Source organism: Polypterus senegalus, chromosome 4, assembly GCF_016835505.1.
Source record: "Polypterus senegalus isolate Bchr_013 chromosome 4, ASM1683550v1, whole genome shotgun sequence".
Lineage (NCBI taxonomy): Eukaryota > Metazoa > Chordata > Cladistia > Polypteriformes > Polypteridae > Polypterus > Polypterus senegalus.
The window spans coordinates 59,450,966-59,739,323 of record NC_053157.1 but is presented as its reverse complement, the minus strand read 5'-3'; the positions used below and the strand labels follow the sequence as shown (position 1 = coordinate 59,739,323).

Below are 288,358 nucleotides of genomic sequence, written 5' to 3'. Positions count from 1 at the left end.
ATACTGCTGTTAAAAAGCACCTTATTTGTTTAAAGTGTTTGCAAACCAAATACATGCAATACACCACTTTTAAGTTCATTACTGAATCTTTGCGCATAACAATGTGCTTGTACTGACAATTCATAATTACAAATTTTAATCACTGCCCAGCACTAATTATTATTATTATTGAAGATTTGTCAATTTAAAAATTTAAACATTATGTTTTTAACCAAATAAACAAAACATATAGCACTAGGGCTCTCGGCCTCTATAGACCTTCACATTACCTCAAAATTGATCCAAACGCAACATATGCATACCGACACCTTTTTGTTAACCAAAAAGGCACTGCTAATCACACATGTGGTGATTTAAAATGAACCTATGTTCCCTCCATGTGCAGCAGATGTTGTATTCATGTGTATTAGTAACAGTTATCACTTGTTATGGGTTTGTGCACTAATAGTTTTGATAGTATTGATAATTCTTTTTAATCTGTTAAATTCACTTTGTGATGTGCCTGGGTCATATATGACCAAAATATTTATTTTATTTTAAAAAGGAAACAAATATTATTGCTAATACTGTGCACTGTTTTGTTTTTATGCACTTCGTGATATGCCTAGGCCAAAATGTTTATGTCTGTATTTCAAAAGAGGAAAAAAAAAGTATTGCTACCACCTCAGATTCTATTCAGTTATAGCCTTTTCATTGTTGTTATGTACTTTTTAAAGTGCCCATGTCAGACGAGACCAAATTTAAAAGGGAAGCAAAGAATAAACATTACTTGTTTTTCAATACATTTATTTGTATTGGTTTAAAATTTGTCATTTCCTGTTAAATTTCTTGGTTTGAAAATCTGGCCCAACTAAATTTGTAATTGAATAGCCCTGATATAAGCATTTTAAAGCATTTTCAGCACACTCAGAAGATGTGGAGGAGGTGCTTCATTACATTAACTAGTTTCTTCAAATCTCTATATAATATTACATTAGTCTAATCCTAAAGCCTATACCAAAACATAAATGGCCACACTTTGTGAACCACTCTTGGATACAATACTAAAAGCATATACATTACACAGACAGTAGATATATTTGGATGGACACTCCTTTTGTTGTTTATGTCCCCAGTGCTAATTCTTTGCTTGCTATACACACTGGCCCAAAACCAGATGTCCAAGACTGTAATCAGAGTTCAAACAAACACCCACACACAAGACGGTGTTATCAAGCATGCAGCAGGTTAAGGTTCTTTGTGACTAGTCCACAATTAGGAGATAAATGCTTTTTCAGATTTTCAGCTAATGAGGTTTTTGCCACCAGTTTAAGAAAAACAAATTACCTTTTCTGAATTATCACTGAAATTTAGTGCTGCAGATATATTCAACAGATTACTTTCTGCTTGACTTTACTGTATTACATTTTCTAATATTATATGAAGGTACTGAACTTTTAAAATGGGTTAAAAAGAAATAAACAAAGAAAATCTATTTAGTTTCAAGAACAAATTAATAATTTTTCAAAAGGTAATATTAGAAGTATAATAAAAAAGTCATAATTTGTTTCCAGAGACTAGAATTTTGACTGAACAATCGGCAAAACCTACACGTATGTAACTAAGCAATACGCAGCCTCTGCTATTGATCCTTTAATATGATTACTATAACACTGCTAACTTGTCTCCAAATGTTAACAAAATATCCATAACATAAGGTCCTTGTGTTTTATAAATTAAGTATTATTGAGAAGGCAGGATTTTTTTTACAAATGACCTGTAATGGCTATGAATATTCTTCAAAGTAGGTGGCCACAGAACTGGATAGGTTGGTACCTATAATCAAAATACTTAGTAGAAATTCAAATTGTTACAACACATTTCAATATTTCTGTGTGTGTGTGTCTCTAGACACAAGCAAGACTAAAAACTGTAATAAATCAATAGAGTTACAACCCACCGCATTCAAAAATGAATTCTTCCACCCATTTCTATAGTAATTTTAGCTTTTACTTTACATTTGCCCACTATGTAACCTAAAGGATATCATGAAAAAATGTACCTTCATGCGAGGCTTACTGAAACAGTATACTAAATCAATTTCAAAAGTCATTTTCCTCACTCTCACAACTATTCTGTTTCCAGTCTATTTTCAAAAGCATAGTTATATGCACCTTTGTCTAATTAAACATGTGAAAATTGTGATGAAACAGAATACTAAACCAACTATGAAACGTACCTGCCCCATTCTCCTGTTTTCAGTACTTATCCACAAAGCGTCCAGGAATGACACAGGATGCAAGGCGCACTGGACTGCTCTGAACTAAATAGCAAGGAGCTCAGATTTAAATTTACTTTAAAACCTGTGTCAAGACATCCTTTTAATTCAGGAGAATATAAACAATTTGCATTTCAACAGTGGTCAAAGTTTCAGTAATAAAGATGCAGCTAGATGCTTGAAAGAGGTGGCCATCCTTTCTAAAATGTGCAGAACTAAGTAATAGTTATAGAGTGCCTGAAAATTTGTCCAAGTTTTTGATTTTTCTGAACAAAAATACTGACCTTCATTATTATTTTCTGTGATCTATTTTTAATTCTCTTCTGAAACAAACTATGGCAATATAAAAAGGCCATTTTTTTTTCTCTTTCCACTTGCAATAAAAGATATGGTGGCAAAATATTTCCCCACAAGTAAATGTGCACAATCACATTCAACAGCATTTGTCCTTTTACATAGAAGTTAGACTTTTTCCAAAAGAAACTCAGTTAACTTTCCTAAAACTTTCCTCACTATCTGATGCAGATATTCTACTCATTAGTTGCAATAAAGATACAAAACATATTTCTAAAGCATGTGTATTTTCAAGGTTGGAAAGTTGGAAATTTCATTAGATTTTCCAATAATGGGTGAACGTTAGCCTATTCCCAAGTTTGGCGAGTCATAGCCTAATTCAGTTCAAAATATTGCACTGTACTTGTTTCTTTTGATCCAAACTATATGTATGTATGGATATCCTAGCCTGTTTCCTTGGGTTTCATGTGTTCATTACGTCCCTTCCCTGATACCCACTGCAATAAAGTCTTTGCTTATTATACAATAGTGGATCAGACTAACCTCTAATCCTTTAACATGATTTTGCAGCAACACCCAATGAAACATTACTAGTTAACCAGTTTTAACTTGCACTACACTGCTAAAACTATCTCATTTTGCTCAAATTGAAAACACAAATACATTTTCAGTAACTGTGCAAAGGATAATCTATTCAAACCAGCTTAGTCCAATTCAGTGCCAAATAAGCCTATCACAGTATCTTCAGGCTCAAAGAAGAAAGCAGTCCTGAACAACACACAAGTCCGCTGCAGAACCCTCTTAGTAAAAATTTCACCATACTCTGTACATATATACAAGTGAACTAATTCTGCACATGCAAATACCCACAGGGGCAGTTTGGAACTGCAAACTAACCTAACACACATCTGGGAATGTGGGTGAGAAAACCCACACAGACACAGGGAGGGAAGCAAACAACAGACAGAGAACCAGGTGCAGGAGGGGAATCAAGGGCACTGTAGCCATGAGGCTGCAGTAAAGGATGTCTGGTTTTAAATTAAATAAAATTGCATTTGCTTTACAAGGAACAACTTAAAATATGTTTTAAAACCTGGCAGACTTTTACCAATATTATCCTGGACTAATTGAACATACACCTTTTCTAACCTTTTAAATATTTCAATATTTTTAGGTGAATATCTCATCTTGCAGAGATTTCCACAGGTGGGCTGGGGAGTCGGACATAATACCTTTTATCTTACTAATCAATGATATAAACATTTTATATAAATATAATACAAAACAAATTCAAAGTTACAATAAACATCCAACAGGCAATGTGAAAATCATTTAATTAATTGAAAGCTTTATTTTTAAATAATGTTGGCCAATACGTTACTAGTGCCAAAGGTGCCGTTTTTGAAGTGGAAAAAATAAACATTCGATATGATACTTTATGGACTGATCCTATCCTGGAGCAACTCAATGCCAGTACCGCTGCTTCTGGCTCATTCTGCAACTTGCTGCGTTTACGCTAAAGGCTGCCAAACCCTGGAGCTAACCCCAGTAGGTAAGAGGTACAAACTACTAGACTTGGTAAACACAGCTTACTGACGCTTAACATTTATGGGTACTGAACATTACCTCTTCAGTTGATGGTGTCGATTGAAAAGCCTCAAAGTTTTGTTGTTGTTGATTATCCACTGACAAAAGGCACATGGGACCAAAAGACACCAGCTTTAAATAAATAGGCTGTGTAACGAAAGAGAAGTCTATAAGAGGCAGATTGCGACTGACTTTCAAATACGTACGTACCCCAGCCTCTGGCACAAAAGTGGTGTTCCACGACACTAGCAATCGTCATACTGCACAGATCGCGCGTACTCTCTTTGAACTGAGACTGCAAAGCACATGCGGGCTCTTTAAATCAGTCGTGAACTCTTCTACAGGAGTTAGTGAGATGTGAATTCAACAGTCTGCTCATACGAGAAACGTACCTGTTTGAATTTAAAAGTCTATAAGGTATGCAAGTGAAATGCCGTTCAAAGTCGTACTGCGGATCCCAGCCGTTCGGGTCATCGGTACCATAAACCCATTCAAATGAGGTTCCCTTCAGTCAGCTTGTCAGCGCGGCCATCCCGCGCAAGTAAAACTCTCCTAACTACAACAAAGGAATCATTCTTAAAAGCGCTGCATTTGAAAAATAAAACGCATTTGACGAATACAAGCTAAAACTCCGTCTTACATGATAGACCACATTCGCCTCTCGGTGTTCTACTCGACGCACACATTACGCCTGCTTTGGATTCGCTAGACGGAGAGCTGCCGGGTGCCGCGGCGGACAGCTCTCTCTCAATCTTCCTTACCGTCTCTGTAACTCCGCCGCTCCCCCTAGCCATCAGCTCTCGGCGTTAGTGTCGGGTCGCAGTTGTCCCTCGGCTTGCAAGAGCCTCCTGTTCGATTTCCAGCTTTTTATTCACATGTTTCTTCGCTAAGTCCCTCCGATACCAGCCCCCACCGTAAAAGCTGATCGAAAAGGAAGTGAGACATGGGATTTGCTTCACAGATTGACAACAAGAGGGAGGAGTGGCCTCGTCCGCCCATTCTCTGCCCAAGGTGTGTGCGTGTGTCTTTCTTCAGCGCTAGATGGCTGACGCCACGTGGTGGCAGCATTCGCCTTGTTCTGTCCATAAAAGGCAACGAAATGAAATGAACAAAAAGCCGCTGATGTAAAGTGTAATGTGACTTGCTGAAAATTTACACTGTAAGCATGTCGTTTCGCCTATACGGTCTTTAACATGCCCTGCTAAAGAGGCAAGCCTTAAAGGTTAATGGCAAAAGACACGCAAAGTTAGAGTAAAGCGAAGATACAGTCGTGGCCAAAAGTTTTCAGAATGACACAAATAATTGGTTTTCACAAAGTTTGCTGCTTCACTGTTTTTAGATCTTTTTGTCAGATGTTTCTATGGTATTCTGAAATATAATTATAACCATTTCATAAGTTTCAGAGGCTTTTATTGACAATTACATTAAGTTTATGCAAAAAGTCAATATTTGCAGTGTTGGCCCTTCTTTTTCAAGACCTCTGCAATTCATCCTGGCATGCTGTCAATCAAGTTCAGGGCCAAATCTTGACTGATGGCAGCCCATTCTTGCATAATCAATGCTTGGAGTGTGTCAGAATTGATGGGTTTTTGTTTGTCCACCCGATTCTTGGTGATTGACAACAAGTTCTCAATGGGATTAAGGTCTGGGGAGTTTCCTGGCCATGGACCCAAAATTTCGATGTTTTGTTCTCCAAACCACTTAGTTATCACTTTTGCCCTATGGCATATTGCTCAATCCTCTTGGAAAAGGCATCGTTTATCAACAAACTGTTATTGGATGGTTGGGAGAAGTTCCTCTCAGAGGATATTTTGGTACCATTCTTTATTCATGGCTGTGTTCTTAGGCAAAATTGTGAGTGAGCCCATTCCCACACATGAATGGTCTCAGGAAGCTTTACTGTTGGCATGATACTGGACTGATGGTAACGCTCGGCTTTTCTTCATCGGACAATCTTTTTTCAGGATGCCCCAAACAATTGGAAAGGGGATTTATCAGAGAAAATGACTTTAACCCAGTCCTGAGCAGTCCAATCCCTGTACCTTTTTCAAACTATCAGTCTGTCCCTGATGTTTTTCTTGGAGAGAAGTGGCTTCTTTTTTGCCCTTCTTGACACCAGGCCATCCTTCAAAAGTCTTCACCTCACTGTGCATGCAGATGCACTTACATCTGCCTACTGCCATTCCTGAGCGAGCTCTGCACTGGTGGTGCCCCGATCCTGCAGCTGAATCAACTTCAGGAGACAGTCTTGGCACTTGCTGGACTTTTTTGGGCGACCTGAAGCTTCTTCATAACAGCAGTGTAAATAGGTTTTTTGGATTTAAGTTCATTTTAATGGCAAAGAGGGACTTTGCAAATAATTGCAATTCATCTGTTCACTCTTCATAGTATATTCAAATTGCCATCATAAAAACTGAGGCAGCAAACTTGTGAAAATTTAATATTTGTGTCATTCTCAAAGCTTTTGGCCACAACTGTAGTTGTGTTTTTGGCAACATTATTATGGCATAGAAAAGCATGCTATTCTTCTTCTTTTTTATTGTTTAATTAGAGTTTAGGAGCTAAATAGCCATTTTTGTACATTATTACCAGTATACAGTAATACTGTATTATCTAGGCAGTGTGACAGATAGGGGGCGCTGTCATCCCCTTGAACCCTCAGATCAGACACCAGGTAAAAGACCAAATATTGACTTTATTATAATTACACAATTGCACAAAGCACCCTCCTCTCCACAATACTCATAAACAATACACAATACACTAATCAATAAATCCTCCACTCTCCCAGACGCGTTGCCACCCTGCCACCAAGCTCAGCTCGTCGTCTGGTATCTTTCCCAGTCCTTTATAGTTCATGACCCGGAAGTGCTTCTGAACCCCTGTCCATGTGACTTGCTAGCACTTCCGAGTCAGATGAAAACACTTCTTTTTCAACCCAGAAGCACGTCATTCCCTTTGTCCATGTGACTAGGACGCACTTCAGGGTTGTAGGAAAAATACTTGTTGCTGCTCCCTGCAGCTCCTTCTAGTGGCACCTGTGGTATCCAGCAGGGCTGTGGATGAAAACTCCATTGTCCATAATTCCCTGCTGGTATTCAGGGCATCTCCATGCTGCAGGGAGGGCTCCGTCTGAAGGCCTGGGGGTATTGGCCAGGATGACTGGCCGACCATGGACCAAAACAGTAATAAGTTGGAAGATTCCTTTTTAGGTTAATGCATTATGGGGATATGCTATCATAGCCAGAGGATTAGATTCTGCAAAAACGGTGATTAGAAAGAAAGCATTAATTAAATTGTAAAGGAATAGATGTAGTTTTTCAAAAACCCAGGGTTGAATATAGTTTTAAAATTTTACCAAGAATGTATTTGGTATCTGCTACATAAGTTAATACTAATAGTCTTATTATCATTTTACCCTTTGAAAATGACCCTATTTTTGTATAAATATATCTTAAAATATGGCATGATCTTCATCTAAATTACCATAATGAACAAACACAATCTGGTTTAAGTATAATGTACATATTATTGTATTGTCCTTTTACATATTAAATACATCATTCAAACATTCACAAAGGGTTACAAAGTACTTTCAGAGAGTTTAGACATTAATTAGTCCACAGTTAGACACATTGTAAATAAATAGAGTTGATTCAGAACTGTGACTACTTTCACTAGAAGTGGGTGCCCAGCCAAGATCACTCGAAGGGTACAATGCAGAGTGCTCAATGAGGTGAAAAAGAACCCTAGAGTAACAGCTAAAGGCTGGTTGGAATTGCTGGAATAAGTTAACATCCCTCTTCAGGAGTCTAACATATACAAAACATTGAACAGGCATAGTGGTCTCAGCAGGATATCAAGGAGGAAGCTGGTGCTCTCCAAAAAAAAACATCACTTTATGGTTGACATTTGCCAAAGTCCCCCATAATACTCCATAATCCTATTGGGAAAATGTTTTCTGGCCTGATTAAATTAAGGTTGAACACCAACATGAAAATATCATCCCAGTGATGGGGGAGAATCATGATTTGGGGCTGCTTTGTTGCCTTGGGGTCTGGACAGCATGTTATCATCGAGGGTCAAATGAATTCCCAGTGATTCATTATTCTACAAGATAATTTGAGGGTGGCTGTTTGCCAGCTGAAGTTCAGCAGAAGTTAGATTATGAATCAGGACAATAACCCTAACATTCAAGTAAATTTACATTAGAATTGCTTCAAAAAAAGTCTGCCTTTTGGAGAGTCCCAGTCAGAGCCCAGACCCTAACCCAATATAGATGCTGTGGAATAGTTTCAGTACAGATATTCACATTAGACATCCTAAGAATATGGCTGTGCTGAAACAGGTCTATAAGGAAGAATGGTCCAAAATTCCTCCAAAACATTGTACAGGTCTGATTCACAGCCTCCGAAACCACTTGTTTGTTATTATTACTCCCTAAAGGAGTTATTAAATCCACTCTAAAGGTAAACAGTATCAAATACTTAGATGAATTGGATTAGTCAACTGCTTGATTAGATTAAAGCTTCAGTCAATTCAACATTTTTGATCCCTTAGCTAATTACCACATATTGGCTATGGAATACATTCAAAGCATGAAAGCACAATGTATTCTAATTATTTATTTAACACAGGGGACAATATATATCCATTTTCTAAAGGGTTCAAAGGAGCAGTGTTTTACCTAAGCAGTTTCAGATACAAGACAAGAACTACAGTCTAACACAGGAAACATTAATGCATGTAGCTACACTCACTTATGCCTGGCAGATTAAGACTACATAAAGGTAGATTTTGATCTTGGCACAGGTCAGATAAAATATAACGCATAAAAGTACTGAAAAATGTAAAAAGTTACTTGAAGCGGGATTGTTAATCTTTTAGAACACTGTGTAGCTTGATCAGCAGCCTCTATCAAATGTGGAATTATTGTAGACCATAACTGTCTTCTAAAATGGCATTTAATACTGTTACTAATGTAAAGCAAATAAGAACTCCATGCAAGTTCATTTGTTTTCACAGCTGTGATTTTTATGTTCTTGCTTCATAACAGAACATATAATATTCTCAGACCCACTTAATCCAATTCAGGTTTCCGGAAGGCTAGAACTTATCCCTACAGCTCTGCATAAGGCACCATTGCATCATAAGGCCTGCTCATGCAGTTCATTTAATATGGACTCATGGAATGTAAGTATTTTGTAGGTGTCTCTATCATTACGTTATGTCCTGGCTATGTTTATAGTAGACTAAAATGACACTGTATTTGAATTTAGTTTGCCAATAGATACAGTTCAAAACAAACACAAATTACAGCAGGGGAATAATGCATGATCAGTTTTTACATTGGACTAAATGTTAAACCTATGACGCATAGAAATCTGAAGTAGAGACGCCCATTTTGATCCCTTTGCTTTCTACCACAGGATTACACAGTGCTTTATCATCAATTACTGTTGTATAAGAATGTCATTTACAGTTTTGATTAAAAAAGGAGACAATAACAATAAAAATGATTGGTGCCCCGTAATTAGTGCTGCTTGCTGTCTTACACCTTCTGAGTTTAAACCTCTGCCCAGTCACTGTCTGTCTGGACTTTGTACATTATGTCAAAGGCTATGAGGGTTCTACTTTAGGTTTAGCTGTCTTGAACTTTTTTTTTCTCATCACCCAAACTCGCCCTTCTTAGTGTCTTGAAGACACATGACTTTCTACAGACTGTGGGGACTGGGAGTCATCTTTGAGAATCACCAATAGCTGTGTAGAGCGGATCAATGTCAATTGTTTAAATAGCCCACAGCGACTCAAAAATCAGCAACACACAGTTTATAAAAGTATGCTTTAGGTACTTAGGTTTCTCTCCCACATCCAGAAAATATACAAATAGGGAAATTGGACAGCTCTAAATTGACCATTGGTGGATGAGTGAGTGAGTGAGTGAGTGAGTGAGTGAGTGAGTGAGTGAGTGAGTGAGTGAGTGAGTGAGTGAGTGAGTGAGTGATGGGGGGATTGGGAGACTTTTTGTGTTTAACAGTCTCTTTTGATGTACTGGCATCCAGTGCTGCCAGCATAGTCTCTGGCTACCCCTGAACCAGAAATTGAATAAGTGGATCAATGGAAGAATAATATAATAAAGTACATATAAACACAGTGTAGATACCATTCATTTCCTAAAAATTGTACAGCTTTTTATAAATGCACTTAAATATCAAAATTAAATGTAAACAGATACTTTGTAGGTACAATATAAAAAAATAACAATGCAAATCAATCCAAATGCAAAAAGGTGCACAAAACAGTGTTACATAAAATAAACAATTGAGTTCAAACAGAAAATTGCAGTAAATGGCTCAGAAAAAGACAGAAAATGATGCTAAATTCAAAATATATTTCACATAAATGGATACAATGTATTACACTCAATATTCTTATTATTACAGAGACATAAATGTCACACTTAATATACTAAGTGAAACAAATAATACTTTTGGTCTCTTTTTCAGCACTCTCATGTTCTAAACAAAAATGCAGTTGTTGACAAACATATTTCTGAGGTATCTATTGTACTGTATATGCATTATCTTAGAGTATATTTTTGCCACAAGGAGCAGCTTTGCACCAATAACAACGTAAGACATGATTTGAAAAAACCTCAATTCTTGTTTTAACAAAATGTTCTGCACTGCAAAATCATCAATAATGGCATTATATGGCATTTATACTCATCATAGATAGACCACTGAGACCCTTTTGGGACTTTGAAGATCTCAAGGACATTTTAATGCTACTGTATAACTGAAATATGGCAGCAATACTGAGGGCCACCAACAACTTTGGGTATATTTCTTCCAGTTTTTGCTTTTGTAAAAATTATAGCAATACCAGGATGGTTGTATTGGATTTAGGCTGAGCTGGGAAATTTTACATTTGTGAATCAAATTCTTTCCATTCCAAGTCTGACCGACCTTTATATCTCAGGGAGCTTTTTAGAGCTGCACACTGACATTTCATATCTTCAGTGGAAAGCTTAGGGAAGTTGATGAGGACCTTAAAACTGCTTTCACCCTCAGTTAGAGCCTGAAACTGCTCCTGCAAAAATGCAAAGGCTCCATCCCCAACATCCCTTTCTTTCAGTACAACACCAAAATGTTCATCTGGTGCATCATATGGGAACTGCTGCATATTCTTCTCAGCTTCTCCTTAGCTCAGCCTCCACATTCATCTCCTCACAGATTTTTTAGAAGAGGAAACCCAAAAATGTTCCTTGATTTGAAGGTTGTCTAATTCAACAATTAGAATTATCACAGAGAGTTGTTCTAAATGGCTCACATCAGGTGTGCAATTCAAAATCAGTGAATAGTATTTTGACACTTTAATTTCACTGGTTGTGGTCTCCATAATCTTCTCACCATTACAACTGATCATTTCATTTTGAATGGTATTGTCTAAATATGAAGTGTTACTGGCACCCTTTTTCACCTGATGAAAATGCTGTTTGAATATTGGATCAGATTTGGCCAATACTTTCAAAATGTTTCCAATTTTTACCTAGTAAAGCATGTCTGTGGTTCCTGAATAATCACTATGAACCTTACCAGGGTCTCACACCACCTCTTCTTTAGGTTAACATTTCCCTACTGACAATGCAGAGGTTTTTTTTATCTTCCACTGTGGTGATTGAAGTGACAAGAGTGCAAAATTGACTAAAAAAACCTGCTTTGTACTGCACTTAGCACTTTCATCGGACTAAAATTAGCTACTACTCTACTCTGAATTTACTTTTCCACCTCCTCTTCTTTCATTTTCTATATTGAGCCCCTGAAGGCTTCAGTCTTTTCATAGCTGATTGATTTCACTGTCAGTGTTGAACTGTGTTTTGCTTCACCTAACAGTGCTTTAAAAAAGACAGACAGCATAATAGAACCAGCAGAAAATATGTTTTTGTTAATAAATGTAAGTTTAAAAACAAATACCATTGTTAAGACTGCAGCAAAAGCACAAGAGGGTAAAATATTATGGCTTGTATAGGGGGGCCCTCATGCATTCTTGTGGTTCTCTGAGGAACCTTGAAGGGAAAAAAAGGTTGAGAATCACTGTGTTAGAGGACAGCCAGTGCTGTTAAAAACTTAGTATCTGCTCATGGAACAAGGCAGATGAGTTTAATGAATATGCAGTAGGTCTATACATTAATGAAGAAAGTAGAAAAGATGTCCTTGATGCTAAAGTTCAGGTGCAGTACATGGATAAGTTGATAAAAAAACTGCTGTATACTAGGAGACCTAACTAGTGTATACGGTTATACCAATTACATGTAACAATGCTATAAATAACAATTAATAACAATTATAAGAAAACATACATTATTGATGCCATCTGTTTCTAAATTTTAGTGATTACCATTTTATTTACTGACTTATTTTAATATAAAGACTTTTATAGCAAATACTTTGAGAAGGTAGTAGCAAGGTGAAGACGAACATTGAGAGAGAACACATATAAGGAATATGCTACCAGTGTAGTAAATTAAACAAGAAAGAGGGATATCATTGTTCAATAAAGCATTGTTAGTATCTCCCTTAGTTTCATATGGCATGTGTGTGTAGGCTTAATAGCTCTTTTGCTTTAAAAGCACTGTTACTTGAAATTTTGTGTCCTAACTTGTTATGCCTAATATTTTTGGCCATGTTCCACTTAAAGCAACTAGACTGAAAAATCTATCAGACTTTAATACTATGGGCACATGTTGTAGTTACTTTATATGTTAAAATTTACTGTTAAGTACAACATCCACACACATACATATATACATATATATATATATATATATATATATATATATATATATATATATATATATATATATATACTAATAAACGGCAAAGCCCTCACTGACTCACTCACTGACCGACTGACTCATCACTAATTCTCCAACTTCCCGTGTAGGTAGAAGGTTGAAATTTGGTAGGGTTATTCCTTACAGCTTCCTTACAAAAGTTGGGCAGGTTTCATATCGAAATTCTACGCGTAATGGTCATAACTGGAAGCTGTTTTTCTTCATTTACTGTAATGGAGATGAGCTTGAAACCCGTGGGGGCGGAGTTTCGTGTGACATCATCACGCCTTCCACGTAATCACGTAGTACGTAGAAAACCAGGAAGAGGCCCAAAAAGTGCTGAAGAAAACTTGCATTATATAATTGAGAAGGCAGCGAAACAATAAGAAGCGAGCGAGTGACATATACAACCATATTCATGAGTTTTGCTACTTCAGAAACAAAGCACGATGTAAACCTAAACTTTAAATTAAGTTCATAGACAGGCTGCGCTGGCGTTTGTAATTTAGTGCCTACCCATATAAGGCCGTCCGTCAGCGGCAATCCAATAGCTAACTGCCACGGGTAAATATTCACGGGTGAAGGACTGTGCTTATGCAGAGGAAGATGAGATGGTCAGGGTGGTGTTTGGCACAAACAAATATATGTTTGTGTGTGTGTGTAAGTAAATATATATATATATTTATATATATATATATATATATATATATGACAGCAACACTCATCACTCACAACAGTGACAAAACAATTACATTGACAATCATGTTACATTATTTTCAAAATGTTTCCTTTTCTTTTCATTGCTTCTTTAACACACTACTTCTCCGCTGCGAAGCGCGGGTATTTTGCTAGTATACTAATAAAAGGCAAAGCCCTCACTGACTGACTGACTGACTCACTCACTCACTCACTGACTCATCACTAATTCTAAGTTCCCGTGTAGGTAGAATGCTGAAATTTGGCAGGCTCATTCCTTACAGCTTCCTTACAAAAGTTGGGCAGGTTTCATTTCGAAATTCTACACATAATGGTCATAACTGGAAGCTATTTTTCTCCATTTACTGTAATGGAGTTGAGCTCAAAAGCCGTGGGGGGCGAAGTTTCGTGTGATATCATCACGCCTCCCACGTAATCACGTGAACTGACTGTCAACGCAGTGCGTAGAAAACCAGGAAGAGCTCCAAAAAGCACTTAAGAAAACATGCATTATACAATTGAGAAGGCAGCGAAACAATAAGAAGCGAGCGAATGACATATACAACCATATTCATGAGTGCTGCTACTTCGGAAACAAAGCAAGGTGTAAACCTAAAGTTTAAATTAAGTTCATAGACAGGCTGCCGCTGGCGTTTGTCATGCCCATGGGTAATGCGGGATACAAGTTTAATGAGAGGACACAGGATATAAACGAGAGTTTTGATCACTTTGTAACTAAGTTAAAATTGCAGGTGAAGGGCTGTGCTTATGCAAATTCCGAGACTGTGTTTGTGGGGATTGACAGTTAAGGCGGGGGGAGGAGTCACGTCATCATCTCCCCTCCCATTCATCTCATTTCGCTCTGAGCTTAGCTCCGCAGCTAACGCACGCAGTGTTACGGAAGCGACTTTGTGACGCTGCCACCAAATACTCACAGAAAAATCCACAAGTTAATACACACGCTGTCTCTGCAGTTTCTCCACACTGAATCCTCCAGGCACTACTTACAAAAGGTTACATTGACAATCGTGTTACATTATTTTTAAAATGTATCCTTTTCTTAGCACAAGCACAGCTGAGAAGCTTCGATGCATGTGCTCCATAACACATTAAAAAATCATGCATTTAATCACACTTTGCAATACAAGCAAAGGGGAACTTATGTCAATGCATGATTTCATGGTACACCGATTACATTGATCAGCGCTTCCCGATTCATTTTACCCTCGCACACCCTTGGTTTGAGAAGAAGTATGAAAAAATATGAGGTTAACACAGAAAAACAGATCACCAATTGAAGCTTTATGAATAATCGATTTGCCATCAATAATTGTTTTGGTAAAGCCATACTCAGTGTAATCCTCCTTCCATTTTATAATTTTTCCGCCACTAGCCATGATTAAATGAACGGTAAAAAGTAAGAGCAAGCGAGGGTGACTTATTCAGGCAGGCAGGCGACAGCTCAATAGCTCGAATTTGGATATAAGTAGGTTCTATTTAGTCGCCAGAAATATCTTTGTTAGGAATGGAAGCTGAATTTAGTCTTTAAATTTCTATGGTAAAGAAAAAGTTATGCAATGATGACTACATTTAACTATATAAAGTCAAAACTTGATTATATAAAGTCACTGTCGGAATAAATAAAGTCAAAACTTGAATATACAAAGTCAGCGTCGGTATATATACAGTCAAAACTTGAATATATAAAGTCAGCGCTGGAATGTATAAAGTCAAAACTTGAATATATAAAGTCATTCCCAAATATATAAAGTCAAAACCTGAGTATATAAAGACAGCGTTGGAATATATAAAGTCAGCGCTGGAATATATAAAGTCAAAACTTCAATATATAAAGTCAGCGTCGGAATATATAAAGTAAGCGCTGGAATATCCATCCATTTCCCAACCCGTTGAATCCGACCACAGGATCACAGGGGTCTGCTGGAGCCAATCCCAGCCAACACTGGGCGCAAGGCAGGAACCAATCCTGGGCAGGGCACATGCATCATTTTCAAAACATTAACCGAACAGTGTTTTTTTAATTTATTTTTCTGAATATGTTTTTGTTCACTTAGTTCAGTTCAGAGTCGTTTCAATCAATAGATTTTGACTTTGACTTTATATATTCAGGAATGAGTTTATATACTCCGATGTTGACTTTATATAATCAGGAATGACTTTATAAATTCCAACGCTGACTTTATATATTCAACTTTTGACTTTATATATTCAGAAACAAGTTTGACTTTATATATACCGACGCTGACTTTCTATATTCAAGTTTTGACTTTATATATTCCAGCGCTGACTTTATATATTCTGACGCTGACTTTATATATTCAAGTTTTCACTTTATATATTCCAGCGATGACTTTATACAGTGGTGTGAAAAACTATTTGCCCCCTTCCTGATTTCTTATTCTTTTGCATGTTTGTCGCACAAAATGTTTCTGATCATCAAACACATTTAACCATTAGTCAAATATAACACAAGTAAACACAAAATGCAGTTTTTAAATGATGGTTTTATTATTTATGGAGAAAAAAAATCCAAACCTACATGGCCCTGTGTGAAAAGTAATTGCCCCTGAACCTAATAACTGGTTGGGCCACCCTTAGCAGCAATAACTGCAATCAAGCGCTTGCGATAACTTGCAATGAGTCTTTTACAGCGCTCTGGAGGAATTTTGGCCCACTCATCTTTGCAGAATTGTTGTAATTCAGCTTTATTTGAGGGTTTTCTAGCATGAACCGCCTTTTTAAGGTCATGCCATAGCATCTCAATTGGATTCAGGTCAGGACTTTGACTAGGCCACTCCAAAGTCTTCATTTTGTTTTTCTTCAGCCATTCAGAGGTGGATTTGCTGGTGTGTTTTGGGTCGTTGTCCTGTTGCAGCACCCAGGATCGCTTCAGCTTGAGTTGACGAACAGATGGCCGGACATTCTCCTTCAGGATATTTTGGTAGACAGTAGAATTCATGGTTCCATCTATCACAGCAAGCCTTCCAGGTCCTGAAGCAGCAAAACAACCCCAGACCATCACACTACCACCACCATATTTTACTGTTGGTATGATGTTCTTTATCTGAAATGCTGTGTTCCTTTTACGCCAGATGTAACGGGACATTTGCCTTCCAAAAGTTCAACTTTTGTCTCATCAGTCCACAAGGTATTTTCCCAAAAGTCTTGGCAATCATTGAGATGTTTCTTAGCAAAATTGAGATGAGCCCTGATGTTCTTTTGCTTAACAGTGTTTTTGCCTTGGAAATCTGCCATGCAGACCGTTTTTGCCCAGTCTCTTTCTTATGGTGGAGTCGTGAACACTGACCTTAATTGAGGCAAGTGAGGCCTGCAGTTCTTTAGACGTTGTCCTGGGGTCTTTTGTGACCTCTCGGATGAGTCGTCTCTGCGCTCTTGGGGTAATTTTGGTCGACCGGCCACTCCTGGGAAGGTTCACCACTGTTCCATGTTTTTGCCATTTGTGGATAATGGCTCTCACTGTGGTTTGCTGGAGTCTCAAAGTTTTAGAAATGGCTTTATAACCTTTACCAGACTGATAGATCTCAATTACTTCTGTTCTCATTTGTTCCTGAATTTCTTTGGATCTTGGCATGATGTCTAGCTTTTGAGGTGCTTTTGGTCTACTTCTCTGTGTCAGGCAGCTCCTATTTAAGTGATTTCGTGATTGAAACAGGTGTGGGAGTAATCAGGCCTGGGGGTGGCTACGGAAATTGAACTCAGGTGTGATACACCACAGTTGGGTTATTTTTTAACAAAGGGGCAATTACTTTTTCACACAGGGCCATGTAGGTTTGGATTTTTTTTCTCCCTAAATAATAAAAACCATCATTTAAAAACTGCATTTTGTGTTTACTTGTGTTATATTTGACTAATGGTTAAATGTGTTTGATGATCAGAAACATTTTGTGTGACAAACATGCAAAAGAATAAGAAATCAGGAAGGGGGCAAATAGTTTTTCACACCACTGTATATTCAAGTTTTGACTTTATATATTCAGAAAAAAGTTTTGACTTTATGTATACCGACGCTGACTTTATATATTCAAGTTAGCCAAATAGCTACAGTATACTGTCATTTACATGTGGTCTAGTGGCCATATTATTAGATTTTAAAACTTACAGAAAGGAAATTAAAATTCGACTCACTGTTTACTCTGCCTCTGTACTCAAATCTTTTAGCCTAGAAATATAAAAAAAGGACTTTCTTTTCCTTCACATAACATATAAAGGTAAGGTTTAGGAAATGTACATTTTAGTTCACTGATAACATTTATCATCTCTAAAAACTTAAATAATGACTGCACATTTATGCAGGTATATTAGTCTTTTTCCACATCCTAAAGATGTATGCATAATATTGACTGGTGGCTCTAAATTAGCCCAGTGTCAGTGAAAATGAATGTGTGTTGATGAGTCCTAAATATATTCTGACTTCTCATAACTTTATGCAAATTTAGAAATAGAAAGAGGTTGAATGTTAAAGCTAATATAGTTTGTAAAGGATGAGTAAAGACACTGAAGCCATGGGTTCCTTTTTAACCTTTACTTTTCTTTACTTCTCTTTTCACTTGTTTCTCCCCATCTCTCTTTTTTGCTCTCTTACTCCTGTCCTTTTTTCCTTCTGCAAACCAAACTAATACATTTACCTTATCCAAGGAAAAAGCAATACATTAAGAGATCACAAACAACTGAATCGAATTATATACAATAACAAAATTATTTGTATCTATACTTTAAATATACTTAATTTAAATTATTATCTGTACAGTATTATCTAAAATATATTTCTTACACTAGTGCTTACTCAGACAGAAAATGTATGTACCCAAAACAATAATTTTAAAACAATGGGACTAAAATATTAGCAAAGACGAAGAATACTTTGTAGTAAAAAATTTTCTATTGACTTTTAACTGGGAAAGATGTTCTTTAGATACTGTAAGCAGTTTAATACATACTTTTTCATCTTTCAATTATAAATATACTAGTGTGACTACAATCAGTGTCCTGTTGACCCGTATTTCATGAAAGTTTTTGTTGTCAATAGTCTGACATTTTCCTCTACAGAACTCTTGTTATAAAGAGAAGTTCATGATGAACTCAGCAATTGTGAGGCATCCAAATTCTGAGGTTGAAAAACAGTTTCACATCTTCAGGATTCCACAACTATGCGTGATGGATGGCACAGATTTCCTGTACTGAAACGTTGTGCTGGGATTCTCTCAAACATGCAATTGTGCAGTTGAAAAACTGTTCAAGAAGTCTTTTAGGTCATTCAGATGCAGCTTTACTAATTAAGTAGTGGTGCCATGTTCTTTTTGTAAAGAAGAGACTGTCCTCTTCCTACCTTTACATAAAAGCCATATTTATTCAGTCTTACTCTAATCATAAATTCATAAACTTTAACATTTATCATGTTGATAATGGTCTAAATATCACTGTATGTAACTTTTGGATTCCTTACATGGCTGGAAGACAGCTGTGCATAAATGGATGATATTAAATATTAACAAATCAAAGCAGGTTTGTAAGGAGTACAGTGCAAGAAACTGATAAATTCATACTAAAAATAATTAATTCAGATTAAATTATTGCTGGCAAAAATGGCTCTATAAACTGCTGGATCATGTCATTTACCTATTTCCTTTCAATAAATAATGACAAAGTAAAATTTGACACATGCTGTTTGTCACATTAGGAATCATTTTAGGACTTGGTCAGGCCCAGATAATTTTGAAACTTTCTATATTTATTTCCTGAACACTTCATACAATATTGTACTGCCTGATGAAGTACTGGCATTAAATATAGTAAACAGAATGTGTTTTATGTCTATAATTTAGGAATCTTTATGTGCAGAATGGTCTACTCTGTTCACCTGTCCAGTGCTATATGATTTTTTTTTATTTTCCCCAAAGGGCTTAAAACCTCCTTCTGATTTATGAATGTAATTTATTGTTTTCAGAGATACCTAGCCTGCCAGCATTGGGATTGCAGCTAACCCTGGATAAAATGGATGTCCTTCTCAGGGCCCATTCAAGCAAGGAGGGACAGTTTTTAATTAACGTAACATGCACATTTTGGGGGATGTGGGAGAGGATCGAGGAAAAAAATAACAAACATGAGGTGAAAGTGCTTACTTGACACAGGCAGTGATCAGGCAGTGTAATCAGTGTAATCAAGAAATCAGTCCTTTAGAGGTGTGAGTGCATTATAGACATATTTGCTTTTTTAACAGGGTACAAACCTGTTAATAACATTATGTATTCTAGTATTTAGGAAAGGATTTAAAATTGCAGAAGTCACTTCCTTGTACTGTATGTACAATTCATGAGTATGATAAAGTACAAAAAGAAATTCAATCAGTTAATTTTAAGATATTATAAAAATGCAATTTATATAATAATGTCATAGTCGATGTGTTCTCTTTAACTTTAAACAGCACACATAATGTGAACAGGTGGAAGAATACTTGGAAAGTTAAAAGTAGTGTTTAGGTACCAGCAGGGTATTAACTCAAAAAAATCAATAAACAAAACAAGTTCTTGATGGCGCAAAAGACAGATAAACAGAAATAAGTAGAAGTCTGCATGGCTCTCAGTAATGTTAGGTTTTCTGTTTTGGTTGCATTTCAGGTCCAGATTGAGACACCTTTTTCTGGGGCATCCTGTCTCTTATAGGACTCCAGTTGGATGGATCGGAGTCATTTGCCATCCCTGGTTGCCTTCTCCACGCTGTGGCAACAGCACCCGCCTTCACCCCAGAGTGGTATCACTTATTTCAGAAAGGTGATCTTTTGACACGCATGTGTGACAATATACAAACTACAATTCCACATATAGTATAAAGACAGATTAAACTCAAAAGGCACTTGAAGTGGTTTTTATTTTTTTTTTTGCCAGTTTCTCATTTTTTGTGTGTGCCTGGATGGCAGACATCAAAACCTTGATGCAGTGAGATTGGTGCTGATTATAGCGGTGCTATGTAATGTTTACTCAGGGTATCACAGTTGTGACTAACTTGATGATGAGCTTTAATAGACAACATTTGTATCTATCAGATGCACTTTGTTTTTATCTTTAAATTTGCATACACAGAGAGTTTTAAACAACTGGTTTCCAAACTCCCACACAGTCTTTGTCTTTTTAAATGGAGAGAATAAACTGTTGGGTTAATTGTATTAAAGGTTATTTATTTGATGAAAAATATATTGTAATTTCACAGTCATTCATCATTCCTAATATTTTGTCTAGGTATTTAAATATTTCCAACCTTGGTTTACTTTTTGCATTGTTATTTTTTCTTTATCTTGTTGCACAATTATTTAAAGTTAGTGAAATTAAATTCAGATTATGATAAGTGAGTTTGCTTCAGGGCATCATTATACTAAAATAATTTAAGATATAGAAAATAAAATCATGGACAGTGCGCATACACAGTAGGTAGCACTGAAGTCATACAAATCTAATGTCTCGCTTTCAAATCCCATGCTTTGCCATTGTCTCTGTGGAATGTTCATATTCTGCCCATGTCAGCCTTGGTTTTCGTTTATGTATTACTGCCTTCCTCTTATATTACTAAAAGTGGTTAAGTTGCTGGTTGAACTGATTGGTGATTCACGTTGATGGGTTACCAGTTCAATGCAGACTGCACATTCAAAAGCATAGGACCAAAATTAATTAATATCAAAATTAACTTAATTATTTCCAATATGTCCAATTGTAAGTGTTTCTCTGCTAATACTAAAGTACAGAGGTAAAGGAATGTCTCTCATTTTTGCAAATTGGAAGAATCCTGCTAAACTTTCTGGCCTTTATAGAAAAGTGAAATGAAGTGCTTCGGCCAAATCTGACTTTAATATTGATGATAGCAGCTCTGTTTTGATATAGTAAGCAACTATGTATAATAGCAAAATTTTAAAAACAATATTAATTTTTACTATTCTAATTTATTATAGGAATGATTGTATCGAAATCATGGGGGTTGAGTCCGGAGCTGACTGATTGAGGGTCTCTCGGAAATACTCTATCCAACATTCTGATCTTCGTTGCTGAGGAGGATATCGCCGTTCTTGCTCTTGATAGGCATGTTGGCGTTGCTCTTGGCGCCAGACAATTCTCGTACAATGCGGTAGAGCGTCTTTGTGTAGTTTCTGTCGGCGGCCTCCTGGGCTTCGGAGCTCTTCTTCTCCATCTATGCCTTCTTGTTTCCTCGACAGGCCCACTTGACTTGATGATCGAGATCTTGATATCTGACGGCGGTCGCTTCTTTCTCACTGGCAGTCTTTGCTTGGTCGTGGTGGTGCTTCGCCAGTCTTCTCTCATCGATCAACGTCCACGTCTGGTCCCAGATCCAGCGTTCGCATTGCATCCCTCGTCTGCATCCGATGACATCCTCGGCAGTTTCAATTACGATGTCCCTAATCTGCGTCCATTGGCCCTCAATGTCGGTGCCTACATCGTCTTGCAGCAACTGGAATTGGTTCCTCAATTCTAATTGGAAGAAGTTGGTAGAAGTTTGATCTTTGAAATTCTCAATGGCGAATGGTCGGGCGGGTTTCTGTGCTGATGTCTTCTTCAGTTTAAGCCGAACCTCGGCCACTAGGAGATGGTGGTCTAATATCGGCGCCACGATAGACCCTCTGTGGTATAGCGGGTCCACAGCTCATTGGGCAAAGGCCATTCTATATAAATAAATGATCGCCGCGCTCGCGGCTTAGCGAGGGGACGTTGGGCCATAGCGGGCGTGGGGGCGATCCGTAGGGTGTGGGCGTTTCTCACCGAGTGCACAGGTGAGGAACTGCCCACATTCGTGATTGTCCCATGGCTAATGCTGCAGCTGCTGTGGCCCGCGTCATTTTAAAAAGCGCGAGGCGGCTGAGAGGGGGGATCAGAGAGAGAAAAGAAAGTAAAGAGGACGGAGGTTACCGGGAGCAGATGAGGAAGCAGGTCGGTGAGAGAGAGAGAGCCGCGAAGAGCGGGCGGGTGAACAAGCGCTCACGGGCAGCTGCCTGGGCCTGGGGTGTTGGGCCTACACCCAGGCGTTGGAGTTAGATGACGCTCCCGGTGAGCGATCAGGTTGCGGGAGTGACCAAGGGAAGGCGACTGGCCACAGAGAAGCCACAGAAAGGCAGCGGAAGTCGAGACTTGGTGATGGAATCCTCAACGTGGGCGACCTGGCCGTTGTGGAAGTCCAAGTCTCTGAGGCTGGGATGAGTGCCGCCTGAAGCCAGGGTTCGGGAGGTCTCCAGTCTCATGAGTGAGAAGTAGAGGGCAGCTGCAGAGAGCGTCTCGCCTGCTGCGAAGCCCAACTGGGAGAAGCAGGTGAGACGCTAGCACAAAAGAAGGCACCGAACTTGTTGTTGTGGATTTTAATGACTGCTCCTGAAAAATGTTTTAACCTCTGAATTTTAACGGATTGGTTTTTCTAGTTGTTTGTTTTAACCTCCACGTTTTCTTTTATTGGATTATTTATTTTTGGAGGAACTTGGAATCACTGCACTATTTATGGAACACTGTTTTGTTTTGATGGACAGTTTTAAATAAAAGCACTATTGCACTTTTTACACCACCCCTTGCTCAATTATTGCCTCCATTGACTAGCTCACTCGGTTACGTTATCGACGGTGTTGGGTTCAAGTGCTTCCAAAAATCAGATGGGAGTGTGGAGCCAGAACCCACATCATCACACCTTCATTTCCCTGAATGATGATCTCCACCTTTTCCCAATGCAGATATAATCGATTTCGTTGCTGTTGTTTCCGTAAGGTCTTCTTGTGAATGGTCTTATAGGCAAAATACGTGTTCCCGATGGTGATATCGAGGAGGCTGCAAAGGAACAACAGGTGATCTCCGTTGTCGTTGGTGTTCACCGCCAATCCATGTGGAATGACCACATGTTCCCACCCTTGCTGGTGTTCGCTGAACTGGGCGTTGATGTCTCCCATCAGAATAAGGACATACAATCGGTACAATCGTTCCTTCTGAACCTCTGGAGGTGAGTATGGACGGAATCACAATGGCAGAAGTCAAGAAGGCGATTCGAAGTCTCAAGAACAATAAGTCACCGGGGCTAGATCGGTTCTCAGCAGAAATGCTGAAGCATGGTGGAGACGAGATGATCCAACGATTGACCCGACTGCTAGATAGTGTCTTGTGGGAAGAATGGGTCCTGGCGGACTGGAAACGAGGTGCCATTGTCAAGCTGCCGAAAAAAGGGGCCCTCTCTGACTGTAACAGCTGGAGAGGAATCATGCTATTTTTGGTACCTGAAAAAATGCTTGGCATCGTTCTGCTAAACCGACTCCGTCGCACTATATATCAAATGCAAGGACGATCGTGTAGTGAGCAGATATTTTCGCTCAGAATCATTATCGAGCAATGCGGCAAACTCCAAAAACCGCTCCTGATAAATTTCATCAACTTCAAAAAAGCCTTTGACAGTATCCACCGTAAATTGTTGTGGTGCATAGCCGCACTTTATGGCATAACCCAGCGTTTCATTTCCATCTTCAAGAATCTGTATCAAGGCTGAAGCTGTTGTGTGAAGACCGAAGAGGGCCATACGGATTTCTTTGATATCGAGATGGGTGTTCGCCAAGGTTGCATCCTATCGCCTTTTGTCTTCCTCCTTGTGATCGATTTTGTTACCAGACGCGCGATGGACAAGGCGGGTTTTGGTATCAGCTGGAAAGACCAAGCTCGCCTCACCAACCTGAATTTTGTGGATGATGTAGTGCTACTAGCCTTGACCAAATCCTCCCTTCAACGAATTACCATCTCACTAAGTGAAGAGGCTTTGAAGGTGGGTCTTCGCATCAGCACTGAAAAGTCGAAGATCATGACCATCAACCGAAAGACCAGCGCAGGAATCAAGATCGAGAATAAGCTGGTAGATGAGGCTGACCAGTTTACATACCTCGGGAGCATCATGGCCAGGGACGGCGGTACGGACGTGGACGTCAGTTACAGGATTGGCAAGGCCTCGGCAGTCTTCCAACGCCTCCGCCAAATTTGGGCATCAGCATCGGTCAGTATGCCCATCAAGATACGTCTCCTCAACACCATTGTTATTCGGACGGCCATCTATGCTAGCGAGATGTGGAAACATACGAAGCGGGTCACGGGAAAGCTGAATGCATTCCAACAACGCTGCCTGAGAAAAATTTTTTGAATCTCCTATCGCGACTGTATCACAAATGATGAAGTTCTAAGAAAAGCAAACACTCGCCGACTGGAAGCGATTGTCGCCGAGCGCCAAATGCGCCTTGCAGGGCATGTTCCCCACATACCAGAAAATAAGCACCCAAAGATCGCGATGTACTGGGTTCCCCAAGGGTGAAAAAGGAATATTGGAAGACCAAAGCTCACCTGGAGAAGAACCTGCATGAAGACCTCAAGAACATCGACATCAGTTGGCAAAATATGAATATTATCACTGAGGATCGACCTCGTTGGCAGATGCTTGTTGCCCGATGTGCCGAAATGAACGGGAGGAGCTAAGTCTAAGTAAAGTAAGTAATTTATTATAATCATTGATAGGCTGTTTAACTAAAAAAATTATAAGAAATACATTTGGCAGCACAATAGTTCAGAGGACACGCATGATATTTTGTAGTGCTTGAGATATGCACTCAGTTCCACAGTGGGTTGCCATCTCTGTATAGTGCTCCAATCATACTGCCATTTCAAATGCTGTGAATATGTAGGTATGTTTGTTGGCTTAGGCAAACTCCTGATATCAAATCTACAGTATGACTGGTTCTGGCTTGGCTCCAGTTTCGCCCGGGATAACCTCCATCTTTGCACAATCCTAAATTATAATGAGCTGATAATGAGCAGATGCTATACACGTACAGAGAATGTTTCTTGTCTGCTGTTAGAAGTTATGTGAAGGCATGCAAGTTCAGAAATTCTTTCTGAATTACTCTGATTTTTTATAATTATGAAATACTTAAATACATTTTTGATGGATTATTAATGTATTAACATTGAAAAGTATTACATGCATTTTTATGTAAATTTGATCATTTATCATACCTGCAAATATTTACACATCTTTTGTCTTTTTGTCTGCTTAAAAAGAAAAACTGAGGTCTTAAGCTCAGCATATGCCCAATATGATAGACAATGGAAATGGCAAAACAAAGCTGCTTTTACATATGAAAGTGCCACATCTAATTACATTTATAGTAACGGTAATATCAAAGAATATGGGAATGTGTTATATAAAATAAAATATGTCAGTTTGTTTTATAATCCACCTTTCATAGTAAAACAATCCAATAGCTTCACCACCAGGCAGATAATATTTGTACAAAAACAAAGAGACAGTGAGGAGTGACTACATTAGAGGAGACAGACAAACAAATATGATTAGGCAAACATAGGCTGTTTGAATGACTGCAAAGGACCAATGATGACTTCTGAATTTGTTTTAAAATCAAACTACTCTGTCAATAAGTTCCATTACTTACTTTTTGTTTGTATTTTATCTAATTAGGATATTTTCAAGATTACATGAGTGTGACTGAGAGTTTATACATTGCTCTGTTTCAATATAAAAATGAATGAATTTCCAAAATGCTACATTAAAAAGGGGAAACATTTTGAAGTGAGATATAAACCTAGCATCTTACAAACCATGTTAGAGAACCTTTTAATGTGATCTACGTAAGCACCTAGGAATAAAACTGAAAGGTCATAATTTTCACTCCTACCATTGGCTACACGATCTGACCAGAATGTGTTTCATTTGCCCTGTATGCAGTATGTTTTAAGCCCCCACATGCAAATTGTATGAAGTTGGTTACTTATAAATCCTTTTTATGGTAAAAATTAAATGAAATAGAAATGGCATTAAAGAAGGAGAGTACAAATATTTAATGCACAATATTTATTGCTTTCAAAATAGGTATACAGTACTATCCTTTTTTAAATTAGAGAGGAACATTTCACACATATGACATTTTTCCCAAATTCACATTCAGTTGTTGTTGGAGAGTTGAGGAGAATCTGTTTATTACAGCACTACACCGATAACTTATAAGATTGTAACAGTCAACATTCTCTCAGTTGGAGTATGCAAATGTGTACCTTCGCCATTATTGTGTTAAGATTATAGGTGTAGGCTGTATTTGCCCAGTCTTGAAAGAACAACCAGTTTTCATGACTATACTTATTTAATTATCAAGATCAAAGACAAGAAAGGTAAACACATTGTGGAAATTAAACAGGATTGATCAGTCTGTCTGGCAGCTCTCCCTCTAATTAATATGCTTTTTGCATAACTAAAATTCACAGGTCGATCTAGTAAAAAAAAGTAAGTAAAAGAGGGCAGATGTCACAGAACTGCTTTCAGATTTTTGAAGTATTGCTTGAGGTATGTTTTGTGTATTTTTTTATAAAAACTTAAAATTTTAATGTATTATATTGTATTGCACTATTTGATATTACATGCCCATTTCTTCATATTTAAAAAATAAAAAACAGTTTCCTATCACTTTCTTTTTCTTTAGTAGGAATTACTAATATGTTAAATTAATACCTTTGAAAATAGTAAAGGAAAAAGAATTAAGGCAGCGTGATTTTCAAAGTACTATTAGATTTGTCTAACTGTAAATAAGTCTTTTCATATGAGTATTAGTGTGAACAGAGCCTTACCTGGCCTCTGTGCAGCTTTTTTCAAGTTAACAACTTAAATATCCAACATCATCTGCCAAATCCTTCACTCATGAGACAAATTTTAAATGTTTCAGTTATTCATCTTCTTGTTTCATTTTTGAAAGTGGTCCATCAATCCATTTTTGGCTTAATCATGGTCAGATTTTTTGGGAGACTCTTGTTGATTACTTGGTCAGAAATGTAAAAGTATTCCCATAAGTGAGAGCTTCTTCAGGTTATCTTAGATATTTAATTCTTCGGCAGATGAACCCAGAAAAGCTATAAGGAGTTTAGGCAAAGTTCTGATCATACACCTATTCCTATGCAAAAATATATTTATAGCTTATCTCTTCTTTAACTGAATAAATGACAAAGAATGAGAAGAAAAGATCTTTTTAAGGTAGTTTTTAGGTAGTTTATCCTGCCTAGTTTTCTGAAATCTTTGGTTAAAACATTTTACAGTTGGTTAACTACCAAACCTAGCGCAAATTTAGTTTTATTCTTCTTTGCTTTGTTGAAATTATTCCAGTTCTTGTTTCTATTTTCAAAAAATTGCAAAATCAGTTATTTTTCTTGAGTAGTAAGTGCCAGAATGTCATTTTATTTTTTTGTTTAATACATGTTTTTATATCATTTTCTGAAATTGTTTGTGTTGTATAAATTTTTCATTTTGGGATGCACCGTGGTGCAGTGGTAGCACCGCTGCCTCGCAGTTAGGAGACCTGGGTTCGCTTCCTGGGTCCTCCCTGCGTGGAGTTTGCATGTTCTCCCCATGTCTGCGTGGGTTCCCTCCGGGTGCTCTGGTTTCCTCCCACAGTCCAAAAACATGCAGGTTGGATGCATTGGCAATCCTAAATTATCCCTAGTGTGTGTTTGGTGCGTGTGCTGGCGCCATGCTGGGATTGGCTCCAGCAGACCCCCGTGACCCTGTGCTAGGATTCAGTGGGTTAGGAAAATGGTATGGTATGGTACATTTCCATTTTTGTGTAGATAAAGGGCTCTGTGTCTAATTTTTTCCTTTTTTAATAGCGCAATCTATTATGAATCTAGTGAAGATAGTCACTCTGAAAGGCACAATACTATATAAGTACGATATGATTGATGTTCTACTGTCAAGCATTATTGTAGATTTTATTTATGAATTTGTTTAATAAGAAAGCTCAGTTTGTCTAACTTAGTTCTGCAAGTGCATGAGTATATCTTGCAATGAACTAGAACAACATCTAACACTGGTTACTGCCTTGTGGAGAGCGCCACCTGGATTGCTCCTGCTCCTAATATTCTCCATTACCCTAAGCAGGTTCATAAAATTAACGGTTGTATAATCTACAGCTGTTTTCTCCCAAAGTATGCATTACTCTAATTGCTAGTTCTAACTAGGGTCACCATATGAGTGTACTCAGAGACAGACTGGCACTGCGACCATATCAATTTTGCCTTAGGACCAGAGATATAATATCAGCTCCAGCTTCACTCCACCCTGTTTTGAAATAAGTGCATTTGACTATATCTGATGGAATGAATGTTTAGCCACTGCCAAAAGACTGTGAATCAGAAATATTTTCTTTGGAAAGGGTGAGGGACTGGTTTGTAACTGTTAAAAATTAAATCAAAACATTTTGCAAGGAGTGGGTTATTACAGTTTCTGTTTTGTAGTCCCTTAAGGCAAATCTAGGTATGTCCTAATAATTGTAGATGTAATAATGATAATATTGTCAGGCGTATAGACTACAGTGAAGTTCTTGCACAAAAAGCATAGTTTCCCTCTTATCCTGATTGCAGCACATTAAATATTTTAGGTATTTATCATAATATCTTGTATTTGCAGTTAAAAGGAAAAAAAGCAAGGATTGAACATATTTACCTGGACAACTGTAGTTATATGTAAGTTCATTTACACATATACATTATAAAGCCTTGACTTTACTGTATTTTATAGTCATGTTTATTATAAAAATTTTTAACAAACATTACCATAAATATGGTCCTTCTATAAAAGGTTTGCTATAAGTAGTTTCTTCAAGAAATAAAGTACAATATAATTGGCAGCACTGTGATATAATACTGATTGCTGCCACCTCACAACTCCCATAGCTTGAGTCTGATTCCAGTGTGCTGTTTGTATATTTTGTGCATGCTATCCTCATGTCTACTTTGGTTTTAACTCTGTTACTCTAGTTTTCTCCAGCATTACAATGATACAAATTAAGGGATGACTGATGACACTAAATTAGCTTAGCATAAGTAAGTGTGACCAGTAGTGGAAAAGAGGGACATTTAAGGTCGCTTTTCACAACCAAGTATATAATATGCACATATAAGGAAGGGTAAGTCATTAATTATCCTCACTTTTGCAATACTTTTGTTTGAGTTGGCTATGGTGCTTTCCCCACATACATTTGGAAACATGGTATGTCTGAGGTCACAGTGGTTATGTTTCAACCTCAACCAGTCAGTGTCTCTTACAGTTTTGAGGCATAAACATGGCCACTCCACTCCCTGTTTTCACCAAAGAAGAGCATCAAGCAGTGATCTGCTTTTTATAAGTTTGAGTTGCAGATACAGTATATATTGACTTACCCTCAGTGTATGCATTCAAAACCAAAGTAGATAGTTCTATGAGCAACGTTTATGGTAGATACCCACAGATCACTGTTTTAGACTAAAAGGAAACCATTTTTCTGTTTTTTTTCTTTTTCTTTCTAAGAATATATATTATTGTCCCTTGTACCAAGCCTAAATAATTCACAAAACATAGATCAAAATTTGGTTTGTTTTAAGCGTTTAATTGTTCATTTAAGTGCATTGTATGTATGTCATTAAAGGAAAAATGAGCACTAAAGCACAGCCTTTAAGGGTCTAGGCCTTGCAAAAGAGAAATGCCAAAATAACAGAATTGCTGCAATCATTTCTTTCCGTTTTGTAAGAATCATTGTACTTCCAGTTTCCATTATAAATATTCTAAAAGGATATTTCCATTATTAATCTTTTAAACCCACCCCCCTCCCCTCCAAGAACCACTGCATGTTGACAAGGACAGTAAATCATTGTTTTCACACCCCAAATAAAAGTAGCAGGCACTTTTTCATATTGGTCAGCCATGTCTTAGACGAGATAAGGGAAAATCTAAATCTGTCTTCCCTGACTGAGATTCCTACACTGAAATGAAAGTTCTGGTTCTCCATCTCAGACCACAAACCAACAGGACACTCTTCCCTTCCTACCTCTCTTTGAGCCCTTCATGGTGAACTGTAGGCGTTTGCCAGGTCTGGCAAGCTACTAAGTCCAAATTACCAGGTGAAAGCAAAGGATGTTGCAGACAGCAGAATGAAGGTAATCATTAATGTATTTACAATAATAATTCCCTGGAAAGACAAAATCATGTTTAGAACTCTCGATATGCACTATTAACTTATGGTATAGCATTTATCTTTTTCAAATTGTCATAATTCCCTGGTGCCACCTTAACCAGATCCAGATCTATTCACATACTGAAATGATGTTTTCTTCCCCATGACGGATCGATGTATTGCAAGGCTCACTAATGCACTACCGCCTGTGGTGTGTGGCGTTTCTACCTCCATGCTCTTCAACGGGACCTTCTTAGGGTTTTCTGCCCACAAAATTTTTTATAAAACAGGTCCTCTGCCAAATTCACGGCCAGAGAATCTTGACGGCTACGCCAGTGTAGCAGTAGGGGGCACTATCACTCCCATGAACCCTCAGCCTCAGGTACCACGCCAAAACACCAGGTAAAAGTCCAATGATTCTTCTTTATTATAATAACTATGTGCAATAAGCACCCTCCACTCTACACTACTTATTAATAAACAAATCCAATAATCAAATAAACCAATCCTCCAACTCCCAAACACTTAGCCTCCCTTCCTCCTAGCTCAGCTCAGCGTCTGGGACTTCCCATGGTCCTTTTATATCTCCTGACCCAGAAGTAAATCCACCCTACTGTCCATGAGATTCCTTATCACTTCTGGGTCGGATACAAAGTCTTTTTCTTCACCCCGAAAGTATGTCGTTCCTACTGTTCACATGATCAGGATGTACTTCCGGGTTTTAGGGCACGTGGTACTCCACAAGCCTCCCTATAGCGGCTCCTGGTGGCCCCCATGGTATCCAGCAGGGCTGTCCATAAAAACTACAATGTCCATGAGGCTCTGCTGGACAGTGCCTATAAAAAATGTATTCACCCCCTTGGAAATTTTCACATTTTACTGGTTTACAACACTGAAGCACAAAAGATGTTTTTTGACACTATTCAACAGAAAAAGACCCTTTAATGTCAAAATGAAGACAGCTCTCCACAAAGTGATCTAAATTATTTATAATATAAAACACAAAATAATTGATCAAATAAGTATTCATTTCCTTTAATTTGACTCGCCTAAATAAACAGTGTAGCAACCAATTGGTTTTAGAATTTACATAATTAGTTTAATGTCTGTCTGTAGTCAAGGAGTTTCAATTGATTGCAATATAAATGTACCTGTAACTAGAACTAATTTGTGGTGAGTGAGTATCATGGCCTAACCTATGCAATGAAGACTTAAGAACACTTCAAGCAACTCTGTGATAAAGTGATTGAAAAGCACACATCAGGGAATGGTGACAAGAAAATATTCAAGTCATTGAATATCCATTGGAGTGCAGTTGAATCAGTCATTAAGAAATGGAAGGAGTACAGCACAGCTGTAAATCTGCTTAGAGAAGGTCATCTTTAAAAGCTTTATGATCGTTGTCTTCAAAAAGATGAGTGATCATGGAAGAAGAAAACTAGTGAGGAAGGCCAATAAGAGACCTAAGGTAACTCTGAAGGAGTTACAAGCTGCATCTGCTAAGACTGGGGAGACTTAGCGTAAAACTGTTGCCTGGGTGCTTCACCAGTTGCAGATTTATAGTGGAATGGCCAGGAGAAAGTCACTGCCAACCACATCTCATTTAGAATTCCTGAGAATATACATGGGAGACTCTGAAGTCAGCTGGAAGAAGATTATATGTTCTTATGAGACCAAAATTGAAATGTTTAAACACTATGAATTATCAAAACCACACCACCCCCACCATGAAGCATCATGTTGTGGCAGCATCATGTTATGGGGATGCTTCTCTGCAGCAGGCTCCGGAAGGCTTTTAAGGGTAGAGGGTAAACTGACTGCAGAAAAATGAAGAAAAAAAAAAAAATCCTGGAGGAAAAAATGTAGCCTTCAAGAAACCTGCACCTTGGGAGATTTGTTTTTCAGCAAGACAATCTCAAGCATAAAGTGAAAGCTACACAGGAATACCTTAAATATAACAATACTAATGTACAGAAGTGGCTGAGTCAGAGTCCATATCTTAATCCAACCAATAATCTGCGGCTGCACTTCAGAAAGTCTATTAATGTATGCAGGTTGGCAGAGCGTAAGAAACTTTATGAAGAAGAATGGGGAGAAGTTGCAGTGTCCATATGTGTAAAACTGATAGAGACCTGTCTACACAGACTCAAAGCTGTCAAGGCTGCCAAAGGTGCACTTACTAACTATTGACTTGAAGGGGTGAAATATTTTGTGTTTTAAATCTGTAATTAATTTAGACCCCATTGCAGGGTACTGTTTTCAATCTCAAAAAAGGCAAATTATATCTGTTGTAATTCAATGATGTATTTCAATAAAAGGTGAAAATTTCTCAAGTTTAGGGATGAATCATTTTTATAGGCACTCTGTTTATCAAGATGAAATAAATTAAGAGTTTATGCTAATAGAAACTACAAGTAACTGGACCATAATAAACAGTTTCTTTAGCAGACGTGACATCACAAAACAGTGCACTGGTTCAGCCTTCACTTTTGTCTGAAATGCCTAGCACTTTATCGACTATGCAGAATAGTAAATCTCTTTTCTCATATGGGCACATGGTAAAATTTTAGAAGACACTTTTTTGAAACCTTCACAGATACTACCAAAACTGTATAGGTATTTTGTAAGCACCTTAAACTGCAGATGTTTTAGACTTTTATCTCAAATGCTACGAGTAAGGTTCTGACTAAAGAACTTTCTAAATCTTTTATTTAAAGACTACAATACAGCTCCTTAGAATTCTTGAATCAATATTGGAAGGATGATCTTTTGCTCACAATCACAGATGACAAGTTGAAAACCAGTTTCCAAATGAATATATTTCTCTTCAGTTTCTGCTTGATATGGATTAATACTGTTTAAAATCAGATTTTCTAAATCTGTGCAGAGCTGATTCCATATTTCCATGCCGCTAATCTCCAGCTTTCATTGCCATATGTTTTGAATTACACTTCACTGGTCACATATTTTTACTGTGCTAGTAAAAACATTGCCCATTTCAGTAGATCCTCGTTCTTTTATAACCTTCTTTGAGGATATACCAGATGGTACTCACTTTCTGAATAGTCATTCTATTTCAGTTATCCTTTTTGCATCACTAGCTTTGACATCAATTTGTACTCAAATCAATAATAATTAGCATAAATTATTCACTGTATTTTTCAGGGAAATACTCATAGTATGTTTAACATAACAGTGTTTTAGATGTTAAATTGCTACATCATTGCATAAAAATCTTAACAGTAAATTTAACATGAGAGTACTTTTAAGTATTAGCTGGTTTAATGCATGTGCAGTTGTAACTAATTATAAGAAGATAATTATAAGAATTCAACTATGGTAAACATGCAGAACTAGTAAATTATGTTTTGTTATTATCGTATTCAATCATTTATGATATTAGGGTTTACTAGCAAAATGCAGCTACACTAATTTATAGTGTATGTTTATCCACTAAACCAAAATTTTACTTCTGGTGACAGCATATTTTCAAAATAGCCCTGTGCATAGACTGTACTTTACACTTCCAGCTGCAGACACCTGAATGTCATAGGGTCCTGTAGCTGGAGCAGCCACAGAGAGGCTTGACATGGGAGGTCTGCAGCCAGACTCTATTGAGTTATTTACACATGTACTATATAACCTGAAATTTGAACTCATAAAGTTCAATCAACAGATGGCAGCCTAGCTTAGATGCAGCTATTTTTTTCAGTTTCCAGAGCAGTCATAGAGCTTTGACCTTTCGTTTCTGAATGTGCTTCCTACTATTGTTCCTCCAGTCTGGTAATAATTTAGCAGGTCACAGGGCATGTAACATGGACCAAGTGATGAAGGCAAGGTCACTAAACTAATGGTGGTCAAGACCAGGAAATCTACCAACACTGTGATGAAACCCCAATACTGTTTTGCAATACCCAGAGTATCATCCCTTATTCAAGTGTGTTTTCATTTTATTTAATCTTTTTGCTAATCTTAAATATAATTTTGTATATTTTGTTATCTCTTTATGAATATTGTTCTGTTTATTAATTTTAAAATGTCATATCAACCATATATACATTTAAGTGCCTTGCTCTCTTTATGTTGAATCTAAGGGTGCAGAACAACTAACGCTGCAGTCGTGAGGCTTCCCCAGTCTTGTCTAAGAGCACACCAGAATGTAAGAGGGTCAATGTGGCATTAGTTTCCTACTTCTGTCTTTCAGTTCCCATTTATACTTTTAATTCTTTTAAACCGTTGCAAGTACTTTGTATTGATTCTCCAGTTTTGGACTTTGGCTTGTTTAAGAATTATGATTTGGATTTGTGAATTACATGTGTTCTGTTTGGTTTGTCTTGTTAAGGCATACGTTTTTGAATCTATTTTTACCTTTGTTCTTTTTGTAATTTTGTAAATAAATAATATAGATGTGTTACGGGTAAAGCAAAAAATGGGATAAACCTAGCATTACCTGGGTAAAGCTCACATTATCCAAGAGACCTGAGTAAAGCTGGAATTTGAAATAACATTTTGTTAAAATCGGGCTTCATCTAGGTGGATAAACCTAAGATTACAACAGGTATAGTTATTCCAGCTTTACACAGGTCTTTTGGATCATACAAGCTTTACCCAAGTAATGCTAGGTGTATTCAATTTTTGGGCTTTACCATAACAGTTATAAAGAATCATTATTTTGGTTAATGAGAGCTAGGGATTTTACATGGTTCCCATTTTCCTTTCTGAGAATTTTCAATAATACAAGCTGTACTTCATTTTGCTGAGTCGGTGTAGGCTAAATGACTGCTTATGTTTTTAAGGGTAAGGCTTATAGAGTAGTATGGTAATAAGGAGATTGGAGGTCACATCCCAATTGCTGCCTGTGTGGAGTTTGCATGTTCTACCCATGTGGGGTTCATTTGTGTTTTCCAGGTTCCTCCCACAGTTCAAAGACATGCGAGTTATGTGGATTAGTGATTTAAATTGGCGCTGACATGTGTGTGTTGACCCTGTGATGATTTTGCACCATGACCAGAGATTGTTCCTGCCTTGTGCCCAGTGCTAAATGGACTAGGATCTAGCTTCCCACTGCTCCTGCTCTTGATAAGGAGGTTTAGAAAATGGATGGATGGATGGACTCACTTTAATGTTAGGCTTTACTGAAGCCAAGATTCCTGTATTTTTGAGAGATGTCTTGGTCTTGAGATTGTGGAGCTAATCAGACTCATAAGAAATACAAAAAACCAAGACCATAGTCAAAATAACAAAGCTAGAAAATTGCTAATTTATTTTTAAAGATTACATGCATAAAGGATTTTAAGTATTTATCTACAAACTCAGAGAAAGATCTATTTAACCCAAAGTGGAACATTAGCAAAAGCTTGAAGCTTGATGCTTCTTAGCAATGGATGCTCCAAATGGTGACACCTACAGAAAAACAAAATATTGACAACATACAAACAAAAAAATAAAAACAAATAAAAAACAGAATAGAGAAAGAAAACAAATATGAAACTAAAACCTCCATACTCTAAAGTCCCAGGAAAATATTAAATTTCAGAAGAAAATGAACAAAACAGGTTCATGACAGCTATATTATTTGTGGGAAAGCTCATAGAGAAATGATTAGTAATATTAAAAGGGGAAAATATACATGTCAATTTTTATTGTAGTAGTGATATTAAGTATTGTTAAATAGATGTGTACAGTTAATAAAATATGATTATTTTGAATTTTGTCAGGTTTAGGAAATGTTTGGATGGATGTGTGTGAATTAATAGTGCTTCTTCATACAGTATAAGTGCATTTCTTTAGCCTAAGATCTTTACTTATAAGGAAGCATTTAAAGAGAGCATTGAAAAGTGGAGACTTCAGACTAAAGGGCTGGGATCTCTGAATCCAAATGGGTTCTAAGGCACTGGCTGATATGAGAAGACTCATTATTATTTGAATGGAAGCTACACCTTCATACTAGTAATGTCAACTTTAATAAAGACATATGGCCAACACAGGGTTAGGAGATAGGTAACTAAAACACACTAATTTTAAGACACAAAATTATACAATTTATGCACATACATATGGATTATTGAAATTTACTGATAAGTGTTGGAGAATGTTATTTCTAAAGTAACTTAGTTACATTACTCATCCCTTAAAAAAATGAATTTGTTCTATTGTTACATATTATAAAATGTAAAACACTACAAACAGTGTGTTGCTTTTTCAACATTTGTATGAAAAATTACACATTTCACTAGCCAGCATTTAGTATTAAATCCAATGATTGAAATTGGCAAATGGCATTTCAGCTTTATTCAGTTTTTCACCTTGGCATAACAGCAGAAAATGGTTACGTACAAGTATATCTTGCCCCAACCTTCAACATGAACAACCCCTAATATACAAAAATCATCCTGACTGACACATGAAAAGTGAGCCCCCACCAATAGCCCACACCCTCTCCTCCACCCACACTCTCTGATCTAGTGTACCTAAATCGTTGCCCTAGAAAGTCTGAGGGGGCACACCACCAGGTCAGTTAAGAAATTTTGTAAAATTTGACTTGCATCACAAGAATGACCAAGGACTAAGTAGCCGAAAAAAGACAGAGACTATTGGCACTTTTTTTGTTTCTACTTCAGATCCTAATTCAATTCTAAAACCCAAATAAGAACCTTAAGAACCTTCATGTGTTTTATAAATGCATTTGGCCCATCATGTGCTGTGTAGTAAATAAAATCCATCTACCTTTTCAATTCCCAATGCATACCCCTGAGGATTAGAGGTGTGAACACTAGACCCTGCACCACCAGATACAACATATCAATAACAAATAATTGAGCTAAAAATCTCAATTTATTTATAAGTTTCTGTTACTGGAGTGCACACAGCACACTCTTTTCTCCTTGGTTGTGTGATTGTGCCCTGCAAAGGACCGCCATACCGCCTAACATTCGATGCTGCTACAATAATGACTGAATCCCATCAGCACTTGCATTTTTAAGTGTATACCTATGTTTTTTTTTTTTTTCATTTCCCTCTCCAGGTGCTTCTTTTTGTTTGGGAATAAAGTAAGGTATATCTGATTTTTTTAAGTCACACAGGTAAAAAAGTAATCTGAGTACATAATGCACATTACTTTTATCATGAATTCATATCAACATAAAAGATGGGACACAAAACAGATGAGAAAGACAAATGTACCACAGAAAGTGTTGGTGATTCTCGGTTTGTTTACAAATTTCCTAGATTTTCATGGTTTTTCAAGCTTTTTTGTTTAGTGTTTTACTTTTTACATTTGAACATGATTGTCATAGTCATCCCAGTCTTGCTCAAATTCATAGCCTTGGATGGGTAGGAGATATGTTGTTATGTTGAAATTTAAGGCTTTTGTTTCCAATTTAGCTGAAAGCTTGTATAATCTAGTCTACCTGATACTGCTATGAGATTGTTACATCATAACAATCAAACATGAGGAAGGAGGCCTTTAGGTGGCTGCTTTACTAACTACTTACAGTTTTACGATACCAAGTCTTCTGTTGCATGTTTGAGTGAAGAACTTTGGAGTGCACTCTTTTTCTTTGCCTCATGATCATTTGTCCATGTTATGGTGTTTTTCTTCCTTAGCTTTCATTAGGCTCTATACTGTGTCTTTTGTAATTTCAAAGGGAAAAAGCGGAATTTTTTTGTACCAAATTTTAGGCACTTAAATGTTCCCTTCTTGAACTAATGCTGTTTCTCAGTTTACTCAGACTAAGATCAATCACTGACTTGGAAGAGCAGATCAGAGAGCTATTTCAGGGCGCCCCGCTCCAAGACTCAATGGAGAGTAGCTTTCAGGTTCAATATGAGTTTGTGAGCTTTTTGTTCCCTATTGAATGTTAGACTCATTCTCAAAAACAGTGCATTGTTTGCTTTCAGCTACAAAGAGCCAGAAGAGATGCATGCACCTTGTTTCAATGAAAGGTTGTTGCCTCTGGTGATTGGTTTAAGGTTCCTCTAAGTTACAGATTCAATGCCTGCTTATGGGTGCCTCCTTTTGTCCAACAGTGTCAGCCAGAGTTCAAGTAGCTCTTATATGTTTAAAAATGAATGTCGTTTAGGGCGTGTTTTCTTCTGAATGAGTCTCTGCAGAGGTGTCAGTTCAACCTTGATTTACATCATTATTATCAAATGAAGTACAGCACTGACCAAAGTGTTAGTAGAGAGCAGCTTAGCCATTCAATTTTACGTTCATTCTGGAATGCAGCTGGGTTGTGGCTGGCTTCACTCATTTTTGACATGTCCACTTTCTTAAACAGGCCTTGTGTATCACAGAAAGTCTAGCAAAATGGGGCAATGCTCATTTTGTTCTACAGCAGAAGGATAATGCTACAATGGCACATAATCACAAAATACAGCATATGGAACTGAACACTGAAAAATGTTGCCTGGTCTGACTAACCTTTTGCTACAAAATGCAGGTACATAGGATCAGAATTTGGAGCAAGCAGCGTGGATTGATCCTGCTTTGTGTCAATGGTACACAACCTGTTATATTAAGGAGCAAGGTTAGAGGAGAATGACAAGACTTGTTAAGATGAAAGGCCATGTCAAGTATATGTTCTTTTCCAGTAATTTTCAATTGTAGACTTCATTTACATAATTCAAGTGAGTCAGGGACAGTGTCAGTGCTATCCCATAATTTACAATGGTATAGTGTGATATACCCATTGATTCATTCCAACTTGTATGTGACTTATCTCAACAAAATTAAACAGGTATAATTTGTGTCTTAGATCATAGGGCCAGGCTGTGTGTGCATAAGAGGTGACAACCGATGACTGCTCACTTAGAGTTACAATGCATATAATAAAGTGGCAATCAATAAGGAATGCAGGTGTTTTGGACCTCGCAAACAGAAGGCAGGCTTGTCTGAAGTCTTATGTTTTATATACAGCAATGAAATGGAAAAAACAAAATCAGGGCAGAAACTGAGGTTGAATTCTCCATACCAGTGCACCCATCACATAGGAAATGGCTGTGTTAGGCATCACGTTAATGGTGGTTAGAAAAATTGGTGAGCTTGAGGCACTTAGAAAAATTGAAACTGATGGATAGTCATCACAGAGCTACTGTATATACAGTAAGTTGACACTGCCAGTGATTTCTAGTCATGTAAATTAACATACTCAGATGACAAGATCAGCAACTGCAGTCATCCAGTTTGGCATCCCCTCTGACTGGAAGTCCTATAATGGGTAATGTGACATCAGCTTAACAGAAAGGCAAAATTACATGCAAATAAAGAGCTGTTTATGGCAGTGGTATGCAGAAGTGCTTCTCTGACATGACAAATATTGAAGCAGATTGGTTACATTAGTGGTAGAACGTGCTAGTTTCTATTCCTATCAGGTATGAACAGGAGGATAAAGCTACAATGGAACACAATCATGAAAAATAGACTGAAACCTGGAAAAATGTTGCCTGGTCTGACAGATCTTCTGCTATGAAATGAAGATGGCAGGGCCAGAATTTGTAGTAAGCAACATGGATCCATTGTGCTTTGTGTCAATGATACATGCTGATGTTAGATGAACATGTAGGAATGTCGTAAAATATTTGCAATGACTGAGTGATTACATCAAATCAATATGGACCAAGGGAAAACTATTTGAGGGGTATTTTTAGAACATTGTTGAATGCATGTCTTTGAGTTGTTGGTCTTCATTCAACACAAAGCATCCCTACCATCACATTGGATCACCATTGACCAGACAGGTTAACCAAAGATGCTATTTTTAAGGTATTTCACACAATCGTGTTCTGGACAACTGTGGTACCTATGTGAGGAAACTGTTCATTGACATTAGTTCAACCTCACGGAGCTTGACCTTAACAATTCACTCTGTAGTTGGATACTGGATTTTCTGACCAACAGACGATAGTCTATTAGGTTAGACAACCACTTTCTCACCCCTGATCCTGATGTAATCATTAAGTTTGCTGATGACACTATGATAGTAGGCCTAATCAGTGACAAGGATGAGTCAGCCTATGTGGTGGACGTCCAGGGCTCCTACCCAGCTGGGATGCCTGGGAATGGAAAGACTTTGGGAGAGAACATATACAGGGCATTATCTCCTCTGGAGTGCTAGATGGCAGTCCCCTTGGGGTGCAGCAGTGCTTTGGACTCCCACAGTGTTCCATGGGAGTTGGAGTTCAGCACAGCCCTGTTGTATTCTGTGGGCACCACCAGGGGGTGCTGCCTCCACTAATGCTAACAGGCCACTGGAAGTAATACCGGGTGCAAGAAAAAAGAAGCCTGTTGCCACTGCTCCGAGAGCCAGAGTAGGGAGGTGGAGGACAGAACTTGCTGGAGGAGGAGTGGAAGTGGAAAAGAGAGAGAGAGAAGAAGAAAAAAGACAAAGTTGTGTTTATTTGACTGTGATTGCTGTACTATGCTTTGGTGCTGGTGGGAAACAAAGGGAAAGAGTTTCCCACCCTTCAATAAAAGTCTGCATTGTGTTGAACTTGTGCCTGGTGTATGTCTGTGTCGAGTTTGGGGAGCTGGTGCGCCCCCGGGTGGCCACATCTAGAAAGAAGAGACACAGAATCGAACGACTTGGTGTTCAAACAATGGCCCGACTTTGAACATCATGAAAACCAAGGAACTCATTGTGGACAGTACAAAGGCTCCGGGCACACCCCCATCTTTATCAACAGGAGTGTGGTTGAGCATGTCTCCAGCTTTAAATTCTGGGACGTTCACATTTCCGTTGATCTTTCATGGTCTCTTAACACCTCCACCCTGGTCAAGAAGGCAGAGAAACATCTTTAGTTTCTGAAGAGGATGAGGAAAGTCCAACTGACTACAGTAGTCAGATTCTAGTGAATTTCAACCACTGCACCATCAAGAGCATTATAATCAATTGTATCACAATACGGTAACTGCATACTCTCAGACAGACTGGAACTCTCTGCAGCAGGTAGTGAAAACTTTCCAGCATAAGAAGTGTCTCGTTACCTAGCACTGTGGACCTTCAGTGCAATCAGTGCCTGCAGGGGGTGTGTAGCATCATTGTGGACCTCTCTCACTCCGGTCTGTGTTCACTTTTACATTCTGGGAAGTGGTACAGTAGCCTATGTACCAGCACAAGCAGGCTCAGGAACACCTTATACCCTTTAGTTGTCAACCTACTTATCCCAAAATTACAGTACTAGGCCAGCCCTACCCTTCCCACCTCATCTTAAAGCCATACACGTTGTCAAGGATGCCAGGGGCCACGACCCGGCCGGGATGCCTTGGAGGACCGGAAGTGGGCGTGCACCCAGCTGGGATCACGTGGGGGCCACCTTCCTGGTTGCTTTGGGGGCCACGGCTACAGGGATGGAGGCCCCACCCTTCAGGGGCTCGTGGTCACTGCCAGGAGGCACCCCAATGCCTTGGGAACCCTGGACCCCAGTACTTCCGCCACACCAGGAAGTGCTGGGGGGAGGAGAAGCAGGGACACCCGGAGAGCTTCCGGGAGAACAGCCGGCACTTCCGCCACACTGGGGCGTGTCAGCGGAAGATTGTCGGGGAGCACCTGGAGCTCATCCGGGAGCGGATAAAAGGGACCGCCTCCCTCCAGTCGACGGCAAGAGTCCGGTGGAAGAGGACGAAGCTCGGAGAAGAGGAGTGGAGGCGGTCAGAAGGACTGAGCAAGGCATTGTTGTTTGGCCAGGACTTTAACGGGTGATTGGTGCTGCGGCACTGGGTTGTGCACTGTAAATATAAGAAAAATAAACACGTGTGTGGAAAAAGAACATGTCTGCCTGTCTGTGTCTGGGCTGTTCCCCACAACGTATACCCTTGGATTTTTTAACTATCACTAATCACTCTACATATACTCTTGTCTGTACATATCCCTCACTACTGTATATATTTATATATATCTGATTACTTCCAGTTAACTACTATTTGCACTTCTGGTTAGATGCAAAACTACATTTCATTTTCATGGTACAGGTACTGTCTTCAGTGACAATAAAGCTGATCTAAATAAATCTAATCAAAAGTATTCTGGCTGTTGTGGAGGCAAAATTGTTCCTGCCTGGGACACATTACATGTAGCTATTATGTTACTCCTGTTAAATGAAGATCTATACAGTTGTTAACATCAAATAGTATATGCAAACACAACAAAATTACAATTAATATTAAATTTCTGTTAAGAAAGTGACTATGGCTGGATTTGGGTGTTTCACTTTAGCAACACTTTATTGGCCACATAAAAATGCATAAGAATCCAAATAATTCAAATCAACTCTGCTGGAATTAATTCAGCACTTACAAGTGTTTTTATGATACCAGTGGGATGACATAGAAATAACGTTGATTTGACACTGCTGACTTTGCTTTCCTGGGAAAGAGGGGGAGTGGGAACTCCATTCTTGACACATATTCAAGTGGTCAACTCACCCAAGCATCAACTTAATGATTTGTTTACTGTGCCCTTTGCCCTGTAAGTGGCTGTTGTCCTCTTGTCATAGGGGTTCTCACGATTAGTTGGGTACACTTCACTAAGCCACCTTTACAACAGACTTTAATAAGACACATTGGTCTAGTGTAGCTGAAGAAAGGCTTTCTTTGAGGAAGTAGCACCCATATACTAATAATCGTAAAAAAAAGTTATGAGAAAGACCTAATAAGGCATTGTTTAGGGTATTGCTTAAATTACCCTCTTTTGTCAAGCTTTCTGTGTATTTTTACTGGCTCTGACCTCCATGACATTGAATTGGACAAAGCAGGTCCTAAAATGGATGTTTCTTTGTTAATCCCTGCAAAAGCAGCATATTTCACATCCCCATTTACCTTGTGGTAATTACTCTCAGTGAGTAGTGTTAAAATGCAGAGCTCTGATGAAGGTATATCAGTGTTGTTTTAGGGATGACTGTAACAAAATCCAGTTTTGTCAAGGAACAGAGAAGCTGTTTGTAATGAAGTTGAATCTTGTATCACAAAATGTTGGGAAAATGCAAGTGCAATATGAGGCAGGAACAGATTGGTGGTGTTGACTGCATAGATCATTGTTTTTAATCCATCTGTTTTTCTTTGATACTTTCTCGTATACGAAGTATAGGGAAAACACTGTAATAATCCAAAATTTTAATTTTGAAATTTTGATGAATGTCAACGTTTTAGACTTGATTGAGTACGAAAATACTATTTTTGGAATTATGTCTGTGTGTGTGTATATGTACTGTAACATGATAACTTGAGTATGCTTTTGCTTAGGTCAACCAAATGTTGCATACAAGTATTAGGTACAAATGTAAATTTGTATCAACTTTTAAGCTATTTCCTCTAACCGGAACTGGTTCTTTATTATTCATGCAGCTGCAGAGTCTGATTTATTCAACTTTACTTTTATAATTATTCAATATACTGTATTATTAATTTGATTTGTTTTTGATGGTTCTTTAATGTACATAATATAAAAATACAATCATGGTCTTGCAGTTTACTTCTCAAATATTCATCCCCATATGAGTATACAAGAAAGTCTGGGGGAGACCACTCCCATTTTTTTTTTTTACAGGATGATGAGTAGTGCTATACTAAAAATAAAATGAGCCACCCTGTGAGAATAGATTACTACACACTAAAAGCTACTTGAGGCTAACAAGAGAAATGGTTGTTGGGTCCATTAGAACAATCTAGACGAGAACAGGCCCTTCAGCCCAACAAAACTCACCAGTCCTATCATCCTTAATTCTTCTAAAAAACATCAAGTCTAATTTTGCAAGTCCCTAAAGTCTTACTGTCTACCACACTACTTGGTAGCTTATTCCATGTTTCTATGATTCTCTGTGTAAATAAAAACCTTCATAATGTTTATGAGAAATTTACCATTAGCAAGTTTCCAGATGTGTCCCCGTATTCTTGATGAACTAATTTTAAAATAACAGTCTTGATCCACTGTACTAATTCCCTTCAAAATTTTAAACACTTTAATCATGTCACCTCTTAATCTTATTTTGCTTAAACTGTATAGGCTCAGCTCTTTTAATCTTTCCTCATAATTCATCCCCTGTAGCACTGGTATCCACCTAGTTGCTCTTCTCTGGACCTTTTCTAGCGCTGCTATGTCCTTTTTGTAGCCTGGAGACCAAAGCTGCACACAGTACTCCAGATCAGGCCTCAACAGTGTGTTATAAAGCTTCACCATAGCCTCCTCTCTGCTCTACACATCATGCTATATAGCATAACATTCTGCTAGCCTTCTTAATGGCTTCTGAAGCTACATGTCGAACTTCTAGGTATTATTGTTTGGAGTAATAGTTTTACCAGTAATATGCTGATTTCACTATGAACCACCACAAATACTGTATATAGATGACACACAGCTTTACTTATCTATAGCACCTGATGACAGTGAAGCTCTGGGCTCCCTGATCGATTGTTTGTCTTGGATGTGTAGTAATATTTGTAAGCTTAAAAACGAAAAACAGAAATCTTTGTTGTTGGCAAATATTGAAATAGTGAGGGTGTTAGAAGTAAATTTGATCCTTTAGCATTAAAAGTCAAAGCAGACATATTTAAGTTTAATTATGGCCTCTGACCTAAACATCAAATCACACATTACTCAGATTACTAGGACTGCATTTTTTCATTTAAAGAACAGTACAAAACGTATACCACTTATAACATTGCAAGATGCTGAGAAAGTATGCTGAGATGTGGATTCACACTTTTGTTTTTAGTTAACTAGATTACTGTAATGCACTTCTAATTACATAAGAAAGACATCAATTGGTTGCAATTAATTCAAAATTCAGCAGTAAGAATCGTAAGCAGGAAAAGACAATTTGAGCGCACCTCACCGGTTTTGGCATTGTTACATCTGTTACCTGTGTTCTTTAAATACTACTATTGTTATATAATGCTGTAAATAATCTTGCCTCTTTTATTCCCAGTTGTAAAGTTAGATCTTCTATTAGTGGTTTTCTCATCGTTCAAAGATAAGGAGTGGTGAAGTAGCTTTTTGCTGTTATGCACCAAAAAATTGGAATACTTTACCCAGAGAATACACCAGGCTAACCCCATGGAACATTTAAAAAAGCCTCTAAAACTCATTTATTTTAATTTAGATTTTCCATTGCAGTATGTTAATTGTATTTCTAATAGATTAAATTTGAATATAAATATCATATTTTGCATTCATTTGCAATAATTATTTATTTAAACTTTTCTCTGTTCTCTTTTCCATAAGCTCCACCACCACCAAAATACTGTGCAGCTGCCTGTAATGTTTGAATGAAAGCGGGCACTCCAACTGTTTAACGAGGCCCACTGCATTATATCTTTTAGGATGAAGCTTAAAAAAACAAGAAGAAATGACCTAAGCACATTTAAGTTAAGTAGAATGCCCTGTGGGGGCTTTTGACATTGGAACCCCTGGAGGTTTTTTTTTTTTTCTCCAGCATCTCACCAGCTGGAGTTTTTATTTTTCTGTCTTCCTTGGCCACCTGACCATTTCATCAGACTTATCATTAGAGACTTGAAGACACATCTAGTTTGTCTAGGACTTATGTTAGAGCGCTAAAACATTAGATAAATTATGACCAGAACAGAGAATTTGAACCGACAAGTTCTTCTTTCCACATACTACTTGGTAATTTATTCCATGTGTCTGTGGTTCTTTGCGAAAAGAAAAAAACTTTATCACATTTGTGTTAAATATGTTCTTCAGTTTCCAACCATGTCCCCATGTTTTTGTTGCTGAATTTAAGTAATGACTGCAATCTACTGTACAATGTTGTCATTTCTTTTTATAACTTTAATCATTTCAGTCATATCTCTTCTTAATTTCTGTTTGCTCAAAACTGAAAAACTTTGATACCTTCAATTTCTTCTCACAGCTCATACCTCTCTGTCCTGGAATCAGCCTAGTTGTTCTACTCTAATGCTGCTATGTCACTTTTCTAATATGAAGATATACACAAGTCTATCTGTGTTACGCAAGTGAGTTTTAATTTATTCTTACTGAATTTTGTGTACCATTTATTTATTCATATTGTTGTCTATTTTCAGTTTGTTTTTCTGTTCTTGAAACTTTTTTCTTTGATATCTTATAGCGCACTTTGAGCTCCATTCTCTGCATGAAAATGTGCTATAAAAATAAATGCTGTTGTTCAGTCTTTGTCTTGGTCTCAATTTGTTTGTTTTGACCTTTTCTCCCCTCCTAAGTGAGGGCTGGCAGAATTGCTAAAGTCAGGTAAAGACATGATTGACTTATTATGTCTTTCAATTTCCAATATTTTAATGGCTCCAACTTGACAACGGTAAATCATTTGGCCACGACAATAAAAAGAGTATGACTAAGAATAAGTGAACTTCAGATTGGATAAGTGGGTGGTTTTGCAGACATTGAACAGTGGGTAGATTTCCTGGATGCTCCTGACCAGCATGCAGTTTACATTCACACTTATGAAAAACAGCGTCAGTTAGCAACCATCATAGCAAAATAACATAATATTCTCAAAACATATTAGGCCAATTCGGTGTTATGGGAGGTCTCCTAACAGCCCTGCTCAGGATGTTAGTCCATTAAGTACAATGCATAGATTTCAGCAATGATTAAAAAGGAACGTGGGTGTTTTGGACCTCACAAACAGAAGAGAAGCTTGTCTATCTGATGTCTTGCGTTTTACATACCACGACAGAATGGGAAAAAGATCAAAAAGGCTGCGACTAAACTCGCTGTAGCTGTTAACCTTTCGGTCAGTGCGGACTCCATCATGCAGCACAGTATTAGTTGCTAGAAAAAGAGGCGAACAATCAGTAAATATGACATGGGCAACAATTTTCAGTAATTTCGATTAACACAGTCTGTCGAAGAGATCAGCAGCTGTAGTTGACAAATCTGACTAGAAGTCGTGCAATGTGATATCTGCCTTAGTTCAAAAGTGGCGTTAGTCACGTCAGAACTGGATACCTGGCAGAACTCTGTCTTAAAATTTCGCCATGAATCAAAATTTTCTCTTGTTGTGTTAGATCTTCTATTTATTTTAAAGGTGAGATGTATCGCTCCCCTTTTGTTTCTTTAGTGTTTAATTTATTATTTTTTCTGTCATAATTAAACTCTTAAACAAAACGTTAAAGCCTAAAATTTGGCAAGAAAAATATACTTTATTCTGTCCAATGCATTTGTATTTTTTTTACATCATCAAGGGTTTGACTGTAATCATTTTTGTTTAGAGGCCAAATGTCACTTTTTTACTCCGAGGACTTGACTCCTAATATTGACAAATCAGCATCAACACTTAAGCATTATCTTCCACTCTAAATTACCATTTCATGTTCAGTTAATTTCTCTAAATTAAGAAATACAGCAAATATTAAAACATTTTCTTCCTGGGCAGGATACTGGATTCTGTCAATGTGGTATAGAGGCTACAGCACCAAAATTAAAATTTCAAACCTGTCGTTTCATTTCCCACTTTTGATGGACTAACTTAAACTGCCTGTGCACCCTTTGTAATAAATAATGTGAACAATTGTAACATATTTTGAACTTGCTAGTTACATTGGAGAGAGTCACTTCCCAAAAGCCCAACAAAAATTAAACATAAACTCCAGTCCTGGAGGGCCGCAGGTTTTAATTCTAACCCTTTCCTTAATTAGTGACCTGTTTTTGCTGCTAATTAACTTCTTTGGAATTTATTTTAATTGACTTGTTCTTGAAAACACAGACCTCCTCAATTGTTTCTTTTTCCTTAATTAGAATTCAAACAATAATGAGATGCAAAATGAGCCAAAACATGACCAGCAAACTGTGTCCATCATACAATATCTGAAAATAAAGAAAGATGAAGGTCTCAGGAATGCTGATCTGCTCAGGTCCACAAAATATTTTAACAGCGCTCTTAGAAAAGAGAAAAATCTATATTTTTGGAAATGTATGCCATTGCACAATGAGAGCAGCAATAAGCCATGGAACTAAAGAACGGGTCGAATTAACAACAAGAATCAGCGCCTAATTAAGCAGCTGGTTGGAGTGAAATTGGTTGGAGTTTGAGGCCCTGACTTAGTTGGTCTTCTGTTGGCTCACTCACTTCACATTTCATTTGTTTGGGGTCCATTTATGGAAAGAAATGAAGCAATTCAGAGGAACGATGAAGAAATTCAGGGGAACAAATCTTAAAAAACAAGTCAATTAAAATGAAAGGAAAAGGAATTAATTTGCAACAGGTCACCAATTAAGAAAAGGGTTAGAATGGAAAACCTGTAGCCCTCCAGGACCAGAGTATGAGACCACTGCTGTAGACAGTTTAGAATCCCATTACATAATTGATAAAGGCTTCTGCATTTGTGCCAGACACTTCAATTTCAAGGTTAACAAGAGGAAATTAAAACAGTACCTGTCACTGGTAACATCAAAAGCTTCAGTACCAGTTAAATGGTTTTTCTTCCGTGTAAGAGAAAAGAGAACTTGCTGCTTGGACAGTGAGTGCATTGCATTTATTAATGTTAAGATTAGATATAATCTTTCATCTAGCTTGGCACTGTACATTTTTAAATGGATTGTTAAATTTAGGATCTGCTGTCATTGCAAACCTGTCAGCTCATCTTAACTGCCAGGGTTTCAAATGTGTGTTTTATGTCCCTGTGGTTCATTTCTGATTCAGTCTCTGTATACAGTATAAGTTCTCTTTGTTATGTTCCATGTGTTTTGTGGGTGATCCCCCAAGAGGCGGGGCCACCAGGAACTGCCCTCCACCAATCATTGTAAGTGCTTTTCGGAGCGGCGAAGTTCATGTTTTACCTATACTTAATCATCAGCCGTGTATTTATCGTGTAACACAATGTAATGCTGTGGTTATGCACTCAATTGTAATTGTTATTCCACAATTTATATACTGTACATACATAATTATAAAAATTGTGAAAAAACAATTACAATCAAGAACTTAATTATAGTGTTACACTATAAGTTACTGTCCTGCGGTGGGCCAGGGCCCTGCCCAGGGTTTGTTTCCTGCCTTGCTCCCTGTGTTGGCTGGGATTGGCTCCAGCAGACCCCCGTGACCCAATGTTAGGATATAGCGGGTTTGATAATGACTGACTGACTATAAGTTACAAAGTAAGTACAAGGTAATAACACCTAGTTACTCTGTAATTATTACAGGTAATTGCATGTTAAGTGCAGCATATTAGGGACATCTAATGCAAAGTGATACCCTACAATTTTATAACAAAGACATTCCTAAAGATTTCACAAACAAATTCACAGAACAAGGTACTAATCTGTGGTTCTTTTAATTGTTTCATTTATTTTTTTAATTAGAATTTACAAGATTAAATGACAGGGAAAATGCACTAAGCTCATGCCCAGTGCTGTCCTGCTTCCATCCAACCTTCCATGATTCCCCTTGAGAAGATGAGCAATAAATCCTCAAAGAAATAACAGAGGCATCCTTATGCATATACACTATGTACAGGAGTATCCCATTTTCTTCTTGCCTATTAAATTAAGGCAATTCTTATACACAACAACAAAAGAATGGGCATGCTTTTGTAGAATACATTTTATTTGTTAGGGTAATTTTTATTTTTTTACAAATACAATTCACAGATTGTTAATATTGTACATGCTAATTAATAATATCATTTTAAGTGGCATTTTACCTGAACTGTTAAAATAAAGATTCCAGTAACTAAATATTCTTAAATACATGCAAGATTGTGCCTTACATCTTTTGTGAGGTATCCTGTATAAATGCTTCCAGATATATTAAGTAATATTAAAATCCATGCCTGCAGAGAGAACACTGAATCCAGTTCAATTTTTAAGAAGGCTGCCCCATCGTCTTAAAGGTTACATTCTGCAACATTTTTTAAACTACATCTTTCATTTGCTAGATTGCCATTTGGGATGTAAATCCAATTGTGATCTTTTTGTCAGTTTTCATCTTTTTAAACATTCCTTAAATGTCAATTTATTTTTAGCATGTCTCATCCCAAGTGTCTTATACAACACAGAGTGTTGGAGCAGCACAAATGCTGTTTATTTGAGAGTATTGCACAATATCTCAGCATGACATTAAGGACAGAAAACTAAACCTAAGATATTCAAGTTTTTTCCTTTTTACTCAAAATGCTCTGTAGGAAAACAGCACTAAAAATACACACAATCTTCTTTTACAAGAAGATGAGAAATCTAGCCAACAAGAAAATGCCATTCAAGCCCATTAAATGTGTTTGGTTTTCTAGCAGCTAAACTATCCCAATACCTTATCAGATACTTTTATAAAGCTGTCAGGGTTCCTTCTGCTTTAAGTAAGGTAAGAGAATGTTTGATAAGTGGAATGAAGTAATGCTGGTGGTAATTATTTTAAAAGAAATCAAGAAAAAAAAAAACATGGAAAATAATGTCCATAAATTCAGTTGCTTTTAGCTGCTTTTTTGACCCTCACTCACTGATGGAATGCTTACACATGCTTCATGTCAATGGGCATTTTTTGTAATCAGCATGGGTTATTTCCAAAAAATTTCTCAAGTGACCATTCACTTTACTACAAATTACACTGATAATTGAGAATACATGTATGGGTGTTTCCAATTTTTTAAATTATACACAAGTTTGTCATATTATACAAGTTGGTCGTTAAGCATTTTAGAAATAAGAAAATGTACATATGGGTTTCTGTCTGGGTGAATGCGAATGCTGGGTTTTTCTAGCAGTTCTAAATTAGCCTCATACGAGCAAGTCCTGCAATGGCTGCAATCCTGACTGGGGTTGGTTTCTGCTTTGAACACAGAGCTGCTGTTAATGGCTCCAGTTATTCACCATAGGCAAATTTCAGAATGTGATGGCATGTAGCAGCTTCATGGTTTTCACGCAAAATTAAAATGAACCTAATTCCCAGCTGGGTAGCTTGATGATGAAAGTACACTCATTTGCTAACAAAACAAATTAAAGTTTAGCTTACTCACTCAAGGTGAAACTTTTTAGAACTGTTTAGTCTGCATCTATGTGGACTTCAGCTCCTAAGCACACCTTAGGTTCTATAAACTTCCACTTGAATTATTACTCTTTAAATGATAACAATAGCTCAAGTAATGAAAAATCTGTATAAAAAAATTCAAACTTGTGTAGAGATGCTGAATGATAAGTTTGGCATTTTCAACTCAGCTAGTTTTTCATTATCATAGTATGGATTAATTTGCCACAGAAAAAGGTCTACTTATATGAAAAAAATTGATAAAAATTAAAAAAAAAAAAAAAATGTTAAAATAAATACTGTGCTTGTTCTTGCAAGGGATCTAAAGGGCAATGGTCCAAATATAAAAACATAAGCCTTAACATTTACTGAGTACATCCACTTTGGAGGGGCAAAGGTTTTAATTTCAGAAAATAAGCTTGCCATGTTCCTGAGTTGTATTAGGTCAGCAAAAGGAAATTAGAAGTAATAAATGGTATAACAGATTCTTAGCACGGTTTCTCCTGAGGTAACGATATGTTCCTGTTCACAGTGACCATATGGGGTGGAGTTCTAATGTATATAATATATAATAATAATATATATAATATATAATATAATAAAGTAAACCATGCACATATCAGAGGCTGTTTAGTGGGACATTGCTAGACTGGTTCTTCATTGTCAGACAAAATCATTGGTATAAAATGACAGCGTACTTGTTTTAAGCCCTGAGAAAAATCTAACTAAGTAAAAATCTAAGTGCTCAAATCACTCTAAGAAGAATAATGACAAACCCTGCATTCACAAAACACGTGGGTGAAAAGATTTCTGCATTGTGGGACAGGCAATGAGGTAAAAGAAAAAAAAAAAAATGTGAGTGGTCTCCCCCAGGCTTTCTTGTATACTCATATGGGGATGGATATTTGAGGAGTAAACTGCAAGACAATAATTATATTTTTATATTATATACATTAAAGAACCATCAACAACAAATCAAATCCAATTAATATATTGAACAATTATTATAAAAGTAAAGTTGAATAAATCAGACTCTGCAGCTACATGAATAAAAGGTAAAGTACCACTCCCAGTTAACGGAAAAAGCCTAAATGTTGAGAGAAATCTACGTTTTGTACCTAATATTTGTGTGCAAAACTTGGTTGACCTAATTGAAAACGTACTCAAGTTATCGTGTTTAAATACACACACACACAGACATAATTTTAAAAATGGTGTTTTTGGACTCTTCGAGGTCTAAAACATCGAGATTCATCAAACTCTCGAAATAGAATTTTTGGAGGTTTCCAATACTTTCCCTATACTTCGTAAACGAGAAAGTCAGAGAGGACTAAAATGTAGAGATTCTTCAAAATCTTGACATCGAATTTTTGGATGATCACAATACTTTCTCTATACGAGAAAGTAATGAATCAAAATTAACAAAAGTATATTTTTTCCCCCTGAAAACACTGTAGATACATGCTCTTACATGTTAAACAATCTCAAAATGTGGATCAATACTCAAGAATGTTCTTGTGTTAAAAATTGTTTTAAGGCTTTTGTTTTCACATTTGGTTCAATGCCTAGTAGGCTCAATTTTAAACTTAAAAAAAATTAATATTCATCCTCTTGAAGTTTCTAAGCAATGCTACACTTAAGAACAAAATTTCCTGTGCCAAATTAAAAAATAAAAGTTATCCTTTAAATATATTACCTCAACCAAGGATAGGGACTAAAGGCATGAAACCACATCTCTAGTTTTAAAGAGCTGTGGTTTCCTGACAAACATTAATACAATATTCTCTCAACTCAAATGCCTAATAACCCTGTAGACAAACCTTACTTTGATTTAATTGGTCTATACCAAACAAGGAAACATTTTAAAATAACTAAAAATAAGATATTTTTGACTTTCTGGTACTTTTAAACAAGATTTCAAGGACGACTATCTTTAAATACATTGCAGGTGTTAACAGTCTGGTGGCTTTTATTCCATTTAACCACCTGTCTCTGTTCAGTCTTCATGCCTGTTCATAATTTTCATGGACAGGAGAGCAAGGCACAGCCAAGGCTTCGAGAATGTCAAGTTTGGGAATCTCATGGTTGTACTCTGCTGTTAGTGTCATCAGTCTCAGATCTATAGTGTGCAACGCAATGGGTCACAACAGAGTGTGATATGGAAAGGATGTAAATTGGCACTGCCAAATCTGAGGTCATGATACTCATGTGGCCTGTTCCCACCAGGAGAGCAATGACCAGCAGCTGTGGAGTTGAAGTACCTTGAGGTTGCGTTTACAATTAAAAGTGAGGGTTGAGAGGTTGTGAGATTAACTAGCAAACTGGTACAATGGAAGCAGTTTTACTCACATTGTACCAGCCAGGAGTGGTGACATGAGATTTCAGTTTACCTGTACATCTACATCCTTATCCAAACCTAGATGTGTGAGCTCTTCTCACTGAACAAAAGTTATTGTAAGGACAAAAGGTTTTTAGATGAAGTACCTGCACAGGATTGCTGGGCTGAAACTCTGCAATAGGGTTAAGAGCTCAACAATACAGAGTGACCTCTGAGCAGAAGCCTTTCTTTCTTCATAGGAAGTGGAGCCTACTGAAGTTAGGGTGTTTCTGGACAACCCCTGTGTGAGGTTTACTAGGCATAGCCCTTAAGCGAAGACTGAGGGATATACTCAAGACAGTCTGAATGGTTCTCTGTCTCCCTCAACTATGTATCTGGAACTCAGGAGGGGTTGAATTATGGTGCTAGGGAAAGAATGGCCTGGTCAGCATAGCTCATCATGTTGCTATTATGATCTTCACCTGGAAAAGTGGAATGAAAATGATGATGACGACAACATGCTCTTCATTATTATTTTTTTTTTTTTTTTAATTCCAGATCTTTTTTCAAAGGTATTATAAAACTATCATATTAAAGAGAGTTTTCAGTTACTCAGTATAGTTGCCATAGTAGTCATCCAAAAAAAAAACAAAAACTGTAATTTAAGTCAGACACCTCTGGTTTGCAGCTGACATGACTTGATTCATATTTCATATTCATGCTCATTAACTAATGGGTGGTTTGTTGAGCACATTAAAAGTTTATAATAATGTGAACAGCCCATTGTAAAAAGTTATAGATCGCATATTCACATTAGACATTGTAAAGAGTTTAAAAATGAATAAATTTATCACTTAATCTTTCAGATTTCTATTTATTAGTGTTTTTTTTTTCTTTTAAATGCAAAGCACCTTCAAGTAAGGCTACCTGTACACACGCACACACACAAACGTAAAAATTAAAATTTTCTACACAGATTAAGAAACTAACATTTTTTGCTATTCACCCAATTTAAACAAAAAACAAACTGTACACTTATGTATGCATAATACACAGGAAGAATGCAAAATAAAAATATTATAAAGTACAAATAGTAAATATTTACAAATTCAAAAGGGAGATATTTTCTCATTAACCTCTACAAGGTAAACTGCATAATAAGGCTTTTTAAATTAGCCACACCTAATAACAATCACAATTGAATTTTAAACATCTGAGCAGTCTTCATTTGCATTTCCTAACAAACCATGCTTTGTATGTTGCAAAAGCACAAAACAAGGCTTGAAATAAAAATCCCACGCCCAGTAGTTAATTAATCCAGCACTCAAGTGTTTTAAGAAATACAACAAAACGTACTACTTAATGAAATTTATAAATGTAAACATTAACTTAAAAAAGTTACAGCTTTTGAGATGTTTTAAAAAAGGTCTCCATATAAATGTATTTCTCATTTGCTGAACATTTGGCAACACTTGCACAGCAGTTTTCTGAATTAATATTATTATAGCAAGTTCAAATAGGAGTACTACTACATAATGGACATTTACATTTGGAAGTATTAAAAACTGAGAAAAATAACCAAGTAAACATATTAGTTACAGGGGAAACCACATGATATTCCAAAAAATCATTGCTAAATTTTGCAAATCATACCCTGTACATTTCTAGAAGGCAGCAAACATGATCTGCAAAACACATCTGAAAGGTTATCATTTTATTGGCCAATCTAGAAATTAGGGAAAAGAATAATAAACAAAAACAAAAAAAAAAAAAAACAAAAGCTATGTTCACAAAGTTATGGAAATGCCAATGGTCCTTTTACAAATGTTTTAATTCATGAGAGACAAACTGTTTCAATCTCTCAAGATACTGTCCATACAGCTCCACGTCATTATGGCCGGCTCCTTCTACCCACAGAGGCTCCACTGGTCTCTGGCACCGTTCATAGAGTGCAAGGCCATGTGAAAAGTCTATAACTTCATCTTCAGTTCCATGGATAATTAATACTGGAGATGTAATCTTAGATATTTTGTCAATGCTGTTTAAAAAGAAATACATAAATGAAAAAAACATTGGTGAAAACAGCCAAATACAGTAAACATTCAGCTTGCAGGAAAGTGAAATCAATCAGTCCTTCTTGCAAATACAGTGTTTGGAAAATATCATCAATCCATCCATCAAAAGAAATAAAATAACATTTACTTCAATCATTCTAATTCTTTGTATAGCCAAGTTATTCTTCTTCGACAGTTTCCCCAAATGTATCGATTTACTGGAGACATGTTTTTAAGTAACATTCCTCCCAGAAATATATTTTTATGCATTACTTACCCATGTAGTTTGTACTGATGACTGAACAAAATGTTTACCTTGTCACACACGCGCATGGGAGGCAGCTAAAGGGCTTGAGTGAAGGCAGTTCGAGGCATGCCGGGTGTGGCAGAGTGCACTGACTCTTTTCTCCTTGCCTGTAGACCATCCCCGGGATTTCACCTGGATCTCCTGACATCACTTCCGGGACTGAGCCAATGGAACTCGGCCACACCAGCTCCAGTCCCTCTGATGTCACCTCCGGCTACGAGCCAATGGTGGAAGACCACGTGCCAGATCCATACGACCTCACTTCCTGTCTCCCCCTTTAAAACCTGCCCCCTTTCCTTTGTTTCCTCAGTCTTGTTTTGGACTCGGTTGTATGCACTTCAGTGCTCTGTATTTCTAGAAAACGACTTTGCAGCCAGGATACCACAATATACGGGTGGCTGCCCCAACTCTTTATCTGTCCATGTCTCGTTCTTGTGACAGTGGCGTAGCCGGCAGGATGGAGAAGTCCCAGAGAGAAGGGGACAGGACCTGCAATATACCCAGGTGGGAGCGTGCGGGGCGAGTCTTCAGGCGGGAGGGTGCCCCGCGGTCGGCGTGACCCGGTGCGGGCTCCGCTCCCAGCACTCATAACTAGGCCATCTGGAGAGGCCAGGGAGTGTGCGGGTGGGGCTCACAGAATTGGGCTGCCCTGGAGGGGGGAGGCAAAAGGGACTCAGTATGCTCTCCTGGGGGAGAGTGCCTGCCTCCCTGCGAAACCAAAGCCCCATTTACCACCTAGGGGTGCCCCAGACTGGCAGGTGAATAAAATAAAAATGGAGGTTGGACCCTGAGCGCCCACCAACAGACAAGCCTGGTCCTTATGGGCAATGGTAGGGCATTGGCTACGCCATTTGAAAACACGCCCTACCAAATAATAGAGCAGGTAGCTTGCTATCTGCTCCTGGAAGCGCTTCCCCGTGGCTTCACCCAGCCGGTTTGGGGCAGCAGTTTAAGAACATGTCTGAGCTCATAGAGCTTATGGAGACGCAGAGGCGGCCTCACACTCTGGGGAGCAGAACCGTCCTCATGTCAAACCCAGCCGGGGTACGTTCCAAGACCTAGCCCCTCCCTGTACAATCCGGAGCTCGTACGGGCGTCCGCGGTGCAGGGCGCGCAAAACCGCTTGGGGCAAGGAGGAATGCAGGTGGAGGCGAGGAGGGTTGGTGTGCTCTCGCTAATCCGTTGGCGGTCCCACATACTGGCGTGGTGATCGTCAACGGACACAAGACCACAGGTTTGTTCGACTCCGGCAGCAACATTTCCATTGTTGCCCGCCGCTTTGTGCAACCGCAACAGTGGCTAAAATTTAAGACCGGTATAACCTGTGTCCACGGAGACATCCGCTGGTACAGGTCCGCCGCTGTGTCATCAGTTACGGAGGGTCAGTTCAGTAAACTCACCGTAGCGTCCTACCTGATCCTCCACACCCGGTGATACTAGGGCGGGACTGGTCTAAAATCAAAAGCGGTGAGACACATACCACTCCCGGGGTTAATTTGGGCCTCGTTATGGACGGAGATAACCCGTCTCAAGCTGCCTCCACGCCGTGTAATCAGCCGGCAGAGAGAGACGGCGTCGCCCTGACTGGCGTGGCAACTCCGGGCGTCGCTGGCTAACACGTCACCCACCAGCGACGCCGCGGAGCGGGAAGAAACCACGCCCATTGAGGTCGACGCTGACCCTCTCTCCGTGTTGCGGTTCCAATTTAAAGAAACGCCGGCTTCTTTTAGAAGGGAGCAATGGAATGATGACTCCCTGAAGTTTGTAAAAAATGCAGTGGTCCTTGTCAATGGCCAGCGCACTAATCAGTCGATGCCACAGGGCCCCTACTTTGTGCTAGATAATGACCTCCTTTACCGTGTAGCAATGCATGACGGGCAGGAGACGAGGCTGCTGCTGTGCAGCGTACCTTCCGGCGGCAGGTCTGCGAGCTAGCACACGCCCACCTCCTAGGTGGCCACCTGGGCACCGAAAAAACTCTGGAGCGGATCAAGCTCCGTTTCTACTGGCCAGGAATTAATGAGGAGGTTCGCCGCTTTGGCGCTTCCTGCCCGGAGTGTCAACTGCGACAAATTCCTAGGAGGGACCGTGCTCCTCTCGTTCCTATTCCACTGATTGACGTTCCCTTCCACAGAATCGGGGTCGACCTGGTGGGACCCCTGGAGCCCTCAGCCCGAGGACACAAGTACATTTTAGTCCTCGTGGATTACGCTACACGATACCCCGAAGCTGTTCCGTTGCGCTCAGCTACCTCTAAAGCCATCGCACGGGAATTACTAGGGGTATTGGCGTGGGGATCCCCAAAGAAGTCTTGACAGACCAGGGGACCCCTTCACCTCGGAAGCGTTCAAGGAGACTGCCAGATTACTGAAAATAAAGCATTTAAAGACCTCGGTGTATCATCCTCAAACCGACGGATTAGTAGAGAGGTTTAATCAAACTCTCAAGCAAATGCTGCGTAAGGTGGTCAGCGAGGATGGAAGGAACTGGGATCAGCTCCTCCCCCTCGTCCTTTTTGCCTATCGGAAGTCCCACAAGCCTCCACGGGGTTCTCCCCTTTGAACTACTGTACGGGCGACAACCTCGGGGCATATTAGATATTTTGAAAGAAGGCTGGGAAGAAGAGGCTCTTCCCTCCACAAACATACTGGAGTATATCGCGAGTTCTGCGATAGATTTGGAAAGATTCGCCTGTCCTTAAAAGTCACATGGAGGAGCTCAAGCAGCACAGGCCGGTACTACAACGCGCACGTCTCTTGGGAGTTCCGCCCGGAGATCGGGTCATGGTCCTAGTGCCTACCTCCCACTCTAAATTGCTTGCCCACTGGCAGGGCCCCTCTGAAGTTAAGGAGAGGAAGGGACTGGTCGACTATTTGGTGAGTCAACCCAATCGTCGGCCAAAGGAGCGGGTTTATCATGTGAACCTGCTGAAACCGTGGAAGGACAGGGACCCCGATCCCTCCTCCGGCCAGCCCGCTCACTCTTCGCTCACACACACGACCTTAACCGCACGGACTTAAGTCCCAGACAGCGGCAGGAGCTGGAAACAGTTATCCGGACCGTTCGGGAGGTAGTCAGTGAGAACCCGGAAGGACCTCTCTGATTGAGCACAACATCGTGACAGAGCCCGGGGTTGTTGTCCGAGAACGCCCGTATCGTCTTCCCGAGGCAAAAAAGGCTGAAGTGGAGCTTGAGATCAAGCGCATGCTGGAGCTAGGTGTGATTGAGGAAAGTTATAGTCCCTGGTCCAGCCCCATTGTGCTCGTCGGTAAGCCTGGCGGAAGTTGGAGGTTCTGCAATGACTTCCGTCGGCTTAATCAAGTCTCCCAATTTGATGCTTATCCAATGCCACGCGTGGACGACCTCCTCGAGAGGCTTGGACAGGCTCAATACCTGACCACACTTGACATGACGAAAGGGTACTGGCAGGTTCCGTTAACGGACTCCCGAAGGTAAAAACGCGTTTAGTACCCCTAGCGGACACTGGCAGTATCGTGTCCTTCCATTTGGGTTACACGGGGCTCCAGCAACCTTTCAGCGTCTGGTGGACAAAGTGCTTTGGCCTCATAACTCATACAGTGCTGCCTACCTGGATGACGTGGTCATCTATTCCAGCACATGGAAGGAACACCTACAGCATGTCCAAGCGGTATTACGGACACTTGGTGAGGCGGGCTCGGATTAATCCCAGGAAATGCTTCTTGGATTAAGCGAGGCCAAATATTTAGGCTACCTGGTGGGTCGGGTACCGTAAGGCCACAGTGCTCCAAAATTGATGCCATTCTGAAATGGCCCGTCCATGAACCAAGCGGCAGGTCCAAGCCTTTCGGTTAGCGGGTACTACCGCCGGTTTGTACCCGGTTTTGGAGAGAGCGGCGCCTTGACTGATTTAACAAAGAAGAGGGCCCGAACATTGTGGCATGGACTGAAAAACAGCGCTGCATTTGGTGACTTAAAGCAGGCCCTTACGTCCACACCTGTTTTGATGGCACCTAACTTTTCTTTGCCTTTCATCCTCCAGGCGGACGCCGGACACAGGCCTGGGCGCCGTGCTGAGCCAAAGCGTCGATGGTGTGGAGCACCCCATCATGTTCCTGAGCGGAAACTGTTGGACCGGGAGACCAGGTATGCTGCGGTGGAGAGGGAGGCTCTGGCGATTAAATGGGCGATTACTCAGCTGAGGTACTACCTGTTGGGCGGAATTCACCCTTGTCACGGACCATGCACCCTACAGTGGATGGCCCTCCACAAGGAGTCGAATCCGCGGGTCACCCGGTGGTTTCTTGACCTGCAGCCGTACAAGTTTTCGCTCGTTCATCGTCGGGCTCTCCACGCCAACGCTGATGCCTTTCTCGGGTTCACGACCTCTCGGTTAGGTCGCCCGACCCGTCGGGTCTGGGCTAAGGGGGCCTTGTCACTGCGTGCGCATGGGAGGCAGCTAAAGGGCTTGAGTGAAGGCAGTTGGAGGCATGCGGGGTGTGGCAGAGTGCACTGACTCTTTTCTCCTTGCCTGTAGACCATCCCGGGGATTTCACCTGGATCTCCTGACATCACTTCGGGACTGAGCCAATGGAACTCGGCCACACCAGCTCCAGTCCCTCTGATGTCACCTCCGCTCTGAGCCAATGGTGGAAGACCACGTGCCAGATCCATCGACCTCACTTCCTGTCTCCCCTTTAAAACCTGCCCCTTTCCTTTGTTTCCTCAGTCTTGTTTTGGACTCGGTTGTATGCACTTCAGTGCTCTGTATTTCTACAGAAAACGACTTTGCAGCCAGGATACCACAATATACGGGTGGCTGCCCCAACTCTTTATCTGTCAAGGTCTCGTTCTTGTGACAACCTATACCTCAATTCTGCAAGCTTCTGATAGACACCATAGATGGCTAGTTTAACACGGGAAGACAGCAACCAATATCAAAATGTCCAATAAAAGGGAAAAAAAATTTAATGTTACTAGTATTACATAATCCTAATGTTGAGTCATCCAGTTGTATGCTCATAATGGCACAAATATACATGTTTTCACTAAAACATTGTTAAATAAACCACTTCAAGGATAACTCTCTCCAAAACAAAAATGGAATACATTCATGCACCCAGCATTTGAATTGAAGACTCAGCGACATACAATGCATCCAGAAAGTATTCACAGCGCATCACTTTTTCAACATTTCGTTATGTTACAGCCTTATTCCAAAATGGATTAAATTCTTTTTTTTCCTCAGAATTCTACACACAAGACCCCATAATGAAAACGTGAAAAAAGTTTACTTGAGGTTTTTGCAAATTTATTAAGAATAAAAAAAAAGAGAAATCACATGTACATAAGTATTCACAGCCTTTGCTCAATACTTTGTCGATGCACCTTTGGCAGCAATTACAGCCTCAAGTCTTTTTGAATATGATGCCACAAGCTTTGCACACCTATCCTTGGCCAGTTTCGCCCATTCCTCTTTGCAGCACCTCTCAAACTCCATCAGGTTGGATGGGAAGCGTCGGTGCACAGCCATTTTAAGATCGCCCCAGAGATGTTCAATCGGATTCAAGTCTGGGCTCTGGCTGGGCCACTCAAGGACATTCACAGAGTTGTCCTGAAGCCACTCCTTTGATATCTTGGCTGTGTGCTTAGGGTCGTTGTCCTGCTGAAAGATGAACCGTCGCCCCAGTCTGAGTTCAAGAGCGCTCTGGAGCAGGTTTTCATCCAGGATGTCTCTGTACATTGCTACAGTCATCTTTCCCTTTATCCTGACTAGTCTCCCAGTTCCTGCCGCTGAAAAACATCCCCACAGCATGATGCTGCCACCACCATGCTTCACTGTAGGGATGGTATCAGCCTGGTGATGAGCGGTGCCTGGTTTCCTCCAAATGTGATGCCTGGCATTCACACCAAAGTTCAATCTTTGTCTCATCAGACCAGAGAATTTTGTTTCTCATGGTCTGAGAGTCCTTCAGGTGCCTTTTGGCCAACTCCAGGTGGGCTGCCATGTGTCTTTTACTAAGGAGTGGCTTCCGTCTGGCCACTCTACCATACAGGCCTGATTGGTGGATTGCTGCAGAGATGGTTGTCCTTCTGGAAGGTTCTCCTCTCTCCACAGAGGACCTCTGGAGCTCTGACAGAGTGACCATCGGGTTCTTGGTCACCTCCCTGACTAAGGCCCTTCTCCCCCGATCGCTCAGTTTAGGTGGCCGGTCAGCTCTAGGAAGAGTCCTGGTGGTTTTGAACTTTTTCCACTTACGAATGATGGAGGCCACTGTGCTCATTGGGACCTTCAAAGCAGTAGAAATTTTTCTGTAACCTTCCCCAGATTTGTGCCTCGAGACAATCCTATCTTGGAGGTCTACAGACAATTCCTTTGACTTCATGCTTGGTTTGTGCTCTGACATGAACTGTCAACTGTGGGACCTTATATAGACAGGTGTGTGCCTTTCCAAATCATGTCCCATCAACTGAGTTTACCACAGGTGGAGTCCAATTAAGCTGCAGAAACATCTCACAGATGATCAGGGGAAACAGGATGCAACTGAGCTCAATTTTGAGCTTCATGGCAAAGGCTGTGAATACTTATGTACATGTGATTTCTCAGTTTTTTTATTTTTAATAAATTTGCAAAAATCTCAAGTAAACCTTTTTCACATTGTCATTATGGGGTGTTGTGTGTAGAATTCTGAGAAAAAAATGAATTTAATCCATTTTGGAATAACTCTGTAACATAACAAAATGTGGAAAAAATGATGCGCTGTGAATACTTTCCGGATGCACTGTACATCTCCTTCTCAATCACTGGTTGCACTTCAGTCCAGTAACAACTTATGCATTGGCTAGCATTACTTTTCATGTGATCACATTATAAGGAAGAGAATATGGCCTGGATTTATGCATATCTGAGATCTTCAACAAGCAGCTGGTCAAGTCAACTGTGCAGTTACACAAACTGCTGCTAAATAATTCTGAGGTACTCCAGGTGTTGTTAATCAATGTGAATATTAATGTAGCAATGGGAAGGTAGTCTTCAATTCATATGTTTACTTTTGCATTTCAGAAGGCTCCATTTTAGATCACAAGAGTGTTTTCCAGAAATCATTTAACAACGGATAACAATATTTTTAGTAAAAAAGTGTTTGGGACATTGTTAGTATATAACTAAATGATTTGACATGAAGCAGCACTAGGAACGCGAGAATTTCATGAATGTTTTGAGATTGTTTGCTGTTGTCCAACGTTGACCAACTTTGTGAAATTTCTTCTTGGCCATAACTACACACTATCTAGGGTAACTAACATTAAAAAATATTTTTGAGTGGAATATTCATTTAATCAGTTAATTAACATTTAAATGTGTAATTCCAGAAAACTGGCAAAATGAAAATTTATGTTCAGACATTCATCTAACCCATTTATCTAATTCAAGATCATTGGGTGCTAGTGTTTATTTGTTCAGAACAGATGTCAAGCTGGAGCCTATACCAGATTGCGCACCAGGCTATTATAAGGTCATTATTGTCACACAGAGAGCACAATGAAATTTGTACTTTCATGTGCAATTCAGCATGCAACACATCACCCACCACTCTCGCTCTACAATTAGGGAGTATATAAACCTTACCTTTCAGCTTTCTTAAGGCCATGTCAAATTACACAACTTTTCCAGTGATTTTCAGACACAATGTTCATTTACATAATCTTAGTGAGTCAGAGACAGCCGGTGGCTTGCTCCTGTGAAGTCGGTCAAACAGTGTGACACACCCAGAGACTCACAACGGTAAAATCAAATGTTTTTAGTCATAGGAGTGGGCTTATGTACAAGACAGCTGACAATCAATGAAAGCTCATCCAGGAGTATAACTCATAAAATGTAGTGGCAAGAAGTGAAGAATCACAGGGTATTGGATGTTGCAACCAGAATAGGGGCTTGTCCACTCGATATCTTGTGTCATACATGCAACAATAGAATGGAAAAAAAAGAAAAAAAAACACAAACCTGGCCATGCCCATTAACCTTTCATACATTACTGGATGAGTCTTGTGACATCTTGGCTGTCACAAAAAAGCGGTGAGCACAACTGTGTTGGAAGGTTAGCACTCATTCGGCAAATGTGACATGGCCCTCAATTTTTCACTTGTGTTAAATGACACGGCCTGGTTTTGCGATTAGCAACTGCAGTCGGCAAAGCTGAGATACACAATGACTAGAAGTCACATAATATGATATCAGCTTTATGTGAAGCATCTGAGAAGACACTTATTACATACCTTATGCATCCCACTCTCACACTGGTCCAATTTATAAACACCAATTAATCTAACATGCACAACACTGAGCTGCTAATGGAAACCTTTAGCATGATGTATATTTTTTTATTTCAAGTATAGATAGACAGATAAGATGGTGCTTAGTTTTTCCCTAAAGGCAAACTTGGCAAAATAGTTAACGGAAAAAGTGAGGTCAAATAGCTTAACTATTACATTAATTAAAATGTTTGTGAAGGACGAAGTAAAAAACACCTACTTTGGGAACGCATCAAAGCAATAGGTCTTTTTTGTATCTGGAAACGCAACACGCATTCCTGAGGTTAATGGAGAATGAAGAACAACAGCAGCACTCTCATACTGTGCAGCCAGATCCACAGAGGGCACAGTTCCTATACTTTGGCCGTAGATGATGACATGCTCAGGACGGATACCGTATCTGCAAATGAGAAAGCACAGAAAACTATTCATCAGTCATATTTAAATATATTAATTTAAACTGTACATTAATAAAAAAAAGTTAAAAAAATAAAAATATTAAGACCGCGTCCAAAGCACTTCACTGGTACACTCTTCTGATCCTTATAAATGTGAATGACTTTTTAAAAACTATCATTTTTTTCCCTTTCTTAAATGAATGTAAATTATTATATAAACATAACTCCAAACAAGTTAAGCTGTTATTGGTTTTGTGAAGATTTGCTGCAAAAGTGTGGGGCCTTTCCTTAAAAAATTAAATCAAAAGACAGACAGATAGAAGGATAGATATAGGACTTTAAAAGAAAATGGACAGCTGCCTACTTCAAATAAATATGCTAAAGTATTCCTCATGAAGAGTTCCATTGTTCACAAATGTGGTCAGGACTGTGAAGCCTCCAGGCCACAGTAGGTCATGAAGGTCAACTAAGAGGACCAGGCGGCTGCATAGTAAAGGCTACTTCCTGGATAAGCTAGTAAGGCCCATGTTGTAACCATTGTATGAGGCATGTGTTCCTGCTTTCCTGTGTATCATGCACTGAATATCTATGGGAATTCTGAGGTTTTGGATTCTTTGGCGTTGGTGTAGTCAATATAAAAGCCCCTTTTACAGCATTGATCTCCGTCTTTCTTTGAAAGATAAATATTTATTTATTTATTTTTTTACTAAAATGACAGCTGTGCTCTACATGCAATCTTATCTTTGATGTACTGGTGACTATACTTGTAGCACTTCAAAGTAATTTAGTCTTGATATGAAAAAGCAAATAACCCTTACCTATTATGCTCTCAAAAAACGACAACTCAGATTTAGTTTCAACTGAGATGAAGAAACTGAAAAGCCACTGGATTTCTGGAACATGAAGTATGCATCCTTTAGGCCCCATATTCTCTTCTGTGTAGTATCTCCTCTTTTAATGTGTACACAATCTGGAACAGATATCTTGCCCCTTCCTCATCCAACTGTTGGAATACAGTACTTATTCATATAAAAGTTTGTTCCAGAAATCCAGATTAACAATTTACCCAATTTCATTTTGTGCATAAATTATGCTTAACTCATCCTCAGAAAAACATCAAGGGAACCTTGGATCCTTTTTGCTTTGCCTGCAGGTCTAATTTTCCTGGTACTTTTATGCTTAGCTATGTTTAAGGCATCATTTTCCCTCTCTCTCCAAACATTTTTATTTCTTTAGACACATCTACGCAAGAGCTTGGTCTTTGCAAAAAGTCTTCGTTTTAGGTAATATTGCAGCTAAAATTGTTGTTGGTATCTGTATGGAAGTCACCTGCAATTTGTTACCCCTTGTTACTGCTTTCTATAATCTCACACACTTAAGAGTTCTCTACAGCTTGTATTAGTAAAACATCTTTTTAAACCTAACAAATATGCGAGATAGCATGACTTGACTCATGGTTTCTGGATCTTTATGCATGTTTGCATATAATGTGAAAAGCTCCTGCTGTCATCACCACGTGTCTGTCAGCATGAATCAGTTTGCCTCCTAGTTAGTCAATGTTGTGTATACTTGGCACTGTTTTTCTTCAAGGATGTTTGTTGGTAGCAAAGTTCAATTGTCATTGAGATGTCTTCAATACATAAAATTCTGAAGATTCAAAAACTTTTGTTGAAATGCATTGGCAAAATGTTTAAATGTGTCTATCTAAAAACAGACAAAGTTCAATTACAGATTAATTTACTGTTTGAAATTTATCGAGAGAGAGAGAGAGAGAGAGAGAGAGAGAGAGAGAGAGAGAGAGAGAGAGAGAGAGTTACTATTACGTGTGTTAGACGGCTGGCAGCTCAACCCGGCTGGGACGTCCTGAGGAGGGAAGGATGGGGTGGGGGGCAGCCACTTTTGGATACTGCCTCACCCAAAATGCCAGATGGCTGTCAAAGGACCTGGGGATAGCCCAGAAATACGAGGTAGTCACGAGGACGGAAGCCCCAAAGTAATTCTGGGCTGAAGAAAAAAGCCAGTTCTTCATTAGCGAGCCAGAGTCGGGAGGAGGTGGACAACACTTGCTGGGAGGTGTGGAGGACAGAATTGTAGTGTGTTTGTGCTTGATTTGTGATTATTTACCCATGCTACTGTGGCTGCAGTGCATAAGGCACAGTCTCTAGGAAGAAAAGTAATTAAAATACTTCTTGGGACTTTTACTCTGTGTCCAGAGAGTCTATCTGTTGGGGTTAATGGGGCAACAGCGACCCCTTGCATTTTACAGTGTATATTTTGCTTATTGTCTTTCATCATTTGGCTAACAGCAATGCCTGAGGGCAAGCAGCAAAATCCATACAGAATCACACATGCAGCAGAGACTTCTGTCTGAAGCTGCCAGTAGAAGGGGCAGCAGTGGCAGCTCACTTCTTCTGCTGCTTAAAATTATAGCATGCAAGTCACATGACCTTCGTGACTATAAAAGTAAAACATGCAAGCAACTTAAATTATCTACAAATCAACTGAAGAGGAAATGTGGCTATATGCAAAATCATGATGATGCAATATTTTTCTCACACTGCATTTACTGGCAAAACACCACAAGCACCTCCTATACATCATGGTCCAAAGCAGCCAACAATTTGAGTGCGAGGCTTCCACATAGATTTTAACTCACTATAGGGTACATCTAGTAAAAACATCATATTTAATAAATTAGCTATAGGCCCCTCACAACCAACAACTAACACTAAAAAATGCTGTTTTTTATATCACTTGAGTTGGACTTGCTGTCTTTGAAAGTTATTCTGCACTCAGTTTTAAAACTACATTGTAAATGCCACTACAAAAAAAAAAAATTTTTACCAACACATGTAATTACATTCTATTATCAGTAAATTTTTTGAATATAACTTGCTGTTACAAAAAAACTAAAACAAAAACATGGGAAATGACTCAATGATGAAGTAAATAAAAAATTAAACATATTCCCTACTTTCAAAACAGTTAATTACAACAAGAAACGTACCAGAAAGTTACGCAATGCCCAACTTTCCCTACAGTAAATGTGTGTTGGTTTTTTATGGTTTGGTGTTGTGGTACCGATTAGGGGTCTGCTGTCAGATTGAGCGGGGGGGTTTGCTTTTGGGATAGGGATGGGGGAGGGCTGACTTTGTAGTGTTATTGTACTACATTATGCATATGGAGTTTGCAAGTTGTTTTGTTTCCTTTTTATTACTACTATTTAGTTTTGGTATTCAAATTGCTTGCATCTTCATGTCTAAACTACACTTCAATAGAATCTAATCCCGAACCCAAAAAAAAAATCCTTTAACTTATAAGACACAAATGCACCCCCGTTTGCCTACAGTTTCCTAACCTTTTAAAAGTGCTATTTTCAAAATGTTTGTGGACAAACAAATGGATTATCCCCTCCCCAACTTTCCAATTTTGTTTAATTGTGGGGCCGGCCTATACGGTGCCACTTTCTCATGGGTTCACATCTGTGACAACTGTAACAGGAGTAGAATGACATAAAAATGTCAGGGTTTTGCATATTCACTTGTTAGAAGTTATAAAAGATATGTCCATAATACATTCTAAAATAATGAATGCAGGATTAAATTTAAAAAGGCAGCAGATTATATACAAGTAATTGGTTGCAAGTTATTAAAAAAAAAAAAAAATCTAATATACATTCACTAAATAAAGATACACTAGTAAATTAAACGTTGCAACATCAAAAATAACCAAATAACCCTTACTATAATACTCTCACATTTGATAGAGGCTGTTTAAATACACCTTTTAACAGCATTGATGGATTTTTTTTTTTTCATTAAAAGGAAGAAACTAATTAACACTGCAGAGAGAAAAAAGGACGACTGGTTCACGTCGGTAATACATCTACAAAACTACTTCTTGCATGTTAATACCAGATTATGTATTGGAGATGGACTGTATTGTGGCTCCACCTTGTGGCTAAAAAACATACACAAAAATAACTGAATTCTAAATCATTTCTTTGAAGCCAGTTTCTCAAGGCAAATTTTGCAAATGTGTGTAATGCCGTAGCTCTGGTTTCTCTAAGTCTGGTCTTGGAGGACCAAAGTGTCTGCAGGTTTTCATTCTAACCCTTTTCCTAATAAGTGACCTGTTTTTGCTGCTAATTAACTTCTTTTGAATTAATTTTAGTCCTGGGGGCCCACTATGGCTGCAGGTTTTTGTTCCAACCAGATTCCTAATCAGTCACAACACCTGATAACACTGATCTCATTTAATTAGCTGGTATTTTTATTTTTTTTATTCTACATTCAGAAAAGCACATCAGCATGATTTTTTACATTTATAAGACACTAGCAAAATACCCACGCTTTGCAGTGGAGAAGAAGTGTGTTAAAGAAGTAATGAAAAAGAAAAGGAAACATTTTAAAATATAACGCAACATGATTGTCAATGTAATTGTTTTGTGACTGTTATGAATGTTGCTGTCATCAAGGATTTGATTATCATTATTTCTTTCAATCAGGTTCGTATTTGGAGGATGTGTTGCGTTCAAGTTACATTCCGTGTTTGTCAACTGTTGTAAAGATAACAGGTTTCATTCATCGATTCCTTTCTTACTGCATCAATAAACAGCTCGTCTTCCTCTTTATTTGAGACATTACACACTGTCTTCCTTTAGCTGGACATTGACTTTTTCCACCGTGTGCTTTGTTTCCGCAGTAGCTGCAATTATGAATATGGTTGTATGCGTCACTCGCTTCATATTCTTTCTTTCTTTCTAATTGTATAAAGCGTTTTTTTGTTCAGCGCTCTTTGGAGTTCTTCCTTGTTCCCTGTCTACTGCGTTCACAGTCAGTTCACGTGAGCCGCTTGAAGTACATGCATCGAAAATTCTCAGCTATACTTGTGCTATCTCGTGCGATGTCCACAGTTTTATTTAATGTTAGCTAAGACCCGGCACTTAAACGTTTCTCTCGCAGTTTCGCGGAGTTTGTGCCAAACACCATCCTGACCATTTCATCTTCGTCTGCATAAGCACAGTCCTTCACCAGCGAATATTTAGCGGCAGAGTGTTTCTATTGGATTGCTGCTGATGGACGGCCTTATATGGGCAGGCACTCAATTAAGTGGGAGGCGTGACGATGAGGGACGCAACTCCGCCTTACACGGCGACCGAGCTGCAGGCTATGGCCGGTATAGATGTACATAAGTAGGTTCCAGTTATGACCATTACGCATAGAATTTTGAAATTAAACCTGCCTAACTTTTGTAAGTTGTAAGGAATAAGCCTGCCAAATTTCAGCCTTCTACCTACACGGGAACTTGGAGAATTAGTGATGAGTCAGTCAGTGAGGGCTTTGCCTTTTATTAGTATTGTATATGTATATGTATATGTATATGTATATATATATATATGTATACATACATACATACATACATACATACATACACAACACACAGTGGTACCTTGGTATACATCCGCTTTGTAAGAAGTCCAACTTGGTATATGTCCTGTTTGGGAGCGAAAAATTTTGCTTCATATACGACCATTGTTTGGAATATGCCTCGCGTGCTACCCTTGTTTACCTCTCTCGAGACAAAGCCACGACTGCCCACGAGCGTCAGTTGCTAGCATTCAGTGAACAACCCGCGCTATAACTCTGTGAATTTTCACGTTTCTGGTATAGCGGGTCCACAGCTCCTGTCAAAGGCCAGTTTTAAAATAAATAATCACCGCGTCGCGTTGGTGAGGGGGCGTGGTGGCTCTGCAAGTGGATAGTATTGGGCTGAAGCGTTTCTCAGGGCGATTCACGATGTGGGCGTTTCTCACCTAAGTGCACAGGTGACAGAGCATCCGCATTCGTAACTGTTCCTGGGGCTGCCGATTTCAGCTGCCATGTCCTCTTGATAAACAGAAGCGCGAGTCGGCTAGAAGGGGAAAAGAAAGAAAGAAAGGACAGACAGGAGGTTGCAGGAGAAAGGAGGAAGCAGGAGAGAGAGAGCGCAGGCGCGAGCGCAGAGGCAGGCTCGCATTGCAGCTGAACAGGGACCCTGGGTGCTGGACCGACACCTGGGTAATAGTAGTAGTGGTCACTCCCGCTGAGTGATCATGGAGCGGGATTGACCGGAAGAAGGTCGCTGTAGATCCCAATTCGCTATCAGGAGGAGCCTACCGGATCCAGGGATCGGAGAGGTGAACTGAACAGCTGAAATAGGCAAAGTGAAGGTCAGCTGCAAGTAGGGCAACTACTTAACCCTGTTGAGAAGCCCAGAGGGGGGAAGCAAGAGGGCCGCCAGGTAAAAAGGCACTGGGCTTCTTGTTGTGTTTTTTTTTAAAAGAATGCTTCCTGCTGTATTTTAACCTTGTTGTTTTTAAGATTTTTTTTCTATTGTTTTTAACCTCTACGTTTCACTTCTGATTTTATGGATTTATTTATTGGAACTTTGGACACTGCACTTTAATTTGAACACCTTGTTTTGTTGATTGTTTTAATAAAAGTACTTTGCACTTTTTCACCATCCCGTGTTTTGTTGTGCCTCACTGCTAAGCTCATCGGTAACATTACCAACGGTGTAGGGTTCAAGGGCTCCCGGACAGCAGATGGGAGCATACAGCAAACCCGCATCATCACAACGTGATTTTGTGTTTTTTGACATAAATTTTAATTGATTGTTGAAAAGTATGAAGGTGGCATGCGTATCCGGGACATGGCTGCTGCATACCGTATGCCGAGAACGACGATATCTACGATTGTGTAAACAAAGACGTTATTAAAAAGTAAAGTGAGGTTAAATTTTCATTTATTTCATTGAATTGCTTTTGTATTTATGTATTTTAGTATTAAGCAGTGTTTACATTTTATACAACCCCATCAATGTATAATATGACAATAACAATAGGATTTTTTTCATGGGAACGGATTAATCATTTTTCCATTATTTCTTATGGGAAAAATTTGTTTGGTATAAGTCTGTATATATTTTTACCTAACTTATTTTTCTATATTTTTCCCAAAACATAGAACTTCGGAAATAACAGTTCACTTAATTAGCCCAGGAGTCAAATTAAAAACAAAAGCTGGTTGGATCAAAAACCTGCAGCCACAGTGTGCCCCTAGGACCAAGGTTAGGAAACACTGCTCTTGAAGACTCATACTCCTTAATTGTTTCTTTTTCTTTAGTTACCTGCCAAACAATAGTGAGATACAAAATGAGCCAAAACATGACCAGCAAACTGTGTCCATCATATAATATCTGAAAATAAAGAAGGATGAAAGTCTCGGGCATGTTGATCTGCTCAGGTCCACAAAACATTTTTAACAGCGCTCTTAGAAAAGAGAAAATCACTAATTTCAGAAATGTATGCTATTGCAAAATGAGAGCAGCAACAAGCCATGGAATTAAAGAAACAACGGTTTAATTAACGACAAGACACACAGCCTAATTAAGCAACTGGTTGGAGTGAAACTGGTTGGACTTTGAGGCCCTGACTTAGTTGGTCTTCTGTTGGCTCACTCACTTCACACTTCATTTCGTTTGGGTGCCATTTAAGGAAAGAAATGAAGGAATTCAGAGGAACAATGAAGAAATTCAGGGAAGCAAATCTTAAAAAAACAAGTAAATTAAAATTAATTCAAAAGAAGTTAATTAGCAGCAAAAACGGGTCACTATTTAAGAGAAGGGTTAGAATGAAAACCTGCAGCAACTGATGCCCTCCAGGACTGCAGTTTGAGAACCCTGTCTTAGTTTATACCAGAGAAATTCACATCAGCTATAAATTGACTGGAAGTTCTTACTAGTTTATTTTGTTGGAAATATAGTATGAGAAGTGATAATTATTTTTAGACTGGCCTATTAAGAGACACAATAATTAAACCAAACAAGCTTTATTTTTCCAACCTTATCCTAACCTCTCTCTTATCCTATGAACACTAATATACAAATCCTTTCTATATCATTCATATCATACCTGTGTATCCACTATTCAGATGCAGACTTGACATCTTTATCAGTTATTTATTAGTTATATACAACATTTGTTGCACATAGCGGCTACTTCAATTTCTCAGGTTACTGACCTTAGACAAGTTTCACTTGCTTTTTTTCCTTTTATTTTGCTACACAAAGTCCTATTATAAAATTATACATAAACATTTATTGTAGATAGGAACTATTTTCAAATAACAGCAGCACATTTCCTGAAAGATTGGTTGTAACATTCTCCTGCCAGTGACAAGGAATTGACGGACAAAGAGAGATTTCCACTAAACCAATTTAAATCTAACACCAGTATTATAACATTAAGGCTTTAGTCCTACAGGTGGCATCATGTGAAGAAGCCCAATTAATTCTGTTCTGTTTAACTGAATGTGCATGTGGTTTTAAAATAAAAATACCTGGCCTAAGCTATAGCCAGCAGGTGACTGGCAAGGGGAAAGCTTTTAGCTGATTGGCTGGCAACACTTCAGCAGTTGGCCATTTTAAAAGCAACAGCAATTGAAAAAAATGTAACGAGACTGTCTATTTAAGGAAAGGTGTACAGTTTGATGTTAAGTGGCTGCCCCTTTCTTGTAATCTAGTACAACATCCTCCTGAGAGTTCAACAGGATTACAATCTCTGTGTGTGTGTGTGTGTGTATATATATATATATATATATATATATATATATATATATATATATATATATATATATATATATATATATATATATATATATATATATATATATATATATATATATATATATATATATATATATATATATATATATATATATATATATATATATATATATATATATATATATATATATATATATATATATATATATATATATATATATATATATATATATATATATATATATATATATATATATATATATATATATATATATATATATATATATATATATATATACAGTGGAGGAAATAATTATTTGACCCTCACTGATTTTGTAAGTTTGTCCAATGACAAAGAAATGAAAAGTCTCAGAACAGTATCATTTCAATGGTAGGTTTATTTCAACAGTGGCAGATTGCACATCAAAAGGAAAATCGAAAAAATAACTTTAAATAAAAGATAGAAATTGATTTGCATTTCATTGAGGGAAATAAGTTTTGAACCCCTACCAACCATTAAGAGTTCTGGCTCCCACAGAGTGGTTAGACACTTCTACTCAATTAGTCACCCTCATTAAGGACACCTGTCTTAACTAGTCACCTGTATAAAAGACACCTGTCCACAGAATCAATCAATCAAGCAGACTCCACACTCTACAACATGGGAAAGACCAAAGAGCTGTCCAAGGATGTCAGAGACAAAATTGTAGACCTGCACAAGGCTGGAATGGGCTACAAAACCATTAGCAAGAAGCTGGGAGAGAAGGTGACAACTGTTGGTGCGATTGTTGAAAATGGAAGGAGCACAAAATGACCATCAATCGACCTCGCTCTGGGGCTCCACGCAAGATCTCACCTCGTGGGGTGTCAATGGTTCTGAGAAAGGTGAAAAGAATCCTAGAACTACACGGGAGGAGTTAGTTAATGACCTCAAATTAGCAGGGACCACAGTCACCAAGAAAACCATTGGAAACACATTACACCGCAATGGATTAAAATCCTGCAGGGCTCGCAAGGTCCCCTTGCTCAAGAAGGCACATGTGCAGGCCCGTCTGAAGTTTGCCAATGAACACCTGAATGATTCAGAGAGTGACTGGGAGAAGGTGCTGTGGTCTGATGAGACCAAAATAGAGCTCTTTGGCATTAACTCAACTCGCTGTGTTTGGAGGAAGAAAAATGCTGCCTATGACCCCAAAACACCGTCCCCACCGTCAAGCATGGGGGTGGAAACATTTTGCTTTGGGGGTGTTTTTCTGCTAAGGGCACAGGACAACTTAATCGCATTAACGGAAAATGGACGGAGCCATGTATCGTGAAATCCTGAGCGACAATCTCCTTCCCTCTGCCAGGAAACTGAAAATGGGTCGTGGATGGGTGTTCCAGCACGACAATGACCCAAAACATACAGCAAAGGCAACAAAGGAGTGGCTCAAGAAGAAGCACATTAAGGTCATGGAGTGGCCTAGTCAGTCTCGGACCTTAATCCAATAGAAAACCTATGGAGGGAGCTCAAGCTCAGAGTAGCACAGAGACAGCCTCAAACCTTAGGGATTTAGAGATGATCTGCAAAGAGGAGTGGACCAACATTCCTCCTAAAATGTGCAAACTTGGTCATCAATTACAAGAAACGTTTGACCTCTGTGCTTGCAAACAAGGGTTTTTCCACTAAGTATTAAGTCTTTTTGTTAGAGGGTTCAAAACTTATTTCCCTCAATGAAATGCAAATCAATTTCTATCTTTTATTTAAAGTTATTTTTCGATTTTCCTTTTGATGTGCAATCTGCCACTGTTGAAATAAACCTACCATTGAAATGATACTGTTCTGAGACTTTTCATTTCTTTGTCATTGGACAAACTTACAAAATCAGTGAGGGGTCAAATAATTATTTCCTCCACTGTATATATATATATATATATATATATATATATATATATATATATATATATATATTTTTGTTTTTCTATATATTTCATGGCAATACCACAGCTGAAGGCATATTTGGTGTCATACATGGTCCATTTTAGCACTACTCTCACCAGAATGAGGACATATTTCATTATACAGTATACAGAATACTTTTACAGAATGAATAACTGCACCATATCAAAACCTTTTAATATTGGAGCTAATCTGTGTAGCATAAAAATTAAACTTGCATAGTTTTATAAACATTTTCTGACCTGCCATTTAAATAAAATTTCAATTAAAATTTCCTATTGTGCATAACTGTAAATACTCCAAGTGATATTTGAATTCTTTTCACTAGACTAAATATGATAATGCTGGGTAAATAAGTTAAATCGTCAATAAAAAACAAAAATACAACTTAGGGTAATGCAGACAGCCTTCTAAAAATCTTCCAAAAGCCGGACAGTTCTTGTTAAGTCAGCAATGCACCGCTTGAATTTGTATAAAGGTCATCATTAATAAAAAAAAAAAAGAAACACAACAAGAGATGGTGTGAAGATGTGGCTTTCAATTAATAGGACAATCAGGAAGCACATTTTTGAAAATTAGTTCATGTTAATATGCTGAAACAATGAATGTCATACTACTGCAGAACCATATTTCACAATGCCGGATTGTTTATGAGTTATCTATCAAAAGTGAAAAATGGTTCAATAACTTTAATTATGTTTATTCACAAGATATGAACAAACATTACTTTTTTTTTTTACAAATGTTGCTTTATCATTCAAAATGTACTCTGCATGGTGCTCACTGCATTCTATTTTACAAAGAAAATGTCATAGAAGAAAAAAAAAAGAATTGTATGCTTCTCTCTATTCACTATTAGCACATATGCTATTTTGACATAAAGCAGTTTGACACATCAAAGCATCCTGTTAGAGAACAATTTCCAAACTTATTTGGAAATACAAAACTGAGTATTTCAATTATGGCTTTACCAAAAATAAAGTTATAAAATTAGAAAGGTCTGACCAGAGGACATGATGTTTAAAATGGTGTGAAGCATTGGAAGTACTGAAAGTGCATTCATTCATTATATATTGCATTAAATGAGCATACACACCACATTCTTTTATTTACTTCCACTGAAAATCACAAGAAGAATTACATTTACAAAAAAGACACTGGAATTTCTATAAGGTATAATTCCAAAAATTAACCAAAAATATTTCCTAGAAATCTGTTCAGAGATTGTTTATGCTACTAAAAAGTAGAGATTAAATTTAAAACTAGAGAGATCAATTCACGAAAAAATAGTGCAATTTTTTTTAAGAGGAATTATACTTTAACTTTGTCCGACTGTTTAACTAGGTCATCCAAACATTTGTTCCAAGTACATTTAAATTAGAAGAGAATGCCATTTAAAACATTTAACTTTATATATTGTACTCTGATAACAGGTTACACGTAAGAAGTCTTTATTTCTATGAATCAGATATTAACTTGAGACTTTTACTATGTTTAACTAATTTGGGACTTTACATAATACTTGATGGCATAAGGGATGTTGCTAGAGTGTCCCTCTATTTGTATGCTGATTAGTGTTGATCAGCAAATTTTGCTAAAGTGTTACTCGCAGCAAATTTGCTGTATTCACATTCACATTGTTCAACTAATTTTATTTATTTATTTATTTTAAAATACCAGCACCCCATAATACTTTGTGAGGACAGTGCAACATCATCTGGAACTGTAACAGCCAACATTGATGGGGCTGCCCCCCAGGTATATAATGCTGATCATTGCATTACAGACTCTGTGGGATGAGTTTGGTTGATCTTAAAGTTCCACATCAACATTAGAGAAGGAGTTGTGTGCCCTGTGGATGCATAATAATTAGCCACGTGGCACGGTGGGAGTGAAAGCAAACCTTGAAGGAGCCCGGGAAACTCTATGAAATAATAATAATAATAATAATAATAATGCAAAATGTATTACTATTTACAAGACATTTCTATCTTTCTGACAGAATAAAAAGTGTGGAGCATCAGCACAGACAGTTAAAGCAGATTCAATCATGACCCACCTTTAAAAAAGACCTACACAATTTTTCTGACTTTTGACTACAATTTCAGTATTTCCGTTTTGTTTTAACAAAATCTATGACTGTATGTCTCTGACTGCATACTTTCTTCTTTGATATCATGGAGGCACAGTGGTGCAGAGGTTGGCATTGCTGCAGCACAGCTCAGGTTACCTTTTTGGCCACAAAAATGAGTCCAGTATAGCTGGCAGATGTATTTAAAGTATCCCTGATGGCTAGGGAAACGACTGCACCATTAGAATCCAGCCAAATCTACTTCACTTAGTCCTTCCCCATTGACTTTAATGCAGTTCTCGAAGTTGGCCGAATATCACAAGCATTTCAGTGATTTTGGGGAATTCAGAGTGAAGCAAACTCCGCAATGTTCACTCCTCACTAATAGCTGATTCAAGTCAAGTCAAGTCAGGTTGGGGAGCATGCACTGGTACAGTGCATTGCCACAACCACTACACAACAAAACAACTCGGGATCCTGGTTGGCAACCCCCTAGGCAGACACGTGGGCCAGTCCCACCCTCTGGAAATGACCCTCTATCTGCCGCAGCCAGGTGTTACGTGGGTGTCTCCTTGGCCTGGTCCAGCCACTCGGGTCCCCAACAATGAGGATCTTACGAGCCGGATCACCCTCAGGAAAATGCGCCACATGGCCATAGTGCTGTAACTGACGCTCCCTCACAATGCAGGTAATGTGCCTCATTTGGAACTCCATGAGCAACTGCTCATTCGACACAAAGTCAAACCAACAGTACCCAAGGATTTTCCGGAGAGACACAGTACCAAAGGAGTCCAGTCTTCATCTCAGGCCACTGGAAAGCGTCCATGTCTCACAACCATATAGCAAGACAGGAAGCACAAGGACTCTAAAGACTTGGACCTTTGTCCTTTTGCATAGATATCAGGAGTGCCACACACCCCTTTCCAGCGACCTCATGACCCCCATACTCTCCCAATCCATCTACTGACTTCATAGGAAGAGTCACCAGAGACAAGAATGTCACTGCCAAGGTAAGTAAACCTCTCGACAAGGTCAACACTCTCTCTGCAAACAGACACACTGCTGATGGCTGTGCCCAAGAGGTCATTAAAAGGCCTGGATCTTGTTTTTTATCCAGGACACTCGCTTAGCCCAAACACTCAGACTCTTCGCTGAGCCACTCATGCTCCCCGATCAGAGAGTCTCCATTGACTCCGCGAAGATTGCAGCATCATTAGCTAAGTCAAGATCCGTGAATCTTTCTTCACCAACAGATTCCCCACAGCCGCTGGAACCCATGGCCTTGCCCAACACCCAGTCCATTCAAGCATTGAATAGAGTAGGAGCAAGAACACACCCCTGATGAACCCCATATTCAACTGGGAAAAACACAGAGGTCCTGCCACCACTCTGTACACCAGTACCAATGCAGATTGATGTAAATGCAATACATTTAAATGTGGTTTGTAGATATACCTAAATGATAAGACACTGATCTCAATTTTAGTCAATCTGCCATTTTGCACTGAACAAAAACAAAGTGCTCTTTCCAATTGGTGTAAATAAAGAATGTTTATCTTGGAGGGCATTTGTAATGATGATTCAATGATTATTTATCGACTAAGATTTCTTGTAACTAATTTACATACATTTAGCCGGTTTAGATATTTGCTGAAAACTGAACAGTGCCTTCTGTAGTAAGCAATGAGTCAACAACATAACCACGTGACAATTGTTGATAAAGACTTTGACATAAACCTTTGGAATTCTCATTAGACAGTTTAATGATGTTCCGTTCTGATGAAAGTTATCTTTTCAGACTAGTAGAAAACCCATGCCAAACCAAGACAGAATAATGCAAATGAAATGTGTGTAAATGGAAGCAAAAGTATTTTCAAAATGCCAGTTCTGAAGAACTTCAGCTCTGCAGAAGACTGGTAGCAAATTGCAAAATGTATTGATTATTCAATTTTATTCTCAGTTAAAACATGCTTCACAATGTCTATAAATAAGTTGAGCCTAAAATATTTTTTCACTACATCAGAAAATAAAGATGAAGAGACCCTCAGAATTAGATGTATAGAATTTCATGGGAGTGTGTTTGTATATGTGTACACACACACAAATTACAGAACCCCAAAAAACAGGAAAAAATGGACAAACTGACTATATGCATGATATAGTGGGTCCACAAATAAACTGAATGTAAGCAGTACATGCAATCTATTAATGGATAGATGTTAGTAGCTCTATAAATCCCAGTCAAATCTCTATACTTTACAGTTTCTTTCAATCTTTAGTATTAAATAAAGAAAATGAAATTCTGAGGCCCTTATATAGCATGCACGTATTAAATAACTTTTAGTGCTCCACTTACAACAATGTCTTTCCTTGTCCCCAAAAGCCTGTCTATTTTTGTTGCTCGCTTTCGGAACTTTTCTTTTACTTATTTAGAACGTGGCTTCTCCTGTTACACTGCGTAATTATGGAACACTATTCCTTTAGATTGAAACGTATTTCTGCTTACAAAATAGTTGCTTTTGTCATTTGATCTTTGTCCCCCCCCCAAGCAATTAAGGAATGAAAATTAAAGTGGCATTTATATGTAGCAAGCAACAAGGAGTTAGATTAAATGATACAATAAAAACACTTTCTCCTTAGGGCCACAACTGGCAGTGTTGGCAGGTGACGCTGGATTTATATCTGCAAGGAAGCTTTTGAAATGAAAGGCCTCCTTATTCACTTCACTACTATAAACAAATCTGTAACAGGATCATAGGATATCCAAAGCTATTTATTACAAAAAAAAAAAAAACAAATATAAAAAAATATTAATCTTTTCGTGCAAAATATTGACGTATAGCTTCCAGTGCTGCAGGCAGTATGATTGATATTGACAAATAACTGACCGGGTTTAAAGTTAAAAGCTTTATGGTCAAGCATTAAAAACATTTACTTACCTTTTGTATCCTCTCCATGTCTTCAAGTTATTTTAAAAAGTAGGCATTATGTCGTATCTTTCTATATAAAAAAAAATATAAAAAAAAAAAAACACGAGACGTGATCTTCTCGGAAGACAATATGAAGTCCCATGAGAGACAATTTAACTTGCTCCCAGCTCTTAAAACAACAACAAGCGACAAGCAAACACGCAGCTCGCCAGCAGTAGAAAGCCAGCAGATGATCCGACCGCTTCTCCTTGCATGCATTCAGCCACCCTAACCCCCAAACCTCCCCCACAATGCAAGCGGCAGAGATGCGAAGTGGCAAAAGGACAGCTGCTGTACCGACTTTAAAATGATCCGATGACATCTCCTTAGCATACAGTATGTTCAGCCGTACCCCTTCACAACACAAACAGCGTTATACATCCTGCGAGAAAGAGATTTAACCACGCCCGGGGCCAGAAATAAAGTCACGCGAGACATTATTTAAAACAAGTCCACAGACATCTAACCTAGCAGTTGTTGGATTGCTTTTGGCAGACATGCTTCATATGCTCCCAGCTCTTAAAACAACGACAAGCAAAACACGCAGCCCACCAACAGTAGATGATCCGACCTTAGCTTGCGTTCAGCCACCCTAACCACCCCCACCCAGCCTTTACAATGCGAGCGGCAGAGACACGAAGTGGCAAAAGGACAGCTGCTGTACAGCCTTTGAAATGATCAGGCAGCAAGACAAGCAGAACAGGCAGCTCTCCAGCAACAGAAAGACAGCAGGTGATCCAACCGCATCTCCTTACCGTGCATTCAGCCGCCCCCCTTCACAATGCTAGCAGTGTCATACGTCCTGCGAGAAGGAGATGTAACCACGCCCGGGGCCGGAAATAAAGGACAAGAATTGTTTCTACAAAAATTTTAAAGTAAAACTAAAAATAATGCATATGTAACAATTCCAATGAAATTAACAATCTCTTTAAATTGTATATCTGGTAAACCAAACCTGGGGTTGGGCAAGCAAAGCAAGCAGGGGGTGGAGCCCCATAGTTTTCTAAATGATCTATGTATCAGTTTTGCACTCAAGATCAATTTAGGCTACAATGCACAAAAAACATCCCTTTAAGGGTGTAGTCCTTCTGCAGTGTACCATTAAAGGAGAGCATTTATCATTAATAGACTGCAGATCACATCAAACATGTTGGAATAAAGGCAAAACAAAAGGTTACAGTGAACTTAAATAAATTTGAAATCCAAAGAATGGTCACAACAGGCAGATAGACATTGCTTTAGATTTCCTGCATGTGAGTAAAAGAACAGAGAGCTAAATGCAACATACAGTTAGGTACTGTCACATAACTAAAATTTGTCATACCGTATATGCTCGCATTTAAGTTCTCCTGGGGATAAGTTGGGGCTTTATTTTACCGTGTAATTTACAGTATTTTATAATGTCGGTCGTATAAGTCAAATGTGGAAAACCCACGCTATTGGCCCAAGAGATTATGATATGCTAATGCTCACCTGAGAGAGTAACTACTGAGCACAATGCCTTTTTTTTCTACGTATTATGCCTACGTGACCACACAGTAATACCTGAACTATTCAGAAGTGACGTTGGCACTGTTTTGTGTATCTCACACCCTCATGCACCTTTATTGTAAGAGCATCCTTTATCTATGATGGAGTGTTTGATCAGAAGAAAATATGAAGATGGTTTTAAATTAAAAGTCATTGAAGAGACAAAAGAAATTGGTAACTGTGCTGCTGCAACAAAATTCAATGTGTCTGAGAAACTCGTGCGAGGCTGGAGAAGGCAAGAAGACGTATTTAAATAAAAAAAAAAAAAACAGTGACGCTTTTTTTAAATGGACGTATAAGTTGGGGTCTGATTTTATGACTGATTTTTTGGGTTTCAAGACCCAACTTATAAGCGAGTATGTATGGTATTTTCTTTTGGAATTCAAGAATAACTTGTAATCTAGAATCCTAAAAAATTAATGGTCATATTACTTTTGATGTGCATTGCACACCAATCTTTCACAACATTAAAAACCAACTGCCTAATATTGTATAGGTCATTCTTGAGCCGACAAAACTACTCTATCCCGTCGAGGCATAGACACCACAAGATCTCTGAAGGTGTCCTATGGTATCTGGCAACAAGACATTAGCAGCAGATCCTTCAAGTCCTGCAAGCTGCAAGGCTGGGGCCTCCATGGATCAGACTTGCCTTTCCAGCGTAGCACACAGATTCTTGGACTGAGATCAGAGTAACTTGAGGCCAAACCAACACCACCATACTCCTCAAAACCATTTCTGAACAATTTTTGCAGTATGGCAAGGTACATCATCCTTATGAAAAAGGTCACCGTTGTCAGGAAATATCATTGCTATATAGGGGTACGTGGTGTGCAACAATCTTTAGGTAGGTGGTATGTATCAAAGTAAGATCCACATGAATTCCACAACCCAAAGTTTCCCAGAAGAACATTACCCAGGGTGTTACAACGACTCCATTGGCATGCCTTTTTCCATTAGTGCAGACAAGTCCAAAGTCCGTACCAGGGGTCAACTGCAGCCCATGTTCAAATTTCCACCAGCCCGCAGCCTCTGTCATAAAATCAGTAATATGCAGCCCGCCAGCACTGTTTGACCACAGTATAAAATACACACGTACAAAAAAGCTATTTTATATTTCCCCAGAAGTTGGCAGTAGAGCTGTGGCCACACTCTTGCCACGTGACCCTTGTGTGATCCTTTCCAGCCCATTTCTAAAATGGCGACTAACTAAAAAAAGGAAATTTGACAGCGAGGGCTGCCACTTCCAGGACAAGTGGAAATTGGCGTATTTTTTCACTGAAATACAAAACAGCTGTATCTGTCTAATTTGCCACAGGACTGTGGCTGTTTTCAAGGAATTCAATATCAAGAGGCACTACCAGATGAAACATGCTAACTACGACAAGCTAACTAGGAACGAACGCGGCAAAAAATTTAAGCAACTGGAAGCTGTTTTAAGGGCACAGCAGCGCTTTTTCACAAGGGCCCGTGAGTCAAATGAAAATCCCACAAAGGCGAGCTATGAGGTGGCAAAGCTGATTACCAAGCACTGCAAATCTTTTATTGAGGGTGAATTTATTAAAGAATAGCAAAATACCCGCGCTTCGCAGCGGAGAAGTAGTGTGTTAAAGAAGTTATGAAAAAGAAAAGGAAACATTTTAAAAATAACGTAACATGATTGTCAATGTAATTGTTTTGTGACTGTTATGAGTGTTGCTGTCATCAAGGATTTGATCATCATTATTTCTTTCAGTCAGGTTCATATTTGGAGGATGTATTGTGTTCAAGTTATATTCCGTGTTTGCAACCGTTGTAAAGATAACAGGTTTCATTCATCGAAGTGTTCACTACCCAAATCTGTACTCATAAATCTAAGATGTTTAACAGGCATTCCCAGTATTAAGTTGTGGATTGGCCTGGGAATATTTAGCGGCAGCATGTCTATGAACTTAATTTAAAAACTTAAGCTTTACACCTTGCTTTCCTATTGATATGTCTACAAAGGCTTGTTCAGATTCAGAGGGTTATTCCTTTCTTACTGCATCAATAAACAGCTCGTCTTCCTCTTTATCTGAGACATCACACACTGCATGCATGGGTTTACCTTTCCCAGTCCTGCAAACTTTAGCGAAGTGGTTCAATTTACCACATTTTTTACAGTGTCTTCCTTTAGCTGGACATTGACTTTTCCACCGTGTGCTTTGTTTCCGCAGTACCTGCACTTGTATGCGTCACACGCTTCATATTCTTTTGTTGTTTTCTCAATTGTGTAATGCGTTTTTTTGTTCAGCACTCTTTGGAGGTCTTGTTTTTTGTGTGCGTACTGCGTTCACAGTCAGTTCATGTGAGCCGCTCGGAGTACATGCATCGAAGGTTCTCAGCTGTGGTTGTGCTATCTCATTCGATGTTGTGATGTCCACGGCTTTATTTAATGTTAGCTCAGACCCGGCACTTAAAAATTTCTCACACATTTTTGCTGAGTTTGTGCCAAACACTATTCTATCCCTGACCATCTCATCTTCGTTTGCATAAGCACAGTCCTTCACCAGCAATTTTAACTCCGTTACAAAGTGATCAAAAGTCTCGTTTATACCCTGCGTCTTCTCATTAAACTTGCATCTCGCGAATATCGTATTCATCTTAGGCATGACAAACGCCAGCGGCAGCGTGTCTATGAACTGAATGTAAACTTAAGGTTTACACCTTTGTGCTTTGTTTCCGCAGTAGCTGCATTTATGAATATGCTTGTATGCGTCACTCACTTCATATTCTTTTGCTGCCTTCTCAATTGTGTAATGCTGACGGACGGCCTTATATGGGCAGGCACTCAATTACGTGGGAGGCGTGACGATGAGGGACGCAACTCCGCCTCACACGGCGACTGAGCTGCAGGCTATGGCCATATATATGTATGTAAAGTAGGTTCCAGTTATGACCATTACGCGTAGAATTTCTAAATGAAACCTGCCTAACTTTTGTAAGTAAGCTGTAAGGAATAAGCCTGCCAAATTTCAGCTTTCTACCTACATGGGAAGTTGGAGAATTAGTGATGAGTCAGTGAGGGCTTTGCCTTTTATTAGTATAGACTGCATGATGAAAATGGTGGAGAAAATTTGTCCTGAGAAGAAGCAAGAGTTTGCCAGTGTTTGCCTGGCTCATGACACTGTGGTATTGAATTGAAGACGTTTCTTCTGATATTAAGAAACAGTTAGAGGCAAAAGTGGAGTGGAGTTTGACCTTTTTTTTTCCATTAGCCTGCGACAAAAGTACAGATGCATCTGACACCACTCAGTTACTGAATTTTTTGGGAGGAGTGGACAATGAAATGAACTTGACTGAAGAGCTACTTGACCTCCAGAGCCTTAAGGACCAAACAAGAGGAACAGATTTATTTGTTTCTGTTTTTTCCGCTGTATATGACATAAAACTACCGTGGAATAAAGTCACTGGGATTATTACGGATGGCGCACCTGCCATGGCTGGTGAGCAAAGTGGATTATCAACCCTAATCTGTATGAAAGTCAGCGAAGAAGGAGGCAAAGCTATAAAACTCCACTGTATTGTTCACCAACTAATTCTCTGTGCCAAACATCTGAAATAAGATCATGTTATGAAACCGGTGATAAAGACTATTAATTATATTAGCTCCAAAGCCCTGTGCCACCACCAGTTTCTACTCAACATCCAGGCCGAATACGGAGATGTTGTGTATCACAACAACGTAAGATGGCTCAGTCGTGGGTCTGCACTGCAGCACTTCTACTTTCTTAGGGAGGAAATTGGATAATTATTGGCAAAAAAGGGACAACCAATGCCAGAACTATCTGATCCTGTTTTGCTGGCCGATTTTGGATTTTTAGTTGACATAACACGACATCTGAATGCGCTGAACATGAGCCTACGGGGCAAAATGCAGTGGTAAGCCAACTGTATTCACATATTTAAGCCTTTGGGACCAAGCTGCTACTTTTCCAAAGGCACCTGCCACAAACGCAGACCAATACCACACATTTCCCATCGCTGCAATTTTCCACAGAACAATATCAGTGCGCAAATGAGGAGTTATTCAGACATCTCATCTCTGGCTGAGGAGTTTCAACAGTGCTTTCAGGATTTTGCAGCTATTGAAAAGGAGATCACTCTTTTTTCCATCTCCTTTCTTCGTGGACCCCGATGACACTTCAGACCACCTGCAGCTAAAGCTGAAGCTCACTTTGCTGCGGTGTGATGCAGAGTGTCGCAGTTAGCGCCAGTAGCTCCCGCTTGTCAAGTTTTACCACCAGCTGGATAAAAGGCAGGTTCCAAGAGATTCGAACATTTGCCAAGAAAATGCTGAGCTTGTTTGGCTTGACATACTTGTGCAAGAAGACATTCTCAGTTATGAACATTAACAAGAACTGCGTGAGGACGAGACTAAGTGACTCTCACCTGTGAAACATCTTGCACATCAACACCACTGTTTTTGAGCCAGATCTAGCCTATTTACTGCAGTCGACACCTCAGTATCACCCTTCACATTAGTGCAAGCAAGTTATTCGTTTAGTCATCGGAGGTGAATAAATTCTGAAATCTCAGTTAATTGATTTTTTTTTTGTATTGATCAAAACCACAGTTTTGAATATGCACTGTGTCTTTTCAATCAGTATATCATTTGTTCTTTTGTTTTTCAATTGACAGTCAAACCGGTACTCGTAAACCTGACAAATTAAATATTAAAATCAAATAATTCGGTCCGGCAGCCCATTTTTCCACTTCGTATTTTTGATCCAAGTCTAAAATTTAAATAATGAAAAACACAGCCTTTTTTGTTTTTGATATCTGATTCAAAATCAAATAAAATATTTTCACTTTTTGATTTTTGATGGTTAATTGAAAAATGAAAGAACGAGTGATACACGGATTCATTCATATGGCTCTCAATGTTTAGTACTTCTGAATATGATAACTGTTAGTGTTATTTTCCTGTTCACAGGTTTTGAATTTAGAAGTTTACAGTGAGTATTTAATAGTGAATAATAAGTGATGTTTCAAACGAACCTAGATAAGTTTAATCTTCCCCAAAGTTTTTTTTTTCCCCAGACTTTTTCTTCATTTTTTGTGGTCTTCAAATATGAAAGGCAGAGCGATTTTGGTAAAAACTTGTTTAGATTTATTTGTGTTCTATGTGAAGAAATAACATTGCCATTTGCAATAAAAATTTCATAAAATAGTTCATTTGAATTTAATGTTAACAGTTCAAAGAATGTCAGGCTGAATGGTTAGCCCCCACGCATTTTCACCTCAACAAATCCGGTCCTTTTTGCAAAAAGTTTGGACACCTCTGCATTAGTGTATACTAATGCAATCTCTTCCCCAGGTAAATGACACACATGAATTCAGCCGTCCACATGATCTAAAAGAAAATATAATTCATCAGACCAGGCCACTTTTTTCCATTGCTCCATGGTCCAGTTCTGATCCTCATGTGCCTATTGTTGGCACTTTTAGTGGTGGATAGGGGTCAGCATGGACACTCTGACCAGTCACTAAGTGTGCAGCAAGCTGCAGTGCTTTGTGTGTTCTGACACCTCTCTCTCATGGCCAGAATTGAGCTTTTCAGCAAATTGTGCTATAGTAGTTCTTCAGTGGGATAAGCCCAGATGGGCTCATCTTTACTCCCCAAATGCATCAATGAGCCTTGGATGCTCATGATGCTGTTACTGGTTCACTAGTTGTCCTTGACCACTTTTGGTAGGTACTAACCACTATATACCAGGAACAACCTATAAGACTTAATGTTTTAGAGTTTCTCTGACCCAGTCATCCAGCCATCACAATATGGCCCTTGTCAGATCCTATGCATGCCCATTTTTCCTGTTACTATAATGCAGAGAAACCCGGTGCTGTAGCAACACAGAGACAGCCACACCTTTATAAATTACCTGATCTGACCTACGCGCTTGCAAATAAGGATGACTCAACTTCCTTGTGACATTAGCTAGTTTCACCTGAAATAATGGTTATCACAATTGTTCAAAAGAAAAAAACAAACACCTGGAACATGCCATCACAGTTAATTACATAAGAAGTTTCAATTAGCCATTTGCTTGTCTTATTGCATGGAAGACTGTCTTGTTTAAATGTGAGGAATGTCTCAATTCCAAACTAGGAAATCAGGTTTTCTAGTCTGTTCAAGAAGAATTTAAACAGACTATTGTCTTCTTTAAAGAAAGTACAAGTTGCCATTTTACACAGCATACTTTTCCTGTACATTACATTCAATATATCAGTCATCTCCTTTGCACTATTCTTTAAACATATAGAGCCTTTTCACCTTAGCTTGCTTTTTGCAAGCCGTCAATTCAGTAACAGATAAAGCCAACATGTAAATTGTTTAATTACATGACAATAGAAAGTGCAAACAGATTTGCAGTTCTAGTATAATGCAAAAAGAAATAATAAGCATAAATTCAGACATGAAAATACTGCTTTTCCAATGTAACAGTTTGTACAGTATCATCTTTGTCTTGCAAGTAACCAAAAGAAATGAAACACCACAGTAAACTAACAAAGCAGTTAACAACCCATCATGCATTTAGCTTTGCATAGAAATCTTGGGCAGATCCGGTGGCTCATTACATTGGCTACCATAACAACTTCTTCAGGCTAAGAGAGATCTGAATGTTAGGGCTCATTTCGCAGAAGCTCCAGGCTACTTGCTGGTGCTTCTTTACAATAAGTTTAGATGGATGGAGGGAAAGAAACCATCAGCTTTCAACAAGTATTACTGACCTTAATCCTGGTTTGACATTTTCCGGAGTTTTGGTTACCCCAGTTTGTGTGACATCCGGTGGTGGAACCCTACTTGTTTTTAACTAAGGCCTTGCCAGCATTCTACAATTTACAAGAAAGAAGAACAATCCATAATCCAACTGGAACAATTAACAATTTTCTTTATTCCATGTTTTGTCTCTCCAACTGCAGGGATTGACAAAATGTAAATGCATATGGTAGTCTTCATGGCTACCAGCTTTGCAAACCTGATAGTCTCTAGGTACGTTTTCAGGTAGCCCAGCTTTATACATCATATGGAGTGGAGCGGTTACCAGCAACGTTTTCTTTGTGAAATGTTTTTGTACATGAGTGCATACCACACTTCTACCAAATATAAAACACAATTTGGCATACTGGAAGAGAATAACTTAGATGTGTATTAAAAGGAGGGTCACACGCTGATGGCAATCTTATTCCAATGTACACAATAACATTTTATAAAAATGAACCGAAATACTGCATTGATATTGCATTCTCAAATTTTGTTCTTTGGGCCTAAAACAAAGAACAAAAAACATCATACTCCTTAAGTTGACCACAGACAGTGATCAATGTATACAGAAAATAAAATTTGCCTTGCATGGGCCATTAAAGGGGGTCAATCCTGTTAGTAAAGTGTAGGATTTGGCCTGAAAAAGCACATTCATGCTCTTTGGGCTTAACAGTAAGGAGAATTTTCACATTCCAGCTCTATCAGTTAATGGTGAACATCTTGCTTTTTTATGAGATTCCTTTCTGTGACTGCATACAGCAAGATGTGTTTGTAATGGAGTAGAGAGCTACTTAATTTCAAAAAGTTATTATGTCTTTATTAAGTCTCTTAAAAATTTGTGACAACAATAATGCTGGAATATTCCATACATAGCATGTGAACAACCAGCTGCTGAATATTGTAGGTAATTTTCTCAATGGTAGCAAGCCCTGTTAGTTGAAAAGAGCTACATGAGTGTACATTTTTGTTTCCATATTGTACATTTCTTGAATTTGTCAGACATTGCAGGCTGACTAGTATAATAGTCTAATAGTTACTATGCTTCCTCACCATTTTAATCCAAAAATTAGTTTTGCCTTAAAACAAGGGACTACTTGTATGTGCTTTCTGGATACTCTCTGCATACAGCATGGTACATTTTGTGACTTAGCCGAAATGCTGTTTCCTCCCTGCAGTGATCACTAATTTGCAGAATATCCTCCATATGTAATCTGCTAAAAAAAAAAAAAAAAATATTCCAGTATTTAAAAAGTTATTTTTTATTTGTGTTATAATGCTGCTTATAATTATGATTCCCTTTTACTTGTATCTGGTACTGAAGCGGTAATGGAAAGGTTCACCTTCACCTCTTTTTTTCTCTTTTAAAATTCATATCAAAATACGCCTTAATTACTACTTTACTTACATCACAGTAAACGATGAGAGGAAAGGATTAACGTTTACCATTCTTGCCCTTACTGCCCCAGCTGCTTTACAGCGAATACTATTATTTCTCTTGATGGCTTTATAGACTAGCTGCAGATTTTCTCTATATTGTTCACTAGTGTGTGTGCAAGCAAGAAGACCTATTAACCAGAAGTGTCGAAAGGAGGGAGAGTATGATATTCTCATGAGTGGGTACAGGATGAAGAGATGCTATTCAAATATTTTTGCATAATTTCCTTGCACTTTGCTGATGTTTTGTCATAATTAGCAGTTCATTAATTATTCTGATAACCATATCACCGGCTTGTTTTTAAAAATCACCATTTAAGGTACATTGTGCCATGCACACATCATCACATAGATGGAAAAATTCAGTGCACAGCATGCAGTAAAAACTCAGCGTGTGTCGCTGCACCTGACATCATTTTTGCTGTACTGCCCTTCCAAACACTGTGGGTGCTTCAAGTACTGTAGAAACCAGGCTTTAGGCTGGGGTTGCAGCAGTCTGGAATGTGCTATGAGCAGCTGTCTTCAAAAGTGACACCAAATTTAAGACATTACATGAAGAACAGGTTCTTTTCTTTTATTCAGATTGTTTTTGATTAGAAAAATATTGCATAGACCAAAGATCCAAAATATCCAGTAGTAAGCCAGACTAAAAAATTGGTAATCCCAGGCACCTTGAACACTGATTCATCCACCCCCTGATTTGGATTATGATACCTCCATGAGTATTTCCATCCTAATTACAAAAGGTTTTCAAGGAATATATTAAGTTTGTCTATTAACAAAGAAGCACAATGAAACACAAACAGATATGATTTGCATGCAATTTGCATAGAAAGGAAAGAAATACAATGAATAGTTTAAGAAGAATGGCAACAATGTTAACCAAATACTATGGCTGTCCCAGTTATCATATCTCAACCAAATAATACATTTACTGCACATTAGATTCTGGAGCAGTTCAGCAGGCATCATTCTCAAGGTCATAATGGGTCTAGTTTAACACGGTCAGTTATCTCATTATGAAAGAAGGAGGATTAAAAGGTATCTACTAGAAAATAAAACACTAAGGTCTGTGTGTCCAGTCCCTCAGAACAGCTTTAGTGATGTGACGAAAGGAAGTGTGAGTGTGAGGCGCACAAGGAAGGATAAAGGCATAGAAGACACTCTGAGGGAGTTGCCTTCAAAAGGTGGGAAGAGGTGAGAAATGTGCTTCAAAAATAATGACAGAGTCTGAGATGCTGGCTTTAAGAAAACACTTTCAAGTGAGGGATGCCTGACAAAGAGACATTCACACTCATGCAAATACAGAGGAAAGGTGCAAGAGAGAGGAAATATATATACATTTTCCAATTACCTTTGTTTGACAGGAACCATAACAAATGAAATCAAACTGATATTTTTGGAATAAATATTGATTTAAAAAAATACATACTGAAATGCTGCCAGGTGCATTTTAAGGTCACAAAACAGAAAAGCTTTCCAATGAAGTCTAAGCCTGTTTATGTTCTATCCATCATAAACCTGCTTAATCCGAGTTCATTCAATGGAGCTGCAGCCCATTTCGGAAGTTTCAGACACTAGGTAAGAATCAATCCTGGAGGAAATGGCTGCCAATACAACACATGGCACACTCACACATGCATGGGTAATCTACAGTAGATTTGCCAGTTAACCTTACATGCCTTTCTTCTAGATGTAGGAGCAATCTAGTGTACCCAGAGAAACTCGAGAACACAAAGAGTAAATGTGTAAATTACACAAGTGTACTGTAATCGATTAGGCCAGGATTCACACTCAGGACACTGGATACATGATGGGCCATCAGAGGGTTTTTCCACTGTTTTTAAGCACTTGCCCTTAACAGATAAAACTGCATGACACCTTGAAAGATAATTATGAGGTTACTCCTTGCAAGGACTCTTCTCCCTCTAACAATCGTCCCACTTAACAGAGTGCTAAATATTATTATGGGCGGCACGGTGGTGCAGTGGTAGCCTGCTCGCAGAAAGGAGACCTCCCTGTGTGGAGTTTGCATGTTCTCCTCGTGTCTGTGTTGGTTTCCTCCCACAGTCCAAACACATCCAGGTTAGTTACACTGGCGATCCTAAATTGTCCCCAGTGTGTGTGCGTGTGCACCCTGTGGTGGTCTGGCACCCTGCCCAGGATTTATTCCTTCAGCAACACTAATGACTCTGTGTTAGGATATGGCGGGTTGGATGATGACTGACTCACTAAATATTATTTATATTTGGACTTTAACTCACTCCACAAAATGTAACTAAAATGAAACAGAGCTATCAAGTGGAATTCAAAAGTAAAATTACATTGCTAATCCTGGGTTGACCTTATTATGGCGGTTTGAAAAATGTAGCACTTCTTGTATAAATATAACATGGCCAATGACTGAATTCCACAAACATTATGATACTGTCATATGGTAGAGATTAGGGATGGAATTTATAATCTAATTTAAATGATAATCCACTTTTGAATTGAAATGGAATTGACCCTAACCCTGAGTAAGGATTAGAAGAAAAATAAACAAACAATTAAAAACATCATGTTTAGCAATAATTCCCCAACAACCTGCATAACATACATATCGGAACTGGGTGCTCTAGTTAAAAAGGAGAAAGTGAGGAGCACCTCCACAAATGTAGTAGGTTTCACAGGATGATAGGTGGCAGTGAAGAGAACAGTATACACAGAAGAGCATTTGGTGAGGGAAATGTGCAGGATTGCAATGGCTGAGAAATGCTAGGAGTCTGTACAAAGGGAGATGTGCAGAGTGGTAGCACGTCTACTCCTGGTAGCAATTCAACAGAGCCGAGAAAGCTGGCATCAGAAAGGGCTACACAGAACTGTAAACATAATTCTTTTAAATAAATGTATAAAAATTCTATAAAGGAAAAGGGTGTTCAAGCTAAAACGCCCAGAATGCAACTATACACATTTATTATACAACTTTGTTTATAAAATAAAGGCCAAACAAAGGATGTAGTGCAATTTGAAGGCATACAATTCTGCAGTGATTAAGAAACAACGTGTAATATAAGAAAAGGTAGAGGAGGCAATGATATCACAGCAACGCACTGACAGCATATACTTGGTATTATTATTATCAGATCCAGTGCTGAATAACCAAGCTGATTACCTGTTATTGTTTATCTGAAATCCAGTTGCAATTTCAGTTTAAAGGTGACTGTTTGCTTTGTGATGCCCATACATGCAAAGAGAATAAATATGTGTTTTAATATCAAGTTTCAAAGTCTTTAATTAAAGCCTGTATGTAGGGCTTTAATGTGTGGACTTTTTGTTTTTTTATATAATCACTGTTTGTGCACACACATAAAAGAGTTTGGATTCAGATAAAGCTCTATCAGCTGTGGTGCACTTCAGATCAAGCAAAGAAAGACTGCTTGTACTCTGCATGTAAGAAGAGACCAAGGGAGTGGCAATCCTGCAAGGATTAGTGAAGATGCCAGAAATTATTATGAGGTGTGAGATGAAGAATGAAAAGTGTAAGAAAGCACGGCTTCCGCACCTTTTCAACAGACAGAATGGAGTTTTCTTCTGTTCAATGTCTGTGTGGATTTTCATGCAGGATCTACAATTTTCTGGCTGAGCACTAAAGATGTCTGTATTTGGTTAAACAGATATTCCATACTGGATGGACCCTGTGCGAATGTGAATGTGATTGTGTGTGTGAGTAGGCACGGTGATAGACTTCTGCCTAGGGCTGGAGAGCTTAAGCCCACACAACTTTGCATTTAATTAATAATGTTTGAGAGTGTCACATTTTACATAGCTATAGATAGATAGATAAAGGGGGAATACATAAAATCTAGAGGTCTTTGATCCATTAAAGATTTGGACACACATTCAAGTTTGGGGTTTTTTTTGTTTCATTTTTACCATTATCTACATTTTAGAAGCGCAAAGTCATCAAAACTATGAAATAATGCATATGGAATCATGTAGTAGCCCAAAAAAAAAAAGTGTTAAATTCTTTTAAAATCTTCAAAGTAATCCATCCTTTTCTTGATGACATCTTAGTACACTTTTGGCATTCTCTCAGCAATCTGGAATTCTTTTCCAACTGTCTTGAATGAGTTGCTACATATGCTGAGCATTTGTTGGCTGCTATTCCTTTATTCTCTTTTCCAAGCCAGTTTTCGGTCACTGAACTGTCGAATAACAAATGTAAGCCCAACTAAAAGAACTGGAGTACCACTGGAAATGTTGTGTAGTCATTATGGTTAAGTGTAGCTTTAATTCGGAATAAAATGTTGACAGTGTCACTAGTAAAGCATTCCCTAACAATCAAACTTTACCCAATACTTAATGGTGGGGACCTCTCATGCAAACATTAGTTCACCTTCTCTGTATCTCATGAAGACAGAGTGGATAGAATGAACATTATATTTGCACATAAAGCACAGGACAAACTTTCCCTGGTCTGATGTCTACAGCACGTTTCTTGGAACAAGCAGGTTTTAAATGTCTCCTTCATTAGGTTTATTTGTGTAAACCATTCATTCCACTGAATAGATGATGAGGACAATGACATGTGCCCACTGCTTGAAATCGGTGAAGAATTTATCTGAGCTGTAGTAAGAGGTGATGTTAATTGGAAATTGAGGCTGGTGAATAGTGATTCTAATAAACTTGTTCTCGGTGGCAAAGGTCTTGCTTGGTCTGGCTTACTCGTGAGGCAGCCAGGAGCGCCAGTTTCATCATAGTGCTCAATGTTTTTTGCAGCTGTACCTAAGGCTCACTCCTGAATATTTGACAGAGTTAAAGATGTTAAGATTTGCATTGGGTGTGACAAGGATGGACAGGATTAGAAATGAGTACATTAGAGGGTCAGCGCAAGTTGGACGGTTGAGAGACAAAGTAAGAGAGGCGAGATTGCGTTGGTTTTGACATGTGCAGAGGAGAGATGCTGAGAATATTGGGAGAAGGATGCTAAGGACAGAGCTGCCAGGCAAGAGAAAAAAAAGAAGGTCTAAGAGAAGGTTTATGGATGTGGTGCGAGAGGACATGCAGATGATGGGTGTAACAGAACAAGATACAGAGGACAGAAAGATATGGAAGATGATCATCCGCTGTGGCGACCCCTAACGGGAGCAGCCGAAAGAAAAAGAAGTTCTGAAGTTCCTGTCATATTTAAGGACTAATGACCTACCAAATAGAGCTACTTACAGACTGTTTTTCATTTATTCCATTAAATTTCACTAAAATTCAAAATGAAGACTACATTTTCATACTTATGCATTAGGATCCCCAACAACAGCTGTCTTAGAAAAATGTAAGTATTTAATATACAGCTTTAGATTTAAATAAAATGTATTTAAGATTATGAAAAACATATATTCAAGCAAGTCTTCTCAAATGTTTGAATGACAAAGTGTGTATATTACATATAAAAAAAGTTTAGGTTTCCTTCATCCATTTGAATGCTACAAGTACAAGCAAAAAAAATAAATAAATAAAAAAAACTATGTGCCATTCAATTAAAGAACTACTGAGAACTCCTGACACATTTTAAGCAAGCACTAAAAATGTACCCAAGCATTTCTGACTGATGTTGAATCTGCAGTCATCTGCCTAGAGATTCAACCAGTTTGCAGGATACAAAGTGAAATCAAAAAACATCTACCTTTTCCAAAAAAGGCAGCAAGTTAGAAATGAGAAATGACTCACTCCGTCTTCAAGAGGATTTATCACAGTGATTTTCAAAACCATTTAGAAGTTAACAGTCACTGCTGATAACAAGACATGGCTTTGTTTGAACACACCTGCATGCAAGCAAATGTTTAACATTATACACATCACAAGAATTACACATTATAAATCCATTTTTGATTGTAACTTCAAGAGAAAATGTTAGCAGTAAACTGAAGTACACTTAAGTGTTGATTCTAACCCATCTTGCTCATTAAAACACAGGAAAAATGCTACCATCAACAGCAAATCTTATTAAAAACAGACTCTTAAGGTTGCAGCTTGGAACTAGAAATAATTTGTTTGCATTTGTTCCAATTTGAAAATTAATATGTACCATCTGCTTTACAATAAAGAACAGTTCTTTTCTCAAAAGGAGACAGCTTTTTTCTTTATTTTCATTTTACCACTTTAAGCATATAATACCAAACCTTTCCAGCAAACACTAGTTTCCAATGTGACATGCTTTTAAATTTAAAGTGCAGACATGTTTTTTTGACTCTTGAAAACTGAGAAACCATACCCAGTCATGTCTAGAGTGCTGTCAATAACCCATCTGTGTAATTAAAGAGAGTTGCAGATCAGATTTTGACTAGTCAAAATGTAAAGATTCATAATTAAAAATATATAAGTGTAACTCCAACAATCTAAAATGAAACTAATTAGTAAAAACTGACAATATCTGAAATACTGTAGCTAGCTCAAATTGGACTTCTAATTTTGAGATATCTAAAAATGACATTTCATCGAACATTGAAAGAAAGGCATTAAATATTAAATTCAGCTTGCCAAACTAATATATATATATATATATACATACACACACATACATACACACACACACAGTAATAAAAAATACTTTATCAAGTAACCATAAAATGGATATAAATATAGCCAATACATTACTAATATTTTATTAATGGTTTTAAATGCTGTTTATTTTGAGAAACATTTGCAATTCTGCTAGCACAGCTGTAGTACTAGGGGGTGTTGTACCATGTTAGCCATTATGGATGTAGTGAGAAGTCAAGCAAAATGACACCTTTTATTGGCTAACTAGAAAGATTACAATATGCAGGCTTCTGAGGCAACTCTGGCCCCTTCTTCAGGCAAGACAGCTGAAATCTGTCAGTCAACTGGCTTCCCTTGAGATGCAAGATACTGACATTCCTAAGGTTCAAAACCAAACAGAGGGTCTCTAGAAACAGATCAGTCTATTGTTGACCTGTAAAGTGAATGTTATTTCATACAACGGATTGCCAAGAAAATTTAACATTCCTGCAAAAGTGGTCCACTACTGTCAAGAGAAGGGGATAAACTGGGTCTCACACAGATAGTACCAGAATTCCCAGAAGCACAATTACACATGAGGATGAGCACAGTATGTGTATGAGAAACAGGCTCCTTACATGTCCTCAGTTGGCTACTTTTATAAACTGTGCATGCCAGTGTACATTGATTGCAGAATGTCACAAAGTCAGTAATTAATTTACTGTCATAAGTTTTTAATCCTCACATTTCTAGGTAAGCAAAGCTAGTGTTTTGGTAATTATTACAGATTATTATTACAGAAGCATACACATTACATGCTTTGCCATAAATACAGAAAATGGCTGCTTTCAGCACTACCCCCACATAAATTCATATATACATGCCCACACACACTGCACATTTGTTTTACACCGTAATGTCATGACAGCTGTGCCAGAAGACTGAAGCGCCCACTCACTTAGAAAATGGTAACCCTGAAACCAACACATCAAAGAGAATTTAGGTAAATGGAAATTCAAAAGTATGTTCATAATTTAACAATGCATGCTGTCATTTCAGAAAACAGACAAAAGCCATTTTGGTAAAAACCATTACACTAATCTCAAAAATAGAGAGCTTGAGATATAAAATCAGAACAAACCTATTTCCCAACAGAGTTCACTGCTAATTTCATTAAGGACGAAGTCACTGTCTGAGCAGATATGAAGCTACACACTTAATTTCACATTATTTTTCAAAGTAGGCCTGTGACAATTTATTTAATAGAGGTTAAGTGAAAATGGTAAAACTAAGTGCAACTAATGTGCTTATACTCGTGTAGCAAATGAACTGGAAGCTTACTCAAAATTTTATAGATTAAAAGCAAATATGAAGCCACAAAAGCATATTGACTAAAATCTGTTTTTCAATGTTGTAATGTGATGGCAATATCAGGATCATCACTAACTGATCAAAGTAACAAATGTACTAATCCTCAAAAGGCACAAAAACTAAGGGAAAACCTGTACCTTGTATTTTCTGCTTTACATTTTTAAAAAATATATATAGTAACAAAAATACTAGTTTGTCCTCAAAAATTACAGAGAGATTTAATTTTAGTACTTGTTGTTACCTTGTAATATTGTCAGTAATATATATTTGCGGGTTTAAAAAAAAAGGTACCAACATTATCTTTTTCTTTTAAACAATTTAAATCAAATTAATTCTCAATACAGTCTCCCTCCTTCATATTACATGTACAACAGCATTCAAAAAGCTTATGAATACCATCAAAAAAATTCCAGTTATAATGCAGTTTCCTTTATTAGCATTATTGCTTCCAGTGTTCCAAAGAATATCTTGGGTGAAATAGCAGAAATTTATTAAACATTTCATAAATGGCCTGAAATTCTGATACACCACAAAGACCTAGAATTGTTGCTCAACTGAGACAAAACCATTACTTTTGACGACACTGAATATGTGGACACTATAGAAAGTTCTCATGTTCAGTGAAGTCACACAAGTTTTACTTTTTACCATGATCCTTGTGGTGTTAGGTCAGAGTCTAAACATCTTGATCATCTTTTATATATATTATACATATAAATAGTTTGTCTTGACTTTCTCAGATATACAAATGATTTGAAGCAATCCAACAAAAGTTCATTGTGACAAGAACAGTAACAAGATGTACATCTTGCCTGGAGAAGGGGCCCCCGAGTTGCCTCGAAAGCTTGCATATTGTTATCTTTTTAGTTAGCCAATAGTAGGCATCATTTCTTCCTCATGAAATTCTGCACATTAGTGAAACAACTTTTCTCACCTGAACCAATGCTGAGCAGTTGATAATACATCTGTTTTAGACATAAGCTTCTCTATGGAGCTTACTGGCCTATATAGTTACTTGGATCAGCCTGATCACCCTTTTTATACAATGGGATAATATTTGTTAACCTTCAGTCTTTAGAAATTTCAACAGTGTGCAGAGATTTTTGAAAAATACATGCCAAGGGTTTATATACTGTATGTACTGTACTTACTAACTCCCTTAAATAGCACAAACCCATACATCCTCCTTTATGCCAGCAGTACGGACTGGTGATGGTACTGTGTGAAATACAGTAGAAAACCAATTATCCAAGGTAATGCAGTCCAATGCTACCGCAGATAGCTTAAAAACCGGGATAAAATGGATGTAATCATGACGCTGTGCAGATAAGATGGAGGCTTACCGCTGATGTCAAATCCGCTGATGTCACAAGGGAATTGCACTGCTCACAGTGGTCAGAGATGGGCAATGCATGCCTGACAGAAGGACAGAACTTGCGCTGTAAAACACTCACTTCTAAGCAAAAGAACATGGGTTTGCAGCTCATCACTGTCAGGTCACCACAGTGCAAATCTTTAAACTGAGGTGCTTTGAGGTGTTAGTCCACATTAATTCAATTAGTGATAGGGATGGGATTTGAACTGGGGACAGGTGGAGTGTAGTGGTGACACTATGCAGAAAAGGCAGAGAATGATACAGACAGCCGATATCCCCAGGTAAGTACACCACTCACAGGTGTCAGAGACAGGCTCTGTGATTGACAGATGGAACACACCATTTAGCTTACACTACAGAGCGCTCATCTCTGAGCCAGGGAATGAGGTTTAACAGTTCACCACAGAACCTTGAAATGTATAAATACAAAAGTCCTATGTGAAAGAAAAATTAGAGCCTGTGTACATGGTCAATGCTGGGCACATACTAACAACAGTTGAGGAGTGTAGTTAGGGAGTAGTGAGCGAGTTATAACCACATTCTCAAGAGTCACCAGCTCTTCGACCAATCGGTCAGTACAGTCAAAGTTAAAAGTAAAAGTATTTACAGTATAAGCTAGATACTGTATTCACAGCAAAGCTTTTATGAATTATAAGCATTACATTTAGTGGTTCACTTCGGATTATGCAGAACCACCATGGTAAATCTAGGCATGGATAATCAGGGTTCTTCTGTATTTCTTAGCACACATTAAACCTATTAATACCAGCAAAGTATCATCTGAATGCCATAGGGTATGTACATATTGTTGCTGTCCAGGTGTATTTCTATTTTGTGACACGCTACCCTTTTTCATATCAATACTTTAAAGTAGGAATCATCTTAAAACTAGTTCCCAAGGGGGAAACAAAAACTTGCATTCAGTTTACTTTAAAGGCTTAGAGAGACCCCAGTCCTCAATCTTATACAGCATGGCTTGAATGTGGCAGAATGGAAGGTTTATATCATATGAATGCAAGGCAGATTATTCCGTTTTTCTGTGCTAATTGTGTGGTGGCATTAAGTCAGCATGATCCATGAAGAAATGTTTGATTCAACTTGCTTAATACAGGAATTGAAGAATATGACCTTTTCTTAACTCAAAAAGGGATCCTACCTGGCACTACATAGACAAACCTAATCATGTATTTATATACTTAGTGGCCACAAGTTCACAAGTATTTTCATTTCCTAGACTGATTTAAGTATTGGTGAGCAATTTGAAACAGAAAGTAAAAGATAAGCTATATCAAGTTTTGGTTAAAAATAAATAAATAAATCTGGATTTATTTTTAGTAAAATCATATTCCCCTTTAAGTATGTTAAGACCGCTTGTCATTTCTGATGCAATAGTTTTGTGTTTTTTTTTTTTATCTGGAAACAGGAAAATGCTGCAGCAGTTTCTGAAGTCAATTAAGATACCAGTAGAAGTGCATGGAGGAGGGTAAAGCAAAGTTGCATTGCACGGCCCGCTTTAACTCCTCATGTGCACAAAGAAGCATATGCTCAACAAAGAATACTGTATATGCAATATATCAACTGCTGTCAAAAGCTTAATACAGTAATCCTTTTTTACACTGGAAAATATTCAAGCCTGAAATATAAACACTGCCCTCAAGCAATCACGACCGTGGTTTTCTTAATAAAAAAAAAAGCAAGCCAACTAAATATCTGAAATGCAAAGGAACAGATGGAAAACAGATTCAAAGACAATCAAATGAAATATCCTATTAATTTCCTATTTTCAATTATTTACTTGTATCCCAATAAATGATGGGATAGGCACCAACTATCTGCGGCCCTGAGCAGAATTAAATGTGACTGAAAATGGATAAATGGATGGATGGATTCCATGTTAAAAAGTACTTTAAAGTTAAAGATTATCTGCCTAGCATACTGTTCCCAGCTAAATGCATAAACCTATAGATTTAATATGGACTGCACTGACAAAAATCTGGCTGCAATTTACTGAAATATGAAACAAAAACTCCACTTTGTGTCAGATATCAGACTAAGACCAAATGGAAATCTCCAAAACAGCAGCGATACTATGATCAGGTTCCTAAATGGATAGTCTTCAGATTTTGTTTGTGAATTGGTATGCTGCCCAGAAAAAAAAAGGGTGCAACCTTCATTAGAGGCCCATCTTAAGCAGGGCGGTCTTGAACTATAGTTTAGACAAAATGTCAAACACTAATAGGAAAGCTTTACATCAATATCCATGACACATGGAATGCAGAAACTGCGTCAAATCACCAATTAGCTGCCCATCCCCAGGTGAGAGATGAAGCAGGGGTCCCAGACTTAGAAGTTAAGCTCTGTCGAGGACTTGTTCCTAAATTAAAACAGGAGGAAAAACTGTGACATCAGAATATATGTGTAGCTGTGATTCAGTGACCACACAATATAGCTGGACAGTGGCTATAAAATGCATGGTGAGCTTTCTGGTATCAAAAGACAGCCATTGAATGAATACTGGTTTCTTTCTGACAGCTCAATTTGTCTCTTACTTCAAATTGACTTATGATATAAAATAAAAAAAACCAACAGTTTAAAAAAAAAAAAACACAACACACTAAACTGCATAACATACTGTAAAACAGAGAGGTATTCCTTCACAGGAGGAACAGACAAGAAATAAAATAAAATTACCCAGTCTTGCAAGCAAAGCTTATCAAACAGAAAAACATGGAGATTTTTTAAATTCAACATCTAAAATTCATGATTACCTTATCTACAAAAATACAACTTTACCACCTTTAAATAAATCAGACAGCGATACCAGGACACCACCACAATAAAAGGAAAATCAGATCTATAGAGAAAAGCATATGAAAGAAGTGATATCCAAGCTACAGAACAAGTCAATTATTTTAGTCAAAGAGCAGCAAGTGAAGGAGTCAGGTTACTCAGACAGGATGAAACGTCTGCTTACCGTGTCCTGAGGGACTGCCAGGCAGCATCAATGTCTGCATAGAGGTTTTTCTCAGATGGTTTTCCAGAACTTGCCCCATATCCAGAGTAGTCATAAGAAAAAACATTGCAGTTAATCCGGGAACCAAGACCAATATAAAAACTGCTCATCTGTCCTAGGTCAACCGCATTTCCATGAGAGAAGAGCAGGGTAAACTTGGCATTTGGTGAGCAGCGAACAAACATACAAGCTATCCGGTTTCCACGACTGGTCCTGGTCATGAAGCATTCAATTGCTTCTTTTTCCCTGGCAGAGTATTGCCAATCTGCGCGTTCTGACAGGTGCAAGGTCCACCGGCTCCCGCTTTCATCAGACATCAGTGTATAGGTGGGGTCAGGGGGTAGAAAAGCAAGCTTGGAGGCAATCTTACTCGGGCATGGAGGGCAACAAAACAAGCAACAAAGCTCACTAATCGAAAGGTTATTCATTTTCTCTCCTACAACAGAAAGACAAAGAATCAATTAAGAGTTAAAAAGAAATATACACAACAAAAAGAATAAGCTTCAACTTGGAGTTACTGTGGAAATTATTATTGTAAAATGAAAGAGTGGAGATCACATAAAGTACATCACATGTGAAGTGAATGCAAAGCCCAAATTTCAAGCAAGTCACGTATGTTTTATTTTGCACCATTTTACCCAGTAAAGTATGTGTAAAAAGTAAAGCAACAGACCATTTTATGTATAAACACAAACATTAAATATGTTTATTTATACACACACTAGCCAGTCACTGAGAGCGATACCCTTCAAAAAAACCACAAAGTACATTTCTTAGGTTTTTAATTAGCAAAGCTGACTTGGATGAGCAACTACTTGACAGCCTCTTCATGTATCTAGTTTGTGTTCTATCACTGACAGACCTGCCTGACTATCCTACTAATGGCAAGCCTTTCAGGGTCTTCCAGGGAACATGTAACCCTTAGTTTCCTTTAAGACCACTTCAGATAAAGTTTACAAAACTGATCTATGAAAAGAGGAGAGGAAACATCATCTTCTATATTGCGTTTCCACTAATGCACAGATACAATGAAGCATTCCTTTGACAACAGTAGTTTTGTTTTCTTTCATTTGTTCTTAATGGACTTTATGAAAATTCATTCTGGTTTCACTCTCTTGCGACACCTATTTTCTGCAATAAAAAAGAGGGGTAACACATATATGTAATCATACAAACATAAGGAAACAAACTATATGTTGAAATATATATATGAGATAGATACAAACACACATTATACAAGTGTGCAATAACACACACAGAATCAGGTCCAGAACAAAATCCACACAATTCTGTTATATTTTTCTGAAAGTGTACACTACACAGGAACAGTGAAACTGAATGGAAAGTCTTGAGCAAATGCTTAAATAAGTCAGATTTGTTATTTCATTTTAGCAGAAGAAGTTTTTATAAATTAATAAATTAGGGTGATCTATGATTAATCATTGCTAAAATTAACTTGTGCTAAGATTGTTTAATTTAAGCTCTTATTGATTATATAATTAAGGTAAATTTACACTGGGGAAGTTAACTGAATTCTATATTACAACAACTGATACAAAACATGAATTTCAATAGACACCTGTGGGTAGTATTTATGCTAAGTTCAGGAGATCGATGCAGAGTACCACAACCTTTGCCAGGACAAGCAGTGGATGAGATGATGCAGAGTTTAGGTTTGGAGTTTTTCTTGCTATTTCCATTTGATTTGACATTTACAAAGATCTGATGATCCCTTGTGATGTCATGCAGTAGTGTTATGCAGATGTGCTCGTTTAACACAACTTGTGTACATGATAATTCCTGCACCTACCAAATAAAGTGAGATTTTTCCACAACTTTATAAAACAAGCAAATAAACAAAAATGCTTACAAATAGTGCAAAATTTTTGTTATTTGGCCAGTAAAACAACACAATAACACTAAAGGCAGCACTGCAAAAAGTATCATTTATGAACAAAGTGAAAGAATGAGTAACAAACATGATGCCTCAAAAAAATGGATTAATATAATGCAAAAAGTAAAAATATATAATCAACATAAGCCTACTTCAAAAAAAACAACAAAAAATTCACAGGTTGAGGTCATAAGCGATGAATATTATTTAATAAATAAAACAAATCTAAGCAGAGTTTACATATAGAAACCTACCTCTGCCTCAGTCTTACAGGTGATTTATCACAATTTGCATCAGTACCAGATAGGTGTCAATAATTTTGGACTTTATACTAATTACTACATCTTTCTAGCCAGCTTCTTAAACATATGCAAATGACAGCTTATTTATGACTATTAAATAATAAGAATTGGCCAAATTCATCTTTCTGTGTCAACAAGACTTCTCGTTGTGATCATCATCTTGCAATATATATTTTCAATGATGGACCTAATAAATAATACAAGACCACAAACAGCATTCAAACAGCAGTTGAACTATTACTCAAGATCCTATCCTCAGTCAAACCTACTACCTCTGCTACTACTTCACATGCCAATACCCAAATATAATCCAACAAGTCCCATTGGCCTTCTACTATTAAAGTAACCTTAACAGATTACAGCATTTCATGCAAGATTTTGGGGAAGAGGAATGGAATAAGGGTGGCGGGGACATCAAAATACTATATACTAGCAACTGGGAGCCCGATCGAATTGGGCTACAAAGTCTACATTTGTGAAATCCATACTTTCTCCGCAAAGAATTATTTGTTTTTTTAAGTCCTTGAAATGATTTTGTTATCATGGCACTGATTTGTGCTTAAAAATATACCTTTTTGGCCGATGTAATGAAGAGCTTCCTGTTTAAATGAGGCTGCGAGACGTGAACTCAGCACTTCAGAGCACCTCATTTGAATTTTTCCGGCAACCAAATTTTCACAACAAACCGTATTTTACGACTCTAATCTGAGTGATAATTATGTTGGCGTGGTCATTTTAGATCTGAGATCGGCTAAAATTTAAACAATGACCGTTGTTAATACCCAGCCATCATTACTGTGGATAATAAAACTAAACCGCCCAAAGACAGATTTCGACGTACCTAGCAAATGGCGATACTTTCTAAATTAATTACAGTTCCGGAGCTGTCGAAGGGTTTAAGTCAGTCGACGATGTTAGTCCTGGAAAGTACGCCCCACCAAACCAACATTCCAAAAACCAACCGAACTTACTGTTATTTGCTCAAACCAACACCGACTTACTATACTCGGCCGTCCAGCGGCATCACTGAAGCATTCGAACATTCTAAGCCAATCATGCAATACTGTGTCTGTGTTTGCCACGTTATGTTCTAATTACAGAGGCAGAGTCCCATTGCATGGTTCTAACTTGTATTGAGTCGAGGTATTGACGCGAACACCATACATACGGATAGTAACAAAATATATATAAGGATTTGCAAATGACATGAGAACAAATTAACACTATAAAAGGACAAAGCATTATATTAAGAAGATGGTGGCAATCAGCACAGGAACTCTTAGATCATTGCAAGAACCTCATCCCCAAGTAGAAACAGATTTATTGGTGCCACCCTATATATAAAAATGTCATTTAACTTATTATCAAGAAATCTGTGAATGGTTAATATTGTATATAAGTTAGGGAATGTCTGTAACTTCAAGGCAAAAAAAAAAAAAATTCACCGACTTCATGACATGGTCTATTTATGGACTAACAATTTAGAAGAAATGTACAATTATTATATGGACACATACTAATTAACTCTTAGCTCTGAAAGTGTTAAAACTGCTTTAGAAATGAAAATATAAAAATGCATATGTTAATTTACACTTTAGACTAGATTATGAATTTTTCAATAACATTAAAATTAAAATAGATGCCATTCTTTATATTCTATTCTAAACTGTGAAATTTCCATGAACAAAACCAGAACATACTGTATGGAGGGAAGCTAACATGCATCATACATTCAACAGCGGAAAAGCAGATTTTAATGTCAGTAATAAATTTGTCAATTTTCTGAAAACCACTTATTCCCAGGATGGGGTAAGCAATTGCAGGCCACACTCACTCACAAAGGGACAATTAAGACTTGGCAAGAGTATCCAAGCAACAAATACAGCAAAAATATACAAAATCTAAACAGACGGTAAATGGGCTGGGATATGAAACCAGTCTACCCCTGGAACTGTCAGACAAAAGGGCCAACTACTGTACCACCACACCATGCAGTAGATTAAAACAAAACTCAACCACTGCAGAACCGTAACTGGTATAGCCAATTTATTATAACATGCATGATACAGTATTAAATAGCGTGGTAGATACATTTCCATTACTATAATTACAGGAAAAAGACTTGTAAAGCTATACAATACAAAACTTGTGAATTACTTAAGTTTCTGTAAAGTTCTAATTTCCCCTTGCCGACTAATAAAGTATCTTTCTACTATACATTCTACTACTATGCCCAGTTGCCCTCTCAAATACCTTTTGGAAAAGTCAAAACTGTGAATTAAATGAGCCTGCATTTTACTAGTCATCATCACAAGGACCAGTATAAATCTTGGCTGCACAATATAAACAGCAAAACAAATGCTCTGGATAGAATGACAAAACAACATTAGTACATGTTCACCAAAGAACCCACTGTCAAGTAAAGCAAGTTCAAAACTTATCTTCGTACTGTGGGAGGAAGTGGAAAAAAAAAATCTCACTTGGGGTATAAAAAACAATCACATACAAAAACAGACCACGGGGACCTGAAGAGATCTCCAAACAAACACAAGAAAGTAATGCAAAAGCTTTACAAACTTAACTATAGCTCTAAACACAAGTTGTATCCTTTTTTCAAGGCTTCTCTTCATATATGCAGGGAAATTAGACTCAGGTGGAATACCTATTCTAAAGTACAGGTGCTATACTAAGCAACATGACAACAAAACCAACTATGTGAAACCATTGCAATCTGGAGCAACTTCTCCCTCAACACCCCTAGCTAATAAAAAATGAGTAGAATATGCAAACGTATAGCAGAACAACTGGAGGAGACACTGCCTATGTTTTATTCACAGCAATTCAGGATGTCATTTTAAAAAGACTTCAATATGTATAAGAAAAGGATACCCTCCTTAAATGTATTCAGTAATGGTAAAGTAAAACCTGCTCTGTGTTGTCTGTCACACCAAAGGCTAGACTTCACTAAGACTTAAATCTTGATAAATTTAAATGATTGTTGATGTTAAAATATGCAAAGCATTTCAACTGAAAGGATATATAGTTTGTGACTACCTCTCCACTCCCACCATGGATATCTTAATAAGCCAAAGGGAAAATCCAAAAAACTAACTTAAATGTGTAACTTTAAACAAAACAAATTACTCTTTGAGCAGTTTAATTGTAGGCAACTGTTATGCACTGTCCATGTTAAGCATGTTAATATTGTGGACATTACACAATATAAAGATACAATATAAAATGACCTTTATTAAAAGAAACTCAACATAGAATTTTTTATACAATAATGTTGCTTTAATTTTACATGCATAAAGAAAAGCATGAAATTATGATCAAATTAATAAAATGTTTTTATATATAAAAAGTTCATTAGCAACTTCTCACAAAAACATTATTAAAATTCATTGTTGAGTAACAAGAGGTAGTCATTCCAAGTTGCTTTACCAATGCTGTTTCATTATTGATACAATGAGCAAACCAGCACTAGGAGGTCTTCTTTCATGTCTGATGAATATCTTGTTTCCTCTGCTATAGATAAAAATGTGCATTATAAGATGAATCTCTGAGTTTCAGTAACAGTGTACAAAAAAACGGTATACTCATCCTTTAAAAAGAAACGATTTTTTCCTTTTTAATAAGAGCACTGAACACACTGCACATATGAGTATGCTAGGATTAAAATGTAATCATAGTACAGTAATGGAGACAGATATAGGGGAATTTCAGGGAAGTCCAGAACCACTAAGTTGTTGTTACATACAAGGACAGGCACAGGGTTAAGAGCAAAAGCAAACAGAAGACGTCAACAGTCCTGGCATGCACACAATACATAAGCAATGGGCAGAAGCTGTGCCAGATGTGGGACACAGTGGAGGTACTGATCTCAGAATATTTTGCAGGATAGATACACCTAAGAAACTTCAGTTCTACCTGCCAGGTGTCTCATGGTCTTTGGATCCATGCTTGCAATCTGAAAACCAGGCCGAGATTGCACTCCAGGAAACATTCCAGGTTGCTTCCAAATGACCACTCCTGAGCTCCAACCCAAGGTTCACATATCAAGCAGCTACAAAATGTATCTATCACCTGGAAAATAAACTGTATCTGTATTTTATCACACTCTTGCATACCCTGTCTTTTTGTTTTTTGGAATCAATGTCATAGTGACACTCGTACTTCACTTCTATGTCGCTCAAGGGCAGAAAATAAGCACACATGATAGGAAAAAAACAAAAAAAAAAACCTAACATTTCCGCAAGCTCTAAAGATATAAATAATGGTAATCCTGCATAATTACACTAACTCCAGCAAACAGGCACAGTAAAACGAAACATAGCGTAACAGAGAACAAGAAGACTAGTGCAACTCCAGAGATGAAAAAAAAAAAATAACTTAAAAAAAAATTTAGCTCATCCTAACTACGCCACATGACCAAAACTTTACCTTTTCTTAAAGTTATCTTTGCTTACATGGTACCATAATAAGAAATGTATTAATTTAACTGCCAAGATTTTCATTATTTAACAATATTGCACAGGGACTTTTTCAATTAAGAATTCAACTACAGCATCTTTTTGTATCATGATACTTCACAAAAGTGAGCAAAATTTCCTTATAGGAGAGAATTGGTTTGCTTCTGAAGATCAAAACACAATGTGCGAAAACTGTTTCAAAAATTCAAAGTTAATACAAATGAAAGGCCACTCAGGCATAACAACTATGCATAATAATGAAAGAAAGCAATTCGGTCACATTTGCAATTCAATTAAAATGAATACATTAAACAGTTTTGTTAAGCATGTGACCAAACATAAATTAGAATCAAGAAACCTACAGAGAGATTATATAACAAAAAACACTGACTAGAATATCTCAAATGTGTCAATGACAGACAAAATAATTGTATACATGTGGAATCAGAGCTGGGATCCCCCCGAATTATTCCCACTTATCTTTGGAGAGCTAAATGAAAGCATCTTTCAAGGACAGTTTATGTTGACACAAAAATGGCCAGGCATGATAGTGTGCATGAATGAGCCCCATATGGGAGTAAGTTTGTTTCTACCTTGCACACAATGTTACTGGGAAAGGTTCCAACCCTCTGCAACTCTAAAATGAAATCAAAAAGGTACATTGAACAGGCAGAAAGAGAGACTCATCTAATGATGTTTCTGGTGGGTCTACCAAGCTGAAGCTCTAAACAAGTAGAATTCACTTGCTCATAGAGTTAATAATGTGACAGAGTACAGGTTAGTACTTTGTTGGATTTTATTCTTGGTCTCTGGTGTCTTTGACATAAAATTTCAAAATCACAACCCATTTTCACATATACAGTATGTAGGAAAAAACAGAAACTTCTGTTAATGCTTTGCAAAGGTCAATGAGGTGCTAAATCAAGATGGCTAGTTTATACTTGCAGCTGTAAAGCGAAGAAGCAAAATATTTTAAGGAATCCATAACATGTATTCACTGAAGAGAAACAGTGCAAAAATAATAAGCTAATAGCTAAAGCTAAAAGAATTCAGATTTGTTTCCTTCCTGATCTATAACAAACATCTCAGGAGTCATGTATTTCTTACATTATTAACTCCTACTTAAACTATATTAGCTTAGGTAATATTTTATTCTGTCTGGAGACACTTGTCTACAAGGACTACCCTCAATACACTAGTGGATGAGACAATCATTTAGAAATTGCTTTGTGTGCCAAAGTATGAGCAAGTATGCCTGTCAATAAGGGAGTCAGTAGCTCGGAAGTGACTCATTAGGCAATCAAAAGATGCATTACGGCAGAAGAAAACCAACCTGGTGAAACAGAACTAGGCTGACTATTTTGTACAATATAAAAATCTCAAGAAATGTATCTGCAGAGCTGCCCAGCTGTATATAGTTTCATTGTATTAAGTATTTTGGTTTTTATGCTTTGACTAGCTAATCACACAGAGACTGTAGACTATTTTTGTAAATGAACGATGACAACAACTGGCACTTTCTACTAATACACAGAAAGTCTTTCAATGAGATCATAAAAAAAACACTACTGGTTAAGACGATTACATAACTGCATCAAGACCCTTTAAATAACAAAAAGATATCATAAAGACATGAAATGCGCATCAATGAAATCTAACAATATATAAACGCAAAGAAAAAAAAAACTCATATTCCAAAACATAACCGCAACTGGGTCACTCTCTGTGTGAACCAAATACGTTTTCTCGGGGTATTTTTTTCCTCCTTCTACCACATCTCAAGAAACAGAATTTTAGGTAAATGGGTGATTCTAAATTGAACCTACGTGAGCGATTACACCAGGCAACAGACTTGTGCCTAATACTTTTGTGTCTGTCCTGTCAGCAAATTCTGACCCCGAAAAGTAATGGTTCTTCAAAAAATCGATCGACAAGTCTTCAGAAAAATATTTTAAGAAATTACACAGGTTGGGATAATATACCATTATATTTAAAATACACGACAGTGGAATATTTTCGGCGCTATCTTTAACGCTCAGTTCAAACTTAGAGATGAGTAAGTTACAGGCAACACTCATAGGCAAGATGAAGGTGGGATACCACATCGTCTTTAATTATCAAATTCGTATACTGCTTGGGGGATTGAAACGTCACTCGTTTACTCTCAATAAAATGTACGTTCAAAAAATGGGACATAACTCGGCTCATTTAACAGGACCTCATTGAGCGTGTTTAGTCAGCAATACAATGCATGAGTCAGACAGACTACACCTTGCAAAAGGATGTGGATGGACTAAGGATACACCACAGTCGCGGAAATACAGCACTGATTCATAGAGAGGGGAGACAAAAATGGAAGCGCAACACAGCAGCAATAGCACTCGTGTCTCGCGCTACAAATTAAAATACAACCTAAACAGAAGAGGTCAACGCGTATCTTTTAAACATTTCATCGAAAATCAATCTTGATCAGCGAGTTTTTTCCCCCTTTTCCCATTTGGATTGATGCAGTGTAACAAATATTTATCTACACGGAGTCATAAGCTCATATAATATGCACCAGAAAACCAGTCTTTCCGATCTAAGTCTCGATAAACGTACGGTTAAAAACCAACATAAACCATTTCAATAAATGCCGGAAAATGCGGCGTTTCAGTGTCCTTACCGCTGACTACACTTACAACTGCAGCTGAGTAACACAAACCCAACAGCAATCGGCTGGGCCACACTTAGATAAACACATCTCGGTACCATGTACATGTAGATTATTGCTTGCCTATAATAGCCACATTTTTACAAACACTATTAGAATGTAACCAAACAATATTTTCTACAACCTTGCTTACCCGGGTCGATCGCCTTCAACCTGCTGTAGACAATAACCTCCCTCTTAATGATAACTACCTTCTGTTTTCATGGATGCAGACGGGGCAGGATTCGTGGCCAATAGGAAGACCAAAAGGAGCACAGGCGACCAATGAAAATTAAAGAGAAAGTGTGAGAAGGCGGAGATAGAATGTCTACTGCGAGATAGAAAAGTGGCGTTTGGAGGACGGAGAGACTGGCAGTTAGGGGAACCAATGATAAAAAGGAAGGGCGGATTTGCAAATCTCGCGTGTGCTGCTTTATTCTAATTCTGTCAAGCAAAATCACATATGCGTAGCATTGAACCAATGATTCTCTCCTGTCTGAACTTCGTCCGTAGACTCGCCGACTAGAGCCAATCACATCAAACGTTTGGATCACGCACGTTCAAATACATCCAATGGCTTTACAGTATATGTCACATTGTCCTGTTATGACGTATGCTTTTTCAGATTTACTTCCAGATTACGCGACTCTCAACGTGACTCCAGAGACGTGTGAAACAGCCCGCTGAAAAGGGGAATTATTAAAGAAGTTTTGATTGTGAGATATATAAGTTTTATTTGCTTTTTCTGATAAAGACTATGAGTTCCCAAAGAGGCAACGTTACTCGCTCGCGATCGCAAAAACACCAGAATTCATCTGTTTATAAAAACAACAAGTACGGCGCCACCTCTCAATTAAAGGTGAGAGAATTCAAGCCAGTAATGAAGCACGCGGCGATAAGCTTGCTGTAATTATTGTTTTTTAACCTCGTTGCTTATTATCATAGAGTGCAGCCGCGGTTTAACACAAGTAAGCAAAATCTGATCCCATTATTTCAGTGAGTCAATTATTTTGTTGCTGAATATCTGCACCGTTGCAGGAATTTTGACCTGGGTGTTTTTTGAAAGTGACACGTTTGGTGTGACAGCTGCTAAATACTGTAATTACACCGAATGTACAAATTCTCATGTCATATTTTTATGTCAAGTAGCGTGATGTTTAACCACGCTCTTACTTTCCAAGTGTGAAATGGAGACCTAATTCTTCTCGTTAGTCTCGTTCAGTGTTTTAAGTTCTTATAACTCATTAGGTCTGGATGCATGATCATCCTGATCAGTATGTTGCTATATTTCTTTAGAATATATGTTATGCCTTGACCAATGTACAGTTTTGATATTCTAGGCATCTGAAGCCCATCCCAGCAGCACTGAATGCCATGCAGAAACCACTCTTGAAATGGTTCATCTTAGGAGATAAATACACACACCAAACATGTTATTCAAGCTAACATAATTGTGGGAGATGTAATGAAACCTGGAGGAAATCTCAACATACAGAATAAACAAGGCCCAGTTTCTTAGAGCTGTAAAGCAGCACCGTTAACCTATGTGCTTCATCAGGAGTCACTTATCTTGTTTGAACCTGCTAGTCGTTTTCATTTTCTTCAATCTCATCTAAGTTAAATATTAATTCTTTTAATAAAAATGTATTGCAAGGATCATTTGCCAGTATTATTTTGTTCTTGATGCTGAATTTGTCCTGTTATCATAACTCAGATAAGTTAGTTTTTAATGTTAGTTTTTTATATGTAGTGGTCCGACGTTGTACTGATAGCTATGACCAAAAAAAAAAAAAAATCAGAACAATCCTTTACAGTGCATTGGAATGTCAGGAACTTTGTTATCTCCATTCAGCATTAAAATTCCTATTTGCCATTTCTACAAATGGCACAGGGTAAGTAACATATTTATAATGGTAATTTTTGGATGGAGTATTCATTTTGGTGTATACCAAAACTGTACCTTTCTCTTTAAATTGTAGTTTTCCCCTAGATGTTTTATCTCAGTTAGGTTACTCAGTTAATCTATTTTTAAGGAGCATGGCAGAATTGATGATTACAACAGTAAAGAGTCATTAAAGGGATCTATGGTGTCACAGTCATTACTAGTATTACCTCCTATGCCCAGGAACCTGGAGTTATGACTCAGTCATAATACAGTCTATAATATAGATTGGAAAAGCCAGCAGCATTTGGTGCAAGGTAGTTACAAAGTCAGGATGGGAAACCAATCTGATGTATTGCTTGCTCATGAGCATATTTAAATTTTTCTCTGAGATTATCCAGTTAACATAATATGTGCCAGTCCGGCATGTGAGTGGAAACTGGGGTTACTGCAGAAAACTCTCATAGATATTGGTAGAATTTGCAAACTCCACAATAAAAAGTGACCAGGCTTATTCCCACAGTTACATTTTCTAGGGAAATTTCTAGGGAGATGCAGAACAGACATGTTGCATGGCTTGCAGCTTGAAGACAGAACGCATCTTAGGTTGTAGTGGTTTGGGTTCAAGTGTGGAATTAAAAAAAATTTTTGCTTCTTGCTGCTAGTCAATATGAAATTAACCAAATTTCTGTCAGACTTGGCATGGATTTGTATAATGCCAAATTACTGTTTTAGTTGTAAATTGTGATTCTAAAGCTTTAAACATAAAATTTGTTACTTTTTCTTAATTATTCCCACTTCTGTTCATTATATTAATTAACAGCATGCCAAAGGTCTCTGTACTAATTGTTGACCATACCTCCTGCTTATTACTTAAAACTTTGCATATAGCTTTACAAAAGGCAACCTGCTTGATAAGGACACATCAGCACTACTTACATATGTTGTATATTGTGTACAATCAGAGCATACGTTTTCAATGAGTAATTTATGTATCTTTTTCAATTTCATAGAAGGCAAATGCTAAAGTTCATGATGGAGTTTGTCAACGGTGTAAAGATGTCCTTGAGTGGAAAATAAAATATAAAAAATACAAACCTCTTTCTCAACCACGGAAGTGGTAAGACCCATTTATTTATTTAATATATTTGTAAATTTTAAACCTCTTAAATTAAGACCTAACTAGAAATGACATTTACAGGTTGTTTTGGTTTAAATTGTATGATTACCATCTGAATAAATTAACAGAAATATGAAATGTCTGCACATAGTAAATTCACATGTGCCAGTTGTCCACTTTGTTTTGTTTTCCATCCATCCATTTTCTAACCCGCTGAATCCGAATACAGGGTCACGGGGGCCTGCTGGAGCCAATCCCAGCCAACACAGGGCACAAGGCAGGAACCAATCCTGGGCAGGGTGCCAACCCACTGCAGGACACACACAAACACACCCACACACCAAGCACACACTATAGGGCCAATTTAGAATCGCCAATCCACCTAACCTGCATGTCTTTGGATTGTGGGAGGAAACCGGAGTGCCCGGAGGAAACCCACGCAGACACTGGGAGAACATGCAAACTCCACGCAGGGAGGACCCGGGAAGCGAACCCGGGTCTCCTAACTGCGAGGCAGCAGCGCTACCACTGCGCCACCGTGCCGCCTTGTTTTGTTTTATCATCTCATTTTCTCAGCTGCTTTTTCTGGTCATAGTTGTGACGGAAGCTGGCAAAGCAGGTCAGCCCGGACTTCCCTGTCCCCAGTTACAGATTCCAGCTTTTCCTGGAGAACTCCCAGGCATTCAAAAGCCACCTGAGAAATATAATCCCAGTACGATGTGCCCAGAGCAGGTTTAGGGGGGGCAGCATCTTTACAGCATGCATGCCTAAACCACATCAAATGACACCAGGGTGTCAGCCCAGGGACTCTGTAAAGAAACCTCATTTCAGCAATCTCATTTTTTCGGGCATTACCCATAGCTCATGACCATAGGTGGATGTAGATCAACTATTAAACGAGAGTTTTGTCTCTAGACTCGGCTCCTGCATCACCAACATTAACCAGTATAGCGCCAACAAAACAGCTGCCACTGCTCCAATCTTTTTATTAATGTTATGCTTTCTTTTTACCTTCACTTGTGAGCAAGATCCCAAGACACTTTAACTTCTTCACAAAGAGCAGTTGTTCCTCCCTCACCCAGAGAGAGCAATCCACTCCTTTCTGAAAGAGAACCGTGACTTCAGACTTGGAGGTGCTGATCCTCATCCTAGTGGCTTCATACTTGGCAATGAACTGCTCAAGTACATGCTGAAGGTCACAGTCAGATGAGACAAAGAGGAAAATGTCATCGCTACCCCTGGCTTCCCCAAATTGACTCTCTCATATTTTGCCACAGATAACATGACACAGCCTTGATGGAGTCTGACCCCCACAATGAATGAATTTGACTTAATGCCAAGTATTTGGACTCCATTGTCACTACATTCATACAGCAAACAGGAGTAATGTATGATTTATGGAAAATTTAAACTGTGTGTAATGGTAATCTGGATTTTTAGAACAGTTTTTGATATTTTGAGAAAGATTGGAAGACAGTCAAATACAGATGCTAGGGAAAGCTCAATTAGCCAATTGGATATGATGGGTACATTTTTAAGGGAAACTTTTGGAGGAAGGAGTAGAGACCACATACAGGAACATGTAATAAAGAGGAAGAAGGAAATAGTTCACTACGCCACATGCCCCAAGCCCAAACTTCAGGTGCAAATATAAAAAGTAGAAATTGGAAGAGATAGGATGCCTAGATTGTAGTAAGATGAATGCTTAAAGCCCTGACCCATTAAATGTATCCCCCAATATAGACCGATACTGAGGGACAAAGGAGATACAGAAGCCTTCAATATTTCTGACTGAATTGTAAAATAAAGACGTGACGGTGCCATCTTGGCAACAGGCCCTTCAGTTTTTCAACTTCTCCACGTGTGAAATGCATAAGATGTAATGGAGCCAACAATAAGAGAAAGAAACCTTAATTTCTCCAAAAAATTGAGAATCTAAGTACTTACAGTGGATATAAGAAGTCTACACACAGCTGCCAAAATCACAGATTTTGTGCATTAAAAAAAAAATCCAAGATAAATCCTGTCAGAACTTGTTCAACACTTATTACAAAATTACAATATATATATAAAAAAGGCGAAAACAAATCAGAAAGAGAGAGAGAGAGCATAGTTTTACTGTCAAATAATGCAAAGAGTATGCAACACGTGTTTCGCCCTTTACGTTGCGCCACAGCGTGTGGTTCATTTATTTGACTGCATGTAGATCAGGGTAATTACATTCATAGTCTGAATCACAATCTGATTGTATGGGTGCATGTGGGACGACCAGTGTGTTAGAAGGAAAGAGATCTCAGACTGGCTGCCCTGTATGTCAATCAAGTGTCAAATGCCATAGGGAGGATATATGATAGACTAACGTTTAAAAAAATTTTTTTTGAATGCAAAGCGATCTACCCGATCAGATACTGATACACTTGTTCTAAACAACGCCCGCGCTTGCCGTTGCTCTGAAACCCCGCCATTTCAGCTTTTACTGCATCCAATTTCTTGTCATCGTTCTGTGATGGCAAGTTTCTTGGCACAGATAATACGGATGCAACAGACTGACGCATTGCAATTTCAAGTTGCAGTTCAAAGCTGTTGTCTGACAGACGTCAATGAAGTCTGCCCTGTCCCAGCATTCGTGAGCTGCCGAGTGCAGACTCCTTCCAATCCACTATACTTGGTCTTAGTCGGAGCCGGGAGACTGACGACTGCTGCTGGTTGACTGAATTAATTTACAAAACACTACACCGTGGGCCAAAAAACCTTGCCACTTAATTATTTTCAACTATAACTCTGTTATTTCTTGATCGATTTTTACACGCTATATATGCGAGCTTGGCCATTTCCAGTTACCCGGGAATGAAAAATGTTCGGGAATCCCGGGCTCCCGATTCCCTAATTACAACACAGGTCAGCCAACTCCTCCTCCAGTTCAGCAACCCTGAGCTCGAGGTGTTGGATCAGCTGGCATCTCTTGCAGATGTAGTCCTCGTGAGGTTAACTTTACTCTTCTCTGTCTCTTCTCCTAATTTTGCGCTCCTCTTACTTATAAGCTCTCCACTCGCACTGTTTGTATTCCCCCATATTAATGAACCGTTAAGCTGTCGCCCACTTAACTGTTCTACCTCTGGACTGCTAAGGACTGTTTAATCTAAAATAAACAAATAAATATTATTTGCTCCTACAGCCCCTTGTACCTGATCTGCCGCTTACCTGTGCACTGCTGAGCCTTCCCTTTTACTGCTTTGAAGTCCGCTGCAGCCTTTTTTTCCTTCTCCTTTAAACTAAGGAATCGCTGTTTTGACGATGCGCTTATTTACTTACAATATCAGTTATATCAGTTTCTGCTGCTTTCTACCCTGACTCCTCGATGCTAATTCAAACACAGAAAAGAAGAACAAGAACAGGTACAGGTACAAGTACAAGTAACTTTTCCAAGCGCACCTCCAAACACCCAGTTACTTTTGCTCTTGTGCGGGCAAAAAAAAAAAACCTTCTAAAGGGGGAAAAAAGCTTTAAAAATTCCCACACGGCTCTTTAGCGGAAACCAAAACCCAAGTTTTTAAGAGTAAAATGTATTTTTTTTTTAATTTAAATCTCACACCACAGAACAGACCAAAAAACTCTCAACAGCCTCTAGCGTTTGCAAAGTACACCTTCGTGAGCTGCAGAGTGCAGACTCGTCCCAGTCCACTGTGCTTAGTCTTAGAGGGAGCCAGGAGGCTGATGACTGCTGCTGGTTTGTTGTTGACTGAATTAATCGGCAACCCACTACGCCGTGGGCCAAAAATCCATGCCACTTAATTATTTTTAACTATATCTCTGTTATTTCTTGATCGATTTTTATACTTTTACATGCTATATATGCGAACTTGGCCGTTCCCGGTTTCCCGGGAATTACAAGCCCAGGAATGGAGTCCCTAGTTGCTATAGCCCTATTGGTGGCCTCCCTGACCAATTTTCTCCCTGTCTTCTCATCACTCCATATTTTCTCCATTTGTTGATGACCGTTTTCACTGTGCTCTATGTGATGTTTAATGCTGTGGATACTTTTTTTTGTATCCCTTTCCTGATTGGTACGTTTCAATGATGAAATCCTGTTCATGTTTTAAAAGCCCGTTGTGGATTATGACTTTTGGAGTATGTTGCAACCAAGAGGATATCAGAATAATCCTACAGGAACAGTCAAACTTTTATCTGCACTCAAACAGAACCACTTTAATTGATGTCTGGTATATGCTAACAACTTTTTGAGATGAGACTTATTTTGATTGGTTGATTCTGAACGTAGCCACATCCTTGATTATTAAAGGGTGTGTATACTAATGCAACCAAGCTTTTGTATGTTTTTTTCCACTAAACAGTTGCTGATTTGTTTGTATAGATTGCAATTCTGCAATAAAGAAGGAATAAGTTCTGACAGGATTTATCTTGGTTTAATTTTTTTATTACACCAAATTTGGGAAGGAAGGCAGATGCCTTGAGGTATCGAAGATAGAAGTTTTGAGGTAAAGTTGTTATACTTTGTCTGTTCATGGTGACAGAAAGACTAGCAAATACAAGTAAGAATTTGACTGTACTTTACATATGTGACAGTATAAACCCTATAAATATAACGTAACAAATGCAATATTATCATATTGTGCTTTAAATCATTGTTTCTCTTGTGACTGAAAATATTGAGTGAGCTTCCCAGTAGTGTTGATCATCAGCCTAGGTGCTAAGGAACCCGCAAATGTGATCTTGAAGTGAACTAAATTAATTAAACTTCAATAAATTTTAGATGGGGATGTACTGCAACTGGGGGTTCTATTATGTTTATTTCTTAACTGTGTCTTTTACAAAGGTTGGATGCCAAAATCGTCCTAAACCTGGTCTACTCGCATTATTCAATATGTGACTTGGAATCGGTGTGAAAACTCAAAAACAATCTTGAAATTATTTCATTTTGATGTCGGTTCCAGCCACTGAGGAGTGATGTGATTAAATGCAAACATGCTTTCCATCTAAAACTTTTTGCAAATTGTTCTGAGATGTAAATCTGATACTGCCCATAGGCGATAACAGGATCTCCTTTGCCCCAAAAGTAAATGCACTGCCACAGTTCTCACTATCTTTCATTAATTGAACGTAAAAGCAAACAGTGTTTTGACCTCCTTCTTATTATAACAAGTTAACTAATCTTGAAATTTGGAGCATTTTAAATTTTTGTTTACTTTTTTAAGGAGGTCACATTGTTGTGTATTAAATATAGTAGGGTATATTAAGTATGCCTTTGAATGACCTAGTTTTTAATTGTGGTGTTCAAAACTCAAAAATATTGCCATGACAACTTTTTAAGCTTGTTTTAGAAATGTATTTTGTTCATTTATGTAAGAATCTCTACTCTTTAAATATAAGTTGTGACAGTTTTGTCTACCCCTTGCAATGGCACAACTGAAAGTGATTCAGTTGATTATATTTTAAAAATATGTATAAATAAATGAGTTTTTTGAATATGATTGACATTACAATTTATGTTATTACTTTTTTGTGGATATTACTATTTTAATTATGATTCAATTAAGTATATGTTTTTTGTTGGGATGCATATTTTGATTATGGTGCCTTTTTTATGTGCATGCATTTTGTGAGTGTGATTCAATATACAGTTTCTTCATATGAATGCCTTTTTTGTGGAGTATGGTTTTATTGTAATACAATGAAAAAAATGATTTTTTTTTTTTTTTTTAGTTCTAAGAGGATTTTCTTCTCTTTCTTTCTGTAATATATGTCATGGGGTCCCTGACAGTTCCTGCCCCTAATAATTAGTATTTTATTTGATAATGTTTGGTACATAATGTGCTAATATTATATCCTGCAATGTCATTTTATGTTCCTTTTAAAATATTTTATTTCAATGAATTATTTGTAAGAAATTATTTTAGTTCCTCCATCACTTTTAGGTTTTATTAAATTACCTTTGGACATGCCTACATCACCACTTGTGTATAAGACTTCAATAGTTGCAGTGATGTGCAAAGCAAAAAGTTTTCTTTTTGCAAAGTGTTTGAAAGTAAAACAAATATCTTGTTCCAAAACCAGTGCATTCTCCAATGTGGAAAAGTGGGTATTGCTTTGTATAGTTGAAATGTGATAAAACAGCTAGTTAGAAGATGCATTAACATGTGAAGTGACTTTTGAGATGGCAGTGTGTTTTGTGTGTGTGTGTGTTTTTTTTGTTTTTTTTCAGACTTCTAAATCTGAAGTGTGGCAGTATTTACTGTAGATAAGGCCACTTTACTTGGAATATGTGTTCCAAAATGAAAGGATGCTTTGTTACAAGATTTTAAATCTGGGCAATTTTAGCTGAATGAGCTAAGCTGTTGATTTTTATTTTGCATTTGAATTGGAGAATAGGCAGCAGAAGGTTTCCAGTTGGTACAAAAAGCAATCCTGTGCATGACTTGCTATTCAAGGAATGTGATAAACATGAGGGTAGAATCATTTTGGAATGAGTTCTGAGAAGAAAACAACTAAGAGGAATATTATGTAAAGTTAAGTAAATCAGAATCTCCCAAAATATAGATAAAATCAAATTTAAGGAGTGATATGAAGATATAGGATATGTTAGTATTTTTTACTCTTAATTTTATTTTAAAGATAAGTAGTGTTGTATATTGGGCACATGCAGTCAAGCACTGGATATTATAATTTTTAGTATTTTTCAGTGTTTTTTAAAAATGAGCAATTCATGTATTCTCAAACATCATCATAATAATTATTTACATTTATATATTTTTATAAATATATATGTGATTATTTTATGATTTTACATCTCTCTTCTATAAAAACAAAATCCTGGAGAGAAACAGTAGGGCAAAGATACGTGATCTTATAAGATCAAGGAAGACACTTAAACGACCCGTGAGACTAAAGAGATTGGCAACTCAGTCACACACTCAGTCGTGTTTTGACTTTGAACACACACAGATCCAGGGCTCTCAGTGCATATAAAGTGTATAAGGACAATACGTTATAAATTAAATGTAGACGACTAAGTAAAGAAAAAAGCAGCGTGGAGAAAACGGACTCAAAATTGTTGGAGAGACAAAAAAGAAAAAGAATAATCGAGGTGCAAATTTAAAAAATAAGGAAAGTAATTATCAGCCCGGAACAAGTGGAATTGAAAAAAAGCACATCCAATCCGGACGTTGCAGAGCAGGTTAGAGATTTTGAAAGCAGTGGAATTTGAAAGGCTCAAAAAAAAACAAAAAACCTTGGCGCGATACACGTGAAGAAAGTTAAAGAATATGAAAGTAGGAAAATTAGAAAGTATTAAAAAAAAAAAGAAAGTAAAGATCGTAGTAACACAAACAAATGGAAATTATTACTCGAAAAATGGAAAGTAATCACTACGGACCAGGTGTCATTGAAACAAAAGCAGGATAAAGCGAGGTCAGAAATAAAAGACAGAGTAGAAAACAAAGTAAAACATCATAAAGAGCTTAAAAAACAAGGGGCCAAACGCATGCAGAGCAGGTTAGAGATAATAAAAACTGGAATTCAAAAAACTCGTAGAAACACATGCAGAGCAAGATACAGAATATGAAAGCAGAAAAAATGACAGTGTCAAAACAAACAAAGTAAACATCGCATTAGCGCAAAGAAAGAGAAATGATTACTCTGAGAAATAACGAAAAGAGATCGAATATATGGACATAGGTGATACAGTGCATCCGGAAAGTATTCATAGCGCATTACTTTTTTCACAATTTGTTATGTTACAGTCTTATTCCAAAATGGATTAAATTCCTTTTTTTCCTCAGAATTCTACACACAACACCCCATAATGACAACGTGAAAAAACTTTACTTGAGGGTTCTGCAAATTTATTAAAAATAAAAAAACTGAGAAATCACATGTACATAAGTATTTACAGCCTTTGCTCAATACTTTGTCGATGCACCTTTGGCAGCAATTACAGCCTCAAGTCTTTTTGAATATGATGCCACAAGCTTGGTACACGTATCCTTGGCCAGTTTCGCCCATTCCTCTCTGCAGCACCTCTCAAGCTCCATCGGGTTGGATGGGAAGCGTCGGTGCACAGCCATTTTAAGATCTCTCCAGAGAAGTTCAATCGGATTCAAATCTGAGCTCTGGCTGGGCCACTCAAGGACATTCACAGAGTTGTCCTGAAGCCACACCTTTGATATCTTGGCTGTGTGCTTAGGGTCATTGTCCTGCTGAAAGATGAACCGTTTCCCCAGTCTGAGATCAAGAGCACTCTGGAGCAGGTTTTTATCTAGGATGTCTCTGTACATTGCTGCAGTCATCTTTCCCTTTATCCTGACTAGTCACCCAGTTCCTGCTGCTGAAAAACATCCCCACAGCATGAGGCTGCCACCACCATGCTTCACTGTAGGGATGGTATTAGCCTGGTGATAAGCGGTGCCTAGTTTCCTCCAAACGTGACAACTGGCATTCAGACCAAAGAGTTCAATCTTTGTCTCATCAGACCAGAGAATTTTGTTTCTCATGGTCTGAGAGTCCTTCAGGTGCCTTTTGGCAAACTCCAGGCGGGCTGCCATGTGCCTTTTACTAAGGAGTGGCTTCTGTCTGGCCACTCTACCATACAGGCCTGATTGGTGGATTGCTGCAGAGATGGTTGTCCTTCTGGAAGGTTCTCCTCTCTCCACAGAGGACCTCTGGAGCTCTGACAGAGTGACCATCGGGTTCTCGGTCACCTGCCTGACAAAGGCCCTTCTCCCCCGATCGCTCAGTTTAGATGGCCGGTCATTGGGATCTTCAAAGCAGCAGAAATTTTTCAGTAACCTTCCCCAGATTTGTGCCTTGAGACAATCCTGTCTCTGAGGTCTACAGACAATACTTTGACTTCATGCTTGGTTTGTGCTCTTGACATGAACTGTCAACTGTGGGACCTTATATAGACAGGTGTGTGCCTTTCCAAATCATATCCAATCAACTGAATTTACCACAGGTGGACTCCAATTAAGCTGCAGAAACATCTCAAGGATGATCAGGGGAAACAGGGTGCACCTGAGCTCTGTTTTGAGCTTCATGGGAAAAGGCTGTGAATACTTATGTACATATGCTTTCTCAATTTGTTTATTTTTAATAAATTTGCAAAAATCTCAAATAAACTTTTTTCATGTCATTATGGGGTGTTGTGTGTAGAATTCTGAATAAAAAAATGAATTTAATACATTTTGGAATAAGGCTGTAACATAACATAAAGTGATGCGCTGTGAATACTTTCCGGATGCACTGTATGTCAGAAGTATGTAAATATTGTAAGGCTTTGAATTTTAAGTCAAGACATTTTCAGTTTACCTCACATGAATTTATTGGTTACTTTGCAAAAAAAAATTTTAATTGCTGATGTTGTAGATCGTTTTGTCTGTGCTGAAATTCCAAACAGAGAAACCTATCCTAAATTATGGTACAAAGTCATTAAACACATGTCTCACTGACCTCATTAAAAAGATTCAACACATTGGGACTCGAAAGATTCCAAATATTTATTTTACAGAAGTTCTGAAATAAAAGTGAAACTAATGAAAAAGCAACAATTCAAAGAAAAAAAAAATCTTAAAAGTGTGTATCCGGATAGAAAAAAACAGAGGTTGGCGAGCGAAGTGAGCAGGGGGTGGAGCCCCCTAGTATCTTAAAAAAAAAAAAAAAGATTTACAAAATATTCTAGAAAGTCACCAATGAGTGACATCATTGTGACATCTGATTTATAGCCACACTTTTCTAAGTCCTCATTAATCATCATCAAGAAACATTTTTTTCAACTTCAGAATTCTTTTCCTTAAGAATTTATTTCCCATTTTTTAACCTTCCCATATCCGACAGTGTAAAGTGCACAAACAAGCCTGCAGTGATAACGGTGCTTTCACAAATTATGTATGTAAACACACTGTTTATATACAGTAAAACCTAAATATTTAAGATATCAAATGTCTCCGATATCATATATGTTACAGCCATTACGATAGACAGGCCACCGGCAATAAATACGTACAATGCAAGAAAAATTGAATACAGTAAATGTGTGTACAGTGACACTAAATGTATGTACATGTACTAAGTACTGTAAGTAGAAAATTAATTATAGTTACTCACCAACAATGACATGATGACTTGTCTGATAACGAGGAGTTTAGTTTTACTGCACAGCAAAGGAGAGCGTTACAGCTCTTCTAAAGGAGCCTCTTCAGGCAACTGTATAGCACCACCGTTATTCTTCTTCCAGCAGTCTTCAATCCAAATCCCTAAAGCAGATTCCATCCAGACTACTGCCTTATTACATCCACTTACAACTCGTTTTGCACCCTGGTTAAAAGGACACTGCGGCCGTAGATCTTATATTCCTTTCCTACTTTTTAAATAAAAAGAATCGTAGCCTTATTGATGCCGTAATGGTGTCCTACAGCGGTGTAGCTTTTCCCTTCCTTCAATATATCCAAAATATTTACCTTTTCGGCAATCATTAACATCTTCCATTGGCGCTTGGGCATGGCAGTAGCAGGAGCAGATCATTTTGGAGCCATAATGAAGGGCTTGACTATGCACAAAGATAAACATAAAAGAGCAGAAAAGTTAACTCTCTTTACACAGTAAAACACGTTGATGCTGAATGAGCGAGACAAGACTTCCTGGTTAACGCTGCTGAATCGAATTTAGCGCTCCGTCGCTGAGCCATTCAGCACACAGGAACTTAACTGCATGCTCTGATTGGTTAGCTTCTCAGCCATCTGCCAATAGCGTCCCTTGTATGAAATCAGCTGGGCAAACCAACTGAGGAAGCATGTACAGGAAGTAAAAAGATCCATTGTCCGCAGAACCCACAAAGCAGCGAAAAATCCGCGTTATATATTTAGATATGCTTATATATAAAATCCGCAATAGAGTGAAGCCACGAAACTGGAAGCGCGATATAGCGAGGGATTACTGTATATCCAGTTTAAAACAGTTAGGATAGCAGTCAGTGACACACTAACTAAGGAAATTCACTCTATTTTTTAAACTATAGATTAGATAAGTCAAGGAAACTTCATAAAAGACATAACTAGTAGAGCTACTGAAAAACTTGTAATTTTATATGCACCTGTTCACGACCACACACTCGGTATACGAACAGGCCAGTTTCCCTTTTGGTTTGTGTGTGCCAATGATTTCAGCACGTGTTCAGTCTCTCCCTGTGCATTCCCTCTGCAGCGAGGGAGAGAGCACGAGAGAGAGACACACACACACGCACGAGAGAGCGAGCGAGAGGCTGGAAGCATAAGGCCGAGAAGGCAGTTAAAGAATGCACCGGGCTTGTTTTTAAAGAGACGGATTTGAGCATTGTTTTAACCTCGTTGTATTTAATGAAGACTTTTTTTTTTTATTATTATTGAATTTTAACCTCCACTTCACTTCTGTTTACAGTGATTGGCTTGTAGCGTGCATTGTTGCAATGTTACTTTTCTTGGTGGTTTATTAAATTACGGATTTTTCAAATGTAAATTTTTTTCCCTGTGCTTAAAACTCATTAAAAAAAAGTGTTTTAGCGAGCGGTTCATAGCGCTATAGCACAAACTCTTGCAGTTTTAGTTTTCTCTGTTGTTAAAGGTTTTCTCAGTGTTATTCAATGTTTTTACATTTAGTTTACTATTACGCTGTGCATTCTGTGGTGTAATTAACTATATTTGTGCTTAAAAATCTTTAAAAATATATATTTACATACAGTTTGTATAGTCTGGAACGGATTAATTGTATTTACATACAATCTTATGGGGGAAATTATTTCGGGTCATGACCAAATCGGGTTACGACCAGAGTTTTGGACCGAATTACGGTCGCGACCCGAGGTTCCATTGTGTGTGTGTGTGTGTGTGTGTGTATATATATATATATATATGTATATATATATATACATATATATATATATATATATATATATATATATATATATATTATACATACATACAGTGGTGTGAAAAACTATTTGCCCCCTTCCTGATTTCTTAGTCTTTTGCATGTTTGTCACACAAAATGTTTCTGATCATCAAACACATTTAACCATTAGTCAGGTATAACACAAGTAAACACAAAATGCAGTTTTTAAATGATGGTTTTTATTATTTAGGGAGAAAAAAAAATCCAAACCTACATGGCCCTGTGTGAAAAAGTAATTGCCCCCTGAACCTAATAACTGGTTGGGCCACCCTTAGCAGCAATAACTGCAATCAAGCGTTTGCGATAACTTGCAGTGAGTCTTTTACAGCTCTGGAGGAATTTTGGCCCACTCATCTTTGCAGAATTGTTGTAATTCAGCTTTATTTGAGAGTTTTCTAGCATGAACCGCCTTTTTAAGGTCATGCCATAGCATCTCAATTGGATTCAGGTCAGGACTTTGACTAGGCCACTCCAAAGTCTTCATTTTGTTTTTCTTAAGCCATTCAGAGGTGGATTTGCTGGTGTGTTTTGGGTCATTGTCCTGTTGCAGCACCCAAGATCGCTTCAGCTTGAGTTGATGAACAGATGGCGGACATTCTCCTTCAGGATTTTTTGGTAGACAGTAGAATTCATGGTTCCATCTATCACAGCAAGCCTTCCAGGTCCTGAAGCAGCAAAACAACCCCAGACCATCACACTACCACCACCATATTTTAGTTTTGTTATGATGTTCTTTTTCTGAAATGCTGTGTTCCTTTTACGCCAGATGTAACGGGACATTTGCCTTCCAAAAAGTTCAACTTTTGTCTCATCAGTCCACAAGGTATTTTCTCAAAAGTCTTGGCAATCATTGAAATGTTTCTTAGCAAAATTGAGACGAGCCCTAATGTTCTTTTTGCTTAACAGTGGTTTGCGTCTTGGAAATCTGCCATGCAGGCCGTTTTTGCCCAGTCTCTTTCTTATGGTGGAGTCTTGAACACTGACCTTAACTGAGGCAAGTGAGGCCTGCAGTTCTTTAGACGTTGTCCTGGGGTCTTTTGTGACCTCTCGGATGAGTCGTCTCTGCGCTCTTGGGGTAATTTTGGTCGGCCGGCCACTCCTGGGAAGGTTCACCACTGTTCCATGTTTTTGCCATTTGTGGATAATGGCTCTCACTGTGGTTCGCTGGAGTCCCAAAGCTTTAGAAATGGCTTTATAACCTTTACCAGACTGATAGATCTCAATTACTTCTGTTCTCATTTGTTCCTGAATTTCTTTGGATCTTGGCATGATGTCTAGCTTTTGAGGTGCTTTTGGTCTACTTCTCTGTGTCAGGCAGCTCCTATTTAAGTGATTTCTTGATTGAAACAGGTGTGGCAGTAATCAGGCCTGGGGGTGGCTACGGAAATTGAACTCAGGTGTGATACACCACAGTTAGGTTATTTTTAACAACGGGGGCAATTACTTTTTCACACAGGGCCATGTAGGTTTGGATTTTTTCTCCCTAAATAATAAAAACCATCATTTAAAAACTGCATTTTGTGTTTACTTGTGTTATATTTGACAAATGGTTAAATAAATGTGTTTGATGATCAGAAACATTTTGTGTGACAAACATGCAAAAGAATAAGAAATCAGGAAGGCGGCAAATAGTTTTTCACACCACTGTATATGTGTGTATATATATATATATATATATATATATATATATATATATATATATATATATATATATATATATATATATATATATATATATATATATATATATATATATATATATATATATATATATATAATATAATATAATGTGCCTTATATTCCTATAAACACTTGTGTCCTTCTCTTACAGTATCCAGTCTGTTCAGTCTATCTGGTTCTAGTTGACCTAAACATAATTCAAAAAGGGACGCTAAGGCCATAATCTGGGAGTGGTTGGGAATTGGAGAGGTGGTGCAATAATGGTTGGTTAATGTGAATTCATTTGTTATAAGTTGTCTGCTGAGGCTAACATGAGGAAAGCTTTTTTGATTTTTAATTGCATCTTTACAATAGCAGTGATTTGGATATGTCAAAACCAACCTTTTCTCGAGTTTTGCACTAAACTTTGAATGCCCTTACAACACATGCAGTAATACATAGATTTATACATTTCCCCATCACTCCACATGAGATAATGTTAAAGCAAGCTGCATTCATATGCATCACTGGTTTACCTTGAGTTGTTGGTGTGATTGATGGCACACACATAAGAAGTCTTTGCCCCAAGTGTAAAAAGCACCCATAAGTGAATTGCAGGCAGTATCATCATGCAGGTGGTCAACCATATTACCCTGAAAGTAGGTGAGACTGGATGGATGGTTGACAGCAAAATGTCACACACAAGGTAAGCTGAACTCCTCATTCCACAAACCCCTGGAATATTCATGATACAATTTACAAGCCGAGGAAGGTTAAAGAAGTCAGCAGGAGACTCCTGGGGCACTAGATAAATACAACCTCTGGGGAGAGTGAGAGTGCTATCTGGCTTTACTGTCATTCATTATGTGTCTTGATCTTTCTGTCTCAATGCTTGTTACAGTATTAGTCTTGATGTTTTGAAGTGGCCCAGTTCAACGCATGACTCTAGAGTTCTTCATGAGATTGGCATAAACCTTTTATTCAGTATTAATCACCTCCCTTTGAATGTTATTAGTAGTATTATTATGTGGTGAAACCGAAGTGTTAGTGTCAGAAAAATACATAATGTCGTCATGATTTCTTAGAAAACTACAAAGCACCTTTCATGAGTGCCATTTTGTGACTCAGGATACCGTAAAAACATGACACCATTCCTTTTCATGCATTCTAGCTTGTAGTGGGTGTAGGACACTTCATAACTACTTCTCTTCTGAGATGGATGATAAATAAGAGCACAGATTTTTATGAAAGTCCTAAAACTAGATAAAGAGAACCCAATTAAACAAATGCCACAAAAACGCTACATTTGTTTATTTAGGAGGAAAATGATCTGTGGTGACATTTATAAAGAGTATAAATCTGGGTCTTCCCCATCAATTTTAGACAATAAAGTTATTCTAAATACCTTTGTGACACTGTTGAATTTACTGAGAAAACATTTAAAAATGCATTTTTAAGGTGCTTAAAAGTTTGGCTTTTTGGTAGAAATGTGAGGTTGCTGTTTATGTGTTAGTTTGTCTGCCCAAAAGCATTCAAGAATTAGAAATTAGCAAAAAAAAAGTGTGTAACACTTCACTCCAAATACAGTTCAACTACATATGTAACATTTTCTGGCTGTCCGTTCATGTCATGTTTCCCACATAATATTTCTTCTATAGAATGTGACCATAGCATGATTGGTAGATTGAAATTCTTTTTAGAATATGTGAGTGAGAGCACTGATTGTGAATGGGCATGCATCTCAGACTGGGCAGTGTGTTGCATGCTGTGCTGCTAGGATAGGCTCTTGCTTAATACAACCTGATAATGGAGAAAGAGTTGTGCAGAAAATATACTGATGAAAGGATAGGTTTAAAGTTCTTTTTAGTATAAGCTATTAATTTGTAGAGTGAAAAAAAAATGATGCTGGGAAAATTAAACTTTGTTTAAAAGTTGTATGTGACAATAATATCATTACTTTTTATGTTACAGCGTTAAATGTTTGCAGAAGACTGTAAGAGATGCTTATCACATTATTTGCAAGCCTTGTGGCCTTAAACTAGGTATCTGCACTAAATGTGGGACAAATGAAGAAATTGTGACTCCGTAAGTTTTTCTTTTTTAATATAAATATACTATTTGTGTTACCTGACTTTGCCCAGGAAGTTACTTAAGTGTCCTTAGTTACAGTACTGAGTTCATTTGATGTAAGTAACTGAGTACTTCGTGTGTACATTATTTTGGGTTTTTTTTTCCTTCTCACAGGGGGCTAATATTATTAGTTCACTGGAGCTTGTTACTCTTGAACATATGACATGCATGTGCCTATGAATAAAACATTCCTGCTGTAGATCAATTCTTGGAATTTGACTTTTATTGATAGCCATTGCAAACCATAATTTTAGGGGAAACTATTCTTTTCAATTCTAATGAGTATTTAGCTGGAATAATGGGAATTTTGGGTATAAATATAATTTCACTGTTTAGCAGATCCTATAAAAGTGGTAGCTTCAGACAGATTTGAATAAAACACTTTGATCTGTAATCTTGTCCTGTCACAAAGTTTTGGAGGTTTAAGATCTAAAGCAGTATACACTGAACATAAAAGAACAGATAAAAATAAAAAATATGAACTATGTACAGTGTCCACCTCCTCTATGTTCTATCTATGCGGGAACCCTTTACTGAGCTTTGCAAGTGTTTAAACTGACCAAGGCATGCTGTCACTCCTGGCTTCTGTTGTACTCGGGGGGCCTTAAGTTGGCTGGTATGCCATACTGACATTTCCCGGTTTCTGCTTTGTGAACTTGATCATATTGGACATCAGGTCTGATCGCTAGGGGACACTTTTATCCACAATGTTGCTTGTATTTTACCACCAAGGAGTACCCCACTCTCCCCCAACTCCGTTCTATGAAGTATATGTATGTGAGTGCACTTCACCATCCAATCTGGCTTGAATTTGTATGTGTTTTATACCACATCATGAGTAGTAGGAATAATCCAACAGGATTGCCCTCCTGCCAAAATTCATCTTTTGAAGTAATTTTATATTTTTAACTAAATAAAAATACATTTACTTTAGGTATTGTTTTTAACCTGGGATGGCAGTAATTTCGGAGGAGAATATATACAAATATATACAGTATAGTTAATGTGCTTAAGTGTTAAGCCATGAAATTGAAAAAGGATGTTTTCATATGACTTAATCTGCAGTACCTCCAGATCTTTTTCTTGGGAAGAGAACATTTTGCAGTGAAGGATATTTATATACGTTTTGCTACTCTATCGTTAAGTCTTCTTACTGGCCCTGTTCCATAAAGTCATTATTGTTAAGTGCCTTAAGACATTTAATTCATAAACAGAATCTTTTTATTGAAGTCACTTGACTTTTGTAACTCTTTTAGAATTCCTAATGACCTTGCAGTGACATCCCTAAAAAGTGTTCTTGTTGTCTGGCAACTAACTTTAGAGGAATGGACAGATATAGGCAGTGAGACAATGGATTCTCTGAGGGATGTTCACTGTCACTGAAATAGTTCTGTATCCTCCTCGGGCCTTTTCTGCTCTATATTCAGATCTCGGACATGCTTAGAATGGTCTTTTGTGTCGATTTTGAAGCTTTCTTTAGAAAGTGTTTTCTGTTGTCTTGTAACTTGCCAAGAAAGGAAGAATAAGTGTATCATCACATTAAAGCAGATTTAAAGCAGTGATTCACTAATTTCCGACACAGGTCTATCAACTTTAATTTGTAAACTCTTTAAGGTGAAATGTATTGTCTCACTAATAATTTGAATTAACACTTTTAATCTGAAGATTTCTGTGTTTCATTTTCTTACAACTCTATTTTGTGTTAAAATTCTAATACAATAAAATGAGAAGAGGAGTTGCGGTCTTAAGCCAACTTTCAAATAAACAGTAAGAAAATGGAAGTTGTTCTAAACTATTTTAACTATATCTCTTTTATTGCTGACCCGTTTATTCTGCAAAAATCTTTTAAAATATCCATATTAAATCTATCTGTTTTGCTAGTTGTAAGATGTCCATTATTCATAATGCTAATAATTCTCATAGAACAAAACATCGATGTGAATATTTAGTCTATTATTACTGTCGTGTGCATTGAAATTATTAAGTAAATGTCCCATCAACATAAAAAATGTCACTGATCTCAAGTGCCATGATAAGTAAGAATGTGTTGAAATACACATTTTATTTTTACTTAGTAGAAAATACAAATTAGCTTCCCTGATATACTGCTCAAACCTGTTTTTGGACCACTTGGCCAAGAATGATTTAAGTTTCTGAAATCTTGTAGGTGGAAAAATCCCTGAGAAAAACTCCACTACAATTGGCTAGTCTGTCAATTCTAAACAGTACTAGCAACCACTAGAGTGACTTAATATTTTCTCTGTTTGTCTAAAAAAAAAAACTAAAAGCTATCCTCCTCAACTGGTTTGCGAACTTAACCCTTACTTGGTTACAGAAAGTTTATAAACATATTCAAGGGTGATATGGAAGAAGTACCTGGTGATTTCTCCAGTGCTGCTTCTGTTTGATTTTTTTTTATTAAATAAAACTGTACTAACACCACATTCTGCACCAGGTTCCGTTATAAATTTCAGGTCTACTTAAAACTGTGTGCTCATGTGTGCTCACTTTTAGGCAGACCCTGTCACCTGCCACCAGTGACCATATTTGGCTTTAGCTCTTTTTTTATATTCATGATCTAATCACCGTATAAATTTGGCCATGTCCCAGAGTGATCTGTTTATTACAAAATGAGAGAACACAAAACTTCAGCTTATGTGAACTTAAGGTAATACTAACTGAAGTAGAGAGCTGTAAAAACATTCTTTTTGCTGGTCTGTTTGCAGTAGTCGCAAAAAACCGAACTAAAGCAAGAATGGGAACAAGTGACTGCAGCAAAGTAGCGAGAGCAGCAGCATTTTGCCATCATGCAGCAGTCACCAAAGAAAATACTGCATGAATTGACATAGGCTGCATGCACAGAACTGCAACATTTAAAGAATGTTCTTACTGAACTAATAAAAATAAAAAAAATAAATAACTAATAAATAATAAAATGATTTTGTCAAAGAACATTCTTATTGAACTTACAAAATAATACAATGATTTTGTCAAGTATATGTCTATGTTGCAATACATACAAGTAGATAGGTAGAACTTAATTTGTCTCCCGGTGAAGTTTGGCTTTTTACAGAAGCTGTTTACATAATTAAATAATATATACACACACATTATAGTCTAAGCACACAGAAGAATGAGTAAAATGGAAGACAATTAAAAATAAAATTCAGAATTACTAGATTGTATGAACTCACTTCAGAGTGGGAAATAAATAGGCCTTTGGTTACTCTGCCGAATTTTATAAAAAAAATCTCAATTAAGTTAGCTCTCCTTTTATTAGCAACATTTACAGAAGCTAGAGACAATAACATTCTACCACTAACTTTTTGCCAAGCATTAATTACCATGTTTCCAAAGTAAAGTAAGGACTTATTACAATGTGCATCATATAGACCAAACTCACTTCTTAAGATATTCTCCAAAGTCCTTTCCAGTAGGATTGAGAAAGTTCTTCTTTCGATAATATCATAAGACCAAACTGGATTTATTAAAGGCAGACACTTAGCTTCCAATCTTCGTTGCCTGTTTAATGTAATATATTCACCCAGTAACACCCTAGAGATGATATTATCGTTAGATGCAGAAAAAGCATTTGACATGGTTGAATGGAACTACCTTTTCACCACATTGAAAAAATTTGGGTTTGACCCGAACATATGTGCATGGATTAAACTCCTGTATACCAGTCCAGAAGCTTCATTTTATATTAACAATATTATTTCAGACTACTGCCCCTTGTTACCACTGCTTTTTGCAATCGCCATAGAGTCACTGGCAGTTCACTATCGAAATGCTTATGAGGTAAAGGGGATTATCAGTGAGGGTTTGAATAGAAAATTTCACTCTATGCAGATAATATGGTACTATATACAAGGGGGACCCAAAAATAACCGGAAATATTTTTAAAACGTGTTTAATTTAATTTTCTGTACAAACTTCAATTAGTCTCCATCAAAGTACTCTCCATTGGTGGAAATACACTTATCTAACCGTTTGTTCCATTGTTCAAAACATTTTTTAAATTCGTCTGAAGTAATGCCCATTAATGCTCTGGTTGTTTCTTGTTTTACTTCTTTGACGTCAGCAAAACGCCTTCGTTTCAAGTCTTTTTTCATCCGATGGAACAAAAAGAAATCACGCGGAGCTAAATCCGGTGATTAGGGTGGGTGGTTCAGGGTTGTCATACCGTTTCAATAACAATAGTTTCTGCAACACTTTTATCAAGAAGAAAACAAAATTTCACTGCCGCGCGTTGCTCACGATAATCGGCCATCGTAAAAAAAACGACGCCTGCACAAAACTACTTTTACAAAATTCACTGAACACAAGCACAACCTTCCAGACTGATGGCACTTGGCAGACTGACTTGTGAGGAGTGTAACTAGATCACCTTAGCCCTAGTTACATCGCCCAACCACGTACTACAAGTACCAACCTAACAACAACAAACTTCCGGTTATTTTTGGGTCCCCCCTCGTATATCGCATCCACAAAATACCATGCATGCAGTCTTAACGGCATTAATAGAATTTCAAAAGATTTCCAGTCTCAATGAATTTGAATAAAAGTGTGCACTTTCTAGTGAACTTTCCAGCACACACTATTAGATTGAACAGCTTCCTTTTTATTATTGCAGATCAGTTCAAATACCTAGGCGTAAACATTACAAGTAAACATAACACTTTTTATCAATAAAAGTTTGCGGTCTGCCTGGTAAATCTTAAGCAAGACTTGCATAGATGGTCCACCCTTCATCTCACTTTAGCTAAAAGAATTAACATTGTCAAGATGAGTATCCTTCCTAAGCTTTTTCCATTTCAAACCATTCCAGCATCAACAAATCATTTTTTAAGAAGTTAGATTCAATCATATCCTAATTTATTAGGAATTCAAAACATCCACACATCCAAAGGGTGACCCTACAAAGACCTAAGGCAAAAGGTGGCATGGCTCTGCCTAACTTACAGGTTTATTATTGGGTGGCAAATATTCAAGCTATAAAAACCTGGACATTGACACAAATGGATGTATATACATAGGCCTGATCCGCAATAGAAATAAAATCCTGCAGCATTTCTTTATATTCCTTGTTTTGTACCCCAGTAAATACAAGTTATCTCCAATATACTAATAACCCAATTGTCCTTTATTCACTCGGAATATGGAACAAAGGTAGGAAGTACTTTAAGACAGAGAAGCTTTTATCTGTGGCACTTTTGCATGATAACCACCTTTTTCCTTCCTGTCAAAAGTACACAGGATTAAATCACTTAGAGATCTGTACATAGACAACGTCCTATGAACAATTACACTCCAAATCTAACCATTCAACAACACATTTATTACACTATCTCCAAATCAGAAACTTTGTTAAACAAAATCTGCCCGACTTTCCTTTCCTTACCACCTACTTCTACTCCGGAAAACATATTGATGTCTTGAGGATTAAGACAGCATTTCTCTAACATATAAAAACATTTTAAAGTCCCTCCCTTTCAAAGATCCTAGCGTACAGTGGGAAAAGGATCTCACACTCAACATTTCAAAAAAGGAATTGAAGGCAGCAATGCACAGAATTCGCTCTATCTCTATATGTGCAAAGCATACAATTATTCAACTTAAAATCATTTATTAAGCACATCTGTCTTGTTTAAAATTGTCCAAAATGTTTCCAGGGCAAAATCAAACCTGCGAACGTTTCAATCAAGTTCCAGCCTCATTGGGTCCTATGTTTTGGGTGTGCAACAAATTAACATCATCCATCCATTATCCAACCTGGTATATCCTAACACAGGGTCACGAGGGTCTGCTGGAGCCAATCCCGAGCAGGGCGCCAGCTCACCGCAGGGCACACACACCAGGGACAATTTAGGATCGCCAGTGCACCTAACCTGCATATCTTTGGACTGTGGGAGGAAACTGGAGCACCCAGAGGAAACCTACACAGACACGAGGAGAACATGCAAACTCCACGCAGGGAGGACCTGGGAAGTGAACCAATGTCTCCTTACTGCGAGGCAGCAGCACTACCACTGCGCCACCGTGCAGCCCAAATTAACATAATTTTGGACCAAAATCTTTAATTGCCTATCAGACAGCCTGGGAGTCACAATTCTTCTTAACCCATTAACAGATGTGTTTGGTGTACTCCCAGATGGGCATAAAGTGGCAAATGTAATTGCCTTTACTTCACTATAAGCACATAGACTTTATCTTGCTCAACTGAAAGAATCCTAACTCACCTTTTTTCAGTCATTGGGTGATTGATGTTATATACTACTTGAAATTGTAAAAAATTAAATATTCACTTAGTGCAGGGGTGCCCAGCTCCAGTCCTGGGGCCTGATGTATAAACGGTGCATACGCACAGAAATGTTGCGTAAGAACTTTTCCACGTTCAAATCGCTGTGTATAAAACCTACACTTGGCGTAAAGCTACGCACTTTTCCATGGTACCTCATACCTTGTCGTACGCAAGTTCTCCGCTCGGTTTTGGAAACTGGCGGCACCCAGCATCAAAGCAATGCTACTGTTCCTGTGTGGTTACTCCTTATTTTCCTGACGCGGCTTTATAAATACACTGAAACTAACAGCATATTGTTTATTAGTGTAATGCATCTGATTGTAATTAACTTGTAACAATATAATGGACCAGGGAATAGCCATAGTATACCAAATACCATAACTGCTTTAGCGTTGTTACTCTAACTGCACCTTCTTCTTCTTTCCGCTGCTCCCGTTAGGAGTTGCCACAGCGGATCATCTTTTTCCATATTACTCTCACTGCACCACTCGGAGTATTTATATCACTGTATCTGAGTGTGAATCACAGCAGCAGCTGATCGGAAAGAGAATTATCGGTATACGGCATTAAGCACACGCTGTCTCGGCCACAGCAAAACGTTTCAAAGCCTTAACTGTACGGATCTTGCAGTTCAGAAACAGTTTCATCCCAAGAACTATAAACGCACTCAATCAAGCGCTCCTTGTAGAACTGTCTGTACTTTATAAGTACAATTACCTCACTGTAAACTTGCACTACACTTATAATATTGCACAACCTGCGCCACTTTATAAAGTGCGTATTTACATATGATGACGATATCATTTTTAAGATGAAAATCAGCAAAATATGTTTATTATATTTTACAGAAAAAACTTTAACTTCATTTAAATAATCTAAATTCTTCACTGGGACTGGCGTGAAGGATAGAATAATTAAACATGTACTACGAAGATATTTCAGTGTTCCTTTAACGTTTTGAAGAATCAGCGCTCTAAGCTTACAGATGGCTTAATGTCTATTACAGAGCTGATTTTGTGGCGATCCACCATGCATAAGATAACATATTGACATTGGACTTTTTCTAATGGACATAGAGCCGCCCCTGAGTACTGCTGCAATAAATAATTTCACCGAAGGTCGCACACAATCACTGCACCGTTGAAACTCATGTTTAATAACGTGCTTTATCTCCTATCATCATAAAAATGATATCACGTATACATCTCAGTATTTTAGTTATTCAGAGAGCTGTAATATCCGATATACGAATGTAATGAATTCTGCGTCCAGTTGGAGGAAGAGAGCTGGTTGAAGAAGCAAGTAGTGATTCACACACACAGAGCACATAGAAGATCAAATACAAAACAAAGCATTTAACGTGCTACTTTAATTATGATGTGATTTGAGAAACTGGTTAATTAAACGATTTTAAGATGAAGTTTATGATGTTCTACTTTAATGACAAAATAAACTACGTGATTAAAGTGGAAATGTCGAGATTGAAGTTGACATTTCGTGCTTTTTTCCCACTCTGTGCCTTTTTTTTTCTCTGTACCCTACTAAGCTTTCATATGACACTCAGACAGTGGGCTACAACTCGTCTTTTCACGGCAACTTTAATATGTGACTTCTTTTTTATTTCCGGCACTGTGCGATTTTGTGAACGTGAGCTTTCAAGTTTCTCCAACACGCTGTGTCACTCGATCAACTTCCTTTTGTTGATTATACTACGGTTTATTTGAACAAATAGTATGTTTTTCTTTTGCCTCCACTGAAATTCTTATATTTTCCCCCGTGCTTTTCCCATTGTCTTTTCACAGAAGGCTGAGCTTAAGGGCGATTTATAATGATTTGCATATTCAAAGAGGCGTAATTCTGGGAGGAGTTGGGGCTTAACATAAAGCGCGTGCACGAACGTTACTTTTCACGCTGATCGGGATTTATGTAGTGGAAGAACGTGGAAGTTGGAGTACGCACAGATTCCTGCATCTGGATTTTTCTGTGCGTAAGCAAATTTCGGCTTTTGTGCTTATGCCATGTTATAGTGCGAGTTCTACGCACGGTGTTATACATGAGGCCCCATCATTATTATTTGACTGCTAATTAAGGAAAAAGGAAAAATTAAGGGATCTGAGTCTTCAAGAGCAAGTCAATTAAAATTAGTTCAAAAGAAGTAAATTAGCAGCAAAAACGGGTCATTCATTAAGAAAAGAATTAGAATGACCACCTGCAGCCACGGTGGTCCTTCAGGACTGGAGTTGGCAACCCTTGCACTAGAGTGCTCTCCCTACATTGAACTCATGCAGAATCAGTTCCTGTCACGCTACTGGGATAGCCACCAGTTCCCCTTTAACTTAAATTTGATAAGTGGGTTGGAAGATTGTGTGGATAAATTGATTATTGTTACTTGCTATGTTTATTTTCTTATTTGTATAATCAAGGTGCATGAATTTAATATGTTAAATCTCTTCTCTTAGCCTGAAAACTGAAGTTGAGCCCGTACATACCAGCGATGGTGATCCTCCTCTCCCAAACAGGCGGTGCACAGAAGACAACGGAGACTTTGAAGAGGATGACTTGGATTTCAGTAGTGATCTTGATTCTGATCTTTCTGATGTTGATGATGATGATTTAGACAAAAGGACCTCCATGAAAATAAAACCAGTTGCTCCTGTATGCAGTAAAAAATGCCAGGATGGAAGTACAAAAAAATCAGTAGGCAGTGCAGAGACAATAAAAACACAAAGTGACCTTCCTGACATTTCCTTATTAAAAGTACAAAGCTCTCCAGAGCATTAAGTCTGACCATTCAGTTCTCGTCTAGGACGAAATTCTTATTTTGCCTTCGTGAGAAATCTGCTTTCTTCTCAGTCTTGAACAAGATATAGGAAGTTACATTTTGGAAATTTTATTTGAATATGTTTGCTTAATTTCTTTGTTTTGTATTCACAATTGTGTATTGCATAAAACCATAATATTGTCTGAAGTACTGTAAAAAACAAGAATGGAGAAATGCTGAGCCTGTTGAATTTATTTTAATAAAATGAGTGTGAAACATGCTTTTTCCTTTTTAGTTCAAGGCATATATTTGGTGCATAATGGATGAATTATTATTCACTTCATTTTATCATTTCACCATGGTTCTTTTCTCAGTCTATGAAAGACATTAAGTCTTTGTGTGGCCAAAATATGTTTTATTCCTATACAGGAATGAAAGTAGAAATATAGTTCACTTTAAAGTTTTGAATAATGTGGCACAGTGGTGCAGTGGTTAGTATTGCTGCTGCCACAGGTATCTAAAGTTCTGATTTTCATTCTCAGTTGTTGCTTGGGTGAAGTTTGTATGTTCTCCTTGTGTCCATGTGGGTTTTCCTCCCATATACCCAAAGATGTGCAGGGTCAGGTTAATTGTGATGACTCTTAACTGGCCCCACTATGATTTATTGTTTGGGTGGGCGAGTGTGTTGTAGTGGGCCCCTTTGTTGTGGAGTTTTGTTTCCCACCTTGTGCCCAATAAAGTCCAAATAATTTTGGCCTTGTCTTACTATAAAATAAATTAAGCAACTGGTTAAGTGCGTGTTTGTATATACGTATGTATATAAAAATAGTGAATGACGTCAGAATCGATGACACCAGGCACAGAAGATCCCAGACAACTTCTACCAAGAGCCTCAATCATGATCAAAAACAGACAATTAATCTTATAGCATCTGCAATTACTTACTGTATCTCTCTTTTTAAAAACACAAACTTTCATAATACAAGAGAACCCTATGTATAGCTCAATTTTAGGCAAATACGGGTAGAGTACAAAAAATTAAAGACATGGGCCCTATTTAAATAGTCACTGATTTATGAGCAGAACAACATTTAATTCACAATATCTTTAAAGATGTTGGTGTCAGAGGTGGACCAAGTAGTGCCCGAATCTCTTTATATGTACAAGTGTGGCCATTCCTGGTCTTGGAGGACTGCAGTAGTGTAAGCGAGTTTTTGTTCCTACACATTTCTTATTTGTAGTGAATTATTATTATTTATTGATTGGAACGTACTACTTACCTAATCTGGCCTAATGTGTTTCATTTTATCAGAACACTGGCCAAATGCTTTGTAAGCCTGGATGGTCAAGAACCCTTCAATCAACAATCTCTTAATCTTTATTTTAATCATACTCAATTTACATATTTTGTTAAAATAGCTGTTTATTATGGATAATTGCAGATATGAATGCAGCCATTAGATACTGGATACTTTGATGCCTCAGAATTAAATTTGATAAAGTTGGTAAGTACACCAATTGCAGATCACCTGTAGCGCGACATACATTAGGTGTTATTGCTACAAGACTTTGAGAAGAAAATCACTGGACAGTGTTGTGGAGAAACTTTTCCTCCATTTTGAAAGAAGTCAGATGAAAAACCAGATGAAAATGCAGAACAGTTCTTTATTTGTACAGACGTATGCACAAATGTCTTAGTCCATGCAGTGAGCAATCAATAAAACAATTCATCAGCTTTTATGCTGTTACATTACCTCATCTAATACAAAACGTGTGAGGTTTTTTTATTATTACGGTGGCTGGAGTGCCAATCCTGCCACCAACCCTCAAGTTTTCCCTGCAGGTTGGAGGACCTGCTTGCAGGGCTGGATGCAGATCAACGTCATACCCAGGATGAAGCAATTGCAGGTTAAGGGCCTTAGTCAAGAACCTAACAGAGTAGAGTCCATTCTGGCATTTATGGCATTTGAACCAGCAACCTTACGATTGTCAGAGTAGATCCACAGCCTCGGAGCCACCACTCTATAGATTTTCAGCCTTACAGTTGCAGGCAAAAACATGTGGCTTTAAACTGAATTTGCAATCTGCAAAATTGATTCTAGAAAGATAACAATTATTGCTTAAACAGCAGCACATGTTTTGGCAAGTAGCCATTGCAAAAGTGCATATACAGATGTTTGTATGTTGATAGAACAGAGTGTTCTATCTTTTTCCACATTTTGTTATGTTACAGCCTTATTCCAAAATGGATTAAATTCATTTTTTTCCTCAGAATTCTGCACACAACACCACATAATGACAACATGAAAAAAGTTTACTTGAGGTTTTTGCAAATTTATTAAAAATAAAAAAAACTGACAAATCACATGTACATAAGTATTCACAGCCTTTGCCATGAAGCTCAAAACTGAGCTCAGGTACCTCCTGTTTCCCCTGATCATCCTTGAGATGTTTCTGCAGCTTAATTGGAGTCCACCTCTGGTAAATTCAGTTGATTGGACAGGATTTGGAAAGGCACACACCTGTCTATATAAGGTCCCACAGTTGACAGTTCATGTCAGAGCACAAACCAAGCATGAAGTCAAAAGAATTGTCTGTAGACCTCCGAGACAGGATTGTCTCGAGGCACAAATCTGGGGAAGGTTACAGAAACATTTCTGCTGCTTTGAAGGTCCCAATGAGCACAGTGGCCTCCTTCATCCATAAGTGGAAGAAGTTCGAAAACCACCAGGACTCTTCCTAGAGCTGGCCGGCCATCTAAACTGAGCGATCAGGGGAGAAGGGCCTTTGTCAGGGAGGTAACCAAGAACCCAATGGTCACTCTGTCAGAGCTCCAGAGGTCATCTGTGGAGAGAGGAGAACCTTCCAGAAGGACAACCATCTCTGCAGCAATCCTCCAATCAGGCTTGTATGGTAGAGTGGCCTGACAGAAGCCACTCCTTAGTAAAAGGCTCATGGCAGCCCACCTGGAGTTGGCCAAAAGGCATCTGAAGGACTCTCAGACCATGAGAAACAAAATTCTCTGGCCTGATGAGACAAAGATTGAACTCTTTGGTGTGAATGCCAAGCGTCACATTTGGAGGAAACCAGGCACCGCTCATCACCAGACCAATACCATCCCTACAGTGAAGCATGGTGGTGGCAGCTTCATGCTGTGGGGATGTTTTTCAGCGGCAGGAACTGGGAGACTAGTCAGGATAAAGGGAAAGATGACTGTAGCAATGTACAGAGACATCCTGGATGAAAACCTGCTCCAGAGTGCTCTTGACCTCAGAATGGGGCGACGGTTCATCTTTCTGCAGGACAATGACCCTAAGCACACAGCCAAGATATCAAAGGAGTGGCTTCAGGACAACTCTGTGAATGTCCTTGAGTGGCCCAGCCAGAGCCCTGACTTGAATCCGATTGAACATCTCTGGAGAGATCTTAAAATGGCTGTGCACCGACACTTCACATCCAACCTGATGGAGTTTGAGAGGTGCTGCAAAGAGGAATGGGCAAAACTGGCCAAGGATAGGTGTGCAAAGCTTGTGGCATCATATTCAAAAGGACTTGAGGCTGCAATTGCTGCCAAATATGCATTGACAAAGTATTGAGCAAAGGCTGTGAATACTTGCAAAAACCTCAAGTAAACTTTTTTCACATTGTCATTATGGGGTGTTGTGTGTAGAATTCTGAGGAAAAAAAATAATTTAATCCATTTTGGAATAAGGCTGTAACATCACATAATGTGGAAAAAGTGATGTGCTGTGAATACTTTCCGGATGCACTGTAATTCTAAAAATAGTATTTTTGAAGTCAGGGAGGTCTAAAATATCAATTTATCAAAATCTTGACATCGAATTTTTGGATGATTACAATACTTTCCCTATACTTCATATACAAGAAATTAATCAGAATGAATTAAAATCAATTAGCAGCAAAAACTAGACACTAATTAAGAAGATGGTTAGAATTAAAACCTGCAGCCACTGTGGCCCTCCAGGACTAGAGTTGGACACCCCTGCTATAGATGTTTGTATTGGTCAAACACGCTGCACAGATGAAGCTACATCTGTCTGCCTCCATGCCCAGACTTTACCAGTAGATGGCAGTTAACTCATGCAGTTTAGCATTACATTCCATACAGCTTATGCTTTATTAACAACCCTCTATTAATATGTTATGTATATTTGTAAAGTATAATTTAGTCTTAGACTTAGCTTTTCAGTTAATTAATTAGCTTCTTTAAGGTGAACAATGATAATTATTTTGTCAAATTGTTCTGTAAATTGGCACAATAGATGTATCTCCATTTTCAAATATGTAGTGTTCACACTAGCTTATCCTGTTTTCATTCCTTAATAATACTTGGTTCTTTTAACAATCTCAGGACCTCTGGGTTTTCTGTCAACTGGCACAAAGAAGAGATGCCAGATTGAGGAAAAGGAGATTATTCAATGCTTTGGGTTCGTCTGTGAAAGTCGGGGAATTAACACCTGTTAGTCAGGCCCATAGGGGAACAGCGGGTTTATCGTTTTCTTCTGTTTTTGTTGTACAGGGGGTGCTCGGGTTACAACGTCTCGACATACGAAGTTTTGAGTTTACAACACTCACTCCCATAAAAACTTTTTCAAAATTGAGATGTAAATGTTTCGGCTTACACCATTAGTGTCGTACTTAAAGACTATGTGGGCTAACTCGCGTGGCGGAAGTACGCGGTGTTTGAGTGAGGGAGTTGCCGAACTAGTTTTATTGTGTGCGGCACAAGTGTTATGTTTGTGTTGCTTTGTTTAGTTACTTTTTGGCCCTTATTATGGCTCCTAAAATAAAGTCAGAGTCTTCAGATGGTAGTGCTTCGAAGAAGAGGAAAGCCATCACTATGGAAGTGAAATTAGACATTGTAAAGAGATCAGAAGGAATAAGGGCAAGGAATTTTTTTACACTAATTTTTTGTCATTTTTTCTGTTACTACAGTACAGTGTACAGTACAGTATATTTATGTCCTTTTCCTTTTTCTGTGGCTTAATTGTGTTTTTATGTTCTAGATTATGATTTTGCAAATGTGTTAGGACAGGTAAGTGACTTAAGCTAGGGTGTGTTTCAACTTACACCAAAATCCGGGTTACATCACTGTTGTAGGAACAGAACTGTGTCATAACCCGAGGACCCCCTATACTTTGGGTTCACCATGTGTTAATCCCTCCCTAGTGTTACTATTTAATTAATAAATACCCTGTTATTATTTTTTTTTGGCCTCCTTGATGTTACTTGGGTTTGAGCATCAAGAGCACCACCATGGAGTCTGGAACATCAAATGACAAAATTGTTTGGTATTCATTATTCTTAGACAGTGGATTCAGAAAATACTTCAGATCCCATGACTTTTTTTTCATACTTTACTTTATTGTGGCCTTGTACTAACATCTTCTGTATTCTTTTTTCCCCATGTTAAGAAACATTAAATACCCCAGTATGAAAAACTAAAAAACAAGTTTTTAGAAATGTTGGCAGATTTGTTAAAAATAAAAAACTGAAACATCACATTGACACCAGTATGTCATTGAAGCACCTTTGGCAGTGCTTACAAATTGGACTCTTCTTGGGTATGATGCGACAAGCTTCATATACCTGGATTTGATTATTTTCTGCTATTCTTGTCTGCATAACCTTTTAAGTTCTGTCGAGTTGGATGGAGACTTTCGATGGACAGCTATTTTCAGAGATTTTCAGTTGGGTTCAAGTACAGGCTGCAATGGGCACCTCTAGGAAAAAAAAAAACACTCATACATTGTCTTTGCTTCATGCTTGGCATCATTGTCTTATTGGAGAGTTCATTGTCTGTGGCCCGGAGAGTTTTCATTGAGGATATCTCTGTACTTTGTTCTGTTCAGCTTTCCTTAATCCTATCTAGTATTCCAGTCCCTGCCACTGAAACGCAACCCCACAACATGATGTTACCACCACTGTGCTTCACTGTTGTAATGGTATATCACTGGTGATGAGCAGTACCTGGTCTCCTCCAGACATGACACTAATTTTAGTTTCATTAGACCACGGTGTTACGTACATTCAGAGAAACATTTAGGTGTTTTTTTTTTCAAACTCCAAGTGGGCATCCATGTGTCTTTTTGTAAGAAGAGTTTTCTGCCTGGCGACTTTATCATGAAGCCCGGATCAGTGGAGTGTTGCAGTGATGGTTATGGCTCTGGACATTTCTTCTGTCTCCATATAGGTTGTCTGTAGCTCAGTCAGAGTGATTATTGGGATCTCAAGAGTGACCATGGCCTTTCTCCTAAGATTGCTCAATTTGGCTGGGTGACCATCTTTACAAAGAGTCATTTCTGGTCCATCCTCCTTCCATTTTAGAATTAGAAAGGCAACTGTGCTCTTGTGAACCTTCATTACTGCAGGATTCCTTCTTTAGCCTTCCCTAGATCTGTACCTCAACACACATTCTTATCTCTACGTTCTGCAGGAAGTTTCTGGTGGGACTTGCTATAGAGAGGTGTATGACTTTCCTGATCATGTCCAATCAATTGAATTGATGACAGATGGACTCCAAACAAGGTGCAGAAACATCTCAACAATGAAAAATGGAATGGGATGAACTAGAGCTTAAAGTCAAGTGTCAAAGTGAAAGTCTGAATACTTATGTCGATGTGTCATTACAATTGTCTACTTTTAATAAATTTGGAAAATTTTCTAAAATCCCTGTTTCGCTTTATCATTCTGGAATATTGAGTGTTACTTGACGTGTGGGAAAAATTAAATGATTTTAGCACAAGGCTACAACATAATAAAATGTGAAAAACGTAAAGGGTTAAGTGCATCATTATTCTCATCTCAGTCTCATGTCCAACTCAGGATTACATTGGTCCATAGCTCATTCTGGAAGCACTGGGTTTAAGGCAGGTAAGAGCACTGGACAGGGCATCAGCCTATTGTAGGGCCCACTTACTCAGACCCTCACACACAAACTTATTTTGGAATGGCTAAACAACCGAATATGCATTTCACTGGGAATGTGACAGAACTCAGAAAAGCTCCCAAAGACACAAGCATAATGTGCAAACAACACGGGCAAGACCCCAGTGTGTGATTCAAGCTAAGGATGCTGGATCAGCAAGATTTCATCAACTTTGGATTTAATCAATACATTTACTTACCATCATGTTTCTAGGATGTTTGTCTCATTTCTCAGAAAGTTGAATGCCCACCTTTTCTTTCCTTTCAGCTTTGATCTGTTCATTTTAGGCTTTTCTTTTTTTTTTAGTTTTTTGTACCCACAAAATTGATAAGAAGTTTTAGTTTGTAAAGTGTGTTGTCACATTAAACGCCGCTGGAGATCCCTTGCAGTCAGATTATCTTTGAACCCAAGGCTTTCATATCCTCCAGTACCTTATTGTTTGTTTAAGGTCTAAAATAGTGGCTTCTACTGTTCATTACAGTCAGATGACTTTTATATATTTTAACTTTTGCAGACTTTACCCAAATTGTTAATATTTTCCAGGAGTTTATCTCATCTTGTTACCGTTTTATTACTTTGAGTTGTTTTAGTTGTTTTTTAAAGCACGGCGCGATTTTGCTTTCTATTAAAGATGCCCTGTAAAGGATGCACTAATTTAAATGTTCCTGTTCCTAACGTATTCATTTGAATTACATAAATAGCTTAATTGGACGAATATAAGAAAGATCGTGAAATTGAATTTGAGAATGTATAATTGCCTACAAGAAATATGAAGATAACGAACAGCAAGGAAGACTAAACACCAAATGTATGGCGGCGAAAATATGTGTTCTGTCATTTTAAATTCCGAAGTTATTTGTGAGAACAGAATCGTATCTTTTAAACAAACAGTCGTCTATGTACACGGTGTCCAAGTTAAAGTAGTTTAAAAGAAAACTTTGACCCCATGTGTTTCTAATGTGTCGTCATCGCATTGCATTTATCTGTTCTGATTCCGCACTTCCTTAAACCTGGCACATTTGCTTCGGCACGGAACACTTAAGGCAGCTCATCAAGTGAGAGCAAACCGAAGAGTTAAGATGAGCCGAAGCGCTGCGGCCGGTCAAGTTCAGCACGTTTTCAAGGGCACCTTTGCGCACTCCACTATTGTAGAGCCGCTGCAGATCTTGGACAATACGATTTTAGGAGTAGACATAAATGGAAAGGTGAGATTATTATTATTATTTTTTTTTTTTTTGCATGATTGCAGAGCGATTTACTCATTTGATTTCTGCCTATAAAATGCAATGAGCTGTTCTGAAATAACTGTCAAAATATTTATTTACTTAATAGGTCAAAATTAGCAAAACACATCCTTTACATCCAGACATCCATCCATTCTGTAATATCTTTAGAATTGTATTGCCAGCTTTATTTAAATGTTTTTAAATAGGATAATTTCTATTAGAATGGTAGAACTGATGTAACGATTGCCTTCTCGGGTAATCTCGTTCTCGATGCCCATTTAATCCTACTAAAATAAAATTAATCTGGCTTTCTACACTTGCGTCACAATATAGAAATCGAGATTAGATTAAGTATAGGGCAAAATGTGACATGTGAAGGGCACATTTTATAGGCACTAACCATAAAAATAAATAATTTTTAAATGTCCGTTTGAACTTGACATCGGTACTCTTCACATTGGTATATGTGATTTATTATTAAACTATTTAAAAAATAAATTACTTCGTTCATGAAAATACAAGGGCTGTTTATGAATCCAAAAGTTATATTTTATATTTTGGTGTTGACTATATGTGTATGTTTCACTGATGTAGGTGCTTTATTTCGTTTTGAAAGTGAATTTTCATTTCTACGTAAGTTTGGAAAAAAACGCTTTGTAAATTCAAATCTTAATTTTTAAACATTATGTTCAATTTGTTTCTTTGACTTTTATGTGATGGTCTATAAGGAGCTTCAAACAGCGAATGTCAAACGTGCCTCCTTTTTTACACTGATATTCATCATTGTTGGCTGCGCCCAGTCCAGCAGCACCAGCCCTGCATACGGCGTCACTCCATCGCACAAACCCACACAGAGGTCCAGAATCGCTAATTCACACGAACAGCACGTCACCCCAAACAACAAGTGTGAAGTTAGAGGTCACAATGCCAAGATGCCACAAGCAGGTGACTACTACTAAGAGGGCAGAAGGCAAGCAGCACTTGACATGTTTTATAGCCCGATGAGTCTAATATTAAGGGTTATTTTTATCGCCGTTCTAGTAACGTTACAGGGACAGGTCACGTGGTCTGTTATTTCTAGGAAACCCGACGTTTCATAATAATATTAATAACCAAACTAGCTGACTAATGTGCAACTTTGGTGCTACAAAAAGACTCGCAATTCCTTACCTTTCCTTTTATTTTTATGGATTTTACGAGTCGGCCGGGCTATGTTGTGCTTTTGTTACCTAGCAAGTGAACTTTGTGGCTCTTTATTAATTAGAGTATTAAGTGCATCTGAGTACAGCGGGGTTTTACGAACGTGAAACTAAATCTTATAATTAAAATAATTACAAACCAAGTGTTTACTTGTGAGTACATGCTTGAACAGCGAGATCGGGCATATCATTATTATAACTTGCCCCACAGCATTTTTCTTCAGCTTACAAAAACGCAGATTTATCACAAAAAACCGAAAGCCTTTTCTTAAAAGACATTTTGCGATCCAGTTGGTATAGACAACCATGTACTGAAGATCCAAGTAAATGATTCTGCTAGGAGTACAAATCCATAATCTAATATTTGGGTGCAACTGAACTGAAAAGATGAGTAGAGGAGAAGGGGGTCTCATGGGATTTAAATAAGAAGTAACATTGTATTGTATTGTATGTTTGGCTGATTTGTAATTTACCCATTGTATGGTTATCCACTTCTTAAAATACATTTGTTAAAAAAGAACAAAACATTTTTATTGTTTTGAAAATATTGTTTGTGGTTGCCACCATGTTTTATACATTTTTCATATTTTACTTTAACTTTTGCTTATGTTTCCATTGTGCGGAGACTCAGAAACATGGGTGAAAGAGCTGAAAAGAGCTAGGTAGTGAATATACATATATACAGTATGCATCTATATATATATACAGGGTAAGCTAAAACAAAGTACCACATTTCTTCTCAAGGTCATTGCAAGAAGTAGAGGCAGCTGAGTGGACTGGGGTGGAGGTCCTTTGATAGACGATCCCTTGTAGTTGTCAGATGGCCATATGCCTTGGTCCAGTGCACACCATGCTTTCGCTGTTGAAGTGTTCTTCGAAAACAATGAATTCATCATCATTACGCAATGCGCTTTCCGAACACACTTCAGCATTCCTCCTAACGGTGACGTCACAAATTGAATAACATTTCTTCAGTGGGTGGCAAAATTTAGACAGATGGGTACAACATTGAGCGGAAAATCTCCAGGCCGTCCTTGGACTGTACAAACACCTGACAACATCCAAACTGTAAGGGTGTCAATTTTGCAGTCTCCTAGATGTTCAGCACACAAATATGCTCCTGCCTTAGGCATTTCCAACAAGTCTTTGAGGAGGATTTTGTATTAATCTCCATCCATACAAAATGATGGTAGTGCAGGAATTCACTGAGAGAGAGACTGGGAAAGCTATAGAGAGTTGTGTGCGAACATTCTATAAACCGTTCATTGAGATGCCATCATCATGTGCAGCAACGACGCATATTTCCATTTGAATGGTTGTGTCAATAAGCAAAATTTTCGCTTTTGGGTTGAAACCAGCCCTCGTGAACTTCACCGGAGACCCCTGCACAGTGAGTGTGTTATAGTTTGGTGTGCTCTTGCAGAATTTGGCATTGTAGGCCCTTACTTTTTTGAAGAGGGAGAAACGACGGTCACCGTCACTTCAGAATGTTACATTGAAATGCTAGAGAATTTTTTGCAGCCCCAAATGGATGAAATGGATGTGGTGGATGCCTGGTTTCAACAGGAAGGAGCAGCAGCTCATACGGTGCAGAGATCCATGCAAGTTTTGCGGGAGATATTTCTGGAAAAGCTGATCTCCCTGCGTAGCCATATGTCAAGCGGTCTTTACGTTCACCTGATCTCACACCGTGAAATTTTGTTTTGTGGGGCTATCTCAAGTCAAAGGTAAAGACACACTGACCTCAAAACCTTGAAGCCCTCAAGGATGCTATTTATCACGAAATCACCGATATTCCCCTTGAAATGGACGAATGAGTCATGCAAACATTCAGAAATCACCGCAAAGAGTGTATTGCTAATGATGGCCACCACCTTGAAGACATCATTTTTAAAATACAGTGAAAAAAGTCTATTTTGTTTAACCTTTCTTGTGTCATAATGAATTTTATTTCATCTTGTAGTGTTTTTGTAGAATAAACATTTGTTTAATACATTGTACTGAGAAATGACAAGAGGGAGAGAATAAAGTGTTTGGGACCTGCTACCCTGTTTACTCCAAACAAAAGAAGGAAAATTGCTGAAGTCACCTGTACAATTGTAGCATAATTGCCAATATACACTTAATCAACTCAGCATGATGCCCCTGGGTAGACTGGTTAACCACACTTTTAAGTACACAATACCTGGCAGTGTATTCAATGACTGCATCATACTCCTTTACCATTGACCAATTCCAGGAAATTTTGTGTCACCTCTCATACTGCATATAGAGTGTTGTGCAAAAGTTTTAGGCAGTTTAGATAATTCACAAAAATGTTTGCCTTAGATGGTTGTTTTATTGGTATGTCAATATAAAAAAAATCTAATTTTACAGTTCCAAACATTCTTTTTTCAAAAGAGTGAAGCCAAACAATGCAATATTCAAACTTATTGAATAAAGAAACTAAAATAGTAACAGATCATTTTCCAGTTTAAAAAAAAAACACACTCTTTCTAGGCATATAACCCAATATAAAATAAATGAATATAACAAACAGGTGTTAAAGGTCAATGGAATAATGCATAGTTTGAGCCAAAGTGAATAAATCTGGACAAGGGACAATCATACTGAAGATGTGAGGTCACATTTGATGTGGCCTGTTAATGTGAAAATCGTACATCATGGCATAAGTGAGCATAGTGACACGACACAAGGCGGTCATTCTTGTTCATCAAAGTCTCTCCCAAGAGAAATTTAGTGGCAGGCAGGCCTTTTTCCAGATGTACTGTCCAAGCTCTTCTACAGAAACAGAAACAAACGGGTAAGGCTCAGAACTGGAAATGCAGTGGTAAGCCAAGAAAAATGAGTGAGGCAAACGAGAAATACGATAAACTTGATTCCCTTCAAAATCAGAAAATGTCCAGCACCATTATCAGTTCACAACTGGCGTAAAACACTGGTACCCTGGTACATCCATCTACTTTCTGGAGAAGGCTTAATGGAATTGGTTTTCATGAAACATTTATGGCCAAAAAAGCCATTCCTCTGAGGTGGGAATTAAGCCATCTGACACACTTGTACACAAAACACAAGGACTGGGTGTTCTGAATGTTCATAAAGAGGCCAAAAGAGAAGGGGACAAGGTATTGGTTTTGAGAAGACTACTTTAGTGTGGATATGGAGGCCCAGGACGTACTGCTTTTTCTCTTTTATTGTTATTTTAAGCTCTGTCTTACATTGTCTAATGTATTTTTTGTTTCTTTAATAAAGTACCTTTTTTGACATTCTTACTACCTATTTGGGTTGGGTTTTGGGGATAGCTTTGTAATGAGCCCAATGTTCCCATCCACTGTATATATCAGTATCAGTCTGCTTGCTAAGAAAGTTTAAGGAGATATGGGCAAAAACGGAAACATATTAACTTACTGGCAAAAGATTAAATATGTTTTTCAGACTATACTGTGATTCAACACAGAATTGAGTTGTTTCCAGGTAAGGTCAACATTTAGCAAGTAATGGTCACTGATCATAGCACTGGAGAATGGTCAGATGTGCAAGTAAGGATTTCACTGTACTCTGTACAAATGGCAACAGTGTTGAACTTTGAACGTGAACTCATGAAGCAAGATTTAGTGATACTATATATTGACTCATTTGTAAACGATTTACACAAAATGAAAAGTGTAAAATGTGTACGTATTCCTGCATGCAACAAACATTTAAGACAATCTGTACTTTTGTACGGTCACCTAAAAATGCAATGTGCACATAATAAATTAATTAACAGTTGTCTGGCTAAATGCATAAACAGCAAAACAGCATGCACACAACCTTTGGTTTCTGATAATTGGAAGCCACCTGTAAGTCAATTCTTCTTCCATTACGTATTTCAAATACATTGTCAATTGCACAGTGAAACTCTTACATATGTGTCTGACCAATAGGAAACCCCTTGCCTCTCTCCAGCATTATGATTTGTTACTATTCAAACATGTTCCTTCCGTGCTAACTTCTGGGTTCTGCGTTTATTGTCTGTCAGTGTAGTATGAAAAATAAACTGTAACAGTAGTTATACAATACGATTTAAATTACCTTTACAAACTCTTAGTTTAGCACATCCGCTTTTGGGACTCTGAATTTATTTAGGAATGCTGAGTAATCACATTCCATTAAATTTCACCTTGCATTGTTTGCCTTTATTATTTGTGTAACTACAGCAAATCACCCCTCACTATTCTAGTGAACTGTAGTGTACAATGGGTCTGTTTGAACAATACACTGTAAACATTCAGTCAGCTTTATTAAAAGCAGAATACCAGAGTACTTTAATCTCTCATTTCCTTATTTCTCAGGGCAGGTCAATGCCCTTATCTGAGCTCACTGTCACATTGTTTTTGAATAACTTTCTGAATTTAAATGTTTATAGAGTTTGGTGTAAATGACTTGGCTAGTCCAGCTTCATGTATTTGAGTTTAAGGTCATGTAGTAAAAAAGGCTATTCTACTCCTTTAGCAAAAGAATCAGGTTACAGACCTGTCCAGGATAGGTTTTTAAAGAGGCAGACACTGGAGAACAGGCCATTCAGTATTGCCATTTTATTTAGGCAATGATATTTATATCATATATTTACTGTATATCGTACTTGTCAGTGATATTATACATGCATACAATATATATATTCACAGATCCACTTATTCGAATGTAGGGTTTAAAAGAAGGGAATCAACACAGAGAAAGGTTTAGGATATGTTCATTACCCTGTACAATGTAGAGCCATCTTTTCAAAAAGACAAAGTACATCTTTCCAAACAAGAACTGATAAGCAATGATCAGAGGGCAAGGTCTTGTGGATTCCAGGCAGGAAGAGGAGGGTCAGACAACGGAAGTGATGTCAACAGTGTAAAGTCTGTCACTCGTCTGTTCTACAGAGGGAGGAAGAGCAAAGGCATTAGACAACAGTGATAACCCCTGGTTTGGCAGAAAAACTACCATCATCAGAGCCCTTAAGCTGTCTCCCAAGCACACACGCACGACAAGGGTCACAGGTATGTCTTAGCAAAAAATCCCTGAACAGGTTGCTAGTGTAATGCAGAGCTAAATTATATCATAGCATAACATAACCTTGTCTAACCTGCTTAATCTCATTCAGGATTGTGGTGGTTTTGAGCCTACCTCAGCAGCAATGGGCACAAGGCAAGAAAAAGCCCTAGCCAGGGCACCAGTTTATTATAGTCGCTACTCATGGATATACCCACATGGGGCCAATTTAAAATCACCAATCACCTTGACAAGTTTGGTATGGGAATGTGAGAAGAACACTGGTGCACCTGCAGAAAACCAGGCACAGACAACTATCAGGTGCAGGATTTAATCAAGCACTATTATAGTTTAACATAGCATTAACATTCTCAAGCCCGATTAATCTAACTGATGGTCTTAGGGGACCAGAGTCCATCCCAACAGCCCTAGGAACAGGGAAAAAAACAGCCCTGGACCCGGTGCCAATCTATCACAGAGCCCATTCACAAACCCATGCTGAGACCAATTAAAAGTAGAGATCAAACCAACACACGAACACATCACTGGGGATGTAGAAGAAAAACTAGAATGCTACATTTGAATCCAAGCTCCTGGCCCTGTCGATGTGAAATTTACACACCCCCCCTTCATTTGTCTCTTACTCGTATCAGCAAAGATGTGCTTTTTAGTTTAACTGGCAGCTCTAAAGTGGTTCTAGTGTGAGTTTAATGTGGTTGTGTGCATATGTGTTGTCCGCGATGCACTGGTGCAGCAGTACTTACCACTGTGCCATTATGTCGAGCCTATGCTGATAGTATCGAGTACTAGGCAAGGATAACTCCTGCAGGGTACGATGCAATTCCATTGTACAGCATACTAGCTAAGCATTCACCAATTATCCCGCTGAAAAGTCTTTGGGATATTAGAGAAAACCACAAAGCAGAAAGAGAACTGACAAGGATGGGGAATAACAAGCACACTTCACACAGGCAGTGACCTTAGGTGCACTGGTGAATAGTCAGTATAAACTTAGACTGCAGTGATTGTGATTCAATAATATGTAAAAGTTTATGTTCGTGTAAAAGAAGACTTTAATCATAGGGGAATTCTCAACATTATTTATCACCAGTTTTCAGAAAACTTTTCAAATGTCCCATATGAAGCAGGGGATCAAACTAAACAAAGTGTAAGTTCAAGGCACAATGTGTAGTTGTAGCAAAATTTAGTCAAACAAAGAAAGTAACATGTTATTGTACAAAGAACAGTATATAAATTTGAAACAGCATAATCATTAAAGATGTACCTGGTGTGGAAGCTATCGGTCGCTGTTGCCCCTTTACACCCAACAGACAGACACTCAGGACACAGGGTAAATGCACTGAGAAGTATTTTTAATTCTTTCTTCTCCAAAACAGTGTCCTTCAAGCACCACAGCCACCAACAGACAATTAAATAAGCAAGTACAATATTCTTATCTTTCTCCTCCACACCTGCCAGCAAGCTTTGTCCACTTCCACCTGAGTCTGGCTCACCTGCTGGGTCTTCCGCAGTCCTTTATATAATCTTTGACCCAGAAGTGCTTCTGTTCTTCCTCTCATGTGACTTGCCAGCACTTCCGGGTCAGACAGAGAACTTGAGTTTCTCGTTAGCCCAGACGTACTTCTGGACTCCCGTCCTTGTGACTTGATAGTACTTCCAGGCTATGTAGGAAATAAAAGTCCCAAGGCCTTCTCACAGAGTCCCCTGGTGGCATCCATGGTACCCAGCAGGGCTGTGATGCCGAACTCCAAAGTCCATGATACCCTGTGGGAATCTGGGGCACTGTTAAGCTGTGGGGAAGTTGCCATCTAGCACTTTGGGGGAGGCAGTGTCCAAACATAGCTGCCTTCCCCCATCTTTCCATCCTCGGGGTGTCCTGGCTGGGCTGAGCTGCTGGCCATCCCTTACACTGGGCAAAAGCCACAGTTGGGCAGATATATGGCAGATGAAGATTAATATACTATGGACTGTCTGAGGCATCTCATACCACAAACCTCAGATACAACTGCTTAGGATACAAGTTCTAGTCAAAATAGACTCTTTTGTTAAGTACAGTACCTTTACATAAGCTAATATGCTAAAAAATAATACTGTTAATGTAATATCCAATTATTCCTACTCTTTCCTTCTCATCCTTTCCAGGTGAGCTTTGTTCACCTCTTCTCCCAACTCTGACTCTTTTTCAGCCCCTGCTAGACTTTGTTATGGTGGAACACATTGCCTCCAAGAAGCACTTAGGTCAGGGGGAACCCTCCAGCAGCATCCAAGAACACCACAGAGCTTACTGTTTGAACTATAACTCCCATGCAGCCCTGATGGTGTCCAAATGGAAGCAGTAAGAAAGGGATGCTGCTACTCAGTGTACTGGGGGAAACACACAGCCCTCAGAGGCAGTCTCCAACAGACCATTGATTATAATGGTAAGGGAATGCCCACTATCCTGACTGGGATGCCTGTCTATCCCTGACATCCATTACAGAAGATGAATGTTAAGTTTTATATGTATGAAGTAAGAACATAAGATCCTGTAACACAACTGGAAATCTGAAACTTGAAAGTGTACCTAATGAGACAGGGCTTAGGAGTCATAGTGGACACATAAACTGTGCACATAAAGAAGTGAACAGTAGCAATTAAGAAGGCTAATAGAATTCCGGGTTACATCAACAACAATAGCAACAACATTTATTTACATAGCACATTTTCATATACACAATGTAGCTCAAAGTGCTTCACAAGACGTCAAAGAGAAACTTACATGAATAAAGTAAGAATAGCAATAAAATTAAAAATAAATAACAAAAAAATTAAGGTCAGGAGGACAGAAAAAAACAAATAAAATTAAAAACTGGTTAGGCTGGAGACAAGACAAAATCTGTAGGGGTCTCAAGGCCAAAAGACCTCCCAGTCCCACTAGGCATTCTACCTAACATAAATATTACATTTACATTTGTTTCGCCAACGCTTTTATCCAAAGTGACTTAGAACATCTGAGATACAATTGGTTACATTTCTTTTGTTTCTCCAGTTGGAGCATAGGTGGATGAAGTGTCTAACTCAGGATCACACAGTGTCCAGGGTGGGATTTGAAGCCCACCTAACCACTGTTCACAACGCTCTAAATGTTCTTAGCCCAGTCCTGTTTGTTTTCAGGCTTCAAATGATAGGATTTGATGAAGTTGGTCTTGTGGACAGCTGAGACACCCGTCTTCATTCTGTCATCACAGGTGGCTGCATGGTACCTTGATCAGGTGGTGGTAGTACAGATCACCACCACAAAAGAACCAGAAAAGACAGCAGAAAATAGTAGAGATTATTAAAGATTCTGGATCCTTGTGGATCCCCTAAAAATCTTCCACAGTCTTTTAAGCTTAGTTCTTGGAATTATAATCAGATCTCTATTTGAAGATCTAAGGGTATGACTTGGAGTGTAAGGGGACAGGCATACAAAAATATAGGATAGAGCAAAATTATTTAAGGCTTTATAAACCATTAGTAGTACTTTAAAGTCAATTCTGAATGTCACAGGTAACCAATACAACAACTCTAGAACAGGTGAGATGTGCTCAAAGTTTCATTTTCTAGTTACGATTCTGGCTGCTGCATTTTGTACTCACTGCAGCCAATTGATAACTTTCTTAGGTAGTCCTGTTAGAAGTGCATTACATAACGTAGTCAACTAAACACAAAAGTGTGATCTAATTTTCCAATGTCTTGTAAAGTTATAAGTGGTCTCATTTTTGCTATACAGTGAACCCTCGTTTATCATGGTTAATACGTTCCAGACTCTACTGTGATAAATGAATTTTCGCGAAGTAGGATTCTTTATTTATAAATCGAATATTTTCGCAGTTGGAGTATAGAAAACCTGTTTACTGCCTTCTAAATACGTTTTTTAACATTATTAGAGCACTCTACACATGAAATAACACCCTTTAGTCACCATTACACTCGTATTACCCAATATATTAGACAAAATAAGAGACATATTAAACATTACAAATATCATATTACTAGGCACACTCGCCTTTTAAGGCGACTGACTTTTATCCTCAATTTTTGTGTGCTCCATGTGTACATCAGGCATGTAAGTGTAGAGAATGAGAACATCAAAGTGCCCATTCATAATATCTCCCGAAAACCTAAGTTTTTTTTTATCCCTCAAGTGCCTGTCCAAAGTCGTACAATGTCAGCCCGAATCTGTACCGATAAAGACGGAGTTTCATGCACTAAATAAGCTATAGATGAGAATAAGCAAGCACCATCTCCCCTGATATTTACTACGCGGTGAGGCATTTGTACTCCATCAACATTAATTATTTCCAGAGACATAATTTTGTCTATTTTTCCAGCGGATCGCGCACAAAAGCAAGGGAACGACGACAGCACCAGAACTCTGCTCACATCGCGTCGCTTCGTACCTCAAGCCGCAAGTAGTAAGTCTGTAATAAGCGGAATACCGCTACGCTTTGCACTCACGGGACGGAAGGACAATCCCGAACGCTTTTATATAGTAGATTATTGTACTGTACATTTAATTGCACACAACCACTAACCTATGAAGGCACGACTTCAGTAGGAGAGTCTTCAGAGGTGGTGCAGTATCTTCAGCAGGTGCGTTGTTGTCTTCAGTGAAGAAGTACTAGGAGTAGGCAGTGGGTGCCTGGGTGCGCAGCTGAAGAACATCTTGATAGGCAGTTGCTAGCACTGTCTTTTCATATTCGTGAGGAGGCTTTTGTAGGGTATTGCCATCTTTAATCATATCCAAGAGTTTCACCTGGATAGTAAGCATCTTCCTCCGGCGCTTAGTTTTATTGTCAGAAGGCTTAGAAAAAGCAGCACGTTTAGGAGCCATCGTAGGGCTTAGATAAAAGTTCTTAGAAAGCGCATGCGTAGTGACGTAAGCGTGTATGAGAAAAAAATCGCGATAGAGTGAAGCAGCGAAAGTCGAAGCGTGATATAGCGAGGGATCACTGTATTCCTTAAGTGAAAAAATGCAGTTCTAGTAATCTGGTTAACATGCGATTTAAAGTTTAGGTCAGAGTCAGTGATTACCCCTACATTCTTCACCTACACCTTGACTTTTAAACCTATCATTTTGAGTTTAATTTTAATACCCTCGCTATATCCAAGTTTTCCAATCACTACGATTTGTGTTATTTAGTTTGAGGAAGTTTCTACTCATTGAATCAAAAATACTGCTAAGACATGGGATCAGAGATCCAAGAGTGTCAGGGTCCTCAGATGTTATTAATAAATAAAGCTGTGTGTCATCTGCATAGCTGTGGTAGCTCACCTTGTGCTTTGAGATAATCTGACTTAATGGAAGCATGTAGATTGAAAAATGCAGCGGACTGGGGATAGATCCTTGGGGTACACCATATAAAATATCTTGGGTTTCCAAAGTACAATTACTACAACTCATATAGAATTTTCTACTTGTTAAAAAAGACTGAAATCAATTTTAAAACACTGCCAGAGAAGCCCTGTCATCGTCTAAGATGATTTATAAGAATAATGTGGTCTATGGTGTCAAATCTGCACTCAAGTCTAAGAGAACAAGACAGACATACGGCCTCTATCCTCATTAACCCGCAAATCATTTATTATTTTAACCAGTGTGATTTCTGTATTATGATTTGTTCTAAAACTTGACTGACACCAGCCAGGAATAGACTTTTTAATCAAATAATCATTTAGCTGCTTAAAAACTGCCTTTTCAAGAAGTTTACATAAGAAAGGCATGTTAGAAATTGGTCTAAAGTTGTTGAAGACAGAGAAGTTGTTTTTTTTTGAGCAGGGGTTTAACAACTGCCATCTTTAGACAGTCAGGAAAGACCCCCATATCTAATGATGAGTTCATTATGTCATGTACACTATCAATAAGGACAATTCAGAACAAGCTTGTTGGTACATAACACAATGTTGATTTATTGTGGAAGAGTTTTGGGCTAACCTTGTTATGTAAACTCACACATATGTTCTCTTACATTTGAACTCACCAAGCCTGGAAGGAGACATAACCTTTAGATACAATATACTTGCACCAGGGCCTTGGACAGAATTCACTTAGAGTTGACTGGTAATGTGCTTCAGTTTCCCTATTGGAGAATATCTCCTCCTATTCTCTATATCCCAGATAGCAAGATAGAGAAACAATCAAACAGAGGCCAGTTTAAACTTTTATTCCTTAATTACAACTCTTTAACATTAACATATTTAAATGTGCCAAAAGTAGAAGCCAAAAGCAAATGAACTTGACACTATACAACCTAGATATTTCAGGAGCTTTTATAGACCATGCTGGTCTAAACACTCCATGTGTGTCAACATTCAGTCTTTTAAGGTTACATTGCTGCATCTCACAGCATGGGCCTTCTTGGTGGCCTTTCACTTGAATTAGCTGAGTTTTAAAAGCTTGTTAGGACCAAGGTGAATACCCCTAGCCCCTCTAATGTCATCTTGACACACCATTTTAGCACCTGTTCACAAGGTACAGTATGCATGCTCAAAGACATCTGATGGTTTAAAAGATTAATTTTTTAGCACAAGTGGAAAGTTCTCAAGAATGACAAATTTACTTTGACATTTCATTTTGCCAGACTGCCATTTTACAGCAGAAGTTTTCATCTCTGGCAGTTTAACTTCTCTGCCTTCTGTCTCTACTATTATTTCCTAGCTTTTGTGCTTAAAAAGTGCTGCTTTACATAGGTCATAAGTTCGAATAAAAAGAAAAGAACATATAGTTTAACATACAGTTTAAGGTCATGAAATATTTTAACATTTTAAAGCATGTGAAATATAAAATAACTGCATTCCCTTACAGTAATGTTAAGTACAAATCAAGGTAGGTTAATCTTAATCTGTACAATGTGACTGTGAGATTTCATCTAGAATGTTGTGTGGAATCTTGATCAACAAAACTTATGTAACAGTACTAGTGAAAGTCTAAAGAAGAGTGACTAAGTGGACCTCAGGACTGTAGGAAATGAGCTATGAGGAAACATTAAAGAAACTAAATCTTTAACATTTGTCTGGACCAGCACTTTAAGGGACATAGAGTCCATTTAAAACCACTGGATCAAAAAAAAAAAAACTAATAAAACTAATATTGTTTCTTTTAGTTTATTAAATTAAATAAGAAAACTATAAAAGCTAACTTTATTAAAATTCCAAATGATTCTTAATATAAAAAGAAGCAAAACTACAAAAAAATATATTCAAATGAAAACAAAAATCCAAAACAATCAAATACTCATCCAAATCAAGCATCTAAAGTCCAAAACCCAGAAAACCAAAAGAAAAAGTCAAGAAACATGCAAGGTCTTTTTATGGTAATAATATTAATAATCACTTTCTTTCTATAGCAGTTATCACAAAGTGCTTCACATGTAAGAGGCAATTCAATAAATTAAAAGAAATAAAAAATAGAAAACAAAATGACAAAGTAAAACTAACAATAAAATTGATAATTGTAATTAATAAGCCAGTCATTTTAGTTAAAACTTAAAAATTGTCAATCAAATTCAAAAGTTAGATGATAAAAGTACATTTTTAAAAGAGATTTAAAAGTTTCTAATAAGTCAGCCGCTCTAATATCCAGCATAATCCATCTTGGATTATTGTTATTAAGATTTAAAAATATGCTGCCATGGAAGTCTTAACAGCAGCATTGTAATAACTGACAAGCTCCTTTAAAATGTCTTTGGTCACCACAAACAAAGCTGTATTGTCAGGAGATCCCACCCTTTGGGATCAAACATACACAAGTAACAAAATCTGAAGCCAAAAAGGAATGTACAAAATGACAAATAAACAAGAATACAATTATTAGAAAAAATCAGTACAACAGAAAACAAAAACATGTCAATAACATAAAGCACAAAATAACAAAAATAACAGAATAAATAAACAACTTATTTCCACAACAAGATTTTTTGTACCATAAGCCTGCACTTGGACCAGCTCTTGTGGATATGGAGAAAATATGGGATTAAAACACAAGCTAGGGAAGAAACCTTGGCTAAACTATAACAAAAATGATGAAGTGATAGATGCCAGGTGTTGTGTTAAAATAAAGTTCTTCAGCATCAAATTGCAGGCACAGATGAACACTGGTTATGTGTAAATCTTTCTATTATATACAAAAATCTTGGGATGAGATGAGACTTTTTCAGAGAGACGAGACAAGACATTTTCAGAGAGATAATTTCAAGTCCCGCGAGATGAGACTTTGTGTCAAGAGATGAATTGAAAACCTAACAGGTCCAAGCGGGGGTGGAAATAAAAGACAAACAGTAGGAGAAGGAAAGACAAGTTAATTGTAATTAATAAGCCAGTCATCTTAGCTAAAACTTAAAAACTGTCAATCAAATTCAAAAAATAGATGATAAAAGTACATTTTTAAAAGAGATTTAAAAGTTGCTAATGAGTCAGCCGCTCTAATATCAAGCAGTAGACTATTCCATAGTTTAGGAGCCATCACAAAAAATGCTTTATCTCATTTTGCCTTCAGTCTAGACTTTAGCACAGGCAGTAACCCTTTTTTTGAGGATTGTGGAGGGTCTTGTTGTCTGAGTTATTAATAATTCAGAAATATAGTCAGGAGCCAAACCATTCGAAGCCTTAAAAGTAATCAGTAAAAAAAAGTTGTTACATTTTTTTAAAATAACTGGTAGCAACTGGAGTGAAGCCAGGACTGGGGTAATGCAATTCAGCTGAAGCCAGGCAAATAAAAACAGCATTTTGGAGATTGTTCTGTAATTATTTAGGTCTGACTATTCCAGATTCGATTTTTTAAGCATGGGCTTAACAACAGCAGTTTTAAAGTAATTAGGGATTGTTGGATAGGACTTCTTTGATGTTTTTTCCTGTTTTACAATGGACTGTTATTTTGGCAATAAAAGGGTGGTTCATTCCAGTTGTATACCAAATCTTGGTGTACAGTGTATCCATATAAACATAATATATCTATCCAACATTAATTAGATTGCATCAGACAGTTCTTTTATTACATCAGACTGTTCTTATATATATTGAAGACAAGCAAAATACCCGAACTTCGCAGCGGCGAAGTACTGCCTTAAAATTTTTATTAAGAAGAAAAGTAAACTTTTTTAAACTGAGGGAAAATATACCAATAATTATTTGTTAAGGATCTCTTTGTATACCATGTTGTCAGTTCGGCCCTCCGGTTGTAATATGACCAAGCTGTGCGCTGACCTTACTCTTGAGCATGCAACGTACAGTTGGCCATGAGAACAGTAATCTTGTTTCAAATCTCACAGCTTGGATTGCTGCTGTCATAATCGGTTTGAGTTTCATGGCTTCAATTATGTTGGTATTTGCAGGACTTGTTGTGTTGAAGTGACATTCAGCATCTGTCAAGCGTTGTAAGCATACAACCGGTTTCATCGATAACTTCGCATCCAGCTTTTGAGAGTTTAAACATTCATAAACATCAAAGTGTCCACTACTGAAATTATCACCTGTGAATCTAAGATGTTTAAGAGGCATTGGCGGTTGTCGAAAGGTGTAAAATATTTGGCCATTTCGGTACACTTGAAAGAGACAACCGAACAATTCAGTGGCAGCCATCAACTAACATGCAGAACCATAGGTGAAGGGCATAAGCATTTCACTCTTCTAGTGCTCCTGTGTAGTATAATTATCTCCTGTACCATCATCAGTCCACACCTTGAACGTGTCCCAGTCATTCAATACATAAGACACAATGTTCCTCCGGATATCAAGAGTGAGCCTGATATGGCCGTGCAATATGTAACAAAGAGAATGGAAAAGGTAGGTGGTATCTCCAGGCATGGAAACCACTCGGTAAGTGATAGTTCTTTGATCAATAGTGATCATCTCGATAGACATGGTAATGGGGGTTGGAATGATAAAGGAAATGGGTACCTGAATAATGTAAAGTAAGTGTAAAATACCTATATAATAACTATAATTGTAATAAACAAACAATAAAACAGCAGAGATGCCGTGGATTAAACAAAAAGGCTGTAGTTATCAGTAGGGAGACGTGAATCCCGTGGCGAAGCAAGGAAGGGAATTTAGATACTGGAGCGACGGACGGCCTTATATAGGCAGGCAGCCAACAACGTGTAAGGCATTGGGATGGGGGACCCAACGCCACCTCACATGGTGACTGAGCTGCAGGCTATGGACGTATATATGTAGGTAAGTAGGATTCAGTTAGCGTTGGGAACCCGTGTACCAAATTTCTTGAAAATGGGCCCATAAGTAACAAAGACTGTTGAAAAGTTCAATATGGCGGCCGACAGTGGCATCATACCACCGAAATAAGTACGTACATTGGTTTTGGTTAGTGCAGGGAAGCCGCCTACCAAATTTCGAGAAGATGGGGCCATAAATAAGAAAGTTCATCATGGCAGATGTTGTTAACCGTTATGACCATTACATGTAGAATTTCGAAATGAAACCTGCTTAACTTTTGTAAGTAAGCTGTAAGGAATGAGCCTGCCAAATTTCAGCCTTCTACCTATACGGGAAGTTGGAGAATTAGTGATGTTGGAAAATTCAATATGGCGGCTGACAGTGGCATCATACCACCGAAATAAGTACGTACATTGGTTTTTGTTAGTGCAGGGAAGCCGCCTACCAAATTTCAAGAAGATGGGGCCATAAATAAGAAAATTGAACATGGCGGACGTTGTTGACCGTTATGACCGTTATGCGTAGAATTTCGAAATGAAACCTGCTTAATTGTTGTAAGTATGCTGTAAGGAATGGGCCTGCCAAATTTCAGCCTTCTACCTACACGGAAAGTTGGAGAATTAGTGACGTTGGAAAGTTCAGTATGGCGGCCAACAGTGGTGTCATACCAACGAAATAAGTACGGACATCGGTTTCCGCTAAAAGTTCAATATGGCGGCCGACAGTGGCATCATACCACCAAAATAAGTACCAAATTTCAGCCTTCTACCTACACGGGAAGTTGGAGAATTAGTGACGTTGGAAAGTTCAATATGGCGGCTGACAGTGGCGTCATACCACCGAAATAAGTATGTACATTGGTTTCGGTTAGCGCAGGGAAGCCGCCTACCAAATTTCGTGAAGATGGGGCCATGAATAAGAAAGTTCAATATGGCGGATGTTGTTGATCGTTATGACCGTTACGCCTAGAATTTCGAAATGAAACCTGCTTAAGTTTTGTAAGTAAGCTGTAAGGAATGGGCCTGCCAAATTTCAACCTTCTACCTACACGTGAAGTTGGAGAATTAGTGACGTTTGGAAAATTCAATATGACGGCCGACAGTGGCGTCATACCACCGAAATAAGTATGTACATCGGTTTTGGTTAGCGCAGGGAAGCCACCTACCAAATTTCGTGAAGATGGGGCCATAAATAAGAAAGTTCAACATAGCGGACGTTGTCAACCGTTATCGACCGTTATGACCGTTACGTGTAGAATTTCGAAATTAAACCTGCTTAACTTTTGTAAGCCAAATGTCAGCTTTCTACCTACATGGGAAGTTGGAGAATTAGTGATGAGTCAGTGAGTCAGTCAGTCAGTGAGGGCTTTGCCTTTTATTATTATAGATATAATTATAATTTGTATAAAAATCAATCTAAAACAAGCCCTTTTTTCTCTTCAAACTCATCCAACATTTTTAAATACAGGTATCTTCAGCTGACCCTTAGGAAACATCTTGTGGAAGCAAGCAGCCCGCATGGCTCAGAGAGGGGGTGATGGTTCCAGCAGGGGACGATTTCACACTTCAGCTGTGTAAAGTGCTGGTTGATACCAAAAATGTTCACATATATACAGAGCTTAAGCTTAGGGGGCTACTCCTCTGAGAATATTCAGGAGTGGCTTTAAAGCGCAGGCCAGTGGTACATTAACTCTGACATAATAAAAGTATTCTGAACTACTTGCAGAAGGGACCCGCTTGTGAAATGCCTACTCTTTCGAAACGGCCTCTCTCTGTACGGAGCCGCCTGTTTTTTTAAAGATTGAGATAAAGAAACATTTTTGCTTTATAAACTCTCATTTGGACAGCCGGTTAGAGACAGACTCCAGGAACTTACTGTAACGGTGTATTCATTCATTTCACTAAATGTAATTATTTTAATACAGAATAGTAACCCAAAATCTGGGTGACGTTAGACGTGTGAGTAAAATAATGAAGTTATTATATATATCACCTAGGAGCCTTTTGACAAAGGAAAACTCTGTAAATACACTTGTGCATTTAAACGGAGATTTATAAGAAAGCACAGGAGGCTATAGTGAGGTGTGCTGGTTTAACTAGAGGCCTTTAAAACACCCTTTGGCAAGCCACAAATACGTCGGTCATTTTTTCAACTGTTTCCAAAGCACATAGCCCCCCAGCGTCTATATGAACTTCTTAGAAAAAATATTTCTTTTATCTTTGTATAGGATTAAATGAAATATAACTATTCTTCATGCAGACTATTCATGATTATTATAGGCGCCAAACGAGTATGTTTTTAAAAAAAAAAAAACGAATGACTGAATCCTTAATATTAATATTTATAAAGTTGATTCTCAAGTGCGTGCATGAGCGTGCTCGTGTGTAGTCACGTGAGTGCGCGCTTGCGTGCGTATAATATAAGATGCAGCATTTTTTCTATCTACGTGTACGACGATTAATGTACAAATTCATAGGACTGAAGCAAACAATAGTAGTTTTTCATACCGAAACGGGTAATCCAATCAAGTAGTTTTTGTCTCGGCGTCTGAAAATTCAAACAGGGTCTCTCGTCTGAGAATATTCAGGAGTGGCTTTAAAGCGCAGGCCGGTGGTGCATTAACTCTGACGTAATAAAAGTATTCTGAACTACTTGCAGAAGGGTCCTGCTTGTGAAATGCCTACTCTTTCGAAACGGCCTCTCTCTGTACGGAGCCGCCTGTTTTTAAAAGGTTGAGATAAAGAAACATTTTTACTTTATAAACTCTCATTTGGACAGCCGGTTAGAGACAGACTCCAGGAACTTACTGTAACGGTGTTTTCATTCATTTTGCTAAATGTAATTATTTTAATACAGAATAGTAACCCAAAATCCGGGTGATTTTAGACGTATGAGTAAAATAATGAAGTTATTTTTAAAAGTAACCCCACACCGCACAAGAGAGACAGATTCCACGTGTGTTTTAGGATCTGCTGCGGTCAGTGATTTTTAATTTTTTGCTTATCTCATTTCTATCACCTAGGAGCCTTTTGACAAAGGAAAACTCTGTAAATACACTTGTGCATTTAAATTGGAGATTTATAAGAAAGTACAGGAGGCTATAGTGAGGTGTGCTGGTTTAACTAGAGGCAGGGGATGTAAGAAGCGCTTTTCTGCACCTCCGAAGTTCATCGAACTAAAGTCATGTTTTTAAAATCACCAGCTTTAGCTCAGGCTAGTGACCCCAAAAATGGGAGCCAGCAGCTCAGCACGCTTGTATAGCTCACAAAATAGCAGAGCTAATTACTCTTTCTGCTTAAACTAATGATCAAATATTCAGGTAATTCTTAATTAAATACTAAAGCGTTACTGAACAAAAATACATGTTCAATAGCCAAGTAAAACGACCGGTTGCTTTAAAATGAAAATAAAGAATCTTTAGAAAATAAAACATCTAAAAGCATCATCGAAAAGGTCAGATTTTAAAACATTATAAGAAAAATTCTTGTTTCCAAAAGAGTTTTTCCAACAGTTTTCTTGACCGATCTTTGGAATCATCAGTGCCTTTCTGATCACATCCACCCCAAACATAGCATATACAGTAACTTAATTTCTGTACTCATTTTAAATGATAATAGCCAGTATAAAGTCCCTAAAGGAACCGGAGACATCTGATATCTTCTATCATATATCTTTCCTTGTCAGCCCAAGTCTTTCAGATTCTGCTTACAACACAAATGTACAATTATTTTTTTCTCAAATGACCAAATCTTCGGCCTGCTAATCATGAATAATAAATAATAAATACATAAATAAATCATTTTATTCTCATGACACTTTATTTGCATATTTTATTATACCTACTTAACTGTTATCGACATTTATCATTCTCTATATTTATTTTTCTGTATCAGAATGTAGTTTAAGTTAATTTGTTTTGGGTTCAATATTTGTATTTTTCATATTTTCGATTCTTGTTTTCTTTTTTTCACATCTTCGAGTCCCCTTTTTGTTACTTCGCGCCCCCTAGCAGGGTCAGCCCACAATTGAGAACCACTGTTGTAGGGTTTATTTGTAAAACACTCTGCAGGATTTCAAGCTAAATTAGATTCCCTTGTTTATTCAGCCGTCCACCGGTGTTCCATTTTTGTTATAAATTGTATTTAGTCTGTCTTTATTTACTAAACATTTTATATGATGATTAGAAAACAGTTATCTTGTTCAGGCTTTAATTTAAAACAGCATTTTCATCAACAGGTTATAACCGCTTTGGTACTCAGGGGGCTTTTAGAAATTCTGTGAATGCTTGGTAATAGCCTTCCATTTTACAGCCGTTATGAGCCCCTGAAAATAAGAACGTTTATAGGTTATAGGAGCCTGTACACTACAGGGCTGATGATTAGGCTTTGGACACGTTAGGCCAATCAGGATGGAAAATGTTTTTAGTGAATAGTTACATCATGTCTATTATATGTGTCAGCACAAGGATTATAATTTTACTAAAACAGTTAGTGTTATTCTTTCTTTTAGGTAGTCCAGGGTACGTAGGCCAGCTGTCATTGAAAACTGCTTTTCCCTCTGTTTGTGAATAAGCACCCTTGGTTTTAGTAGCATTCAGGGTGAAGGGGATGTAAGTTTGAACTGTGATTCCAAGAGTCTGCAAACGTCTTGAATACAAGTCAAAGAACCAGAGTTTGTGCAGGGATCATAGTCAGGGGCAGAGTTAAACTGGACATTATTATTCCAAAATGAAACATTGACTCGCCCCTATCGCAAAGATAAGGTAGTAAAAACTAAAATTTACAAATACTAATAAGTCACAGAGGAGATTAAAAAACATCTTAAGACCGGATCAACAAGGGATCACCCCAAGCTCACCGCACACTACAACAGAATCTACGTGTTCTACGGTATATTATCAGCTAAACGGTCATCTATGTGGGCAGTTCAATGGGATTGCAAAGATTTAGGGAAAAACATTATTTAACATCTGCTAGTATGAGGCTAATTAACATTAGCCGGTTATTGTTAGAATCTTATCTGGCACTAAAAGTTAGGCTTCTGTTCCTCCTGATTCAGGAAGAACATTAAATATTGGAGTTTAGAATATGAACTAGACTGGTAGCCTTGATGGTAAGAACATCTGTGCCAAATTAAATAAATAAAGTTAATTATGAAGTAAATAACCACATGAAAAAGTGGAGTGATTACAATTTGAAAAAACTGCCGTGATGTATAAAAAACCTTTGAAATAAATAATAAGCTTTTTTGACATGCGCAGTCTGGAATAGTCTGAATATGTCTTAAAGAGTTTTTTTAAATAAAACTTAAACAGGCAAATTAAAAATATTAAACCTGAATAAAACACATAAGTATCATTTAATGATATCAATTAGGGTTAAGTATTATCAAGCACCTGGATCTATTTATAAGGTTTATTTAATTTAGTTATAAACAAAATGATTGTTGGCATTTTGCTTTGAAGTTAACAATAATTTGATAGAGCTTTAAGAATTAGAATAATGCAAGACAAACCTCTACACTCTATAACAAAATGTTGCTGATCCAATAGGAGTATCTCGGATCTCTGTTTTATTTTAACCTTTTGACAAGAAGCCCCTGGTCAGGGAAATATACCACATATATTGAAAATGAACAGTGCCGACATGCTAGCTAAATAGATATAATCAAAGATATTTTAGAATATGGACTTGGACGCTAGCCCCATGATTCTGACCAACTAAAGGGTCTGCACTTAATTGTCCAACTTCCTGCGGATGCTATGGATCTTGTAATGGAGACTGCAAAAGATTCTATAATCTTTACTCCGTAATGGTCCATATGACGGAGATCTAGCACCTGTGTCCGCAGTGTTAACCTGTCATAGGACATGATGTTCAAAATTCCCCTAGGGTTTTTCAAAAGAGATAGGACGAGTGCGGCGTGTGTTCTGTATTCTCTTTTCTGTATTAACTATTCATAGTGATCATATTCCCTAGACCTTAGGTTTTTTTATGCTGAAGTACCTTTCACCGACCCGAATAAGAGACATCCATCAAAATGCTCTTGACACAAAGGAGGCCCAATCAGGCAGGTGGGGCGGGATTCTCTTTTCAAAGAGTATAAAAAAGCCCGTGTCTGCGCTCTGAGAGAGAGAGAGACAGAGCACACAGGCCTGCTTGCAAGGGGTCTGCTAAAAGCGGGGCTGCTTGATTTCTTTCTGAGAAACCTGCTTCATTGCTAAGAATGTTTTCACTGCAGAGACTGTCACTGGGAAACCTGATTCAATGTTGATTGAGGAATTTCTGTGAGATGGAAAAGGATGGACCTTTAATGATAAAGCAAAGATGAGATAGATATTTTAATTGCGTGTTCATATTAAAATCATAGATAGAACCGAAGAAAATGCTTCGCTTTTTTATACAGCACTTTCAGAAGTGGCTGGGAAGTGTGGGGAGATCGGCCGCTAGGGACAGTGGGTCCTTGACCAATCCGCCGCCAGGGGACAGTGCCAAAGGGGAGGGGCCGGGTAATTCCGGTGTGACGTCATCAGGGAGTGATGGGGCGGGACTTTCAGTCTTGTGTCATCGGGGTGGGACTTTCGGTATCACGTCATAGGGGCAGGGCTTAAATGTCATTAATCATTTTGATTGACAGCTCTAATTGCGATTTTAACAGTATGTCCATGCCTATAACTACTTAGAAGTAATGCATATGAGGCAGGAATGGGAGTGGAACCCAATGAAACAACACACTATAACACCTGGTGTTAGATCCATATGGCAGTGCAAAATTAATGCCTTCAGGAACCTTTTGCCACTTTGCCTCCATTCACATATTCATCTACCATGGTGCAGTAAATTGAACTGGGACTCATCCAAAAGTATTTTACAATGCCATTGCCAGCATTCTGGACACCATTGGAGTTTCTGACACCTGTGGTCAAGGGTTGAGAATATTTGAAACAATGGGCGACAAACAAGAATGTCCTGCTGCTGCAAACAACATTGAACTGTGCACACAGGCAGACGGACCCCAGCTGTTGGGCTAAGGTCTGTGATGTGGCTGTTTGGTCAATGACTGCAATGCAAATAAGATATCTGACCTCTCTTTTGTTTGTGCATCTGTGTGTTCCAGAAACTTCACTTTGGTTGGTCCAACCCTCCTGTACCCACCAATGCCATATTGTCATTACTGTATATAATATATATATAATATATATATATATACAGTGGTGTGAAAAACTATTTGCCCCTTCCTGATTTCTTATTCTTTTGCATGTTTGTCACACAAAATGTTTCTGATCATCAAACACATTTAACCATTAGTCAAATATAACACAAGTAAACACTAAATGCAGTTTTTAAATGATGGTTTTTATTATTTAGGGAGAAAAAAAAATCCAAACCTACATGGCCCTGTGTGAAAATGTAATTGCCCCTTGTTAAAAAATAACCTAACTGTGGTGTATCACACCTGAGTTCAATTTCCGTAGCCACTCCCAGGCCTGATTACTGCCACACCTGTTTCAATCAAGAAATCACTTAAATAGGAGCTGCCTGACACAGAGAAGTAGACCAAAAGCACCTCAAAAGCTAGACATCATGCCAAGATCCAAAGAAATTCAGGAACAAATGAGAACAGAAGTAATTGAGATCTATCAGTCTGGTAACGGTTATAAAGCCATTTCTAAAGCTTTGGGACTCCAGCGAACCACAGTGAGAGCCATTATCCACAAATGGCAAAAACATGGAACAGTGGTAAACCTTCCCAGGAGTGGCCGCCGACCAAAATTACCCCAAGAGCGCAGAGACGACTCATCCGAGAGGTCAGAAAAGACCCCAGGACAACATCTAAAGAACTGCAGGCCTCACTTGCCTCAATTAAGGTCAGTGTTCACGACTCCACCATAAGAAAGAGACTGGACAAAAACGGCCCGCATGGCAGATTTCCAAGACGCAAACCACTGTTAAGCAAAAAGAACATTAGGGCTCATCTCAATTTTGCTAAGAAACATCTCAATGATTGCCAGAACTTTTGGGAAATACCTTGTGGACTGATGAGACAAAATTTGAACTTTTTGGAAGGCAAATGTCCCGTTACATCTGGCGTAAAAGGAACACAGCATTTCAGAAAAAGAACATCATACCAACAGTAAAATATGGTGGTGGTAGTGTGATGGTCTGGGGTTGTTTTGCTGCTTCAGGACCTGGAAGGCTTGCTGTGATAGATGGAACCATGAATTCTACTGTCTACCAAAAAATCCTGAAGGAGAATGTCCGGCCATCTGTTCGTCAACTCAGGCTGAAGCGATCTTGGGTGCTGCAACAGGACAATGACCCAAAACACACCAGCAAATCCACCTCTGAATGAAGACTTTGGAGTGGCCTAGTCAAAGTCCTGACCTGAATCCAATTGAGATGCTATGGCATGACCTTAAAAAGGCGGTTCATGCTAGAAAACCCTCAAATAAAGCTGAATTACAACAATTCTGCAAAGATGAGTGGGCCAAAATTCCTCCAGAGCTGTAAAAGACTCATTGCAAGTTATCGCAAACGCTTGATTGCAGTTATTGCTGCTAAGGGTGGCCCAACCAGTTCTTAGGTTCAGGGGCAATTACTTTTTCACACAGGGCCATGTAGGTTTGGATTTTTTCTCCCTAAATAATAAAAATCATCATTTAAAAACTGCATTTTGTGTTTACTTGTGTTATATTTGACTAATGGTTAAATGTGTTTGATGATCAGAAACATTTTGTGTGACAAACATGCAAAAGAATAAGAAATCAGGAAGGGGCAAATAGTTTTCACACCACAGTATATATATATATATATATATATATATATATATATATATATATATATATATATATATATATATATATATATATATGTATATAAAGTATATTGTCATTACTCACATGCATGCAGATGTTTCAGAAGGATAGTACACATTCCTGCATTCTCACAGTTGTCCCTTGTTCAAATGGTTGACCTATGCCTGTTGTTATCTTCACTGGGGCGAGTTTGGCCATAAAGAGTACAATAACTGCCAGCAGTCACATGTTAAGATTCCCTTTGCAGACTCCTTTTATACCCATTGTGGTAAAGTCCACACCCTCATTTCCATATATGACGCATTTGTAATCATTTTCACATTCTAACCTGATCTATCCATCCAAGTTTAAGACCAATGTGACACATTTTTCCTAGTGTTGTCATTTTAATGGCCAGTAGTGTAATTTGCTGAAAATGTTCTTCATGACCTTTTGATCAAGAAATCATTCTACTTTATTAGTATCCCTCTGGTGCACTGTTTTTTTCCAAGTCTCAAATAGAATTTGTTAAACTCACTAACAAAGTTGGTGTTAAAGCCAGAAACCTTTAAAGCAGGAGTTCTTCAGTTCAGACCCAGTGGGTCACTGTACAGTAGCTGCAGGTTTTTGATTCATTATTTAATGTTATTGTTAGTGTACCCATTCAGCCACATCAGGTTATACTTATATTGTACATTTTTCTTTTTCCTAAATTATTATTTAAATGACTTGTGATCCAAAACAGATCTTCCACCAATCCTTCACCTTTCTTCTTCTGTTTTCTTACAAATATTTTATTAACCTCCTTGGCATTAGCCATGAACATTTTTCTCTCTCAGGCTTGGAATTCAATGTAAAAATGGTTAATCCAATTCTTGCTTGGGTTAAGCTGTTTTGATGAGATATAGAGTATTAAACCCAATTAACAATCAGAACATTATTCTGTTGCCATCTTGTGGATGAAATTACATCATACTATAAAACAAAAATCAATTTTTCTATGAATTCTGGCACGCTATGGTAATTTATCAATATTCATGAGTGGGGTGGAGCCTTCAACCAAAACACAGAAAGGCATGGGAATGAAAAGATGTAAAGCCAGTTTTAATGTAAACTGAGTGTGAATCATTAGTTGAATTAAGTGATAGTAATGACAATGTGAATTTGTCAACAAACGTTGATGTGGATAATGAAACTGATGCATATGGCACTGTATGACCAAATGTGATATGTGTGATAATGGCACAAGTTAGCTTTGTGGCAAAAAGCAAACTGACTGCAATCAAGTGGAAGGACAAGTAAGATATACACTGTGGTAGCCTACAATAACACAAAGAGCTGCGTCCATCAGGTGTATCTGTGACTGACATTCTACCGCCCCATGTGCAAGCAACACAAAAAGTATAAGAAAAGTGCACAAAGAAACACATCCACTGTCCTGACAGTTTTTCTATTTAAAAAAAGTAACTTTTTTGGTTTGTTTTTTCGGTGGTAAACATAACAATAAGGAGGTTAAAACAGATACTTCATGATGAACACACACAGGTATAAATGGAGCCAAGTTAAATGATAAGCTGACTGTTCCTTTGATATTTGCATCGCATTGTTAAATTGGCAGCTACTATAGAATTTTAATCAAATATTTTTAATCAATACATGATCATTTTTACAATTTAATACAAGTATATACTTAAATGAAGTTGTAACAATTATTAAAGGAAAATGACTGACGGTAAGTAAAGGGTTAAAGGGTTAACTTAAAGCTTGGGTACATTGCCTCATCTAGAAGAGCCACCATGAAGCATCTGGCTGATGCTAGTCAGCCACAGTGTTACTGTCTGACCACTCAGAACTTGCACTATTTCTTGACAGTTCTGGTTTAATTTAAAGATTATAGTTAAGTTTTTTTAAAATGCAAGAATCACACCTTGGGCCAGTTGGCCAAACTTTGGCCACAAGGACACCAGACTGGGACCTTTCACCCTTGGTGTCGCTGCATTCCTCAGCTTTCCACCACCTTATAAAAGTCAACAACTCTTAAACAGCTCTCCAGCTGACTGTCCTCTTAAAGGTTCAGCCCATTCAGAATTGGGACAAATGTGCTGCACTTTGTCAGCTTAGACATCCTACATCCTTTTTCCAAACCACCTTGAGGTTCAGGCAAATACTGGGTCATCTTCCCTGAGCCACCATTTCTTTGCCTACAAACCTTTCATCCACCAATGCTTTACACCACAAGGGACTCAAGCTCATATTGAGTTTAGTTTACCCTTTGTATGGAGTTTTCATATTTTCAGTTTGGATTTCCTCAAAGAGTGTGTTTTTCATCCAAATATCTGGTTTTAAAGGTAGCTTGAGAGAGGTCACTTCACTTTGTTTGGAAAATTTTGAATATAGAATTTCTCTTTTTTTACATGTTCAATAGACACTTGCTTTGGCAAACAGATCCTCAGCATTTTGAAGATGCAGTGTGGCTCTCTCTCTCTCATGTCACACACTCTCCTGAGACAGAATATTTAATAAACAAAAATGTCTTTTTGATGAAGTAAATAAAAAAATTAAAATGCTCCAACTTTGAAAACATTTAACCCAATCTCCTAATGTTATGCCATATTTACATTTCATAACATAACAAAGTGCTTATTTTAATACAATTATAATAATGTCAACGTCAATTTATTTATGTAATTGCCATTGAGCCAAAGTGCTGTACAATAAAAGCATAAATAATAAAAACATAAAAATAATCTTATATAAACATCTATGCGTGGAAGTGTGTGTGTCTGTCCAGCCCAGAAGTGAGAGGTAGAGTCGGGGTAAGGGCTCTGACTCTGAGGAAACAAAAAACTCACTTAACTGCTAATAACACTAAACGAGGCCAGAACATCAGCAAAAGAAAACCTCAGAAGAAAGACAAAGTCGCTTAGCCACTAACATCCACATAACGGCATCCCTTTTACTTTTCCTTCAAGAAATGCAAGCACATCGGCAAATCGAATCCTCCTAGGAGAGCAGTAGTTTCTAGGACCCCGGGCTTTATACAGCACAGGCTTACACGTCTAGTAAATAATAATAAGTAAACAAACTAAAAGAACAAACAAACAAACAATGCTTTCTGTAATTTAAATATTGTTAACGTACGTGTATACTTTTTCATATATGCAAAATTTTAAAATTTGTTTTACACTAACTTTATATTATGAGTGATGCATAATATTCAACTTGGGAAGGAATGTAAATGATGAGCACTACAGTTGCGACTCTAAAAAATGCAATTATTTTTATGGCTTGTCTAGCACCCCATCCCAAAATGCCAAACCATGTTGGTAATTTATATTTTTACATATCCAGCTCAATTTGTAATTTCTTTATAGTGTCTTTATAACACTTACAATTGGCTAACTAAAACTTAGCTGAAGTTGCTTGTAGATTATAGGCATGAATTGTTTGAATTTTATTGTAACCATAACTATTCCTTATTTTTAGATCGCATTCATCGAACATGGTGACCAAGAAGCGATCCTTTGTGAAAAATGGGGCTTTAGCAGTTCAGATGTGAAAACTCTTCAAGACAAGTGAGCGGCTATATCTGTAATATTGTTGATTGATGTTTTTTTCTAATAAACAGTTATGAATCAGACTGTGTTGATTTAAATTTAGTGTGAAGCAGGAAGTGATTCATTGCCTACAATCTACCGTAATATATTTTGTGTGCAACCGTCACAGCTACTGACTAACAGAAAGGCATACTACTTAACAATCATTTAGTTATTAGCCCATGATATAAATAAAATATACAGTAGTTTTTGGAAATCTTTTGTGACATGCCTTCTGACCCTTTCCATCTTTCAGCCAATATACAATTTGTTTTTCCATCTTTGAATGCATCAGTTGTCTAGGCATAAGAAATGGGTACAGCAATTTAGGTAAGTCTATGTGATTACTTCAGCTTTTCTGTACTTAGTCAATGTGACCAGGTCAGAGTCATGTAAAAAACACGCTGTGGACAGTGAAGTGTCAGCCTTGCAGTTTTACAGTATAGCCCTTTAGCTGTTGAGCTAAGTGCTGCTTACTGCCTTTAAAATGCAAAAACTACAATAAAAAAATGAAATTCTTGCATTGTTTTACTCATTAAAATATGTCTCCAAAGAGGATAGCCACCCATTTCAGACTTTTTTTTATTATTATAGCTGTTAGTAACTACTATTTAGTCATTTTTCCTGTGTCCTTCCATTAACTCTAATTATTTGCCTAAAATTATATACAGTACTAGCAGTTGATATCCAGTGTTTTTTGCTAGAAAATTAACTACAATTTTATTTTACTTATTCTTATTTAGCACATCATTGGACAAGCTAAAATGCAATCAAAATATATTTCAATTAACACCAAAAAAGTTCAATCCTCCTTAATAAAAGAACAACTGTCTGTGTGTGTGCGACTGTGTTTCTGTGTGTCCATCCGGTTTATATGTCTTTGTTATATGGTATTTGCTATGGAATTCATAACAGCAGTGCTAATATTTGTGATGCACCATCTGTTAGAATGAAAAATGCAATGCATTTAATATTTACATGGATTACAAAATACATTCCAGTCGATGGTGCACTGCAAATGTTAATGCCTGACAAACAGGAATTCAGCTTATCCACCTCAAAAAAGGGACAAGGGTCTGTGTATGTCTGTTTGGCTGCTAGAGTTATGGAGAGAAAAATTTAAATGAGCAAAACATGTACAAGAAAGGGTAAAAATGATAGTAAAAGTACAAGATAAGGGTCTAAAAATAAGAAAATAAGAAAATTGGCCTTATTGGCCTATTTTGTTGTATTCTGTATATGCCAGCAACAGCAACATGGTAGCAACTTTCTTCCACCCACTCAGGCCAAATGAACAAGATTTGTAGATGTAATGCTAAAAACTAATATGAAGGACTTTCAAAAAGTTTCCGCACTTTAGTATTTCCCTTGGAAACGGTGGAGGCAATAGTAGTAATCGGGCATTTAAAAGTTGGTACGATGCTGTCAAAATTGCATCGCAAAGAAAGGTGACTGTGTAGAAAAGTAATGTAATTTGTTTTTCAAAATTCTTAATAAACTAGTGGGCTTCATCCCCTGCTCACTTTGCTCGCCAACCCCTTTTCCCCCCTGCCAGCGCCGTTGAACGCACCCCAAGGAGACATGGCCGCTCCTCCGAAACCCCTCTTAAACGGTAATACAATAAGAAACAATTATAGTTTTTATTTTTACCTCCTCTTTGCTCAATCAGCTGCCGGCTTGCTGCTGCCATCCCGTGTGATTTGCACTTCGCTCACCTACCCCTCCCCCTTGCCAGCATTACGCGCCGTTGTGAAGAGGGGGTCTGAACGCACCTGAAGGAGACGCGGGCGCTCCTTTGAAACCCCTCTTAAACGGAGATACAATGGGAAACAAATAACAGTTCCCTCTTTTTTTGCTTGATCAGCTGCTGGCTTGCTGCTGCTGCCGTGCCGTGTGATCTGCATTTCATCTTTCTTCTCCCCCTGACATCCTCAAACACTATTCTAGCTCTTTTCGCTGTTCCATTATTTCACTGAGTGATATTTTCTGTTTGTTTGCGCTAATGCAATCTTTACTCTCCTTTTTTTGAAGCTTTTGAATTTTCCTACTTCCATTATCTCTAACCTGCTCTGCATGTGTATTACGGGACTTGCTTTAAAAGGCTGTAAGTATGTTGTGACTTGACCATCTCACGGGATGTGAAAGTGTCTCTATCTCTCTTCAATAGATCACATCTTGTCACAAGTTTTTTTTTATAATAGAGAAAGGGAGTTAAAAAAAAAACGTGGAAACTTTTTGCACATTTCTCGTAACTTCATGTGGTGGGCAATGGATGAGTGAAAAGTAATGATAAATCGACTTATATATCAGGAAACCAAAGCCCCAACACGACAAGGCTAGAGAGTCACTAAACTACGTAAATGCATTAGTGACCACTTCTGCATTTTCCCAGCATAACACTGATGTGTTCGATGAGCCAAGTGGAAGTGGCAAAAATGGGCTGTTATCTCAGAAGATGAAAAGGTTGCTGCGAGGGAAAGGGAGGTCAGGTATCAAACAATAAACATTAGGTCAACATTGATTGCTTAGATTTCAACCTGCTTTATATGGGTAGCACAGTATGTACTATCATGATGATGATGGTACAAGTTTTATCCTTGTTGGAACTCCACAAATTAGAAACACAGTCTTCAAACAGACAATTACTAACCTACACCTAAAGAAACAACATATATTAAATTCTGTACCACAAGCACAAGTAAAAAACTGGTGGGCAGTTTGACTTGAGAACAACTAATCACTCACTTTAGAACCATTAAAGAACCTTATCTATACAGTGTATCATAACTTACGATTTACGAACAGTAAATGTTGATGATACATAGTATTAAAGCATTTTATGATAGCAGATCGTGTCCAAAGTGTTTTGTTTTACATCCTAATTATCTGTCTTCTGTAACCAAAATGAACAAGAACAGATTGACATATTGGAAAGGCCAATATTACACAAGCAGTTACAAGCTCAGTTAGTGGCAGATGTTGAACTCCTCCACTACAGCATGAGAGGGAGAGGGAGGTTAGGAGCATGTACTGATACAGTGCACACCCACCTTAGGATCAAGATTAGGACTTGTGTGCAGCCATGTAATGGGTGATACCTCAGCATCACCCTAGTTCAGATGGAATAGAACATTGTGAGATTTTTTATGGTGCCTGCAGGTTGAGGGTCTACTTGCAGAGCTGGACGCAGGTTAACATCATACCCAGGGCAGAGCAATTGCAGGATAAGGGCCTTGCTCAAGGAATCACTTTTGATACTTACCAGATTTGAACCAGCAATCTTCTGATTGCCAGTGCAGATCCCTAGCCTCAGAGCCACCACTCCAGCCTAAAGCAAACTACAGGACATAATGGGTCAAGTGTAGTGAATTGGAAGTAGTGCAGTAACAGAATTTTAACCCATAGTTCAGGGGTGTCCAACTCTGGTCCTGGTGGGCCAAGGTAGCTGCAGGTTTTCATTCTAACTATCTTCTTAATTAGTGAGCTGTTTTTGCTGCTGATTAACTTATTTTGTCTTAGTTTTAATTGATATGACTCAGACCCCTTAGTTGTTTCTTTTTCCTTAATGAGCAGCCAAACAATAATGAGACACAAAACAAGCCGCCACATGACCAGGTAACCTGAAAATAAAGAAAGGTGAAGGCCCTGGTTATGTTGGTCTGCTTAGGTCACCAAAACATCTTGATATTCAATAACGGCTTTAATTAACAGAAATAACTGGCTTCTCATTATGAAACTGATTGGAGTGAAATTGGCTGGAGTTTTACATTTCAATTTAGCTGGTCATCTGTTGGCTCGTTTCACATCTCATTTCTGTTTGGTTGCCATTTAATGAAGAAACAAATCAATTCAGAGTCCATCCATCCATTTTCTAACCCGCTGAATCCGAATACAGGGTCACGGGGGTCTGCTGGAGCCAATCCCAGCCAACACAGGGCACAAGGCAGGAACCAATCCAGGGCAGGGTGCCAACCCACTGCAGGACACATACAAACACACCCACCCACCAAGCACACACGAGGGCCAATTTAGAATCGCCAATCCACCTAACCTGCATGTCTTTGGACTGTGGGAGGAAACCGGAGCGCCCGGAGGAAACCCACGCAGACACGGGGAGAACATGCAAACTCCACGCAGGGAGGACCTGGGAAGCGAACCCGGGTCTCCTAACTGCGAGGCAGCAGCGCTACCACTGCGCCACCGTGCCGCCCTCAATTCAGAGTCTGAAGCCTTAAAACATGGCTATTAAAATGAAGGGAAAAGGAGTTAATTAGCATTGAAAACTGCTTGCTGATTAGGAAAAGGGTTAGAATGAAAGCCTGCAGCCACTGTGGCCCACCAGAACTAAAGTTGGACACCCCTGCCCTAGTTAGTATGCGGCTGCAGACTAAATTTGTGCTACACCTTAAGATCAACTGCAGCAAACTGCTCAGCTTATCTGCAACATTGTAACAAGCCTATTGTCAACTGCAAAATCTGTTCTCTAGAGGTTATTGACATTAACTTAACTTACCAACTTAGTAGTGGTTACTTAGTGAAGTAACTCTGCATCAAGTAACATCAGCACTACACACTTAATGTATGCATCTTTTGACTTGAAAAAGTTTATGAATAGTTAACTAAAATTTCCACGCATTTATTAATAATGGTGGCACGGTGGCACAGTGGTAGCGCTGCTGCCACGCAGTTAGGAGACCCGGGTTTGCTTCTCGTGTCCTCCCTGCGTGGAGTTTGCATGTTCTCCCCGTGTCCGTGTGGGTTTCCTCCCACAGTCCAAAGGCATGCAGGTTAGGTGTATTGGCGATTCTAAATTGTGCTTGGTGTGTGTGTGCGCCCTTCAGTGGGCTGGCGCCTTGCCCAAGGGTTGTTTCCTGCCTTCCGCCCTGTGTTGGCTGGGATTGGCTCCAGCAGACCCCCCTGACCCTGTAGTTAGGATATTGCGGGTTGGATAATGGATTGATTTACTAATAATGAAGTTCACTCATACGAGTGTATTTAAAAATGCTAATTTATTAATAATAAAATTAAATGTCAATTTAAGTAGAAATTAAATGCCATGGTTACTTTTAACAGAATTTTAACTCTTAAGTTTACTGGTCATTAGTATCTTTTGTAACATTTTAATAATAATAATGTGTTCACCTGTAAATCTGGAGTATCTCATTAAACAAATGAAATAAAAGCCTGCTCTTTTTCAAGCCTGCTGTGGTTCTCATTTCTTTTGTTACTAATTGCAATTGAGTATCTCATTAGTTAGTACCTGCCGTGTATATTTTAGATTAAATGAAGTCTAAAGGTTGCAAAGTAACATTAATCTTTCTGGACAGTTAGGTTAAATATAAAAGCGAAACAGACACAGTTATAATTATGTATCAACATAGCTTTTGTTTTACTTTACCAATTAAATGCACTGCTCCCTGCAGGTTATGTTAATTAATACAACAACAAGGCTAAGCTCTTGGAGTCATACTAAGCACAAGGTCAGCGGAGCTCCAACATGGGGCCACACTGAGCTTAGAGATGAAGAAGAACCCCATAACTAACATGGGAAGCGCACACAGTCCATATAACAACAATAGAAACAGAAACACATTTTGTTTAATGCACACTATAATAAGGCAGAGGAAAGCAAATTTTTTAACAGCCCACAATAGCAGATAATCTACTAGAAATAAAAAAATATAATAACAGCAGTCACACAAAAAGCAGCAAAATAGATGTGTGTGATCAATTTGTAGCATACGACAAACTTTGCAGGTCATAGTGTTTTTTCTTATTTATTTTGTTTTAATTTGATTCAGTTATTTTCTTCTTTTCTTTGTTGATTAATTGATTACCAAAAATAACATATTTATTTAAGTGCTCATATGAGACTGCTATCTTACTTTTGACAAGCTACTCTAGGTCAATATAGGAGGTTGCACCAAGACAGGTAATGGACATCTCTAGAGAGTGAGGAAGCTGGATAAAGGCATTGCTGAAGACTAATAAACCTGATGGAAAAGAAGGACATTTCCAGAGATAAGGACATGTCAGGTTACTGGTACCTTTAATTCATAAGGATTGGGAGTGTGGCAATGGCTGGGCGGGCTGCATGAGCCTGGAGGATACAAGACAAATGTAAAAACTCAAGGACAGTTGCGGGTTCTTTGTTTATCTGGTGAAAAAAACCAATGGCTGATGATGCTGCTAAAATTATATGAAATCAATATGAAAAATGTTTCTGCTTCCAATGAGATAACAACATTAGTAGATTTCAGCCAAGCTAATAAAAACAGAAATTAGTTTCCAGCACGAACAGCAGAAAAAGCAAAGAGTTTTGAGCACTGTTAATGTGAGTGTAGAATAGGGGCATTCATAGTAATAGCAACATTATTAAAACCTGCTTTACTCTTGAGAAACTGTGCAATAGTCATGTTTTCATTCTTTCTTTACTTAATTCTTTGACATACATATTTGTCATTTTTCATGATCTTGTTAAATATACAGTTTACAGTCAGGTCCATGACTATATGGAGAGAGACACAATTTTCATAGTTTTCGCACTGTGCACCATCACAATGGATTTGAAACAAAGCAATCAAGATATGACTGAAGTATAGACTTTCAGCTTTAATTCAAGGGTTTTAACAAAAATATTGTATGAGCTGTTTAGAAAAGACATTTTTATACTTGGACACTCTGTTTCAGGGGCTCAAAAGTATTCTGACAAACTAACATAATCATAAATACAACAATTTCAATATTTGGTTGAAAATCCTTTACAGTCAATCAATGCCTGAAGTCTGATCCCCTGGCCATCTCCAAATCTTGGGTTTTCTTTACTGCAGCTGACTTTCTGTCATCAGTTTTGCTTTCAGCAAGTGAAATACATTTCCAGTTGGATTGAGGTCAGTTGACTGACTTGGCTATTGAAGAATATTTCATTACTTTGCCTTGAAAAGCACTTGGTTAATTTTCGCAGCACGTTTTGGCTTATTGTCCATCTGTACACTGAAGCATCGTCCTATCAGTTTTGCAGCATTTGGCTGAAACTAAGCCCTGTACACTTCAGAATTCATCCTGCTACTTCTGCCAGCAGTCATATCTATACTAATAAAAGGCAAAGCCCTTACTGACTGACTCACTCACTCACTCATTGACTGACTGACTCACTCACTGACTCATTAATTCTCCAAGTTCCCGTGTGGGTGGAAGGCTGAAATTTGGCAGGCTCATTCCTTACAGCTTACTTACAAAAGCTGGGCAGGTTTCATTTCGAAATTCTACGCGTGATGGTCATAACTGGAAGTTATTTTTCTCCATATAATGTAATGGAGTTGAGCTCGATGGCCGTGGGGGGCGGAGTTTCGTGTGACATCATCACGCCTCCACGTAATCACGTGAAATGACTGCCAACACATTACGTAGAAAACCAGGAAGAGCTCCAAAAAACGCTGAAGAAAACATGCATTATATAATTGAGAAGGCAGCGAAACAATAAAAAGTGAGCGAGTGACACATACTGTATAAGCATATTCATGCCTGCAGCTACTTCGGAAACAAAGCACGGTGTAAACCTAAAGTTTAAATTAAGTTCATAGACAGGCTGCCACTGGCGTTTGTCATGCCCACGGCTAATACGGGATACAAGTTTAATGAGAGGACACAGGGTATAAACAACAGTTTTGATCACTTTCTAACTAAGTTCAAATTGCTGGTCAAAGGCTGTGCTTATGCAAATTCCGAGAGACTGTGTTTGTGGGGGGATTGACAGTTAAGGTGGATGGAGGAGTGACGTCATCATCTCCCCTCCCATTCACCTCATTTCGCTCTGAGCTGAGCTCCGAGGCTAACGCCGTCTTCCGAAGCAACTTCGTCACACTGCCACCAAATACTCACAGAAAAATCCACAAGTTAATACACACGCTGTCTCTAGAGTTTCTCCACACTGAATCCTCCAGGCACTACTTACAAAATGTTACATATTTTTAAAATGTTTCCTTTTCTTAGCACAAGCACAGCTGAGAAGCTTTGATGCATGTGCTCCATAACGCGTTAAAAAATAATGCATTTAATCACACTTTGCATTACAAGCAAAGGGGAACTTTTGTCAATGCATGATTTCCTGGTACACCAATTACATTGATCAGCGCTTCCCGATTCATTTTACCCTCGCACCCCCTTGGTTTGAGAAGAAGTATGAAAAAATATGAGATCACCAACAGATCACCAATTGAAGCTTTATGAATAATCGATTTGCCATCAATAATTGTTTTGGTAAAGCCATACTCCTGTGTAATCCTCCTTCCATTTTAAAATTTTTCCGCCACTAGCCATGATTAAATGAACGGTAAAAAAGTAAGAGCGAAGCGAGGGTGACTTATTCAGGCAGGCATATATTTGACAGCAACACTCATGACAATGTCAATCATGTTACGCTATTATTAAAAAGTTTCCTTTTCTTTTTCATTACTTCTTTAACACCCTACTTCTCCGCTGTAGGCGGGTATTTTGATATATATATATATATATATATATATATATATATATATATGAATGACCTCCAAAGAGCGCGGAGACTTTTGATAACGTGAACATGTCTGCAAAAAGTTAGGTCTCCTGCCCAGCAAAAGTCGAGCAGCCGGCGCGTGCGCATAGCTGTGCCGGCCTTTGAGACGCTGATTGCGCTTCTGCCTTAAGTCAAAGTGAGCACTTTTAATTTTTTTCATCCTCCCCCTGAGCTATAGCCCAGACAAGTGCAAACATCGGACCCCTTTTCTACACCGCGGCAAACTAATATTAAGGCGCTTCGCACTTTCTTTTACATGTATACGATTATGAGGTCGTCAGCTCGGATTATGAAGACACGCACAGGAGTGGAGGACCGACAGTGCCATCACAGCCGATTAATGACAGGGATGTCTCACCAGTCTACATAAGACCCACCGCGACTGTCCCCAAAAAGCGCTCATATCGTCAGCGAACACATCTCTCTATACTATATAAAAGAAAAAGGCAACTTTCCTTTCTTTACACCTTTTTTCCTTTTATCCCAAACCAAAGCCTTTCTCTCTTAACACTGTAGAGGACACAAAAATAATTTTCTTTAATTGCTGGTAATGCCGGTAAGGCACATTACCAGAGGCTGAAATTTGAACGTTCACATAGAAAATGTAATTTCTATACCACAGCCGTCGTGTAGCGCCTTTCAAAAGGGATCAGCTACCGAGAGATGATCCATATACATTTTAGCTGCTGTTAGTACTACTTACCTGTTCTGTTACACCATCTTTAAAATGTAGTTTACCCGCAACCACTCCAGTAGTGCTCAATGTACCTGTACTTCTTAAAACGTTAATATTTTACTGTTTAATAACTTATAGACTACATTTTATTATTTTTCCCTTGCACTCAGTGACCAAAGCTATACGCACACATATAGACACATACATATATATATATACATGTACCTGTGTGTATGTTTGTATATATGTATATATATTTATACACACACACACACCTATCTACATTATATATATATATATATATACACACAAACACACACATACATACATACATACATACACACACACACATATATATAATTTGTGTGTGTGTATGTATGTGTGTGTATATATGATGTATATAGGTAGATATGTATATAGATATGTATATATGTATAGATATGAAGATATGTATGAAGATATGTATGTGTATATATATGTATATATGTATGTATATATATACTGTATATATATATATGTAGACTCAAACCCATTATGACAGCAGCAATCCAAGCTGTGAGAAAACACTAAAAATGAGGCGTATCAGACGTTGTGGTACATTTTCTGATGCAGCTAGACGAAAACAACTTCATGACGCTGCATAAATACACAAAACAATTACTTTGACAATCATGTTACGTTATTTTTAAAATGTTTCCTTTTCTTTTTCATAACTTCTTTAACACATGACATCTCTGCGAAGCACGGGTATTTTGCTATATATATATATAAATATATATATATATATATATATATATATATATATATATATATATATATATGACAGCAACACTCATAACAGTGACAAAACAATTACATTGACAATCATGTTACGTTATTTTCAATATGTTTCCTTTTCTTTTTCTTTCCTTCTTTAACAAACTAATTTTCCGCTGCGAAACGCGGGCATTTTGCTAGTCATCAATAAACACTAGTGACTGACTTCTATTAGCAGCTATATGTGATGCCAGGGAAGTACAAAATAAGTTGCACGCAGAAAGGTCAGATGCACCCCACCAATGATGCCTGAAGGAGAAGGAAGCACAAAAAGTAAACAGAAAAAGAGTGGCAAGAAAAAAAGAAGGATGAGTCAGCATGTTGTGAGGGGCAGACATGTCCGCTGTGTACTGACTTTGATACGACATTGAGAGGTGAAATCAGAAGCAGAACGTGAAGAAACAGCACAGTTCCAGAGGACTGCTCTGATAAAGAATGAGTGGCGGTCTGAAGCTGGATGAGATGTGTGCAGTAAAGGTGAGCTGAAGACTCAAAGCTAGCAGTCCCAGTGAATCATTTTGGTACAAGGCACCGAGTGATATGTAGCAGGCTGAGACGGAATAAGAAATATATCAGAAAAGAAGTCATTAAGGAAGCACGAAATGGACAGAGAATAGAGTGTGATGGAGGAATGGAGAATTGTGACACCGTGGAACACAAAGCTTTTAGGAGGACTTCATACAGTGAACACTCCGGATATAAGTTGTCCCAGTATGTGGGCGCCATGGAAAACGCTGACTACAGGTTGTTGAAATGTGACAGTGAGGTCGGAAAACAGACACAGCGGAGCGAGGATTTAAGACTAACGGGAGGCCCTGTGAGTAGGATAACAAAAAAAAGGAACCCTGCTACCCGATGACACCCAACTGCTGAAGTAGAAACTATGGTAACAAACTCTTGTTTGTTTTGTTTTGTATCCTATATGTTTAGCCATATTAAAGGATATATTTAGGTATTGAGTTAAGATAGGTGCTATATGCAATTTCTAAGAAATGTTCAGGAATAATAAGACGTCATTTAGTTTTCTAACAAAAACTGAGAATGGAGTCAGGACAGTTAAGTAAAACAAATTGCTTTCATTGTTTATGGTCTTAATTATCAAGGTAAAATTTTTTTTTTTTTTTACTTAAAGAAACACTATTATGTCAGTCAGTCAGTCAGTCTCCAAGCTGGAGTGAGTGTGTTAAATAAATGTTCATTTTTTTCAGAATTGTAAAAGTGGGTCATTTGAACTGCCAGAAAGTTTAATATTATACTTTTTAAGTGTGCAGAAAGGGGGTCAGCATTGCTCAGGGAAAAGGCTACTTTATAGTTCAAGAGAGGCAGCCAAACAATTGGTGAGTGGCAGAAGGGCATTACATTTTTGGTGTCACAAACAGGATCTTACAGAAAGGGTTCAACAGATTTTTAGTGCTGTGGTTAGGTTTGAGAGCATGGCAGAGCTGGAAGATCTAAGAAAACAACTAACAGATCTGCAGTGGTTAGAGGAGCAGCCAGATGCTGCAGCAGACAAGAACAGAACATAGTGAAGCTTTAACATTGGCAAAAACAGTTATTGAGCAACAGGCTTCAGCACAAAGAGCCCCGTTAGCAGTCTATATTCCCAGGGACCATAGGCTTCCAGAATTCAGTGGATGCCCATTAAAACCAGGGGAACAGAGTATAGAAAAGTGGGTTACTACTATGAAATCAGCATTTAACGTTTCCAAAGTATCAGAAGAAGATTGTTTTGAATTCTTAAAGCAGCACATGAAAGAAGAAATGAGAAAGAAACACATGCTGAAGAAATTTTTAAAATTGTATTACAAACCGGATTCCAAAAAAGTCGGGACACTATACAAATCGTGAATAAAAACTGAATGCAATGATGTGGAGGTGCCAGCTTCTAATATTTTATTCAGAATAGAACATACATCACGGAACAAAAGTTTAAACTGAGAAAATGTATCATTTTAAGGGCAAAATATGTTGATTCAGAATTTCAGAAAAAAGTTGGGATAAGGCCATTTTCACCACTGTGTGGCATCTCCCCTTCTTCTTACAACACTCAACAGACGTCTGGGGACCGAGGAGACCAGTTTCTCAAGTTTAGAAATAGGAATGCTCTCCCATTCTTGTCTAATACAGGCCTCTAACTGTTCAATCGTCTTGGGCCTTCTTTGTCGCACCTTCCTCTTTATGATGCGCCAAATGTTCTCTATAGGTGAAAGATCTGGACTGCAGACTGGCCATTTCAGTACCCGGATCCTTCTCCTACGCAGCCATGATGTTGTGATTGATGCAGAATGTGGTCTGGCATTATCTTGTTGAAAAATGCGGGGTCTTCCCTGAAAGAGATGTCGTCTGGATGGGAGCATATGTTGTTCTAGAACCTGAATATATTTTTCTGCATTGATGGTGTCTTTCCAGACATGCAAGCTGCCCATGCCACACGCACTCATGCAACCCCATACCATCAGAGATGCAGGCTTCTGAACTGAGCGTTGATAACAACTTGGGTTGTCCTTGTCCTCTTTGGTCTGGATGACATGGCGTCCCAGATTTCCAAAAAGAACTTCGAATCGTGACTCGTCTGACCACAGAACAGTCTTCCATTTTGCCACACTCCATTTTAAATGATCCCTGGCCCAGTGACAACGCCTGAGCTTGTGGATCTTGCTTAGAAATGGCTTCCTCTTTGCACTGTAGAGTTTCAGCTGGCAACGGCGGATGGCACGGTGGATTGTGTTCACTGACAATGTGTTCTGGAAGTATTCCTGAGCCCATTCTGTGATTTCGTTTACAGTAGCATTCCTGTTTGTGGTGCAGTTTCGTTTAAGGGCCCGGAGATCACGGGCATCCAGTATGGTTTTACGGCCTTGACCCTTACGCACAGATATTGTTCCAGATTCTCCGAATCTTCAGATGATGTTATACACAGTTGATGATGATAGATGCAAAGTCTTTGCAATTTTTCGCTGGGTAACACCTTTCTGATATTGCTCCACTATCTTTCTGCGCAACATTGTGGGAATTGGTGATCCTCTACCCATCTTGGCTTCTGAGAGACACTGCCACTCTGAGAAGCTCTTTTTATACCCAATCATGTTGCCAATTCACCTAATTAGTGTTAATTGATCTTCCAGCTCTTCGTTATGCTCAAATGTACTTTTTCCAGCCTCTTATTGCTACTTGTCCCAACTTTTTTGGGATTTGTTGACACCGTGAAATTTTGAATCAACATATTTTTCCTTTAAAATGATACATTTACTCGGATTAAACGTTTGATCTGTCATCTACGTTCTATTACAAATAAAATATTGACATTTGCCATCTCCACATCATTGCATTCAGTTTTTATTCACAATTTGTTTAGTGTCCCAACTTTTTTGGAATCCGGTTTGTAGAAACATACGGTGATAAAGTGCCAATTGGGACAAGACTGAAAGAGTTTTATGATAGAAAGCAGGGGTCAAGTAAAACAATAAGAGCATATGACCTTCAAGGAAAATTACATAGGATATTGCTGGGAGAACCGCAACGGGTCACAGATACCAATAAAGTGTTGAAAGAGCAGCTGGTAATAGGATTCAAGGATGACTTTTTAAGACGGGAAATGACAAGAAAACTAAAAGAACAGGAAAGCTTAAGCTTTATTGAATTTATGCAGGCTGCTACTACATGGTCTGAAAAAGAAGGGCTCATGCCAGGTGCTGGCCAAGCTAAGGGTATGGTGAATGCTTCAATGGCAGCAGAAAATGCTAGCTCCTTTACACTGGAAATGCTGCATGCTGAAATAAGAAAATTGGCAGATCACCAAAATGAGTTATCTGCAGTTGTTTGTAATGAAAATAAAGAAAGTCCTAAAAGGTGCAAATCCTGGAGGCTGCCATTGAAAGATGCTGAAGGAAGGCATATTTGTTACATATGCGACCAAGCCGACCATACTAGCTGGTAGTGCCCAATACGAGTCAAAACCACTACAGTTAGACAACAAAACACCCAAAAGAGGAGCATAAATGAAGAGGTGGATGGAGGCCCTGGCCCTTCGATGGTAAGTAGTTAGACAGTAAAGTGTGAGTTAAATGAGGGGAGGCACCACTTACACAGCGGTGCTTTTGGGTATTGTTTAACCATTGATGTTCTGATTGATGAAATTAAACCAATCTGTTTGTTAGATACTAGCTCTGAAGTGACTACTATCACTGAATCTTATTTTAAAGGAAAATTCGAAAAAAGAGATTCAACTCTGTCCACCGCTAAGTGGGTGAAACTTACTGCAACAAATGGATTAGACATTACAGTCATCGGATATCTGGAAGCCGACATTGAATGTATGGGACACATGTTACATGGAATGTGTATATTTGTGCTGGCTGATGCTAAGCCTGGCATAGACGAATAGGAAGGAGTTTCTGGCATCATTGGCATAAATGTGGTGAGTGAACTCCAGGATCTTTGCATCCATGGAGATGGAGTTAAGAAATTGTACCGTTATAATCCTCCAGAAAGAGCATCCATTAGACGTGTTCTAGCAAGAATACACAAGGAGACACAGTTTGTGGGCAGCGATGGAAGAATAGGAGTTGTTAAAGTGGCTGGGAAACAAGTAGTTACTGTTCCTCCTTGGAGTGAAAATACCATTGAGGGTTGGTGTGGTGTGTCGAGTATTGGTGGAAGCAACACCAAGCTAAACTCTTCCACATGACATCCTGGTGGCAAATGTCCTGGCAGAAGCTAGAGCTAGATGAGACTGTTAAATCCTATTTAGAAGCCTGTAAGACTGCTTCCCAGGACCCGAGTGGCAGAAGTGTGCAAGCCACTGGAACTGCTTCCAAAAGAGCAAGTTTCTTTTGAAGAAGGGATGGAACAAGAAGTTCTATATGTGCAAACACAACAGAGAAGGGAGAACCCTTCCTTAAATGAAGAGTTGGATGGCCTGCCAGTTCCTGTACAAGTGGACATGTAAGGACTCTCCCAGGCTCAGCGTCAGGAGCTCAATGTGATAGATAGATGTGTTCTCAAGTAGTGATATGGATATAACTATGGATACACATAAACAGTTACTCACAGGATCCCCACTGGGGATGCACAGCCAATAAAACAAAGGCATCGCCGAGTGCCACCTTACATGTTTCAAGAATTTAAGAAACATATACAAGAGTCGGTTTCTCAGGGAGTTCTGCAAGAAAGTAACAGTCCTTGGGCATCTCCTGATGTAATCGTAGTCAAGAAAGATGGTGGCATCCGATTTTGTTGTGACTACAGGCATTTGAACCAATTAACAATCAAGGATGCGTACCCACTTCCGAGAGTGGAAGAGTCCCTCAATGCACTGGGGGCAAATAACCTTTTTTCAACCCTGGATCTAACTTAGTAACCCAGTACGTGGATTCCGTAGAAAATGCTGACTACAGATTGGTGAAACGTGACAGTGAGGTTGGAACAGACACAGCGTAGCAAGGATTTAAGACTAATGGGAGGCCCTGTGAGTAGGATAACAAAAAAAACCCTGCTACCTTGATGACACCCAACTGCTGAAGTAGAAACTGTGGTATCAAACTCTTATTTGTTTTGTTTTGTATCCTATATGTTTAGCCATATTAAAGGATATATTTAGGTATTGAGTTAAGGTAGGTGCTATATGTCATTTCTAAGAAATGTTCAGAAATAATAAGACATCATTTAGTTTTCTAATAAAAACTGAGAAAGGAGTCAGGACAGTTAAGAAAAACAAATTGCTTTCATTGTTTATGGTCTTAATTATCAAAGTAAAAATATTATGAACTTTTTTTTTTTACTTAAAGAAACACTGTTTTGTTCATTTTTTTCAGAATTGTAAAAGTGGGTCATTTGAACTGCCAGAAATTTGAATATTATACTTTTAAGTGTGCAGAAAAGGGGACAGCATTGCTCAGGGCAAAGGCTCCTTTATAGTTGAAGAGAGGCGGCCACAGCCAAACAATTGGTGAGTGGCAGTAGGGCATTACATATGCATGATCATGCCATAAAACTGCCTCCACCATGTTTCACAGATAATGTGGTAGTCATCCGATCATGAGCCATTTCTTCTCTTCTCCATACTCTTCTCCTTTCATTATTCTGGTATATATTGATCTCAGTTTTCTTTGTCCAAGAAAATTGTTTCAGAACTGGACAGGCATTTAAAAATGTTTTCTGGCAAAGTCTAATCTATCCTTCCTATGTTTGAAGTATACCAGTGGTTTGCACTTTGTGGTAAACCCTCTGTCTTTACTTTCATGAAGTCTTCTCTTGATTACAAACTTTGGCAATGAAAGGTCTTGGTTTGGCTAAATGTTGTGAAGGGGTTCTTCTTCACCAAGGACAGAAATCCAATCCAAATCTGTTCTCTTCTGTGGATTTCCAGACCTTCTGATGCTGCTGAGTTCACCGGTGTGTTTCTTCTTTTAAAGAATATACCAAATGGTTGATTTGGGCACTCCTTGTGCTTCTGCTATCTCTCTAAAGAGTTTGCTTTATTTTCTCTGCCTAATGATGGACTGTTATAACTTGCATGGACAGCTCTTTGGACCTCATATTGAGAATTCACAATGAAGCACTTGGAGTCAATTTCACACCTTTTACTTGCTTAATAGTTAATGAAATAATGAGGGAACTGCTCCCACCTGGTTATGGAACAGCTTGTCAGTTGAATGTCCAAATACTTTTGAGACCTTGGAAATGGGGCGTTGCTATGCAAAAAAATGGCTGTCGTTCTTAAATGACTCAGATAATATTTTTTGTAAACTCCTTAAATCACATGATTGCTTAATTTCAAATCCATTGTGGTGGTGTACACAGCCAAAATTGTGTCAATTGCCAAATAGTTATGACCCTAACTGTATGTTATCAAATGTTTTTTATTTATTTATTAAAGATCAGGTTTAGGAAATGGGTGGATAAATTAAAATGTAAGCTTGCATAGAAATAAAAATGAAGCATATCAAATCTTCTTGTACTCTTCATATACACAACTCACGTGGGAGAAATATTGTATACTCATTAAGGAGGTAATATGTCGTACTATGGATTCAGAAAGTATTCAGACCCCTTTACTTTTTTCACATTTTGCTGTGCTGCAGCCTTCTGTCAGAATCATTTAAGTTCATATTCCCCCACATCAAGCAACACTCAATACCTCAGAATGACAAAGCGAAAACCAGATTTTACAGCAGTCTTGGCATCTTCCTGTACCCAGGAGATCGATTATCATGAACTGAAGATGGACTACTGTGATAACAACACATAAGCAACAAGAGTGATGCCTCAAAAAGTGCTTAGTGTATTCTATTCAGACCATAAGTGTCCGATAAATAAGCGTGGTGCCAATTTCAGAAATAATCCAATAAATAATTCTCAAAGAATGTTAAAAGAATAAAATCTCTTGAGATACAAGCAGGTTGCTTTTCTCCATTCCCTGAGCCTTAGTGCCTTTCTTTCTTCCTGTCTTTGCTCTGCTCAACCATTGGGTTCTTGCAGCAGGGCAGAGATGGGGCCATCAGTTAAAATGGCTTTTGCTCCAGCCACCTCAGCTACTTAACACTGGGACTCCTAAACCTGGCTTCATCATCCTGTCTCCATCCCAGGTGTCCACAGGATGATATCTTGATACCCTTCAACTGTCCCTTATCCCTGGGTGCTCAGCAGAGGCAACCCTACCCTAAGAGCACCATTCCTCTTCCCGATCACCATAACTCCTGTCTGCTGCACCCACTCAAACCATACCATACCATACCATTTTATTTGTTGAGCGCTTAAAAGCACAGCATTACAACTGACCGAAGCGCTGTACAGTAAAAAAGAAGCAGGACTAAAAACAAAATATTAAAAACAAACATTAAGAAAGAATTAAAACAGAGATACTAAAAACAGGTCAGAGGACCCAATAAAATTGAGAAATAGGAAGAAGCAAGTGGAAATGAGACAGGTTAAGAATTAAAAGCCTATGTGAAGAAGTGCGTTTTTAGGCGTGATTTAAATGTGGCGACTGAGGCGGCTTGCCTAACCACTAAGGGTAGGGAGTTCCAGAGCCTGGGTGCACAGACGGAAAAAGCCCTTTCACCACGAGCTTTAAAATGTGCCTTGGGAACGGTTAGGAGCAACTGATCTGCGGATCTAAGAACACAAAGAGGATTGTGACGATGGAGCAAGACACTCAAATAGGCAGGGGCTAGACCGTTTAGTGCCTTATAGGTTAAGAGGAGTATCTTAAAATCGATTCAAAGTCCTGTTCTTACTCCTCTTTTCTCCAACTCATTTTTTTTCTTTCTTTCTTTCTTTCTTTCTTTCTTTCTTTCTTTCTTTCTTCCTACTCAGGCTTATTTATCCTCTGTGGGTGCAGGTGCTTTGCCTAACAAGTTGCAGTGTGAATGAAGAACAGCTTAACAAGCAGTCAGCTAGCTTCCCCATTAAACATCCCACTGCCACACACGAGCCAAGCTTGAGATACACTAGTTTTATTACTAAAACCTCTCACTGCCCTGGACCCCTAATGCATTTTACCACAAATGGAGAATTAGCAAAAAAAAAATCTGAGTGCTCACATCATAAGTTAGCGAATAAACAATGGAAACCACCAGAAAGAATTTCAGATGAAATTTGAATTTCGTTTAAATGTGTTGGCAGCCCTTAAGGATTTGTTAGATTTAAAAATACTTACATCTTTGGTATTTGGTATCTGATAATAAACTCCTACTGGATTCAGTAACATGTTTCAATGAAAGTTTGGTAAAACATTCTGGAGCCTGAATAACATTTATTCTTAGCTAATAGAATTGTGAATTGTAAGCCCTAAGCTACTCGTATAGACTATACGCTTACACACAAGTGAAACATGAACAATTTCTGATAAATTAGGGTAGGATTAAATAAAGAGTGAATCTAACATGTTGCTTTGCATAGTGATAATACCAATGTCATGGTGATAAACATGAAGAGTAAATACAGTAGCCAGGGCAAGTAAGAACAGCGGTGAATGAAATTTCAAGCTTGTTTATGAGTATACTTTGAATAATCTAGAATTTATTAAGAATATACCAGTTTATGGAAGCCTCTTACATCAGTTTGATATTAATGTAAAAAGCAAAAAGAACTTTACTCTTAATGAAACATGAAACTTCACCTTAGTCATTCTTTGATACTCACTGACTGCATAGTTAATCTTTAATGTACAAAAGTGAAAGAAAGAAAAGAGTACAGGTTAACAAATGCAGTGCAAAGATCAATCCAATATATTTGAAGTTAGGGAGAGAATAAATGTGTATTCACTAATTTGAATGGCTTTGACAGATAAGGTTATTCAAGTAAAGAAGGTAAGCTTGCTCTTGGAGGTATTAGTCACATTATATACATCCAAAAAAAAGTAGGCCTTGGTCTACACCACATCTGAATTATTTTTCTTATCAGGTATTTCTGGTATGTTAACAAGAAGCTGGCTGTTGCACAGAAGGGAAGAAAGCTTTTGTGCATGGCAATGCATTTTAACTTATATAAATAATGTAACCATACAATAAATTTAAATACAAGATAGCATAGCAACTGTATACACTGCATTTACTATAAAATGAAACCTGTCAGATCCTCCAGGACCATAAATAAAAAATAAAGATTACAAAAATGGAACTAAAAAGTATGTATTAATTGTTACCCAGGTCATTGTTGTGCTGAAACATCCATACTGTCTATAGCTTGAATATTATATACAGTATATACAGCATACCTATAATATATATATTTGTGATATATAAGTCTTCAAAATAAATCCTTAAAGTGTTCTTTTTATTTTCAGATAGAATTGCACTTTTACAGTAGAAATAATAGGATTTTTTTTCTTTTTACTATTTATTAAGTAAGGTATCTTTGGTCATGAGCAAACTGCATAATGAAATGTTATCTTCACATTATTTGTCATTAAAATATTACTATCATTTATACAAAATATAAGGGTTATTTGCAAGAATCACAGTAGAATATTTTCATAATTTCCTAATGTTCACTTTAAAAAGCTCACCTATTAATCCTCAAAATTAAAATGTTCTGCTAGACAGATATATTCTTCCCAACAAAAAAACATTCCTGCTTGTTCTCTATTCAGAGATAAGTTGTAATTATCCATCCAGTCTTAACTCACTGACACAATCAATAAGTGACACAATTGGAGAAATGTCATTTGGTCTGAAAGAATAATATAGTCTGCCTGAGACTGAAAGTGAATGTTATATTTTCTAATGATATTTCCCAAAGGAAGCATGTAAAGTTAAAACAGTAAAGGTCCAAGTACGGAGCCCTGTGGGGCACCATCTTTTAAGTATAATGACGGAGTACTGTTAGGATTTCTGTATGTCCTGGAATCAATTTGATAAATATGAACTAAACCATGCAATGTCATTGTCTGACAGCCCATCCTAATTTTCCTCCTTATGTAATAGATTACAGTGGTCAATGGTGCTGCACTTAAATCTAACAACATAATTACTGAGGAATGTCCTTCACAAAAGGATATTAGAATGTTCTTTACAACATTTGTTAGTGCTGTTTCTGTACTGTGAAGCCAGACTGGAATTTCTTAGATAATTTGTGATGTGTAAGGTGAGACTAAAGCTGTGTGGTGACTATTTTTTGGAGTATTAAAGAAAGAAAGTGTAACTCTGAAATAGGTGTATAATTGTTAAGCATATTGGGGTCTATCTCTGTGGGTTTTTTTCAGTAATGCTCTTATAATTGACCCTATTAGCGTGTTAGGAACCGTGCCAGTCAGTAACAAACTGCTGATAAAGCTAAGAATGGGCTGTGCCAGAACAGCCATTAATCTTTTAACTATTCGTGTTGGGACTGCATCTAAGGGGCAGGTAGTAAGTTTCATTTTAGAAATTAAAGTTAAAACTTCCTGTTCTGTTATCAAACGAAAGTTACTAAAGTAGTGTACACAAGGAGAAACAGGGCTTGACAATGCAATATTTAGTTTGTGAGATAACACTGCAATCTGGAATATTATATTGTCAATTTTAAAGAAGTTCATAAAATCTGCACTGCTAATGCATGTAGGTATTTTATATTGCCTTTCAGAATTCTCATTTGTTACATTAGCAGCTGTTCAAAACAGTGTATGTGGAAGATTTCTGTTACTAAGTAAAAATACAGAATAGAATAATGGACCATAAACAGAGCTTTTTTATAACTTTTAATGCTGCCTGTTCATGCCGTTTGGAAGACCTGCTCTCCACCTACACTCCACACTAATTTAAGATTGTGAATACTCTCATTAAACCAGTGTGACTTTGTTTTAAGGGAACAACACAATCTATGGCATTATAGGCAGATGTTGGCTGATCTACATTGTTTTCCATAATTAAGTCTCAAAATATCTACAAATTTTGATTTAAAGCTAGAAGCCCAGATGTTATTCTATTATATAGCAACTGTGTTGAAAAGGGCAAAAACAGATCAAATGCAATTAAGTAGTGATCAGAGATAACTTCATTTAATAATCTCAGATCTCAAAGTAACAATTAGATTTAATGAATGATTAGGACAGTGGCTCAGGCCATTGACTTAACTCCAGTAAGCTTAACAGAAAGCATTTGCTAAAACTGTCAGTTTCCATTTCTTGGTGGATATTAAAATTCTGCATCAACACTACATGATCCTAATATATATCATAATACGATAAAAGGCTACCAAATTCAGCTATGAACAGTGAATATCACCCTGGTGGTCTGTAGACTAGTACTAGTGCCTCTAAAAGTTACCCACTAAATTCGCCAGTTATTCCACAGAAAACAAGCGATCATAAAGCCAACTAACGATCGGTCAACGAGGATGTTAACACATTCATTTACTGGCTAACAACTCGCTAACGAGTCTTCCCTCAGAGATTCGTGGATTTTGGGACGTCACAAAAAAACATTCAGTGACGACAATCTTCACACATGCATGAGGATGGCACTGAAAACATTCCAGCCCAGAATTAAAATCCTGGCAGACCAAGTAAGAGCTTATTTCTCTCACTGAACAAGAGAAAGTAAGCAGTGGGATACGAGGGAAAGAAGGAGGGGAATATACGTTCAGTTATTTAAAGATGTTCAGATTTACTGTGAAACTGGTTATGCCTTTCAGTTGTGCACATATTAAAAACTCATATATTTTTTTATATAAGGCCAAGTCTTTTTTTTTGTTGTTGAAATGTTATTATTATTATTATTATTATTATTATGAAAGTACTTATTATTTATAATTCTCAGTTGAATGTCAAAGCTACCTTGCTTTTTACTGTTATTTATTTTTTCTTATTTTATTGTATGTAGCCCTCCAGAGTCCAGAGCTGCACTGAAAATAAATATTGTTGAAATGGCATTGAACTTACTTCATTTGATTTGAGTCATTGACTTAACACAGTGCAGATGTTGATACAATGGCAATGCTACTTCAAAATGTATACATTAATTGTAATGTAAAAATTATAATGCAACTTAAACATGATGATTCTGCAGACCTGTACATGAGGACATTTTCTCTATCCGGACCTCCTTAAATCATAATTGACTACCCCTGTGATGAAGCCAGACACCACCTCTGTATTAGAGGAGTCCTGTGGTGTGCTCTGCATGGCATCAAAGTGCAGGGTTAGTGAAATGTGTTTGTGCAAGTTGCCACTACCATATGGCACCTGCAATGACACAATTGCTCTTTCAATTAATAGTACAGACCATATGATAAACCTTGGGTTCGGCCAGTTATCTTACCAACAAGCCAGGCATCACATACAGTACCATGAGCAATCATCTGCCTCTAAATTAATGACTCAGGAACTGACCCAGGCCACCGAGCCACAACATTTGTCAGGCTCATCTTGCCATTGCAGCTGACTTGTGCATTAATGGAATGTCGCTATTCATGATTAACAAAAGCAGCATCATTCTTGCTAGGTGACCTTATTGCTTTGAAATACTGTCAACTGCCACAATTACATTAGGAAAAACTAATGGCTTTTGGGAATCTAAATTGTCTCATAAGCTAGTCATCATCATAGACGAAAAAAAAAATCCTAAATGCTTGTTTCCTTTGTTTGTGGCCTTTTCCATAGTTTTTAAGCAGTGCCAAACAAGCCCTATTGTGTTAATCCATTAGATTTATAGCTTTTTGTACAAGGGAATGAATCACACCTGTGTTTTTACAGCACTCTGGTTTACAATCCTGAAAAGTGACAGTAGGTAGGCTATATAAAACTAACGAAAAAACCAAGTTAATAATAGCTTAATGATATGAATTATTATACACGTATACGTGTGAGTTATTACTTAGCTAATTTCACGGCATTTCCCTATGTAATCAAGGGTGTCATCATTTCCCACTTTTTCTGAAATGTCTGATGGTTCAGAGTTACAGTAAATATATGCAAGATATCCCATCAACGTTTCTTTTCTAAATCCTGACTTTTACAAGGACAGTCATATACATGCATTTCAAGCTTCATTTTTGTGCATATGCAGGTGTTACAATTCTGACCCCAGGTTTCTAACCAGCATTGAAGGGAACACAATCTGCTATACACGGTGTCTCCTGTATATAATCTTGATAAGGGGCCAGACATTAATAGGTTCTGACATTTTCTTTGGGCATTGGTGCACAACGATATGAAGACACACTTTAATATCTAAGATTGCTGCAAAGTCATATTGTTGCTGTCTACATGCAGCAAGGTAAATACTTCATTGCCAGACTGGAAGTTCAATTTAGCCTCGGTTTTAGGTACATTTGTCCCTGTGAGGTGTTTAACATAAACTACTGAATTAATAAAGTTTGGAAATTTAACATACAACAGTATGGAATCAACAACTATGATGATCTATCTATCTTGTTCTCAGCCTCAACAGATTGCTGCTGAGGGCTGAATTTTGGTTCCTGGTCCAAGGCACTGAAATTTTATTTCTTAGATCCCAATCTAACAGTTACCTACTCACCCTGTGTCCAAATGGGTCGCTGCTACATTTGACTGTGCACTGACGACAGTGGGACCAGGAGAGACTGAAGCCAGATCAGAAATGACCTCATTGTAAATAAAACAAGTCAATCCAGTTTTCCATTTCATAGTACTCCAAGCCATACATTTTCCCTACCAACTCTAAATTAACTACATATTTTTGGAAGGTACAGCTATTTGTACTTTCAGTTGGAAAAGCTAAGGTGTACATGCTGCAGGACACACAACATATAAACATATATATTGGCTGATGTTAAGATTGGTGTTCCACAGTGGTCAGTGCTAGGGCCCCTGCTATTTTTAATATATATCTAAATGACTTAGATAGGAATATAAGTAACAAGCTGGTTAAGTTTGCAGATGATATCAAGATAGGTGGATTGGCAGATAATTTGGAATCCGTTAAATCATTACAGAAGGACTTGGACAGCATACAGGCTTGGGCAGATTTGTGGCAGATGAAATATAATATCAGTAAATGTAAAGTATTACACATAGGAAGTAAAAATGTTAGGTTTGAATACACAATGGGAGGTCTGAAAATTGAGAGTACACCTTATGAGAAGGATTTAGGAGTCATAGTAGACTCTGCTCTGTCAACTTCCCGGCACTGTTCAGAGGCCATTAAGAAAAGCAAATACAGTATTAGGTTATATAGCACCCTGATGTGTGGAGTACAAGTCCAAGGAGGTTATGCTGAAGCTTTATAATGCACTGGTGAGGCCTCATCCAGAATACTGTGTGCTGTTTTGGTTTGCAAGTTACAAAAAGGACATTGCATTGCTAGAAAAGGTCCAGAAAAGGCTACAGGTGATGAATTATGAGGAAAGCTTAAAAGAGCTGAGCCTTTTCAGTTTAAGCAAAAGAAGGTTAAGCGGTTACATGATTGAAGTATTTATAATCATGACGGGAATTAGTCCAGTGGGTTGAAACTTTTGTTTTAAAATGAGTTAATCAAGAACATAGGGACACAGTTGGAAACGTGCTAAGGATAAATTTCGCAATAATATTAGGACGTTTTTCTTTGCACAGAGAACCATAGACATTTGGAATAGCGTGGTAGACAGTAAGACTTTAGGTACTTTCAAAACTAGGTGATGTTTTTTTTAGAAGAATTAGGTGGATAGGACTTCTGAGCTTTGTTGGGCTGAATGGCCTGTTCTCATTTAAGTTGTTCTAATGTTCTGAAAAAAAAAAGTACTAAACAATTGATAACAGCATGTACAGAATTACACAGACATTTTTAACACATTGAAAAACCTCAGAACATAGAATTGCTTCAGTTACTGTATTTCCTTGTACTGGTTACCTGTTAAATATCAGATATATCATAAGATTCTTCTGCTAACATGTAAAGCTCTTCGTGGTAGTGGTCCTGTATATATTTTGAACCTGGTGCGATATCATAAACTCTGTCTCATTTTATTGTCATACAATGTAAAATTACTTATTGTACCACACACTAAATGCAATAATTGCAACAAGCTTTTAGTACTGATGCTCCCATGTTATGGAACTCCATACCTCTTTATATTCAACACTGTTATACAACTGCTGCTTTTATAAACAAATTTAAAGATACTGTATATGTTATTAAACAGACTGATTTGTTTTTATGGTAATTTAACTGTCTTATTTATCTGCTTTTAATTATGATTACTTTTATCTTTTTTATTTCTTTGTTTTTATTTTAAGTTATTGTCGAACAGTGTCTTTCAGTGTCATCAACAACAACATTTATTTATGTAGCACATTTTCATACAAACAGTAGCTCAAAGTGCTTTACATAATAAAGAATAGAAAAATAAAAGACACAATAAGAAAACAAAATAAGTCAACATTAATTAACATAGAATAAGAGTAAGGTCCAATTGCCAGGGGGGACAGAAAAAACAAAAAAAAAAAACTCCAGACGGCTGGAGAAAAAAATAAAATCTGTAGGGATTCCAGACCTTTAGACTGCCCAGTCCCCTCTGAGCATTCTAACTAACATAAATGAAACAGTCCTCTTTGGATTTAGAGTTCTCACGGAAGGACTTGATGATGATGGTCACGTAGACTTCTGCCTTTTAATCCATCCATCATTGTTGGAGCATCATGATGCTTTGAGTAGGTGGAGGTGGCGCAGGCCACCACCACAAAGAAACCGGAAAAAGAAACAGAAGAGAGAGTAGGGGTCAGTACGGATTTTAGAGCCACCATGAATAGTTATTATGAAGAATTGAACATACAGAGTATCAGGATTAAGTTAAATTAAGTTAAATTGAAGTTATAAAAAGGCCATGTTAAAGTAATGTGTTTTCAGCAGTGTGTTAAAGTGCTCTACTGTATTAGCCTGGCAAATTCCTATTGGCAGGCTATTCCAGATTTTAGGTGCATAGCAGCAGAAGGCCACCTCACCACTTCTTATAAGCTTTGTTCTTGGAATTCTAAGGAGACACTCATTTGAGGATCTGAGGTTACGATTTGGAATATAAGGTGTCAGACATTCCGATATATACGATGGGGTGAGATTATTTAAGGCTTTATAAACCATAAGCAGAATTTTAAAGTCAATCCTGAATGACACAGGTAACCAGTGTAGTGACATCAAAACTGGAGAGATGTGCTCAGATTTTCTTTTCCCAGTTAGGATTCTAGCAGCTGCATTCTGCACTAGTTGCAAATGATTTATGTCTTTTTTGGGTAGTCCTGAGAGGAGTGCGTTACAGTAATCTAGTCGACTGAAAACAAACGGGTGAACTAATTTCTCAGCTTCTTTCAAAAATATAAGAGGTCTAACTTTTGCTATGTTTCTTAGGTGAAAAAATGCTGTCCTAGTGATCTGATTAATATGCGATTTAAAATTCAGATTACAGTCAACAATTACCCCTAAGCTTTTTACCTCCGTCTTGACTTTTAATCCTAATATATCCAGTTTATTTCTAATAGCCTCATTGTATCCATTATTGCCAATCACTAAGATTTCAGTTTTCTCTTTATTTAACTTGAGAAAGTTACTATTCATCCATTCTGAGATACAAGTCAGACATTGTGTTAGTGAATCAAGAGAATCGGGGTCATCAGGTGCTATTGATAAGTACAGTTGTGTGTCATCAGCATAGCTGTGGTAGCTCACGTTGTGCCCTGAGACAATCTGACCTAATGGAAGCATATAGATTGAGAAGAGCAGCGGACCCAGGATAGAGCCTTGTGGAACACCATATCGGATATCATGTGTCTTTGAGTAATTACCACAACTAACAAAGAATTTTCTCCCTGTCAAGTAGGTTTCAAACCAATTTAAGACACTGCCAGAGAGGCCCACCCATTGACTAAGGCGATTTCTAAGAATATTATGATCAATGGTGTCAAATGCAGCACTCAGATCTAAGAGGATGAGAACAGATAAATGGCCTCTGTCTGCATTCATTCGCAAATCATTTACTACTTTAACGAGTGCAGTTTCTGAAATTTATCAAGAAATGCATTTAGACATAACATGTATTATTATTATTTTAAGTGCCTTTGACAGGTAGAGAACAGATCAAAAGTACATTTTGTACAAAGTTCTGTCTGTGCTCTCAGTAACTTCAGACATAAATGGGGAGGGTTACATCAGAAAGGGCATCCGGTGTAAAATTTTGCCAAATCAATATGCGGACAACAATACAAATTTCCATACTGGATCGGTCGAACCCCAGGTTAACAACGACTGCCACCAGTACTGTTAGCCAACAGGGTGCTGGCGGAAATTGGGCTACTGTTGGCCGAAGAAGAAGAAGAAGAACAGGGGGGAGACGTGTCCGGAGGCAGGAGGAGAGGAGGAAATTAAAGAGAGTGGAACTGAAGGTAGTAACTTTGAATGTTGGCAGTATGACTGGTAAGAGAGAGTTAGCAGATATGATGGAGAGAAGGAAGGTTGATATATTATGCATGCAAGAGACTAAATGGAAGGGGAGTAAGGCCAGGTGGATCGGTTTTGGATTCAAATTGTTCTATAATGGTGTGGATGGGAGGAGAAATGGAGTAGGGGTTATTCTGAAGGAACAGTGTGTCAAGAGTGTTTTGTAGGTGAAAAGAGTTGCAGACAGAGTAATTATTACGAAGCTGGAAATTGGAGGTGTGATGATGTTAACCGTAACAGTCATCATTTGACCACAAGTTGGGTGTGCAATGGGTGAGATAGAAGATTTTTGGAGTGAGTTGAATGAAGTGATGAACAGTGTACCCAAGGGACAGAAAGTGGTGATTGGAGTGGAGTTCAATGGTCATGTTGGTGAAGGAAACAGTGGAGACGAGGAGGTGATGGGTAGGTATCGTGTCAAGGAGAGGAATGAAGAAGGTCAGAGGATAGTGGATTTTGCCAAAAGGATGGACATGGCTGTGGTGAATACGTATTTTAAGAAGAGGGAGGAACATAGGGTTACGTACAAGAGTGGAAGAAGATGCACACAGGTAGATTACATCCTATGCAGAAGAGTTGATCTGAAGGAGATTGAAGACTGCAAAGTGGTGGCTGGGGAAAGTGTAGTTAAGCAGCATAGGATGGTGGTCTGTAGGATGACGTTGGAGATCAAGAAGAGGAAGAGAGTGAGGGCAGAGCCAAGGATCAAATGGTAGAAGTTGAAAAAGGAAGACTGCAAGGTTGAGTTTAGGGAGGAGGTGAGACAGGCACTGGATGACAGTGAAGAGTTACCAGACAGCTGGGAAACTACAGCAGATGTAGTAAGGGTGACAGCAAGAAGGGTGCTTGGCGTGACATCTGGAAAGAGGAAGGAGGAAAAGGAAACCTGGTGGTGGAATGAGGAAATACAGGAGAGTATACAGAGGAAGAGGATGGCAAAGAAGAAGTGGGATAGTCAGAGAGATGCAGAAAGTAGATAATACTACAAGGAGAAAAAGCGCAAGGTGAAGAGAGAGGTGGCAAAGGCTAAAGAAAAGGCGTATGATGAGTTGTATAAGAGGTTGGACACTAAGGAGAGAGAAAAGGACCTGTACCAATTGGCTTGACAGAGGGACCGAGCCGGGAAAGATGTGCAGCAGGTTAGGGTGATTAAGGATAAAGATGGAAACATACTCACAAGAGAAGAGTGTGTTGAGCAGATGGAAAGAGTATTTTGAGAGGCTGATGAATGAAGAGAATGAGAGAGAAGAGGTTCAATGATGTGGAGATAGTGAATCAGGAAGTGCAACGGATTAGCAAGGAGGAAATAAGGACAGCTATGAAGAGGATGAAAAATGGAAAGGCCGTTGGTCCAGATGACATACCTATGGAAGCATGGAGGTGTTTAGGAGAGATGGCAGTGGAGTTTTTAACCAGATTGTTTAATGGAATCTTGGAAAGTGAGAGGATGCCTGAGGAGTGGAGAAGTGTACTGGTGCCGATATTTAAGAATAAGGGGGATGTGCAGGACAGCAGTAACTACAGGGGAATAAAATTGATGAGCCACAGCATGAAGTTATGGGGAAGAGTAGTGGAAGCTAGGTTAAGAAGTGAGGTGATGATTAGTGAGCAGCAGTATGGTTTCATGCCAAGAAAGAGCACCACAGATGCAATGTTTGCTCTGAGGATGTTGATGGAGAAGTTTAGAGAAGGCCAGAAGGAGTTGCATTGCATCTTTGTGGACCTGGAGAAAGCATATGACGGGTGCCTCAAGAGGAGCTGTGGTATTGTATGAGGAAGTTGGGAGTGGCAGAGAAGTACATAAGAGTTGTACAGGATATGTACGAGGGAAGTGTGACAGTGGTGAGGTCTGCGGTAGGAATGACGGATGCATTCAAGTTGGAGGTGGGATTACATCAGGGATCGGCTCTGAGCCCTTTCTTATTTGCAATGGTGATGGACAGGTTGACAGATGAGATTAGACAGGAGTCCCTGTGGACTATGATGTTTGCTGATGACATTGTGATCTGTAGCAATAGTAGGGAGCAGGTTGAGGAGACCCTGGAGAGGTGGAGATATGCTCTGGAAAGAAGAAGAATGAAGGTCAGTAGGAACAAGACAGAATACATGTGTGTAAATGAGAGGGAGGTCAATGGAATGTTGAGTATGCAAGGAGTAGAGTTGGTGAAGGTGGATGAGTTTAAATACTTGAGATCAACAGTACAGAGTAAAGGAGATGTGGAAGAGAGGTGAAAAAGAGAGTGCAGACAGGGTGGAATTGGTGGAGAAGAGTGTCAGGAGTAATTTGTGGCAGACGGGTATCAGCAAGAGTGAAAGGGAAGGTCTTCAGGACGGTATTGAGAGCAGCTATATTATAAGGGTTGGAGAGGGTGGCACTGACCAGAAAGCAGGAAACAGAGCTGGAGATGGCAGACTGAAAGATTCTAAGATTTGCATTGGGCCTGACGAGAATGAACAGGATTAGAAATAAGTACATTACACGGTCAGCTCAAGTTGGGCAGTTGGGAAACAAAGTCAGAGAGGCAAGATTGCATTGGTTTGGACATGTGCAGAGGAGAGATGCTGGGTATATTGGGAGAAGGATGCTAAGGATTGAGCTGCCAGGGAAGAGGAAAAGAGGAAGGACTAAGCGAAGGTTTAAGGATATGGTGAGAGAGGACATGCAGGTGATGGGTGTAACAGAACAAGATGCAGAGGACAGAAAGATATAGAAGAAGATAATCCGCTGTGGCAACCCTAATGAGAGCAGCCAAAAGAAGAAGAAGAAGCTCTCTGTAAGTTCAGAGATGCCAGTCTTGTAGGGTAGCTCAGCTGGCTAGCTGCGAGACATTCACATTCAAGCTTACACTGTTGGCTGGAACGCTGACTTCACTCTACTGACTTCTTGTCTAGTTGGGTGTCAGCTTTTTACTCAAACTGGATTTAATTTAAATTATTTTTTATTATTTAGCTTATCACTCTCTTTTGATTAATGTTCTGCTCCTAGTAAATTACCAGATAATCTCCCTTGCTCCTGCTAAACATTTAGTCCATTCATGAGACATATAGGGGCATAAAGGAGTAGCCACACAGGATGAGTTGCCCTGAACCCCACATCCTTCTAGGGCCTTCTTGGCGATAGCTAAGCTGTGTTGTGCCTATTTCCAATCATCAGTAGTAGTGACTCCAAGAAACTGAAAGCTGCTAACCCTCCTCACAGCACGCCCTCTGATGTAGATGAAACTGTGGTCTGCTTCTTGCTTCCACAATGTAGCATCTGTACAGATCTCAAGATGAACCTTTCACAAAACTAACAGGACCATAGAAAAATTGTTAGGTTTTTTGTCAGTGTCTAACCTCGACAAATGACACTATTATTGATTCAAATCAGAGTATAATCGTAAAAATCTCTCACAACTGCACCTCAATTTTTAAAGACCAAATTTTAAAAAATCACCATGCAGATATCCATAAATGATACATAAATGATCTCTGAGTCATTGAAGGAACTTTTCATAAAACACAGACAATGAAAGAAACCGTACAAGTCCTCAAGTCCTTTGGAAGATTTCTCAAAACAGACTGGTGAAAGAAAAAAAACCAAACAATACCCATTCCAGTCAAACGAATTTAAAAGAATACTGTTATAATGAGTCTCATTTATTGACAGTTATTATATTAGCCATTGTGATTCATTTTTGAAAATTGTGAACATGAATTTTAGATTTGATCCTGCCATGCACCTTGTGATTGTTGGGATAGGCTCCAGCTGTCCCATAATTCTGTCCTGCATAAGAAAGTTAGAATGATGGATACATAAATTATTTTTACCATGCTGATCATAATGTTACTGTGGCACCATTATGAAGGAGCTTTTGCTATGGACAGTGCTATTTTGTGTTTGTTTGATCGCTGTGGCCTTATGGGTTGTATACATTGCCAGCTGTTTGTCATGTGACTGTCACCAGTTATTTTTTAGCCACAGTTCTTTCCCTGGCTAATGTTTATAATCTTTTTCATTGTTCTTTTATTATTAATTTTTCAGTATGGATCATTTACTACGATCAGTTCTGTTAATATTGTCCAGTTCATTTATTATTTAGTAGCTATGTTTAATGTATTTTTTTGTGTTTAAAGATAATTATGTACTGTCCTTAACTGTGTTCCTTGTATTTTGTGAGTTAAACACTAAGAGGCCAGACCACCCCTTTCATCACTGCTAGTCAAGGGGTCTCAATTGATTTCAGTATAACTGCACCTTATCTGCAGATGATTGAAAAGCACAAGTCCTGGGATGGAGACAAAAAATATACAACTCACTGAATACCCATAGGAGTCCAGTTAAATCAGTCATTAAGAAATGGCAAGAGTAAAGCACAGCTGTAAATCTTCCCAGAACAAGTCATCCACGAAAGCAGAGTGCAAGAAGCAGACTACTTAAGGAGAACACCAAGAGGCCAATGATCATTCTGAAGTAGTCACAAGCTACAGTGAAAAGATTGAGCAGACTCTGTATGCCAAAACTATTGTCCATGTGCTTCACCAGTCACAACTTTGTGGGAGAGTGGAAAAAAATGCACATGAAATCCCAACTAGTATTTGCCAGAAAGCACATGGGAGACTCTGAAATCAGTTGGAAGAAGGTTCTGTGGTCTGAGGAGATCAAAATTGAGCTTTCTGGACATCAGACTAAACATTGTGTTTGAACACTACACATTATCAAAAACACAATATCCCTAGAATGAAGCATAGTGGTGGCAACATCATACTGTAGGGATGCTTCTCTGCCACAGGCCCTGGATGGCTTGTGAATGTAAGATGAATGCAAGAAAACATTAGGAAGTCAATGGAGGAAAGCCTGATGCACTCCACAAGAATCATGTGCTTTGGGAGAAGATTTGTATTCCAGCAAGACAAAGACCCCACGTGTAAAGCCAAAGTAAGACAGGAATGGCTTAAAAACAACAATGTTAATATTCTGGAAAAGCTGAGTAAGAGTTCTGATTTCAATCCAGTTGACAATTTGTGGCTGGACTTGATAAACGCTGTTCATTCATGATCCCCATGCAACCTTTCAGAGCTGTGTTGCAAACACGAATGGAAAATAAAAGAAGGAAAAATTGCAGTGTCCAGATATGCAAAGCTGATAGAGATGTGTGCATACAAACTCAAGGCTGACATGGCTAACAAAGGTACATCTACTAAGTACTTACATGGGGGATTGGAGGGGGGTGGTTTGTATATCTGTAATTAATTTAGGCCACTTTCCATAGTTATTCACTTTGACATTAAAGAGTATTTTTCTTTTGATCAAGGTAAAAAAATCCAAATTAAATTTACTGTGATTCAATATTGAATAACAACAAAACATGAAAACTTCCAAGAGGGTGTATGCTTTCCACAGGCATTGTATATGAGTGACATTATAAGAAGGCAATACTGTTGGATCAAGATTAGCACAGTTGGTAGAGAAAGCAAGCTAAGTTGTATTTTAAAATGTGATTTTAATGTGTCACTGGCAGCTTTTGGGAGTGATGTCCAAAGTGTAGAAATTATAAATGTAAGTATGTGGTGACAGTGAGTTCTGTAATAGGTTCTTTGATTTTGGGACATAATGGTGGCTGGAAGGTTACATAAAACAAGAAATGAGAACTGGTAATCTGGTATGTTGTATTTGACGATTTCCTAAATCAGTAGCATGTTGAAGAAGAAAATTTAGTATTGTATCACAAAAAAAGCATGTGAGGTTGAACAATCTGAAGGATAGTATGTTTACTACATGTACAGTAGATCTTATCAAAATTATTTCTGTATCATTTTGAAAGTGAAACTTTGGGCAACAGTAGTGTGGCTATTCAACACGAAACTCCTCCTGTCATGCAATGTTTGCTGTTGTAACATGATTCTAAGGTTGCTGATAATGGATAATGAGACTTTTCGTGCTGAGCTAGATATTCTACAAAGGCACAGTTCAGGTTTTGGTAATCTCTTAACAAATGTTATTGAGGTAGCTTGTGAATTACTACTAGAAACCAGTGTGAGCACAAAACAATTTGGATGTGAGCACCAGTAGGCATTGCACCCTAGGAACCAAGTTACCTGAACTATTCAATAACATTTCAGTAATGATTTACTGCTCTGATGCTAATCTTTCAGATAATAAAATAGGTCATTACGATAGCAACTGACGAGAAGAATTCATAATTAATTGTAGAATTATAGTATTTGAGGGTTCCTCTAGAGTACCTCTTTCTCTTCCTCGATTTTGCTCAAAAATAAATCAGCACATCGTCTTTTCATAACAGGTTTAAGTTTTGAGTTTGGTAATTTTCCGTCCAACCATTTTAGCTCTAGACCCTCCTCAAGAAACTGTGACACACAGACAGACACACACACCCATCATTGAGATATCAATGTTTTCGGTACGGCAGACCCTAAAATATAGAGATCCATCGAAAAACAGGAGATTGAAATTTTTGACGAATCCAAAGCTTTTGCTCCTCCCCCATAGATGATAAGTTATGGTGGGGGAGGGTGCAAAGCAAAAGAACAAAAAATCAAACAAACTGATATTCAGAGCCATCATGAAGAAGTGCCAATAACAGCATACAGCAGAGTGGGAACTCTTCCAAGTCATCCGCACCTGTTATTTATACCTGAATTTGTTATTAGTGTTACAACTATCAGTAGTAAAAATATATAGATCTTGTAAATGAAAAGAAATACCGTATTTTTCATACTAGAAGACGCACCTGGCCATAAGAATCACCTAGGTTTAGAGGAGGAAAACAAGAGAAAAAATATTCTGAACCAAACAGTGTACTAATATATTTAATAAAATATAGCAGAATAATATTTCAACCATGTAAAGTCAACAACGGTATTAAGAACCATCATCACTGTCATTAACAAATGAGGAGAGACTTTAAGGTTCAAGCACTCTTCTAGTTTTCTGGTAACCCATGAACTCCTCATCGCTAGTGTCAGAATTTATGAATCTCAGTTGCTCACAATCACTGATATCACTTTCTTTGCTATCTTCATATATGATACTATCTTCAGTTCCATCTAAGGTATTGCTAATGGCAGCTTCCACCTGCAGCTATAGACTCTTCAGTACACGAGCAACTCTCCACGTTAGTGTTTAGATCTGGATGGTGCATGTGCCCAAAACATTAACATTTATATGTTACTTATATAAAAGCCAGTTCAAATGTTATATACCTTGATTTATTTACTTACTTCCTACAGCGTAAAGTCACAAGTAGACTGCAGAGCTTCCTGTGTTTGATCAACATGGGCATGATCAAAAAATACACGTGTAATGCTACAAAAAGTGCACATTGACACCTCAGTTCGTAAGCAATGGTACGTGAATGTAGTCAGACTTCCTTTTTGGGCACATACACCGTCCAGATCTAAACACTATACAACTGACAGAATACAACTGAGAGAATAAAACTGAATGAAAAACAACAAAGCTAACCTTTACAAGCTGTAGACACGGAACACACAGGAAATGCATGTGTTCCAAATAACGATATAGTATTTATAAAAGGTGTCATTTTGCTTGACTTCTCACTCTATACAACTCTAAGCAACTGATATGCAGGTAAACAGACTTGAGCTGAGAAAACTGTGCAGCGGTGGGGAGATGTGATAGCAGGCTGCTTGCTGCTTATCGAAACATTTACAAGACAAAAGACACTGATGGAAAGGTGCAAAGGGATTTAAGGTGGGACAGATTTACGAGTTTTTTCGTAGGCTTTGGTAATTCTAGTTTTAAGCGTCCCCAGGGGTTTCTCGTGGGCCTACCACTTCCTCTTCTAACAGCTGTCACTACCACTGACAGGTCAAGTAATACACATCATGGTCTGTGACGCAATATTTGCTCCATAAGATGCACAGACATTTCCACCCACTTTTGGGGAAAAAAAGGTGTGTCCTTATTTATATTTTACTCCACTGCAATTTAATGAATTGGTAAATAGGTAATGAAAAAAAAACCAAAATAAAGGTTTCATCATCTCTCAAATTATCATGGTTTGTATTTCACTGAATTAGCTTGGCATCAATTCAGTAAACTAGTTAATCATGCCAGAACAATAATATAATTTATAGCTGTAATATCACAAAAACTAGGAATGTTTAGTAGACTGATTTAAGACAGTGATGCCTGAGCTGTGAGAGAAGAATGGAGCTGAATCTCTTCACCTAAAGGGAAGCATGATTGAATTTACTGAACTTTTAAAAGGTAGGATTGGTGTTAGTTAGGTTAATTAACTTTAAAATGTTTTCTTCATCAAGGACATGTATCTGCATTTTGACAATCGAAAATATCTTTAATATGGGTGAGCAAATTGCTTGTAATTTAATTGAATTGTTTATCTGGTAGAGGTTTGGAGAAAATAGGAATCATAAAAGTTGGATAAGCTAGGGTGACTTGACAAAAGCTGAAATCATAACCAGGTGAATTGAATCATAAACATCCATCTATCCATCCATTATCCAACCTTCTATATCCAAACTACAGGGTCACGGGGGTCTGCTGGAGCCAGTACCAGCTAACACAGGGCACAAGGCAGGAAACAAACCCCGGGTAGGGCACCAGCCCACCGCAGAATCATAAACATGTAGTTTTCAAACAAAGATACACTAATTATTTACTTCAGTTTTTAGACAAAGTCACAAAAAAATGTTAATGCACCCCCACACTCTTAAATAGCAGAGCACAAGATAAGTCATCAGTTGAAACAGCAACAGGGAATGATCCACATAAGCAAAGTTTAAAGCAACACAATAACATCATCAACAAGGCAAAACAACAGAATACAAACAATAAAGAAAAATACATTTCAAAAGTTTACACTAAATACAAACGCTCCATAATTCAACAAACTAGTACAACATTATTAGCACTCTCAAAACACAAGTTACAGTTTTTAAAAGGGAAATTTGAATGAATTTTAGGAACCATTTCTTTGTACATATAACTTATATATGAAGAAGAAGCTTTCAAGTAGTGTAACTGAAAGGAAAACCTTGTGGCCCTTTAAATACTAAATTGCTAATATTTCACAAGCATAAAGTGAGTGGGGGTAGGTTTGAATGTCCTGTACTTATGTGAACATTTCTTTTATTCTTATCCGGCATTTGTTGATGAGGGTTGTCTAACACACAGGTATTGTGAGTCTCTTACACACACTGTATTTGGGGTATACACATAGTGTAATGGGATTGTGGAACAAGCAGTCCCTGTTACCTTCTTTAGAATAGAGGAGCAGCACTCAGAAGAAACCTGACATCACTTCACCTTCAAGCCCCATCCTCCTGGACTGCCAAAATAATGGAAAGGATGCAGCAGCAGAAGCTTCTCTTTTGAGCATCAAAACTTATCTATATGAACATTCTGGTTATCACTCATGTCTCCACTAGAGGGTATCAAATCATCACTCTTGTGAATTATTTCAAGCGCTTAGTGTTCAATGCAATCTCCTAGTTGTCCCAACTCTTCCTGGCTTACCTTGTCTATTCATTTCTTTAGAATTAAATATGAGAACTGAGTCACAGTAAAAAACAATGAAAATACAGCATGCTGAACAAAGGTGGTGGACAGCTTTCTTGGGAAGTGACAAATGTAAGGAAGAATATGGCAGGAAAAAATAAAATACTAAAGAAAGAAATCTCGCAGTAGAAGTACTGTATCTTGATGTACTTGCATCTACTGTTGAAGTAGTTGTAGAGTTTAAAAATAAAATGGTAGAAAACTTGCATACATTTTTTGACATGTGTGTTTCTTGTTTGTGAGGAAAAAATGATGTTTCAGTAAAATTGGGTAAACAGCCCTAAAAATGCAGGTCACAAACAGGACTGTTGCAAGAACAATATAAGAACTGCAAGGAACCCACTGAATGTGCTTCATAAGGCTTACATTGCCATGGACTTTCACATTTATTAATATTGAAATTTCATGTTAATTTCAAGATTTGTGATTGAAATGTGTGATATTAAAGGAAAACAAAACCTAAAAATAATGGATTGTGATTGTTGTACCTAAAGACTATATCAATGGCACCTGTTGTTCTGGCAGTATAGTGCACTAGTGCCCACTAAACGTTTTAGTTCTTGATTTCTATCACATCTCCCCTCTCCTTTCTTACTGTTGAATGTTAAGTCATAATATCTGCATCAGCAGTCACTTTAAATGCAAACTCTTTGTTTTAAACACTTCTTACATTCAATTTTGTTCTATAAGATATTTTGAGATTAATGCAATTTCTAATTTACAGACTGTTTTAATTGTACATTGTATTTCTAGATTGTCCAAATAGCCCTACACTAAATAATATAATTGTCAGAATAAAGAGTTTTGAATCTATAAAGTTTATAAAGAATTAAATAACTACTGTATTATACTCGCATTAGTATTTGCTTGCTAATTTATTTTTCAGGGACTTTTTCATTCCCGGCATGGTTGACACCCATATTCATGCATCTCAGTATACCTATGCTGGAACAGCTCGAGATTACCCTCTCATGCAGTGGCTAAAAGTGTACACCTTTCCAACAGAACTTAAATATGAAAGCAAAGAGTTTGCTGAAGATGTCTACACCAAGCTAGTGGTAAGGTCAATCATAATTCCTAAGTCCGCTCACCTGATTTTCTCTTAGTGCACATTTTTGAATTCATGTTTATCATCAACTTTGCCTTTGTATGTTACTTTGAAAAAAAATCAACTTATAATAAATTATCTTAGTTAAGCATTTGCATAAATTTAAAGAAGTTTTTAATGCAGTAAATGACATATGTACCAAAACTTTATGTTACAACTGAGATGTTTGAGTTTCAGAAAAAGTAAAGTAAATTTGCAAAGATTTAGATATTTTTCAATAATTAATCATGTGAAAAAATCATAATAAATCATAGATTGCAAATAGTAAATTTGGGTACAACTAGTGAAACGAGATACATCCTGCCTATTAACAATTGCCAAGCTCTTTATGTTCCCCATCTCTTAATTGTCCATCCATTATTAAATCCACTTCATCCAGTTCCTGGTTGTCAATGTCAGACCTTATCCCAGCAGCATGAGGTCCAAGGCATGAACCATCATTGGATGGAGTATCAATCTATTGCAGTGCATTTTTAATACTGTTAAGATAAATCTAAACATTATAATATGTCTACATATATATTTATATATATATTGTGACTGCCCAGAGTTTTAGCAGCACCACAAACCCTGGACATAATTGATACTAACACAGTCACATGTTCAAATATATTGATTTAATTCTATTCAGTACATTTACAGGCCCATCCAGAATGCTCCTGCACAGCATGCCACAACAGTAAAGATCTTTCTTCTTCTCCTTCCTATTCCTCTTCCTCCAAGCAAGTGTTGTCCTCTGCTTTGTAACTCTGATTCTCTGAGGTGAAGCAGAGTGACTCCTTCTATCCAGGACCTGGGAATACTTCTGGAGCTTGGAGATGATCTGTTGGAAGTACTTCCATTTTCCTGTCCCAGTCCCATAAAATAGGGGCGGCAAATCCACATAGCTGATCTATGTTGAAAGTCTTAATGTATGGTAGGGCAATAAGCTGAGAAACAGAGCAAACATGGTCACATAGCAATGCACGGAACTGTTTTCACTCAGTTTAGTGGGAAAAGATGCATTTGCCTGTTATTTAGTATGGTATTTAAATAAAGATCTCTAGTAGAAAAACAAATATTAGACTTGTTTTTTGTCACGTATTGGCATTTGATTGAGCCATCAGATGTGTGTACTGGTTGTACTGGTTACAAGACAATTATGATGACAATATTAGCGATTACAATCCTAAAGATGTATCAGAGACAGAAATGAAACTCAAAGCGCATGAAGCATGCAAACCCTCAGCTGCGGCAATCAAGAAATAGAAAAGGGAGGTCGTTAGGTAACAAGGAGAGGAGTCTTACAGGCGGCTTTTAATATAGAAAGGTTTTCTGTGGAGAAAACACAGCAGTGTGAAGCAGCAATGATACATTTTGGTGTGTCTTTGTGTGAAAATATGCAGCAGGTGATATATTTACAAAATGCACCGAAACTCTGTAAGTAATGTTAACCACAAATATAAACAGACTTGATTTTACTGATGTGCAAGTGATTACCTGCATTATGCAGGTGAAGAAAAAAAGGTAAGTGTGAATGAGTCTTCAGAGAGCAATATTCTTTGTTGTTTACCCCCCAAAAAACTTTAAAACTCACATTTTGCAATTCTGAAATCGCCAGTGAAACTAACTTTAGTGTCAGTATTGTAAAATTGTATGGGGATCGAAACTTCCATGTTTAATACATGCCTACATGACCCATCTGTCTGTTCTGATAACTGATAGTGTTTCACGCTTACTTCCGTATTCATAATTTCTCACTGCTGTGTTTGGCTGATAACATATTACACATGCCACGAAGGTGACTGTGCTCTGTCTAAAAAAATAAAAGAAAACCTCTTGTGAAAAGAATTAAATAAAGGCTTGTCTAGATGAATTCTGACTAAACATTGAACATCACAATTTTGAAAATGTTCTTTTTATCGAACACTTGTTTGATCATTTTATCCTTGTTTGTTCCAATACTATGATTTTTGCTTAACATTTTCAAATCCGTACCATCTGATGATCAACTAACTAGAAAATACATAGTTTTTACACAGAAAGACATGTTTCTTGGTCTCAGTTGTAAGGTATGATGTTGATGGCCTATTCATGCATCCATTTACCATATTTTGCTTCATACAATATTAGGATTGTAAATGAGTGCTTGAAGGGTACCACACTTTTTCTTAAAGTTGCAGAAAAATTTCCTATTCTTAACAATTAAAAAGTATGCCATTGCAAAAGCTGATTTATCCTTATATCTGATACAAAATTAATAACCAAAAGTTATTAAGTGGAAATTATGGTGAGACATTGCTTTACACTACTGCCTCACATTTATTTACTTCTTAGCTTGCACCAATATCTAAGCGAAGTTTGCCTCTTCTGCCTGCTTACTGATGATTATTCCCAAAGACAGGCATAGTAGGGTGATCAGTGATTCTGAATTGACTTGGTATAAACAAGTGTGACTGTTCATGAGCATGCCTTGTAATCCCATTGTCCCATTCAGGGTTGTTTACTTCCTTATGTTCGATGTTCTCAGCAACACAGTAAAGGATAAAAAAAAACAAACAAACAGATTAAACGAATGAACAGCTCTAGAGGTATTGTATGCCTAGACAGACTGGCAGCCATGACTGACACTTTTTTATCTTATTTAAGACAAATAGCCACCAATGCTGCATGAAAGGAAAATAAATTAAACAAAAACCTTATGCAGGGTGAGCGAAAAAGAAGTACCACATTTCAAATGTTTACTCTACAAAAATGTTACAAGATGAAATAAATTTCATTACGGCACAAGAAAGGGTATACAAAACAGATTTTTTTCACTGTGTTTTTAAAATGATGTCTTCAAGGTGGTGGCCATCATTAGCGATACACTCTTCGAGATGATTTCTGAATGCTTGCATTACTCATTTGGCCATTTCAAGGAGAATAGCGTCTTTTAGGGCTTCAAGGTTTTGAGGTCTGTGTGTTTATACCTTCAACTTGAGATAGCCCCACAAGAACAAATCGATTGGAGCGAGATCATGCAAACGTGACGTTCCTGCACTACCTTCATTTTGTATGGATGAAAATTAAGGTCCTCGTGCAAAATCCTCCTCAAAGGCATGTTAGAAATGCCTAAGGCAGAAGCATGTTTGCATGCGGAACGTCTAGGAGACCTCAAAATTGATGCCCTTACAGCTTGGCTGTTTTCAGGCGTTGGTACAGTCTGAGGACGGCCTCCAGATTTTCTGTTCAATGTTGTACCTATATGTCTAAATATAACCACCCACTAAAGAATTGTTTTGTGATTTGGGACGTCACCGTTAGGAGGAATGCTGAAGTGTGTTTGGAAGGTGCGTTGCGTAGTGATGATGGATTCATTGTTTTTGAACGCTTTGACAGCAAAAGCACAGTGTGCACCGGACCAAGGCATGTTGCTAACTGAAAACTACAAGGGATCGCCTATCAAAGAACCCCTATCCCAGCCCACATGGCTGCCTCTACCTCGCACAATGACCTTGAGAAATGAGGTACTTCATTTTGGCTCACACTGTAAATACATTTTATGTTTTTATATTCATGTTTCTACAATGGAAAATTCTCTGTCAAAACCTTTCTTTCTCTGGATTACCATAGCTAATCATTTCACCACAATAACAGCAATATGATAATAATGCACAACTACTTTTCAGAGTCATTTACAAGTACAGAGTATCCCAGGCTTCTGAGCTATACTTTAGTACTGAGTGATTTGGAAAAAATGGAAGGCATAGCAGTCGCTGAAAGAAACTCCTGTTTTCTTACCTGTAAAGGAGTTCATTTCAGCTTGAGGGAAGCTTGACTTAATTTTTCTAACCATTGACTTCACATGCAGTTAATATAATGAAACAAAAAAGCTGTATTATGAACGTTTTTGACTTTGAATTCTGACCTGGTCACTGGCCATGTGAAATGTACTCATTCTTCCTGCGTCTCATGGTTTATCTCAGTATACTATAATTTTCTCACACATCCTGTAGACATGCAGTACAGAGTCAAGTTCTCTACAGACTCAGAAACTGGGATGGATGGATTGATGAAAGAGGAATTTATTATAATACATTTTTGAAGCTTATAATGGGGAATAGTTTGAAAATAAAAACTCTTAATTGATATTGGCTCATGTTTCATGTGTTAGTATCTGACTCAGAGACAAGACAATATCAGCCATAGCAAATACAAAAAACTATCCAGTGCTGAGACTGAACACAAGCATTTCCATTTGGTTGTATTTCTCTTGTTAATAATAAAGGTAAAATCTTGAATAATTTTTTATTCTAGTAATATTTTATGTAGACAAACAGCATATGTTGTTGATATTTAATTTGCTAAGTTGTATACGAGGTAAACAAAATGACTGATTTGTGGCACATGGATTTTAATATACAGAACTAAGAACTGTTTCTGTCCTTCAGAAAAGAACCCTGAAACATGGTACAACTACAGCATGCTATTTCGCAACTATTCATACAGATTCAACTTTGTTATTAGCAGAAATTGCAGGTAAGGTGGTGGTGCCTTCAGTGTTTATATTTATATCAAATCATAGGTCTAAAAGTAATCTAAATTAAATGTAATATATCTGCAAACAGAATAGAGACGTGTTTTATGTATCACAATGGAAAAAAGGGCTGAGGTTTCTGCTCACTGTAAATGCTTAACGTAGTAGGCAAGATCTACTTTAGCATCTTGCCCAAGTGGCTAATAGAGTTTCTCCTCTGAAATGACTACATTGACACATCTGTACAGAAGAGGAAGATTCGTGGAGTACCAGAGTCACAGTCAGCCCAGCTCATCCACAAAGCTTGTAGAGTAAGGGGACACCTGGTCGTACTGTGGTTGGACCTGAACAATGCCTATGGGTCCATACTGTACAGCTTGATCAAGATCACCTGGCAAAGACATCATGTGCCCAACAATATCAAAGAACTTGTCCTGGATTATCGTAATAATTTCATTTCCGGATCCATGACATCAGATTGGTGTAGACTAGATAAGGGGATAATAACATGAGGAACCACTTTGGTTGTCAAATCTGCAGAGGTGGAATGCCGAGGCCGTATGCCAAAATCACTTGTGTAGCAACCACTGATTAGGGCTTTCATGAATGATCTTACCGTCACCACAACATTAGTGCAAGATGGATCTTCCTAGAGAAGCTTATCAAATGGACAAGAATAAGTTTCAAAACAAACAAGTCTAGGTCACTGGTGCTGAATAAGGGGCAGATGGTAGATTAGTTCCGCTTTGTACTATCTAGCGACATCATACCATTCATCTCTGAGCAGCCAGTAAGAATCTGGGGAAAGTATTTGATACTAGCCTCAAGGACTCCATTTCTATCAAACAAAAACACTAAAGACCAGGAAGAGTCGTTTATGAAGGTTATCAAAAGATTTAGGGCCTGGGTCTACCAACATGCTATCTTGCCCAGGATCCTGTGGCTGCTGCTGGCATATGAGGTCCCTTTGGCAACAGTCGAGTTCATGGAGAAGACGATTAACAGCTATCTGCAGAGGTGGCTTTGTGTTCCACACTGCCTTAGTAGTGTAGTACTTCATGGCAGCAGTAACACCTTGCAGCTGCCCTTCAGCGGCCTGAAAGAGGAGTTTATGGTGTTATGCACAAGAGAGGCACTTCTATGTAGATACTCGAAAGACCCCAAAGTGGTTGCAGCAGGTATTGAAGTGAGAACAGGGAGGAAATGGAAGGCAGTGAGGCATTACAGGTGTCAGAATCTCGGCTGACACAGAGGGAGCTGGTGAGGAATGTGGCCAAAAAGCAAAACTAGAGAAGAAGTGAGTAATGTCATCCATTATTGATAAAAACAAAAAACTTAAACACAGTTCTTCATTAGTGTACATATATCCCTGGCCAAACTATTAAGGAGAATGCTACACAAAAATAAATATATGAATTATGCTTAACTGGTAATAATATTAAACATTTTAAATTGTGTTTCCTTGTTGTTGACAACAACGAACAACTTTTCTCATGAGCAATGACTAAGAAAATGGTTGATGTGAATGTTTAAAAGAATAAAAAGAATTATAGAAGTATAAAAAGAATACTTCATTTTTTTAGAAAAGCTGGGACAACGAGCATTAATTGGAAAGGTCTGCATGGATATAAATGATGCAGTAGGAAGTTACAGAGAAGAAACAGAGAAATGTATTGAGGAAACAAAAAGGTTAGTAAAACAGTTTTCACACAGACTTAAAGAATCACTTAATAATCACTGTAAGATGCAGTTTTGCTGGCATATAGCTATATGTGCTGTATATTTATTATTCTGTTTGTGAGAAAAATTACTTAATGGCTCATCAGTGTTTCTTGCCAACAGGTTTATTCAAGAATTTATTAACAGAAAGGTACGTTTTCATAAAATTGGAATCTAATCTTCTGTCATAAAATATTGAAGCGTACATATGCACTGCAGTATATTAGAAAGTCAGCCAATATAAATTAAGTTTTTTTACACTATTTAGCTATAATGGCCATCAAAGTTTATCCATTATAGGCTTAACAAGTCAAAAGTTTTGAAAGACAATTTATCTAAATCAAAAAAAGTCTAGACTAATAGTACTTCTACAGGCAGATTGCATTATTATTGAGAAGAAATTGAAAAATGATGGAGGGCAATGCTGTGGCATGGCAGAGAACATTGATTCTTAATATCACTTGGACTCATCAAATTCTGGCTATGGGTCAATATTTTTAGTCTGGAATTCTGATTTCTCCCCACAGACCAAAGATAGGAAATCAGGCCAATTGGTATCTCTCCACTGACCTGTTGACAGAGTGTGAATGAGTGTATTAGTTAGTGTGCCTTATAATGGAATGACTTCTTTTCCAGAACGTGCTGGGATAGATTTCTTCCTTCATGACCATGAGCTAGAAATTAAAAATGAAAAATTTAGGAGATAGGCGTGTCGCAAATTTTAGTCATGTTCAATGCAATAAAAATAACAAAACAGTTCACTGAGTGACCCAAGACTGCTAGGAAGTACAGATAAAGCAGGAGCAGAAAACTGAGCCATGGATTCATTTGCCAGTTTTGAAATTAGCAATTTCCATGTTAATATTTAGTTAGCTTATATGCATGTTGAATGCAGTGAATCATCCCAGCGGTTGTGACAAAGAAATATGAGGCAATTTAACTCTATTGATGACATATTAATATATCTTCAAAATAGCACATCTGTTTGATTTGATCTATAATTCAATGTTCTTGGTTACATTTTATTTGCTTTATTTGTTCATCCATTAAAATTTCTATTCCATATTCTGTTTTACTTGTACATATATTGCAGACAATAGTCACTTTCCTTTCCTTCTGAGTCTCATTTTTCTATGTGATGGTTTTAAGGATGTGGATTCTATCCTGACAGCACTGGATAAAACGATGGATGAGATACCAGTCTATTTCATGTAGAGCACACTCAAGCACAAACCTCCACGCACTTATTGTATGCCAAGTCTATTTATGACACGAGTTCTGTCAGTCTTTTGTCTTTATATATTTCTATGGTCTATTTAACCCATTGTTATTATTTTCTGTTTATCACAGTATTTAGAAGTCTGATTGTTAATTTCTTGATCTGTCACTTTTCTTTCACATTTTAAATTGTTCATTACACAATCTCTAACTACAGTATTAAAGTTCAAATGAAAACTGATTAACTGAAAATCCAAAATTACTGGAAAACTATCATTCTTGATACCTGCCAAATCAAATAACATTTTTGTTACATAAAAGCTCTTCAGTTACACTGCTTTATAGTGAAAAAGTTTACAAAAGGAACTTTAACCACCAAGAGTTCATTTTTAATGGTGACAAGTTAATCCTGGAAATGCCTAAATTATTAATCTTGCTCACATGTACACCTTGCAATACTTCCTTCTGAAATCCACATTAAAACTCTTAAATACCTCAACAAAGGCCAGAAGCCTATATTCTTCAGCTCCTGCCGGGTTACATTTATCCTTCAGCTTCTGGATCACTGCTTTTGAGAGGACTACCTTGAAATATAGCAAAGGCCAGAAGTTTATATCCTTCAAATCTTGCTGGGTTATAAAACACAGGCTGCTACCAGATCGTTACCTTTTAAAGAATTTTGAACAAATATGCCTAGCCAGGACTGGCTTTCCTTAACAGTTTGCAAGAAATACAATAACAGAGTCTACAATAGCTGCTATTACCAGGGTACAGAACACAGCCTGCTCCCAGATCACTACATCGAAATGAATTTAACCTGAACGAATACAGCTTACTATATTAAAACTCATCATTTGAGGAAGAATTGTTGATGTCAGTAAAGACAGCAGTATCAGTGATATAATACTCAAACTTTCTTTCATTTTAAACTTGTGTTTTTGCAGAGAAACTGGGCGTATCAAATGCTAGAAGTCAAAATAATAGAAAACATACAACCTGAATGATTCAAATCAATATCCATACAACAAGCCTCACCTCAGTAAAACGGGAGATGTCCATGTAAATTGAGAGGCCCTTCTTCTTCTAAAGGTGTTCTTTAGGAGTACATGCTATTGTGCAGACTTTACCCTCCTCTCTGTTGGGGAGCGTTTTCATTTTCTAGGAGGCACTGTACTTTCATCATCGGACAGCATGATTCATCACTGCATCTTCAAAACTGTCTCTGTCTCACATATGTCCTATTTCATCTCTGTCTCATACTAAACACTGTTTCTCACATCTCTTGTATCAAAAGCTGTGTGTCATCTCCTATGTATCAAAACTGAGTGTCATCAAGTATGTTCAAAACCCTTCTTATATCCAGCACCTTGGTAGCGGATTATGCACGATTTAATTAAATCAGCCTTAAGTCAGAGAACTGATCATTTTCTGATTTTTTGTCAGTTAAGTTATTTTAGCCAACTCTGAGAAACCTGTTGACGTGCGCGGCTACTGCTTCACCACCTGAGGCCACAGGTCCGCCATGCCCTCGACCCTCAGCAGTTCACATACCAGGAGAAGGTGGGAGCGGAGGATGCCATCATCTACATGCTACACCGATCCCTCTCCCACTTGGACAGAGGCAATGGTGCAGTAAGAATTATGTTTCTGGACTTCTCTAGCACCTTTAACACCATCCAACCTCTGCTCCTTGGAGACAAGCTGACAGAGATGGAGTAGATTCATACCATACAGACAGACCTCAGTATGTGCGTCTCGGGAACTGCAGGTCTGACATTGTGGTCAACAGCACAGGAGCGTCGCAGGGGACTGTGCTTTCTCTGGTCCTGTTTAGCCTACTGTATATACATTGGACTTCCAACACAACTCGGAGTCCTGCCACATGCAAAAGTTGGCTGACAACACTGTCATCGTGGACTGCATCAGGAGTGGGCAAGAGGAGTATATAGAAACCTAATCAAGGACTTTGTTAAATGGTGACTGAAACCACCTACAACTGAACACCAGCAAAACCAAGGAGCTGGTGATGGATTTTAGGAGGCCCAGGCCCCTCACAGACCCTGTGATTATCAGAGGTGACTGTGTGCAGAGGATACAGACCTATAAATACCTGGGAGTGCAGCTGGATGATAAACTGGACTGGACTGCCAATACTGATGCTCTGTGCAAGAGAGGACAGAGCTGACTACACTTCCTTAGAAGGTTGGCGTCCTTCAACATCTGCAATAAGATGCTGCAGATGTTCTATCAGACGGTTGTGGTGAGCATCCTCTTCTACGCGGTGGTGTGCTGGGGAGGCAGCATAAAGAATATGGACGCCTCATGCCTGGACAAACTGGTGAGGAAGGCAGGCTCTTTTGTAGGCACGGAGCTGGACAGTTTGACATCTGTGGCGGAGCAACGGGCACTGAGCAGGCTCCTGTCAATAATGGAAAATCCACTGCATCCACTGAACAGTGTCATCTCCAGACAGAGAAGAAGCTTCAGCGACAGACTGCTGTCACTGTCCTGCTCCACTGACAGACTGAGGAGATCGTTCCACCCCCACACTATGCGACTCTTCAATTCCACCCGGGGGGTTAAACATTAAAACTACACAAGATTATTGACTATTATACCTGCCTTGCACTCTTCACCTTGCATTTTTTAAATTGCACTGCATTTTTATTACTCTTTAATTAATATTTTTTTTATCAGTATGCTGCTGCTGGAGTATGTGAATTTCCCCTTGGGGATTATTAAAGTATCTATCTATCTATCTATCTATCTATCTATCTATCTATCTATCTACTACAAAGTCCCAAAAGCCTATTTCCCAACTTCTTAAAATCATATACACACTGGTTAGTTTACCTAAGCTTAAGCATACACATAGACATAAGAATTACAATCTTTTTAGTATTTGCTTTAACATTTACACTGCGGTGGGCTGGCGCCCTGCCTGGGGTTTGTTTCCAGTCTTGCACCCTGTGTTGGCTGGGATTGCCTCCATGACCCTGTAGTTAGGTTATAGTGGGTTGGATAATGGATGGATTTACATATTTTCCATCCATCTTACTTGCATACTTCCCAGAATTCTTTGTCTTTTGAAAAAACAATTGTCACTCTTATGACTCATAAAAATACACAAATAAAAAGAAATAAGATTTACCCCCATTACAGCAACTATCTCAGGTATATTACTTTGATTCCCAAGGCCCACGAGACACTCTTTTCTTTTTGAAAAAAAGTTTTAGACATGAAAGTGCTTCACCATATCATATAGTTCTGGAGTGATTACCTCTCTTGTGACTAGCAATAGACTAAATTCAGGAAACAACACAGCAGTGTCAATGCCAACTACAAAACAAAATGATGGTGGCTGCCTAACAAAATGACAGTATGATGGATAACATCACAAAACTAAGGATAAAAAAGTCAAATCACAAATCACAATAATAATTATTATTATAAATGTCACTTGAAGTGTCCCTGACAACTGTCTATGAAGACAATACATGTTATTTCCACAAGTATGTGTTTAATCCATGATGCATCTTTTCTAAAAAAAAGTGATTTCAATGAGCAAATAGACCAGATTAAAACTAATTAATCTCTGATTATTTGGTTGACTGAGTAATCAAACAGGAGGATTATAGAGATAATATTGTCACCTTGACTGCCATTTTGCATCTGAAATCCCCAAATTCAAGTAACTGTATAGTGTTTGTATATATTTACATGATACACATTTAGCATTCAGAATATGAAGATTCTCTGAATTATACAAAATGCAATGGATTAGCCAATGTTATGTTTCGTGTAATAATATAAAAGATAGAGTTGGAATTTTAGCTTTTTAACAGACATTTTTATTATAACCTGCAGTGTATTATTTTTGTGACTTTAATGTTTTTGCATGTCAATATATATTGAATGATTTGTGTTGTATGTGCCAAACTATAATAATCAATAGGAAAGCAAATAATTCTAATGTACGACTGAGCAAGAATGTCTAAGTCTCTGTTTTTCAGTATACTCTGGTGAAACCAATCGTAACTCCACGGTTTGCTCCATGCTGCTCCACTCAGCTGTTGAATGACCTTGGTCATATTGCGAAGGAGAATGATCTTCACATTCAGGTACACTAACAGGCAGGTCACTATATAAGACATTTTCCAGCATATGTTACAGTAGTACATCATGATGATGGACCATCCAACCTTCAGTTTCCTACTAATTCTACAGATTTGTCTAAAAAATTCCAATAGGTAATGCAACTTATAGTATAACTTACTACTTTTGAAAGCAATTTTATCTTTTGAAATATATCTATACCTAAACCAAACCTTTTGATTTTATTTAATAATGTATTAATAAGAGCTACAGCAATTTTCTTACATTAAGAAAATATTTTAGAACTTGTCTATGTAATCACTTTATTTTTTTTAACAACAAAAACATTTCTTTATGGTATGCTTTTCACAAAATGTGTTTGAATAAAATTTGTAAAGGGCAAAGTTTATTATTTAAATATTGGGAATAGATCATATTTGTTACAACTGAACAACAGAAAATAACATAATAATATGGTGCTGTGTGTGTGAGGGTGGGGATGCTAGTGCCAGTTTTGTGATATATTGCATTGGTTCTAGGACTTCTTCAAATCTTATAGTTTTATTTTACTGAAACTTGTGTTTGATTGTCATAATATAAAACTTCTTTTGTAATGCACAGATATGGAACATTTACATTTTTTTACTAAAGAATTATTATTTGGTATTATGTGTATTATAAGCCTGACCCAAGTTAGTATCAGAGTGACCATTCTAACACAGTGTCCTTATGTTTAATTCATATAGTACTATTTTCACTTTCATCTCTTCTAGAGTCATATAAGCGAAAACAAGGATGAGTTAAACATTGTGAAAAACATGTTTCCTGAGTGTGGCTGTTACACAGAAGTGTATGATAAACACAACCTTCTAACAAGCAAGGTCAGTAAGTATAGGAAAGTAAGAAATGTCATAACTTCTGTTATTAACCTGCACAATTCATTTCAGTGTTTTCTTTATTAAAACACTTTCTTATTTGCAAGACTTTTTATTTTAATAATTTATTGGTTATTTGGTCAGAACATTAATTACTATTGTTATTTTTTTCTTAAATTCTAATTACTCCTGGTACAGACCTGAAGATTTTTCAGATTATACTATGACCAACAGGGGACAATCCATTGCCCTAGACTCCAGACACAAGTCCACATTGCACAGCCTGTGATTCAAATAAAGTGAACCCTAACCCTAACAGATACCTTTTTCAGGTCCTTTCTTCAAAACAAGTATTCACAATCACAACCCCCAAATTAATTCTCCTGTACACTGTCCTCTGCCTCCTGACTCCAACTCACCAGGATGAAATCAAGTGGCTTGTTTTATACCAGAACCCAGAAGCACTTCCGGTGCCACTTGATTACACCCTGGAAGCATGTCTGGGTTAGACAGAACCACCTTAAAATATGTGAGTCCTCTCCCCACAGCTCCCTCTTGCAGCAGCTTTGTACCTCAACAGGGCTGTCCATCAGGACTACAATTCCCAAGGTGCCTCATGCATGTACAAATGGGAGCTCAACCTGAGGGATGCTGCCACCTGGTATACAGGTGTACTACATGGCTACAAGGACAGTCTTTCCCTGTCCTTCCAATATGTCTTCTTGGCCACGACTTGTACCCGCAACCTACCCAAGCGGAACACCAATCCATCCAATTCCCTCCCTTATGGCCTCCTGTCTGGGTAAGGGACCACACTCCCTCCTGGTCAAAATACCTGGTCAGGAAAATCAGAGAGAGCTCACACTTAACAGATTTCACCAAATTTTTGTCATCCTTCAATGGAACACACACACTAGGATTATGTCCACAAAGAACATTGCATATTAATTGATTTATATTTATGATTTGTAGAGTCCCAACTCTTTGAACTTGGAATTTCATGCAAAAAAACCCAACTTGCTACAATATTTTTGTGCATTATTTTGTAATGAAAAATGGAAAAGAACTTAAAAAAAAGTGGATGAATCTATATCTGGAAGGCAGGGTCAGCATAGCTTGCACATCTTGCAGCATGGGTTCCTCTCATTGGCAATCAGTCTCTCACAAGTGATGCTGAGATGCATTGCATGCAAAGCAATTGATGCCCCCCTATACTACAGGATTTGTAGCTATAGGTATTGAACATGTTTAACATTTATGATTTATAATTGAAATGGCTCAGACTGGTTTATGTGAGTAAATCAAGAAGGATAAAATTAATGACTATACATCTCATTTTACAAGATAATCTGGGAATATAACTGTTTAAGACCGGTTTAAAATTGAGGCAATTTTTGTGAAAGATGTAACTTGGCCCAAAATCAGTCCAATGATCCTAAAGTGTGTGCCTAATTAAGTTGAATTTTATCAATTTATATATTTTATATTAATTTAATTAAATTTCTCCTTTCCCCAAGTTTATTGTGTTACTCTAATTATTTGGTTAGTGCCATCAGCAACAGCTTATTGTCCAGTATGTGAAGACAAAATTGAAAACATTTCTGATTTTGAGAATTAATAATGAGTGTTATGAGTACCGTATATACTCGCGTAAAAATCGATCATAAAATCAGACCCCGACTTATACACCTGTTCAAAATTCAGACATGTAATTTGTTTTTTTTACATCTTCTTGCTTCCTCCAATCTCACACCAGTTTCTCAGACACATAGAATTTTGTTGCAGCAGCGCAATTACCAATTTCCTTCACCACTTCAATGACTTTTAATTTAAAACCAGCTTCATATTTTCTTCTGATCGAACGCTCTATCGTAGATAAGGGATGCTCTTATGATAAGAGTGTATGAGGGTGTGAGATACAAAAAACACAAAACAGTGCAAACATTGCTTCAGAATAGTTCAGGTGTTATCGTGAGGTTACGGAGACACAATACATAGAAAATAAAAGGCAGTGTGCTCTGCGGTTACTCTCTCAGGTGGGTGTTAGCATATCGTAATCTCTTAGATCAATATCGTGAGTTTTCCGCATTCGACTTATACGACCGACATTATAAAATACTGGATATTATACGGTAAGCCCTGACCTATCCGTGGGAGAACTTAAACGTGAGTATTTATGGTACTCCATCATATTTGTTTTATCTTTTGTTTTTTATTTTACTGTTATCACTGTAACTTCATTGTCTCTGCCATTTTATAGGAATATTTTTTCTTGGACACCTCCATTTTGTATTTTTCGCTTTGGCACTGCTATTCCATGCACATGAATGTCATGATTCTGTGGTTGTTACTAGGCACGGTTCAGTGACATTGTGGTGCCCATGTTTATAGGACATCTGTGCAGACAATGTAGTGTCTGAATGTGCATGTAAAATAATGGAAAAACTTAGAGAAAATAATATTCTGTTTTTGAATCTAGTTTTATGTAATTTAGAAATTTCCTTTAAAAATAATTCACACTCTCTTGACTTTTATTGTTTTTGACATTGGCTTCATCTAGATACCCTCATGTAATGTTCCAAAAATCTCTGCTATTTCATTAATAAACTTGTGTCCATTTATACCTTTTATTTTATATCCTGATGGTTAAATCTATAGCAGCGTTTCTCAGCCTTTAAGTATTTGTGACCCAAGTTTTCATAACAGTTTTAATCGCACCCCCCTAACATTTTTCTGAAATGTAGATGCATATTTTATTATACCTACTTAACTTTTATTGACATTTATCTAACTCTATTATTTATTGTTCTAGTATCAGAATGTAGTTTAAGTTAATTTGATTTGGTTTCAACAGATGTTTTTTTCATATTTTTGATTCTTGTTTTCTTTCTTTCTTTCTTCGCGTCCCCCTTTTTGTTACTTTGCGCTCCGCACCACAGGTTGAGAACCACTGATCTATAGGATGCAAAGTATGAATGAACACCTCATATTTCACAATGACTGACTACCACTGGTAATTTTATTAATAACAATAATAGCTATAAGTGGTGTAGATTATAACACCTGTGTAGCTTCTGTACAAAGCTGAAATTATTGTTTCAGAAACATAAAATCATTCCAGGAAGCACTGATTTTGGCACTGACTATGTTAGATGAGTGGTATGCATACATGGTTCCCTATCTTGAATAGTAAGCTATCAGTTTCAAGAGATTTAGGAAAGTATGTACTGAATCTAATATACTGCTCAAAAGAATTAAAGGAACACTTTTTAATCAGAGTATAGCATAAAGTCAATTAAACTTAAGGGATATTAATCTGGTCAGTTAAGTAGCAGAGGGGGTTGTTAATCAGTTTCAGCTGCTGTGGTGTTAATGAAATTAACAACAGATGCACCAGAGGGGCAACAATGAGATGACCCCCAAAACAGTAATGATTTAACAGGTGGAGGCCACTGACATTTTTCCCTCCTCATCTTTTCTGACTGTTTCTTCACTAGTTTTGCATTTGGCTACAGTCAGTGTCACTACTGGTAGCATGAGGCGATACCTGGACCCTACAGAGGTTGCACAGGTAGTCCAACTTCTCCAGGATGGCACATCAATATGTGTCATTGCTGTGTCTCCCTGCACAGTCTCAAGGGCATGGAGGAGATTCTAGGAGACAAGCAGTTACTCTAGGAGAGCTGGAGAGGGCCATAGAAGGTCCATAACCCATCAGCAGGACCAGTATCTGCTCCTTTGGGCAAGGAGGAACAGGATGAGCACTGCCAGAGCCCTACAAAATGACCTCCAGCAGGCCACTGGTGTGAATGTCTCTGACCAAACAACCAGAAAGACTTCATGAGGGTGACCCAAGGGCCCCATGTCCTCTAATGGACCCTGAGCTCACTGCCCAGCAGCATGCAGCTCGATTGGCATTCGCCATAGAATACCAGAATTGGCAGATGCACCACTGGTGCCCTGTGCTTTTTACAGATGAGAGCAGGTTCACCCTGAGCACGTGACAGAAGTCAAAGGGTCTGGAGAAGCCATGGAGAACATTATGCTGCCTGTAACATCATTCAGCATGAGCACTTTGGTGGTGGGTTAATGATTGTCTGGGGAGGCATATCCATGGAGGGTCACACAGACCGCTACAGGCTTGACAAAGGCACCTTGGCTGCCATTAGGTATCAGGATGAAATCCTTGGACCCATTGTCAGACCCTGTGCTGGTACAGTGGCTCCTGGTGCACGACAATTCCTGGCCTCATGTGGTGAGAGTATGCAGGCAGTTCCTGGAGGATGAAGGAATTGATACCATTGACTGGCCACCACACTTTCCTGACCTAAATCCAATAGAACACCTCTGGGACATTATGTTTTGGTCCATCCAATGCCACCAGGTTGCACCTCAGACTGTCCAGGAGCTCAGTGATGCCCTGGTCCAGATCTGGAAGGAGATCCCCCAAAACACCATCTGTCATCTCATTAGAAGCATGCACCGATGTTGTTAGGCATGTATACAAGAACACAGGGGCCATACAAAGTGCTGCGTACAATTTTGAGTTGCTGCAATTAAATTTTGGCAAAATGGACTAGCCTGCCACATAATTTTTTCACTCTGATTTTTGGGGCGTCTTTGAATTCAGGGCTCTGTAGGTTGATCATTTTCATTTCCATCAAACGATGTGGCATCCTTTCGTTCCTAACACATTACCCAGTCTATATCAGTATAGATATCCAGGAGGATTTCTTTTTCCCATTGAGATCTGATGTGTTTTCAAAGTGTTCCTTTAATTTTTTTGAGCAGTTTATATTTAAGAAACTTGGTGAATAAATTGATTCCTAATAGATGTTTAATATATTGTTTACACAGGCCCAAAATTTTATTATGAAAAATCCCATAGTTTTAAAATTTGCCACAGGTGGGATGCGCTTATAGTGGAAGAACTGGGGGAGAGAGCGTGCACAGTGCATTATCTCCCCTGGATCACTAGGTGGCAGTGTCCCCTGGGTTACTACAGCGCCATGAATTCCCATAGGGCTTCCTGGGAGTTGGCGTTTCGAGGATGCCGCTAGGGGATGATGCAGGAGTTGTGGAGTCTACTTTGTTGAGCTTCCTCCTTACCTGGAAGTGCTTCTGGACCACGCGGTTGGGGCACCGGTAGTATTTCCGGGTACCTGAATAAAAGGAGCCAGCTGCCTCTATTCTGTGAGCCAGAGTCGAGAAGAGGTGGACGAAGCTTTCCAGAAGAGGAATGGAGGCAAAGAGAAAGTATTGTGTTGCTTTGTGTCTTGTTGGTGCTTTCGTGTACTATGTTACAGAGGGGAACAATTGTGCTTCCCCACTATAATAAATGTGTGTAGTGCAAAACTTGTGCCTGGTGTCTTCTTGTGTCAGGTTTGGGCTGCTGGGGCGCCCCCTGAAAGTGACACATTGCTTCACTATCAAGCAAAGTAGAATGTAAGAAGATCAGGCTGTCAGTCAGTACACACAGTGTTTAAGTAGCTTGTAGAATTGCCTTTAGCAGCAATAACTTGAAGTACTTGTTTTCTGTATGGGTTTATATATCTCTCATTTCTCCTTAAAACCCCAATTGAGTTCATTGATGCTTGAGAGCTTTCATTTTGTCATAGCATATCAATGGGGTTGACTTGCCCATTGCAAAACTTTGTTTCTTTGCTTTTTCAGTCTTTCAGCTAGCCTAATATTATTGCCCTGTTGCACTGCAGAATTCTAGTCAATCTTTAGTGGTCAGACAGATAATCTCACATATACATATAGAATACTCAGGAAAAAAAGAGTATTTCACGGAGGATTAAATAATTAGAAAGTGTTCGGGTCCTGTGGTTATAAAAACCTACCCTAAATTATCATTCCTTTGCTAACACGCTGGATGCTTGGTATGAGATTCTTGTGATGATGCACTGTGTTTGGCTTTTGCCAAAAATGACATGATGTACTTCTTAATTGTCCAGACTTTGTTGTAGAATGGTTGATATGCATCAAAAGGCTGTAAATACTTTTTGCACTGATATGGAAGCATTAAAGGGGAACAGTCACATTTTTCTCTTTTTTAATAGCAAAAAGTATTCTTTCATGTGGTTGCTTTGAAAAAATCACAGCAGGAAATGATATGGCCGTCTTCTTATAATTCACCAGAGAAAAATTGGACCACTTGATGTCACTGCTCTAATATTGAGCTGATGGAACAATGCTGTATTTTTTTTTCAATGCGCCCACATGAAAGAGTGCTTGTCGCTATTAAAAGATAGACAAATGTGACTGTTCCCCATTAAATGCGTACTTTAATTGTTCTGCATGTCTTCTGCATATGGGCATATTTTTTGTTGAATAAACAATCTTTAAGGCACACAGAGAGACATTTCTAGATGCCTATGAGTCTGGGAAGGGATTTTAAAAGATCACCAAATTATTTGAAATCAATCATTCCATTGAAAGAAAAAATCATATACAAGTGGCATATAATTCAAATGACTGATAAACTGTCCAGGTTACTCTCACCAATGTTGGTGTCAAAGTGCATACATCTATAATCAGAAAGAGATTGCACAAATTTGACTTGCATGTGAGATATGTCAGGAAAAAACCCTTTGCTGTCCAAAAAGAACTTTAGAATAAGACTACTGTTAGCCATTGAACATACAGGCAAAGACCATGCCTTCTGTGACAGTGTGCTCTGGACAGATGAATCAAAGATAGAATTGTTTGGCCATAGTAACAGCACACATGTTTGGCACAAACTGAAGACAGCATTTCAGGACAAGAACCTCATACCAGCTTTGAAGCATGGTGGTGGTAATTTTACGGTTTGGTTTAGTTTACTGCCACACAGCCTGCCGGCAGCTTGCAATCTTTGAGTCGACTATGAATCCTGCATCATATCAAAGCAAGATTCACGAGAATGCGAGGCCTTCTGTCTGAAAGTTGAAGTTGAACTGGAGTTCAGCACTTACTAATCCAAAGCATGCTAGCAAATCCACCCAGGAATGGCTCATGAAGAAGATATGGAGGGCTATGGTCTGACCTAGTCAAAGCCCTGATTTGAATCCCATTTACATGTGGTGGTGGTGGTGCAAGAAAACAGGAAGTACATGCAAGAAAACCCACAAGCATCTTGCAAGTGAAAGAATTTTTAATGGGGGTATCGATATTTTTTGTTAAATAAATGATTGAAAAATGGCAAATTTTGCTTGTGTTTTTATTCTGGTATATCACCACCCGTTGCATGGCTGCAATCGGGTCCGAATCTGGATCCTGAGTTGGTTTGTTGTGTGGTGTGTGCGGCAATGGACTGTATCAATGTGTGCTCCTAAATCATCCTCCACATATCACCTATATCTGTGGGCACTGTTAACATGTTCAGATATATTGAAAAAGTCAACAATTTCCATGGGGTGTACTTACATTTTCTCATTAATATATAGGGATTGGAAACAAGAGAAATAAAGCAGAAGGCATTCTCAGTACTAAAGTCAGTATTCTTGAAATAACATGACATACTCAATTGATAAAGCTGCTTCCAAATCTGATAAAATACTAATATTTTCATTAATTTTATATAATGTTGAGTGACAGCTCCTTATCGTGCTAAACAGAGGTTACTGTATATATTTCTAAGCCAGCTGTCTAATGCCTACTAAGGGTTGATTTTGTTATTATTAAGCAGTCTTTTAGCTGTTAGATTTTGTGCTGTTACTCACGAATGATGTGGTAGCAGGCTTGTACGTCTGTAGCTATTTAACTTCCCAGATGATTTTGTCCTTGATTTGTCTGTACGGATTGTCGACTCACAACCAGGAGGCAGCTGTGTTGTTTCTTCCGGTCTACACAGCTGACCTTTCTTCAACTGAAGCAGCAGCTGCTCTGTGTCAGACTTGTCTATTTTACTTAACAACAGCTGTGTTGTTTCTCTTTCCTGTTTACTTGCTAACCGTGAAACCCCATTCAGACAAATACACAAGGAAAAGTCATGTATGTCATGACTGGTTCTACCTCTGGCATGTCCCTTGAGTTGAAGTTATGTGTCCTCCACCTTATGAAATACACTGACGTCTGGCCGTGTGACCTTTGCTTTTCCTCACATTGAATTTTGGTGGCCTTCAGAAGCTAATTACATTTGCTGAAAGAAACACTTGTTGCAGCTCTTATGAGCATTAAGAACATGAAAAAATAAAAAAAATAAAGAGTTGCTGCCACTGAGTCAGTAATGGAAACAAAATGAAGAAAAAAGTATGTGGTGCAGACAGTTCTAATAAGCTGAAAGTAGCCAGCTAAGCTACAGAACTACGTAGAGCAGAACTTGCTTCATCTCCCAGACTCTAAGCAGTCACCAAGGGCAGCTGCCTTTTTAAACTACAGTATCTTCTAATTGAGTACTTAAACACTACAGTACTGAAAAAAAATGAAAAAGAAATTATCTTAAACAGGTTTGGTAAACAATAAGCTATGTCAAAAATACAAAGAAAAGTTGCGATGAAAAGCATAGCCATCACTAGAAAATATTCTTCAAAAAGGACAGGATCTGCCTTCTCCAATGAAATTAGAAGCACTGACAATTTAACTGTTCTTTCTGGTTCATTTATACACTGACCATGCCTTGACATTAAACCGGTGGCACATGGTCATATATGGCACACTCCATGATGGATCCCAGGAAACAAAGGGAGGTCATCCGCAAACAAAACATATAAAAATAAATGACAAGAAATGTGCCCTCTAGTTTGTAAAATACAATAAAATGGCTGGATTGAACAGCAAACAGCAAAATTAGTTTATTAGCCTTTAGGCTACATAACGTCTGCAACTCTAAAACAGCATTAAATGTATAGAGAAAATTTTTAATTTCTGTTATATATGTTTATTCTCTGAGCTGGACTGTGAAAACTACTAAATCAAAAAACAGATTGTGTGAACCTGATGACTGCAGACTGGTTAGCTTAATTTGTAAAACAGAGTAAATAAAGAAGGTCACTATAAAAATCAAGATGCAAAAGGGAGATCTAACTTTACTAATAATGCTCCTGGAGTCCTGAATGAGGCACATTACCTGCATTGTGAGGGAGCGTCAGTTATGGGACTACGGCCATGTGTGCGTTTCCCCGAGGGTGATCCGGCTTGTAAGATTCTCATTGTTGGGGACCCAAGTGGCTGGACTAGGCAAAGGTGCCGCCCACGTAACACCTGGCTGCGACAGATAGATGGTCATTTCCGGAGGGTGGGACTGGACCGTGTGTCTGCCTGGGGGGTTGTAAACCAGGATCCCAAGTTGTTTTGTCGTGTAGTGGGTGTGGCAACGCACTGTACCGGTGCATGCTCCCCAACTTGACTTAACTTGACTTGTTTTCCAAACATTAAAAACTCTGTAAGTTTGAGAGGGTGGAAAAAGGTGGTTACCATATAGAGGTGCCACAGATAAAATATTCTCTAATTTGAAGTGCTTCCTATATTGGTTCCATATTCTGAGTGAATGAAGTACACTTCACTAATTCACTTTAGTATATTGACGATACCTTGTATTTACTGGTGTACAAAGGAAGGAATATAAAGAAGTATTGCAGGAGTTAATTTATATTGCAGACCAAGCTAATGTGTGTTCATCTATTTTTGTCAATGTGCAGGTTTTTATGGCTTGTACATTTGCCACCCAGTAATAAAATTGAAAATTAGGTCGATCCTAGCACCTTCTGATTTAGGTAATTATAGAGTTGCCCTTTGGATGCATGGATATTTCAAATTCCAAATAAATGAAGTTATGATTGAATCTAATTTTAAAAAAATGATTTGTTAATGTATATGGGGATGCTTTGAAATAGCAACAGAAGCTTGGGGAGGATATTCATCTTGATAGCGTTAAGTTTCCTGCTAATGTAAGATGGAGGGTAGACCATCTATGCACGTCTTGTTTACATCTTTCCAAGCAGACAGCAAAATTTTGTTGAAAAAGAGCTTTATACTTTCTTGTGATATTTACCTCTATGTATTTAAATTGATCTGCAATGATAAAAGCGAAGGTGTCCAATCAAATATTGTTTGCTCAAGAATTCACTGGAAAAAGCACTTTTTTCAAATTAATTTTGAGTCCAGATATCTTTTAAAATTCTACTAGTGCAGTTAAGGCTGCAGGCACAGAATTTTGTGGATTTGATATACTGTATATACAGTACTCTATCATCTGCATATAGTGATATTTTCTGTTCAAGCCCATCTTTGAAAATCCCCTTTATCTCTGATGCATTTTGAAAGTGAATAGACAATGGTTCAACGGCGATTGCAAACAGCAGTGGTGACAGGGGATATCCTTGTCTAGCACTGTGTTCTAATTTAAAGTAGTCTGAGATAGTGTTAATACAAGCTGAAGCTTTTGGACTGGTATACAGTAGTTTGATCCATGCACATTTGTTCTGGCCAAACCCAAATTTATGCAATGTGGTGAATAGGTAGTCCCATTCAAGCATATCAAATGCTTTTTCCTGCATCCAAAGATAATTCTCTGCCAATACTGATGCTCGGTGCAAGAGAGGACAGAGCCGACTATACTTCCTTAGAAGGCTGGCGTTTTTCAACATCTGCAATAAGATGCAGATTTTCTATCAGTCGGTTGTAGCACGCGCCCTCTTCTATGCGGTGGTGTGCTGGGGAGGCAGCATAAAGAAGAGGGACACCTCAAGCCTGGACAAATTGGTGAGGAAGGCAGGCTCTATTGTAGGCATGGAGCTGGACAGTTTGACATCTGTGACGGACCAACGGGCACTGAGCAGGCTCCTGTCAATCATGGAGAACCCACTGCATCCACTAAACAGTATCATCTCCAGCCAGAGGAGCAGCTTCAGCGACAGACTGCTGTCACTGTCCTGCTCCACTGACAGACTGAGAAGATCGTTCCTCTCCCACACTATGCGACTTTACCCAGGGGGGTAAATGTTAACAGTACACAAGCTTATTGACTGTTATACCTGCCTCACACTCTCCACCTTGCATTTTTTAACTTGCACTGCTTTTTTATCACTCTTTAATTAATATTGTTTTTGTCAGTATGCTGCTACTGGAGTATGTGAATTTCCCCTTGGGGATTAATAAAATATCTATCTATCTATCTATCTATCTATCTATCTATCTATCTATCTATATAATAAGATCTCTGGAGTGTTAGACTTTATGGGTGAATATATTACATTAAATAGGCATCGAAGATTGGAAGCTAAGTGTCTATGTTTAATATAATCTGGTTTGGTCTTGTGATATTATCGAAGGGAGCACTTTCTCCTTCCTTCTAGCTAGAACTTGAGTATCTTAACATCATTATACAGAAGTGAGATTGGTCTGTATGATGCACATTATAATATGTCCTTATTTTTCTTAGGAAAAACAGTAATTAATGCTTGGCGAAAAGTTTGAGGTAGAATTTTATTGTCTCTGGATTCTATAAATGTTGCTTATAAAAGGGGAGCTAACCTTATTGATTTTTTTTAATAAAAGGACCTTGTGCTTTCCCACTTGAGTTTATAACGTCAAGTATTTCTGATAGTGTCAGAGGTTAATCCAATTCCTCTGCACTAAAAGCATCTAGCTGTGGTAAAAAAAACACATTAGATTGATACTTGAAATTTGGCTTAGGTGCTTGCCATTCTCTTGGTCATCATTGACATGTTTCTACACCTTGTTTGAAGTCCAACTATGGACTTCAGTTGATTGGATTGATTAGAAAAGGAACACACCTGTCTTTATAAGTTAGAGACTGGATTATATTGAGGCAAAAGTTTATGCAGCATTGAACGTTCCCAAGTGCACAGTTGCCTTCAAAATTCTTAAATGGAAGAAGTTGGGGACAACTATGACCCTAACCCTGGCCAAACTGAGCAGTCATGTGGGAGGGTTCATGGTAAGAGAACCTGTGTGGAGACTGGAGAAACTTCCAGAAGGACAATCCTTGTAGCAACACTCCACTGATCTGGGCTTTAGGAAGAGTTGCCAGATAGAAACTTCTCCTCAGTAAAAGATGTACTTGGAAGTCTTCTTGGAATTTGCAAAAAGACACATAAAAGGATTCTCAGACTGTAAAAAAAAAAGATTCTCTGGTCCAATGAAACTAAGATTAACGTCATGTCTTGTGGAAACCAGACACTGGTCATCACCTGTGCAATACAATTCTAATGCTGAAGTATGGTTGTAGCTGTGGGGTTGTCCTTTAGCGGCAGGGACTGGGAGATTAGACAGGGTTGAGGAAAAGGTGAACAGTGCAAAATGTGGAGATTTCCTGAATAAAAACCTGCTCAAGAGTGCTCTGGACCTCAGAGACTGGACCTGAGGTTTACTTTCCAGCAGGACAATGACCCTAGGCTCAAACCAAAAACAACACAGCAGTGGCTTAGGGACAACTGTGAGAGTGTCCTTAAGTTACCAAATCAGAACCTGGACATGAAACCAATCAAACATCTCTGGAGAGCCCTGAAAACAGTATCTATCCAACCTGACACAGCTTGAGATGACCTGCAGAGAAAGATGGCAGATAATCCCCAAATCCAGGTGTGCGAAGCTTGTCATGTCATACCCAAGAAGACTCCAGGCTGTAATAGCTGTTGAAAGTGCTTCATCTCTTAGTAGAGGACCTGGAAACGTATGTTGATAAGATATTTCAGTGCTTTACTTTTAATAAGCTTGCAGACATTTCTATAATCCTGTTTTCACTTGGACATTCTGGGTGTTGCTTGAAGTGGGGAAAAAAATGTAAATGATTTTTTGCACATAACAATATGCGAAAAAAGTCAAGGTGGTTTGAATACTTTCTGAATCCATTTAATTTTTTTCCATTGAGAATCATAGACACTTGGAACAAGTGACCCAGAGCTGTAGCTCATAGATTCTTAAATGTCCATCTGTTGATATTTTGGATGCATTAGGTTAATAACCACTCTGGGATACATAACTGTTTGTATGTTATACGTTTCAAGTTGTTAGAATGAAATTGAATGTCTGTGGATTGAGTTTATTGAAATGTCTTTAGAGCCTTGCCAGGATTTATTTATACGTATTTTACAAGGGAGTAGTTTTCTTATCTCTAGGGAGAGATCAGACAAGACTTTGGATCTCCAGCAAGAGGTTCTGTGCCTTTTTATAACCTCTGGAATTTAGCCCCAGTAAGGACACACAAGTGATCACATTCATTACAATATATTAAAATTTCATAAATACTTAAAAAGTTACTAAAATGAATTTTTTAACTGCTAAGGTCATGAGTCTTTTGGTCTTTCTGTGGTCATGCTACCTATTAGTAACTGAATAATGATCTTGACCATTACGTTTAGATCAATTCTGACTTCTATTACTGTTTGTTCAATTTATGTCTTTACCAGGTTTAATCAACAACTAATATAAAAACAGTTCTTAACTAATTAAGTCAAAAGTACTGACGGATGATTCCTAAATATAAATTAGTCAAAACTGTAGCATGATAAAAATGAAAATAATTTTGAATGACTTATATATTGAATTCTGTAAAATGTATTTCATGAGGGGTTTTAACTTTTTTTAACAGACTGTGATGGCTCATGGATGTTATCTTAGTAATAAAGAACTGGAAATATTCTGTTCAAAAGGGTCTGCAGTTTCTCACTGTCCAAATTCTAATATTTCGTGAGTATAATTAATGGATTCTGTGTTCATCTTTGATATGTGCTTTACCTTTCTTATTCTAATGCTCTAATGTCATTTGCTCCAGTTTTCCTTCTATGCTCAGCGATTATTTAATTAGTGGTATGAGTAAATGATTCATTTGAAATTAAGTGCTAAATCCAAGGTATTTGTAGCAAATAATCAGTTTGCTACTAATGTTTATAATTAATGGGTATCAGTCCGCACATGCCATTTGCATTATAAACAGTGCAGCACAGATCCACTGTCCTGGGTTTAAATCTCACATGTGGTTGTTGTCTAGTTGTTGCTTGCTGATTTTTATCCCACATCCCCCAAATTTCTGTAGGTAAGTTGACTTTTGATTCCAAATTGACCAACTTGTAAGTGTATATGTGAGTGGTCCTTACTATGGACTGGTATCCTTTTCAGAACTGTTTCCTGTCTTATGCTCAGTTCTAGCAATTATAGACCCTGGTACCTTGTAACCCTGAATTTGATCAAGCAGACTTCAGAATGTCAAATTGCCATATATATTGAGAAATCTGTTTAATTTTGTTTAAACTGGAAAGTCTACACCTTTTCTCGTGTTTCTTTTCTCTAGGTATTATTGTGGTTTTCCTCTTGTGTTTTCTAAGGTTATTGCTGACAATATACTGGCCCAGTGTGAGTAAGTGTGGTTGGTTACACCCTGCAAAGGACTGGTGTCCCTTCAAAGTTCCTGCTCCCATTTTGGATTTTGGAAGTGGATTTAATGATGCATGCAAGAATGTTTAGCATGGAGCTTATCAATGAACTCTAAAAGAGTTTAGAATCCATTTTGAATCCTGTAACAGACTGATGCCCCATACAGAAATGAATCCTGCCAAGGCAGTGTCCAGGCTCTTGTGACCCTCAATAGCATTTTGGAGAGATGAGATTGTTCATTTTTAATTATATTTAGAACCACAAAAACTTTGAAAGTCTCAGTAACAAGAAGAGCATTGAATGTCTGGACTTTTAAAATTGAATTTTGAAGCATTTACTATATCAGTCTAAAGAAGTAGACATTAAACGCATTTTTCAAGAATGGCCTAAAACAAGAAGAATACTGCTAATAAATCAACTTTAGCAAAGGTATTTACTTCACACCACTAAGCAAAATGAATAATACGATACAATAAATTAGCATTTTGCCCATCTGTTGATATTTTGGATGCATTAGGTTAATAACCACTCTGGGATACATAACTGTTTGTATGTTATACCTTTCAAGTTGTTAGAATGAAATTGGATGGTGTACACAGAAAAATACATAACTATAGTACAAAATAGAGATATACCTGGTAAATACAGTATGTGTTACTTTTATAAGTATAACTGATAATGGATAACTTGAAGGGACTTGAAAGGATAAGAACATTAGTTAAATTTAGAGGTTTATTTTAAAAATGTACACTATTTAAAATGTAATTTTCCTAACATAATCCTAATAAATACTGTAGTCAGATTCAGAAGATTGTTGCCAGCTTAAAGAGTGTTTTCAAAAATTATCCCTGCAGAAAACTAAGATATTCTGAAACTCTAACAGAGCTGATTTTGTAAACAAAAAGTGATATTCTACACAAATAACACAGTATCAGCAGCAAAGCAAAACCCAATTTCACATTCTGTTGAAACATAATGTAGAAGTGTGTACAATCTGATTTTTATTCTGTTCTTGTAGACATAAGTGTAGACAATATACTACTAGAGGGGTTCAATGTTTGTCTGATTTACTTTAGTGATATGAGAATCAGCAAATCAGGATGTATGTAGCCAAAAATAAATCAGGTAGCTTATGCATAAATTTCAAACATTGTCTGCAAGATTTTACTTTCTTTACTTTTATTGAACCTGGTTTTGTCAGCATTTGTATTTATGTGGTTTTGTTTTTTGAACGAAGATTTATTTGATTTGTTTTTCCTCTTCTTGTCTGTCTCTGTTTACTGGCTTCTGTCAGTACTTGTTTTTATATATATTTTTCTAAGTTTAGGACTTTCTTTTTCATTTAGTATTTCAAAGTCTACTTAGAGTTTACATCTTTGTCTACCATGTCTGATTCCTACTAATAGTGGTTTTCTGTCACCTTTTCTGTATTGGAAATCTATCTTTTTTTTACCATGAAGTCTTCAAGGTTGGCTCAGAAGATCGAGAATGATTTACCAGAAATCAAGAAAAAAGAGAAGTTTTTATGATCATATATATGTTGTCACAAACTCCACAAAGAGCCATAGCAAGGTTTGGGGCAGCCACCCATATATTTGGTTTCCTCGCTGTAAATTGTTGATTAGTGATAGCACTGCTTTGCACAAAACCAAGTCCAAAACATAACTGAAGAAATAGGGAAAAGGTGGAGGCTTTTAAAGGGGAGGACAGGAAATGAGGTCAAAGGGATCAAGCTTGTGAGGGTCTTCAACCATAGACTCGAGCCCGGACATGACATCACATGGGCTGGAGCTGGCAAGGTCTCCTTCCATAGGCTCAGACCCGGAAGTGACGTCAAGAGGGCCAGGTGGATCTTCCTTGAATGGTCTGCAGGAAAGGGAGAAAAAGAGTCAGTGCACTCTGTCACATCCTGGTCTGATTCGGAATTGCCCTTACTCAAGCCCTTTAGCTGCCTCCCATGCGCACGTCTGTGACAATGTCCACAGAAAAGTAAACAGAAAAAATAAAATCAGTATTGGAAGTGACCACCCTTTGCCAGTTCTTTTAGGTTCTTTCTCTTGCAGTTTCTGAAGGTGCTCATGTGGCTGGGTGCTTCAAGCCTCTTGGAGAACTTGCCACATATCTGCTACAGATTTTGTTTGCTTCAGGCTTTGCATGTAACCCTAGATTTGCTCCATGATGTTGAGAGACCATCTGTTGTAGGATTCCCTGTTCCTCTCTTCACAGCAGATAGGTTTTTATGATTTTGCCCATGTGTTGGGGTCATTGTCATGCTACAGAATGCATGTGAGACCAATCAGACTATGGTAATGTATGATGAATAAGGATCTATCTGCACTCATCAACTCACCAACTTTGTTGGAGGAAATTCAGCCCCAATTCTGGTGAGAACCTCCACCATACTTCACTGTTGATTGCAGGCATGCATCAATGTGCTGTTCTCCAGCTCTTTAGTGGACAGAATGCCTTCAAACTGTTAGAGCCAGCAATTTTAAATTTTTACTTATTGGTCCAGAGCATCTGCTGCCATTTGGCTGCACTTCCAGTCCTTGCATTTTAATATGCAGGCAAGTGGTTTGTCTTTATTTACACCTCAGAGGAATGGCTATTTTGTCACAACACTTCCTTTCTAATAAAACTTCTCTGCACTGTAAATGGGTGGAGCAGGGTCCCAATGGGTTTCCGCTAGTTCTAAGTTGACAGCAGTGCTGGACATCTTCCAATTTCAAACGAAAGTACACCAGGTGTATTCCTCACTTGGCACACTAAGGTTTTGTGATCTGCTACTGCATTGCTGATTGTTAACCTTGTCTGTTTGTTTGTGCATCTGCAGAAGAACTTGGACAGAACTCTGAAAACGCCTTTCTGCCATTAAATTTCTGCTTAGGAGATACCTTGATGATACAGGAGGAGCACCTTGTGTCTTGTCGCTATGCTCACTTTTGCCATGGTGTAGTGTTTGCATGTTAAACAGCCACATCTACTGCAACCTCACTCTTTTAGTCTGGTTGTCCCTTACGCAGCAGCTTTGTTCCCTCTACGCTTCTATTTCTATTTCATCAGCCCACACATGATGTCATTGATCATTAGCATCTTGATCAAGCACTGGGATATATGCCTATAACGACCTCACGCTTTTTAACCACAAAATGGTCTATTACTGTGTTATTTTCTTTCTTTGAGAACAACCAAATATTTTATTGTATTCACTTTTAGCAGCAAAGATTTTTGGAAATCTAAAATGCACTCTTTTCTATTGACACACTAATACAGATGGCATAAAATAACTGTCTATGTCACATATTTTTGTGAGCTTTCTAAAGTACCTAAGACTTTAGCATGGTACAATATATCCATATGGACTGTCTATCTATCTATCTATCTATCTATCTATCTATCTATCTATCTATCTATCTATCTATCTATCTATCTATCTATCTATCTATCTGTTGAACTGTATAGAAACTAGTAAAGAGAAGAGAAAACACAAGAAGATACCTCATTTAATGAAACCAAAAATTAAGAAAAAATAATCAAGGATAAATCTTGAACATCTCACGACCAAGGCAGCTTAAGCTTGCCAGTGCCCTGTGGCTCTCAAAATAAGTGTCTTTATCAGAGCTCTGTAATTTTCATAAGCAGGTTGCCAAATGAACGCCAACTTTTGATGTCATTGTTCTTTAAATAGTCCCCAGAACGAAAGGGGTAGAGGCTTTGGACAAAACCAGAAGTGTTGTCATAGACCATCTTGGGTCCATCTCCAGTCTGCAGGAAAAGCCAAACTGAGGACAAGTAGCTTACCTCACTAGAACTCTGTAAATGCTCCCTCTGCACGCAATAGAGAAGAGAACAATATAGGGTGTTCTTGACCTGACTTCAGTCAAAAATCAAGCTAAGGTGGCCAAAGCATATAAGAAAAACAGCTCTATTTCTTTAGAGTAATACAGGATATTGGACACTACAGTATACAACTAGGAGAACACTAAAAGGCCTTAGTACTTGAGCTGTATCTTTTGGGTACCATGGCTGGTCCTCATATAGTGTCCTGCTCAGTCACTCTTGCTTTTCTCCTTCCTTTAGCCTTTATTCCTCCCATCATTTAATTTCTTGTCATACAATATTATAAAGTTCACTTAACCCCTTAGCTTCCAGATGCAATCCTGGACCTCAATTCTCCCTTAAAAAGTCAGGCTAGTCTGAGATCACCTAAAGGAGAGCAGTAAGACACATATACAGTAGACCACTGCACCTGCATCCTGCCACCCATCAGCCTGCATCAGTCCTCTTCTACTGTATTTCCCATGATCATCTCCTGTAGTTTTACTATATTAGTATGACAGGAGAGCCGCGTCATTATGTTGTATCATAGTATACCTGATGGTGCTCTAATGACATATAGGATGTGCTTAAAAAAGTAAATTAGTTTTTAAGGTTAAGAATAAACAAAAATTATAGCTACTGTAAATAAAATAATAATTACTAGAGAAATGATTTAGCTATATAATCCTACATGTAACTTTGAGCTCTGAAAATATATTTTGTTACAATCAAGCATGGAAGTAGTTAGTATGATTCAATTCTTTTTCTAATACCTTCTACAAAATTAAAATGATAAAGATAGTAACGTTGAGAATATCCAAAAAAAAAAAAAATTCAAAGCAATCAAAGAATAACTAGGTTGAAATGTCTATAAGCAAAGATCCTTCATCATTATTTTCAAAGATTCACATTCATATTCATATTAATAAAGTATCTATCTATCTATCTATCTATCTATCTATCTATCTATCTATCTATCTATCTATCTATCTATCTATCTATCTATCTATGTTGTTATGTCATAAAGTGCACCTATAACAAGAATTTCAGAAGACCAAATAAATAGTCTGTTTGTAAAACTAGGAGATGGTGCTTAAAATTTCATGCACTCTTTCAAAATTGCACTGCCAATAAATATTGGGTATTTCACAATTAATTCCAGTGATTCATAATAAATAATTCTGCTTTTTGCATCTTTTGTAGCATGACAACTGGATAACATATAACACAAAGAGACATTGGTCACGATTTTTATTGTGTCCCGAGCTAGTGTGTGGTGGGTGTTGGCCTGGTTCCCCCTTGCTCTTTGAATACCACACAGACAGGAGTACACTTCTGTATGACTCATTCAGATTCTTAATATAAATCTTCTCTGTACTTCTTTTTTAAGGCTTTGCAGTGGAATACTCGATGTACGTAATGTACTAAACCACAAAGTAAAGATTGGACTTGGCACAGGTTTGAATTTTTTTTCTGATTATTTTACTATACTGTTACAGTTTCAAATATATTTTACATTTTTGTTGTTATGATAGAGTGTGATGAACATTCATCTTCATTTTCAAACATTCTTATACTCTAATTTCATAAAATGTAACAGCCACCTATAACCAGGATTTCAAAAGATTGAAATTATGAGATAATAAGGAATTGGTATAAGAAGAAGTCCCAGTGTTTTAGGTCTGGAATCCATTGACCTGTCAACCAAAAGTTCAAATAAGGATTTACTGACTAACAATGGAAAATATGCCGTATATATAAACTGATCAGCCACAAGATTAAAACCCATAAAAGGTGACATGAATAACATCGATTATGTTGGTACAAAGGTACCTGTCAAGGGGTGGGATAAATTAGGCAGCAATTGAACAGTCAGTTCTTGAAGGTGATGTGTTGGAAGTAGGAAAAATAGGTATGCAGAAGTATCTGAGCGCCTTTGACAAGGGCCAGAGTATGATGGCTAGATGACTGGTACCTCCAAAATGTGAGGTGTTGTTGGGGGTGTTCCTGGTGTGCAGTGGTTAGTACTTTCCAAAAGAAGGACAACCATCTGGCAACAAGGTCATGGGTGTCCAAGGCTCATTGATGCACATGGGGAAGGAGAGATGGCTCATTTGGTTTGATCCCACAGAAGAGCTACTATAGCACAAATTGCTGAAAATGTAATATTGGCCAGAATGGTGTTAAAATAGACCATGCAGACCAGTCAGAGTGGCCATACTGACCCCTGTACACTACAGACAGTGCCTACAATTGGCATGTGAGTGTCAGAACTGGACCATGAAGTAATGAAATAAGGTGACCTGGTCTGATTAATTACATTTTCTTTTAGGTCACGTGGATGGTACATGTACATTGTTTACTTGGGGAATATTTGGCAGCAAGATGCACTATGGGAAGAAGGCAAACTAGCAGAGGTAGTGTGATGCTCTGGCAATGTTTTGCTGAGAAACCATGTGGATGTTACTTTGACACATACCATCTAACTTAACACTGTTGCTGATCACACACAGCCCTTCATGACAGTGGTATTCCTTGATGGCAGTTGCCTCTTTCAGCATGACAATGCACCCTGCCACCATGCAAAAATTGTTCAGGAATGACTTGAAAATCATGACAAAGAGTTCAAGATATTGACTTGGTCTCTCTATATACTGATGCATCTGTGGGATGTGCTAGAAAAACAAGTCTGATCCATAAAGGCCACCTTGCAACTTACAGGACTTCAAGGATCTGCTGCTAACGGCTTGCCAGATACCACTGGACACTTTCAGAGATTTTGTGGAGACCATGCCTCAATGGGTCAGTGCTGTTTTGGCAACATGAGGAGGACCTACACAATATTAGGGAGGTTTTACTGCTGTGGTGTATATATAATCTCATCTCATTATTTCAGCATTGTGTAATGCTGTCCAGAATAATGCTAAGATATTTAATTTTAATTTCTGTCCAGAATAATAGTGCTAGAAATATAAATTACCCCTCAAAAGATAATCTATTTACATGCTACATTTAACCACACATCTCTGTCAGATCCAAGGCACTCATTACCTAAGGAGAGTATTTCTTTTTATTATTAAACTACAGAAAAATATAAATAAGATACTAAATAGTACATCACATAAAAGCAGGCCCTTAATCTTCATGCTTTAATAGAACTATTCATAAAATATATTATGTGAATGTGAAGAGCATTTCTTGAAATCTAACTGAGGATTTAGAAGGTAACTGATTATTTTTGCTTTACATTTTTTTATCAGATCAATCATAATAATCTTAAACTGCAAAACAAAACATAGGAGAATAACTCCAAATACAAATTCCCATTTAAGTACATTCATATTTTTTCTCTATTTGAAAAATCCATCAAAAGACATTGTTTAATTAAAAAAAAAACACTGAAGAACATAATGAAACCAGAGTAGATAGGGAAAGAAATAAAATTTGAATATCTAAATTGGAAATGCTATCAATGTAAAGAATTGCAAAAGGATGTTTGCTGCACTCATCATGGGTCACTCACCTCAAGGATTCAAAGTTGTATCCATGGTTTAATTCTTGATTTGTAGTTTACCTAGTTAAAGTACAGTAGTAAAGTAATATTTCTTTATTGAGATGGTGACATCTCTGCACTTGTTGTAAAAGAATCTTAACTGTTAAAATAAAAACAAATTATACTAGACATCTGAAAAATGCTTCATGCATGGACATTGACATTGATCTGGTCTACACAGATGAAACACTATAAACTTTATCAAAAGCATGATTCATCTTATCAAAATTTTCTGACCAATATTTGTAGTGTACAACAATTTCTAAGAAGAAAACTATTCAGTAACTCTCCTGCTTATGAACAACCAGTACACATTTGATTCAAAGTGACTTTTCAAAAGACTACTAAGAATAATGTTTATGAAGACTTGAAGTTCATAAAAGTAACACATTACCCTGGTGCTGACCAAAGGTCATCAAAAATTACAAAACATAATGACTAAAAAGATTTATAAGAAGCACAGAGGTACAGAATTTCAAACCATTTTAATTAAAATGAACGCATAACATAACATTCTCAAACCTACCTAATCAAAATTGGGATTTGGAGGACTGGAGCCTATCCCGACAGCACTAGGTTCAAGGCTGGAGGCAAGCCTGAACAGGGCTTCAATCCATCCCAGGGTCCTCTCACACACACGCCCCCACTTGCATGGGGCAATTAAGAGTCACTAATTAACCTGACTTACATGCATTTGGGGACATGGTAGGGAAACCAGAACACCAAGAGAAAAACACAAACCAAACACACACAGAAAGAGTAACAACAAGGCTGGGTACAAGATTAAAACAGAGAATGCTGGATCTGTGAGGCAGCAGAACTACCCAGTGCATCACCCAGATTTGCACATATATAAATAAAACAACTTTTAGAATGTTGTGCCATTGTAAGTTAAAGAAATGCACGTTTGCTAAATATGAATTTGTCACATGTCAATTTACATATGGGTAGCACAGATGTGCAGTAGCTCAGTGGTTAGGGCTGATGCCTTGCAGCTCCATAGTCCTGAAATCTCAGCCCAGACACTGTACATGTAGAGAGTGTGCATTCTCACCATTCTTAAAAACGGTGCAAAAACAGCTACAGTATCAACAGCTCTAAAAAAAAAACTGGTTGGATGTTTCAGTACATAATATGTTGAAAATTATTCAATCCCAGATTAGTAAAAAGACATTGGTAAATGATACAAAAATCTCATATTTAAAATCCACATTTTCCCCATAAAACTTTGTAGTACTAGGGTGTTGTACCATGTTAACCATTCTCTATATCCATAAAACTTTGAAAGGGGATCAGTAGTCTCGAACACCCAGCCATACATCCCAAAGCTGTTGCAGAAGTGCAGCTCAGCATAACTCAAGTGAATTACAACTTCAATACTGAAAAACATTACATAATACTTAATATTTATACAGGGAAATTATTACTTTAGAACAAAATGTGACTTTCTGTGCAACATATATTAAATAATGGCCCTGCATTAGAGAATCAGTCTGAAATGATTATGTCCAGAAAGTAAAAAATATACATTTTATTAAGAAATAAATTGACAAAAGAATTTTACTTTTACTCCCAGATCGGTTGAGAAATACTATTTTGCCATCACATCCAGGGTCTACCCCCATTCACCTCCTATGACAAATACCCACAGACAGACTACATTCTCAAACAACCTTTACTGGTACCTCGTAATCTATACCCTAGAACTGTGTTTGAACCATGTAGGTATGTGGAGGAATCTCATTTTGGATCCTTATCTGCAGGCTGATTACTAGCAAAGATTTATATTATTGATTTATTTATTCATAACTAGGGGGCTTTGTCCCCTGCTCGCTTTGCTCGCCAACCCCCTGGCCTGTGCTACACACCAGCCACTTCACATCTCTGCCACTTGCCTATGTGAATTTCACTTTCACCAAACAACAAATCATTTAATTCTCACGGATACGCCTCTTTATTGGGAAGAAACACTACTTTTCCCTGAAGGCAACACGAATTAGACGATCTACAAGTCTTCGACTTAAAGTTTAAATCCGAACAATATATTAGTTCTCTTTTCATTGTTCCGTTATTTCACCGAGTAATAATTTCCATTTGTTTGCACTAATGCGCTCTTTACTACCATTTTTTTGAGACTTTTAGTACTTTCATTATCTCTAACCTGCTCTGCATGTGTATCGTGCCATTTTTGAATTCTTTATGATGTTCTACTATGTCATCAACTCTTTGTCTTTTATTTCCGGCCCTGGGCGTGATTAAATCTTTTGGCACAAAGTCTCGTCTCGTGGCACTTGAAAGTATCTCTCTGAAATAGTCATGCCTCGTCCCAGGCTAAAAGGTTTTGTCTCATCACAGGACATTTTTATTATAATAGAGAGATATAAATACAATACAGAATCAACAAATTTATATTACAATATATCCATTGTTTGTTGTATGTAGTTTATTATGAAGATTTGTTTAGAATAGAATATATCATCATAAGTTCACCAAACAAAAAAATTAGCCACCACCTGTTAGAGAGGTGATACCTACTTCAGACACCAAAAGAAGAGACCCATATATGAATACTTTCCTACAAATAGCTATGTCATGAGTTACAGGATTGGCTGAGTGGAGAGGAGTAGTGGTCTGCCATGTGTGTTTCATTCCCTCCATGAAAAATGGGTTTCACAACAGATGTGAATGATTGGAAAAAAAGGGGTTTTTGCATCTGGCTCCGCCAAAGGGCATGGTATACAGAAAGTTGCCTTCTTTTTGGGTGTGTCTAAGCATATTGTCCAACGGGTTTTCCAACAATGACGTACATTGCAGTAAACTGCTAATCACCACCAGAACTGCTGTCGAAGGATGGTACAGTGGTGTGAAAAACTATTTGCCCTTCCTGATTTCTTATTCTTTTGCATGTTTGTCACACAAAATGTTTCTGATCATCAAACACATTTAACCATTAGTCAAATATATCACAAGTAAACACAAATTGCAGTTTTTAAATGATGTTTTTTATTATTTAGGGAGAAAAAAAATCCAAACCTACATGGCCCTGTGTGAAAAAGTAATTGCTCCCTTGTTAAAAAATAACCTAACTGTGGTGTATCACACCTGAGTTCAATTTCCGTAGCCACCCCCAGGCCTGATTACTGCCACACCTGTTTCAATCAAGAAATCACTTAAATAGGAGCTGCCTGACACAGAGAAGTAGACCAAAAGCACCTCAAAAGCTAGACATCATGCCAAGATCCAAAGAAATTCAGGAACAAATGAGAACAGAAGTAATTGAGATCTATCAGTCTGGTAAAGGTTATAAAGCCATTTCTAAAGCTTTGGGACTCCAGCGAACCACAGTGAGAGCCATTATCCACAAATGGCAAAAACATGGAACAGTGGTGAACCTTCCCAGGAGTGGCCGGCCGACCAAAATTACCCCAAGAGCGCAGAGACGACTCATCCGAGAGGTCACAAAAGACCCCAGGACAACGTCTAAAGAACTGCAGGCCTCACTTGCCTCAATTAAGGTCAGTGTTCACGACTCCACCATAAGAAAGAGACTGGGCAAAACGGCCTGCATGGCAGATTTCCAAGACGCAAACCACTGTTAAGCAAAAGAACATTAGGGCTAGTCTCAATTTTGCTAAGAAACATCTCAATGATTGCCAAGACTTTTGGGAAAATACCTTGTGGACTGATGAGTCAAAAGTTGAGCTTTTTGGAAGGCAAATGTCCCGTTACATCTGGTGTAAAAGGAACACAGCATTTCAGAAAAAGAACATCATACCAACAGTAAAATATGGTGGTGGTAGTGTGATGGTCTGGGGTTGTTTTGCTGCTTCAGGACCTGGAAGGCTTGCTGTGATAGATGGAACCATGAATTCTACTGTCTACCAAAAAATCCTGAAGGAGAATGTCCGGCCATCTGTTCGTCAACTCAAGCTGAAGCGATCTTGGGTCCTGCAACAGGACAATGACCCAAAACACACCAGCAAATTCACCTCTGAATGGCTGAAGAAAAAACAAAAATGAAGACTTTGGAGTGGCCTAGTCAAAGTCCTGACCTGAATCCAATTGAGATGCTATGGCATGACCTTAAAAAGGCGGTTCATGCTAGAAAACCCTCAAATAAAGCTGAATTACAACAATTCTGCAAAGATGAGTGGGCCAAAATTCTTTTAGAGCGCTGTAAAAGACTCATTGCAAGTTATCGCAAACGCTTGATTGCAGTTATTGTTGCTAAGGGTGGCCCAACCAGTTATTAGGTTCAGGGGGCAATTAATTTTTTACACAGGGCCATGTAGGTTTGGATTTTTTCTCCTAAATAATAAAAACCATCATTTAAAAACTGCATTTTGTGTTTACTTGTGTTATATTTGACTAATAGTTAAATGTGTTTGATGATCAGAAACATTTTGTGTGACAAACATGCAAAAGAATAAGAAATAAGGAAGGGGGCAAATAGTTTTTCACACCACTGGTATACTCAGACAGGGATCTTTGCTGTGTCTCGCACATCGTGACAACAAACAATTTCCACAAGTGATGCAACATTTGTTGATTACTCACAAACCCTCTGTTTGTGTAAAAGCAGTGTTTGAAAAATTGTGTTACCTTTTGTGCTTCATCTCCAGGGTGAACATAGAATGTTCCCCAGTCTTACAAGACAACCATTGTTGCAGGTACAGGGCTGGAACTGTTTGTGATTGGCACAAATAATATTCTGAAGCTTTCTTGCAAGTCAACTGACCCACAAAATCCTCAGATTTAAATCCCATAGAAAATCTGTGGGGCAATTTGAGGCAACAAGCAAAATGTCACTGACCAATCTGGTCAATCTGTGGCATTTGTTACTAGAATAGTGAAAGTAAACAGGTGTTGCCTATATCTGCAGACTGGTGGTGTCAGTGCCAGATAGAACTCCAGCTGTTCTGCAGTCTCATTGAAGGTGTTACGTACTATTAGATTAGCCAGGGGTTACTCATTTTTTGTCTGGTAAGCTTAATATTAAACTAATGTTTTTATGTCCTTTTGTATATTTGATAAATTATTCACACAAAATTGAACTTTACAAAAATATTCTAATTTCATTTTCTTTCAATCTTATTTTAACACACACTATTTTATGGCTCATTGATTGCACTGGGTATATGTCATTTAGTGATTCTTTTGAGTTCAAAGTGAATCGTTATTGTTCAAAAGAATCAAATTAGTAAAGTGAATTGAAATGCCCATCACTACAGGCCACGAGAAATGCCTGCTAAAACAACAAATAAGAGCGAGTTATGTTCCACAAATAAAGCAGGTGAGCCCCTTATAGAGATGTGCCCTCTGAATCACCCATTATTAAACAATAAAGCTGTCGAAAGTTCATGAAAAATGGAAACATTCTAATACGGTGATAGTAGTTCACCAGCTCTCAGATCGTGGGGCCAACCAGCTCTCATAGGAAATGACATTTCATACAAAAGTAAAGGTATCCCCTTACCTTGAGATCCAGACAAGCTTTCTCCTGTTAGATAGACCACCCACAGCAGGGGCAGCTGGATGAACTCTATCCCACTGCAGACACCAAACTGTGGAGACCATTCACAGCCTTATTAGAGAAAGGCATCAAAAAGCCATGGCAGGATGACAAGCATTTCTGAGCAGTTCATCAAAGAAACTTTTTATGTATAGACGATGTAACTTCGACAAGAACATTTTTTAAAAATCAACTTTTCCTCTAGCAGCAGAGTCAACTATTCATTTCTGTGACCTATTGTCCTGTTCTTTTAACATTAGTACTTTTAGAAAGCAGTGCATATTTAATGAAACTTTCTTGAGAAGACTTTAATCAGCCTTAAATCAAATGCAGTTAGGCCCAAAAGCCTTGCAATAATTAGACAATAATTGTGAATATGGTCTTAAAATGCTTAGAATGTGTGACAAATTCCTTTTTTAAAATTTGTGTATGCAAAGTAATTTAGGATGCTATTAAAGTAAAAATACAATGCTCATCTAAATACTGTACAGGAAGAGCCAAAAAGAAGTACCACATTTCAAATGTTTATTCTGCAAAAATGCTACAAGATGAAATAAATTTCATTATGACACAAGAAAGTGTGTACAAAATGGATTTATTTTACTGTGTTTTAAAAATGATGTCTTCAAGGTGCTGGCCATTATTAGTGATACACTCTTTGAGGCGATTTCTGAAAGCTCCCGTGACTTATTCGGCCATTTCAAGGGGAACAGCGGAGGTTTCATGGCGAGTAGCATCCTTGAGGGCTTCAAGGTTTTGAGGTTGGTGTGTGTATACCTTCTGCTTGAGATAGCCCCACAAGAGGAAATCGCATGGAGTGAGATCAGGCAAATGTGAAGGCCATCCAACATCGGCATGCAGAGAGATCAACTTCCCTGGAAACATCTCCCGCAAAACTTGCATGGATCTCTGCACCATATGAGCTGTTGCTCCATCCTGTTGAAACCAGACATCCACCACATTTATGTCTTCCAGTTGGGGTTGCAACAAGTTCTCTAGCATTTCAATGTAGTTCTGAAGTGACAGTGACCATTGCTCCTCACTCCTCAAAAAAATAAGGGCCTACAATGCCAAATTCTGCAACGCCACACCAAACTGTAACATGCTCACTGTGCAGCGGGGTCTCTGATGAAGTTCACGAGGATTAGTTTCATCCCAAAAGTGAAAGTTTTGCTTATTTACGCAACCATTCAAATGAAAATGTGCCTCATTGCTGCATGTGACGATGGCATCTCAATGAGCAGTTTGCAGAATGTTCACGCACAACTCTCTACGGCTCTCCCAGTCTCTCTCAGTGAGTTCCTGCACTACCATCATTTTGCATGGATGGAAATTAAGGTCCTCATGCAAAGTCTTCCAAAAGACATGTTGGAAATGTCTAAGGCAGAAGCATGTTTGCATGCTCAACATCTAGGAGCCTGCAAAATTGATGCCCTTACAGCTTGGATCTTTTCTGCCATTCGTACAATCTGAGGACGGCCTGGAGATTATCTGTTCAATGTTGTACCTGTCTGTCTAAATTCAGCCACCCACTGAAGAATTGTTTTCTGATATGGGACATCACCATTAGGAGGAATTCTGAAGTGGGTTCGGAAGGCGCGTCACGTAGTGATGATGGATGCGTTGTTTTTGAAGAATGCTTCGACAGTGAAAGCACGGTGCACACCAGAGCAAGGCATATTACCGACTGAAAGCTACAAGGGATCGCCTATCAAAGGACCCATACCTCAACCCACTCGGCTGCCTCTACCTCGCACAATGACCTTGAGAATTATGGTACTTCATTTTTGCTTACCCTGTATTACATTTTTATGTAAAATTCCTTTAAGCTTATGAAGTTTTGTTAAGGACACTACAATATAGAAATGTCTCATTACAGTTTATTAACCACATTTTTATGTCTGTGCTACAGATGTTGCAGGAGGTTACTCCACTTCGATGCTTGATGCAGTAAGAAAAGCTATTGAAACATCAAAAATTCTTACAATCCAAAAACCTGGACATGAAACTCTTTCATATAAAGAAGCTTTTCAGCTGGCAACTCTTGGAGGGAGTCAAGGTAGACAAGTTTTAACTATGGATGTGAATAGATAAAATCAATTACACTAATGGGTTGAAAACTTGGTTGTCTTTTAACATAATTTGTAATAATCTTACTTTATTTTTTGCCATATACTGTATCTATTGATACTAGCATAAAATAGATACCACAAAATACTGTACTTATTACTTGCAGCAACAACAAAAAGCAACATAGTACATGTTAGATAAATCAACCAATAAATAAATATAATTATGCTTATGCCCACATGCCAAATACATATATGTTGTATTTTAACTAAGAATTCTTCACAGCATTCTGCACCTGCACTCAATGAAGAGCACTATACCAAAAATAAGTTGTTTTGTAAGTTGTATTAGTCTTTATATACTGAAGTTGCCTATGCTTGTAAGGGAGGATAAAATATTTTGAATAGACCACAGAATCAAGTAAGAAATCATTATTGTAAGAATTGACACTATTTTAAGTCATCTCAAATTGTGATTTTTTTTTACCATGTTGCCATTTGTTTATTGACCCAAGATGTATAGTACATAGGTTCTGAATGTTGGTCAATTTTCATGTGAGGAACTAAAATAAGCCAAATATAAATTAATTGAACAAAAAAGGGGTCTTTAATAGCAGTAATGCTGATCCAGAACTTTACATTACCAGTCTAAATCCCAGTTAAAGCAGCCTCAACTTTTTAATAACTTGGAAATCTTCCCCCCAACTCTTGCCATTCCATCAATCAATGCCAACCTGCTTAATTCATACCAGCAAGAGTTAGGTCACCCTTAGTTAGCAAACATTTATGAGTTTTATTGCTTATAGAGATCATTAATTGTCCTATCAGTAACTGCCTGTCCTTGAAACTCCTTTACCTTCACAGACCTCTACTGACCCTCTGTGGAAACATTTTATAGGTATGATATACTTAATAAGAAGTACATATAAAGATATAGGTTTGGTTACAACTTAAACAAAATAAAAAGCATTAAACTATGTAAAATATGTGAAACCCAGTTCATGACTTATTATTAAACAACATATATTTTCCTAGTGATAGGATTTAAAGTTAACAGAGAAGAACACAAATCTTGAAAAGACATACAAATTGAGCATATATTCTTCCACACATGTTTAAAATATTTTCTGTTATTCAGGAAATCTTTTGTTATTTGTGTATCGAGGAGTCAGAAGAAATTGTCATGAATATTATTACTATTCTTTTTTGTTATTATTAGATTTTATTAATAATGATAAAATTGTATTTGATTTTTTGACACCATTTTGTATGTATCTTTAATAGCAATCAGCACCATTTCCAGGCTTGCTTTTCATAGTGTTTATGATCCTTGTGTGCTTGAAGAGTTTGTTTAGATTTTCAGGTTTCCTTTCACATCCTAAACTTGTGCCTCTAACTTGTAATTCTAATTTGACCCAGTATGTGTGATTATGCCCTTTGATGCTTTGTCAAGGGTATCTAACCTGAGTCTTAAAGTGTATTTTATTCAACAAATTAAGAAAATGTATTAATGAATGAATGCATATGGAATACGTGGCATGTTAAGACTGTGCATACAGTAGACAGTGTGCTTTTATTACATACATGTATACCCACATTTTCAGTTGTACACAATTTAATATTCTAAATCTATACATTTCTCTGGAAATAAGATTATACCCAACAAAGTTTTTTTGCCAAATAATCCTTAAATATATATGTTATTTTAATAGTTACTTCTACCTTAACACCTCTGGATTACTGATCTCTTTGATATAGTCGAGCAGACTAATTTTTCCATATGTGTTGTTTCAGCTTTGGCTTTGGAGGACACTATTGGAAATTTTGAGGTTGGCAAGGACTTTGATGCAGTGCTGATTAGCCCAACTACCACTGACAGTTCCTTTGATGTATTTGCTGGCGATACAAAAGAGGTAAGAGTAACTTCGATTATTCATCTTAAAGTGATAATTCCTAATAATCATACCTGTTTTGTTTTTCATTAGGAAACATTTAGTTATGAGCAACAAATCTCACCACCTTCTTGAATGTCTCAGTCTAGCGTGTTAAGTAATTCTATATACAGTTATGTTCAGAATTGAGTGCTGTGTTTTGTTTAAGAGTTGGGTAGATAGTTGATTAAGTAAAAGACAAGTTGGTGGGAATGGGGATAAGTGGGTGTAGTTAATTGGAGGTACTACTGATTTGACTTCATTTTTGGGTATGACAAGTTATTACCTTCATTTTCTACCACATTATACTGACACTACAACTCTGCTGAGGGCCCTTTTGAAAGAGGATGCTAACAAGCAACTCACACAGTCGCTGACACTAGCCTATTTCAGGCTTGCTCCCCCTACTCTGGTCATATATGATGCCTCAGCTGTGCAGCTGGGTGCTGTTCTCTCCCAGATAGTTAAAGGTGTGGGGCATCCAGTTGCTTTAGCCTCCCATGCCATCACAGAAGCTGAGCAAAAGTACTCAGAGGGGGAAAGAGAAACACTGGCTTGCCTATGGGCCTGTGAACGTTGGCATACTGTATTTATCTTTTTGGCCAGCATTTGGCCTTGCACACTCACCACCAAGCATTAACCACTCTTCTTCCAGGTTACAAGCCACTCAGGCTTCTCCAGTGGGCAGATCGGTTAAACCACTACAACTTCAAACTACAGGGCACACTTCACTCTGAAAATATAGTGGCTGATTTACTCTCTAGGCTTGTTTCCTTATCCCTGCCTGTGGGTTCGGTCTTAGAAGAGGAGGGTGCCTGGATTCATATGCTGCAGGAACTACTTAAAAGCATAGTTACAATGTAGGAGTTATGTCAACCATCTTGTCATGATGAACTGCTCTGTCTGGTACGAAGATATATTGTGGAGTAATGGCTGAAAGATGTGGAGCCAGCTTTTCTTCCTTTTGCGAGATGAACTCTCTTGTTGGGAGGAGGAATGTTTAGCAAGGGGCCACCAAAAACTAATTCCAGAGTCTTTCCAGACAAGATTACTTCACATGGCTAATGAAAACCATGTGGGGATTGTGAAAGTAAAACAACACTTCAGGGACACGGTCTGGTGGCCAAATATTGACCATGATGTGGAACTACTAGTGAAGGACTGTTCAGTGTATCTATTAAGTGACAAGACACTGAGACCAACACCAGCTTCTTTGAGACATGTGGCTTGGCCAGAATCACCTTGGGGACACTTAGTTGTGGAGAACTCCACAGGGCACCAGGTCATGCAAGGTATCTTCTGGTTGTGCATGACTTATATTCAAAATGGCCTAAGGCGATCATGCTAAGCTCCACCGCAACACAATCTATCATACACTGACTAAGCCACCTGCTCAGCCAGTGGAGTTTGCTAAGTGTTATTACAACAGAGGATGGACCCCAGTTTTCATCAGCGGAGTTTACTTATTTTTCTGAAAGAGAATGGTGTTACACATCTCAGAACAGCAGTGTGCCACCCAGAAGCAAATGGGGGAGTGGAACGCCGGAACCGAAGACTGAAACAGAGCATTAAAGCATACTTAATGGAAGGAAGGAATCTCCACTTAAACATGTTGCATACAATTGCTTTCCTGCATGCTACTACATACATTGTACCTCCTACTTAAATAATAGGCTGGGAAATAAAATGGCCTTTAACTCGACTAGCACCAAAGTCCAAACCTGGTATGGGACCCTGACATCCACAAAAACAGCTTAAAAAGTAATACAGGCACAGAACCAAATGAAGCTAGACTGGCTGTGTCTGAATAGGTAAGAATAAAGCATGTAAACTGCAAGAACAAGCTACAGTCTTACTGGCCAGATCCCATTCAAATTCTGAAGAAACTGGGTCCTGCCGTTTTCCAGCTTACAGATGGGTCCCATTGGCATGCCAGCCATCTGTGTGGAGTGCCACCACCTTTATCAGGCAGCACTACACCCCAGGGATTCTGTCCTCACCTGGCAGTCCCCTGCACCAGAAACTATCTCTTTCGGGATATCGTCTCTGAGTCCTCCTACTTTTTCACAGAGTTATCCTCATCTCGAAAGAGCTCATGATGGTGCAGTGACTATGTAACAGAAGGTTAAGGGGGAAGAGAGGAATATAGCTGTTAAAGAGTTGAGTAGATAGTTGATTGCGTAAAACATACATTGGTGGGATTGGGGGTAAGGAGGTGTGGTTAACTGGGGGTAGAAAAGAAAGAAAAAAAGAAAGAAAGAATATTTGGACCCGAAAAGTGTCTAACAAGTATTTTTTGGATACAACAACAATATATACTCATTTGTACTAAGCAACGAAAATAATTGTGTAACTCCTCTTGCTAAAAACCTCTAGTATCACTCTGTTTCTATTACTCTTGTGTAAAAATCATTTTACTTGGCTTTCTGGAATATTTTGCTAGTCAAAAATATAAAAGTCTTAAATTACAGTATATACCCTTTATAATAGTTAGAAGTCAAACAATGTTTTAAACAATAACTTTTTTTTATTTCAGGTCATTTTTGAAAAGTTTATAAACTTAGGTGAGTATCAGTTTTTACAAAACAATGTAAGAAAAAATGGTAAGGTGTGGAACCAAACATATTCTACATAAACAGTTCAAATGCTTTTTACCTTTACCCAAATACCTTTTACCTTTATGAATAAAAAAGCTGTAGAACTACATCCATCCATCCTCCAACCCACTATGTCCTAACTACAGGGTCACGGGAGTCTGCTGGAGCCAGTCCCAGTCAACACAGGGCGCAAGGCAGGAAACAAACCTCAGGCAGGGCACCAGCCCACCACAGGGCGCTCACACACACACCCAGCGGCCAATTTAGGATCGCCAATGCACCTAACCTGCATGTCTTTGGACTGTGAGAGGAAACTGGAGTACCCGGAGGAAACCCACGCAGACAAGCGAACCCGGGTCTCCTAACTGCGAGGAAGCAGCTCTACCCACTGCTCCACCATAGAACTACATTTCAGTTAATATTTCTTAATGTTTTCATATTTAAGTTATATCCACTTTGTAGTACCTTTATTCTTTTAACATTATTGTAAACAATTATTGTAAAAAATATAAACTGCTTTATCATTGTTGTTGTTTACTGAAAAGTGTCACTGCCACTTTTAACTATGATATGTCTTCTCATTTATTTCATGAAATTCCCTTATTTTACTTGCTAAAGTGCTCCTTTATAAGTGTATTCATAATTCCTCTGCAATGGATTCACATTCCATTCATTGGTATGTATTTTCATTCCATCCACAACACTTAACATGTTCTGCTGCATTAAGTGGCTACTCTCACATGTTGCAGGGCTTTTCAGTTACAAATTTATTTGGGCCAGATTTTCAGCGACCAATAAGCAGCAGATAATGACAAATTTTAAATCAACACAAATGAATGTATTGAAAAACAAGTACTGTTTATTCATTATCTCCCTTTTAAAGCAGGTAAAATCTAACACATGCAGATCAAAAAGCGCATAAAAAATAATAAAAAACTGTAACTGAACATAATGTGTGGTAGTAGCAACACTCTTTTCCACTTTTGAAATAAGAAAACAAACATTTTGGACATATGTGATCCAGGCACATCTCAAAGTGTATATAATATTTAAAAAAAGTGCACATTACTAGCAATAACATTTGTTTATCTTTTGAAATAAAATATTTTTTTTGTCATTCATGACCCGGGCATATTACAAAGTGCATTTAACAGAATAAAAAAGAACTATCAGTGCTGTCAAAGCTACTGCACACTCAGGGAATAAAGGTTCATTTTAAATCACCACATTGTGGGTTGAATATTGCTTGGCTATGAGGAGTGTTACATTCATGGTCTGTAATATTGTAGGAATTTATGTAGGAATTTCTAAAGGCTTATAAAATATGTTTTCCTCAATTTTTCTGAGTTTCTGGCAGGACCATGGGCTGGGTCACTTGGAGGTTGCTTCTGGGCCACATGTGGCCCACAGGCTGCCATTTGAATAGTCCAACTGTAGTGTAAGTTAATTTCTTCTTTAACAAATGCTATCAGTATGATATTTTGAATAAAGATTTAGATACATTACTCACTATCAACACTTGAAACCCCACCCAAGGTAATGTGGAGAACAATTTGATAACAAAAAAGCCCATTTACCAGAAGTTAAACAAGAGTCTGGCATACTTATTTGACAATAACACTAATAGATTTTTTTATGAAATTCTAAAAAAAATACCTCTAGAAATTTTGATTTTCTTTCTAGTTTTAGCTACTAAAGCACTTACATACGTGCTACTCATAATAGTGCTGTACAAAGATGAAGAAAATTGTAAATCCAGCACTATGTGATTAATGATCAAATAGCTTCCCTCAAAATGGATTTAATTTGGGAGAATCCCAAAACATATCACCTAGCCAGGCTGGAATTACATGGCATCATTCACAAGGAGGAACTAGTGGACCCTGATATACAGTATGTTGGATGATTTTAATCTTGAAATATGTGTAGGATGTAGAATTTTAAAATGAATCACAGTATTATTGAATGCCCATGTAACTGTGATATTTGCTTAAATGCTTTATCTCTGCCAGGGCTCAGTAGTTTCTCCTTGTTGTTATTGTTTACATCACTCCTCGTGCGGAAGTGGAGATAGCGCGTGACATCATCCACTCCGCTGTTGCTAAACTACAAACACAGCACCCCGAGGCGCCTGTGCTAATCGCTGGAGCCTTTAACCATGTGACGCTGGACAAAACATTACCTGCCTTCTCCCAGTATGTGGATTGTAACACCTGGGGAAATAGGACTATTGACCTACTGTATGCAAAAGTAAAAGACGCATACAGCACCACCCCACTGCCTGCGGTTGGGAAAGCAGATCATAACCTGGTTCTGCTTCAGCCTCACTACAAACCAAGAGTGAAGGCGCTACCTACAACAACACGATCATTCTGGTGGTGGTCCCCTGAGTTGTTGACTGCACTACTGACTACATCAACTTTGGTTTGGACATTGTAGTTCCAGTAAGAACAGTACGCTGCTATGCTAACAACAAGCCATGGATTACAAGTGACATCAAGGGCCTTTTGAACTAGAAGATAAAGGCTTGTAAATGTGGTGATCAGCATGAGCTAAAGCACGTGCAGAAGGAACTCCAAGTCCAGCTCAAGGCGGTGAAGGAGCAGTACAGGAGAAAACTGGAGCAAAAGTTGCAGAATATCAGCATGAAGGAAGTGTGGGATGGGATGAAGATCATCACTGGCTGCAGCTTGAAGTGGGGTGCCACCATTGAGAGAGACGTGGAGAGAGCAAATCTGATGAACAACTTCTTTAACAGGTTTGACCACCCTAACCCACTCTCACCTCAGAGTACTACATCCTCCACCCATCCTTCTGCTGATACCAGCATAGGAGAGAGTTTCCCCCTACCCACAATTACAGCATCCCAGGTAAGCAGAGAGCTAAGGAGACTTTGTGCCAGCAAAGCAGTAGGTCCAGATGGAGTATCGCCACGACTTTGAAGGCCTGTGAGTTGGAGCTGGGGAGTCCTCTACAGCGCATCTTCAACCTGAGCCTGGAACAAGGGAGAGTCCCGAAGCTTTGGAAAAAATCTTGTATCACCCCAGTCCTAAAGGTATCACGTCCTGGTGAGCTGAATGACTTCAGGCCTGTCGCCCTGATGTCACATATCATGAAGACTACTGAGCGACTGCTGCTTCACTACCTGAGGCCACAGGTCCGCCATGCCCTCGACCCTCTGCAGTTCGCATACCAGGAGAAGGTGGGTGCGGAGGATGCCATCATCTATATGCTACACCGATCCCTCTCCCACTTGGACAGAGGCAGTAAGAATTATGTTTCTGGACTTCTCTAGCATCTTCAACACCATCCAACCTCTGCTCCTTAGGGACACACTGACAGAGATGGGAGTAGATTCATACCTGGTGGCATGAATCGTGAACTATCTTACAGACAGACCTCAGTATGTGCGTCTCGGGAACTGCAGGTCTGACATTGTGGTCAGGAGCACCGGAGTGCCGCAGGGGACTGTGCTTTCTCCGGCCCTATTCAGCCTATATACATCGGATTTCCAATACAACTCCGAGTCCTCCGAGGCCAAATGCTGAAGTTCGCTGACGACACTACTACCGTGGGCTGCATCAGGAGTAGGCAGGTGGAGGAGTATAGGAACCTAATCAAGGACTTTGTTAAATGGTGCGACTCAAACCACATACAACTGAACACCAGCAAAACCAAGGAGCTGGTGATTAATTTTAGGAGGCCCAGGCCCCTCATGGACCCCGTGATCATCAGAGGTGACTGTGTACAGAGAGTGCAGACCTATAAATACCTGGGAGTGCAGCTGGATAATAAATTGGACTGGACTGCCAATACTGATTCTCTGTGTAAGAAAGACAGAGCTGACTATACTTCCTTAGAAGGCTGGCATCCTTTAAAATCTGCAATAAGATGCTGCAGATGTTCTATCAGATGGTTGTGGCAAGTGCCCTCTTCAACGCGGTGGTGTGCTGGGGAGGGCGCATAAAGAAGAGGGATGCCTCACATCTGGACATACTGGTGAGGAAGGCAGGCTCTAATGTAGGCACGGAGCTGGACAGTTTGACATCTGTGACAGAGCGACGGGCACTGAGCAGGCTCCTGTCAATCATGGAGAATCCACTTCATCCACTAAACAGGATCATCTCCAGACAGAGGAGCAGCTTCAGTGACAGACTGCTGTCACTGTCCTGCTCCACTGACAGACTGAGGAGATCATTCCTCCCCCAAATTATGCGACTCTTCAATTCCACCCAGGTGGGGGAAACGTTAACAATATACAATGATATTGTCTGTTATACCTGCCTTGCACTCTCCACCCCGCATTTTTTAACTTGCACTGCATTTTTATCACTATTTAATTAATATTGTTTTTATCAGTATGCTGCTGCTGGAGTATGTGAATTTCCCCTTGGGGATTAATAAATTATCTATCTATCCATCTATCTATCTATCTATCTATCTAGGAAAATGAATTCTAAAAACAACGATCATATTGTTCTTATTAAAATAGCAGAAATGGTTTAAATAGAAAACGAGAAGATGAAATGTAAGTCAGGGAAAATGTTAAGTTCTTAAACCCATCCATCCATTTTATAACCCGCTATATCTGAACTACAGGGTCATGGGGGTCTGCTGGAGCCAATCCCAGCCAACAAAGATTGCAAAGCAGGAAACAAACCCAGGGTAGGGTGCCAGCCCACCGCAGGGCACACACACACACACACACACACACACTAGGGACAATTTAGGATCAGCAATGCACCTAACCTGCATGTCTTTGGACTGTGGGAGGAAACCCACGCAGACATGGGGAGAACATGCAAACTCCACGCAGGGAGGACCCAGGAAGAGAACCCAGGCCACCGTGCCGCCCAAGTTCTTAAACGGGGAAGTTAAATGATCTGTCATCATATCAAAACAAAACCCTAAATCACAGTCAAAATAATGTTGCTGAAGATTCAAATACACAGGTACTATCTATTAAACATAAACATGGCTCTTCAAGACAACCTTTAAATCCTTTACCTCAGTAAACATGCCCCCAGCAACCGGAGGATGCATCATAGCAATGGGATCCACAAAATGGCAGCATCCAAGAACAAAGACAAAATGCTATCAAAAGCATGTGATTTAATTCTAACAATATAAAAATGAAAGTGAAACCAAAAAACTAACATCAGAATTGGATTAAATACCCTAAAAAAACAGAATTCAAAAAGATGCCTCCAAAAAGAAGTCAAAAATATAAATATAATAAAAATAAGCCTCCAAAAAGGATGAAAAAATGTTAAACATAATCACAACACATAAAATACTGATATTACACTAAAGCTAGTAAGATGGAATGTTTAAGGACTTATTTATGAGATTAAAAGAAAAAAAGTACCTTGAATTCTGAATTCCTTGAGGGCAGATATAATAATTTTCCAAAACATCCATTTAATTACAAGTGATTTATTTTGTTTGGAAAGTGGCTGGACTGGTCAAATTTTTCAGTCTATCTGTAACCAGAAGATTTGAGGACTGGGAATCATTAGCCACAGTAAACAATTCCTTTATCACTACTGAGATACTGAGAGTCACAAATGGTGTGTCGTTGTGTTATAGAATATAAAATCACTTAGGTTCTCATATATACACTGAACTTAAATGATCAAGAATTTATAAGTAAAGTTCTTATGTTAAATCCTAATGTGACTTCCCACAAGCTGGTAATGACAGGATACTTTAATTGCATATTAATCTCTGTTTTAGGCCGGTCAGAAACCGCTGCTATGATTGCATATTTCATTAAAGACCATAATCATTTGGACCCTTGGAGATTTCTTTACTTTTATGTAATGCAGTATTTGTTTTTTCGATAGTACATCTTTTCTATAAAGATTCTACTATTTCTTTATTGATAATAATCTCCTAACATTTTCAAATGTTGTAATTGTGATATGAAAAATATCTCAGACCACACTTCTCTTATTTTGGAGCTTAAATCATTATACCCTACTGATATAACTTATCATTACTGATTAAACCCTTTAATTGTTGCAGGTGAAGACATAATTAAATTAACTTCTTTACAAATGTACATATTCATCGAGATCAACTAAGCCCTGCAGTATCCTAGGCTGAAACATCTATTTATTCCAATATACATTGTGGGAAGAAGATGCCAACTGTAGATTGAATTCCAGACCATCATAGAGCACACTAACCCTCACACCAATCCTCAATCATATCAAGCCTATCTGCAGACTCCAGTGTATCGATTGTGCGCATCTTTAAGAGGTTGAAAGAAAAAAAAACATGGGGTAGCAGAGAGCTAATGCAATAGTTATGAAGAGGGGCCTAGGGATCTAACCCGTGTCCCATTACTATTTGAGACAGCAGCACTAAATTTAATATCGCGCCACTCCCTTGTTTAAGGACAGTATTATTTTGTTTTATAAAAGAGAAAGAAACATAACATGTTTTCATTGTTGTTGCATTTTAAAGCTATAGAACAGTTTGCTATTGTTTTTGAATATCTCTATTTTACTACTTATAATATTTTTTCTTTTTTCTTTAGGTGATGACCGCAATGTGAGAGAAGTATATGTTGCAGGGAAGCTGGTCTTTCCCTCAATGTGTTCTTTATAGTTCATTGATCATTCTGCATTATAGAAAGTTTTAAGAATTGAAAAGGTGTTGCACCGTATATTTTTAAAAAAGGTTTAATGTCCCTAGTGCAAATGTTTAAGTCTCATTTGATATTTGTGTCCTCATCAGGATACTCTTGTTTGCAAGTGGATGTCATGGAGTTTCCTGTCAAAATTGTAATTTTACTTTTGTGCTGATTTTAAGGAATAAACTTTTTAATAAATATTGCAAACTACCACTCAATTATTTATTAAAAACAATAGTAATATTTTTAAAATTTGTAAAACTTTTGTACACTCCTCGTCTATCAGATGTGTTTCCCACTGCATTAAGTGAACATGTAACAAATGAGCTTTAAATTTTTTGCAATATCACAAAATAAGGAATGCACCTGCTCTACCTCTTTTCACAATATAATGTAAGCATATTTTTCAAAAATCTATATTTAAATTATGGTTACATATGATTGGATGACTACTGTGTTTGATATAAATGATTGTACAATTTTACTAGCATTATGAAATTGTTTGTGTAAAACATTCTTGTGTTGGATTACTTCAGTCAGCAGCTCGATTACAATGCACACATCTGGGTGAATTATTGCAGCTAACAAACTTGATAACAACACAAAGCAATGTTATATATTTCTAGAAACAAGTTAATTTAAATCTGGGAACATTGAATTCTAGTACTGTATATCAATTATTATGGTTTATTATATGCTAATTGAATGTATTGTGTACTTTACTTTTTAGTGTTAATGGTCATGTTGCAAAATTGTGAAATTATATGCCTAATAAGGTTTGAATGAAATTAAAAACATGCAGTTAATTATTTTACAAAATCTACTGTGAATGCATGAACAATTGATTCATTACTGTGCATTTGGGTATCAGAGGTATATTGCTACCTAAATTAGACAAGTTATAATACATTTTGCTCATGTACAGTAGAATGTTCTAAAGAGCATTAGTAGTAAATCAAAATAACCACTTTGTTTGAAAAAAAACAACTGTTTTAAATGTGACAGCTGATGATGTTTAACATGGAAGTAGTCTGACGCGATCCTTTCAAATAATAGCCAGTAGTTTCTTCTACCCTGTTTTGCATCAATGAGACAAAAGAAATTTTCAAACATCAAGTTGCCTTGAGAGCAGAGTTTGGGAATTCAGCTCTGCTACTTCTAAATTTTGAAATTGTGTTCCCTCACTTTTCACTTCTCTTTTAACCCCTGATGATATGACCCCTGGTTAAAAAAAAACAGATAATTTTAATTAAATTATAATTATAGATATATAAACGTGTAATCTAAGTATATATATAAATAAGTACAAATATACTGTATGTTTGATATAACTTATAACATGTATATATGTAATATATGTAAATAGAATGCAGATATGCAGATAGCGACCTACTGTGTTAGTTGAAAAGTCTTTATCAGTATCACTCCATTTTCAAAACAAGTTACACATGAGCACATGTAGCCATGATGAGCACGAGAAATGACACAAACACACAACATGCACGAACACACATGATTCAAACACTCAGATTCAGTTGACAGTTACAAATTTTATTCATAAAAGTTGGTACACCTGGCTATCTACAAAAAATGTGTGTGCCTCTTTAACTAGATATTCAATATAAAAATTTAATGAAGATTTTTTTCTACATACAATTTTTGTTCAATCAGAATTTTCAGATGCAATGCTGGACTTGGGATTAAACTCAAGACCGTCCCGCTCAAATCAATCGGGCAACCCTGGTTCCTGCTAATTGTGATACTGGCAGTGATGTCCTCCTACTTGTTGGCAATTCCACTTAACAGAAAGGGGATAACTCTATATAACATGTGCCTTATGTAGAGCTGAGGTTGGAGAGCTTGGGAGCAGGCTGTTCAGTTGTCAAATTCATGTGGAGCTGTGCATGCAATACCAGTTGATATCTGTGACTGTCTGGGTTAGCTCCACACTCTCTTGTCGCATCCAGGAGCCTCTTCAACCCAGATGAGCCAGGGAAATGAGGATACATTCAAACAGCAAGGGGTTGGTATATAAGTGGTTCTGTGCTTTTATTAAAAATCCAGCAAAATGGAAGTGCAAACAGTGCAGTGATTCAATCAGTCAATCAATAAATAAATAAATAACCCATAAAAATAGTGATAGTCCATGAATTAAAATCCAGAGTTAAAAGCAGAGTAAAACAAACATAATCATTGGGTTCTCAATGTTTCTTCTCTAATCCCAGACAAGACTGGCACATGTCTACAGCTCATCCCATAACTTGCTCAGCCAGCAGCTACGGTCCTCACCACTGACCTTCGAGACTGGTTATCCTCCTTTCCACCTTCTTGCGCACCTGGCACACCTCAGACCTCTAGGAAGGACTCCATCGTGATTGCAACCACTTCTCTAAGAATAATCGATCTACCCCTAGAGCACTGATCCCTCACACCTCCACAGGGCTAACAACAACATCTGACTCTCACTCACTCACAGGTCAACTGGTCCTGCTTCACCACCTAATAGTGCTCTCACGGCTCTCTGCTTCTGTCTAAATTTCCTCATCTCTGTTCAATCCCCTCTCTGCCATGTAGGCTCCTTTTATCTGGCAAGATTGGGACACTGCTTTCTCCAAGGTGTGAATGAGGCACCTGGCTGATCTGCTCACATTTGCAAATGGATGCTTGATCAGCCAAGCACCCCAATTATTCCAAGAGTGAAGCATTCTCACACAACATTGGCACCCAATTGGAGTCTGAATGCTCCAGGTCTCAATTAATTACTTAAAACTGCACTTTGCCACAGACCTCTCATCACAACATCTCTGTCTTTAACCTTTCCTCCCTACTACTACTCTTTTGTTTTTCCATTTATAGATGCATAGTATGTCTGTGTAGTTAGCCACTAACTCTGGTCCCTCATGCAATGGCACCATTGCACAATTTCAGGCTCCAGGCACCTGAAATCCTAACTGAATGTTCAGAGGATGGGAGAATTGGGAGACACAGACAATGGTAACTATTAAAAAGAAAACTGAATTCTGGTTTATTCTGGAGGTGCCAATAACTATTTATATTAATGTCTTGCAAATATGCACAGGTCAATGCAAAACATTAACAAAATCAAGAAAAATAAGTGTAGGTGCTATATACGATAATTACAGTGACTCCAAAGCAAAAAGTGATGAGAAAATCCAAAAAAAAGATTTTTCTCCCCCTACTTCTTTCACAGACAGACAGTTCATGAAGGATGGACAGAAAAATAAGAACAAAAGTGAAGAATATATCGGGCTGCTAATATACAAACTATAAGGACCTGGAAATCGACACCAACCAATGAACATACACAACCCTGGTCTGCAATAAAATAAAATCTTGCTGTACTTCTTTATATACCCTGCTTTATGTCCCAGTAAATACAAATTATCATCAATATACTAATAACCCAATTGTCCATCACTCACTCAGAATATTGAGTCAATGCAGGAAGCACTTTAAGACAGAGATGTTCTTACCTGTTGCACCTTTACATGATAATCACCTTTTTCTACCCTCTCAAACCTGCATGGTATTTAATGTTTAGAAAACTGAAAAATTTGTATATAGATCAGGGGTGGCAAACTCCAGGCCTGGAGGGCCACAACAGCTACAGATTTTCATTTTAACCTTTTTCCTAATCAGAGACCAGTTTTTACTGCTTATTATCTATTTTCCCCGTCATTTTAATATCCCCTATTAGAAGGATTCAGCCCTCTGAATTGATTCTTTTATTCACTAAATGACAGCCAAACAAAAATGACATGTGAAATGAGCAAATAGATAACCAGCTAAACTGGAGCTTCAAACTCCAACCAATTTCTTAATGAGAAGCCGATTCTTGCTGTTAATTTAACCCGTTATTTATATCCATGGCTTGTTGCTGCACAGCACAGATTTTCAAAACTGTTTTCAAAATTGTTTTCTATTTTTTCTAAGAACATTGTCAAAATGTTTTGGTGACCTGAGAGATCAACCTTACCGAGACCTTTACCTTTCTTTATTTTCAGATATTATGTGATGGGAACAGATGAGCTGGTCATGTGGTGGCTTGTTTTGTGTCTCATTGTTGTTTGGCTGCTAATTAAGGAAAATGAAACAACTAAGGGCCTGAGTCAATTAGCAGCAAAAACTGGTCACTAATTAAGAAGACGGTAAGAATGAAAACCTACAGCCACTGTGACCCACCAGGACTAGAGTTCGACACCCCTGATATAGATAATGTCTTTGCATCTTATGAACAATCACACTTCAAATTTAACTTCCCATCCACTAATTTTTCCACTACTTTCAAATCAGAAACTTTGCTAAAAGGAACCTGCCCAATTTTCCTCACTTCCCACCCATTTCTATTCCAGAGGCAATTCTGATCAGACTTGTAGACTCAGACAGCATTTCTATACTATATAAAACATCTTAAAGTCTCTTCCTTTCAAAGATCCCAGAGCACAATGGGGAAATGATCTTTCACTTAACATCTCTGAAAAGGAGTGGAAGGCAGCCAAGCATAGAATACATTCCAGCTACATATTCGCAAAGCATTCAATCATCCAACTGAAAATCGTTTATCAAGCACATCTCGTTTAAAATTGTCCAAAATGTATCCATGGCAAGATTCAACATGAAAATGTTGCAATTTAGCTCCAGCCTCACTGGGCCGCAAGTTTTGGGCATGCACCAAATTAACATAATTCTGGACAAAAATCTTTGAATGCCTATCAGACAGCCTTGGTGCCAAAATCACTCCTAACATAATAACAGTCACCTTTGGTGTACTTCCAGATGGGCTTAAAGTAGAGAAGAACAAATTTACAGTAATTGCTTACATCACAATACTAGCACATAGACTGGAAGAATCCCAGCCCACCCGTTATAAGAGATGTGGCCAATGAACTAAGGAATATAAATGCTGTGCTATGTGATATTCACCACAAATTAAATGAATTGGTTAAAAATTAAATGCGGCATCTGATTACTTGTTTTTACATTCTGCTAAGTACAGTCAAATGAAGTTGTAATGCTGTCTGATCTGGCTGATCATTTGGTGGGTCAAGGTCAGGTTCATCATACCGCATCTCTTCAGGTACGGGTAAGCCACGATTATGTGCCACATTAGGCAGCACACTACATGCTTGCACAATGCCACATATTTTCTCTGGACTAAAGAGCAGTACATTAATAGAGTGGAAAGACTTTCTATTTACTTAAGCATATTCATTCTCTGAAGGTGCCTATACAGCTGGCATGGTGCGCCTCAGTGATGATTGAGAAATACCTGATCGGTCAAACAGTTCACATTGAAAAGGTCCTGTGGCTAAATACCCAAGGGTAGATAGGAATTGCAAAGGAACAGGTAAAGCACAATTACTCAAATTCTGCATTTATAAAGCTGACCCCAGTGCAATGCACCAGATCCAAGAGGACAGCTCTTAGAAGTCTAAATCAACTTAGAAGCCAGTCATCATCATTGGACAAGAAATCGGTATGATCTCTAAATACACAATCTTCTAATTCTTCCATTTGCGATGTCTTCTAACAACAGTAAAGCAACGGTGGTAATTGGAATAGTTTGTCCATTCTGTGCACCATTATATTGTTACAGATTGATTAAAATCAAGTGCCTTCAATTTGTAAATGATATGTAATTCATTTTGGTGTATCTGATAAAGACCGCATCATGGATGCGAATCTAAAAAAGAAAGGAAAACCACACAGGAAAAGTAAAACTGCTTTGATGCTGGGTGCCATCCATTTACAAAACCGAGCAGAAATGTGCATATGCATGGTCTGAGGCTGAGGCTTTAATTTTTATACATCTCAATGTGAGCATAGAAACGGGTATATGCAACATTTTTGTGCATCACACATTGTTTTTGCATAAGGCCCCTTTACTTCATTTTTATACAGCTAGCCCTCTTGCCTAGCCAATCCTCATGTCTTCCGGATCCCCAGAAAACCAAACAGTGTCGAGTCATGCACTCTACCTCTGATCAGGTGTAGTTTCGCAGATTTCAAACCTCCATCTTTCTGTGTGCATACGTGATCACAACTCATTCACCTCTGCAGGTAAGTTATGCGTTGAACTTTCACCTACTTTCACTCCATCTTTCACCTTTCTTTTTATACGCACCTATTCTCTACTGGCAAACTCTTGAACTCAGCACTCTGCTCTTTCCATCCCATAGTGGCCTCAGGAATGCGTCTTAGCAAGTCTTCAAATCAGTGGGGACACCAAAAGCTGATGTAACTAACTTTAACCATACATTCGTGATAAATAGCTATTTTTAATTTGCCTCAGGACTAAACAAAACTAACCAAAACAGTTGCAATGAGAATTGTTTTCTGTACAGAGACATGGCAAATCAGTTTTAATATTCATCTAAGCTAAATTGCTAAACTAGAGTCAAAGTTAAAAAAAAACAGGCTGTGATATTCATAAACCAGAGTTATTTAGAAAACACAAGCACAGTAAAGGGTTACAGAAGTAGTCACAGTCATAAATGAAGTGCCTCGCATGATGCCAACTTAAACAGAGTCCCCTCTAGTGTTGTCAGATATTGCAAATTCTGGGAATAGCCTAGCAAATTGGGAACGTGTCCTAACAACTGTTACCAAAAGCGGGTAGCACATAGTAAAAGATGGTGTCACAGGACTTTCAAAACATAACTCTAAAATAAATCAATAACTCACAAAGTAATGTATTTATAGAAAATGAAGGTTCCATGGCATTAGCCCAAAATAAAATAAAAAATATAACAGAACAAAAAAATGTATTCATCCCAAAATAAATTAATGTTGCAAAAGTGAACCTAACGTTCAATGACACTACATTTTCCATGAAAAGATCAGGAAAAAAATAACAACTCACCTACTGCAGCCACTTCAGAATTACAAGCCTGCATTTATTATGGAGAATGATAGGAGTACAAGGTCATCAGGGAAGCACTACATGACACTAAGCAAATCCGTGTGGTAGCAGGCATGCACTAGCACTGAACACTGATCCCCAAAACTTTTTTGGTCTGGTCTGGCTTTGAAATTCTACTGTAAATGGCATGACTTTCCCACAGTGCATTTCCAAACAGTAAACTTTGTGGAGTTTATCCCTCCCTATATAATGCCTATGTCCTTCCAAGGTAAACTTTTTCTTAGTTAACTGAGAGCTATGAATAAAAAAGAAACCCAAAACAAAATCAAAAAATAGCAATTTACTTCAAACAAGAGACAAGAATCAAATTCAAGGACAGAGAAAGAGGCTAAGCCAAACTAAACTCACAAGAAGCAGAAATAGAAATTAGAATTTCTTTTAGAAGGGTTTCTTTTTGTATCCGGAAATCAACCTTTTAATCCGTCATGCTGATTACCTGCAGATTATGACCTAGAAGGCTATGCCCCTATAAACATGAGAAAAGGTGCTGATGACAATCACACAAAACACACAAACACATACTATTTAGCAGCACATTTTCATATTGAACAAAATATGATGAGAACTGGGTATTGGATAGATTCAAATTCTTTCCTATGAGATCCTAGCAGCTCATGTGACACATATTCATAAAACGAAAAACAGAGTTGAACTATTTTTCTTGTACAAGGTTTCTACACTTGTTGCTAACAATAACAATATTCTTTTTCAGAAACCAAATTTATGAGAGAGATGTTTCATCTCTGTATTCCAAAATAATAAAAGAAAACATTGTCAAATGCATCTGGTCGCTTACCAATACTTCATAGAAAAGATGAAGTCAACAGTCAACATCATCTCTTTGACTGCTGGTTGGAGACCTTTATTCAAAAGTATTGTAACATCCTTGGTCCAGATCTAAAAGGGACACATTTCTCAAGTGTCCACAAAATATCAGATAGGGACACAGATACTTGGAGAAGCTGGGTATAAAAGAAGTTCCCGAGACTGTGGAATGAGAGGTGGCATGGATAGAGCACTTAAGGAAAGTACTTACAGAAGTGGACTTCTGACAGACACAGATCTTACAGAAGATCACTCCTCTGCTACTAAAGCCTGGATGTGTGGCTGCCAGCAGACATCAGGTAGGATGCTGGGTTTGATTAGCTCATGTAGCTGAGGGAAAGTGTTACAGATGGTGTTGACAATGACTCCAGATGAGCGATGCGAGGCAGTATCAGTGGTGTGTATGTGCAGACAGCAGGTGAGGCAATAAGGGGCCAAAGAAGGAGACAATGGGCATGGTATGAGAAATTACTGTCTCAATATCTATTTGAAGTACCAGTAGATCACAACCATTTTATTAACCATTTTTAGACATTTCAGTTGCATTTTTATTCTTCTTATCCTGATTAATTTGGGATGACACTGTTGAAACTGTGCAGTTAATCTGAAAACCTGTCTCCGGAAAAATTGAGTGTTTTTTGAACTGCAGCCACTAACAAGTCAACAATTAGACCTCAAATTAAACTAGATTTTCAAGAAAGGGATATTGTAATGTAAGTATTACTGTTACAGTTTGCTTCTCTTAATATCCACTAATGTGGGAATAAAAAAAATCTTGGTAATAGTTGTTTATGAGGTACAAATTTCTCTTCTAGTCTTAAAGATATATTTGCCATCCCACTGCCATCCAACTGTGGGTTTTAATTCTCTTCAGAATACTCAAAGACATAGCCTGCCTAGCATTTATTTTTAATTATACCATTCACGTCTCTTCTAAAACGCTCTTTTTGTTCTTTGAAACATAAGCACTGACTTTGCAGGCGCTACAGAAATCATGTAATCCATTTTTTCATACAAGATATCACTAATGTTAAATATGACCTTCTTTTCTACAGAACAGAAAGCAGAAAATAAAATTCCCAAGCAGTGTTGCTAGCTAAGTTGGCCATTAAAGGCTATATTTTTGTTAGAGCAAAAATTGAAATGAAAATAAACATTATTTATGGAAAAATAATACCAGGCTGAAAATATTGGACAGAAGTAATACCCAGAATCAAAATCTCAAACAAACAGTGGTCCTGAAATAAACACTGACATGATTATACTTACTGGTGGGTCCATTAAAAGTGGACACAAGAGACCTTATCAATTAAGGGCTTAAATCCATCCATCTATTTACTGAACTTGCATATGGATATTCACACAGAAACACATTTAATCAGAAACACCAGGCAAACAAATGGCCTTATTCAGGATCCAGTGGTTCCAATGCTAAAAGTACTCCTAAACTATGGCACTTCCAGAAAATGACATCTACATCATTTTCTATGATTCAAACCACCCTGAAGACCCTTCAGTACATCACAAACTTTCTATTGTTGGCGAGGCTAGTGAGTGTTGATTTAATTATACTGTTTTAGTACTGAGGCCATTACTTATCTATTTTGATTTCTTACTGTGTTTAATATCTTGCACTCTGCATAGGCAAGTAAAGCATTTATATATTTAGCTGTTTTACCTCTCGTACAAATAAGCCACAACACATGCAAGAATGCCATTGGTTTAGTAGCGAACTCAACTGAGAACATCACCATCTCAGACAATATCTTGTGCAGCTTGCCTGAAATGCCTGGACCGTTAATTTGTGGTTGTCAGGCAGACGACAAAGATTTTAACACTTGCATTTTAGCGTTGAGACAAAGACAAAGGGCAAACAGCAAGCAGAAAACCAATGAAGAGATGGATCAATTGCAGTAAGGAACATAAAGTGTCTATAAAAAGTATTCACCCTTTTGGAACTTTACATGTTTTATTTTTATTTAATATTGAATGACAGTGGATTTAATTTGGGTTTTTAGACAATGATAACAGTAAATGATTCTTTAACGTCACTGTGAAAACAGATCTCTACAAAAGGATCTAAATTAATAACAAATATAAAACACAAAATAATTCATTACTTAAGTATTCAGTGCTTTTAATGTGACACGCCTAAATCATCACTGGTTCATTCAATTGGCTTAAAAGTCACATAATTATGCTGCGTTCCATTTGAAGTGGGAATTGGAATTTCCAAGTTCCTAGTCAGAATTTTCAACTGGTATGCCCCCTTAAATCAGATTTCCAACTCGGAAACTTAAGGGCTGGTCTGAAAATCCGAGTGTGTCTGACTACACTTCCTGATGTCAATCCAAAATGGTGACATGCACCGAAAACTTTAGTGAAAGCTACAGTATTATACTGTTTATTAGCATGTCTGTCTATTTGTGTCTCATTAAATCAGTCATACATACAGTACTGTTTATCTGTGGACATGTTTCTGTAGTGTTCAGGTATGCAAAATACCACATAGTGTATTGTTATCAATTGCATTTATTCTGATAAATCAAGTACAGTACAGGTTGTCCTGGATGCGTCCATAGTCGTCTTTCAAATTTTTGCTGGAATACAATCAACTTGGTGTGACGTCATTCTCAGCTTCTACTTCCAAAGTAAATGGATTGCAGCATTAGTTCAATGGAGATCTCCTGTCTCTTGTCAAAGGGTTTCAATTGATTGTCATATAACTGCACCTTATCTGGAAGATCCAACTTGTGGTGAGTCAATATGGTAGCCTAATCTACATAATGAAGACAAAAAGAACACTCCAAACAATTCCATGAGAAGGTGATTGCAAAGCCCCAGTCAGCAAGTGAAGATAAGAACATATCCAAGTCACTGAATATCCCTTGTAATCCAGTTAAATCAAACGTTAAGAAGTGGAAAGAATATGGCACAGCTGTAAATCTGCCTAGAGCAGACAATCCACAAAAACTGAGTGATCATGCTAGAAGAAGACTAGTGAGGGAGCCCAGCAAGAGACCTATGAGAACTCTGAAGAGCTACAAGTTATACAAATTACAATAATTAAGGTTAGAGAGACTGTTTAGACAATAACTGTTGGCCAGTTGCTTTATCAGTCACAGCTTTATGGAAGAGTGGAACAGAGAAAGCCACTGTTAAAGAAATGCACAGATGGCACATGGGAGTCTCTGAAGACTGCTGGAAGGAGGTTCTATGGTCTGATGAGACCAAAACTGAGCTTTTTGACCATCAGACTAAATGCCATATTTTTTCTCCACCATGATGCAAGATGGTGGCAGCATCATGTTGCGAGGATGATTCTCTGCAGCTGACCCTGGTAGGCGTGTGAAGGAGGAGAGTAAAACTCACAATCTCCATGCAATCTGACAGAGCTTAAGAAGTTTTGCATTGAAGAATGGGGGAAAATTGCAATGTGCTGATGTGCAAAGCCTACAGACACCTGTGCACACACATGTGAGGCTGTCATGGCTGACAAAGGTGCATCTACTAAATACTGACTTGAAGGGGAATACTAACGCAATCAATTATTTTCTGTTTTAGACGGATATTTTGGCCAATTTGCAGAGATCTGTTTTTTTCTCTTTCACAAAAAAAAAGAGTAATTTTTTTGTTGATCATTGTCAGAAAATGACCAAGTGGTGAATACTTTTTATAGGAACTGTAGCTGAGAGACCTGCACTTACCAACAAACAGCAAGACACGGACAGCAGCAATAAGAAGACCCAACCCCAAAAAGTGGAAGAAGAAGATTTCAACTTAGGGACCACTTTAAGGAAGTATTGGCCAAACTTAATCCTACTTTGATATTGTCACTTGCTGTCTAGTCCATAGATTTTTTCACATAAAATCTGGCTTGTTTTTAACCAAAAAAAAAACTGCCTCATTGCCATAAACTGATACTTGAACATAAATATTGGGCACATTCCCAGAACTGCAGATGTACATTTCAGTCAACTGAGAAATTAAAAGTGAAAACAATCATTTCTAAAATATCCACATATATGTTAATGACAGTAAATGTACACTTTTCCCTGTTTTTTTTTATTTCTTGTGTAAATCAAGCACTGTTATGTGTATTTGATATCACATTTATGACCTGTAATGGGCTCGCTCTGTCTTTTAACATTTTACTATAATTTTCAGGACATTAAAACTAAATCTTTTTCCACTTTTTAGAAAAGAAGTACGAGCAATTGTGAATACAATATCTTCCAGTTTCAACTTCAGCAACATCCCCAGCCCTTCTGGAAAGGTGTGCCAGTAGATAGCCCATATACTTGTCACTCAAAAGTTATGGAAACATCTCAAAGGTCTAAAGAGGTCCAGTATCCTTATATTAAGGACAACATTGATAAAGTCATTGAGACCTCTACAGAAGCTCTGTACAGCCCACTGCATGGAATTTATTTGTTTCAAATTTTCAGCAGGACATTACTTTCTGGGCAGCACGGTGGCAAATTGGTAGCGCTACTGCCTCGCAGTTAGGAGACCTGGGTTTGCTTCCCGGGTCCTCCCTGCGTGGAGTTTACATGTTCTCCCCGTGGGTTTCCTCCCACAGTCCAAAGACATGCAGGTTAGGTGGACTGGTGATTGTAAATTGGCCCCACTGTGTGTTTGTGTGTGTCTTGTGGTGGGTTGGCACCCTGCCCGGGATTGGTTCCTGCCCTGTGTTGGCTGGGATTGGCTCCAGCTCCGTGACCCAGTGTTTGGATTCAGGGGGTTGGAAAATGGATGGACATTACTTTCCCACTGGGTCATAAAATATATCATAACCAGTACTACTGTAGGTAAGGAGTAACAGTGGTTCCAGTACTGTCTAACAGACAGACAAAAGTTTTTTCCTAGGATGGCCTGAGTGTGGGACACTACCAAAGCATATGACCAAACTAGACTGGCGCAAAACAACATTACTATGAGTCAGAGTCTTGGCCTGGGTTCAACTGTGTACAGTTAGTAGCTGAAATAAACCATGATTTGTACAGACTGATGAGAATGCATTAAATCAATGGCTTAATTAAATTCATGATCTAAAATTCTGCTTTAAAATTTAAATCCCTAGCACTGTCTCAAATTATCTGAGGTGAAGTTTTTGAAAAAGTGGTATAAAAAGAGTATAGAAATACTGCATTTGAAGGTTCATGGTTTTTATTTAGTCATGTATACATAAGAAAACATTAAATTTGCCTTCTCCGATTCACCCAATAACAGAAAAACATAAAAACAAATACTTTTTTTTTGTTTTTTATTGTCAGTTATACAATTTCTTGTATTAGGAATTTGTTGGTTTTCACATGCTCCTTAGGGTCAGAACACAGGGTCAGCCATAATCCAGCACCCCTGGAGCAAGTACAGGTTAAGGGCCGTGCTCAAGGGCCCAGCAGAGTAGGATCTCTTTTGGCAGTAATGAGCATTTGAACTGGCAACCTTCCAGATACCAGTGTAGATCCTTAGCCTCAGAGCCCCCGTTGCATTATTTGACAATAGACTAAAAAAATAATGTTTGTTTTTTATATTTTTCTCAAACACTTTATTTTTCTCCTGGGCAACACTGGGTATTTCAGGTAGTTATTAATAAGGAACAATTAAAATCAGTGAAAGCAGCTGTTTAAGGCTAAAATAAGCAACCAAGGGTTCAAAATCATAACCTGGAGAACTAAAAAGAAGTAGAAAAATATCACTTCAGCAATAAGTGCTTCATCAGCAAAAATGACTTCTTATGATGAAACTGGGCTGGAACCAAAATCAGCAGCCACTGCAGCCCTCCATGTGTAACATTACTCAGCCCTGATTAAAAGGGTCAGAGTCTTAAATAGCAAATCAAATAAATGAAGTTAATTAGCAGCCAAAACTGGTTGCTAATTAAGAAAATGGTTAGAATAAACCAGAATCTGAGCTGGGCACACCTGCTTTAAGAAGTACAGTATATGGATAAGCTATTGGGACAGCTTAGCTATTAGCTGAACAATCAAGTCTTAATGAACGGAATGTTCTCCTCTCGTTTGACTATGTCAGATTTAGCGTAACATATGAAAATGGTCTATATCCAGATTGAAAAGTTCTGATTAGGTGTTTTGCTTGTATACATTTCTATATAGATCGTATGAGCAGAAAAGTCAGAATTGAGCTGCAGTGTGAAAAAAGCCTTAGACTTGAGGTCTGCTTTTGATGTCATAGATCAGGGGTTTCTCAAACTCAGTCCTGGGGACCCAGTGTGGCTACAGCTTTTGTTCCAACCAGCTGCACAATCAGTGATAATAGCTGATCTCATTTAATTAGCTGGTCTTTTTTTCTTTTATTTTACATTAAGAAAACCACAATAGTAGCATTTTTATATTTATAAAATACTAACTGAAATACCCACCGCTGCCTGGGAGGAAAATAAAGTGTTTTTTTTTTGTTTGAGAAAAATATAATAAAAAAAAACCCACAACTTAAAAAATAAAAATAAATTAACAAACAATGAAGACTCGCTAATGTGCTTGTCTTGCGGTCTTGTATGTCTGTTATCATCCAATTGACGCTTGGAACCGGCCAACACTAATTAAGTTCAAAAGCCAAATGGGTGCGGTGCTGCTCAAACATAAACAACGCTGGCGGTCACCTCCAGTTCGCCCACTGGTGGTCGTTCCGAGTGTCAACTGGATGATAACATGCATACAAGACTGCAAGTTCATCTCCCACCCTACCCAGAAGGGAGTGGGTTAGGGTTGATTTTAACCCTACAGTATATTTAGTTGACCAATAAGAAATGTGTACCAAGTTTCATGAAAATCGTTCCAGCCATTCGGAAGTGATGCTGGAACATACATACATTCATACATGCATTGACTTTTAAATAGATAGATTTAGAAGTATTTCTGTTTTTTCAATATATTTAAAAGCATAACTCATTTTTTTTTTATTATTTTGATCTTTTCCTGTATAGTTTGCTTCTTTTGTTGTATCCTAGTAATGACAATTAAAAAGAAGCAGAGAAGACACCGGGGAAAATACAGTAACACATAATGACGAAAAGCTGCAACTACTTTAGCATTAGACCCGCTAATTAATAAATAATGGATTAAATAACCAGAAAACCTGGAAAAAAACAATGAAAATCAGGATGGAACTATTGTTAAAAAGTAAAAAGTACATTCCCCGTATAACTGTTTAGTTAATTTTAATAAAAGTATACCAAACTTAGTTTAGTAAACATTACATTGACTCTAAAACACAGAAACTGGGTAATAACAGATCACTTCACTAGGCTAGCAGTCCAACTAAAACAGAAGTTAGTTGGAACAAAAACCTGCAGCCACGGTGGGCCCCTAGGGCCGAGATTGAGAGCCCCTGCTATAGATCATAGTGTTAAGCTTAGCTTTAAAATTGGATTCAATCATATGTATGAGGAAGAACATTTCTTGTAAGTCTTTATTACTGTGCTTAAAAAATTAGGTGAATTACCTTTGCTATGGTCCACTGTTTCGTGACTAGGACGAAAACCACACTGTTCCTCCTGAATCCAAGGTTCAATTATCTGACGTACCCTCCTCTCCAGGACCTCCAAATAGACTTTTCCATGGAGGCTGAGGAGTGTGATCCCTCTGTAGTTGGAACACACCCTCAGGTACCCTTTCTTAAAGAGGGGGACCACCACCCCGGTCTGCCAATCAACCAAACGTGTCAACCAAGACAGTCCTACAACATCCAGAGCCTTGAGGAACTCTGGATGTATCTCATCCACCCCCAGGGCCCTGCCACCAAGGAGTTTTTTGAATTCTTCCAGCAGAACGAGGGAGTCCCCAGCAGGTGCGCCCTCTAGGACCCCCTCCAGAGACTCCAAAATGGGTGGGTACTCCAGATTGGTGTTCGGCGCATGCGCGCAAACAACAGTTAGGACCCATCCCCCCACCCAAAGGCGGAGGGAGGCTACCCTCTCGTCTACTGGGGTGAACCCCAATGAACAGGCTCCAAGTCGGGGGGCAATATGTATGCCCACACACGCTCGGCACCTCTCACTGGGGGCAACTCCAGAGTGGTAGAGGGTCCAGCCCCTCTCAAGGAGAGGGCGTGCCGAGGTGAGCCCAGCTATATCTAGTCGGAACCTCTCGACCTCACGCACTAGCTCAGGCTCCTTCCCCTTCAGAAAGGCCATGTCCCAAAAGCCAGCCGAGGATCAGATTGCCAAGGTCCCCACCTTCGGCCACCACCCGACTCACCCGACTAGGTTCTTGTCCTAGTTGCGGAACAGTGGACCAGCTCTACACCCTTGGCAGGGTCCTGGAGGGTGAATTGGAGTTTGCTCAACCAGTCTATCGTTTGCAACTAGTGCAGAATGCAGCTGCTAGAATCCTAACTAGGAAAAGAAAATCAGAACACATCACACCAGTCTTAGCGTCACTACACTGGTTACCTGTGTCATTCAGAATTGACTTTAAAATTCTGCTTATGGTTTATAAAGCCTTAAATAATCTCGCCCCATCTTATATATCGGAATGTCTGACACCTTATATTCCAAATCGTAACCTCAGATCCTCAAATGAGTGTCTCCTTAGAATTCCAAGAACAAAACTTAAAAGAAGTGGTGAGGCGGCCTTCTGCTGTTATGCACCTAAAATCTGGAATAGCCTGCCAATAGGAATTCGCCAGGCTAATACAGTAGAGCACTTTAAAACACTGCTGAAAACACATTACTTTAACATGGCCTTTTATAACTTCATTTTAATCGTAATTTAACTTAATCCTGATACTCTGTATGTTCAATTCATCATAACAACTATTCATGGTGGCTCTAAAATTGGTACTGACCCCTACTCTCTTTTCTGTTTCTTTTTCCGGTTTCTTTGTGGTGGTGGCCTGCGCCACCTCCACCTACTCAAAGCTTCATGATGCTCCAACAATGATGGACGGATTAAAAGGAAGAAGTCTACGTGACCATCATCATCATCAAGCCCTTCCGTGAGAATCCTAAATCCAAAGAGGACTGTTTCATTTATGTTAGGTAGAATGCCCAGAGGGGACTGGGCAGTCTCATGGTCTGGAATCCCTACAGATTTTATTTTTCTCCAGCCGTCTGGAGTTTTTGTTTTTCTGTCCCCTGGCCATTGAACCTTACTCTTATTCGATGTTAATGTTGATTTATTTTTTTATAATTATGTCTTTCATTTTTCTATTCTTTAATATGTAAAGCACTTTGAGCTACTGTTTGTATGAAAATGTGCTATATAAATAAATGTTGTTGTTGTTGTTGTTGTTGTCTACATGTGTTTTGTGGACATGGAAAAGGCGTTCAACCGTGTCCCTCAGGGAATCCTGTGGGGGGTGCTCTGGGAGTATGGGGTACCTCCTGATATGTGCTATGCGGTTCCTGTACAACCAGTGTCAGAGCTTGGTCCGTATTGCCAGCAGTAAGTCAAACCCGTTTCTGGTGAGAGTTGGACTCTGCCAGGGCTGCCCTTTGTCTCCGATTCTGTTCATAACTTTTATGGACAGAATTTCTAGCCACAGCCAGGGCATTGAGGGGGTGCGGTTTGGTGGGCTCAGGACTAGATCACTGCTGTTTGCAGATGATGTTGTCCTGTTTGCTTCATCAGGTCGTGATCTTCAGCTCTCACTGGATTGTTTCGCAGCTGAATTTGAAGCGGCTGGAATGGGAATCAGCACCTCCAAATCCGAGACCATGGCCCTCAGCCGGAAAAGGGTAGAGTGCCCTCTAAGGGTTGGGAGCGAGATCCTGCCCCAAGTGCAGGAGTTCAATTATCTCGGAGTCTTGTTCACAAGTGAGGGAAGAATGGAGCAGGAGATCAAAAGGCGAATCGGTGCGGCGTCCTCAATAGATGGACCATTGCTATGAAAATGACAAATATCTCCAGTGCCAGATGGCTACAAGGCTCTGTGCCTCTTAAGTATTTTACTAGCATTATGGAAAGGATGAACTTCAATTTCCTTAAACTAATTAAGAAAAAACAAACTATTTATTGGCAATTTGGAAAAAAATATGTAACTTTCTAAATTAAGCCAGAAGTAAAGAAGCTATTGCAGGTATTAACGTGGACAGGGCTTGAAATTTGATGTGGAACTGCAGGTATCCCACAGAAATGTAGTTATTCCTGCAAATTCTAATTTTTCATGCATGAATTTCCCACACATATTTATTTGGTAGACAATCACTCTGCTTGATGCAATAATACTCAATGTCTTTTTTAAATTATTATTTTTTGAATTGTGTCTGATTTGTTACTGGAATTCATTTTTAAATTGTTTATAATTCGTTAAACATGCATGCATAGGATGTCACTGCTTTTTGCATTTGCTTTTGACCGTGTTGTGATGTGAGATTTTACATATAACTTGATAAATATTTTGTATGTCTTTATTTATAATTTAGGCAAACCAAGTGGTGAGAGGTATTCATGTTTGCCTTCCTCCATCCCCCTTTTTACGACTGTCTCTTTGTAATTTTATGACAGGATTTGGGGGGATGTGTCTTAAACCAGTTTGATCTCCCACACAAAGCCAGGTTAGCTTAACATATGGTCTTGGGGGGGTTGAGGTGTTAAATGTACTATTTCTCTCATTGGTCTGAGATATGGCTGTTTGGAATTGGCTTGTCTCAGAGGCCTTTAAGTACCATGATGTCCTATTGGTTCTAGGAATTGGAGAGAACATCTATAAATGTTCTTGCTCAACCACATTCTCTCTCTCTCTGACTGACATATGATGGAAGAAGCATCTCTCTTGCTAACCTGTGATGATGAAGACAACACAATGAAGAGCACAGCTCAGCAGCCATATTGAACAGACATGTGGCTGAAAGCTGAGCACCAACGATGCCTTAACTAGAGACATTTTAAGTAACTGCAAGTCTGTGTGCCACCTGAATTACACATCACCATTTTATCAGGTTGTATGGTTGCCAATATTCAAATGTACTTTGCATTTTGTTATTATTTATGAATATTATCAGTAATACATTATTTTATGTGTAACTTAACTCCTGCTTGTCTTTTACTACATCTAATTGCCTGAGGTTATAGATATAGAAGGGAAGGTGGGGATAAGTTATATACAGTGGTAAGTCTGTGAGATTAGGCATTCTAAGGCTACATATTAATAATACAATAGGGAAAGTAGAGCAATACATATATTACTCTACCAAGATAAAACAATTGGCGTAGTCGGCAGGATTTTGGGGTAACCAAGTTTTGCACCCTGTTTGCAAATACTGTTTTGATGTATGTGTTTGTTTATGTATGTGAATTTTAGGGCACCCAGTGTACAAATGCGGTGGAAGTAAAACATTGTTTGGTTGCTGAATGGAATATAACCAACAAAGTGTAGAGACTTCATGTGTGTCACAAGGACACCCGCATGTTTGTTAGTGCTGGTGGTAGTGAGTCCCTAATTAAAGTGCTAGGGAGTGGTGAAAGATGCATGCGTCATTCATACGGCATTTAAGTGGTTAAAGTGCTAGGGAGTGATGGGACATGCATTCGTCATTCATACGGTACTTATTCGTTTAGAATCTTTGTGTATGTATGTGTATGTTTGCTTACAGGGGCAAAAGTAGGCCAACCCATAACGAATTTGGCAAATTGTATTAGAGTAAATTGTAGACTTAGAAATGCCTAAGTTCATTTTAAAGTCAGCCATCTTCCAGTGGAGTGGCAGAGGAAGCAGGCTAAAGCTAGGAAACCTGTAGTTCAGGTAGAGAAAGCAGAAGCTGAGCTGAGTGTGCCACAAAATGGAAGGGGCTGGAAGGATTAAAAGCAAGAAAACAGAGATCAGGTTTAAAGAAGACAGCTGCTGTTATAAGAGGTTTACTAGCTTGTATTATTGGTAATAAGGAAGATCATGATAAGGAAGAAAATAGCAAAGTGAATGAAAGTGAAAGTTGTGGAATGTTGAGTGAGAGTTTTGAAAGATGTAACAGTTGGTGTGATAATTGTGAAGTGTTAGCATGTAGAACACCGCTGCTAAAGTAGAAAGCAGTGAAAGAAGTGGAAAAAAGAAATGTAAACCACCCATGGTAAAAATTAGGGCAATAGTAACCAGATCGGACTGGAACCCTAAAACATGGGTGGGTGACTTACATGAGACAGATGTGTGCTCAGATAAAGAGTGGGAATGTGAGTGTGAGGAAAAGGAGAGAGATGAAAGGAAGGAAAACAGCAAGGGTGTTTTCTTCCTTTATTCTCCACTGCACCACAATCTCCAAGTAATTCTGAGGCCTGTCCAGTATTTAAAGAGCATGCTACACTGATAGATATTTCACCACTGTTAGGAAAGGTAACCAGTGCTGCACTGAAATTTGATTTAGGACAAAGAGATCAGATAGAAGGCAGAGGAGCTGGTGAGTGTGAATGGCAATTGTTGACTAGAGGGCATGAACTGGATATTGGCTTAAGGATACTGAGTAAAGAAAGTGT

General features: G+C 38.0%; 4 protein-coding genes across 6 annotated transcripts in view; 2 read left to right on the top strand and 2 right to left on the bottom strand.

Moving 5' to 3' along the window:
* Positions 1–5,133, bottom strand: part of cemip2 (cell migration inducing hyaluronidase 2) — a 180,536-nt gene extending 175,403 nt beyond the window's left edge. The window contains exon 1 of one of the 2 annotated variants that reach the window (XM_039750731.1): positions 4,900–5,133. In XM_039750731.1, coding sequence (XP_039606665.1) covers positions 4,900–4,932 — 33 coding nt within the window. In that variant the 5' untranslated portion in view covers positions 4,933–5,133. Of the gene's footprint in view, positions 1–4,530; positions 4,635–4,899 lie in introns of those variants that run through there. The other variant, XM_039750732.1, reaches the window with a different exon arrangement.
* A 49,692-nt stretch (positions 5,134–54,825) lies between these two features.
* abhd17b (abhydrolase domain containing 17B, depalmitoylase) lies at positions 54,826–112,220 on the bottom strand. 2 transcript variants are annotated; one of them, XM_039750730.1, is made up of 4 exons: positions 112,116–112,220; positions 102,572–103,046; positions 64,839–65,018; positions 54,826–56,006 (listed from the first exon to the last, which is right to left on the bottom strand). In XM_039750730.1, the coding sequence occupies exons 2-4, from the start codon at positions 103,036–103,038 to the stop codon at positions 55,787–55,789; spliced, it is 867 nt and encodes a 288-aa protein (XP_039606664.1). In that variant the 5' UTR covers positions 103,039–103,046; positions 112,116–112,220; the 3' UTR covers positions 54,826–55,786. The 2 variants fall into 2 exon arrangements, with proteins under 2 accessions (XP_039606664.1, XP_039606663.1); XM_039750729.1 differs by having other exon boundaries at positions 112,125–112,220.
* A 352-nt stretch (positions 112,221–112,572) lies between these two features.
* Positions 112,573–140,040, top strand: c4h9orf85 (chromosome 4 C9orf85 homolog). The gene is made up of 4 exons (XM_039750728.1): positions 112,573–112,829; positions 114,866–114,972; positions 130,537–130,650; positions 139,459–140,040. The coding sequence occupies exons 1-4, from the start codon at positions 112,728–112,730 to the stop codon at positions 139,778–139,780; spliced, it is 645 nt and encodes a 214-aa protein (XP_039606662.1). The 5' UTR covers positions 112,573–112,727; the 3' UTR covers positions 139,781–140,040.
* A 7,618-nt stretch (positions 140,041–147,658) lies between these two features.
* On the top strand, positions 147,659–268,359 carry gda (guanine deaminase). The gene is made up of 14 exons (XM_039750727.1): positions 147,659–147,914; positions 176,646–176,734; positions 215,093–215,264; positions 219,727–219,814; positions 221,396–221,501; positions 221,655–221,682; positions 226,763–226,870; positions 227,618–227,725; positions 241,257–241,354; positions 247,248–247,315; positions 256,835–256,981; positions 258,786–258,904; positions 261,459–261,486; positions 268,064–268,359. Exons 1-14 carry the CDS (start codon positions 147,789–147,791, stop codon positions 268,132–268,134), a joined length of 1,356 nt encoding a protein of 451 aa, XP_039606661.1. The 5' UTR covers positions 147,659–147,788; the 3' UTR covers positions 268,135–268,359.
* The last annotated feature ends 19,999 nt before the right edge of the window (positions 268,360–288,358 follow it).

Bases quoted from the DNA above. Each gene is read 5' to 3' on its own strand.
- abhd17b (XM_039750730.1), bottom strand. From the start codon at position 103,038: ATGAATAACCTTTCGATTAGTGAGCTTTGTTGCTTGTTTTGTTGCCCT. The intron at 65,019-102,571 runs GTAAGCAGACGT...TCTCATTTGCAG, and splicing joins TGGCAGTCCCTCAGGACACG to ATACGGTATCCGTCCTGAGC. The intron at 56,007-64,838 runs GTAGGTGTTTTT...CTTTTTAAACAG, and splicing joins TGCTTTGATGCGTTCCCAAA to CATTGACAAAATATCTAAGA.
- c4h9orf85 (XM_039750728.1), top strand. From the start codon at position 112,728: ATGAGTTCCCAAAGAGGCAACGTTACTCGCTCGCGATCGCAAAAACAC. The intron at 112,830-114,865 runs GTGAGAGAATTC...TCAATTTCATAG, and splicing joins GCGCCACCTCTCAATTAAAG to AAGGCAAATGCTAAAGTTCA. The intron at 130,651-139,458 runs GTAAGTTTTTCT...CTCTTCTCTTAG, and splicing joins AATGAAGAAATTGTGACTCC to CCTGAAAACTGAAGTTGAGC.
- gda (XM_039750727.1), top strand. From the start codon at position 147,789: ATGAGCCGAAGCGCTGCGGCCGGTCAAGTTCAGCACGTTTTCAAGGGC. The intron at 219,815-221,395 runs GTAAGGTGGTGG...TCATTTTTTTAG, and splicing joins GTTATTAGCAGAAATTGCAG to AAAAGCTGGGACAACGAGCA. The intron at 247,316-256,834 runs GTTTGAATTTTT...TCTGTGCTACAG, and splicing joins AAAGATTGGACTTGGCACAG to ATGTTGCAGGAGGTTACTCC.